General features: G+C 39.9%; 3 protein-coding genes, 3 long non-coding RNA genes and 1 pseudogene across 11 annotated transcripts; 5 read left to right on the plus strand and 2 right to left on the minus strand.

Moving 5' to 3' along the window:
• Positions 1 to 68,808: 68,808 nt before the first annotated feature.
• Positions 68,809 to 79,054, minus strand: LOC120246024. The gene is made up of 5 exons (XR_005531953.1): positions 78,801 to 79,054; positions 76,673 to 76,883; positions 75,513 to 75,625; positions 73,712 to 73,916; positions 68,809 to 69,133 (listed from the first exon to the last, which is right to left on the minus strand). It is a non-coding gene; the product is annotated as an uncharacterized LOC120246024 (long non-coding RNA).
• A 197-nt stretch (positions 79,055 to 79,251) lies between these two features.
• On the plus strand, positions 79,252 to 98,960 carry PITX2 (paired like homeodomain 2). 5 transcript variants are annotated; one of them, XM_039253306.1, is made up of 5 exons: positions 79,252 to 79,466; positions 83,213 to 83,268; positions 83,752 to 83,889; positions 95,016 to 95,221; positions 97,709 to 98,960. In XM_039253306.1, the coding sequence occupies exons 2-5, from the start codon at positions 83,223 to 83,225 to the stop codon at positions 98,270 to 98,272; spliced, it is 954 nt and encodes a 317-aa protein (XP_039109237.1). In that variant the 5' UTR covers positions 79,252 to 79,466; positions 83,213 to 83,222; the 3' UTR covers positions 98,273 to 98,960. The 5 variants fall into 5 exon arrangements, with proteins under 5 accessions (XP_039109237.1, XP_039109239.1, XP_039109238.1 ...); XM_039253307.1 differs by lacking the exon at positions 79,252 to 79,466 and adding an exon at positions 82,057 to 82,153; XM_039253308.1 differs by lacking the exon at positions 83,752 to 83,889 and having other exon boundaries at positions 79,261 to 79,466.
• Positions 98,961 to 100,619: 1,659 nt separating this feature from the next.
• Positions 100,620 to 107,629, plus strand: LOC120246017 (WAS/WASL-interacting protein family member 1-like). Its single transcript, XM_039253303.1, has 4 exons — positions 100,620 to 100,737; positions 100,950 to 101,091; positions 104,347 to 105,204; positions 107,376 to 107,629. The coding sequence occupies exon 3, from the start codon at positions 104,359 to 104,361 to the stop codon at positions 104,911 to 104,913; it is 555 nt and encodes a 184-aa protein (XP_039109234.1). The 5' UTR covers positions 100,620 to 100,737; positions 100,950 to 101,091; positions 104,347 to 104,358; the 3' UTR covers positions 104,914 to 105,204; positions 107,376 to 107,629.
• An 18,904-nt stretch (positions 107,630 to 126,533) lies between these two features.
• Positions 126,534 to 154,602, plus strand: LOC120246019. The gene is made up of 3 exons (XR_005531950.1): positions 126,534 to 126,645; positions 149,420 to 149,615; positions 154,378 to 154,602. It is a non-coding gene; the product is annotated as an uncharacterized LOC120246019 (long non-coding RNA).
• On the minus strand, positions 152,102 to 236,275 carry LOC120246016 (glutamyl aminopeptidase). 2 transcript variants are annotated; one of them, XM_039253301.1, is made up of 20 exons: positions 235,647 to 236,275; positions 223,428 to 223,569; positions 221,253 to 221,384; positions 205,856 to 205,976; positions 202,921 to 203,075; positions 202,146 to 202,259; positions 199,149 to 199,283; positions 196,998 to 197,063; positions 190,679 to 190,744; positions 190,397 to 190,548; positions 181,983 to 182,062; positions 172,946 to 173,082; positions 172,762 to 172,817; positions 165,236 to 165,386; positions 164,173 to 164,246; positions 163,963 to 164,067; positions 163,703 to 163,873; positions 161,911 to 162,051; positions 154,101 to 154,179; positions 152,102 to 152,900 (listed from the first exon to the last, which is right to left on the minus strand). In XM_039253301.1, the coding sequence occupies exons 1-20, from the start codon at positions 236,273 to 236,275 to the stop codon at positions 152,748 to 152,750; spliced, it is 2,859 nt and encodes a 952-aa protein (XP_039109232.1). In that variant the 3' UTR covers positions 152,102 to 152,747. The 2 variants fall into 2 exon arrangements, with proteins under 2 accessions (XP_039109232.1, XP_039109233.1); XM_039253302.1 differs by lacking the exons at positions 164,173 to 164,246; positions 165,236 to 165,386.
• On the plus strand, positions 199,198 to 237,899 carry LOC120246018. The gene is made up of 5 exons (XR_005531949.1): positions 199,198 to 199,252; positions 213,324 to 213,454; positions 214,842 to 214,916; positions 222,255 to 222,337; positions 237,837 to 237,899. It is a non-coding gene; the product is annotated as an uncharacterized LOC120246018 (long non-coding RNA).
• Positions 237,900 to 255,039: 17,140 nt separating this feature from the next.
• LOC120246027 lies at positions 255,040 to 255,209 on the plus strand (annotated as a pseudogene).
• The last annotated feature ends 42 nt before the right edge of the window (positions 255,210 to 255,251 follow it).

The raw sequence follows: 255,251 nt of genomic DNA on the forward strand, positions 1-255,251 counted from the left end.
TTCTTCTATACCTAATAATCTTCGCTTATATTCATTTTTATAATGCATGCAAAACAGGTATTATTCCCATCTTAAAGATGCAAAAAAAAATTAAACATCAGAGAAATTAAGTGACTTAAACAATGACACACAGCTATTAAAAGACAGATCCCAAAATTGAGATTCATCTTTACACATTTTGTACTCTTTGAACTGCATCAAAGGGGTTCCATGGCTTTTGAAACCATTCTTTATGTCACCAATAATACAATAGCTATAGTCATGCATATCGTGATCATACCTAAGACCAGATTCTCCAAAAACAGAAACCAAGCTCTATGGTTAGTCAAGAGATTCTGGAATTTTTATTATCTCTTTCACATTAATAAGATGGTAATCAATGCACCACAATTTTCAAGTAGCTTTAAATCGGTCCTGGGGATTAGCATTTATTTTGTACTCAGTTGCCTTGGTTATATATCATAGGCATGCAACTGTAAAAACATCATGCAATCAATGAATATACAAATTGGAAAAACAAAATATAAAATTCAAGAGCTGAAGAAATTCTTGGACATCATCTAGTACAGCTCCCTTAATGGTGGGAAAATTATCCTGCAATGTTAGGTTTGCCGGACATCATACAGCGAGTGACAATCAGGATGAGAATTGGAACCCAGATCTCTTGGGGCTAAATCTTTCATTCTTTGTACTGCAACTTGCTACCTACTAACATAAATGAGGAGAGTAAGCTGATGAAGCAGATATTGATATTATATTAAGAGGATTCCTCAGATATCTAATATTTTTCTTTGCTTTTTATCTTCTTTTTTCAGGTATATTTTCTTTCAATAAAGACACCTATTATGACATTTAGGATGTGACTCAACTCATAATAAATTAATATTACATACTTTTCCTTTTATAGGTTGGAAAGACTCATTTTACTGAAGATTTCATCTAGAGAGTGGGATCCCTCTGTAGCCCATCATGAATTAACTACACAATTACCAAGTGTCATTATCATGACACGAAGACAATGAAACAAAAACGAACTGCTTGGATCTTGTAAGTCACTTTAAGTTCACTTCTGCTGTCCATACCAAATGTAAGGTTCTGAGGTTAAAGGACTAACACTGCTTTACCTAATGTTTGAAATTGCCTACATACATATAATTCACACATCTCACCAGTTAAGTATTCCCTCCACTAACCCTGAGTGTATGCATTCTTTCCATGTTATTGTGAGATTCCCAAGAAAGCACTTGGGTGGTTACATGAGGTATTTGAATGAAGATGGGCTTAACCCTTATGCCCTGAAACTTCTTAGTCCCTTCCTCACCCTGCTCCTATCCTTCCCACTGGTAAAATATATTTTTTAAACTGATCTATAGATTTATTTCAAATCTCATTTTATACCATCATTGTCTTATTCTTAATCCCTCCCTCCTCAGCCCTATCTCAGTCCTTTGCACTGACAATTATTTTGAAACATATTCAATTTGATGATGTGTAAAATCACAAGATACAGGCTGCTCTTACTCCAGAGAAGATAAGACTGAGAATCAGCTCACAGGTAAGAGAGATCAGGGAATAGTAATTCAAAAAACATTGTCACTTTTCCTACCAGCATTTAAATACTGTTGCAACATATGAATGTGTTGGTTTGGCGGCTTTTATGGGGGGGGGGGGTGATGGTTTATTTTACTCATAACTAGTAATTAATTAAATAAATAAATAAAATTATTTTCTTGCCAAGTGAGTTGGCTATACCATATTTTGTAAAGTAGATGTCTCCTCTCTTGTTTTACAGAAACTGTAGTATCATGTCTCAGCCCAGTATGTCAGACGAAATTCACTTCATGAATATCTACAACTTACACCTGACCTGGTTAAAGTTATATACACATGCACTCTTCCAAATAACATAGCTATGATCCTGACCTTTCTTAGGCAAGGCATAGACTACATATAGAGCAGTAGGCAATAGTCACTCATTCACATCCCTCAATTCACAAATTCCTTGAAAATATAGCTGAAAAGAGGAGTTCTAAACATAGGCTTATTTACTAAAACTTCTTCATCTAAATTATCTAAAATGTCATTTTAGTAAAACCTTGAACCTCATTACTTTGGAATTCATGGTGTCCAGACTTGTATGTTGGTAAATGGGTCCCTTTGTTGTTTTTCATCATGTCTACTATTATCAATCATGGTGCAAGGTGCTTGAGAAACAAAAATAAACAGATTTGATCTTGCTTACATGGAGCATAAATTACAGTGGAAGATTATAATCATAAACAGATTAACTAATCTATAAACAAAATGAAGATGTGTGAAATATAATATAAAAATAAATAGGTATGAACAGGAGAATGGCATGATATTATATGTTCTCTTAGAAATCACTCTGGCTTCTTGAAGAATTGAATGCAAGTGAGCAAAAATGAAAATGAGGAGATTGATTTAATAGTCCAGGAAAGATCTGTTCTAAGATGGTCTCATAAGAGGAGAAAATGTGTTAACAAGTTTGCGATATATTTTAGAAGTTGAGGACACAGAACCTTCGGATGGATTAAAGGTGAATGATAAAGGGACAATTTAAGAATGGTACCCAAGATACTAGGTTGTGACTTTATTAGATGCCAGTATCATTCACTGAAAAGGGAATCAAAATTATAATCACAAATTACAGAAATGTAGCCAAGTCCATTCTAGATAGATTAATTTGCAATTTGCTGTGGAACACTGTAATGAAGATAGTGACTTGGTATTTAAATACAAGGGCCTTGAGTTCAGAAGCAAATCCTGAATTAGATGGAATATGGAAATTCATCAGCATATAATGACAATGAAGCTGTAAGAGCAGATCCAACTGATTATGGAGAAACATGAAAATAAAGAAAATTGTGCTAAGACAAAACACCACTGCTTAAAGTAAACACCAAGAAAGGGAACTCTGCAAGAGATTGACAAGTTGCACCTGAGGGGATCCAGAAAGACTACCAGATTTCTAAATTAAGGATCGAGAGGGTGATGATACTGTTACTGAGATGTGCAAGACTGAAGAGGATTACTGGGGAAAGGAGGGTGGGATTGAAATCAATAATTGTGTCAGCCATGTTAAGGTGAAGATGCCTGTGATTCCTCCAAAAAGAGATATCAAGAAGATAGTCTAAATATTTGACTCTATGGCTCAAATGGGAAGTCTGGAGAGAAGATACAACTGTGAAAAATTCTAGCATATGCAGTATGTAAGGTTATGATGTTGAGGGAGATCACCTTGGGAGAAGTTATAAAAAGTAATGAAGGCTGGACCAAGCCCTATAGATCTTTTTAAAGGCTAGTCAAGATCTCCCTTTAAAGGCTAGTCAAGAGGAAAAACAGGTAAAGAAGAATGAGACCGAGTTGTTAATGAGGCAAGAAGAAAGCCGGAAGAGTCTGATGCTATGGAAGCTAAGACAGGAAAATGTTTCCAGAAGAAGGAAACAGTAAAGTGTGCTGAATGCTGCTGGGAACTTGAGTAAAATGAAAATAAAATGTACACACTAAATTGGACATGAGCAATTTTGGAAAAGTAGATCTGAGTGGTTTGAAAACTGAATAAAAGGTGAAATAGGGTGACAGTGTAAGTAGACTACTTCTTCAAATAAAGTAAGCCCATAAAGGAGCAAAGAAATGAAGTAGTAAACTGAGGGTCAGGAGAGATGAGGGGTTACTGGGTTTGGGGGTACTGTTTTCCTTTAAGAAGATGGATACCATAGCATATTTTTATAATGAAGAGAATAATCTAATAGAGGCTTATTCACAATGTAAAAGATACAGGAGGGACTGAGATGTTTACAAAGACAAGAGGGAATGGGATTCCTAGCAAAAGTAGAGGGATTGGTCTTTGATGGAAGAATTGACTCCCTTTCTACCTTTTCTCTAAGAGAAAGATGTAGGTTATTTATACAGTTAGCTGTAAGTGTTCCCTGATGACTATAATTTTTCTCAGTGATATATGAGATGAGGTATTCTGTTGAGACCTGGGTAGGTAATGAACGCTCAGAGGAGCAAGGAGACAGATAAAATAGTCATATTGTAGAATAGAAAAGTAAACTTCATAGCATAACTAGGACAACAAATTTTGATATATATTAATGTGCATTTCCATGGACATGACCTTCCCTCTTCTCAGAGGCATCTATCTATAGAGAAGTTAAAGAGCAGGTGTCAAGGGGCATTGGAGGATGGAAATGAGGATGGTTAATGAGGGAATAGAAAGAAAGCAACCAGTGTTCAGTTGAATCCCTAATAATACCATAAATTGTGAAGAACTTTGAAGGCTTTGTCAAGAGGAAATTCTTTTCAGGGTGCCTGGGTGGCTCAGTCGGTTAAGCACCCGACTTCGGCTCAGGTCATGATCTCACGGTCCGTGGGTTCGAGCCCCACGTCGGGCTCTGTGCTGACAGCTAGCTCAGAGCCTGGAGCCTTCATATTCTGCATCTCCCTCTCTCTCTGACCCTCCCTTGCTCACGCTGTCTCTCTCTCTCTCTCTGAAATAAATAAAACATTAAAATTTTTTTAAAAAAGAGGAAATTCTTTTCTAATTCCTTAAATTCTAAATAATGTATCAAAAGCCAATCTGGTTGATTTGACCATCAAGTTTACTATCTGTAGAGAAAACTCAAGATAGGACACAGGAAAAGTCCCTGCCACATGAGAGATGAAAAGCCCACCCAACTCAGCCCTGGAAAAGTGTGGACAGAAGAGGAAAAAGTGGGGCAAGGTCTTTCTCTTGTTTCTCTCTCAGCCTTGGATCTCCACAGGGGGCTGTAGGAACATGCTGATAAAGAAGCACTCAAGAACATGAGTACTAATAGCCTGTTTCTCCAGGCAGAGCCTGGAAGAGACACAAACCACTAGCATAAGTCTTTTATTTGTCTCAGCACCATGACCAATGCCTATGGAAACAGCACACATACTGCTACTGGTTTCTTGAAGCCCATGCAGAATATGTGTGGATATAAAGGTGCTGAGAGGGCTGGTTGACCAGAGGAGACCTGGCATCATAAAAAGGACACCACAAAGCATGATATCTGTGCAACCAGACTGTTGGCTTAGATTACAGATTTCACAAACAGATGCATCCACAAGACCTCCAAAAGGCCACAAGGGAACAGACATGCTTCAGTGCAGTCCAGTGCAAAGGTCCAAAGGTCAGCACAGATAAGACATCTGGGTATCTCCTACCCAGCAGAGATAACATATGACTAGAGTTTATTAAGTGAGTCTGAGGTCTTCTTCTCCTTTATCATAAAATCAAGAAAGTCATGCCACATATATCCAAAAATTACTATGAAGAGGAGCTAGGGAGAGCAGAGATTTTGAAAACAAAGGACCCAAATGCTGCTCAATGCAATGAAATATGAAATTGAGATTCCATTAATCAAATCTATATCTAAGTTTACCCCACCCTCCTATCTCATCTCCCCATCTTGTGCCAAGTAGGTGAGACCTGGGAGGGAAGAGATCACATCCAGTACAGAAAATAAGCCACTTTGTTTTTTTTAACCCAGAGCAACAGTGTGTAAAATTTTGACCCAACCACAGGAAGGAAAGGCTAAAATTTTTTAGGTTGTGTTTGAGCCCATTTGGAGTCTGAGATCAAGAATTTAACATTGTACAGGTCAGCTTCACTGTAAAAAATTTTACCCAAATAGTGTTCAAGGAAAGGGAATGGTTGGGTTCAATTAGGGTTGAGCTTTGCCAGTCAAATGTGAAGAAGGTAAAGAGGTGCAAGGGAGTTTAGGGCATTAGCAAGGGAGTGATAATAATGATGGACCATGACATTATGCTGGGCAAGAAAGGAAATGAAGACGGGGGGGGGGACTGATGGATAGGGCACATAGGGTCGATGGACTGAAGGTCTCCATGACATTGAAGAATTGTTGCCGTGAGTATACTAGAGCAATTGAGCTGGAAAAATAAGAGATGGGACTCAGAGAATGAGATACTTACAGATTTCAAAGGTGGTGATGGTATCATTCACAATATTTTACATGTGTACAACTTACCAAGTACATTCACATATATAATTGTATTTGTGAATTTAACAATTGCATTTGGCTCCTGAAATAAGAAAATTTAATAAAGTGACAAATAACACAGGAAATTATTTAAAACATTGAAAAGGAAAATCTACATTTAAGTGCACTGAGAAATTTAGAAACAACTCTTTAAATACAAATTATAAATCCATCATTTCTTTTCACTGACATAGGTCTCCTAAGAAACTAAACAACAATTTTTTATTAAATTACTTACTGGGTTACTTGGCTGACTCACTAAAACATTTGTTTTTCTTTTGTCTTATTTTATTTTATTTTATTTTATTTTATCTTATTTTGCTTTTGTTTCCCTATTTTTTAATGTTTATTTTTGAGAGAGAGAGTGTGTCCATGTATAGTAGGGGGAGAGGTAGAGTGAGAGGGAAACAGAGGAACTGAAGGGGGCTCTGTGCTAACAGTAGAGAGCCCCATGCAGGGCTCCAACTCACAAACCAAACCACGAGATCATGACCCGAGCCCAAGTCAGACACTTAACCAACTGAGCCACCCAGCCTCCCTTACATTTTCAATTTAGACATATTCCTTGCAACTAAAGAAAGTTTTAAAATCTGAATCCAAATTTCTAGATTTAAGAATAATAAAATTGCATCATTACAAGTTCCTTATAATTTTCCCCATCTTACCAACTGACCAGCAAAATCAGTTCATCACAGAAATAGAGATTAAACCACCCCTGCAGTTAGTCTTTCTGCCTTTTGGTATCCAGTTCCATTTCTGACAGTATTTTCCATATCTCCACGGAATGCAAACATTTTATATTCTCAAAAAGGAAGTATTCTTATAATATTTCTATATTAGGAATTTGAGACATCTAGAAGCTGATCAGTAGAATAATTCTATACATCCACTGCTAAAAGTTAAAATACTATTGGACCGCTAATTAAATCAAGCTTCAAAATGAGCACAATTGATGGAAGAAATGTATTCATACAATTCAAATTAAAAAATAATGTTTCAGTTTGAAATGTGTAATAAGCTGATGAAAGCACCATTTTTTTTTAAGTTTTTATTTTAATTCCAGTTAGCTAACATACAGTGTAATGTTAGTTTCAGGTGTACAATATGGTGATTCAACACTTCCATACAACACCCGATGCTCATCACAAGTGCCCTTCTTAATCCCCTTCACCTATTTCACCCATCCTCCTCTGGTAACCATCAATTTGATCTGTATAGTTAAGAGTCTGTTTCTTGATTTGTTCCTTTCTCTAATTTTTTTTTTCCCTTTGCACCATCTTTTCAACTAACAATAAATCAAAGGAACACCACATTGAGGACAAAGGCCTGATTTGGCCTTCTCAACTCTGCTACACCAGCACAGTACTCAACAATTCTTTGAACTTGAATACCTTAAAGCAGGACAGGCCACTCCGAAGTTCCCACAGTAGGCCTTATTCTTCATGTTTTCAATCTAGTAACTGTATTTTCTAACTATAAATGATTTATAACTGGTGACCTCTGGTCTATATCACTCTATTTTTTTTATAGAGTCAGTTTAAATTACGCTGTTCTTACTTTCTTTTTCAGTATATTAAGTAATCTTGGATTTTTTAAATTTAAGCTCCCCTTTCTCATTTTCCAAGTGTCTATAATGCTTCAATCTCTTCCAGCAACTGTTTGACCAGAACTCCTGATGTAAAAACATTATCTCCCAAAGATATGGGAAGACAAGATAATTCCTGAATGTCTTCCAGTTTCAACCACAAAGAAGTTAACCAATTTTTGCAAACATTTGGAAACACACACACACATATATATAATTTTCTTAGATTCAAATTCCTTGAGGCATCATTCAAACTTCACATGAGGTTCAAAGTGTAGTAATTAGCAGTAGGCTGCTTACATTTGCCAATATATTTGTACAAACATATGTTGGCACCCGGTTCCATATCAGCTACACATCAAAGAAGGGTGCAGAGGAGGAATTATTCCACCTCGGGGCTGGATTAGTGTCTCTGCCTGAAAAAGGCCTCATTTAAGGGTATGGTTTGGGGAAAATTAAAGAACCTGCATGGCCTGGGCATTGGAGTGAATCCATTAACAAAAAGCCGTGCTGAATATTTCTGCCATTCTTTTTCCGGCCTTGCCACTATAATCCTGGGGCAAGTTGTGACCTCTTTTATCTTCAGTTTGCTAGTCTGCAAAAGGAAGACCATATAATTCTCTCCCAAACACCTTGCAGAATGGGCATGTCAAGAATTCTCACGTTAGGAACATTGGTGCTTCTTTCTGCTAACAGCTTTTACCAGGTATACTCGAGCTCTCTCAGTTCTTCACTGCATACCCACTGCAATACTGCTCTGTAGGGATGAAAACCAAGAGCCCCCACCCCTGCCACATGGCCAAACCAAGGGCCAAAGACTGAGAAAAATCTTCTTAATCTCACCTGCCAAGAAACACTGGCTTTCTTTTTATTACTGAAAGTTTGACACTACTGACAAAAGGAGCCCATTCTTTTAACCAAATAATTTTAGTAATATTAGAGAGGACAATGTAGTTTTGGTTGATGCTTTCCTCATTTAATCTTCCACAACAACTTTTTGGTGTACATACCACTATTCCCATTTGGCACTTGAGGCAACAAGATGAGATGCCTACTAAGTCATGCCACCAAAAGCCAACGTTTTAACTCAACACTGACTCCAAAGCCAGGTAACTTAACTGTTCCACCAGAGTTGAATGTTGAGGTAAAATCAGCACAAACTAATCAAGTGGCCATCAATCAGTGATATCCTGGAGTAAATTCATGCCAATATGGGAAAGCCAACTGCTAAATTTGCAGAAATTTTATGACTGTCATTGTAAAATTTAAATTATGTAAATATGTAATGATATCAACTACTTACTACTTAAGAACAAAGGTAAGATATACTCAAACTATACATAGATCAACACAATTTCAGAGAGTCCTTCAAAGGGAAGAAAAAGTCACACTATTGAGAGATGTTGCTCATACACACTGAGAATACAAATTTTAACAGCTTACTTTTTCATAGACTCATAAATAGAACAAACCAGTGCTTAACAGAAGGGAAGGAAGTAGGCAGATGTGCAAAATGGGTGAAGGGGATTAAGAGTTGCAAACTTCCAGTTATAAAATAAAGAAGTCACAGAGATGAAACATACAGCACAGAGAATATAGTCAAAAACACTGTAATAACACTGTATGGTGACAGATGGTGACTATACTTCTCATGGTGACCATTGTATAATGTATAGAATTGTCAAAATGCTGTTATGCTCCTGAAAATAATGTAACAGTGTACATCAAATACACATAAATAATATTTTTTAAAGAAAAAATATATATGCTGTTTTTTACCTCTTGCTACCTAACAAACTACCTCAAAACTTCATGAATTCAATGATAATCATTTAAATATATCTCATAGTTTTTCTGAGTTAGAAAATCCAGCAGGGCTAGGCTGGATGATTTGTCTCTCTACATGTTGTCAACTGAGGTGACAGATGGGCTGTTCTGGATAGTCCAGGATGGCTTTACTCACATGTCTGGTGCCTTGGCAAAGAGGGCTAGAAGGCTGGGCTCAGTGGGGTCTATTGACTGGAGTACTTACACGTGCCTTTCCATCACAGCTGTCTCTAGATAGTCGAATCTCTTCTGTGAAATTCAAGGCTCCTGGAAAAAGTGTTTCAAGAGACAGAAATGGAAGCTCTTAGGTCCTGGGCCCTAAAGCTAGCATATCATCAATTCTGCCATATAGAAGCCACAGAGACTGCCCAAAACATGGGGAGGGGACACAGATCCCACCACTTGCTCGAGGAGGGTCAAATGATTGTTACCACTTTTAATCTACCGCCAACCAAATTATTATTAAGTTTCTTTTCTCTATGCCATATTTTTTAAGGTTATTATTATTTAGAGATATTGCTGAAATACAAACTAAATGATAGGGTGTTTGGAATGTAAGAAGTAGATCAGGGTGTAAATAACATAAGATAGGCCACAGTGTGATACTGTTGAAGTTGGATTATGTCTAAATAAGGATTCATTACTCTTTTTATATATGTTTGAACTTCTCTATATTAAAAAAAAAGAACTATTTCAATGTCAACTAAGCAAAAAGCATTAACCTAGTTGTATACAGCACACACAGGGGATGACTTAAAGAGAGTGTAAAACAGTTCTTTAAAAGCTTTTCTGAGGGGCGCCAGGGTGACTCAGTCAGTTAAGCCTCAGACTTCAGCTTAGGTCATGGTCTCGTGGTTCATCAGTATGAGCCCTACATCGGGCTCTGTGCTGACAGCTCAGAGCCTGGAGCCTTCTTCAGATTTTGTGTCTTCCTATCTCTGCCCCTCCCCACCTCGTGCTCTCCGTGTCTCTCAAAAATAAATAAAAACTTTTTTTTAAAAAAAACTGTTCTAACAAGGAGTCCATGGAGATATGGCTAATTGTAGGACTGGAGCAGAAAGTATAACATATGATCCTGGGGCATCTTATAGTGCCAAAATAAGGCAGCTCAAAAGAAAAACAACAACAACAAAAACAACAACAACAACAACATCAAAAAACTAAGGAGATAGGGATACATCAAAGAACAAAGGAACCAAATGAAAAACTCCCAATGGCAAAATCAGAACAATTTAAGCAACAAAATAAAGTAGTACTGGATTATAACCCAAAGTTGAAAACAAAAATCCATGAGTCTATATTGACATAAATAAATGATTCAATAGAATAAATAGGGAGAATGAGCAAATTGCCCATGCAATAAAATTCCAAATAACTTATGTAGATACTATACCCTCAAGGAGGTAGAGCATAACTCCCCATTTTTATGTCATACTGTGATAGGGCTTAAGCTATATAACTCACCCCTAAGATCTCATAATTTCTCTTAGTTTGTGGTAATAAATTCCTCTAGATGGACTGTGTATTGTGACTTCCTCCAGTACTCTATGGAAAGGAGGGGAAAAAAATAAGTAACTAACTCTACAGTGAAAAACATGACAAACAGTACCTAAACCAAGTGACCAAGGTCAATGTCAACAGCAGGAAGTCATGTTGATAGTATATATACTAGATATCATGTGATGAAAATGACAATTTCTGGGGTGTCTGGGTGGCTCAGTCAGCTAAGCATCCAACTTCAGCTCAGGTCATGATCTTGCAGTCTGTGAGTTCAAGCCCCACGTTGGGCTCTGTGTTGACAGATCAGAGCCTGGAGCCTGCTTCAAATTCTGTGTCTCACTCTCTGCCCCTCCCCCACCCACACTGTCTCTCAAAAATAAATAAACATTGAAGAAAAAGAAAATGACAATTGCTCTCTGTTGCCATCATCCCAAAACCCATAGTCCCATTCCAATCATAAAACACCAGACAAATCCCAACTGAGGGATATTCTACAAAATATCTTACCGGTATTTCAGTATTCTTCAAAATGTCAAGGTCATCAAAAACAAGTAAAGTCTGAAAAACTGTCCCAGTCAAGAGGAGTCTAAGGAGACATGATAACTAAAGGTAACATGGTATCCTAGATGGGATCCTGGAACAGGGACAATTAGGTATAAACCAAGAAAATCTGAATAAAGTGTGGAATTTAGCCCAAACTTATATTAATACTAGTTCATAAATTAGAATAAATATACCAGGGCTGCCTGGGTGGCTCAGGTGGTGTAAGAGTCCAACTTTGGTTCAGGTCATGATCTCACAGTTCATTGACTTCAAGCCTCACATCAGGTTCTATGGTGATAGTCAGCCTGGAGCCTGTCAGAATCTGTGTCTCCCTCTCTCTTTGCCCTTCCCCCACTCACACTCTGTCTCTCTCTCTCAAAAATAAATAAACTCTTAAAGAATTTAATAAAAAGAATAAATGTATCATATTAATGTAAGATATTAATAATAGGCAAATAAGGTATGGGCTAGAAGGGAATTTTCTGTACTATTTTTTCAATTTGCATGTAAGTTTGAAACCCTCCTAACATAAAGTTTATTTTTGAACATTATAAACTAATTCTGCAGCCTTAATGGAAATCTGACAAGATCTAGAGCTTTGAAGTCATGTCTCTAGTCCATATGGAAGAGACTTAGAAACAGCAAGAGAAACCTGCAATTCAATACACCCTAGCCTACTGCCAAATCTGGTTATTAGATGAAAGGAGATAACATCACGAAGATGCATCATTGAAAGAATCAGTTTCTTTCCCTACCTAGAATACTCCTTTATGTGGATGCATTTCTGCCCGATAGCATAAAACAATAAAGAATCAAGATCTACTGCTGCCCATAAGACAGCAGAGGTTCTGGGGGTTGTCTCCATTATAAACCAAATATATATATATATATTCAGGAGACACAAAGAAATATCAAAAGAACAGGGAGTTTCTCTAGACTTTAAGAAAATCTGGATCATCTTTCTTGGCATCCTGGAAAGAAACGTTTCCTTGGCAAGTATAAAGATCTATTTTAAAGAGATCTTAACAATGCGACATATCCTCTCAAATAGGGCCACGTTGGAGTTTGCTCAGGTCTAGGAGAAAAGGTCAGATAGGGTACTTACTTGACCCTCCAGCAGTCCTCACAGTCCAAACATGTAAGTGTGCCATCATTACAAGGTCAATCTTTCTTCTCATTCTTGCCACTATGAAAAATCAGGACATTCTTCCTCCTCAGGGTACCTGTGATAGGCCACCATAAGCATCACTGTTGACCATCTGATTGTGGCACCTAGTCAAAATATACCTGCGCCTGGTGGTAAGAGAGAGTATTTTCGACTACTACTGAGAGAGATCCCAACCACTACTGGAGTCATTCCTTCAGTGGCCCAGGAGCAGCCAACACCCAAGTATACTTCCGGGTTTACAACTCGAAGATCACATCTCTCAAGAGTAACATAACCCACTGCATGTCTTACTTATGAATGGCGGTGTGGCGACCCCTAGACACTACCACTCCAAATACTTTTAGCTACTGCAAAGGGAAGCTAAATCTCAGGTTTGCTGGACTTGCACAGACTTTTCAGTGTATGACTGCAGCATACCACAGCGTAGACTAAGCTATGTAACTTACCCACAAACTCTTGTAATCTCTCTAGTTTGTGATGATAAATTTCCGTAAATGGAATTAACAGCGAATCTCCTTAATGTCCTTTATGACAAATATGTAAAAAATACATTAATTTAAACTCCTTATAGAATCAACCATCCATTATTATTATCAGTGGAGGAGAGGAGTGACAGATACTTCAAATGCCCCATACACATAAATTATACAAATTTTGTGAAATAAGTGTAATTGTCTTTTACTTATATAATATTAAAGTAAGTTTTATTGTCTAAATGCACACACAATGAATTGCATAAGAACACAGACCAGAAATGTCTTGGATTGACCGAAAAATGGTATCCCAGGGGCACCTGGGTGGCTCAGTTGGTAAAGCATCCAACTTTGGCTCAGGTCATGATCTCACAGTTCGTGGGTTTGAGCTCTGCTTCAGAGACAGCTCAAACCTTGGAGTCTGGTTCAGATTCTGTCTCTCTCTCTCTCTCTCTCTCTCTCTCTCTCTCTGCCCCTTCCCCCTGCAAAAGTAAATAAACATTTAAAAATGTTTAAAAATGGTATCCCAAATTAAGTACCATGTTCACTTTTCACTGTATGCAGAGAAACCAGACTCTACTTTGGGGGCACCAGTCCAGAATAACTTTGACTCATGAGAAATGTCCAGACAATCATGGGAGGGGGAACCCACCATCTTTGAAAAGTAAATAGCTCAAAGACAAGCACACTCATAAATTGAAAACACAGCTTTAGCACCAAAATTCAATATGCTGTAGTTTAATTAAGTTGCATCAGTCAGCTTTATAGTTAAGATCTGCAAGCTTTAACAACTTTAGAAAATAGTCTAGTGACCAAAAGAAGTCTTATTACAAAGTGGCAACTCAAGATTCTATTGTCCCAGAAAACACTCACTAAGGCACACATAAAATGAAATCAAAGATATCGTCTCCCAAAGGCATGATGCAACAGGAACCAGGAAATAAACTGGCATAGGTACATACGTACATAAGATTGACTATAGATAAACTTCTCCATTTACTACCTTGATGGAATCTTAATTATGCCTTATTTACTAAAGAGAAAATGGATTGAATATAAAATATAGATAAGTATCTAATTGACATTTTAAAAGTATTTGTTTTAGAATAACACAGTGAGTGGGAATCTAGCTATCAATTAATTGAATCAGTAAAAGAAATTTTACTAATCCAAATGGATGACTTTTCTTGAATGAGAACTTTTACATGAGTGATAGTTAATTTTTAATAGATCTTTTAGAAAATTTTAACAGATCCCTAAGAAAAACAAAATCCCTTTAGAAAGCTTTCAGTGGGGGGCTGTGGAGGCCCGTTTGCTACACTGGACACATGGCCAGAAGCCCAAGGCGCTGCCTTCTCTCGGGGTACCCGGGGTGGACTCCGAACCCGAGGATTGCTTGGGAGCAAGTGCGTGCCACTCTTCCCGTGCTGACCACACCGGTTTGCAAGCAAGGATCATCCACATAACTGCCACACCAGGAGCCTCAGATATGCAGCGACAATAAAAATACTTGTTTCTCATCAGGCCCTGGGACACCCTCTGGCTATATACTCAGGGCTACCTCAAGAAAGAAGCCAAAGTACACATGATGGAGAGACCAAAAGCCACTACGAGTAGGAAAACAAAACAACCAAACTCTGAACAAGAGAAACCAAGAGACACCATTCAAAGAACAATTCCTGAATGCACAGGCCCTGAACAGTCAAAAGCCCTCTTTAATACAGCAGAACTCCCAGGGGCAGAATGTACAACAAGCTTTTAAAATTAACAAGAGGTAGGGGCACCTGGGTGGCTTAGTCGGTTAAGCGTCCGACTTTTGCTTAGGTCATGATCTAGTGGTTCGTGGGTTCGAGCCCCGCGTCGGGCTCTGTGCTGACTGCCAGCTCAGAGCCTGGAGCCTGTTTCAGTCTGTGACTCCCTCTCTCTCTGACCCTCCCCTGCTTACACTGTCTCTCTCTCTCTCTCTCTCCTAGAAATAAATAAAAAAATATTTAAAAAATAAAATTAAATTAAATTAACAAGAAATAGAAAACTAACCAAAATGAAGAAACGGAAGACTCTCCTCCAAAGAAATTCCAGGAAGAACTGGCAACTAAAGAACTGCTCAAAACAGATATGAAAGACATAACTGAACAAGAACTTAGAAGAATAGTTATAAAATTAATCGCTGGGCTTGAAAAAAGCATGGAAGAAATCAAAGAAACTATGGCTACAAACACTATGGAGCTCAAAAATAGTTATAATGAATTTAAAAATGCTATAAATGAGATACATAATAAAATGGAGGTTTCTAATGCACAGATTGAAGAGGCAGAAAGGAGAATAAGTGATTTAGAAGACACAATTATAGAAAAAGATGAAGCTGAGAAAAAGAGAGATAAACTGATCCAGGAACATGAAAGAAGAGTTCGAGAGCTCAGCGATACAATCCAACGGAACAATATCCGTATCATAGGAATCCCAGAAGAGAAAGAGGGAAGCAAAGGTGCTGAAGGAGTCCTGGAACAAATTATAGCAGAGAACTTCCCCAACTTGGGGAGGAAAGTAGATGTTGAAATTCAAGAAGCACAGAGAACTCCCCTCAGACGTTAACTTGAATCGATCTTCTGCATGATGTATCATAGTGAAACTGGCAAAATATAGGGACAAAGAGAATTTTGAAAGCAGCTAGGGAGAAAAGGGCCCTAACATACAAAGGGAAACCTATCAGAGTGGTGACAGACCTAGCTACTCAAACTTGGCAGGCCAGAAAGGAATGGCAGGAGATCTTCACTGTGATGAACAGAAAAAATATGCAGCCAAGAATCCTCTATCCATCAAGCCTGTCATTCAGATAGAAGAAGAGATAAAAGTCTTTCCAAATAAACAAAAATTGACAAAATTTGTCACCACTAAACCAGCCCTACAAGAAATCCTGAGGGGGACTCTATGACGGAAATGTTGCAAGGAACACAAGATACTACAGACACTACCACAAGCATGAATCCCACAAATGACACAAAGACTCTAAACTCATATATTTCAATAATAACACTGAATGTAAATGGGCTGAATACTCCAATCAAAAGACATAGGGTAGCAGAATGGATAAAAAAACAAAATCCATCTATTTGCTGTCTACAAGAAATGCATTTTAGACGAGAGGACACCTAGAGATTAAGAGGATGGAGGGGCGCCTGGGTGGCTTAGTCGGCTAAGCATCCGACTTTCGCTTAGGTCATGATCTCGCGGTTCGTGGGTTCGAGCCCCGCGTCGGGCTCTGTGCTGACTGCCAGCTCAGAGCCTGGAGCCTATTTCAGAGCCTGTGTCTCCCTCTCTCTCTGACCCTCCCCTGCTCACGCTGTCTCTCTCTCTCCTAGAAATAAATAAAACATTAAAAAAAAAAAAAAGTAAGAGGATAGAGAAATATATATCATGCCACTGGAAGTCAAAAGAAAGCTGGAGTAGCTATACTTATGTCAGACAAACTGGACTTTAAATTAAAGACAGTAACAAGGGATGAAGAAGGGCATTATATAATAATTACAGGATCTATCCATCAGGAAGAACTAACAATTATAAATGTCTATGCACCGAATATGGAAGCACCTAAATATTTAAAACAATTAATCACAAACAGAAACAATCTTATAGATAAGAATGTGCTAATAGCAGGGGGCTTTAATACTCCACTTACAGCAATGGATAGATCAACCAGACAGAAAATCACTAAAGAAACAATGGACTTGAATGACACATTGGACCAGATGGATCTGACAGATTTATTTAGAACTCTGCACCTGAGGTCCTGGAATTTACTTTCTTCTCAAGTGCGCATGGCACATTCTCCAAGATAGATCACATACTGGGACATAAAGCAGCCCTCAATAAATATAAAAGAATTGAGATCATACCATGCACACTTTCAGATCACAATGATATGAAACTTGAAATCAATCACAGGAAGAAGTCTGGAAAACCTCCAAAAACATGGAGGTTAAAGAACACCCTACTAATGAATGAATAGGCCAATCAGGCCATTAAAGAAGAAATTTAAAAATATATGGAAACAAATGAAAACGAAAATACAATAATCCAAACTCTATGGGATGCGGCAAAGGCAGTCCTAAGAGGAAAGTACATTGCTCTCCAGGCCTATCTCAAGAAATTAGAAAAAGCGCAAGTGCAAAATCTAACAGCACACCTAAAGGAACTCGAGGGACAGCAACAAGAGCACCCCAAACCCAGTAGGAGAAGAGAAATAATAAAAATCAGAGCAGAAATAAACAATATAGAAACCAAAGAAACAGTTGAACACATCAATGAAACCAAGAGTTGGTTTTTTGAAAAAATAAGTAAAATTGACACATCTCTAGCCAGGCTTCTCAAAAAGAAAAGAGAGAGCACCAAATAGTCAAAATCATGAATGAAAATGGACTTATTACAACCAACCCCTCAGAAATACAAGCAATGATCAGGGAATACTATGAAAAATTATGTGCCAACAAATTGGACAACTTAGAAGAAATGAATAAATTCCTAAACACACACTCACTACCAAAATTCACACGGGATGAGATAGAAAATCTGAACAGACCCATACTAGTGAAGAAATTGAATCAGTTATCAAAAATCTCCCAACAAATAAGAGCCCTGACCCAGATGGCTTCCCTAGGGAATTCTACCAGACATTCAAAACAGAATTAATACCCATTCTTTTCAAGAGATTCCAAAAAATAGAAATCGAAGGAAAACTTCCAGACTCATTTTATGAAGCCAGCATCACTTTGATTCCCAAGCCAGACAGAGATCCAGCAAAAAAAGAGAACTATAGGCCAGTATCCCTGATGAATACAGATGCAAAGATCCTCAACGAGATACTTGCCAATCGAACTCAACAACATAAAAAGAATTATCCACCAAGATCAAGTGGGATTCATTCCTGGGTTACAGGGCTGGTTCAATATTCACAAAGCAATCAATGTGATACATCACATCAACAAAAGAAAAGATAAAAACCATATGATCCTGTCGATAGATGCAGAAAAACCATTTGACAAGATACAGCATCCCTTCTTAATAAAGACTCTCGAGAAAGTCGGGATAGAAGGAACTTACTTAAACATCATAAAAGCCATCTATGAGAAGCCCTCAGCTAATATCATCCTCAATGGGGAAAAACTGAGAGCTTTCTCCCTGATCAGGACCACAACAGGGATGTCCACTCTCACCACTGTTGTTTACCATACAGTTAGAAGTCCTAGCATCAGCCATCAGACAACAAAAGGAAATAAAAGGCACTGGAATTGGCAAAGAAGAAGTCAAACTCTCACGTTTCGCAGATGACATGATACTCTATATGGAAAACCTGACAGATTTCACCAGAAGCCTATTGAACTGATCCATGAATTCAGCAAAGTTGCAGGATACAAAATCAATGTTCAGAAATTGGTTGCATTTTTATACACCAACAATGAAGCAACAGAAAGAAATCGAGAAGCTGATCCCATTCACAATTGCACAAAAAACCATAAAATACCTAAGAATAAACCCAACAAAAGATATAAGAGATCTGTATGATAAAAACTATACAAAACTTATGAAGGAAATTGAAGAAGACACAAAGAAATGGAAAAACATTCCATGCTCATGGATAGGAAGAATAAATATAGTTAAAATGTCATTACTACCCAAAACAATCTACACATTCAATGCAATCCCAATCAAAATTGCACCAGCATACTTCTCAAAACTAGAACAAACTATCCTAAAATTTGTATGGAACCACAAAAGACCTCGAATAGCCAAAGTAATATTGAAAAAGAAAACCAAAACGGGAGGTATCACCGTCCCAGACTTTAGCCTCTACTACAAAGCTGTCATCATCAAGACAGCATGGTATTGGCACAAAAACAGACACACAGACCAATGGAATAGAAAAGATAACTCAGAATTGGACCCACAAAAGTATGGCCCACTAATCTTTGACAAAGCGGGAAAGAGTATCCTGTGGAAAAAAGACAGCCTGTTTAACAGATGGTGCTGGGAGAACTGGACAGCAACATGCAGAAGAAAGAAACTAGATCATTTTCCCACACCATACACAAAAATAAACTCAAAATGGATAAAGGACCTGAACGTGAGACAGGAAACCATCAAAACCCTAGAGGAGAAAGCAGGAAACAACCTCCTTGACCTCCACCGCAGCAAATTCTTACTTGACACATCCCCAAAGGCAAGAGAATCAAGAGCAAAAATGAACTTTTGGGACCTCATCAAGATTAAAAGCTTCTGCATGGCAAAGGAAACAATCCATAAAACTAATGGGCAACCGATGGAATGGGAAAAGATGGTTGCAAATGACATATCAGGTAAAGGATTAATATCCAGAATCTATAAGGAACTCACCAAACTCCACATCCGAAAAACAAACAACCCGGCGAAGAAATGGGCAGAAGATATGAACAGACACTTCTCCAAAGAGGAAATCCAGATGGCCAACAGACACATGAAACGATGCTCAGCATCCCTCCTCATCAGGGAAATACAAATCAAAACCACACTGAGATACCACCTCACGCCGGTCAGAGTGGCTAAAATGAGCAAATCAGAGAACTCTAGATGCTGGCGGGGGATGTGGAGAAACGGGCACCCTCCTACACTGTTGGTGGGAATGTAAACTGGTGCAGTCCCTCTGGAAAACAGTGTGGAGGTTCCTCAGGAAACTAACAATAGAACTCCCCTATGACCCAGCAATAGCACTGCTAGGAATTTACCCAAGGGATACAGGAGTGCTGATGCCTAGGGGCACATGTACCACAATGTTCACAGCAACACTCTCAACAATAGCCAAAACATGGAAAGAGCCTAAGTGTCCATCAACTGATGAATGGATCAAGAAGATGTGGTTCATCTATACAATGGAATACCACATGGCAATGAGAAAGAATGAAATCTGACCATGTGTAGCAACGTGGATGGACGTTGAGGGTGTTATGAAATAAGGCAGGCAGAGAAGGACAGATACCATATGTTTGCATGTATAGCAGGATTAGGAGGAACTTAATGGAGGATCATGGGGGAGAAGAAGGAGCGGAATAGTGGGGGAGAGGGCGGAAGGCAAACCATGAGAGACTCTTGAATGCTGAGAACAAACTGAGGGCAGATGTGGGGGGAGGGGAAGGGAGTGATGAGCATGGAGGAGGGCATTTGTGGGGATGAGAACTGGGTGTTATATGGAAACCAACTTGACAATAAACTATTAAAAATAAAAAAAGAAAGTTTTAAAAAAGGAAAATACTGGGAAAGGGAAAAAAAAGAAAGCTTTCAGCTTCATCCAGAAAACTGTTGCATAGACATTTATATTTCCTTTCAATAGCAACAATTTCACTTATTTGGGGTTGGTGATTTTGTTGGTAGAGAATCTCATCAGCTATCTTACTTTTTCTCTGCTAATGAGCAGTTCATTTACATAGTCCATACTCTAAAGACACGTGAGAAAAGATAGAGAAGTTAGAATTCATACTGACATTTTTTGGACTCTTAAAATATCCATGACACTATCCCAAACTCTCTACATTCTGTCCCAGATTACTTTAAGCAAAAAACTCTTTTGTCTGTTTCTATTACATTTCATTCCAAGGTACCTAATGTTTACAACTGTGCTTAAAATATCTTAAATAATTTATCTAATTGGCAGCTTCTATGCTTAAAAATGCTATATACATGGTTGCATTTTAGGTGTCTAATGATACCATTTTCAGGGCAAAATTCAACCATGCTATTATTTTCACAGACTTTTATACACTGCATGACTATCTTTTTCTCTTATTGGAGTTGGAAGCTAGAAAAACTGAAAGGATAATTTTCAAACACTGGTAACCTTGAGCAGGGTTCGTTTTGTCTTTAGGTGCTAAGACTTTGTTGAATATGTGCTGTGACATACCAAACATATTCTTGAAATCCTTTGCTCCATAAAGAGTTAAAATAAGAAACTCTTTAATGCCAGTGACTTGGCCCTGACATCTCTGGTGGTGTAGAAAACAAGGCACGGTGGGAAAAAGGGAAAGAGACACATAAAAGGTTGGAATGGGGAAGAAGAGAGCTGAGAAAGAAACCTTCTTACTTCATAGTTCTGTCTAGGCCTGCCTTTAAACAAATACTCAGCAGTAATGCTGAGAAATGTGACTTCCTACTTTGCCATCTCTACTTCAGATTCTTATATCATTTCATTCTCCTCTATTTTGACAATAAACTAGTCCTCATTTTCCCATCACATAACCCTGTATCACTGGAGTCTCAGATCTGCCTATGAAATGGTGAACCGAAATACAAAGCATTTTGAAAGATTTGTCCCAGATCCTAACTGCCATCAAGCCATGACATTTATTGGCCTTTAGAAAGCAGTGGTACCATGTGGTCGTAACTGAGTATTATCCGAGAATCATACCAAAGATCTGAATCATGAGAATTGCACATTGTTGCTTTTACATGTGAATCAAAAATCACCAACCATTTTCAATTAAAAAATTGCATCTGGGGTTGTCAACACACGGGCCAAGTTTCAGTTGAGAGCAATTTGGAATGGTTAGATTATACAACCATCGAATAGCAATTGGGTAAATGGAAACACTGACAGATTTTCAGTCCATGAAATTTTCTGACAGATCAAGGCAGCTGAGCTGAGGAAATGCTCACAAGAAGTCTCAAGCAGGTAGACTCGAGCACTTTCTCCTGTGCATGCCCCATCACAAGTTTGGGAGATGCCCTGAAGTCTTGGTAGTCTTAAAGCAAGCCAGCTGCGGGCTCGAAGGGAAGAGCAGACAGCAAATTTCAAGAGCCTGGGTTCTCAGGGTGCTGGTAATTGATGAGAAGTGGAGGGGAGAGGAAGTATCCCTGGCCTGGGCTCAGATGACCCGGTTCCAGGCATGATTGGACACCAGTGTTCTGTAGATCATTGGGCATAGTGGCCATTAGATTTCCATTCTTTCCCACCAGAGGATTCATTTCCATGTTGGAAGCCACACGTTCCTACCTAATGAGGCTTTTTTTCTTGCGTGCTACGCCCATGTTCTGAGGTTATAACTCACCTGCGTGTGTAACAATGGCTTGCCTGCCTGCGCACACTCATTTTTTAAACTCTAGTTCAGGTAACTACATGTCTAACCTTTCAATTACTTCAGGAGAAATTTCCATGAATAAAGGCTGTGAAAAAATTTGCATTGCAAAACTTCACTTAATAATGTTTCCCAACAAATCTAACCTCTTGAAAAGCTTTCAAGAAAGGTCACTAATAGACCATCAACCTTTATAAAATTGTGGAGTGATTAGAATTGGCATTTTGAATATAATCCAAACATGATTGTTGAAAAACACCTTCATTTCTTCTTAGGCCTCAGCACTAATTTCCCCATGTAATCTGTTCTTTTAGAACCCTGGGAGACAATATTTAAACAATTGTACTGACAATTTTTAAAAGTTGCTTAATTAAGTGAGTAGGATTTTTTTTCCCTTGGAAAAAATCCTTAGCCCATATCTAGATCTTGTTTTAAACCCTGGTATTTTAAGGATTCTTTCAAGGTGTTTGAAGTATTCTTAATAGTTACTCAATTGCTATAAAACCCAATTTCAATTCTTCTAATCTCTATAATCAAATCTTTACTTTCATGACTTGCTATTAAGCCTCTATTTTAGGATTATAAAACCAGATATTCATCTTCCGTGACTTGTTACCATCAAGTTGAAGGTGGCGAGAATTTCGCACATACTTACAGTGGATGTGCATGTTAGCCACACGGTCAGGAATAAAATGTATGCTAAGTTCCCTGTGTTGCTATTGGAGAAGCACTTATGAAAAGCTGAATACAAGGCACAAAACTTGAAGAAAACAATGGACAACCGTGCACCATTAAGCTTGCAGATGCCCCCGAGTGATAAAATGTATTGTGTATATCATCTAAGAATCAGAAGCAGTCTGATTGTATCCAACAGTGGGATATGTCTTTGAATACAATGACTAAAGTAAGAGCCATACACAAAGAGAAGTTGGAAGAAATAAAATACAGGTCCAGAGGATAAGAATAATTATAAAAGTTGCACAATAGTGTGATTGTACTTAATACTATTAAACTGTACACTTAAAATAGTTGGAATAATTTTGTGCTATGTTTGTGTGATAATAAGCAATAAAATAATAATTAATAATAATAATAATAACAAAGAGCAAATATATGTGTGCTTCCTGTGCCAACTGCTTCCTAAGTTTCTACATCATTATCTATTTAGTCTCCAAAGTAACTCTTTGAAAAGGTACTGGTATTATCCTCCCTGAAGGATTTGGAAACCCAAAACCACAAAGATAAAGTGACTTCTCCAAGAGCTAGTAAAGTAACTTCTTCAAGTAGATTCTCACAGGACTGATAAGTGAGAAAGGCCTGCTAGGATTCAAATATTCTAATTTTAGAGTCTGTGACTTATACAGATATTCATGAAAATAGTTAAAAATGATAGGGAAATGGGGATCATGCTGAAGAGTAAGACCATCTCAAAATTTTAGTCCAAACAAAAAGACAACTAGCTGGGCTACACCAATTATGTTGCAGGGGAGGAGGGCAGAGAATGGTCAATTTGTGATTATTGGTTTATTCATCTATGCCAGAAATACTTGGAAGTCCACTAGGTGCCAGCTCCAGGCACAGGGGATATTATGCAGATAAGATAGACAAGGATCTTGCTTTCCTGGAACTTACATTTAGTGGGTCAGACAGATAGTAAAATAAGTAAACAGATAAATTTTAAAAAGTGATTTTGATTCTTAACAAGTGTGATGAGGAAGTAAAATACTGCAGGCAAGGAGGTGACAAGTGTTAGAGAGGGGTCTGCTTTGGGGGTTCCCAGTCTTGGCACTGTTGACCTCTTATGCCAGATAAGTCTACGTTGGGTGGGGGGCTGTCATGTACATTGTAGGATAGTTAGTGACATAGCCTCTACCCACTAGATGCTAATAGCATAATCTTTCCTCCCCAGCTGTGACAAAATTATATCCAGACATTGCCCAATATCCCATGAGGAACAAGATCACCTCCAGTCGAGAACCATTGGCTTAAAGGATCATGGAAGTCTTCTCTGAAGAAGTGATATCTGACCTGAGGCCAAATGACGTGATGGGGCCAGTCATGAGACATCTGGAGAGAGAACATCTGGGATCAAAGCAAAGGAAGGATAAGGGCAAACGCCCTAAGATGAGAAAAGGGATCAGAAAGGCGGCTGGGGTGGCTGCAGCCTAGTAGTGAGCTGCAGCACGAGTGGTTGGAAAGGGCACCAGGGAGACAGTTGAGGATCAGGTCATAGGGGTCCCACAGGCAACTGAATTTTTTTAAGTGTTTTAGTTTATCAGGAAAAAATGAGAGCAAGCAGAATTTTTAAACTCTAAAACAGGCCATGCCATTGAAGCAAGTATTTTTCCACTCTTTCTGAAATGCTCAAAAAAGATTAGTATTCATCACAACCAACACTTATCTGGGATGAAACTAACAAGGACCTTATTAGGTTCTATATAGTCATTTCTCCAGTCACTATGCCAATATTTATCGCATGCCCAATATGTCCCAGTAACGGGTTTATGTACTTCATTACATACATCATTAAACCAAAGAAAGACCCTGCCCTCTTATATTATTTTTGAAGAGACAGATAAGTGATAGATACAATAAAGTAGTGTATATAGTGTGGTAGAAAATAAGTATCATGTACTAAATAAATAAATAAATAAAGGTAAAAGGGGTAGAAATTATAGTGGGGACATATACAAGTCTGAAGAATAAAAATATAATAAATCCATTATGTTCTTAAGGAAAAAGTTAATGCATTTCTGGATGTTTCTGTTTATTCTTTTATTTTCTCTGGACTTTCTGAAAAATCAGAAACTTTTGTCTTCCATCCCTATGAGTAGATCTTCTGAACTGATTGGAAAACACCTCTTCCAGTGAACAAAATGTGAACAAGGCCCAACAAGGGCACCTGTGGTGATGCTCAAAACAGCCCAGAAGGAGTATCACATTGTTTGAAAGTCAACAATGGATAGAAGGAGCCCTTTGAGTCATTTTTGTTTGGGGACCCAAATATATGCCACCACTAGTATGAATGCAAATCAAGATTTACGAGAAACAGCCAAAACTCTGTCAACCAATCATTTACACAAATTATCTGTAGTGTGTGTGATGCCACCCTAGGCTGAGTGTCATTTTCCTTTTTCCTTTACTATTAAAAAAATGAAACAGTTAAAGCTACAAACAGTGGCAATCTTGAGTGAACTCATAGGAAATACACATTCCCTGCAACTGACTTTTATCAAATGACATTTCAAACAGTAAGATGGGAACAAGTTAAAATTTTTCAAAACAAGATAAATGTATTTATTAGTTTCCTGTGGCTGCTGTCAGAAATTAATACAAATGTGGTGGCTTAAAACAACAGAAATCTATTCTCTCACAGTTCTGGAAATCAAAAGTCTGACATTAGTTTCACTGGGCCAAAATCAGGGCATCAGCAGGGCCACACTATTCCGACAGCTCAGAGCCTGGAGCCTGCTTTGGATTCTGTGTCTCCCTCTCTTTCTGACCCTCCCCCACTCGCATTCATTTCTCTCTTGTCTCTCTAAAATGAATAAATATTTTAAAAAATTTTAAGATAAAATGAATTGAAAGTGTAAAATAAATGGCAATGGCAATGTATCAAACCCTCCCGAACATTAATAGGTTTAATTTTCTTTGACTTGAAAAATGTTACCATAGGTTCTAGACGTGGTCTTTGATTTTAAAGGAAAACATTACAACAAAACTGTTTTATTACTGTCAGGATATGTTTTATATTCCATCACTCCTAGAATTAGGCATCAATTATAACCTCTCAATACCATCTATAGTAAGAGAACAGTGTTAAGAATCTCTATTGTTTTATTTTAGTACTTTATGTTTGCTAAAAAAGTTCACTCCTAGTCTATACTCAACTACTAAAAATCATGTGACATGAAGCTCTGTTCCTCTTAGCACTGAAAAGGCCACAAGAGATCACCCCTTCTCTAACAACAAGGAAATAAAACAGATAACCCACAAAATCATAACTCTTCCTGAACCCAGCAGAGAGCTAACGTTACAAAGTCACAAGACAATCCGGTGAACTAAATTTGAAAGAGTGATAAGCCCTTTTGAAGAGAAATGGGATACATGAACCGTTTCATCTTTGTTTGGCAGAGTATGGGAGGAAGAATTTCCCATCATAAAAGTTGTTGAGAAGAAAACTAAAATTTGTACAAATTCTTAAAGGCCAATGGTGCACTAAATCAAAAATTTAGTCAATTGGGAGCCTTCTTGGGGACTCCAGACCTACAGAGAGTATACATTCATTCTCTAGCACTTTTCCATGAGCCTTGAGTGGTTGCTCACAGGAAAGGTTGAAACAAGACAGGAGATCTAAGAGAGCCCTCCTTGGTGAGACACAGGCATAAAAGCCTGGTTGCATCCAGACCCTTCTCTCTTAGCGAAAGCCTAAACCCTGGGAGAGGAACAAGAGAGCCAGCCTCTCAGACAAAGATTCACTTGTAAAATACGGCACGGGTCCACCTGTTCAACTATTAGCTTACCTAACACTTGTTCAACTAGTTGCTTAACTCAAAGCTAAAAGGAGACAGGTGTCTGGGAAGGAGGGGAAGAGGAAATGGAGACATTAGAGATGAGAGGCAGAGATGTGGAAGCAGAGGTGGAAAAGCAGTAAGAAAACTTCTCTCCTGCTGGAGCTGATGATAAGGGTCTCTGGCCTCACACTATGAGTGGCCTTTTGGATTTGAGCCTCACCACCTCATTTAAGCTTCCAAGGTCTGGATCAGCAGCAGGAGATGATCAACATACAACCTTATTCCACATCCCATGGGAGACAGAAATACATAACAGCTAATGGGTGGAGTTCAACGGACCGGTGTTTAAATCCTGGTCCTGCGACTGACCAGTTGTGGCACTCTCTCGAGGTACTAAACTTCTCTGTGTCTTAGCTTCTTCCTCTCTGTAAAACAACAATAATAACATTTAACAGAATGTTTTATGATGATTAAAGGAGAGTTTGTCTATAAAACAACTGGAACTTATACGGTGAACAGTCGATCATAGTTGCAGCGGCTCTTGTCATTAACAGTGGGAGTCGTGGGAATGGTATGAGCAGCGGTAGTAGTAGAGATACTAGTAATGGTAGTGGTACTAGTTCTGGTAGAGGTAGTGGTAGCAGCCCAGTTACTTCTCTGCTGATGGTCAAGGGAGTGGCAGTTTGTAGGGAAAGGATTAGAAGACTCAGTCCACAGGTCTTGTCCATTCTAAGCCCTTCCCATTTCCATCCTTCTCTGTTGTGATTAAATTCCTCTAGTGACATGCACAATATGAAACCATGAACTAAAAGTGTCCCAGGTGAGAAGAAAAAAAAAGAAAGAAAGAGAGCTAAGTAAGATTTTTATTTCTTCAAAATATTTTTTTTTCCATATAGAACCAAAGCATGATGATCAACCAAATAGTTCCTCATAGAACATAGAATGGTGTGACTGTATTAGTGTTCAGAGGAAAGTAATAAATATAAGGACCATCATTCTCATGAGCCAGTTTGAAGGCTTGGGGAAGGCTCTGATCATGAAACCTTTTAATACCCTGTTAGCACCATGAGATTGATCCTGCCCCTCTGATGAAGGTGTAACAGACACCTAGGAGATCTGCCTCTCACCATACATACAATACAGAGGTCAACTACAATGGAGAAATTCCCCCATGCAGAAATTTTACTTGAGCCTTTGTTCTGTAAATCACAAAGCAAATTTTATGGACTGTAAATGCGTATTTCACTATATGCCTGTATACATGATAATGAGACCAGGAAATATCAATGGTGATTGTCATATGACCCATGTGAGCTAAATTCCCAGATGTGGGAGGTTTTTGAGAATGGGACGGAGTGAGAAAAAGACAAAAATCTTAGAAACACAGGTTAAGAACACATGAGAAATTAGGAGATGAGAGACAGGATGGTTTGTGAAGATAATATGGATGAGAGAAGCAGTAGATTTAAGGGACAGAAAGGAGGAAGAAGGAGGAATACGAAGATGACAAGGGCCTCCATGTACAGAAAATGAGAGATAAAAGCTAGAAGAGTCTTCAAGTAGGTAGACCATGGGAATTAGACTCACTAAGGGCCTGAGGTGCCACAGGAAGATCCCTATGTTGTTCATCAAAGCCTGAGTTTCAAAAAGAAAGAACCTCGATTCCTCATTCACCAAGGTGCTAGGAGAGAAGGCTCTAATGTGAATTGAGAGATGTTAGAAAAAGGGTCAGAAAACCCCAAGAGTCAGAGATTAAAGGGAAATATGGAGGAAAGGGCTATTTAGAATCTAATTAATCAAGGAAAAAGGCATTAAATAATTTAAATAGCACTATTGTTGACTTATGACAGAACTATACGTATCTACAAGTTCATTCTCCTTGCTCACAGTAGTCATACTCTAGAAAATCACTCCAGTCAATCAGCAAACACTGAATCACTAATCCTAAAGGAAATAGTTTAGACCCGTATGAGCCTCTGGCCTCAACATTTTTGTCAATTAATCAATACATAAACCTTGCTTTCTGTGTGTGTCTGTTTAAACACATCTTCATATATATATTTGATTTACTACCATTGAATTCATGACCAACAGCACTATACCTCGTACCTGAGTGAGGCTTAAAAATGTATTTTCTCTGTAAGGCACATCACAGCCTTGGTTCACTGAGAAGACTGGACAATACTTCGGCACTAAGTAGAAGGGCCATTTTAAGCAGTGAAATCACCAGCAAAAAAAAAAAAAGAATATTAGCAAGTAATCAAATTCACACATATATGGTATCTTAATAATAAGGATCAACCCAGGATATGCCTCATATGTTCTTGAGCCTGTGGCCTTTTTTGTGCAGAGAAATAGACGGGAAAAGACCACAGGCCCAGGAACAAAATCAATGAAAAAGGAACTCTAGTACCTTGGGCTGAGATGGCAGAAAGTTCACTCATAAAAATTTCCAGAGAAACTTCTGTTTCAGAGTTAACTTAGGAAACAGAAGTTAACTTCTGTATATATACTGTGTGTATATATTACTTATATAATATTACGTATATAACTTTCAAACCTGAGTGGGCTTTCCAAAAGATACAAAAGCTAGTAAAAAGACCAAAATTAGTTTAGGAATAACTTTAATTCCAAATGAACTATGACATGAAGTTCTAAGGCCAATAGGGAGCCAAGAAAGGCTGATTCTCTTCCATTCTCTCTTATCTTGGAAAAGTTAGAAAAGGCTCCATGAAGGAAGCAACACCTGGCATGGAACTGAGTACATTGGAGGGAGGTTGCTTCACACTGAGGAAAGAATGTGAACCAAAGCATGAGAGCAGGAAAGTACAGACGTGAGAAATATTCCATTTTAAGTGAATCCATAAAGGTAAATCCAGAATAAGTTGGGGAAATTTTAATGACCTGGCCTGTGATAACAGATTCAGTAGTTGGCACCTAGTTCACCAAAATGATACGAGCATGAGAAGCACCTGCCTGCAAAGTAGGAGGGAAGGCTAGAGTTGAAGAGGCCAGTATAATCGTCTAGGCCGGAAGCAGTGAGTTTCCAAACAAGGATACAGGAAGTAGAAGGAAAGAAACAAAAACAGTGTGAATTTATTTTAGATACAGAGAGATGTGAGAACTGACTTAATTGGCAGAATGAGGTGTGGTGGGACAGGCAAGAATAAAAGGAGGTTCTCAGGAATATGCTTTCATTTTCGGTGACTGGGAGCGGTAGTGCCACTAATATATACATTAAACTTTAGGGAGAAGCTGACGGAAAGAGGGAGGTGATGGGTTAGATTTCAAACAAGGTGAATTCTAAAATGCTCCCAATCCATCCAAATAAAGACTAGAGAGAGAAGAAAGGGGTCTATAATTGGAGATGGAGACGAGACTAGGAATATAAATGGAGGAGGGGCACCTGGGTGGCTTAGTCGGTTAAGCGTCCGACTTTCGCTTAGGTCATGATCTCGCGGTTCGTGGGTTCGAGCCCCGCGTCGGGCTCTGTGCTGACTGCCAGCTCAGAGCCTGGAGCCTGTTTCAGTCTGTGACTCCCTCTCTCTCTCTGACCCTCCCCTGCTCACGCTTCTCTCTCTCTCTCTCCCTCTCCTAGAAATAAATAAAACATTAAAAAAAGGAAATATAAATGGAGGAGAGGATGGAGAGAAAAGAGAATATTGGGTTTAGGACTTGGGGTTATCTACATTTAAGGAGAAAGAAAATGAATAAGCAAAGAAGACAGGCAATGATGGTCCACTAGGGATTTTCCATTAGATAATTTTTTTTTTATTTTTACACTGTGCACTCAAATATGAGCACTTCAGCGATTGCTCTACACAAACAAAAATAAAAACTCATTTCCTTTCCTGCGATAGAACAGAATATTAAGACATTATTAGGATCCATCAATTCAGCTTCATGACTTGCCAAATACATGGCTAGAATACAATCCACTAGAAAATTTTAAATTGCTCTGCTACATATCATCTTTACATATAAGTTTAGTAGAATATTTTCCTTTAAATATCACTTAAGATCACTCAATTATGAGAGTAGAAGGAGAGGGTCCTTTAGAAATAGTGTTATTGAATATTGGAATGAAAATCCTTGAGCTCCTTGTCTTATGAAATAAGTCTTTTTGTGTGCATAAAATATAGTTCAACATTAAACATTTTCTACAAAATGGGGGACAAATCCCAGAGTAATCTTCGTACAAAGTTATCTTAGGTGCCTAATGCCTGTAAAATTATAGTTGTACATTGTCCTAAAGTTGAGAGTCTTTCAACATTTTCCTCATAAACCCCGTTTTTCAGGGGCTTATAACTCAACTCTAGAAATTTGCTTCAGGATGAAACTTGGAATACCCAATTTCAATCTGATCTAGTTATAACCAGTTGAAATAGAAATGGAAAAAGTTTGCATTGTACATTTCTCACCTGGCTCTCTGTAGTTTTAAGCTTAAAGAAACACTTTCAGGCATTTCCACCCATTTTTCACTTTTCAAAAATCTTTCTCTTTGGAATTTTTAAGACATAGCAAAAAAAAAAAGATAAAAAGAAAATGTAATGAGTAATTAAGGTCTCGAGAGAAGGATAAAGACATGCTGAATCTTGTACAGCCAACTCACCCTCCAAAATCCAAGTAAGGTCAGTAGATATTGAAACTCATTACAGCATCACATTTATTTTCAGCGAAGAGCTTTTATCGAATGTGAATAGAATACCCAGTTGAGGCCTATAGCATAGAAAGACATGGGAAAATTTAACCCTGAGGAGGTCAGTATACAGTGAGATAATATTCTCGACTTTTCTGGCATGAAAAAAACACTGCAAAACAATGGCAATAGTTTGTATCCCGATAAGTTGCTCGTTTCCTTATACCTTTAAGAAACTACCTTTCCCTAAGGGAAGAAAAATATTTAAGTATGAATAATTATAAGCTATTGTTATAAATAAGTCCTACAGAAGGTATGCAGAATCGAGTGTTTTAACCACCTAAGAGTTACTCTACTTCCTTAGCAACCAAATTACTATTTAGCAAGAGGAGGCACAACAAATCTGGTCATTGTTTGCTTCACTTACTCCTACTAAATGCAGCCATATACCTTCAGAGCAATCTTTCTTCATTTACACGCTGTCCAGCATCTCCCATCTTTTGCACATTTTACCTTCATTGATCATACATACGACTTCAGCACCACCTAAGGTGTACATAAGGTAGAATTTTCATGTCTGGCTAAAAGCAGGGACTCACAACTGCTCCGCATTGCCTGTGTGCCTCTTCCCTCCTTCCTCTTTTTTTTTTTTTTAATATTTTTTAATATTTTTTTGATAGAGAGAAAGGGTTGGGGAGGAGCAGAGAGAAGGAGACAGAAGATCCAAAGCCTGATGAGATCATGACCTGAGCTGAAATCAAGAGTTGGCTGCTTAACTGACTAAGCCACCCAGGCTCCCCCTTTCTTCCTCCATCAAGTACATCCATGCTCTATAACAGGCCTTCAAACTCTATGTGCACCATGCAATTTTGACTATCTTCCATGATGTACCTAGGCCAGATCTAATAGGTTTAAGCTCAAGAGACAATAAAGAAAATCGGGCTTGAGAACTAAGATGTGTAAACTGACAGATAATAAGTTTTGTTGAAAGGTGCCAAGACAAAAACCATTCCAGATTTTAATCTCCCTTCTGCCTCTAGCCAGCGATTCTTCACCTGTCTGAGCCTATGTTTGCTCATTTGCAAAATAAAAACATCAGATCAGAAGTTTTTTAAGATCCTTTCTATCTCTAAGTTCTGGAATACTTGTAGAAAAAAGTACTTACTTAGTTCAGTTAGGTACATTTTCTGTTATGTAGTCCAATTAAACTCATGCAGATACCAGTTTTCTCCTCCAAGAGCATTTTTCTGTTCTAACTAAACAAGAGGCTATATGATAAACAGGACTTGCTACTGAAATTTTATGTTTTACTAATTTGTGCATGCCAAAACATTAGAGGATTCTCTTCCCAGCACTAGGTAGCTGACCATTTGACCATTGCTTGACTGCATGGCCAAACCTAGAGGAGAAAATAAGGACAGAGATTCTTGCTGAAATCCCTCATTCTTGTAAATTTGAAACTAACCCATTGGAAACTCCAGTGGCTTTTGTGGCTTAGCTGTGCATGTGAAATGCAAGTTTGTTAAGAACTTAAACCAATATTCATAATTTGATGTCAACCAGATTCCTTTCCTTCCCATCCCTTATGGAGTATGAAAGAAGGGTTATAAAGATGAGAAACCCTGTGTGGGTTTGAATTGATCTTCAGCTCATTGTGAAAATGTACAAGGAATTTTAAAATGCCAGCATCTAAGGTACTGTCTCAGAGAATTGGACCACTCAGTTTGCTTATTCCAGTAGCTACCCAGCTAGAATATGGTAAAAATTTAAAGACACGCAACTGGAGGCACCTGAGTGGCTCGTCAGTTAAGCGTCTGACTCTTGGTTTCAGCTCAGGTAATGATCTCACAGTTTCATGCTCAAGCCTTGCGTCAGTCTCTGTATTAGCAGCACAGATCCTGCTTGGGATTCTCTCTCTCTCCCTTTCTCTCTGCTCCCCATTCTCTCTGTCTCTCTCAAAATAAATAAACTTAAAAAATAAAATAAAATCACACACACAATTAAAACAGATCCAGACCTTTCCCACCTTCAGAAACAGGTCCTTTTCTGAAGACAGGTCAGAATCCCTGTCTTTTCTCCATAAATTAGAGCTGCCATCAGTCTATCTGGGAACTATGGTTTCTGCTCCTATTCTGCATAATTATTGAGGTATATTGTGGATATCCCTTCCCACCGGGGAGGAAGATTATGACATAAAGTGCTGAAATAATTCCAACTAGGACAAAAGCAAGGGTAGCACAGCAACATTTAAGGATTGGGCATTTTCAGACAGTGGGGGCAATCAGATCCCCAAATGAACCTCTGGCTCCCTTCAGTGATGGCCCACTTTGGCAACTGCCATATGAGCAAAGATCTCATAGAGGTAGCCATGTGCCTCTAGAATACATGGCAATTCCTTTATTAAGCCCCTTTGAAGTCCAGAGGTATAATTTCTACTTTGCTTTCCAATAGAGTACTAAACTCACTGTAAATACTGAAAACAGAGGGAATTTAATACAAGGAATTGGTTACCCAGGTAATGAAACTGCCAAGAAACCAACCTGGAGAAAGGGAAGCAACCCAGAAATTAGGAAAAGCAGGAAGCCACCTCTTATGCTGGGAAAACAAAAGATGGAGGCTGTACTATCAGAACCAAGAGAATGATGTTGTCCAGCTTGTCTAGCACAGACTGGGGTCAGAATGGTCATGCAGCTACCCAACGCAGATAGAGCAGAGAAATACCTTGGCTGCTCCCTGTCTCCTGCCCTTAGGTCTCTCCCAATTGCTGCCTATTGCCGAAACCCAGAGGGAAGATAGTTGCGTGGGAGCCTGAGAAATGCAGCCTGCTAGAATCAGCTTCCCAGAGCCAAGGAGCAGAGCTGAGGAAGGGGGAAGAATGCATCTGCAAGCAAGAGAGTCAGGGACCAGAAAGAGTTTTTTCATCCACTCATTAACATGCATACAAAATATCACCAATGCAACACCCCCCAAAGAAGTTAAGATGCTGTGGAAGGGACAGATGAGTAAGCACGTAATTCCAACCCTACCTGTCAGAAGTGAGACGCTACATCAGAACTCAGAGAAGCGATTAGCAGTCCGGGAAAGGGTGCTTTTCACATGGGGAGCATGATCCTTCAATTCATTCCCTCAGGAAAAATGTTAAAGTGATGTATCTCAAGCGAGAAATACAGACTGTATTCTTATCAAAGAATGTCTTTTCTTAAAAACCCACAAGAAGGTTCTAAAGAAATTACTGTTGCTCATTTTGTTTCTTGTTTCCCATGATCAAATGACTTCTGTCATCGTTGAAGGATTTTGACTGTCTCTGGAAAATGATGGCTAGAGTAACCCAACCAAAATGAATATTGCGGTGAGGAGGCCATTAGACTGGTAAGACACACAGCCAAAAGTGCCTTCGTAGACGACAAGTCAAGTAGGGGGTGAGGGGAATGAGAACAAAGTTCGCCTTTGCAAATGTAAGGAGATTTTCCAGTAAAGCGACAATAATTTAATTACAAAAATGCTTCTGATACTGCTACCCATGAAATCTTTTTTGGCAAAAAGACTGACAGAGTAAGTACAGTGGGCTAAGTGATTGCTGATTGGTTTGAATTAGAGCCAGATTAAAGGTACTGTACTGGCTTTCCGTGTAGGCTGCTTAAAGAGGCAGCCAAATGTTTAAGCCTAAACCCTTCCTCTAGTATATAATATAAGGCCACCATGTTCTGTCAAGACACATTAACAAGTTTTAAATTAGTGAGCCGAACACCAACATTTTTCTCTCCTGATTTATTTATCATCTGTACAAAATATTAACATGAGTCTGACTGATTTTTATGGCAAAAACCAAATGCTACCGCAATCACACTAGATGACATAACTACGGAATGATCATTTTTTAAGGAGCAAATCATACTCACCATAAAGAGCCACAGTAGCATTTCAATCCCTCAATGCCCCTCAGTGCTTTTGTGTTTTGTAGCCAAAGTCTTTAACAGCCCATGAAGGCTGATAAACACCTTGTATTTAATAGCAGACTAAGAATGTAATCATCATTAAGTGATTTTTAAACCCAAGTGTGGCTCCATTTATATTCAATTGGTTTTTAAAAAAATAACGCTTTGTATTTTACTGGGACGCATCCAGATTTTTATTTAAAACAGAAATACTGAAAAAAACTGGAAAAAAAAACCCTACACAGTTTCTGTTCTGGACCATTAATTTTTCAGTCAGATCTAACTATCATTTAATTGGTTCCTGATGCTAAAACTTGGATTCCACTTTAAACGCTTGAAACTAGAGCATATAGAATAATTTGTTATGCTGAGCTATTCATCCCAAATGTCCAGGGAAAATAAACCAATCTCAAAATAAAACTGGGCTACCTTCTGTGATGACACAAAATTAATAACATAGTCTAAGAAATAAACCTTGCATCTATGTTTGCCAAAAAAAAAATCATTAGGGTCTCCATGATGAAGTAGTATTTAATACATATTAATGTTTAAGGTAAAAGGAGGTCTGTGAACTAAAAAAACAAATTTTGTGAACATAAACTTTAGAAATCTTGCCTAATTTAACGAGACTCAGATTCATAATTCAGATAAATCTCTTTTTCTTGGGCACGTAAATGAATTTTTCGTACTTCTTATTTTTTTCTATCTATAGATCGATTAAAATGAGTTCTGGTGATATTTAACCCAGTGATGAATTCCTAGAAGGAAACTTCAACTTTCCAAGTAGTCTACCCTGTCACTTTACAACTTGAAATCTAAACAGGAAGATACTCGACAGACGTGACTTTTTCTTTGGTAAGTACAGAAAAAAAATTTTTTTTTGAATAATCCGGGAATTTAAGCAGCAAAGTGGCTTGAGGGATCTCCATTGTAAATAGGTTTCTGTTCACAACAAAGTCAATATATAATCTGGCTAAACCAACCAGCTCAGAAAAACAACCTCTGAACAGGAATGCCACACATGCAGATAAGCACTAGTGAAAACCCTCGTGAAAGAACTGCTGCTTCAGCGTGAACCCAGTACAACTTGGTAACCAGTCCTCTGGAGAGAGGCCAAATTAGTCAGATAATTGCTCTGGCCTCAACGCAGCCTTAGAAGTGCTAAAATCTAAAATTCTTCCCAGCTTTTCTTTTTTTTTTTTTTTTAATGTGTATTTTTGAAAGGGGTGGGAGGGCAGAGAGAGGGGGACAGAGGATCTGAAGCCGGCTCTGTGCTGATAGCAGAAAGCGGGATGCGGGGCTCAAACTCAGGAATCCTGAGATCATGACCCAGGCCGAAGACGGAGGCTCAGCCAACTGAGCTACCCCGGTGCCCCAGATTCTTCCCGGCTTCTTAAGGGTAGCTGAGGGTCCTCCGCTAGTGGCCACACAGCTGTGATAGCTATGTTTCTGTAGCATCAGTAATCACAAAGTAATCTGTAAATGAGTTCTCTTTACCCCTGAAATGAAGTTTAAAGACAATATGGCTGAGCTATTCGCCAGCGATGGAAACTGCAAGAAAAAAAAGGAGGCACAGAATGCATAATATCTTTCATGTAGAGAAGGTAGGTGTAAAGTTCCCTAGTCTTCCAAAAAAGTGTTAGAAATATATCTGTAAAATTTGTCCTTATTATTTTAACTCCATCGCCCCCATCAATACTTTCATCCAGATGTAAAGTACTAGCTATACGTGTATTTTTATAATTTTTTTCCTCTAATCAGCTCTTGATTAGTCATTTTCAGTGGGTTTCTGTCAGAGTTTTGCATAGCAGTAACAGAAGCACTTAGCCATATTAGAAACACGTTTGTAACTAAATCATTGTCACTTTCCTGGAAAACCTCCTTACATTTGTAGACTGAATTCATTCTCATTCTTCACTCCCTACTTGACTTGCAGTGTACCAAGCCACTTTTGGCTCTGTGCCTTCCAGGCTAACAGTCTCCCCACCAACCCATCAGGATATCTGTTGATTTAACTATGTTTCCTGGTTCTTCTTAGTAGCAACAGCTCCACTGGCAAGACAGTTTGTTAGCTTCGTAATGCAGTCTGCCTCAGTGCCAAGAATTTACCGCCTTTCCTTCCCCCAAACCTCTTCCACCTTGGGTGCTACCTCAGTCAATGAAAGCACCAGGTCACAAGAGAGAGAACTGGCTTGACTCAGAGACTCCTCTTGCTCTCTCAACTCCCACATCTAAGCCTCCATTAAGGCCTGCCCTGTGGACCCCCAAATGGAAACCTCAGTTTCACCTCCTCCTTTTCATCCTTTGCCCATTGCCTTAGATGCGGCCCTTGTAACATTATCTGTGGTACCGCAATACTCCATTATTTTGTCTCCCTCCGTTCCCTCCCTTCTCTTCCCTTTCTGTTTTAACACTCATCCAAACAGGTCCCTCTGCTTCGCAAAATCATCAATGGCTCCAATGCCTGCAGTCTCAAGTCTAAACTCCCTGCAGGCCTTACAAAAGGCTCCATCTCTGACCAATCCACATATTTATTACAGTTTGCATTTCCCCAAACATCTCATTTTCTTGTCATCTTTGAGTCTGTTGCTTCCTCTGCGTGGAATGTCTTTCCCATCTTACCCCGTAGAATCTGCTTAGAGAATTCCTTATAGATTCAGGTCCTCCTACTTCCTGTGCGCAACCTCCGGTCTCCACCGTTGGCTTTTCCCCGGTCATCCTTCCTGAGCGCCGTTCCACTCTCCCTTAGAACATTCACCCGCTGTTAGGGAATTAGCAGTTTATGGACAGTTGTGGGTTCCTCGAAGCCTGCGATTTTTTTTCTGATCAGTTTTCGTATTTCTAGCACCTACCTGGAGTCCTGAGAATCTGAAGAGGGAAGGGCAGTTGAGGAAGGAAAGGAGAAAGAGAGAGAAAGGAAAAGGAAAGGAAAGAAGGAACAAAGGAAGGAACAAAGAAAAGGAAGGAGTCAGGAGGGGCGATAAAACCGTGTGCAAAGCCTTGGTAGAATAAGTACGTTTAGCAATTGAGATAACCAACTACTGAAAAACGGTTCACAGTAGAACACACGAAGAAACACACCCCTCGTTTACACTGGAAGCTTGTTGTGTGCATCCTGAAAAAGATCTGAAAAGACAGAGTACAGTCCTCTCCAGCAGAACTGAGTCATATGCGGAGATTGGTTTCTGAAACCAACGGTATCTAAAAGTAAAGAAAATAATGAATGCCAGAACAGTGTGTGGGGAGGGGATTTTTGTCCAAAATACACCCTAGAGATTGAAAAGGGAGAGGGAGAGGATAAAGGTTGACTAGACGTGAGGGGAGCCAAAAATCACCTTTTCCCCCTTCAAAAGGCATCAGAGAGAGGAAAGGGGGATTGTACATTAATGGGAAAAAAATCAACCACTCTGATTAAATGTTATGTATTTTTTACTCACTCAAATTTCAGAAGGCCGGGGAGGGGCTGAAGGGTGTGTTTTTACTAATGATTAATCTCTCTCTCTGCGTGTGTTTTTCAACCTGGTGACACCGTTGAACTTGGGGCAGGGGAGAGAAAAATTAAAATAGCCAAAAGTCCGTCTTCTCTGATTCTACTAGAACATTGCCCTTAATGTAAGTTTCCCTTGATTGTTCACTTTTACTAAAAGTACCCAGTGAGAGCGCTGCTTGAGAGGATTTTTTTCTTTTATAATTTGGCACCTAAACATTTTGTCTACTTACTGTGAAAAGTCATCAAATAAAGGAAGTTACAGAAAAACATTATTAATATCCCCAAAGCAATTTATGATAGATAAGACATCCAAAGTGTTGTCTGGCTAAAAAAAAATGCTTCTGAGACGATCATTGTTAAAGCATTTGAGAAAGCTACGAATGTCTTATTCTAAAAGAGTCTGCTCTTCCTATATGGTGGCAAGGGGGAAAAAAAGCCTAAAGACACAGCAGGAATAAATAATCCACAGTGATTTATTTACAGAGCCTGAAGTGTATGGTTCTGAACAAGATATTTCCCAGAGCTGCAGCAGCAAGCCTGACACAGCACCAGACCCGTTTCAAGCTCCCAAACGACTTTTCCACAGCCGTGTGCCTCTGTTTTCCATGCTACGTTTCCTGCGCTGAGGTCAGTACTTATTTCATTTACTTTTTTCTCTAATCCGTAGGCCTCTCCTATCACACTAAAACTCTGAGGTCTCAGTTTCAGTGATGTGGGTGAGACTGACCCAGCGTCACTGAATCACCAGTCAATTCAAAGGCTAATCTGTATTTTGTCCCTGACTGCCCCAAGGAAGCAATATACCTTCATTCGTTCGTTCATTCATTCACTCATTCATTCATTCAGCATATATGTTATGAGAAACTAATATCTGCCTGGCCTGGTGTTGAGTAGTGGAGGGCAAAGGTTAACAAAGGCTACTCTCCACTGTGAACCCGCAATGACAATACTGGGTAACAAATGCAAGAAAAGAGGAAAACGGAGTGTAAGGATGCAGAGAGGAAGCAACCAACACCAATTCCTTTGTCCAAAAAGAACAGAAGTTTGCCTACAAAGGAGAGTAACTATATTTAACTTTAAAAATGACTAGAATATCCTTATGTACCATTGCATTAACACCTATACTTCTTAAGACCTGCGTCAGTAAGATCATCTTCTGTAGACAAAACTAAGAAATTATCTAGGTACCTGTTTGGAGGGGACCAGGAGGGAGGGGATTACCTGGGGAAGAGCGTAAACATGTATAAATTATTGAGAGATTTGCTTGGAGTGTCTGTGGAAATGTGACCCAAGTTCACATATGTGGTTGAGAATTAACAAAACGCTTTTACCAGAGGCCTGCCAGAGCAAATTCATGGAGGCTTGTCCTAAGGTACAGTGATATAGGACTTAATGGGCTTTAGAGCACTTTCATCCTTGAGAGCTTGTTTGGAGGTTCTAGCAAGGGATCGCAGCTACTCATATACCCTTTGACCGAAGAACGGTCCTCCTCTATCGGGAAAGGTCATCCTCCTCAACCAACCGCGCAGCACAGCTTCGGGAGGGACGAGGGACTCACATGGAGCGGTGAGGAAGGAAGGGGACACCCGCCTACCCAGCAAGATCAGCCGAATCAACCTTGGCGATCAATAGGGTGATAGGTGTTGCAGCCAGATCGCCCTCACATCCGTAAAGCACTTTCATCCTCATTATCGCCATGCACGTAAGGGTTAATCACAGAGTATGTATACTGAGGCACTCGGGGCAAGTAGTAAATTCCCAGTCTGACTGGGAAATTTGAGGATCAGAGAACCATGCTTGCAAATAGCACACCCAGGATGAGCTCTCCAGTCTTCCGAGGCCTGACCAGTGCCCTTCTTCCAATACAGTGCCTCTTGCACTTTGCCGTATGAAAAAACAGAGCAGGGAGACTAAAATCTAAATAGAAAAGCAAGCTTTCAGGTCAGATTGATGAGATTGATACAATTGTCTCACATAGATACGATGCAAATAAATTTGATTTCTAATGCCCCCAGCGCCCCACTTAAATAATAGCTGGAGTAGGTTCTTGCTTTGCATGCAAGACCTCATGCAGAGAAAGAATGAACTTTGAAAGACGAGGGGGGGGGCAGGGCATCTTCCTTAAAGACCTTAGAGATTTTAGAGATCAGTATTTTCTACTGCAGACTAAAGGAAGCTCTGGGGTTCCAGGGAGGGAAAAATCAGTCTCGGAAGTGACTGTGAAGTCCACTCAATACCAAAGAGTTTTACCTCGTAAGTCTACTCACTCCTTCAAAAACGCTGGGACGGTTTTTCCCTAATTAATAGGAAAAAGAATATGGGTGTAGACTAGGATTCAGCTTGACCCACGACTGACCCGGGAGAGGTGCTTCCCCTGTGGAAGTCTCTGGTGGTGATGAGGGGGACGTGAGTAAGCTCGGCTGTCCTGACTGTTATCGAATCTGGGACTGGACCACAAGGCTTGAGGACCGCATCAGAGGAAGGACTACACTCCCACGATTCCGTGTGTTCCTTTGGCTTTTGTAATCGGCAGACCTACAATGACCGTGTCTTAAACAAGACGGAAGTTTCTTACTCAAGCGTCGGCCCAAGCAATCCAGTGGGAGTGGCAGTTCCCCAGTGCCAGGAACCCAGATTCCTCCAGCGTGTTGCTCACCCGTGGCTGCTCCTGCTTCAGCTCCCGCCCGCCCACCAGGCTGCAGGCAGCAGAGAGAGGAGGTGCACAGGGACACAATGTAGCAGTTTGCACAGGGCACTCTAGAGGTTAATATCTCAGTGGCTAAATCGCCATCACCTGTTCACAGCTGGTTGCACGGGAGGCCCAGCTACAAATTCTGCAGCTATGAAAGCAAGGGAGAGCAGACATCAGAAGACAACAAGTTGTTTCATCGGTCACAGAGCCAAACCTGAAGATTCCTTTCTGATAAGTCTTCCTCTTTCCCTTCAGCTCAATTGCAGCCATTTTCTAGCATTTTACTGTAACGACGAGGCTCCTTTTCCATCTGAACTGCAACCCCATTTCCGAGGCACTAAGTCACTGGAAGCTCCTAAGAGTGGGAACCACAAGCTTAAAAAACTGCTTCGACTTGGCTCCAAAGTGATTAGCCTCATGAATATATTACTGGTATATTTTTTAGTGCTTGCTCTTAAGATTGCCTAAGAATTCATTTGTAACCAAAAGAAACATCATCTGCTTAACAGGGAATATCAATCCATGAGAAATAAATGGTCTCTGCTCCTTACTAGAGAATTGTGAAGAATATTGTATCACTTTGATACCTTTGATGTGAAAACAATAATGGAAGTGTTAGCATCTGTTTTAATGATAGTGTCTATAATTTTAATGATCACTTTAAAGTGATGGTTAAAACACATTTCTTCAATTCTCTGTCCATTTACCTATCTTAATGGGTCACTAGATTAGTGGGAGAGAACACTAAATCTGAGGCTAGAATGAATCATGCCCAGTTCTGATCAAAATTGTATTGAAAGCATCTATGGAATGTATTTGGATTAATATTACTCACAGCAAAGATACCAAAGATACCACATGACAGGAAATTTGAGGTTCTCACCAGTGTCCAAAGCATGTATACATACCATCCAGTAGTTATGTTACATTGTAAGGGCTCTGTCAAATATCTTGGATGGCAACATTAAATATGGGCCTGGAAGCCAGTTAGAAAATCCCTAAACTGAGTTTATTTGAGAGCTTAACAATATAAATTGCAGAAGAAGAGAGAATCTCCTAGAGAAACGTCTCTACAATATAACACTATAAACAGCCATCTAGAAACATATTTCATCAACTGAGTAAGATCCCCTTGGCAGCCCATCTCCCAGGGTAAGCTGCAATGTCTGTAACATCTCCAACTCTGGGAGAAAGATGACAGTCTCTGAGTCCTGGAGGAACTGTGTTTTCCCCTTAGAACAAAAAGCAACATCCTAGAGCATGGGCCTTGTCAGCTTTATTACTACTGCCAAACGCCGTCATCTCCCTTCCCCACATACATATACTGTCATATACACACACATACATGTACACATGCATGACAATCACCGTGGAGAACATAAGTTCTTTTTTTTTTTTGAGGGAATAATTTCTAATAAGACAAATAATTATATTACTCATTAGTGCATTTTGGAAGTCAAATAATTAATCAATTAATTTGGAAGTCACATTAAATGATCACTGGGGTGACTAGACTCTTTACCGTGTACCTTTTGCTGGAAACAAAACAAACAAACAAACAAAGGCTTCTGTGGGAGAGCCTGGCAGCTGCTTAACTGTGGTGTCCTTCTTGGAAAAGAACACTGATTTTACGTGGGCGTATCAATCCCCCAAATAAAAGGTTATGTTTCCTGGCCTCTTCTGAGCTCAGTGTGACCATGTGGCAAAGTTCTGCCCAGCGAGAGGTTCGTGACATGATTTCCAAGAAGCCTGTTGCAAAGGAGAAGCCTTTGTCCTTCTGCTTATCCCCCTCCTGATCTGCAGCATGGATATGATGACTAGAGCTGTCACACACAGATGGCTCCCATGGCCATCTTGGACCATGAGGTGAGTCTGAGAATGTAAATCACACCTGGGAAGAGATCTTAGGTCAAGCAGGCTAGGCTGCCCTAACAAAGAAAATCCAGACTTGGTGACTTGGAAGGCAGATGATTTCTTTCATATAAAGTGAGCCTTCCCAGCAATGGGCAGTTTTCCTCCAGTCACCCAAGGACTTAGGCTCATGATGACTTTGTCCTCTGTGTTTTGCGGCTTCCACGGCGACTCTGGCCATTACCATCCAGCCAAAGGCAAAGTGGGGAAAGAGTGGAAAGCCAGGATCATAGATCTCCTCTTAGGCAAACGAGGAGGAAACTCATTTCTCCTCACATACCACTGGCAAGAGCTTTATCACATGGCCAAATCCAGCTAGGAAGGAGACTAGGAGATTACATGAGCCCAAGTGGAGAGAGACATCTCTGCAACAATTCTATTCCTATGGCTAAAGAAGAGACACAGAGTTTGATAAATGGAAACCAGTCTCTGGACAGAAGGTAAGGTGGGATGATAGGAGTCTGGGCCCTAATGACACCAGAGGGCTGCACTATGTACTGACTACGTCAACATTTCTTTTAGCTGAAAGAAAAATCAATGTTTATGTTGTCAAGCCACGCTTATTTTGAAAGTTTTCCCCCTTCTTTATAGCCAAACATAATCCTAAATGGTACAAATTATCGAATTTTACCTTTAAACATAGGAACATTTTGGTTTATGAGTACAAAATACATATGGTCAGTTAAACAATTATGGAATTTAAACTATAAAGGAATACTCTAGTTGCTGCAATTTGGAGGTAGCTTTCAAAATGGAACTTTTTCTAATCTTCCCCAATACTACTTGTTTTTTACCTTGCAATACACCAAGTGACTTCTCTGTGGCCTAAATATTAACAATGTTGCTTATTAATTAGTAAAAACTAAGATTTACTTTAATGTCCTTGCAATTTCAGAGTGAGGTATGTATATTTGTTCTAACCATATCTTGTAAAAGAGCACACGTACCCATAGAACTTTCACTTGCGGGATCATGAGTCCCTCAAACAGAAAAACTCGTTCAATCAAATTTTCCTCAATGCCTCAGTCAGCATGTCAACCCTTTTTAAGTGATTAGAGCTGCATTTCGCACCCCTCACCACAACAATATAAAATTGAAATAACTTAGCAAATGACTTAGAAAGCTGCTTGTTAACTTCAATGGGGATTTTTAGGTATAGGAATCAGAAGACACGGATTCTCTTCTTACTTACCAGAACTCAGATCTCTGCTCTTGAGTGGGACCCTTAAATGCTTTCGATCTCGTTTTTTTCCAAGTTATTAAAGTGAACATTCAAATTAAACAATCTCTATGATCTTTCTCTACTTTACCAATTATTTCCCCAGATCTAAAGATCCCCCGACCCTGTAACAACAAGGCCAAGCTTGTAGCAGCTAGAGCAAATAGTATAACCTCACAATAAAAATCCTTAGAAACATGGGAGTAGCCCATGTATTAGTCAGAAATAGTTACACAATTGTGTAAGTCATGAGGCTGTGTTTTCCGCCCTCCATGACAACTTTCAGTAACACTGATAGTTACCTTTTACTGGGGGTTTATTATTTGCCAGGCACGTTGCCAAGCGAATTACATACAATATCTCAGTTAATCCTCCTGACAATCCCATGAAGGCAGTGATACTATCTCCATTGCATAGATGAGGAATCAGAAGCTTAGAGCCCTAAATCATTTGCCTGAGCTACACAGAGCATTGACTAGAACTCAGGACTGCCTGGTCCTGAGCACGGGCTCTCCAGCACTGTGAGGAGATGTCTGCGGGAGGTCAGGTGGTCCTGGCAAACTGCTCTCCTGACCCCACCCCTAGAGACATGCCATTTGAGTCACTCATATTTAATTACAACCATGAAGTCTCCATAGTAAACATTCTTTTGTGTCCCTCCGGACTCCATTCCCTTACTCCTCCTAATAATAGATGCGAACATTAATTGAGCACTTGCCACAGAGCTCCGCTCTTTAAATAGATGGTCCCATTTATCTTCACAACAATACTCGGATGTAGATACTATTATTTCTTCCATTTCATAGGGAAGGACACTGAGGTACGGAAAAGTTAAGTATGTTCCCCAGCTTATAAGTGAAAAATAAATGTTTAAACCTGGTTTTAATTCTTAAGTAGAAAAAATATATATATGTATATTAAATGTGCATATTAAATTATATATATATATGTACTGGTAACATTACATTATATAATGTAAATTATATATAACATTCTAAATACATACATTGAGTCATAACAATGTGCTGGACCCTATGCTAATGATTCACATAAACCATCACATTTAATCCTGGAAGTAGTCTTAACTGTTTTTGATGTTATTTGAAAGGTAACAAAACCCAGGCAGTCTCAGCTAAGTCATGAGAAGAAGTCGAGCAGGGGCTGCAGATCTTGGCTACAAGATCAGGCTTTCCCATCAGAGAGCTGGGTAGAACTACCAGGGATTGCTCTTAACAAGTTACTTCAATTTGCTCTGCCTCAGTTGCCCCGTATGTGAAATGGAAGTGTTATGAGGATTAAATGTTAACATTTAATTTTTAATATTTTAATTATTAACTTTTAATATTAAAAAGTTATTATAAAGTTATATTATAAAGTTATATAAAAAGTTATATAAAGTTATATATATTATATATAAAGTTATAATATTTATATAATATAAAAAAGTTATATATAAAGTTATAATATTAAAAGTGTTAACATATGTAAAGCTTTTAAGATCGTCTCTGGCACAGAGTAAGAACCATATGACTATGAAGGCAAAAGTCAATAAAAGCCCAGCCTTTGCCTTTTACTACGAAAGTTGCTCTATCTTTTTGTGCCACAGTCTTGACATTCGCCAAATAGGAAGAGTACCAGTACTCACCTTGCAGTGTTCTTTGGAGAAGGAAATGGGCAAATGTGTATAGAGAGTAAATGAGTAGAGCTGTGTTAGAACAGTGCATGGCACTTAAGTGTTCTTTCCTTGTTGTTGTTATTAAGAATATAGCACTGTCACTATTTTGTTCCTTTTCTCAATCACACCAAAAAGTCCTCCTCTCCTTCAGGGGTGATCAAGCCAGCCGTGCCTGAATTTTTTCCTCAAGGGAACAGAAGCGATGCCTCAGATGGTCTGCAATTTGAATCATTTCAGATGAGGAATACATGCAGGTCACAGAATGCCTTTTCCCTCAGAACTCCCCCTCAGGAGGGCAACGATGCTTCTCAGTACCTGGGCATGAATGGTACTCACTATGCCATGCAAATAAGCACATAATCACACCCCTGCCTTGAAATGTTTTCTAAGAACGCGCCGGGCTTGCATGACTGCAAGGCTCTCGGGTCAGGGCCTTGACATCCACTGTGTGGGTGACTCCCGCAGCACCACGCTGTAGTCCAAAGGTTGACTGGTTGTTTGGTTGACCAGCTGATACAACAACCGGCCATCCTGGCTGCTTTGCTCGGAGTGCAGGCAGTCCTGCTCTGGAGAGGCAGGATTCCAGGATGGTTACATGTTGCCAGAGCCTGGCTGCTTGGGTTTGAAATCTGCCTCCATTTTCTGATTAGGTGAACATGGGTAATTTACCCACTTCTCTGTGCCTTAAAAATGTCTAAAATAGGAATTATCAAATTCTTTATTCTGAGGACTAGTTGAATTCATCGTGTAAGTACTTAAGTATCTGGATATAATAAGTGCTCGATAAATGTTAGCATTATTGACTGGCTAGCACAATGCACTTAAAGTGGTCTGGGTTGGGGCGCCTGGGTGCTCAGCTGGTTAAGCATCCGACTTCGGCTCAGGTCACGATCTCACGGCTCGTGGGTTCGAGCCCCGCATCAGGTTCTGTGCTAACAGCTAGCTCAGAGCCTGGAGCCTGCTTCAGATTCTGTGTCTCCCTCTCTCTCTGACCCTCCCCTGCTCATGCTGTCTCTATCTCTCTCTCAAAAATAAATAAAACATTAAAATTTTTTTTTAAAAAGTGGTCTGGGTTGCCCAGTTCCCTCACGGCCACATGGTGTGTCCCTATCTGAATGTAGAATAGAAGGGAGCTTCCCCCCATTGTGGGTGTAGGCTGGCAGTCCAGCAGGGAGAAAGCTTCACGGCAGCTGTGCCCTGCCCATCACCCCAGCAGCGAACGCGTGCCAAGTGTACATACCTCCATGAATCATTTTGGCTGTTAAGAATCATTCACCAACATGACCTTCTCTTTTCTTCTTGAGCCATGCTAATAAGGCTATATCACTTACCACCCACACATACATACACATGCAAAATAAAATTTAATCTTGGAACAATTATGTCATATAGACTTGTCCTTGGGCACTAAGAATAATATCTGTTCTTTTTTTCCCCTTATTCTGTCAATAAACATTTACTGAACTGACCACTACCTAGCTAGACACAGGGCAAGGTACTGCAATTACAACAGTGAATATCATTTTAAACCAGAGTTTATAATCTGGAGGGATGAGGCGCAGAGGAGACAGAGTGTAAGGAAAAGTAAGCAAGCAAACATAAACCCTGGGGTAAGAAAGCATAGAGTTTCAGGCAGGGTGTTTGGGGGTGGTGAGCAGGGGGATAAAAAAATTAGGCACCAAACCAAAAATCAGGATTTCAAAGAAAGGCCCACCCAAAGAAAATGGCATCTAAACGGAGCCTTAAGCAAAGGTGTGTTAATTCTCACAAGTATTCCATTATGTGGATCGAGAAACTGAGGTAGGAGGACACCAAAATACAGCTGGGAAAATGCACAAGAGTCTTCAGAATAAAAACTAACATCATCCTGAAGACTTGGAGTTCTTTATTTCCACCATCACACCATGCTCCCTCCCTCTGAAAGATCTAAACATTTTAAGTTTATGAGTCTGACAACTTCAATGGCATTCCTTACCCAGGCTATAAAATTCTAGCCCTGCCACCACAGAGCTGTTCTTTCTGAATTTCACAAACTTAGAGATAACACTGACTCTAGTTTTCTGGCCAGCAACAGTAATGGAGCCCAGGACCTCGGTTTATATTTGAAGACTAACTTTACAACTGGAAAAAAAGCTGCTGCCTGTGAAATTCAGGCCAGGGGGTGAGGGTGGAGGAAGGAGCTTTCTCAGAGATTCCCTGCTTTGGGAACTTTCTACTTATTTTGTAAACTTTGAATTTCCCTTCAAAGTTATGTTTTTGGAGAATTCTGTTTGTAGCAACACAGGAAAGTACATGTCATAGCAATATCTATGAATATAATAATAGAAATACCCTCTCTTTTCAAAAATAAATACTCCGTGTAAGAAAATTAAATAGTCATGATAAAATTTTTTCTCATTGATCTTGATCTTGATCTTGACTATACAGTAAAAATAAAGAGGTTGGATCAACACATCCGCTTTGCACAAAGGCATCAACAGATAATCTGCCTCATAACGTAGAGTTTATAAGTAAGGTTTTTCCTGTATTTCACATGTATGCCTATGTCCATCCTCTTGGCTCTAACATTGTATTCATTGACCGAGAAACTTTACATGCCATGGTAAACCTGGTTCAACCAAAATAGTTAATGAAGATCCATTGCCAAGCATGTGAAGGCTACTGCTTTTAGAGCCAAATTGGGTTGGCTTCCACTGTTAACAATCATGTAATTTGACACATCCCTGCTCCCACCCAATCCATTCACGTAGACTGATTCTACCGTATTTGTCCATGTTTATAAGGAAACAGAGAAATTGTTATCAGAAGAGAAAAAGACGTTACTTTGGCATAATTATAATCAGTAACCTGAGGCGTGCCAAAGTTTAGTCAATAAAGGTTATTTATAAAGCGTGAGGTACCACAGTATCGTTAGGAATAAATAGAACCCAGGACTTCAATCCCTAACTTCAGCTAACAACTTTCTCAACTGAAAGAATTATCTCTGAAGTTCCAGAAAAGGAATCGTGGAAAAATATCAGCCAGACTACATTTTCATTCTTTATTGAAAGAATATTTTAGAAATGAAATGTGATAATAATCAGATGCTCTCTCCTACAAGGAAGAGTGGATTCATATCCACATTTGCTTTCATCACCTGATGGTAAACACTCTGCCTGTAGAACTGAATATAGGCCAAAGTGCATGGGAATTATCGAGAGAGCTGGAGGTTAGAAAGCATGTTCAGTTAGGGTAATTCTGCCCTTGATTTAATTCTTCACAGTTTACAAAGTTTGTTTTAATTTTGCCAAAACTCATCAGGTGTCTTCTGTGTGCTGGCATTGTTCTAGGCATTCTGGTGTCAGTAGCCAACAAGGAAATCAAAGTCCTACCCAGGCTGTTTTATTTAATCCTTGAAACAAACTCACAAGAGGTAGACATTATCCCTATTTTATGGTTAAGAAAAGTGAAATTTAACAGGATTAAGTGATTTTCCTAAGATCACAGAGCCATCCGACTGAGAAAGTAGTAAGAATCTAAACACTGGTCATTTGACTCCCAGACCAACGCTCTGTACAATAAATCACTCCGCCTCCAGGGGGTGCCCTCGAGCCCTCTTGTGGCCACTTTGAGAGCTTTTTCTGTTCAAACCACCTTTTGTCTGCAGGACAGCTCCAGCAGTCAACCAGATGACCTCTGAACATAAGGCTGGACAAAAGGAAGAAGGCTCAGAAACTGGAGAGGAGGATGGAGAGGAAAGGGGTGATATAAGGAAAGGGTGTTAAGACCCCATTCTCAACTCTTCTCTCATTCCCATGGCCTGAATTAAGGGAAAACTGTCATTTTCCTATAGTAGCTACTCATTGTGACACTAACGTGTTAACACTCATTTTTTCAATAACTTTGGCCTCCACCAAATTTTACAGTTACTCATAAAGCATTTAGGTGGCTATGTGCTGTATGCAAAAGTTACTCCTTCCTAGGCTCAACATAATTTAATATTCAGCCAAAATTCATCCAATAGCAAATCCCATACTTGTGATTAATCTTCAGGCTGAGCATTAGGCTGGACAGGTTTTAAACATTACCATATCCCTAGGACCTTCCACAGACTGATTAAATCAGAGATTCTGGGGTGGGAGCCCCAGCTTGAGTTTTGTTTCAAAGCGCTCACGTGATTCTGCTGTACACACAAGGTTGATAACCTCTGTCTTTCAGTGGTTCTCCAAATGTGTCCTAGAGACCAGCAGCAGCAGCAGCTGCATTACCTGAGAACTTGTTAGAGATGCAAATTCTCAGGCCCCACCCTAGATCTACTCAAGCCAGAACTCTGGGGGTGAGGCCAGCAAGCTGTTTTAAGAACCTCCCAAGTGACTCTGGCACACGCTCAAGTTTGAGAACCAATGCCTTAAAATATTTTCTTAGTCAAGGAGCCATGATCAATCTAGTTAAACATCCAAAACACCTCCTAAGCCGTTTCATTTCCTAACATTAGAAGCCATGAACTCCTTGAAAAACGGACTTTGCAATTATAAACAAGAGGGCCATAGTAAATAAATTTAAACTAAATGATGTAGAGAGGAAAAAAAAACCTATCACTTAAGTTAATTTTTTCTGAGTTTTTCCTCCCGTTTTTCACTGATTTTTTTTTCCTTCTGTTTCTGCTAATCAAATGCTAAAGGTTTCAGTGTGCTAGCATAATGTAAATGAGTTCCCTTTCTCTTAAATTGCATGAGACACATGTGAGTGTAGAAATATGAGTTACAGATTTATATGTATTAATCTTTGTGAAAGCAGCATTCTCCAAGTATCATGCAAGCCTCATGTGACAGTCTTGGGTGCCACAGGCAGGCATGAGTTGTTTACATTAGCAAATATGTTTCAACAAAAACACATGTTGGCAGTTAGCGCTCCTCACACAAGCCATTCTGTGGGGAGCAAGACTTTGTTAGAAGACTTTTAAAGTCCTTCTTTTATATTTGGTTCCTAACAACCGTCTGAAGATCTCAAACCATTTTGGATAAGCCAGATTTTCAGGTCTCTGTCAATACGAAGGGTTAATACAGCAGATCCAAAACCAGAGGGTAAAGTATGAAATTTAGAGGCCACACTTTGAATGAACGTCGTAACACGAATGTTTTTTGGGGAAAGGTGTGGGGGTAACTTTTCATTCAGAAGCCAACAAAAATGGCCCATACTGTGAAAATAGGGACAGAAGCAGTCCAGGTAAGTGTAATTCTGAAGAGCTGAGGAATGACATTCAAGTGACATACGATGAGAACCAGCAGGCCATTTCCACGGGCAGGACTAATATCCAGCTGGCGGGGCCATGCTGTTGGCACAGGATGTAGATACTTCCACATTGATTGGTACAGAGTTGATGCTCTGAGTCCCCACAAGGTCATGTCACTGCCATGACCACCTCTGAGGGTCTCTCTCGCACCCTGGCCCCTCCTGCTTTCCCCACCCCAACTCTGCAACGGCACAAGCAAGGCCAGGGAGCTCCTGGGACCTGTTGAAGCCCTGTAGCCGATCTCTTCCGACAGCCAGTGCACATACCATATAGTCTACTGAGTGTTTTGAATATCACCCTGTGCCCAGCTAGGCCCTAAAAATGACTCAAAAAGGAATGAAATAAAGTTTAGGTGATTTAACAAATTGCTAAAGCATTTAATTTCACACCAGATCTTTTTGTGCTGAAAGGAAACGCCTGGGAGCATATATACATTTTTATAAGTGGGGGTAGATTCCGGCACACAAGGCCCTGTTACTAACAGTAGGATCTGTGTTGGCAGTGTCCCTGGTGGTCATTGTGATGACAGTCACAATCACAGTTGTACTGACATTCCACCCGTGCAGCTTCTGTCATTGCACACATTTTTCTAAGCAGAGGGCACAGTGGGCCACCAAATTCAGGGAAGCATTTGAAGGGGCACACAATGGGGTGCCTGGGTGGCTCAGTCAGTTAAGAGTCTGACTTCAACTCAGGTCATGATATCACGGTTCATGGGTTCGAGCCCCGCGTCAGCTAGCTCAGAGCCTGGAGCCTGCTTCGGATTCTGTCTCCCTCTTTCTCTGACCCTCCCCTGCTCTCGCTCTGTCTCTCTCTCTCTCTCTCTCTCTCTCTCTGTCTCAGAAATAAATAAAACATTTACAAAATTAGTAAAATAAAGGGGCACACAATGGCTTGGGAGGAAAAAATGCATAAAAGTCTCAAACTTTAGAGCTCGAATGTGAAAACCTTTCTCTCCCTTCATTTCAAAGCATGTGTTTCTGCTATCTTGTAAGGGAAGTTCTCCGAGTGGACGTCCCAATGGACTGCGGATGAGCTGTGTTGCAGAGTCACAAACCAGGAGCGCCTTCCCAATTGACCCTTCCTACCCTTCTCTTTCAAGATTTTTTGGCTAATCAAGAGTGAGGGAAAAGCATGAGGAGGTACATGGTGCTGTGCAGTCCAGCACGGTGTATAAACTCCTGCTTGACAGGACCTAATTCTCTGAAGCAGGCTCAGACAGTATGCAGCCTCAGAAACTTTTACAAGCCCCCACCTCCCGAACCTGCTCATTCAGTTTTGCCTGATGTCGGACCCACACCCATCCATTCTCTCCAGCTCTCCGTTTTCATTCTCTGCCAGCAACCTTAACTGGAGGCTTTACCTGTTCTTTTACTTCCCATCCCACCCTTGAGCCCAGCGTCCCATGGCTTCCTGTTCTGCAACTTGGGGACAGTTGCTTCTACACACTCAGCCTAAGTTCCTGGAAGTACAGCCTGAGCAGAACCCCCAGACTTGCTTGCCTGGCAAGGGAGGGAGAGTGAAGGAGCCTGGTTTTGTCTGCATCACTATGACGTTTTCACTATGAGTTGCCCACCTCGGGATCATTCACTCCCTTCTACCTTGTAGTACCATTTTGTCCACTAACCACTAACCACCTCTGAGCACCAACTCTTTACAAGTTACCTTCTCAGGGCTGTGGAATCAGGGCCTTACCAGAGCCTAAATTATTCATGGCAGTAGTGAAGTCAGAATAAACATAAAAGAGATACTTTAAGATCTACGTGGGGGGGGAGGGGAACTCTTTAAATAAATGTAAATAGTTTTCATCATGGAAAAAGCCCACTTTACATACCTCTTCTTACACAGCTGCTAATAAAGAATTTCTAATCAAGAGGAAGCCCCAAAGGCACGCATCCTATGGAAAGTTCTGTTTCGCTTTTTTAGGGTACTCATTTATGAGAAATTCTAGGAAAGGATATTAACTTAGTGCCCAAGACTTTACTTTCACCCTGAGTCGTCTCATCCAAATTCTGATGAGGTTTACTATGTAAAGAGGATTAACTTTAAGATTTAATTTAAGTACTCTAAGGATTATATTATCCGTAAATGTCAGTAAATAAGTACTATCTTTCTCCTTTGGTATACAAGACGTAACACTCCTGTACCATACTTGCTTTCTAATACCAGCTGGCAAGTTTGGTGTGGGGTGAGGCTTTTTAAGAAACTGATGTGGGGGGCGCCTGGGTGGCTCAGTCAGTTAAGCCTCGGGCTTCGGCTCAGGTCATGATCGCACGGTTCGTGGGTTCAAGCCCTGCGTCGGGCTCTGTGCTGACTGCCAGCTCAGAGCCTGGAGCCTGCTTCAGATTCTGTATCTCCCTCTCTCTCTGACCCCCCCTGCTCACACTGTCTCTCTCTCTCTCTCTCTCTCTCTCCCTCAGAAGTAAATAAAACATTAAAAATTTTTTTAAAAAAAGAAACTGATGCGGAACGAACAATATAGGTCTAAGATGCATCTAGCACTGAAATTCCTTTATCTTCTCCCGTTCACTCAGGCTTATCTAAGTTTTGGGTTTTAGTAATCAGCCCCATAGTGATACCATTAATATCATATTTGTCTTCTGGATTTTAGTATTTCAAGTACCTTTTTTTAATATATCCCTACTGATGAGAAACACTAAAGTAGACAGATCTACCTTAGCAGAAGAAACATTCATTCTAAAAAAAACTTTGCTTATCAATTTATTGACCTTTTTGCTTCTTCCTAACTTTATTATCACGTTCCCTGTTGTTATGACTCTGCTACCAGATGTGCTTATAAATTCATCAAAACTAGCGCTTTTAAGAAATTTCCTATAAAATCATTATCTCCAACCACTGCCCTAAGTCTCACCTCTATTATAATTATAAGGACAATAAAACATTTGATTTTCAACATCACTCAAATTCTTACTTTCTTTACTTGTCAATGATTTCATTCTGGAGTTATACTACAATATAAACATCTGGGGTCCACTTCACTTGCTAAACACTTGCGGAATCTCCAGTGACCTATGTAGAAATACATTTACAAAAGAAGGTAACACGATAAAGGTGTTACAAGGCAAAGAACTGGGATACCTAAAAGCAAAAAGGAGAGAGAGAAGAAATAACCAGCGCTCACTTGGTTTCTAACCAAACTTTCACTTCTGAAACTGGTATAACACACTGACCTGCTTTTTCGTGGATTATCTTTACAACTGGAATATATTTCAACCAGTCCCCCAAAGAGTATTTATGATAATAGCTACCATTGATTAAAGTACAGTATCGGCCGCCTCTCACATGTCACCTCTGAGCCTCTGAGCACCAGCTGCCTCTGGGACTCTAGGCCACCTGTTTTGCTTTGGCAGCTTGCTCTCAACCATCTCTGCAGGGACCCCTCCCAGCCACCTGGGCTCCCCAGGCCTCAGCACCGCCCACAGCTCCTTACCTCTCATGCTCTGCACACCTCTCACCTTTCACCTCTTTGGCACCAGGTGCCCCGGACTTGTTCTCCACCCTCCCGAGAGCAACCCGGAAATGAAAGGTTTCCACAGAGGACACCTTTGACCAATGGAGGCTAGGAAACAGGAAGCTAGAAACACGGAATTGGTTTCCCTTGCCATCCCCATGAATTTCCCTATGATGCCACAATCCACGGGTGCTTTCAGAAGACAGTGTCAGGAGACGGTCTGTATGCCCAGTAGACACGGGCTTGGTAGCCTCCCCTTGTATTTGTCTTGCCTCCTCCCTAATCCCTTTCCTCTCACTCCTGTTTCCTGAGGACTGCACTCCTTTATCGTGCCTCCATGTAACGGGGGTGGCACGTGACTCTACCCTTCAGTCTGTCAACCTTCTGGGAAAACTTGGTACGCTTATTAAGTCAACTATGCCTTCATAACACAACTACAAAACCTCAGTGGCATGTGACAAGCAGCGTTCAATTCTCGCATATCTGCCAGTTGGCTGGGCAGCTTTGCTTCAAACTGTGACCGCCGACACGGCTCTGCTCCTAGCTGTGGGTCCTACGGGGCTTGGCTCCTAGCTGCAGGCTGGGTTCAAGTCCATTCCACGTGTTTTGTGTATTAACCATGGAGCTCAGACTGCAGGAGCAATGAGGAAAGTTATTCTTACATCGATGGCATAAATGCAAGTAGGCAGCACTGTTAGCCCTTGCTTGAGTCACATCATCTTTAACATCTCATAGACCAAAGCCAACCAGGTGGCTGGATCCAAGTAAAGAGGGGAAGAAGCACATCTAGTGGAAAACTGCTAAGGTTCATGGCAAAGGGCCTGGGTATATAATAAGATGTTAAAAAAAAAAAATTCAGGCCAATGATTCAATCTGTTATGTCTGGTTAAGATAAGCAGTAACAAATTTAAAAGATTATCATCTCTACAGTACAGATTAAGAAATAACCATCCCCAGAAACAAAGGAACCTTCTCAAAGTTACCCGTTATGACTGAGCCATGACAATACTGAGCCAAGTCAAGTCTGTCAGACTCAAAAGTTCAGTTATTCAGAAATTGCAATTGAGTGTCCATTGTGTGCCGGGAAGTATGTAAAGCATCGGGGATACCAAAGTTAATTAGAAGTATCATTCTGGCCCCCAACGAGCTTAGAGACTAGTGGTAAGACATACTGACATGCAAGTACGATATTATCAGGTAATTACGGTAATAGGAGCTTGGGAGACTGGGCGCCTAAGGCATAACTCAGGAAAATCAGGGCAGCTCTCATTTTCCACAATTTTCCACCAAGGCAAGCTGTTCAACCCACAGCACAACCTGTTTCCTACCTACCTCAAGAGCATTTATCCAGTTGAAGCTAAGACATCCAGCAAGATAACATCTTACTACGTAGAAATGCCCTAGGCTTTATGTATGGGACGATAGCAATGTGGACATTCTTTCTCCAACTGAGATCAGATTTTGTATAAGCAATAAAAGATAAAGTGGTCCCTCATGAAACACTTTCTTGTTTTCCCAGAATTTAGGTTTACATCACTCCTTGTGCTAACAGTCATAAACGTTACTCTTTTTTAATCCAAAAGTGCAATGCTGTTTATTCAATGTAATTTCAATTTAATGAAAGGCATTTTATATCTCACAGCACAAAATATACTGCAGATATTTAGGTCAAGATAGCTTACGGGTGGATTAGTCAGTTGACTGTCTGACTTTGGCTCAGGTCATGATCCCACAGTTCGTGGGTTCGAGCCCATGTCCGGCTTTGTGGGGATGGCGTGGAGCCTGCTTAGGTCTCTCTCTCTGTCCCTCCACCACTCATGTGTTCTCTCTCAAAATAAAGAAATAAAACTTAAGAAAAAAGAATAAGAAAGATAACTTGTAAAATACGATATTTTTACCTTTCTTCCTTCCAATCATTGCCATGTTTGTTCAAAATACTTCCAATGAAATTATTAAGACCAATGAAACGAAGGAAGATACCAGAAGAATAGAAGGTTTTGTCCCACTATTAGTTGCCCTCCAGAATCTGCACGACTGTTTTTCTATCTTGGCTACATATCAGATTCAGAATTTATTTAAAAAAAAAAAAAAAACACTGATGCTCAGCCCATATAGATGAAATAAATCAGAACCACTGGGTGGGGTCTGCACATCACCATTTTATAAAAGCTTCTTAGGTAATTATAATGACCAGCCAGGATTGAGAAGCACTGTTCTTCTATATTAGTAACCTAGATCTTCTTTACTATAACTTGATTTCTTACCTTACTTAGCCTGAAGTTCCTATTTGAGATATTTGAATTACAACTAAAAGTGTTGCTGTAATTCACTCATTCCACAAATATTTGCTGAGTGCCTGCTACATCCCCCGTTCTACATACAGAGGGGAGGTAAAGAGTACTAAGCAAGAGTTATAGTCCTTTCCTTTAGGGAGATTATGGAACAAAAAGCAAATATTTAACAAGTAAACAAAGACTATTTAAAAAGTAAACCAAAATATTATAAATTATAATAAGTGCCATGAAGTAAAAGCCTGTCTGGGACACTGCACATAAGCTAAGATTTAAGGGATAAATGGGAGTTTACGAGACAAGGAGCTGGAAGAAGAGTGTTCCAGACACAGGGAACAGCACCTGCAAATGTGCCCAGGCAGAGAGTCGGGCTGGTTCGGGGAACTGAGAAAAGGAACCTGTGGCTGAGACAATGTGCGGTGGGAGAGGGGGCTAGGCTAAAGGGGCTCCTCATTAGGGGCTCCAGTTGTGTTAAGAAGTATGTAGTAAAAGGGCTCCTGGGTGGCTCAGTTGACTAAGCAGTACTTCTTGAGTTTGGCTCAGGTCATGATCTCACAGTTTGTGAGTTTAAGACCATGTCCATCTCTGTGCTGTCAGCACAGATCATCCTTGGGATTCTCCTTTTCTCTCTGCTCCTCCTCTGCTCTCTCTCTCTCTCTCTCCCTCAAAAATATATAAATAAACTTTACAAAAGAAACATATAGTACACTCAAAGTACAAATAGGAAGCTTTCAGGTATTCACAAATGAGGAGAGGAGGTGAGGGAGAGTGACAAGATCCAATCTCCCTCAGTTAAGGGGAATGAGTGTTGCTCCTTAACCTGTCGGGAGATATGGTAGAGCCAAATGCGCACAAAGTAGTGAGTCTCTAGCTAGTGGAATAATTTAACAAAGTGTTTATGAAAACAAAGCACGTATTTGGAAATCACACGTACAGACGCGTACACACACACACACACACACACCACCATCACCTATGGTTCATTCATACTAGAGATAGAGCAGTTCACATCAGTACTCAGCGGTTCTGCTTCTTTTAATAACTGATTTTTAATACAGTGTTTTTATTCTGCAAAATTGATAATGGTGTTTGTAGTCATCCTCTTTTACTGCCAAACCTAATCGCTGTCTTTGTTATTAGAGAACCTGAGTTCCTCCTGAGGAGAATGAAACACATCATCCATTTGCCAGGAAAGGCAGTATCACTTTAAGCAAGATGTTGATTTGATTTTCATTGATGGACACTAGCCAGTTGATAAGTCTTCAAAGAAAAACTTACACCTACATATAAGTACAATGGATTACTGATATGCTAATAGGATTGGTCTTATGAAGAATCCCAGCAAGATAAATATACTCTGGGAGCAAATGGCTTTTTTTCCTAAATGACAGATTAATGGTTTTAATGACTTCTTCCAAGTCTTCCTTCCATAAATATGGTGCCTGAGAACAAATCACCAGGTGTGTGTTTAAATTATCATTTTATGACTTAGATGAATCTTCTACTTGTTCATTATTTAAAAAATAGTGTGATCTTTTATAATATTTTCCTGGGGATGTCATAATAAATTCTACAAACTTAATGGCTTACAGCAAAAAGAATGTATTCTCTCACAGTTCCAGGGGCCAAAGTCCAAAATTGCCATAATGGCACATACTTTAGAGGAAGATCCTTCCCTGCTCTTCCAGATTCTGTTGGCGCCTGACGTTCCTCAACTTGCAGTGACATAAATCCAGTGTCCATCCATCTTTACATGGCCTTCTTCTCTCTGTGTGTCAAGGACACATCACTGGATTTGGAGCCCATCCAAAACCCAAACTGATCTCATCTTAAGATCCCTAATTTATCTACAAAGACCTTGTTTTCAAATAAGGTCCCATTCATAGGTAGCGGGGATAGGACCTGGAAATATCTTTCTAGAGGACACAATTCAACACACTACACTACTGTAAGCTCTGTAGTTAATTATTATGATTGGCTACAAATGAAAGAACTCTGGAGATAATAACAGCTCAACCAAGAAAAATTTATTTTTCTCCCAAGGTAAAGCTCAAGTAGGAGGAAGTGTCAACATAGCTCATATATAGTCCATGTTGTCAAGAACTCAAAATGTTTCTATCTTGTTTATAACAGGATGGCCTCTATTCTTAAATTTGCCTCATGGACCAAGATAACTGCAGTATCTCCAATCATTGCTTCTGCATCCCAGATACCTGGAAGGTAAAAAGATAACAGGAAGAATACAATCTTTTCTTTTAACAAAATTTACTGCAAATTTTTCATATCACTACTGTTTATATCGTGTTGGCCAGAATTTAGTCACATGGCAAACCTAGCTGCAAGAGAAGCTAGGAGTTCTAGTTTATTCTGGGCAGGCATTTGCCCCATTAAAATTTAAGGATTCTATTACTGAAGAAGAAATGGAAAACGGTATTGAAGAATACCTAAACGTCTCTGCCCCAATAGCCAAATAACCTCCCAAGATCGTCTTTTTAAGAACTGAACATCCTGAATTGCTATGTTCTGTAAAAAAATTCGTGCCTCTATAGAACCTGGATTTACTCTGACCTCTGAAACGATCACACTTTTACAACAGTTCCCCTTTATTTTTTATTTTTTTCCCAAGTACTGTGTATTTGTTTGTTCGACCTCCATAGAATACTGTGATATCTCTAACGAATGTACCAGTTAAAAAGTTATTACATTTATTGACTCGTGCAATAGCTGTTTCAATTGCCTTGATTGCTACTCCATTACTGAGGCAATATCCCCCTGTATCTTACTGGGGTAACTATCGAAACTGACACGAATGAAAGCAAATGAGTGTGATGCAAGTAATAGGGGCTGCATCTCAAAGAAGGAAACAAGTGGATTTGGGGGGGTGGGAATATAGAAGAAGCAGCAGCTTCCATGTCAGCAGGAAAACGCAGTTCATTTCACCTCCAAATGTGGCAAAAGAACAACTGTTCAACAATAGAAACTGAAGGCCAGCATAGGTGGTGGTGAGGGGGCATCTCACCTGAGCTGAGGGAAGAAAGGTGTGCTTCAGGAGATCCTAGAATGGTACCAAAGTGAATTACAGATCACGGTATTAACTGCAAGAGTTAATTTAACGTAATATGAAGGGAGTAGGGGGGAAATATCGGCTCTAGGAAATAGAATTTATTGGAATGAGATCAGAAACAAGCCCCAATAAGCCAGCCAGAGTAGGGGGTTGCCCTGATGCCCTACTAGAGACCAAAAAGCTAAGACAAAGAAATCCAGAAATGAAAGAGCTGGGAAGCAGGGAGACAGATAGTCAGAAGGCTCTACCAAAGATAGATACAGCAGCTTTGGGGTGCCTGGGTGGCTCAGTCAGTTAAGCGTCTGACTCTTGGTTTCGGCTCAGGTCATGATCTCGTGGTTTTGTGATTTCGAGCCCCACATCAGGCTCTGCTCTGGCAGTGCTGAGCCTGTTTGGGAATCTCTGTCTCCCTCTCCTTCTGCCCCTCCCCCACTTGCACTGTCTCTGTCTCTCTCAAAATAAATAAATAAACTTAAAACAAAAGACAGATTCAGAAAACTCTCGTCAGGTACTGCCAGCCATAACCACTGAATACAGTATTTTCTGGGACTTTACCCTACGAAGCAAGTAAGTGGAGGATATTTGCCAAGCAGTAAGTGAGGAAAACATGTCTTAATGCCTCGATAGGTGGAAGTTCCAGCACAACCTGCTGGTGACATCCATTTACTAATAGTGAGGACAAGTCCCAGCAAGAGAACAATTGACGACTACTTTCTCAGACACATGTACTTTTGTACTTAAAGTACCATGTTAATTTCTTCATTGACCCACATCTGACAGCTCTAGCATTAATCCTAAAAACAAGATTGTTTCTGTAATAAAACCAAGAGCTAACTCATTTTTAGGTCTTCAGTTTTTCTGTTCCTACTCATACAACTTCTACACTCATCAGTGAAAACAGTTTTTATTATTCCCTTGAGTCCCTAGTGAGACAATCCTCTTATTCTGAATCATTATTAAAATGAGCAAATCCTATCTCCCATTTATAAACCTATGAAAAGAAATCCTCTGAATTCAGGCACTGGCATAAGAATTCACGTGTTTCAAAAATGGTGGAGAGTAAAAGATCTTTTTCAGTGTCATCATTTGGAAGGCAGATTTCATAGTCCCCAAGACCTTAAAAAAGAAAAAGTAACTTAAGGAACATTCCAACCATTACTGAAAGTGCCAGAAATGGCTGTGTGATTAAAGAGAACTTTCATCTATTATTGGACCAGAAATCCATCATCGGACCAGCTATAGGTCAAATAATTTTTTCTTTCCCAAACGTCCTTTCCCCCCCCCACATCTATAATAAGGGGAGCAAAAACACCAGAATTCACATTAAAATCATATAAAGAAACAGATGTAAGGGCACCTTGTGCAGCACAATGTAATATATAGATGCAAGATGTTCATATTTCTACGGGAATGAACACCTTCCTCTAGGAGTATTTTGCTCACTCTGACTCACCACAGGACCAGAGTAATTGCCAGAGTGTGGAGAGGATTTTGTTTTATGTTCATTGTTATATAGTTCGTGTTCCCATTTCATCTTTTAGGTCTTTATCTTGATTCTGTGATTTGTTTGCTGAATCTTCATTTGCTTGCTCAGGAATAAAACTCTTCTGTTTGTGATCCTTCCACTGCACGGTTTTCTCGTTCCACAGCATGGAATTGTTGGTGTGTCTTTAAAGGCTCTTTTCACAGGAGCACATGGCTTAAATAAGGTGTGACTTCAGTTGTTCTTTCATTGCTGATTAACTTAGCAAGGTTTAGAAAGACAAGACAAGTGAATTCTGTGGACGAATAGTAGGAAGAGGAGAGCATGGATCTTCAGCTTTGCATTCTTCCTTCAAACACTGGGAAGGATTTGAGGCGCCTACTGAGACACGGGGTTTTCTCCCTCAAACAAGACTCCATCCACCCTGGCCTAAGATTTCCCCAACACTAACAATCACTGGGTTTTTTGAGGTACCTCAACTTGAGCCCTGAACCAATAAGAAGTGAGACAAAGGAATCAGCCAATGAGCGAAACTACCAACTTCATTACCAAAACAGACTGGCTTAGAGGACTTAGGTTACTGTGAGGACACAGGTGAGTTTGTTCATTCTCAGTGTTCAGGCTCGGCCTCAGAACAGCCCACCTGAAGGAAAGTGTGAGACCACAAGGCCGACACACTTACCCGCATCACTGTCTCCACTTCTCCAAGTGGGAAGTGAAAAGAAAGACACCAACTCCGGGGTGCCTGGGTGGCTTAGTCGGTTGGGAGTCCAACTTTCGCTTAGGTCATGATCTCGCAGTTCATGGGTTCGAGCCCCGTGTCGGGCTCTGTGCTGGCTGCCAGCTCAGAGCCTGGATCTGTTTCGGTCTGTGACTCCCTCTCTCTCTGACACTCCCCTGCTCACGCTGTCTCTCCTAGAAATAAATTTAAAAAAAAAAAAACGTTAAAAAAAAAAAGACACTAACTCCCTTCGTGCTCAGGAGTTTTAATAGAATAGCTCCCCCACAATCAAGGAAATTTGAGTAATAACTGTCCCGAGGCAAACACTTCAACAGGAGGAGTAAAGACTTGGTCCAAAGGTTGGGAGTACGTAGAGATGATCGCTCCTCACAGAAACCAGGAATGAGAGTAGGTACTTCTCTCGACTAAATACCGATAGCTAGCATTCACTATGTTCTAGGGACTACTCTAAAAGCTTTACCTAGATTACCTAATTTAATCCTCACAACAAGCATTTCCTCAAGGAACGTGGCATTGTTGTCTCCATTTTACAGATGAGGACATTGAGGCACAGAAAGGTTAAGTAACTGAATGAGAGAAAAGGAAATCATGTCCAAGTAGAAGGGTCACCAGGAGGCAACCAACTTATATCCCCTCAAGAAATTCATGGACAGTCCAGCCCCGATGGAAGAGCTTCTTTTCCTCTCTGTTCAGGGTTTCTACTCCCAAAACAACTGGGGCTGTAAGAAAATATCTGTGCACAGTGCCACTCAGAAACTGAGCTGGCCTTGATGGACACGACAGGAAGGGCAGGAAGAATGTTCTTCTCTCTTCAAAATGTCTCCCCCTTAGGCTGACGTGGGACCTGCATGAAACCCCCACTGATTTCTCTGCCGGGGTCAATGTATCCAAAATCAGTTGTGAAAAAGAAGTCTGATTAAAACAGGGGTAACAATGACATACAAACTCCTGGTGATTTGTTAATGTGAAGGTGGGGGGTTAGCTCTAGGAAAGAGCCCTGAGGAAATGAGGCAGGTTGGAGAAGGGTGAGAAGAAGGAAAGAGAGTTCTCAGGCTGGGGAGCTCACAGCTCACAGGTCTCCAGGACGCAGTGTGAGGGCCCGAAGGCTGGGGGGGTGTAAACACAAAACAGAGAAGGGTCTGCCCCTCTCTCACACCTTCACTTTATTTGACTCGATGTCCCCAAGCCTTTTGAGGGGCGGAGTTTTCTTATAAAAGCCCTGTCATTTGCCAGAAGGCCATTATTGCCCATCTCTGTCAGAACAAGGACACTCCTCTGTCCCTGAAGCTCTTCAACTGTCCACTGCCACCAGCATGAGAGTGCCACCACCCACTTCCCATGAGAGTCTGTGAAGTCGGGAATCATAGAAAGGACATCTGTTCTGTGATATTATTTATACATAACATCAGTTCTATAATATCAGTTCTTCCCCCTAATGTATTACTTTCCCGTGGCTGTTGTAACAATTTATTACAAACTGGATAACAGTTTATGTTAAACAGAAATTTACTCTCTCCTGGTTTTGGAAGCCAGAAGTCAGAAAGCAAAGTGCTGGCAAGGCCACACCCCCTCCAGAGCCTCTGGGGGAGGATCCTTCCTTGCCTCCTCCAGCTTCTGATAGCTGTTGGCATTCCTTTGCTTCCTTGGCTTCTGGTCACACCATCCAATCTCTGCCTCTACGTTCACATTGTCTTCACATAAAATTCTCCTCTATGTCTCTCCTTTTCATTCAGTCTCAAATAATTTTCTGCCTTTCTGATAAAACCACTTTATTAGATTTAAGACCTGCCCAGATAATCCTGGATGATTTCATCATCTCAAGATTTTTAATGTAAGGGGAGCCTGGGCAGCTCAGGTCATGATCTCACGGTCTGTGAGTTCGAGTCCCACGTCAGCCTCTGTGCTGACAGCTCAGAGCCCGGAGCCTGCTTCGGACACTGCGTCTCACTCGCTCTCTGCCCCTCCCCCGCGCAGGCTCTGTGTCTCTCCCTCTCAAAAACAAATAAACATTAAAGATTTTTTAAAAGATGTTTAACTTAATTGCATCTGCAAAGACCCTTTTTTCCAAAGAAATTGACCTTCACAGGTTCCAGGGATTAGGATGTAGACACATATTTTAGGGTTCCACCATTCGACCTACTCTATTCCATCAGAAGAACAAGAAGAAAAAGGGGAACATAAATGGAGTAGTACACTATTTTAGGACCTCACCCCACTCCACCTCATCAAAGAAAATACTAAAATGAGAGGTTGTATAACGATGCCCCTTAGAGCACACCAGAAAAGAACACTGGTATCCTACAGAAAAAGAACACTTATGATTCTATAGAAAATTCCACATATGTTGTAGAGCTCAGCTTGCACACTGTTAGAAAACAGACAAATGTAGTGTTATCACAGCGACTCTTTCACTCAGCAAACACTGCTGAAGGCCTTCTTTTTGCCAGGAAAAGGAAGAGGCCTCAACACATCAATAAATAGGCTATTGCACTAACTAAAACAATCACCAGAATCTCTCAGCGATGCTAAAATCAACACGCCCCCCCCCCACAAAATCCAGCTGTTCTATACAAAGTCTATCCTACCCAAACGGTTAAAAAAAAAAAAAGGGGCGCCTGGGTGGCTTCGTCGGTTAAGCGTCCGACTTTCGCTCAGGTCATGATCTCGCGGTTTGTGGGTTCGAGCTCCGCGTCGGGCTCTGTGCTGACTGCCAGCTCAGAGCCTAGAGCCTGTTTCAGTCTGTGTCTCCCTCTCTCTCTGACCCTCCTGTGTCTTCCTCTCTCTCTGACCCTCCCCTGCTCATGCTGTCTCTCTCTCTCCTAGAAATAAATAAAACATTAAAAAAAAAAAAAAAAGAGTACAACAAATCAGATTTCTTGTTTCTTTTCATATAAATACATTTAAAAAGCAAGGGGCAAACGATACCGAATATAATCCAGGCCAGTTAATGTTCATGTGGATTATTATATTCATAATGAGAAAAATATTTTTCCATAAATTCTAAATTTGTTGTATTTTCAATACAGTTTCAATACAGTAACATAATTAGCCAGACCTTTAGACACAGAGTATTAGGATGAACGAAAAGGGATTACTTTTACCTTTCCAGGGCCAAAACAATCTAGGAACTGGAATTAGCACATGATACGTCATCTAAAAATTTTCCAACACGTCATTTTATGCTACTAAGACCATGTCACTTATTTTTTTTAATTGGTCTGAGACAAAGAGGTTTTCATTAACTCTTACCAACATTATTCCAAAGAAGAGTCAGCTTCAGATAAAGCCATATACTTTTTTAATTATGCATAACTGTGCCAAGATGTTCTTAGGGAGAAAAAATAAAAAGCTACCTCATAACCCTTACTAAGAATCTCACCAGGGGGACTTTGCTCTTATTTAAATTAAGAGTCAATCCTTTATTAAATATATTCTAACTGGCTATTACTATTACAGGAAAATCACCTCTATGAATGAGAAGATTAGGTATAGGAGAGGCAGGGAGAGTCTGAACTGAATTGCTTGTTCTGTTACAATTCAACAACACTTCAGAGATTGCTTTGCAAAAATATAAAGCGTTATTTTTAAATGTTAAGCATTATCCTATATCAAATGTAGTGTGCAGTTAAACTTTGTGCTAGAGCTTAAGGACTTTGGGAGCTCACTAGAGAATGAGACATCTTTGATAAACAAATTAGGAGGGTTTAAAGAATTTATATTTCAGTTCTATATGTAAGAGAGTTTTCCCATTTTGGTTATTACTTATCCCATTTTTATTTGTTTTTGTAGTTAAAATTATAAGCAGATAGGACTTACAGGAAATGTGGGTACATAGCATAGTATATATGTGCATAAATATTTATCCATACATTTATACAGGGTGACCTATATAATAATGCTTTACATGGACCTCCTACTAGGAATATTTAAATATATATTAGTTTCTCTATATGTGGAAAACAGAATGTAGACAGAGAGAATATACTCCTAATTATGTGATTCTTTTAAACTCCTCTTAATTAAAAAGGGTGAAAAATCAAATGAAACAAAGCACTATCATAAAGTTTAGTCATTTTACTTCCAAGTAGATAGCTCTGAGTTAGCTTATGACAACTTGTTTGTTACAAGTTTTGTCTTAGTAAGTATAAGCTTAAATATAAAGAATAAAAATCTGGCAGGAATTAAAACCTCTATAAAAAAGCTATAGTTGACAATAAAAATGGGGGTGCCTGGTGACTCAGTCGGTTAAGAGTCCGACTTCAGTTGAGTGTCAGACTTCAGCTCAGGTCATGATCTCAAGGTTTGTGAGTTTGAGCTGTGCTGACAGCCCAGAGCCTGGAGCTTGCTTCAGATTTTGTGTCTTTCTCTCGCTCTCTGCCCCTCCCTCCCTCCCTCCCTCCCTCTCTCTCAGTCTCTCTCCTTCCCAAAAATAAATATTTTTAAAAATTTTAAAGAAAAAGAAAGAAAATAATAATGAGAACCACAATAAATGACTTCCAAAACAATGAGATATTTTTCAGTTCAAGAGAAATGTTTATCAACTAACACCTAATTGTAAAAAAAAAAAAAAAAAAAGTGGCTGTTGTATCACAGACCCCAGACCCTTGGGTATCAGTTGTTCTGAAGCTCTAATTTACATCAATTTCATAGTTTTCAGATATCTGTTTATAATGTGAGGTAGGAAATCAGACATAATAAATCATTTAAAATCAATGAATTTTATCCAGATCAGTAATTCCTCCTATTTTAGAGATCACTAATTTTTTTTCATTTCATGAAGAAATGTTGATGTTTGTTGTTTTCTCTCTACTCCTCAACCCCACATACGATGTCTTTGTCCTTCACTATCTCTAGCTCCTAGCCAGGTGGGCAGAGGCCAATGATCCAATAATAAGCAGAATACAGAAGTAAGTTCCTAGGGGGCAGTAAGGACTCTTGCATATGGTACTAGAGGGATAATTTGAGGGCCCCATGGCTTCTACCACAGTACTATGGCTCAAGTTCCTCGGTCCTGGCAGACCCCTCATTCCTTATGGGCTATAAGACCCCCAAACTTGAAACTTCTGGGATGTATCCTCTTTTGAGGAACTCTCACAGATACCCTTACCTGTGGGAGACTCCAGTCTGCTGGTTTGGTGCTAAAGCCAAGTGAGAGCAGCCTTAAACCTGATCTAAACTCTCATCCCTGCATTCCTTCAAATCCTGGGAGCCCTCTGAGGTCAGGATAAGGCTCACTGGTTGGCTTGTAGCTTTTCAATGAAATAATCCTTGGAGGGACCTGGAAATCATGTACTTTCCCAGTTTTTGCTAACCTCCAAAAGATACGTTTAAAGGAAAAACTGAGATAGCGACGTTTGAGCCAAATCACAGAGTCTCTTACGATACAAATGATTATAACAAAATGATTGGGGAGATGAGAAGTTAACTGAACCTGTAGTTAGAAGTAAATTTCAATTTAAAAACGCAAGACTGTTTACCTTCAATGTGGGAAACAAATGACTCAAAAAACAGTCTCCTAAAATTAATCTGCAACCCGTCCTACTCTCTAGAGTTCTCTCATTCCCCCAAACGTGCACATCACTATAGCCATCCCCCTCTTCTTTGCTTTTCTGTGTGATCATTTCCATATAATTAAAAGATTTGGCTAGTTGTTTTTTTTAACTCAGCTTATGCCCCTAAAGATCTAGAAATAATGTTTCCATCCTCCAGAATTCAGCTTAACAAATGACCACAAAACAAATTTATTAAATTAACTAAATCATCTGGTTGAACCACAATCCTAGACCCTGACTCTGCTTTTTGTTCTCATTTTAATTCATTCATTCTTTTTCCTTTCTTGATTTTTTTCTCTCTCTGCTCAACACATTCCTGTATACTTGGAGAAGATGGAGAACAAGGAAAGCATCTATGATCTGTGTGCCCTTTCTAACACTTAAGACAATACGTAAATATTTCAAGAGAAAAACATTACTTTGGTAGATCCTATTTGATTTTCGTAAATCAGAAACCAGTGGAATGACATTAATGTTTTGGGAAAAGAGGGAGGAGTTGTCAACTCTGGCCAAAAAGAATAAAGAACTATAAGAATACAGTTTTAACTCCTACAACTTGCAGTTGCTCTCCTGTGGGAAAGGAAGAGAATACAAAATATTCTCTGTAATTGCATCTTTGAAAAAAAAGACTAGATACTTCAGGGGAGAATAAGGAAAACAAATGTCAAAAAAGAAAATAACTAAGAAATCCTATTGCTTTCATTCATAAATTGCATTCAAGAAAGGGGCTCTTTCACATATTCCAGCAAAAAAAAAAAAATGTTGCCATATGTGACTTCACAAGAAAAAAGTACATTTACACTCAGATAAGGACAATGATGGAAAACCACGCTTATTCCAGGATTATTCCAGCATTTTCTTCCAAGACATTTAAACATCTTCCAGTGAGCCAGTGATTTCAGTTTCTTGGAAGTCAGGCTTGGGAAACACACTAAATATACCTGTGAGAAAAGACACATCTGAACAAAAAGGCAGTTGTTATAACTTCAAGAGTGACATAAACAAATGATCCAACATCCTCCCAAGAGACAGTGTAAATATCAAAAGCACTAATAAGAGGGGGCGGTCCCCTCATGACAGAAGGTGTGGCATGTGTACAATTTCCAGATAAGAATGAAATCATGGTACTTAAACAGTAGCAGCACTGTTAGCTACATGTAATATTTGAAAAATATGACAACCATCTCAATCTGCTCAAGTAGCTCTCACAGTAAGGGTGAAATCTTATCAACACTGGTTAACTTATGGTGTATTAGAAAACTAGCAAGGAGATAAATTGATGGATTAAAAGATAAACTACTCACAGGCAGACAAACAGAAGGACAGACAGAGTTACAATCAAACGTGGACTTTACTCGGATAGAAAGACAGTAACTTGCCCCAAGAAGTGACAGGGCTAGGAAAGCCTTGAACACAGAATTTTCTGACTTAGTTTTTAATTTAGTTCTCACAATGTCATGCTGCATAATGGGAAAGCTCCAAAAGTCTCTATAACACTGTTTTCTATCTGTTAAATGAGGCTAATAATATTTTCATACGGTTTTTTGAAGGTAAAAGACATATGAAATATTTAAAAGACTATGGAACAACTGCCCTCTATTTTTTTTCAATGTGTATTTTTACTTTTGAGAGAGAGCACAAACTGGGGAGGGCCAGAGAGACGGGGGAACAGAGGATCTGATGCGGGCTCTGTGCTGACAGCAGAGACTCACTCGATCAGGGACTAGAACTCATGAATGGTGAGATCATGACCTAAGCCAAAGTCAGACCCATGATGGATGGAACCATCCAGGCACCCCAGAAATGCCTTCTATTAATTGAAGCTATTTGACATGACATCATTTTCTTCAGCAATGGGAGTTCAGTCAATATACAGATATACAGAATGAATTATGAAGGGACCTCAGGGGACTCTTTGCTGAAAAGGGTGATGGACTATCTTCTTAGATTTCAATGTAAACTGAGAGAGGGGGATCACCCTCTAGATCCTTCCCAATACTTACTGCATACAGATCCTAATTTCTCTTTTTTTAATGTTTATTATTTATTTATTTATTTTTGAGAAAGAGAGAAAGACAGAGTACGGGAGGGGCAGAGAGAGAGGCGACACAGAATCCAAAGCAGGCTGTCAGGACAGAGCCCACTTCGGGCCCAAACCCATGAACTGTGAGATCTGGACCTGAGCCACCCAGACGCCCTTGGATCCTAATTTCTCTTGCACATTTAGAGAAGTGCTAACTATGAGACTCACGGGATAGACATGGAAAATAATATATAATATATATATTATTTTATATATATGTGTGTGTGTGTGTGTGTGCCCCCTCAAACTTCACCTTCAAAAATACCATAGAATTCTCAAGAGATTGTGTGACAGGATAGATTAAGATCCCCTTTAATATAGGGGCACCTGGGTGGCTCAGTCAGTTAAGTATCCAACTCTTGATTTTGGCTCAGGTCATGATCTCCCAGTTTGTGAATTCAAGCCCCACATCAGGCTTTGGGCTGTCAGTGTGGAACTTGCCTAGGATTCTCTCTCTCCCTCTCTCTCTGCCCCTCCCCTGCTCTCTGTCTTTGTCTCTGTCTCTCTCTCAATAAAAAAACAAACATTAAGAAAAGGTTTCAAATAAACTCAGCCACCATTTTTCATTACCTGAACCACTCCTCAGGCCACCTTACTCTACTCACATCACAAAGGAATAAGAATTTTTGCCAGAAAACAGGAAACTGTAGTGATCCTACCATTTCTTCTTCTCCTGTGCTTCATAAAGTTGGGATGCTACACATTCACTTACATTTACCTATCCCTTCTGGAAAAGGTCAAAATGGGCCAATTGTAAATCCTTTTTGACAATGAGGCAAACTTGAATTGGGCACAACCTTTTGGATCAGTAACTGGTCTGCTGTGATGAAAGGGACCTTGTACAAATTTCCCTGGCATTCTCCCCTGGCTCACATTCTACCAACAACAACTAGTATATGGTCCAGCATTGCTAGCAACAGACTGTGTCCTTGGGATCATTATCTTTCCCCTTTGTCTCCTGACACCCATCCACCCAAGGTTTCTTCTTCAGCACCAGAAGTCATCTTATTAAATTTTCAAATGACTTTACTATAGTAATAAAGATATTAGGGTGCAAACTAGACAGGTAGGTAATGATAGGTAAAATTTAATTTCTCCTTTGAGTTCAGCGTGGTTTAGCACAGTAACCAGATTCCTAACAGATTTTTTTACATTCTGCTCCTCACTCCATTTGCATGTATTTACAATGGGGATGTCCTTATTACTCAATCCTTACTTGCATTTCTCTTTGGTTTGGGGATAAAACTACTCAAACATCCACTTCAACATTTTATTCTCCCTTGGAATATCCAGGAAAGAGTTCTTGTAAACTAGATTTCTGAGCTCTTATTCTGGGCTTAGGTCAACCTGACAATGTGGGCGTTAATTTTCCTATTGTTCAGAACTATTCCTGAATTTACCTTCTCTTTTCTAGAATGAACTGCCCAGGACAAAGAGGAGAGCTTGGTTTTTTGGTTTTCTTTAATTCAATCATTTCCCTTTTCCTTTTCTCTAGCATGTAAAAAATTTCTGTCTCCATCCCCCATGTAATATATTTGCTTTGCTTATCTCTGTATTTCCTCTTTTTTTTTTTTTTTTATGTTCCACATGGACGTTCTATATTTCTCTCCCCAGAGGATTCTAACCCTGTAGTTAGAATCCTATTCACCACCAGTTCAGTGTACTAGTTAATATTTGGGAATTTGGAGATAGACAAATCTAGATTCAAATTCCCACTCTGCCACTTACCACCTAGATGATCTGAAGTAATTTCCCACTCATTCTGCATACCACTGGTTAGAAGCTAGATGACCTTGGACCCATGACATAATCACTCCAACATCATTGCCCCCATTCGTAAAATTCCTGCTAGGAATCTGGTTATTGCCTACTTCCTCATGTTGGTGTAAGGAATAAATGTGAAGATCAATACAAAACTGCTTGGCATAATTGCTAAACTAAGCAGTCTATAAATATTGGTTATTATCATTATTACTCATGCAGACCCATAATGTCTACACTTTGTGGTCACTTTGTTCTCAATACAAATGATATTTCTTAAACCCAGACTTCATCATACTTCATTAGCCAGAGGCTCTCTCTCATAGTCCATACAAAGTTTAGGGTAGAAAGCTGGGGAAAGCAGGAAGCATTCCCAGACTTTTTACACAGACGGAGTCATTGAAACACATCTGAATTCGAGTTGTGATGCGTCCTCACTTGTCCCAGCTCTTCTGTATTTTACAGCTTATGAACACAGCCGCTTTCACCTCCATACACCGAAACCTAAATACTGAGATTATGATAATAAGTAAGAGAGCTACAGCTAAAAAACATCATGGAACCAGAGGCCTTCTATAAAACCACATTGTGAAGACCACAAGGGGACTATTGATGTACACAAGTCAAGTGCTTCAGGATGCCACAGTGGGGGAGTCCATGCTCTAATGAAAGAGAAACGCAGGATGGGAGATCCGAGCCCTGCATCAGTCACTTCACTGAATTCTGGCTTGATTCAGCTGCACCTTCCAAGGTCTCCAACCTCCTTCCTTGGTCTAAAACCCATTCCTCCAGAAGTGAAAGCCCATCAGAGAGAACACCTTCTGTGAGAGAGAAGGTTCTAGTTGCTACAAACTCTTGCTAGAAATCCCAATAAAGTTTAGCAGATATATCTATAGGATGATGTTGAAAAAAACATTTCAGGTACATATTATTTCACAAGAAAGGGCTTAGCTTTTAGAGTCTGCTGTCTGTGACAATGGTGATGATGAAACCCAACCCACTTCCCTGATAAGTGAAGGAAATACATAGAATACTACAAATTATTACTCATAACAATCGAAATGGAAGCTCTGAAGTGAAAACTGGGAGCTTTGTGTATTAAACTAAAAATTTTTGAAAACCACGATTATGCTGGCAGAAAGGCCACTTTAAAATCAGCATAACAATTGGACGTTTCCTATAATGAATGTAGACTCAAACAAGGATGTCTGTTAATTGGAGTCTGTTAAAGACTTGCAAACCCTCACAGATTCTTTAAAACAAAAATAATACTATACTCCTGAACTTACAGGAGCAGTGAACTCAAAGGCTTTACCCAGTTCAGGGTGTCTCTATGTCTTTATTTTCTGAAACTATCAGAAATTAAAAGAAATTCTGTATAGCTACGTTTTGATGGAAATTCAGATTAGTCAAAGTCCATAAAATACATAAAGCCGTTTGTGTCTCAATTCCTATTATAAATGAAGTAAAACCACTGTAGACTTTGGGGGTCTTTCTCTCACTGATGATTCCAAGGTATTTATCCTCCCTAATAGCAATAACCATGCTGACATACGCTTTTCTGTCCAATTCTGCCTGTACTAAAACTATATGGTTATAAATAAACCCCCTGAGTCATAATTTGCATTTGAATGAAATAATCCTGAAAGTATTCTGCTTTTCACTGTGGCCTTACCTGTTTTGGTTCCTGTGGGCCTCCCACTTACAATGATTCAGTGCAGAAGATGGCCAGAGCTGACTGAGGAATCCTAAAACTGGGGATTCGGATTCCTGACGCAATCCATATCCTAACCTACTTCATTTGTTCCTTCCTCTCTCTTCACAGTTTGGTAAAGAATGTAGGTGGAGACACTGTGGGTGCATTTGCACACACGTTCAAACTGCTTTGAAAAAGGAATGGGCAAGAGAGGGGTATCCAAGTTAAAAGCAGACAGGCATTTCAGATTCGAGAGACAACTGAAAATGCAACATCTGTTAGATCCCCTAAGTTGGAGGGCAGTCTGTGTAAGTCTTCCTATCTTTGACTGTGTGCACATTGCGGAGAGGGTGGAGCCTTCCAACCTCAAATCTGGAAAGACTGAGAGATTTTGGAAGGCCCAGATGTGCCAAAGGTCAGAGGGATCAATATACAGACCCTACCCCGGAAAAGGTGGTGGGGAGAGACGCGAACAGAAAACCGCTACAAAAGGGAAGCCAATGAGAGGTAAGGAAGTTTCTGAATAATTAAAAAGTTAAGAATAAGCAAACTCAGATGCCAAGGGGGAAGGAGGTGGTGTGGAGGATTAAAAAAAAAAAAAAAAAAAAAAGCAGTTATTGTAGTAATTAAGAATTTGGTGAGAGCCTGGGCAGGTCACCTCCCTTCTCAGATCAGAGCCCCATCAGAAATTCTTTCAAGTGTCCTTCTGCGTCGCCAAAGATGACAACAGCAAATCAATAAGTGCTTGAAATGAAAGGGGTTGCTGGCGAGCCCCCAGGCTACAGATTTCCTGCCGCCAGCCTTTTCTGAACTCCTAGCGTGCCTTTGCACCGCCTCTCTTAAGAAGTGCTACCTTTTATTCATATTCTCAGGACGAAGGTAAGTGCTCAGTTAGCATATCTATTAAATGCCGGCTCTATTTCCAGCTCTCGGAGCGCGCTGAGAGCGCGCTGCCGCAGCTGGCCGGCCGGCCCACGAGGCAGGAGGCGAGGGGAAGACGGGCCAGGCGGCCAGCCGATCCACGCACCTCCAGGGCTGGTCCAGCTTCTCCCAGGATTTAGCACTGCTGGCTTAGAGCTGAACAGTCTCTGCCAGAGCAAAGGGCCTGAGTGACCGCGGCCACCAGAGCGTTACTTCTCTCTTTTATTTACAAGCAAGCACAAAATCATTAACAACAGGAAAGAACCAATGCTCCAAAATTAACGCTCGAAATCACCGGAAACTCTGTTCTGAGTTCCAGACACTGGTCTGTTACCCTTCCAATATTCATCCCTTCCCTAATATGTCTCGGTTTAACAATCTTTCCAGAGCCAACATCGCCGGGACGTTTTAATTAGGTAATTCATTAGTGAGTCAATACAGACATTTATATATTCTTTTAGCTCGAGTGGTTAAGTACTAATTTCGAAATGATTATAAAACACCGGAATAGACAACGCATAATAATTTTAATTTATATGCAAATCAATTGGTTCCTCTTAATGCCTTAAAAAAAAAAAAAAACAATTATTGTATTGTAGCATCAGGGTATGGATCAAAGCGCCCGAATGGACAATTCGGAAACTGGACCTGGACTGGGGAGGGAAATTCTAAAACCGCCAACAAAATCAATAATGTTTGAGGCAGTTAAACATCTCTGGCCATTGGTATTTACATACTCGGTTGTTGTCAGATAAGGAACTGGGGAAATTGCTTGCCAGGGTTGAGATCATAATCCGGAGTGAAGAAAGTAAATGATAGCACGCACCCCGTCAGGGCGGACTCTAAGATAATACTGTACCTTTCCCAAATCCTGACTTTTGGGTGAGAGTCCTCGGTGTTGTCCGCTTTGCTCACAAAATTGTATGTCGTCCCTATGCTTCACAACTTGATTCTTGTTCTAACAGTTGTCACCTGCTTCAAAATATTAGAGGGAAGGGTATAATTCAGAATCTCAATAAAAAGTGCATGAATTCATTTAGCCAGCATGGTTCTTAGGCTGATTTGGGGTGGGGGGGGGGGGGGAGAAGGGACGCATATGTTTAATTCCTCGTGTCCTCCCACACAATAAATTAGATGACCAAAAAGGAAAAAACGGCTGTGAGAAATTATCTAGTGCACTGGCTTAGTGGAAGGTTGTTACCTTTAGATACAGTTTAAAATTTGGGAAAGTACAAAGAAGGTATTTTTCCGGAGGACAACAAAAATTTGAGATATTCTAGAACAGTGAGTCTCACTGGGGATCACCAGGAGAGCCGCCGGAGTTGTTTATGTAAAAGTGTAACATCCTTGAAATTCACAGATACATAAGGTCAGTGTCTCCCCACCCCCCGGGTTCCAGCCCAGGCGATCTGGCCCTTAAGGAGCTGGTACCTTTGATGCTACAATCTTGTTTACATCTGCAGGGCAGGGAATTGCTTGCTTTGCTTGGACGCTCCCTCCACCCCCTTCTAATTTGAAGTAATCGGAATCTAAATACAATCGCCACGGCCCACTCTTTCATTTCTGCTCTGACGAGGGAAAAACCTGAAATCCGTGTCTTAAATCACCTCGGTGGTTTGTAGCCCCCCAGCACCCTGCCTCTCCGCTGCATGCCTAATGTATTCCCTAGTGGTTCTGAGCATTAATTAGTTGTTTAATAGGAGTATGACTAAAAATGTAAAAGAAGGATTAGGAGCGTGAAACGTATGTCCAGCTTCTTCCACACACTCGAGGAGGGAATGAGAATCATTCTGTATCTTCTATTTCTCCAGGAGCCATTAGCATTTCCCACCAGCTGCTCACTTCAGCTGCACTGGCGCTGGGCGACGCGAAGACCCAAAAGCTCAGCGCGATGTCTGAGGCGGCCGGGATTGGGGTTAACCAGCCCCTGGTGGACGAGACTCCAGACAGAAGGGGGGGGGGTGAGGAGGGGAACGTGAGCTTCCCGGAGCCTCTCCATCCCAGCCCGGGTTTGCAAACCTCCGAATCTTGAAAGGGGGGGCGGGGGTGTTGCACGCGTTTATCTGCGCGTCTCTCCAGCGCTGGCCCTTTCTCTTTCCCTTGTCTCTCTGCAAGTCTCTGAATCTTCCTGTCTCTGATTTTTCTCACTCTTTTCCCACTTTTCCATGAGATTCTTCATCCCCGCCACCAGATGAAGGGAGGTCGTTCTGCTAGAAGCGACTCTTAATCTCTATAAAATGAAAAGAAAAAAAAGGGGGGGACGACATTAACCCATTACTCGGGGGAGTGGGGAGACAGCAGAAATCGTTGATGGATACAGATGAAAATGTCTTTTTCAGGCTGCATTCTCTAGTTTGCAGTGACTTTAGATTTCGGTTGTGGAACTTGTTGAAGAAGTTTGATTTTCTCGATTCAGCAAGGTTTCAAAAACCAGAAATAAAAATTCTCAGGAACAGAGGGGAAACAAAAATAAAAACAGCACGTGGGTATTTCCACCTCTTTTTCTCTCCCTTTAAATAAAACTGTCTTGAATCTCCAACGGGTAAAGACAGAAAGCTTGAGTTTTCATGGATGTTACCTAGAGGTTAGAAATGGCTTTAAAATGTAGATCTCTCAGTCGGTTTTCTTCGTGGCTGAAGAGGCGAACCCTTTCCATAAAATGAGTCCATCTGTCGACTGTTAGCTATTTCAAAGTAAAGGGATTTAGCACTCAAAACAAATTGAGCAAGTTTGTTTGCCTGTTTTTACTGCTAATTCAAATGAATTCAAAACACGGAGTAATTCAAGAAAACACATAACACGTTCCAGACAGCCCCCAAATGTAGGGAAAGCCCAGCACCTATAGGGTGACCTGGGTTATTCTAAATGCCAAGCATTTTAAAATGTATGTATTTCGCACATGTTCTCTCAACAAGTTATTTATTTCCCTGAAACTGAGAGGATTGGTATCCTGATTGAGGACGAGCAATACAACTTTTAGAAGGAACTTTATTGAGGACCAAAGGGGAGGGCTTTTTCATGGCGGGCCTGGGCAAGTTTTGTTCCTATGCAGAAATTAGTATTGATGGGAAAACCAAGCCGGAAGCTATGACTGCTTTCCGACGATTTACAAAAACATACATTAACAGGACGCCCTTGAAATTTTAAAAACTTTTTCTAATAAGCCTGGCAGAAACCTTCACACCTGGTCTTCGAGACGAATCATATTTATAGTCCTTACACCCAACGGCAGGACAGAACAAAACCACCCTGCTCGCTACCAAACTACACGCCTTGCTCCAGTCAAGACATCGGAAAATCAGGGTTTAGAAGCAAGACACACTTTTCGAGTGAAAATGACTCCTCTAACTTCACGTGCTCTTCGATTTTTAGGAGCAAATGTGGGTTTGAGGGTAGCTTTCCCTCCCACCCCCACCACCATCCCTTGCAATTTAATACCATGCTCGCCAGGAACCTTAACCTCGTCATTTTAAAAAATGAGATATCCGTGACCCGGGGTGAACTTGTTGAGTGTAGGTAAAGCAGAGGAAATTCTAGACTCTATGAACGCCCGAACCTTGTCCAGAGCAATCCTCTCGTCTACACTGGTCAGTGCGCGACCGTGCCCACCTGCGCGCGGACAGCGGGTGCAGCGTGCTTGGTCCACCCGCCTTGACCTCGGGCGCGGTGTCCCGGCCGGCGGTGCTGGGCCAAGCATCTGGGCCTTCCCCGGCTGACGAGCCCCGCTCAGTCTCGGCTGTCGCCCTCCCAACCCTCTTCCCCCCCTGCCTCCCCCCCACGGCTCGCCCCACTTTTCCAGATTTCTTCTCACTCATCCTCTCTCACCCCCACTCCGCCTACTTTCACTCCAGCCTCCAGTGCGTCCCTCACTGCACCACCACCCCCACTCCGCAGTCTCTCCTGTCTCTGAACTCGCCTCTCGACCCTGCAGGCCTGAAAGGAGGTCACAAACAGGCACTCTCACACTCACCCCTACATGCCTCGCCCCAAACAAAACCCGTGCACACAGCCCTTTGTTCCGTTCCTTGGGCCACTTTCCCTGTCTCTTCCTCCCTCTCCGTCCTGGTTTGCTCCACAAGAGTCCATTTCAGTCTCCCGGACGCCCTGGTCTCCCCCCCCGCCCCCACCCCACCCCACCCCACCCCACCTCTGATTTATTAGAGCTCCCGGTTCGGCGCAGATTCCTTTTCTCTTCTGCATCCCGGCCTCCCCTCCTATCGTCCTAGCCACAGTGGGAGTGCTTGCGCCTGCGGCTCGGCTGCTCGGCTCTGCGCCCTGCCCGGTCCCCGAAACCCGCTTTCGCTCTCTGGGCTCTTCCTGTGGCTCCCGAGTCTCTGGCCTGCCGGCCTCACCTCCCTGCCCCGCCTCGCTTCTCGTCGCCCCTGCTCGCTCCCCCCGCGCTCGCCCGGACGCGGCGCTCGCCCCTGGAACGCCCGCCGCGCAGCCGGGCTCGGCCGCCCGCCCGCCCGCCACTGTGCAGTGGAGTTTGGTGGAATCTCTGCTGACGTCACGTCACTCCCCACACGGAGACCGAGCTGAGGGAAGAGAGAGGGATGAGAGCGAGGGAGGGGAGAGAGAGTGCGAGGCAGAGCGAGAAAGCTGGAGAGGAGCAGAAAGAAACTGCCAGTGACGGCTAGATTGCGGCGGCCACCGCGCACCCGTGGACTCCCTCGGAGCTTGGCACCCTCGGGAGCCCCGCAGTGCTCTCGGGCTAGGCTTTCCGGCGCTTGCGGTGCAGCCTGCGCCTCGGCTTGCTGGAAATCTCCCCGGGAGGCGGTGGGACGCGGAGACAGCAGCTCTCTCCCGGTAGCCGGTAAGTGGAGGCCGTCTCTCTCCGCAGGGATGTGAGATAATGCGAGTTTGGAAATTTGTTCCACTTTGGAGAATCTTCACCGTAGGTGATTTGTGGTTCTTGAGGCTGCCTTTCCCCCTCGAAGTAACTCAGTTGGCAAACAGACCTCGCGAAGCCCTGCTCCTCTCGTCTCCAGTCGCAGACACTCACAATCTATGGAGTTGCTGAAGTCGAGTGGGAAGCGAGACCATGGCTGGCATTTAAAACGAGGTATCTTCCCTTAAATCTCGGTGCCAACACTGCAGGGACAAATCCTCAGGCTGAGGATTAGCATTCTCAAGATAAAGGGCAGGGTACAAAGTTTCAGCTACTGGAAGATTAGCCCCCTTCCCATTGTTACCAATTGGAGCAAAGATTCCATCTTAACTGGCAGTCAGTGACCTCTCAGGCCCAAGCGAATTACCTGGGAGCCAGGCCTGGATGCCAGGCTCACACAATTACTTCGGATTATAAATCCTTTAAATTGATCACCAGTCAACTCCAATCTTGCACTTCAGGAGATACATTTTAAATGGGTACAGAGGAGAGGACTATTTTCCAACTGTCGAGTAAGAAAAGAAAAATATGATTCTAAATCTGAGAAATACGGTTCTCTTTTCAATGACTTGACTTTCCTAAGTAATTCAGAAATCGAACCATGAGAGGGTAGTATGATTTTTACTCCTTTGTGTGTATTATGTCTTACTAAAGTAAACTCAGTGGGAAAAAAAGCCTTTTACTATTATGAATTAAAATAACACAGGCGTTCATATATTCTAAAATATTTTTATGAAAAATAATCTGATTTACAGAGATTTCCTTGCAGTTTTTAGGCCATTAATAAAAATTAAAGGTGGTTTTCATGTAAGTTTGGAAGAAATTTATCTAACATTCAAATACCAATTATATCAAGGAGACAAAGCAAGGAGGCAAAAGAGATTGAGGATTTTTACTGGTGAAACACAAAATAAGCATACACAGTTTTAATCAGCAAACATTCCCTAAAAATTAAATAGCTACTTCATTTACAGAATGTTTTACTTTACCTCAGCAAAACTACACTTAAATTATTCAGGTGCTTTGTTCCTCAAGTTGAGCATGTTTGTCTTCAAGTGTTCCTAAAGCATCAATATTAATTGGTTTAAAAGAAGGCTTAAACTGGTAAAATACAGAATTGTTAAGCAGCATTTTAATTTCCTTAACCGATTACCCACTGCAAATTAATTTAGTGGCTAATCTCCCCAATTTAGTTCATATAAAACATATGTTCTTGTGCTGTTTATTTTTAAACTTTCCACTGAAGATTTTGTTATGGGGTAACACAATAAATGGAAAGGGGGGGAAAGTGAAAGGTTTTGGAATTATTAGAACTATATTTTTTCCTGTGATTTCCTCTTATGGCAATCGTCAGAAATTATTTTTAAGAAAATTGTTTTATTTCTCAGGCTTTGACGGCCTACCTTGGCCAGTGTGGTTCAGTATGCTTCATTAACTATGTTGTGCTTTTTAGCCTACTCACAATAGAAAACTCAAGTTAGCCAAAACAAGATTGCTTGGCATACACGTTCAGACCAGGACTTGAACTTTTGGGGTGAGAACAACTTCCCATCAAGAAAAGTTGCACATCTTAATTTGTGAGATTAGTGGTGGAAGCTAGTCCCTAAATCCTGCAGCCAAATTTGTCTAGTAAGACTTGTCTTACTTGACAGGGCAAGTTTAAGGATCAGCAGGCGGGAATTGGAGGTTATTTTTAAAAACTATCTTCCTCAGTTACTTAGATTCAGTTCATCTAGTAGGCCTGGTAATTTATATGAAGCAAAAAAAAAAAAAAAAGCTGGTCTTGGGGCTCATTTTGACTGCAAAACAAATCCCCAACTCACAAGGACATTAGGAGTGAGCTAAGGAACACGCCTTGACCTTCTTTCCAGTCCTTAGAGCAGAGTTCTTGATTTGTTTTGTATTGCTTTGTTTGGTCTTCAGCAGTGAAGCTTGGGAGTAGGGGGGAGAATGTGTAATAATTGACTGACTTTATATTGAGCGACCCCATCTTTTTCTTTTGTATATTTCATTTCTTAAAAAAATAAAAATTATTTGCAGTTACCATCTGCAATGCTTCGGCTACCCGCTAATAATGCAGCCAGTTCAGATGTTTAAAAAAAAAAAAAGATTATCGAATTGATGATGACATGCAAATTTCCCCTGAAATTATCATAAGTAAACATTTGAAGTCTGGACTAATAAAATCCCATCTGTGTTACTTCATATCGAGTTAGTAGAAAGCTGTGATAATGAATTTTGTAATATCTCACGAACAGACATCTCAATCAGGGACTAATCCTGTGATTTTACTGCAGAATCACTAAATCTGGAGCCGCCAAACTGCTACTTCTGGGCCCCCGGGCCTGCAAGGATCCGCAGAGCCCCCGCCCACGTCCCAGCTAGCGAGTTGGGGGGAACCCTTGGATACCCACGCCCCGGCGCGGGGCAGCCCCTCCTCTAAGCTGCGACCTTGGCCAGAGGCTCCCGGGGCCCGGCTCGCTCCAGCAGAGGCCAAGGAGCGGGGAAATACGACCCAGACTAGAGCCAGATCCGCAGCGCCCTGTCCCGCCTCTGCTCTTGCGCCAAAGGGGCAACGCCCGCTCCTACCCTCAGCCCTGGACCACAGCGAGGTGGGCCCTCCCGCCGCCGGCATACCCTGGTTAGCGTGGAGAGGGGCAGGCACCGAGATCCACAGGGCCTGGGGAGCCCGAGACCTCCTTTCTTTTCTTCTGTCTTTAAAGCCGCCCGCGGCTCTTCCACCCACCCGGGCAGAGCCTCTCGCCACCCACCTCTCCCGGTTTGCCTGTGGCGGAAAAAAGGGGGCGCGCGTTAAACGCTTGGCTCGCTGCGTTGCGGTTGGAAATGTGAAAAAGATTTGGTTTGCCGGGGTTGAATCGGGGTAGCAGTTTTCTGAGAGTTGTTCCTACGTCCGCAGTGGGTGGAAAACCTTCCGGACGTTTGCCCCGTTCTCTTGTCAGTCCACTTCGTTTCCCTCCTCTTCGATCTTAAATCTTAGTTTAGGGTAAAGAAATGATCGGGTGAGTATCTCCAGGGAAAAGTGTGGCTAAATATGGAAAAGTGGCTTCTGATGGATGAGAGGCCCGAAGCCCGCTCGCTCCTGGAGTACCCTAGGCCGAGCGCCTTAAGAGTCCCGTTGATTTCAGAATTACAGAAAATCGAGGAAAACTGCTGTCTAGGACAGGTACAAGTGGAGTCTGGTATTCTGCAGATGTTTACTGAGCGCCTACTGACGAAAAGCCCTGTGCTGAATGGTGGCCTTCCACGCAACTTCTTAAATAGAAAAGTCCCCTCCACTCACCCCCAAATTCTGTACCTGCTAAGGTTGCCCCCGTGTTCGGACGGGCTCTTAACCCCTGACATAAACACCTTGCGAGTAGTTCCATAGCCTAAGTTACCCCAGGACACGGCGGGGGGAGGGGGGGTCGTCCGTCAAGAGCGCCTGGGCGCATTCACCGCAGTGCTGGGGGGAGATCCCCCTCTTGGTACACAACCGTTGCCCGGGACCAGGGGCCAGGGTGGGTGTGAGGTGAGAAGCACGCCAGAAGCCCGACCCAGAGTGGGCACTTAGAGCGACTTTGAAGTTGTCCGCCCTCCAGGTAGCGTCCGCTGAGCGCGGCACGCTCGGCGACCGCCGCCTCTCTCAGCCCTGCTTCTCTTTTATTTTGCAGACAACGGGGAATGGAGACCAACTGCCGCAAACTAGTGTCGGCGTGTGTGCAACTAGGTAAGAACCCGCCTCTCCTGCCCGGGTGACCCGACGGGAGACCGCACCAAGCGAGGGCCGCCAGAGGGCACCGGTGCCTTGGCGAGGCAGCGGCGACGGGCTCTTCCCGGAAGGACCAGCCGGGCAGAAAGGGAATCAGAAGCGGGACACCCGCAGCCTCTCCCGGGGGGAGGAAGCGGGGATATGGGGAAGGAGGGAGCCGCTCGCCGCGTCCTGACGCCCGGGGCCTACCCCTGCCTCTGGGGGAGCCGCTGGCAGCCGGGGAGGCGCGGAGAGCGTGTGCCGCCCTGCGCCGGGCTGCCAGCGGGTCCGGGAGACGGGAGTGCCCTCCGCCCTCTCCTCTAACCGGGTCTTTGCTCTTTGTCCCTCTTTCTCGTCTTCGTCCCGCCTGCCCCCCACCCCGACTCCCAACGCCCTCGCTTCTTGCCACCGCGGTCCGGGGCGTCTGTCGGCCCGCTTGCGGGGCGGGCGCGCTCGGCCCAGGCGTGCAGCCGGAGGCCGTTGAATGCCTCTTCTCCAAAGACTCCGAAATCAAAAAGGTCGAGTTCACAGACTCTCCCGAGAGCCGGAAAGAGGCGGCCGGCAGCAAGCTCGTCCCACGGCAGCATCCCGGCGCCACTGGTAAGGCCGGGAGCGAAGCGCAGGCCGCGCGCAGGTCACCCGCCTCTGGGCCTCTGGGCTGCGGGTACAGCGCACGCGGGCGAGGCCGCGAGGCAGGCGCGCCTGCTCCTTGACTTAGACACTTGGCCTCTGTGTGCGACGAGCAGCAGCCGTCCCAGGGACGTTAATTCCTTTCCCCTGAATTATACTGCACTCCTGAGACCCAACACCTCTCCCTCTTGCTCTTCTTCGCTCTCTCCCTGTGGCCTCATCACCAACGCACACCCCAGCCTACCTCTGCGCCGCTAGCTGGCGTGGAAAAGTAGTCCAACAGCGACCTCTGTCGCCGGCCGTGTCCCACTGCGTGCAGCGCCGCCGAGGGTGCGCCCCGCCCTGGCCGCTCGCGGCCGCGCCCCGCCCAGGCTGGTGGGTGCGGGGTGTGCCGCGGAAGGGCCAGCACCGGAGGCGTGTGGACGGCGCGGAGTCGCCAGGCCGGGCGGCGGGGGAGCTGGCGAGAGCCCCGCAGAGCCTGAGGGCAGCGACTGTGCGCCGCAGCCAAGGGTGGAATGAAGTGTGTACCCTTGTCGACGCGAACCTACCTGTTGTGCAGGTTGAAAGGCCTCGGCTTTTCGTGGTGTCGTTGCTTGATTAGCTGGTTTCAACTGTGGATGAGTCAAGGGACCTTGCTGCTCAGAGTCGGCTGGCTTGTGTCAAAGTTAAAACGTCTCCAACCCACCGCACAGGCCTTTGCTGAACTGAAACCTGCCCTTTGTGTGTGTGTGTGGGTGTGGGTGTGTGTGTGTGTGTGTGTGTGTCTGTCTGTGTGTCTGTGTGTGTCTGTGTATGCGCGCGCGCGTGTGTGGACAAGCTTTCCCTTGGAATACATGAAAAACTCAAACTTAACAACGGTTCTATTCTCCGGGTTTTCCAGGCTACTGTAATAACAAGTGCCTAACCTTAAGGAGGTTGTTGACCTTTGATAGTGTGAGGAGATAAAGCCCCCCGCAGCCCTCAGCCCCTAACGCCCTCTTTCCGGATTAAAGTGTAAGGATACAAATGTAATGTGTGCCGGAGGGGAGCGAATTGGGACCCCCCGCCAAGTAAACAAACCGTGTTGCTCAGAACAAAACAAAGGCCCTGTATTCCGACTTCTCGGTAACCCTGAGAAAATTATCATTTGTATAAATTAAACTTCTAAAATGGTCCGGAGCGGAGCAGCCACCACACAGCACAGTGTCGCGAGTCCTGTCCTCACGCGGGGCTAGTTAAACGCTCACTTGTCCGGGATTAACCCCATGGGGTTAAATGGGGCCGTGCAGAGATAACGTCGGGTGATTTCTGTCATTAAGATTGTGTTAAATTCTTCCTCTGTTTGATAATCGGTCGTAAAAATAAATTATTAGACCGGAGTATGTTTGGGATATGGTTAAAAATCAAGAACAGCGATGACTCCCAGGGTAATGTTTTGTGCGGGTTCAGCCCTGGCTCTGGCCAGACCCGGGGAGCTCCCCAATCTCGTTTCGCTCCGGGCGGGCTGGCCCTCGCCGGGTTGAGGCTGACGTTTCCCGATGCTCCGGGAGCCTGAGACATGCCTAATGCCTCTTATCCCCCACCCCAGCCCCAGGGCTGCTGGACCGCAGGGATGGTTTCTGCGGACAGGAGGTCTCCATGGGAGCCGGCTGGAGGAGAAGCTTGAGTTGGGATGGGAGCCTTTTAGGTGGGCAAGAAGCCGGGACAGCCAGGGAGTCCTTTCTGTGCCTGTCACAGTCCCCACTGCCACTGAGCATCCACTTTTGATAATTAGCAGATAAATAAAGAACTAGACGTAATGAAGGATTGTTTCCTTAACCATTACATTCAGGCCCGGATTATTTTAGTGCACTGCCTCCACATTGGCAACAATCTGTTTTTTACCTTTTGGACGTAAGAGGAAGATTGCTGCCTAAACATGTTTAATGCCATTAATTAAAGAGAGGCATGCGATAGGGAGAAATGTTGAAAATCTTGATTTTATTGGCTTTTAGGGATGTAGTAGACCAAAAAAAAAATGTCATGCACGAGTAAGCAAAACTACAGAGCCTCCAAGGAAGGTTGCCAGAGTCCCCTTTAGTGAATAGGAGTAAATTTAATTTATGTCCTATGCAAACTCCTGGCTCTTTTAAAAGATTTTTTTCTCCATTTTTTAAGAGCTTTTTTTTCCAAAAAGAAAATTGTTTACAATGATATGTATTTTTTTCAAAAGGGGTCGTGATACTTTGTTATTGGCATTACCCTCTCCTCAACCCCTCTGAAACACTGTGTCTTCGTTAAAGACTGAAAACAACCCCTAAGTAGACAAGGTTAACCTCTGGAAGGCTGGGGCTCAGCGTTCCTTTCCAAGCAAACCTTTGTCCCCTTGATACCCATTGGGCTGGCCCACAGGCCGGCTCAAACCCTTAATCGGGAGGAGTAGGAAGTCGGCTGGAGACCCCTAAGTCCAGGGTTTTAGGAGAAGGTAGAAAGAGGAATGACTAGGCATCCAAGTGGAGGCGGGAAGAGTTGGCAAGTTAAGCTGTAACCCAGAAAGAAGGCACAGAGGTCTGCTGAGAAAGTCCCCCTAGAGCAGAGACTTGGGCTTCCTTGCTTTGAGTGCCCCCCAAAAAGCCGCCTTGCTGAATTCACAAAGTGCCATTGACCTTCAGGAAGGTGGGGGGGAGGGGGACTCATCCTCCCCTGTCAGTAACCCTTAAAGTTTCGGGGCGGTGGCTCTTGATTCCGGACTGAAGTCGGACCCAGCTGCCGCCCCGCGGTGCGGGCGCCTAGCTTTGGCGACCATTCGCCGGGCCTTCCCCAGAGACGCCATTAATTTTTAAATAGCTTTGGCTAAATGGATGAGCTGGAAGAGCCTCACTAAGGTCTCTGGTGTGCGCAGACTTCCTTCCCTTGGGAGGGGGACTCCAAGGCCCCCTGTGGCGTCCCCAGCCGCGACACACTCTCTCAGCGGCAACTTGGCCCCAGTCTTCTTCGGAGAACCCCGGGTAAACCCCCGCCGCCTTGGCGGCAGCAAACCCTTCATTCATTCCATTAGCAAATGTTTGCCGAGCACATACTACGTGGATTCCTAATGTACCCCCTGAAAGCAAATAAGCCGGTTTCCCTTCGCCGTTATGAAGCAGCTTTAATGCTAACAAGCAGGTCCAGACCATCTCCAGCAAAACGCGATATGGTGGTACGTGCGGCAGTGCTTGCGGCCTGAGCGTTGTTAGAAAGAAGGGGGATGCTTAGAAGGGCAGAGGGCCATTAGTGAGGCCCGGGACGAGAGACGGGGGCAAGCACACGGGGCAGGAGGTCTAAGGAAGAAGCAACGACAGAGGAGAACAGGGTTAAGGAGAGGGATTTCCATTTTCTCTTCTACCCCTCCACCCTTCCCACCCCACCCCACCCCCACTCCACCCCCCCACACCCACCCCCGGCAACTCTAGCTTATTGGCAGCAGCTGCCTCTGCGTTTTGTGGGTTTTCCCCCGTCAGGGGAAATCGTACCAGTTGTGCAATAGGTAGTCAGTCCCTGCGGATCCCCACCCGCAGAGGTAGTCTTTACAGGTCGTGTTCCTTGCTACTGACACCAAATGCGCTCAAAGTTTCGTCAGGCTGGTTGGGTTGTTATTCTGCACTGCCTGCTGTTAATATATGCAGCAGTTGTTAGAGCGACTCGGGAGGGAAAAGGAAATGTATAACGAAAGCTTATTCGTGAGCAGGAATATACTAATGGAACGATCTGATGTCTTCTTAATCCTATGTAAAAAGCTTTGTCGTCTTCCTAATATTGACTGAATGGGTAATTAATGGCTCTTCATCTAGGCGAATACCCTGTAATCCAAAGATAGGCAAAAGACAACAAGCCCAAGGTAGAAGACAAAAGGCTCAACTGTGGCCGCCACCCCCCTCTCCCCCACCAGGGTCTCCAAAGAGGAAAGTTTCTTCTCTGGAGAAAAGGGCAGGATTCGGAGAATACAGGTACCTTTCCTAGGCTGGGCTTAATCACTGAATCTGGTCGCCCAGCTCCACTACTCCCATCTGCCCTCACCAGTCCTTCTCTATGCGTTTCTTCTCAGTTCCTCTAGAAAATCGCCCTCATTTGGATCCTGTCCAGAACCTTTTCTTCCCCCAAACCCCCGTCTTTCATTTCGGGAAATGATTGATAAATAGAGGAACAACACAGAAGGCCCTCCAAAGGCTCAGGCAGAAGAGTGAGCTCCTTTCTGACCCAGGTGGAGACTCCTTTCTTAGACTCCCAGATTTAGATAGTTGGGAGCAGAGGGAAGAAATTAATAGAAGAAGAATGAGCAGCAGAATTGTGTATATGTGTTAAAGAGTGATCAGGAGTGATGGAGTCGACTTTATTGTGAAGATCTGACGTGAAGAGTACCCAAAATTCTTCCAGCATGTTTTTAACAGGCTGACATTTTAATTTAAACCTTTAGAAGTAATATATTACTTGGGTTACTACGATGAGGTGGGTTTCTTTCTTTTTTTCTTTTCTTTTTTTTTTTTTTTTGTCAGCTGACAGCTTTTAAAATATTATTTCGCTAGGGAAATAAAAGCTTCATCTCAGATTATAGGTGGGTATTTTTGGATTTATGTGATTTATGGTCACCATGACAACTAATGCTGAATGTTAGCTACCAGCATGTCTGGGAGAGGGAAGACAGAAAGAAGGGAGAGCAAGAGAAATAGAAAAGGGAGACAGACATGAGCTAGAGAGGAGAAATAGAGAAAAGAGAAAATGGCGAGTTTTAATCCAATTTTCAAAGTGACTTTAGTTAGTCCCTTGCCAGCTCTCTCTGGACATGGATATCTCATTTTCATCTCTATCTCATTTTCATCCCCCCGCCCCCATTGCTAAGACACATTTATACCACTCTACCTTTACTAGTTGTTTTCTGGGATTAAATGTTCTTGGAATAAACCTGTTGTGCTAACAAACTAATGTGAAAAGGCATTACAACACGTGGGCTTAATGATTTCAGCAGTACCCCCCCAACACACACACACACCCGTCCTGCCTCCGCTAATCTCCGCTTTTTCTCTTCAGCTGCCAGTGTGGGGGTACCTCCCCCCACACACTGAGCATGCCCAGCTAGTTACTCCAAAGCTCAAGTGTGGGACTAAAATATGGGTGCCATTTGTAGAGACCCAGAGAATCTGGGTGTTGCTCAGTACGTGCACAGACTTAATGATTCAGAAAACAATCTGCCCCTTTTTACAAACCAGCACTTTTTAAATCCATTTAAGGAATGGGGTAGGAGGGGATCAACCACAGTAACGTTTTAAATTTCTGGGTGCTTCCGCTTCATGCCTGGAGCACGGGGTACAGCGAAGGGGTCCTTCCGGATTGGTTAGTGTCCGGAGAAAAGGCAGGCAGAAGAAGGAGGGGAGGAAGGGCCACTTCTTGAGCAGGGTGCAAGGTCTTCATCTGACCTCTGCGCCTTACACCACACGCGCACGCACACAACACACACTCATGCCGGTCACGCAGCTCCCGGCTGAGTCTGGGCGGGCCTCAGCCTTGAACTGGCCTGGGCCAGGGCAAGACTCCCACTCCTGTAAGGTCTGACAGCACAGGGAGGCACCTAACTGAGTGATCTTACAGGTGAGCTTTGAAGACATATTTCCCCCCACGAAAACTTGTGTATAGCTTGGTTGGATATAAGTCCATACTTGGACCCCGCACCGTAGAGTTTGGCTCCATAACCAACCAATCTCTTCGCGAAGGCCAGAGGGGCTTTGCGCAACTAACACTAAAGAGTGTGAAATTAAATAAGACTTTAAGACTGGTAATCGGTGGCAAATACCAGCAGCTCAAAACATGCCTGACCCCGTGTCACACATTTCCCTCCTCAAGGGTCTGGCTTTGAAAGAATAAGCAAAGAAAACCCAACTGAGACAATTCTTGAATGTCTTCGGACTTGAAAACCTAAACGTCGCACTGGGCTTCCCTTGCTCCACCCTCCGTGGAGGCCTTACAGCACCTCCAGCTTCACTAACTGACCATCCTCATTTTTCTCTGGAAAGGAAATTTCTGTGATGGAGGCTGAAGTCATAGTGATTTCTAGAACCAAAGAAGAGTGTGCAGAGGTTGGGGGGATATAGAGGTAGTACTCAACCTGCAAAGTACAAGGATTACTTTCAACCCCTTCCTTATCTATACTGTCAATATCTGTGCACCCACAGCGTTTTGGTAGATTAAGTCTCCTAAATTGCCAATCATCACCACCACTGTTTTCATTGAAAAGTGTTTTTTGGTTTCCCATTACTCACTTTTTTTTCCTCCATCTAGACTTTTCATGTTGGTGTTCTCCCAGCATCCATGGAGTTGGGCCTGAGAAGGGGGTCAGCCAATCTCACCATGTGTGAAGTGACTAGGCGATTAGGAGAGAGTTGAAACTCTGGCTGGAAAAATGCAAAAAAAAAAAAAAAAAGCCTTATTGGCTCAGTTGAGTGGGGGCAGGGGGTATATATTTCATATGTGCATATCTAGATAGATGGTAGATAGATAGATTAGATAGATAGATAGACAGATATTATAGATGGATAGATAGATAGATAGATAGATAGATAGATAGATACGGTTATAGTTTTTTACTTTAACCAGACATCTCCAGATAATTGTCTTTATTCTCCACTTGACTGTGCACTGGATAGTTACGATTTAAGATTCCTTATCTTTTTAGGGTTTTAGGCTGCCTGAAGATCGCCAGCACTTCCAACCTCTCCCATGCTTTGGCACTCTGAAGCGCTGTCACTCGCCCTTGGGTTTTTCAGCCACTTTGAAAGCTGGTTTGGAGACTAGGTCTTCCCATTTGTGTGTCTGCCTTGAAAGTTCTGTTAGTTAACAGAGCCACTGAGTTTAAATCAAAATCCTGTGGGTTTAGTGAGAGATGAGCTTAGAAATCTACGTTTCTGTGGAGATTCTCGGCTCTCCTGAGTAAGGAGTTTTGAGAAACACTCAGAGCCTCCACCAAAAAATACCAAGAAAGAAAGTATGCTCACTGTAGTTTATCATTTGTTCGTATGATGGAATCTTTTCATGAAATGAAGCTTCATGGGGGTGTTACTTTGGAGATCGGAGCTCTACTGAGGTTTAAAATAAAAGAAACTGGAATATGGTTAGTAAACACATTGGGCAGAAAAGAGCTGAATTCATATTGACTTAGTTATAGGTCATCGTCTGGCAGTGCAATGGGAGGAAATATTTACTTTACACATATACTTTATGATCTTGGGGGAATTAGAGGAAATTCAATAAGAAAATGGCTAGAAACATTTAAAACCCTTATTTAAAAGACTTAAGCAAATTAGAGTCTTATCAGATTAAAAACCACTACAAATGTAAGAGCATTGTCTTCGGTGAAACGCTGTGGGGTCTGAGGAGATTCTCCGCCAAATCTCAGGGATAAAATGCGTCATTTAAGCACCAGATAATGAGCAGAATGTAAATTAATTTAACCTTCTTTACCAACAGGCTGCTGGTGTAATATGTATAATTTAGTGATAAGATTGCAGGACCTAATATAGCTGGATGTGTGAGTCTCAGCTAATGCAGACTTGTCGCATGAGGATGTGTTCTGCTCTCAGCAGGTGTGTGTATGCTTGGAATGGGGTGAACTGGAATAAAAGGTTAAAACAGGAAATGCTGATCTAAAGCGTACTATAAAGAAAATTCCTCCTTTCAGCTCAGTTTTTCTTAAAGTGGGATGATACTTCGGGGGGAAACTGAAGAACAAGTGTCATTTGCTTCTTTGGTTGGCTCTCAAGCATGTTTAAACTGGGAGAGGAGTTGCAGACAGGGTTTGGCGGAGAGAGCCCGGCAAAGGAGAGACACATAGGTTACAAACGTAACTGCGGTCTGCCTCATCCACTCTGCCCCAGACTGAGCAAGTTTCCCAATCTTGTGAAGGACAGGGAGGGAGTTTTCTGAAGCTCATACTGATGTTAGAAATCATTGACTGTAATGTCAAACAAATACACATCCAGGGATGATAACACTAACTCCACAATAAAGCAATCATCAATGCAGAAACCCAGAAGGGATTAGTTTGTCCTCTCCCGATGACCTAAGTAAGCAAAGGACAAAAGGACTTTCAAAAGTCATTTCGAATGATATGTTTGTATTTCTTTAATTCCTTTGGGAATTCATTTTTTTGGAAACAGTGTTGTAAAGAGTTGGATGTCCCCAAAGGGTTTCTTTTTTCTTTTTTAAAAATAAATGAATAAGGCTTTGGTTTTCTGAGCTGAGTGTTCTCCTAGGCTTTTGCCCTTCACCCCCCTTCTACTGCCTCTTCCTGCTTGGACTTTAATGATTCAACAGCCTTGAGTTCCCTAGGAAAAGAAAATGACTTAAAAAATACCCTTGGAAGTGGTTATTTAGCAACATTCTTAATTGTATGGAAATTCATTAAAGTATATTTTATATATAATTAGCTCAAGGTTGTTGATTCTGCAGGCTTTATGGATTTGAATCTGATTGATAATAAAGTAAACAAGAGAGTCGAATTTAAAGCGGGCTCTCTAGGGTTAGGACAAGCTTAATACAGTGTACAAGGAATTTGAAAGATCTAGGATATGTGTCTTAATCAACGCTAAGTAGAATGGATAAGCTTTCAGCATTTTGAAAATGCTGGGTTAGGGTTTCTATTCTATTGTGTATTTTCTGTCTGGGGTCTAATAAGCATTACAGAGAACGTGATCTGAGGCGACTTTTTATTCTTGTATAAATCCGGAGTGAACCACCAAACAGTTGTTCGTTTAAAGTCAAGGTAATTTTCTTTTGACGGGTCCATTTGCTTCTCGATTTCTAATTTATTAGCCTGCCTTCTCAAGGCTTTGTCTTCTTCGCAATGAAAATAAAGCTTCTTCAGATTAGCGCAGCATTCACTTGACAGGCTGTTTGGAAAATTTAAGATCGGAGAGGTGATTTGTTGCTGTTTTGTAGATTTTTCTGGTTTTAAGTAGCATGCCTCCTTTCCATACAGGAAGAAAAAAAATCTCTATTTTGGAAATGGATGTAGTGAGATACAAAAAGGAAGGGGTGGGGAGGCTTGATGATCCTTGTACCTTTCAGCTCTCGACCTTTCCGCTCCTTTCTCCCGAGCCTTTGAAACTCCCAGCCTCATCTCTCCACCTCCCCGCCTGAGCTAAAAGCAAGACCTTCTTAGGCTGGGCCGGAGCAGAATTCCCGGGAGCCGGCCGGTGTAGACTTGGTGGGCACAGTGAGGTATTAGTCCAACCCCGCACAGCTGATAGGTGCAGACGGGGCTGTCCCTCCGCCGCGGCTCGGGGCCTCCTGATTGGTGCGGAGCCACGTCACTCCCGCTGGGCGAAGGGTCTGGGAGGAGGCGGAGGCGGGGAGCGTTGGGAGGGCCGCGGCAAAGTGACGTCTGGGCACCAGGAAGCCCGCCTCTGGTTTTAAGATGTTAGGCCAACAGGGAAGCGCGGAGCCGCAGAGCTGGTCCGCCGCTCGCCTGGGCGCCGGGAACTGAGCTGCCGAGAGGCCGTGCGCGAGCTCCACGGCCCGAGGGGGTGTGCGTGTGCGTGCCACGGAGGGGGCGCCCGGAGGCCCGCGTCGCTGCCGCAGCCGCTGCCGCCGCTGCGGGGGATCTAATATCAGCTACCTGTCCCTGTCACTCTTGACACTTCGCTGTCAGGGCTGCCGCGCGGGGGGCGGGCAGAGCGCGGTCGCCGTTAGCTTTCCTTATTGGAGGGGTACTTGGGGGAGGGAGGGAGGGAAGAAAGGGGTCTTTGCCCACTCTTGTTTCGCTTTGGAGCTTGGAAGCCTGCTCTCCAAAGACGCTCCGAGCGGCGCCCTCCTACCTGCATCCCCATGTCTCCGTTTGCCCGCTGACTTTCCGCCGCCGGACCGACCCTAAGGCTTGAGCCCTCCGAAGGAGACGGGGGCCTCTCGGTTCAGAAGGATTCAGCAGGAGTCGTGCTCCCTGGCTTTGCCCGCGGCGGCCACAGCGGGGAAACCGTGCGCGTGTAGCGCAAAGCGGAGCAGGCGGCGGCGGCCACGGGGCTACGGCCGGGCGGCAGCCCAGGACTTGTAGGGCGGCGCGCTCCTTCGTCCATGAACTGCATGAAAGGCCCGCTTCACTTGGAGCACCGAGCTGTAGGGACCAAGCTGCTGGCCGCCGCCTCGTCTTCCTCCAGTCACCATCCCCAGCCGCTGGCCATGGCTTCGGTACTGGCTCCCGGTCAGACCCGCTCCCTGGACTCCTCCAAGCACAGGCTGGAGGTGCACACCATCTCTGACACCTCCAGCCCCGAGGCCGCAGGTAAGGCGCCGCGCGGCCCCGCAGACCCCGGGGTGCAGCCGCCCCACGCCGCTGGGCTCTCTCTCTCCAGGAAGTCGACCCCTCCAAGGGGGAGGCGTGGTGGGAGCCGTCGTTTAGTTTGCTTCCCGCATAACTTCCGGAGCCAGGATTCTTTCGGCCCCGAGTTTGTTTCGCCCTACCTCGACCGCCCGGCCGGGGTGGGGCGAACTGCGCGAGCCATTCTCCTGATCTGTCCTATTCCTGTCCTGGCCTCCCGATGCTCTCTGGGTCACAAAAAAATCCCGGCATCTCCATTCGAAGATGATCAGAAGCCACCACCCCCGACTTTCCAACCCAGGCTCTGGTCTCTCCGCTCCCGAGACGCTCCGCTTATGAGAAAAGTACTTCTGAAACTTATGTCGCAGAAGAGGCGGTATTTCTAAAGGGTAGAGGAACTTGGGTGGGGAACCAAATCCCAAAGTCTACCTTCACTGGTTGTCCGAAACCGCGAGATCTGAGGGGGTCTGGGAAAGGGCGCGCGTGTAGGTGTCCGGAAAACTCCGGTGTGTCTGCGCGGAGGAGTATAAACATACTTGAAAGCAGAGGCTATAAAAATGAATGTGCCTTCACAGTGAGATAAACATGTAACTAAAACGTGCGGCGCTGGGGGAGGGGAGCGGATGGGGCGCGCACACCCACACTCACGTCCGCACGCCCCACAGGCGCAGCGCTCGCCGCGGCCCGGAGAGGCCGCTCGCACCCTCGCTCCCTCCGGCCTCTGCAAACCGGTCCTTTCGGAGTTCACGGGTAGCAGGTGGGACGTGCTGACCGGTGCCTCTCTGTGTTTCGTTTTCAGAAAAAGAGAAGAGCCAGCAGGGAAAGAATGAGGACGTGGGCGCCGAAGACCCGTCCAAGAAGAAGCGGCAGCGGAGGCAGCGCACTCACTTCACCAGCCAGCAGCTGCAGGAGCTGGAGGCCACCTTCCAGAGGAACCGCTACCCGGACATGTCCACGCGCGAGGAAATCGCCGTGTGGACCAACCTTACGGAAGCCCGAGTCCGGGTAGGACCCCGCACGGAGCCTGGGAAGGCTAGGGAGAAAGGCATTGTAGAAATGCGGGCCACTTAGACCCGGAGGGAGTGTGGAAGGCAGTGTCCCCCGGAAGGCGCTGGTGCTGTGCCTTTGCGAAGGCAGAAGGCCTCTCCGCAGCCCCAGTTGCGAGGTTACAGCTCCCCCTTTCAGACCAGCGGTAGTAGGCCTGGCGCGGGCGCCCGGAGCTGCACCCGCTCACTACCCCGCCACCCCGAGCCCTCCCGAACTGGGCCGCGTGGCATTCCCCTGCACAGGGCATTGTGTTCCCGGCCTGCAGTCGCCGGAAGAGTGCTAATAAAATCCCCTTCCAGGCCTGGAGCCGAGAAGAGTCGCCAACCCGTGCGCCTTTTACAGGGAAAACCCACCAGAGACCAGTCTGATTCCTCCTTGGAAAACTTTCGCCCCCAGTCTCGCCGGGCCTTTTCACTCTACTCGGCTCATCCTCCTTACACACAGTCTTTTCGAGTTTTCGGCCATTCAGGTCTCTCCCACTCCCTGATCCTTAGTTTTGTGATACACACCTACTATCCTGCTAGTCTTCTTAGAAAAGAGAAAAGAAAGAAAGACTCTGGTTTGGTTTATTTATCTTTTCTCAGTAGATTGTTACTCATACCCTTCTCCCTAGTGATAATAGTTTTATTTTTTAAGGTGGGGGGGGGAACTTACCTTTGTAGCAAATCTGTACTTTATGCATTGGCAAAAGTAAACTTAAATAAATTACCCGGTAGCAACATCCTGGGTTATTGGTCAGTGGAAAACTCCAAATGTGTTAGGATTCTGGAAGCACACAGAAGAGGGATCCAGAGGCTTTGCTGTTAAAACAAAAACAAAACAATTCTGGATAGAAAAATAAGAGCCTCCAGTTAAAGCAGAGAAGAAAGAAGAAAACAATAAGAATGGCAATAATGATGAAAAGTGTAAAGACCAAAATGTATTCCCAAAGCAGAGGGAACAAGAAAGGCAATCTCTGGGTTGCATTTGTGGAGGGTGTGAGGCTATGCTGGTGGATGAGAGCCGGGATGAAGTTGGAGATGGTTTTAGTTTAACTGAACAGAGATAGAGCTCTGACTCGGGCCGCGTGGTTTTCCGCAAGGTCAGGCTTTGATTAGCTCTGCTGTGCATCAGGGGAACGGGCCTCGCACGTACTCTTCTTGCCTGGGCAAAGTTTAGACGGCCTAGGGTAAAAATTGCAAGTAATTAAAATAAAAACACAATCATAGGTTCTCCGGAATCCTTCTGAAAAGACTTCTCCCACCCCTCCGGCTTTCCCGCAGTCCCTCCCAAGTCCCCCCACCTCTACCACGCTGGGCTGTCGCTCCCTCTGGCTGCCTCCTTCCAGGCCGGCGGTGTGTCCAGCCAAGTGGGAGTGAAACGTGCTTTTTTATAGCAGTCGGGTGCAAAGAGGAAGGAGGATAAAAAGGAAACCGAGAATGAAAGGGGAAAGGGGGCAAAAAAAAAAAAAAAGCGGATTAGGCGGCTGGGCTCGGCTGAGATGTGTAATGTGAAACATCACTGGTGTCAGCTCTGAAATCTGGGGCCAGGCCTCGCTCCAATACACAAAAGCCGCCGTCTGCGGCGACGGGCGGGTCCGATGTGGATTGAGAGAAGGGTTGCGTCGGGGCCACGGGACGCCGGGTGGCGGCTGACCGGGCCAGGAGGCGGCTTGCAAAGGCAAGCAAACCCGCTGGGCCCGGCGGGAGGAGTGCCGGGCTCCGGGGGGCAGTCCTAGAGTGGGGAGGGTGAGTAGGAGTCGAGGAAGGGAGGGGGAGGTTGCAGAGCGACCCATTCTGGGTTCCCGGAGATTTACAAGCCAAGCTTTTGGAGTTTAGGCGACTGAAGGGGAGGTGGTCTTCTGCTTTTTAATTTGTTATTTTGCTGGCTCAGGATAGGGGTTTCGGCCTGGCGCCAGTTGTGAGAGCGAGTTCTGTGTCGTGGAGGTGGGGGGGTGTGGACGGCAGAGAAGGTCTGAGGCTGGAGGGAGGAGCTGTGTGAGGGAGCGCGGGCCTCTGGTGCCCTCTTAGCCACTAGTCTTCATCACTGTGTCTGTGGCTTTGGAATGGAAGCAAGTTAGCAGGGTGGCCGGGTAAGGGTTGGGCGGAAAACCCGCTGCCCCACGTTTATTTTACAGTAAGTGTGTTTGGATCCTGAGGAGGGCCTGGGTTAGTGAATGAGCTGTCCGCAGGCCGCCAGGTGTTGGACTGGGGTTTGTGGTGCAGTTCAGAGCCTGGGCCTCACCAGGCTGGGCCTCCCTCCCTTAGAAGCAGTTCAGGCAGCTCCTGCCCTGAGGGGCAGCGGTGGGGTTTGGGGGAAATTATGGAGGGGTGTGTGTGTGTGTGTGTGTGTGTGTGTGCGCGTGCGCGCACGCTGGAGATGGGTGACCTCTGGTGCTTTCTGGGATCAAGGTTTTACTAATCTGATCTGTGGCGTCTGTTTGCTCCTTTGCCTTCCACCCCCCAGGTTTGGTTCAAGAATCGCCGGGCCAAATGGAGAAAGCGAGAGCGCAACCAGCAGGCCGAGCTGTGCAAGAATGGCTTTGGGCCTCAGTTCAACGGGCTTATGCAGCCCTATGACGACATGTACCCGGGCTATTCCTACAACAACTGGGCGGCCAAGGGTCTCACGTCAGCCTCCCTGTCCACCAAGAGCTTCCCTTTCTTCAACTCTATGAACGTCAACCCTCTGTCGTCGCAGAGCATGTTCTCCCCGCCCAATTCCATCTCCTCCATGAGCATGTCGTCCAGCATGGTGCCCTCAGCCGTGACCGGCGTCCCCGGCTCCAGCCTCAACAGCCTGAATAACTTGAACAACCTGAGCAGCCCGTCGCTGAATTCCGCGGTGCCGACGCCCGCCTGTCCTTACGCACCGCCGACTCCTCCGTACGTTTACAGGGACACGTGTAACTCGAGCCTGGCCAGCCTGAGACTGAAAGCGAAGCAGCACTCCAGCTTCGGCTACGCCAGCGTGCAGAACCCGGCGTCCAACCTGAGTGCTTGCCAGTACGCGGTGGACCGGCCGGTGTGAGCCCCGCCCACAGCACCGGGATCCTAGGACCGTGCCGGATGGGGCAAGGCTGCCCTTGAAAGACTGGGAATTACGAGAGAAGGTCGTGGGCTCCAAAGGAAGGGAGAGAAAGAAGATATAAAGAGAAAAGGAAACCACTGAATTAAAGAGAGCTCCTTTGATTTCAAAGGAATTTCCTCAACGTCTGACATCTTTCACTAAAAGTATTTCCAACAGTTGCAAGGACACACACAAATGTTTGACTGGATATGACATTTTAACATTACTATAAGCTTGTTATTTTTTAAGTTTAGCATTGTTAACATTAAAATGACTGAAAGGATGTATATATATCGAAATGTCAAATTAATTTTATAAAAAGCAGTTGTTAGTACTATCACAACAGTGTTTTTAAAGGTTAGGCTTTAAAATAAAGCATGTTATACAGAAGCGATTAGAATTTTTCGCTTGTGAGCAAAGGAATGTATATACTAAATGCCACACTGTATGTTTCTAACATATTATTATTATAAAAATGTGTGAATATCAGTTTTAGAATAGTTTCTCTGGTGGATGCAATGATGTTTCTGAAACTGCTATGTACAACCTACCCTGTGTATAACATTTCGTACAATATTATTGTTTTACTTTTCAGCAAATATGAAAAAATGTGTTTTATTTCATGGGAGTAAAATATACTACGTACAAATTGGTCTGGATTCTTTCTGCTGCCCTCCTCTGTCGCCTGGCCAGGGTTTCTCAGTCATTGCTTCCTAAACAAACCAGTTTCCCTCTGCCCGCCTAGCTAAACACACAAGGCAGCAGGACTTATTCAAATTTGGTAGAAATAAATTATAGTCATTCATCAGAAATGAAAAAGAAAAAAGAAAAGCCACTCCCAAGGGGGGAAAAGAAGCCTGCAAAGTCTGGTCTTGTCTCCCAGATTTTTCTTTGGCTTAAACCCAGAGGATTCCATTATTGCTAGGAAATAATATAAGAGAGAAAGAAGAAAGGGAAAAGAAATTTAGAAAGTATGCCAGCTTTGAATGACTCTCAAATATACTCCTTTGGCGGGGGAAAAAGGGGGGAGATTCTACACATCCAGTAAATTGTTCTGGAGAAGCGTGTGTATGTGTATACATGTACAGTTTATATACATTCCTCTCAAGAGGAATATATCTATAATAAGTTTACAAGGAAACACCTCCAGTTCAAAATATTTAGGCCTCCACGTTTATCTTTCAGGCTTAAGTAGAGAGATTCTTCATGTTATATTGCATTCTATTTCCAAATCCTTATGAGACATTAAAAGAAACAAAGACCATTTCTAATAACTACAGCCCCTTAGTTTCCCAAAGAGCCCAGGGGTTGAGAGGTTAGAGTGGTGTTTCCTGAGTCTTGTCGAGCAATATGTAGTTGAGGCAAAGGTCATGCTCCCCGTGTTTTGTTTTAAATAATATTGACCCATTAATTCTAAACCTGCTTGTTCCTGAAATTATACAGGATTATAGTTTGCAAACTGCGGGACAATGAAGCAAATCAAGATGAATTACAGCCCTGGCCCTCCCTCCCATCCTCTGACATCTAAACGGGGAATGAGGTCCGTGTGAGTGTTTAAAAGAACTTTAAGCACCCGTTCTTCCTTTGTTGGTGGTTTTCAGCTTTTTTTTTTTTTAATGTGAAATTTGATTTCGTAACAAATCGTAGCAAATACGACTTAGTCCGAAGGAATTCATTACCGAGGCGCTGGGGGAGGGGGAGTGAGGGGTAAATCCCGAGGTCTCTCGCTACTCGGGTCACCGTCCTCCCCCCAGTGGGCGAGGATAAACGCAACCCTAGGGAATAGGGCGTGAAAAGTAGGCAGCAGTTTTCTGGAGCCGAGAAAACCTGTGTTTTTGCGCTTAGGTTACTTTTATCGGACTGAAACTTCACCTATAAGCTTTTGAGTCTCAGACACTGAGTCTTTGTTCTACATAGGACTGCTGCTGCCACTTAGAGAGATCGCAGATAATGTCCCCGATTTAAGATCAGTGCTCAATGCACATTAACATTCTTTCTTTCTTTCTTTCTTTTTTTAAGCTCTGCCTCTAACCTACGGAGGGATCACGCGGCAGTGGGGGGCAGATAAAAGCCCTTTGGCCGAGGGTCACCTCCGTCCTTGTTGTTCACTTGAGAGCAGTGGAGAGGAAAACGGTCCCCACGGGCGGACTTTGGCTCCTGAAGCCGCGGAGCCCAGCGGTCCGGGCCTCCCCGAGCTCCGCCCGGTATGGGGGGAGGGGCGGCCGGGCAGGGGAGGGAGGGGACTGCGAGAGGGGATTTGGGGATGGGGGCTGGAAAGGCCGACGGGACCTGCCGGGAGGACGTGCGTCCCCTGCAGGTCCAAGAGAGACTTGGGAGAGCTGGATACGGGAGGGCCTAGTCTGCTGGCTGAAACAGAACTCTATTTCGAGGAAATCAGTCTCCAGAAAACAAAAATGGAAGTCGAGGTTTGGGAAGAGTCGGTCCATCCCCAGCCTGAGTGGTGCGGGCTGGGGGGCGGAGACTCGGGACGCACGAGAAGCCCTTTTTCCCACCTCAGCTCCTTCCCCTGGACTTCCAGAAAGAAGAATTCCCGTCTTCACCCCCACCCCCCCACTTCTTCCCAAACCCATGCCCACTCGCACGCCGACCCGTTTCTGCACCTCTTTTTCCCTTCAAGGGAGAAAAGCCTGGTTCCTGAGCCAGTGGAGTCGGTCCTCTCGCCCCTCCCGCTCCCACGCGGGTCCCCCTCCAGCCACCGCTGCTGCCACCACCTCGGTTCCACTCAATCGAATTTTGCTGCATGTCAACACTTATTACCGGTGAGTGTGAGGGTATTTTTTCTCCTTCTCTAGGTCTCTTAATGATTTCTGAGCTAGTTGTGTATTAAAGTGCTTAAAGGAACCTTTAAGGTAATCTATAGCATGAACACCGACCTCCTCCGCTAGGGATCAAAGATGGCGAGCGGAGGTCCGGCCCCCCAGGGGCCCAGGCCTCGCAGGCCTCAGCCCTCCGCGCGCCCAGGGGCCGGGGCGGGGGTGCTGCGGCAGGAACCCCACGCTGAGAAGTCGCGGTCTAAGGGCTTTCCCCTTCCCCCTGCCCCCAACAACCACCCCTCACCTGTTACTCTAACCCTCTCTCCCGCCTGCCCTCGCTTTTTCAACGTTTAAAATTCCTAAGGCCTCCAACGCCTCCTTCCCCTAGGAGCGAATTCAAACTGGTGGAGACCTGGGAAAAGGTGCGTGTAGCCCACGTTTGTCTCAACTTCCTCCCAGGTCCTAAATCTGAGTGTTACTGCCCATAATTTGGTCAGAAATTTAATTTTAAAAACTGTGTCGGGCAACCTGGGTCGTGTAAGGCGTCTTGATTTGGAGGTAGACCCTCCCCTTCGCCTCCCGGCCCTTCTCGCCCTTCCACCCCCACCCTTGTCCTGAGTGGTGCTGAAACCCGGGAGTCCCTTTAGGGGTGTAACAACAACAACAAATAATGAGGGGGAAAATGAAGAGCATCTTAAAAGTCCCAGTATTCCTCGAAAGCCCCATAAATTAACCCTGTGAAAAGCAGCTCTTTTAAGGAGAGTCTATAAACCCTGGCGCGTTCTCGAAGGAGGATAACCTCCCCCCCCCCACCTTTCTCCCCCATCCCCACCCCCACCCCGCATCGCGAATGTGACCAAACAAAGGTCTGTCCTGCAATCCACATCCTAATCCACGGGCGCCTTCGCCGCCGTCGCCGGGGCTGGCCAGCCTCCCGCCCGCCACTCTTCGTCAACGAGGCAGGCAACGCCGGGAGTCCCCGGCTAGACGATGTAAATTTTTTAGGGGCGGGGGTGGGGGGAGGAGAGGTTGTAATCAGATCAGAGGCCTTTATGAATATAGAGTTCCTATTGATTGATTTATAAACCCCCCGGCAAGCAGCAGTTAATCTCGGCGCAACGGGAAGCAAGGAACGTGGCTGATTGAGAGAAGCGAGGTCTCGAAGTAAAACGGGAGAAATTTCTTGCAGATTTTCAGAAGGAATTTTTAAAAAACTATCCTTCCTCCCCCAGCGCCCCTAATTCTGACAATTGCATTTTAACTGAACTTGAGAAAGTGATAATTGAGGAAGAGATTTTTTAAAATAATAATAATAATGGGTTAAGTACAGATCTGATTTTAGACACAACTAATTTTCCTTTTTCAGGTTTTAGCAGACTAAAGCGGGGAAATTTTACTCTCCTCTTAAAAGTTTATTTATCATCCTGCTTCCTAACCCCTCTCCCCCACCTCCCACGAAGGGAGGCCTTCTCGTTGTTAACTTTCTATTTGAAACGCTGGAAACAGAATTTACTGTGGGATGCATAACTTCATTCACTTCTGAGCACTTTATGCATTTTATGTAATGTTGATTTTAGATCTTGAAACCTACTACTTGCTGCTTCTGTTGTAACAATGTATTAAGAGTTCAGTAGCAATTGTGGAAAACAGGAGATAGTTGAGGCTCAAGTTACCAAGCCAAAAAAGTGACTAAAAGAACTATCTAAATTCCTCTTTAAAAACATTTTTTTAAAAACTTGTAATGGACGTATGGTAAAGGTGTTTGTTTTTGGAGGGTTGTAGGGGGGGTTGCATTTTATTTTTACTTCTCTGGGAAGGGCTAAGAGAAGTTGAAACTCATTGATTGGGTCCTCCCAGAGCAGGGTGTGTGTCTGCACCCTCTGACTTTGATGGATCTTTCCAGACCTAGTTCTCCTGATCTTCCTGCAAAAATGTTTAAGGTGTTCCCCCACCCAACATTGCCCTCTTTTCCACACCCCCCCCAATCTTCCCACTCTCCTGTCTTTACCCACTCCAAAGTGTTTTTTGTTCGTTCTTGTTTTTTTCCTGTTCTATCAACTTAGAAAATGGTCCGTTGCTGCTGGGACCTCATATACCAAGCAAAGCTAAGGTTGGTTGGGATGGTTTCCTTAGAGCCCCAGGACTATCAATGCTTCACCCGTCCAGAAGTAGCAAAGCCTTTCTGTCTTCTGCGACGGTTTGTGGCAGCGCGGGACCCCCGGCACGCAGTCCTGGGCAGGAACACTTATCCTCGCCCCTCTGGGGAGATGAGACCTAGAACTGTCACAGCTGTCCCTGAGAAGGCAGTGGGGAAGCGTACCGAATGTGACGCGGAGCCCGGACTAGTGGCAACCCGGTTCTTGGGCTCTTTCCCCGTTAGTTCGGCTAATGTCAACAGCCCCCTCCACTCTGCTTCTCTGAGTATCTGGGTGGAGTGGCTGCACCCACTCGAAGCCTGGTGGTATCTTTCTCTGTCCTCGGGGATGGACTCCCGGGGCCTTCTCTGTCGTCACTTAACGCGGCCGCTTGTGTTTGGTTACGGACGAGTAACCGTAACCAATCCGGCGGTGTGCGGGTAGCTGGTGGGTGGGTGACGCTAGTGTGGACAGAGGAAGAGACCCCGCAGGCCATCCCCAGTACCGAGGAAAGGGTTTTGCCGGCCTGAGCCCAAGGCTACAGACGACGGGTCATTTTGTTAGAAAATGATGTAATATCAATTAAAAAAAAAAAAGTAAAACTCTTTCTGCGGGCCTCGGGCGATGTTCCTTCGCAGTGTTCTAACCTTAGCGCCTCCACCCCTCGCTTAAAATCCGTGAAATCTTAGGAGCCACTCTTTATCTGATGAGGCAGGGTCTTGTTTGTTTCTTTGACAGGCAAAAAAAAAAAAAAAAAAAAAAAATCGGGCCTGCGAATTCTAGGCTGCAGCTCCATGGCGTGAAGCTCCCCTCCCCAGCCGGCAGCACCCCGCCCCCACCTCTGCCTTGTCCGCCGCCGAGCTCCAAGGGACGGCAGTCGGGACATCTGACAGGACCTTCTGGACTCGTAGATCCACGGGAGCCACGTGACCCAGCTCTTAGAAGGACCCTAGGTGCCGCCCCTCCACCTGAACTTGCCCCCAGAGATAGCTTCGCCTTGGGCCGCCCTGAAGCGCCTGAACTGTGTATCGGGGACAAGCCGTGTCCTACCGCCTTCTATTGACCAGGACAGCTGCTTTATCTTAATGTTCTTTTTTTTTTTTTTTTTTTTTGGCCCTGCAACAAGGGGAAAAGGACGATGGCGAGTCCTGCTGCTTCGCATTACCCTGACGGTATTTTCAAAGGCACCGGGAGAAGTGGCAGCCCAGACGGCAACCTCCGCACGTCCGGGAACCCCTTTCGTGTCCCCTCACGAGTGTCCGCACGTCCCTTGGGACACCACCACCGGAATCGAATCCTCCGCTGCCGCCGCGGGCCCGCCTCCCTCCGGCGTCCCCAAGCGGCAGCGCCAGGCCGGCTAGCGTCGAAGCCGGGACGCTGGGGCCGCACAGCCTCGCCGCCGGCGCCTTCCAGGGCAAAGCGCCCGCCCGGCGTCCGCGCGCACGTCGGCCCCGCACGCGCCGAGCCCGGCCCCGGCGGCGGCGTCGTGGGCGGTCGCGGCCCAGCAGGAGCGCGGCCTCCTGGCTGCGCCCGGGCCGCCGACCCGCGGCCCCCTCCCGCACCCCCGCCACTTCCCTCCTCACCCTCTCTGGGGCTTCGGTGCCTTCATTCCCGAGCGGCCATATACCTTGAATGGGTCATTCCTGCCTGCCTCCCTAGAGCTGCCTCTCGAAGCCCCGAGGTTGAACATTAACTAGGCGGAGCTATAGAGTGGGGTAAAACGTTACATATAAAAATGAATCATCTATCCGATCCTGGGAGAGAGGACCTATAGAGAGCTCCGCGCCTAGAGCTGCCCCGGCTGCGTCCCCGGCCCAATGCACAGACCCTTCTGGCATCCACTTCCTAGGGAGCATTGAGCCGCCCGCGGCCGAGGTCAGGTGGGGGCGGGGGCGACGGGGTTATCGAACCCGCCGTTCTCCTCGAGTGGCCTGATGTTTAGGCTTTCTAACGCAATCGAATTTCCTTTCCTTTCACGCCTGAGGTACGCAGGTCTGGGGCAGCCTCTCCTATCTCAGCAGAGTTAGTTGGGAGTACGTGAGGCTCGAGGAGGGGACGCTGCCCGCAGGGTCGAGACCCCAGGCTGGTCGGTCGACTCCGGGAACCGGCCGCCAGCCCTGGCGCTGCGGACGGACCCTGGGAGGCAGGCTGGGCGGGTAGAGAGCGGAGCGCGAGCTGTGCAAACGCCGGTTGGAGCCTGAGGGGAGGCGCACGGTGGGCGGTGCGAGGGGCAGGGGCGGGGGGAAGGGTGCGTGGCCGGGAGGCTGCGCCCGGACGCTCGCCCTGGCCAGCTGGGCAGCTGAAATCCCCGCCTCAGGTCGCATCCCCATCCCCCCTCGCCTGGGCCCTGCCTGTTTCCGACTCTGATTTATTTATTTACTTTTAAATATAAGTACTGACTAAACCCACTTGCCCAGTCAAATATACAGAAATGGTGAAAAGATAACAGCGGGGAAAGAACTCAGGAGAGCGCACCTCCTCATTTCTTATGCCCTCACCTGGAATCGTTAGCAACTCGTGGTGCTTGGTAAATCCCTGAGTAGAAAGGCGATTCCATCTGTACATCTCTCGCTCCCTCCGTCTAACCTCCCCATTCCCCTCTCGCCCATTCAAGAAAAGAGAGAAAGTTAGGTGCTAGCAATAGAAAGCTGGAATGTTATATAAAGCTTTCAGGAGTTGTCAATCAACCTGCAGAATAATTGTACTTCTTGAGATGATTGGTTTATTTCTATCCGGAGTAGCTGCTTTCCTCAAAATGTGGTGCCTGGCCCATAATAACCTCTCAGTAAAGATTTCTTTAACAGGACATCCCCTACTCCCCACCCACACATTGGAGTCTATCTGTGACCTGTTCATTGAAGCACCATAATATTTACTGAGAGCACTCACCCAAATCTTTGTACTTAGGAGTGTGAGAAAGTGGTTGTGGTGGTGTATGCATCTGGTGTGAGCTGTGCATCATTCCATTACTCTCATGGTCATGCCTTAGCTTCTTAAAAAACCACTTCTCTAGTGTGTTTATAGCCTGTTCAGTGATTGTGAGAATTTCTGGCAGGAGGTAGAAACTGGCAACAGTGACATTCAGGAAACAAGGTTTCAGAGGCTCAGCAGGCATCAAGCATGTGGTGAATATCATATAATTTGTATTAGTTCTAGGAGAAATGACTTTGAATGTAAGATGTTGTTACAGAATGTTCCTCACTTCATATAATATCAGTGCTCTGCCTTCGGAGCACACAGTAATCTGTGTGAACCCAAAGAGCAATACAACCCAAGATTGTCATCACCCAACTTTGTGTTACCCCACTTCTCCATGAAAAATAGAATTGGCTCAAATGTTCTACCAGTTAGCTCCCCAGAGGGAATGAACACATCAAGGCAAAGAAATAAAAAGAGGTATGAGTCACGCTCAGTTGGCCTACAGTGACTTAGAGACACAGAGAAACATAGGTGGAAAAAGGACATTTACTTTTAAAGGTGCAGGTAGCTGGGGAAAGGGATAAGAGAGAGGGTATTGCAGTGTTCACTCAAACTGCCTTCTCCGCCATCGAATTACCATGTTATCTGACACTCTCAATCTATTTGTGTCCTGGGTAACAGACAGTTTGACCAAGAGGTCATAGACTAGAGGGCTTGGGTGATTGGAAACAAGTTTGACAAGAAAGGAATTTGGGTGGGGTGCCACCCTGGAGGTGGAAAGATGAGGCCACAGTGGTGGCGGCCGCCTGGCAGCCCCAAGTCTCTGCTGGACTCTGCATTCACATGCATCGCCTTGTCAGGGAACAGAGGTGAAGAGCTATCAACACAGCTTTATGGACAAGAGAAACCTGTCTGTCTCTTCACATCGCTTTTCTTTACCTTCTCTTTATTTCCTGCCATCCTCGTTTCCTCCTTCTCCTTTTGCCCTTTTCCATCTCAGTTGGCTCTCCCCAGAATTCTGGCTCTTGGATTATCCTCTACTTGTCTCCTCTTTTGACAAGGCTTCCGATTGTTTGCAGTGCTTACAACTCCAGATAGAAAAAGTGGTTTATCCAATCAATAGTCTACTTGTCAACTATTTGTATTCATAAGTATAGAGTGCTTGTATGCACAATAAAGGTGTCAGGGCCAATAAGTAAAACATGCAACATCGGAATATACATGTCTTTTTCACAGCAACAGAGGGACCGTGAACATTCTTTTACAAAGCCCCATTGCTGGCTGCATATCCTGGAAGGGTCAGTGAACACACTCCTTTCATCCCAGGAAGCATCACCCTTGGCGTTATGACCAGCAAGGTGGTAAATCTCAGTTCGGTTTACTATTCGCAATTTGGAAGCTCCTCTTCTGCCTGAAACTACCACCTGTAGACTTGGGCGGGTTGTCAAAATTATGTGTTCTAAAAGAATAAAGATACAGTTGGGTGTGAAGTTTATGTGCTAACATGATTTACTTTCTGCATCTTTCTGTATAGAGCTATTTGTTGTTCTTGTACTATATCCTATTGTTATTGGCTCAGCAGTATTTATGGGAGTGATTTTTCTGCCTTTTACGGTTGGAAAGCAACTTCATTGTCATCCTCCATTTTCAGATTAGAACTTAGTAGAAAGTTGTCTGTCTCCACAGAAGATTTGTCCCATTACCACCCTTCTTTGATTCCTTTTCCTTTGTAACTTCTTCCAAAATCTCCTTTAGAGATAATTCTAAATCTCACAATTCTCTTCCTTCTTAGTTTTTAAATTTCATTTCCGGGCACTCAGTGTTCCCATACCTGAAAACTCTAGATTATTCCTTTGTCAATTACCATGTGGGATGGATTAGTGTGAGCTGAGATTTTGGGGTCATTTTCTTTTAAGCGTTTTTTGGGAGCCTGGAACAATACTTGGCAAATAGTAGGTGTTCAATAAATGCCGACTGATGAAAGGGCATAATTAAAACTTTTGTACACAAAGATCAAAGTTCAAAGATTAAAATCTATTGAACTGGCATGAATTAAATCTCAGACTAATTCTAATTCATTTCTAATTTTCTCTCAACAAATCAGATATGTGAAAGAATTCCACAGCAGAAATTTCATCTTAATATTTTTTTTATCATCACTACCATCAGTTTTATTACATCAGAGCATTTTTAGGATAATGAATCAAATCGTTCATCATTCTTAGGATGATCATCAGGGCTTGTAAGATAGTGGAAAATGTTTAATGTTTCTTAATAAAATAGCTTGGAGAATATGTGGTGAGGGAGACACTAAAGAGATGTGTATATGGTGGTTGGCAGAGGCGGCACATAGATGACAGATGTATCTAGCCTATAATGTCAGGATATAGGATCATGTTACTGGTTAAGATATTATGATCTCCAATCTCCACAATTATTTTACACACTTAACAATTTCACTCTTCATAATATATTGTAAAACATAGTGCTTCACAATATATAGACAAAATTCTTTTTTCATCTTTATAGTTAGAGATAATAAGGAACTTGAAAAGTTAAATAAAAAATGTTAGTCAACCCTAGAACAACAAAAAAATATGAATGCAATCAGATTCTACTAAAGTCAGACCAAACAAACCACAGTTATTTTTATTTCTGCTAATTATTGCCCCATAAGCCTCCAATATTTGTGATTAATTTATTGGTGGCAAAATATTTCCTAGATCACTTACCCTATTTACCCCCCACTTGCCAACTGCTATCATAAACAATAAATACATTTCACCAGAACAGTAAGAAGATTGGCATTACTGTTGAGAAGACAAGTACGAAACATTTTATAATTCTCGTTATATGCCAGAAAAAAAAGGTTTTTTATATTTAAAAAAAAGTTTTGATGTTTTATTTATTTCTGAGAGAGAGACGGCATGAGCAGGGGAGGGTCAGAGCGAGAGGCAGATACAGAATCTGAAACAGGCTCCAGGCTCTGAGCCAGCTGTCTGCATAGAGGCCGACGCGGGGCTCGAACCCACGAACCGTGAGATCATGACCTGTGTCGAAGTCGGACGCTTAACCGACTGAGCCACCAAGTGCCCCCCTCATACTTTATTATGCTAAAAAACAGACACACACATATATAAACAAACAAATATATAAATGTGGGGGCTAAAATGGCAGAGAATTACAATAAGATGAGTTTAACAGTGCCACCATCTCTACATCCCTACCTTGCTGTTCTTTAGAAGCCACTCTAGAGAGCTGAAGATTCCAAAAATCAAGGGGGAAGATGAGTGGGAAACTGTAAGATGTGATAATAGACAAATTACCTTTGATTGGTTCAGGCACTCTAATCATCAATTTAAAAAAAATGATCTACACACTCAAGAAACAATGGGCCAATATTATTTTCACAGTACTTTAAGTGTATTTTGTGCCATTATATTTTGACCTGATTTTATGTATAATCTTTTCTAAATGTAACTATAGGGTGGTGCAAAAGATCTGATTTATTGAATATTTCTATGAGCTAAGCACTGCGCTAAGTGTTTTTCACATATTATCTCAATCAGTTCTCACAACAATCCTATAAAATAGATACTGTTTTGTTTTTATTTGTCAGATGAGGAAGCTGATGCTCAGAAGTGACTTGCTTCAGGCTGCCTGGCCAGTGAGTGGCAGGATCAGGCCGAGAATAGGACTCAAACCAGGCACAGTCTGACAGATCAGGCCAACCTAAACGGCCACTGTAAAAGAATTCAGTCTTCTGTATTACTTTCTGTTGATGTCATTAGAAAATGCCATTCATAAAAGACATAGATTAAGGAAATATATTAGGAGTGCTATGAAAATAATGTTGCCTAGTTAGTTTATGAAATGGTTAGTGTTTGAAAAAATGATGATTATAGTAAAAGACCATCAAGGGCAAAGTTGTTCTACTCTTCCACATGTGCCTCAAGACACGTTTCTTAGACTAAAGTAATAGGTATGACCTCTTAAGCTATTTTCAAATGTGACATTTTATTTTATTTTTTTTTAAGTAATCTCTACCTCCAATGTGGGGATTGAACTCACATCCCAAGATCAAGATTTGCATGCTCTACTGACTGAGCCAGCCAGGTGCCCTTGAACTATGACATTTTAGATATGATAGGAAAAGGAGCAAACTCTTGCAAATATTAAAGAAAGAATTTACACACACACACACACACACACACACACACACACCAGTTGGTATATTATGAAATGATTTTTCCTTGGTCTTGTACGTTATGACCTGCTTCTTCCTTTGTTGCCTCTCCTGACCCTTCATTGTCACTTTCAATGCTAACTCTAAGTATCAGCTTAAATATCTCTGGAAAACACTTCCTTGACATCTTGGCATTGGATTAGGCCAAGGTACCCCTTCTGTGTGCGCCCATGCCTGTATCAAAGCACATAACACACTTCCATGAACTAAAGACTTTTGAAGATTATAGGTTAGTTATTTTTTAGCATGTTTTTCAGTTTGGTGTGTGTGCGCGCGTGCGTGCGCGCCTGTGTGATATTTTCATGTGATTATATTCCAATTACATATCTTCTGTGATATTCAAAAATATCACAGAAGTCATGCTGTGTTCTTAGGCACACAATGCCTGCTTAAACAATATTTCATGATGTTACATTGCTTACTTGGTTTAGGTGGCATCAGCTAGCTTCTCTATTGTATTATTACATTTCCTCTCTTTGTAGTTAGTATTTCACAAGCATAAAGCATTTCTTTACAGTGAGAAACTGAAGCTTCCTGCCAACAGCCATGTGTGTGAGCTTGGAAGTGGATTCTCCAACTGTCTAACTGACTGCAGCCCTGGTCACTAACTTGACCACAACCTAAGCTACTCCGAGATTCCTGACCCTCAAAACTGAGTGAGATAATAAATATTTATTGTTTTAAGAAGTTAAATTTTGAGTAATTTGTTACATTGCAGTATATAACTAATCCACTACATATGGACTTCCTATCTTCCAATAGTTTTTGTCACTTTTTATCTATGACAGTCTTCCCACTTCTTCGCAGTTAAGGGTTCTCTCTCTCCCCCGACCCGCACCATTGTAATAGCATTTGGGGGAAAATAGAGATAAATCTATCTGATTTGCTGATTTTTTAAGCTTATTTTTTTATTTTGAGAGAAAGAGAGACAGCACAAGTTGGGGAGGGGCAGTGAAAGAGGGAGAGAGAATCCCAAAGGCTCCATGCTGACAGCATAGAGCCCAATGAAGGCTCAAACCTAGAAACTGTGAAATCGTGACCCCAGCCTAAACCAAGAAGGGGACCCCTAACTGACTGAGCCACCCAGGCGCCACTTAATTTACTGAATTTTACCAGAAGTCCAAGGAGGTGAATCTTAAGCACAGATTTGAAGGAAGGAAAGGATAGGACTTAGTGATGCTGTTTAAGAAAAACATTTTGGGAAAAAAAAAAAAAAGAACAAAGAGAAACATTTGAGATAGAAGAAATATGAGATAAACGCTGAGACAGAAAAATAAATTTAAAGAAAATAAGAAGCAACTGAAAATTGTATTTTATTTTATATTTAATAAATAAAATTCTGATTTTTAAAAGTATAATTTAAGAATATTTCTTTCGTTTGCCCAGCACTTTCTCCTTCTGGAAACAGAAGTGTCTTCTTTTTGAAGGAAATGCTCTTTTTTTTTTTTTTTTTACTTAAACTGTATTGTTCTAATGGAGGCTGCCAATTATAGAAATGGTCTCTCTGTTCACAAGAGGAGGCATATGACCTAGCCTGGCCCTTTGGTCCCTCTCTGGGAGTTTTCAAGTGAGATTGAGAGAGAAGTAGTCCTCTCATAAAGAGATATCAAAAGTGAGGTTCCCCAAGGCCGAAGGCTGCGGTCTCTGGTAAGACAGAAGGCTGACTCAGAGAGAAGCACAGATGACAGTTGAATGGAGAGAGAGTCTAGCCTGTCTAGAGTCCCTGTTTCTTGTTCCTTGAGTTCCATGCCCTTCCTGAGATTTTGCTACTCAGGTCAGTATTTATTTCCTGGTTTTGTCCCACTAAAATTGGGTTTCTGTTACTTTCAACCAAAAGAATTCTTGCTTCAATAGAGTGTCCCTTTTCCTACCCCCATAAATGTCTTCTTCCCTGAGGAGAGTAGAAGAAAGTGCTTTTGGAACCATGATTTAAGATTGTTTGGGTGATCCTCAGAGGAATCAGTGTAAGAAGAAAAATCTCATCTTCTAGTGCCCTCTGCTAACACTGTCTGGGAAGTGTCGAAGGGGTGAAGGAGAGTTGTGTACACAAACACACACACACACCTGTTAACTTTTTTTGCCAACACAATACTATTTATTGAAAGTCTATTATATTTCAGGCACTTTTACAAACATCTGTTCTGCATTAGTCCAAGAAACTAGATTTTTCATACAGTTCCTAATTATAGATGAGATAATACTTTTAAAGATAAAAGATGTCAAATATTAGTTTTTCCAGGAAGAAAAAGTTATGAGCAAAGACTCTCATTAAGTGCACCTTTCTATACCTTTTCCAGGTTTAACCACTATTTGGATGTCTCTTTGGCTTTATAGTGAAAGGCTATCCCAAGAAACTGAAAACAAGATTTCAAAGGTAAATGCTATCACAGTAGTACTATTTGATTTGTTTCTAAAGACATTTTGAGAAAGATTATAAAAAATGAACAAAACCCCAATTCAACTATAACTAAATAGCGTGACTTGCCTTGAAATTCTAGCCTTATTCCTATACATTTGTGTCCTCCAAAGAAACTGACTGAAATAAGCCAGCCCAAATCTGTATAAACAGACTGAAGTTTGGGAGAGCTGTGATGCTAAAGGCATTAATTTCACATTTGATTATTACCTTGAAACTTGGACAATTAGTGTTTGTCCAGTAATTTCTTATGTATTTCCACTCCACCTCGTTCTTCCTGAGGGAAAATGATTACAACAGCTTAAAGCTCTTTTCCGAAGAAATTTCCACACTGGCAAAGGTACCAACTTCTCACTTTCGTCCTGGGTGGTCTGGCACAGAAATTCCCCAGTGGCTGGGAATCTGGAGCCTGACTGGGCCTCCCATAAGCTACAGTATTAAACATTTTTATATGTAATCTAAGATGTGAACTATTACAATTAAAAATAGATAACTAGATTTTTCTCACTAGAAAATTGTAAGAAATTCCCAGTGTATTCTGTAGAGTTAAGGCTATAAGTTTATCTCAAAAATTAACTTTTTTTGCTCACTTTGAAAAATATACTTATTTTGATTCCTTACTTGGTTCTTCCATTTTTATCCTGTCTTCTATACCCTTCTAACGTTTTTCTTAATTATTAAATATATATGCATATTTAAATTATAATTCATAATGTTCTTGTGTTCTAAATAGTTCGTGTATTTAATAAAAAACTGTCAAACACTTCTTCAAATACAGTAGAAGGGAGAAAGGTAATAATTATTTATTAAGATAAGTGTGTTATACTGAACACCTTGTAAATGATGACAACAAATCTATGAAATTGGCATTTGTTCCCATCTTACAAATAAACTGAGATGCCAAGAGATTAATCGATGGCTGCAAATCATGTAACTAGAAACTGGTAAAACCAAATTTAAATTTGGCATTGTTTGACTTCCAGCAGTTTTTCTCTTGACCACACTATACTGTGTTGATATTCACCACCCTAAATCAATGTATAATACTTAACAAGTCATCCCATGATGGTTCCAACTCAGGAAAAAGCACCTCTAAATAAAGTAGGTGTGCTAAATACTACACATGGAATGATACGACCTATGTTCTCGGGGAGCTGAAAATATATAAGGAGAGATAAATCATGTAAACACATAACTGAACGCTAAGTTAGAATTCAGTAGGTACCTTAGGAGTGGTACAGAGTAAACTGGACTTTCAGAAAAGAGTGAGAATACTTCTGGCTGGAAGGATTAAAGCATCATGTTTGAGATAACTTTTGATTTTGGTTTTTAAAGATGGGCAAGGCTTTAACAGAAGTGGAAGGAGAACATTTCAGGTACAGGAAAAAGTACAGTAGAGATTTAATGGTAGATGTGGAATGAGTTTAGTGGACAAAAAAATCCACTCTGTCAAAGTAGTGGAAGTAAGCTAGAAAGCTAAATTTTAACTAGAATGTGGTGGACATTGAAAATTAGACTCAGAAGTTTGGAGTTCATTGTGTAGGCACTGACTGAGTAGATGGGAGTGAGGTTTTTGAGCCGAGTAATGAATGGATAGATGCTGTGGTTTAGTAAGTTAATATGACAAGGATGTGTAACCACACTGCAAAAAGAACTAAAAGGTTTAAATTGGGGGATGCTGGAGATAAAGGAAAAGGTAGAGCTGAGAAAGCTAGCCAAAAGACTACTTTGGATGAGAGGGCTTAGAGAAAGGACAAATTCAACAAAGTTTTTGAGTTTATACAATTGACTGAATGATGAGCCCATTAGCAGAAATAGGGAAATGCTATTCATTTAAAGAACAGTTTCCTAAGTTAGGAGAACAAGAAAAGGAATCATGGTAAGGCACTTAGTGAGAAATATAGTTTTGGAATCCCAATATTTGGATTTTCCTGATAGAGAATTCAACAATTGACATGTTCAACTAAGACTGATCTCACTGAAAAAGTGAATTGATGGCAACCTATCCTGGTTGTAAGGCAGTCAAAAGCTTGCTCAAAACTTTTTACTTATTTGTCAACTGTATCAGAAAATCCACATTATTAGACACCCTGATATGGATTCGGACATTGACAATAAAATGTCCCTAAGTGTTATTAGGTGGCTCAACTTCTTCTTTATCAAAAATAGTTAAATTTTGATTGAATAGAGGGAGACTGAAAAGGATTATCAGCTTGGAACATTGAGGGAAGACTTTGGTAGGGTAATTGGTACAGGCAAGAGGAACTGGGTACCAAGAAGCTTCGGAGAGGAGAGTTCATGATCTGTTAATAATTTATTAACCAATTTACCAGTTAAAAAGTATTTCTTAAGGATCTATGAGCTTGGAGCATTTTGCTAAGTCCAATGGGAGAAAACAATTGCAAATACATGGTTTCTATTCTTAAGGAGTTTTAGTGAGGAAAGGATAATGAATTTATCGTATCTCATAATTTTGCCAAAGGCTAATAATTTGTCCACAGAAAGTTAGCATATAACTTATAGTGTTCAGGTTTTTCAAACTAGAGAATTTAAAACATTGTACTCTTCAGTTCTCACTTCTTGAAGATTTTGCCTAATTGGTCAATCTTTCAAAATATATTAAAATTCCTGATAAATTTGGAGCTGCCCACTGTTTAGCATACTGCACAGGAAAAATGGACCCTTATTTATATGTGACAGAAAATGAATTAAACATATGTGTCATTTCTATAGTGGTGTAGGTGAAGATATGTGTACTTATTTTATCAACTGAACCTATAAATTGGTAACATTTTTATCAGTGAAATACATTTTTAAAATTCCATAATCTATCGTACTTATCAATAATTCAAAGCTATGGAGTGTTGTTGGTATGGCAGAATTAAAATTTGAAAAGATCTGAAAAGGTTGGGATACACAGGGGCTCCTGAGTGGCTCAGCTGGTTAAGCATCCGACTTCAGCTTAGGTCACGATCTCACTGTTTGTGAATTTGAGCCCTGCATTGGGCTGACAGCTCAGAGCCTGGAGCCTGTTTCAGAGTCTGTGTCTCCCTCTCTCTCTGCCCGTCCCCTGCTCACAGTTTCTCTGTGTCTCTCAAAAAATGAATAAAAACGTTAAATTTTTTTTTAAAACAGTTGGAATACATAATTGAAACTACAATTGGAGTTTAATGACAGATACAGGTAATTTTTAGATTAAGAAACCAATAAATGCCAAAATGGATGAAGCTGGCTTAGTAGAAACTCCAAAAATTAAATTATCAAAGATTTTAGTGGATGTAGCAGCCAGCCTTCATAATGAACCCAATGATTCTAGGCTCCTATAATTGACATCTTCTTGCAGTCCCCTCCCACAATGAATAAAATTAACCTAAGTAGTTAATAGGATATTGTGGAAATGATGATGCGTGACTTCCACGGCTAGAAAACAAGGATCATTTTAATATAGTGGCAGAAAGTAAAGTAACACTGTCACCTGAAGTGACGTGGGAACTAGAATATATATCTGATACCGTGGATGACCTAGTTAAGGAATTTTCAGTCACAGTGTTCAAGGTGCTGCTTGATTTCTTTTTCCTGTTTATAGTCAAATATGAGGAATGAGGGAAAAAAGCCAAAGGAAGGACTGTCAAGCCAAAAAAAAAAAAAAAAAAGCCAATACTTGTTAGTCTTGGAAATTGCCAGCTTCTCAAGATGGGAAACAATGCTAAAACAGGGAAATGGTTTCTTTTTCTCTTTTAAGTTTTGTTTTGTTTTGTTTTAAATTTACTTAAGTAATTGCTACACCCAATGTGGGGCTTGAACTCATGACCTGGAGATCAAGTTGACTGCTGTTTCACCTGAGCTAGCCAGACACCCCCAAAGAAATAGTTTCTGAACAAAGATCAAGTCCAGGCATTCCCAGGCAATTATGGTATAAAAATGAGGGTAAGGTTGTAAAATTCTTTCCTAAGACCTTAGAAAGATCTTATGACTCCAGACAGCCATCCAGTCAGACATGAGGGCTTCTAGCTTAAATCCCTAGAAATTTCAATAATTCAGTCCTTCAGTAATCTCAGCAGAAACCCTAAGTAGAGAAGGGGTATCTCAAACAGATCTATAAGTGTGGCTTTTGATAATGGAGTATACCCCAGGAAGATTCATAGGAGACTCACAAAAAGTTTTAGAAGTATTTAATTGTTAGAAACAACAGTACCTTGAACTGAAAAGAACATAGATAGAATAAAAGGGAAAAAAAAGAGTATTTAATTGTTAGAAACAACAGCACCTTGAACTGAAAAGAACATAGATAGAATAAAAGGAAAAAAAAAAACTTTGGACCTGAAAACTACAGACAGAAACCAGACTCAGAAAACTACACAGATACAAAGATACAAACCTAGGCTACATTTCATAAAAAAATAAATTGACTCAGAAGGCAGAACCAAAAGCCTAAAGGTCAGATTCAAGAGTCACAGAAAATCATTCCCAGGAAGCAATAGGAATAAGTTCTAGTGAAAGAACTTCTAATATCTGCCTAGGTGGACTACAGAATTGCTATGGACCAGTGATTCCTGTATTCCTCATTTTCCCCCCTTTGAACAAGAACATCTAGAGTGGTTATCCTGTTCCTTCCCTACCACTATATGTTGAGTTGTGTCAGCAGGGGTGGGGAGAAGGCGGATATCTTATTTCTTTAGTTCATAGGTCTCCAGATCAAGGAACTGTTTTCAAAGAGCTATGCTCAAGGAACCACACCCAGGAAGCCTCATCCACATCTGGGCCTGGTTAAGATGACCAGATTGTAGACTTTGAGTTGATACTGTAATGGGGTGAGACTTTTTGTGTACTTAAGAAGGGGAGAGTATAATGAACCTGTGAGAGGGTGTTTAGTCTTTGGGGGTAGAGGATGGACTCTAGTGTCACCCTCTGATATAACCCCCAAATAATCCTTGCTTCCTGATATTTATGCCTCTGTGTAGTCCCCTCCCAGCTGGGTAGGGCTAACCTGGATAATTAATGGTAAATTATGAAAACGACAATGTGTAGCTTTAAGGACTGGAACACAAAAGATTTCATAGCTTCTGCCTTGCTATTTCTTGGATCCCTCACTCTGGGAGAAGTCAGACATCATGTCACGAGGACCCTCAAGTGGTCCTAAGGACACATAGCTCCATGTGGTAAGGAACTGAGCCATCATGAACTTCACTGCGATGTAAGTGAGCCATCTTAGAAGCAAATCCTCCAGCCCCAGCCAAATTTTCAGAGGACTGTAGCCCTACCTGAGATTTTAACTGTAATCTCATGAGAGATATTGAACCAAACTATCAGCTAAGCTATTCTCAAATTCTTGGGCCACTAAGTTGCTTTTTTTAAGGTTTTATTTTTATGTAATCTCACTACACTCAAAATGGCACTTAAACTTTCAATCCTGAGATCAAGAGTCGTATGCTCCACCAACTGAGTCAGCCAGGGGCCCCATTGAGCTTCTAAGTTTTGAGGTAATTTTAATGCAGCAATAGATAACTAATACAGTGAACTACAACCTCATTGTGAGGCAGTAGTATGAAATGGCTGCTTAAAAATGTTATGTGTTTTTTTATTTCATCAGTGAAATAACGTTTCCATATCAATTATGGTAATAGTCCATTTCTAGACTTATATTATTTTAAGATACTGTATATAGTCTGAGTCACATACTTTGAAAGACATTGCCAAAGTCCCTGAGAGTACTAAAGGACTATCAAGATAGTGCAAACAACATAAAATAACATAAAGAGGACCTGAGAACAACTGGTGATAACTTGAGTAGACTTAGGGGTGACAGTATCTGTACATGTGTTTAAAGCAGTAGCATAGGAAACATGTAATAGATATATCTCACATAGACTGTGTTTCTTCAAAGGAAATGAACAAAAGGCTAAAAATTATAAAATGGTATATTTATTTTTTATTTTTTTAATGTTCATTTATTTATTTAGAGAGAGAGCATGAGCAGAGGAGAGGCAGAGAGGGAGAGAGAATCCCAAGCAGGCTTCACTATGACAGTGTGGTGCCTAATTCGGGGCTCAATCTCATGAAGCATAAGATCATGCCCTGAGCCAAAATCCAGAGTTGGATGCCTAACCAACTGACTTAACCAGGTACCCCTAGAATGGTAGATCTTAAATAGCATACAAAAGCATTTTTTTTGATGCTTCCAATTTTCTAAAAAAAATAATGACTTCCTTATTGGAAGAGCTGAAACACAGGCTAGATTATCAACTATAGAAAAATGCAGTACAGAAAAATCCTGGGCTAAGATGTTGGATAAACTTTGCAAAGTGTCTCGAAGATTGCTTTCCTATCTGATCTAAAATACATTTATTTGCTCAGTTACATGCAATAAATAACAGATTTTTAGGAATTCCCTTACACAAACCTCCAGAGTCTTATAGAAGTTTCATCACAGATGACAGAGTGGGCATGTTGCAGATCTGTGAAATGTAATTAGTGTTTTCCCCATTACATGACCATCTAGAAACAAAGCAGAAAGACAATGTAAGAGGGAAGATACCTCTTATTCTCCTTATTTTGTGTGAAGATTAAAAAAAGAAGAAGAAGACTTCTCTGGGATAGATGTATTTTCTGAAGCTAAGGTTTGGATCCAGGGGCGCCTCGGTGGCTCAGTTGGTTAAGCATCTGACATTTGGTTAGGGCTCAGCTAATAATCTCATAGTTACATGAGTTCAGGCCCCTAACTGGGCTCCGTGCTGATGGTGTGGGGTTGGCTTGGGATTCACCCTCTCCCTCTCTTTCTGCCTTCTCCTGCTCACGCAGTCTCTGTCTCTCTCAAAGTAAATGAATAAACTTAAAAAAATTTTTTAAAACAAAAGTTCGGATCCAGCTTTGGCCTCATTTTAAAGCAGAACATTGCAGATTAGAATGATTTATAAGATTTAAAGTCAACTTGCATATCATAAAATACAAAGTATTAGGTAAGCATAAATCATTTTGTCCACTTGAGAGTCATTTCATTATCTGTTGCTTGAGGTTCATCTAGAGGGTCTATCACATGCCTTACATACAGGTAAGGGTTAAGCTTTTAATCAGCTAAACAAAGTCATATAATTGCTGATGACAGAGTTGGGGAAAGAATAGAGATTTCTTAATTCTTTAATTAAAATATAATTTATTGTCAAATTGGCTAACACACAGTGTGTAAAGTGTGCTCTTGATTTTTGGGGTAGATTCCCATGGTTTATTGCTTACATACAACACCCAGTGCTCATCCCAACAAGTGCCCTCCTCAAAGCACAAGGTTTCTTAATTCTTCTTTTAAATTTTTAATTTATTTTATGTTTATTCATTTTTGAGAGAGAGATAGAGTGCAAGCAGGGGAGGGGCAGAGAGAGAGGGAGACAAGAATCTAAAGCAGGCTCCAGGCTCTGAGCTATCAGCACAGAGCGGGACGCTGGGCTTGAACTCATGAACGGTGAGATAATGACCTGCGCAGAAGTCATACACTCAGCTGACTGAACCACCTACGTGCCCCCTGAGGTTTCTTAATTTTTAATGTAATACTCACAGAGCTATATTATTATTTTTTTTTAAGAAAAAATAAAACAGCAGAGAAGATGAGCTAGTGTCCTCACTCTTAAAAATACCTCCGGAATTATTGCTATGATAATATTTACAATTATAAAAACAATATGTCTGTAATACTTTACTAGCTAGGTAATCATGTTTAATGTAATAATATTTTGAAACATAAATGTGGAAAACAAAACCATAATATTTTGCCAATTGTTTCTGAAGTATGAAAGAAGTCTTTCTCAGTTTTACCATCTCTAAATTGGGATTAATACTTATGTATAACATATGAGAATGTTATGCAAACATTGATTTATCTAGTGTGCTTTGAAGATTCTTATAATTGTGAAATATTTTTAAAGAACAGTTTCATTTCTCAAAGTTATTAAGACAGTAATCACATTTCTACTAGAATAATGTATATTAAAATGCCAGCCTTAAGTCTGAAGTAAACATTTTTTTTTTTTTGATGTTACACAGGCTCAGTGTTCTGAGCTCTTCCCCAAGAATGTAAAAGCCCATTTGTAAGTTGCTGTCTTAGAAAAATCCTATGTTCAAGGTCTTTGCTTATCATTGCTCCCCCAGGCTAAGCCTCCTAAGTTATTTGTCTACCATCTTTATTTTTATTTTATATTACCAGTTAGATTAGGTAGAAAAATACATAAGGCAGAGTATTCATAAATACATCAACATTCACACATGGATACTTGCCTTTCAAAATGTTCGTTAATATGCCAAGATTTTTAGATTGTAGTTCATAGTTCTTAAGTTCTCTGCTTTATAACTTACGGGTGGGGAATGGCTGCTTTCTTTCCACTTCTTACAAAATATGTCCCCAGTCTGTGAGCCTTCGCCAGTCCCTGGGATCCTCTGGGATTAACATTTATAAGCTGAAGATATATAAAAAGCGAAGGGCCAGCACTTTCTAAATAGGTATAAATTTGTTTCCCTTGCATTGGTAAAATGAAGCAAGCTTAGTCATTATTAAGGAGAAGGGAGAACACTCATTTTTCAACACATGTTGCAATTAAATTCAGGTTCCTGAAGAACTGAATTGGTCCGGGTTTAGAATCTAGAAAATTTATAAGAAAGCATATTTCTAGTAATGGTAGGAGTATCCACTTTTAATATTGGATGGCTATTTATATGTGTCAATATTAAATATTTAAAATTCTGAAAATTTAATGTATTTGGTTTCACTCTTAGAAAGGCTGATGGCTTTTTATTTCTAAAGCCACTGTTAAACTTTGTTTGAAGGCTTAGTTTTAAGGACATTATAGCTTGGTCAGAATGTGGAGTACAATTTTTTATTGTTATTTACTTATTTTCTATAACGGGAGCTAACATCATGTAACTTTAAAAGAAAATTAATTTTACTTATTTTTTGAGGAAATTAATTCTAAAATGTAGAATGAATGGATTCCTATTTTCTCAGCTCCCTATAAATTATATGCCAATAACAAAATATCTCATTGTTATTGGGATACAGAATATTTATAAAAGTTCAATATTCCTTTTCTTTAAGTCATAGCTTAAAGTGAGTTTTCACAGTGTTTGACTTCAAAAAAATTAACCCATTCTCAACTTGTGTAATCTTTAGCCCTAATCTATTTCAATTATTCTTCCTTAGTGACTCAGATATTTACACTTTAATTTATAGTATGATAATATTTGAAATGATGCTGTCAGTACAACAAAAATATACATCTTCATATTTTAGAATATAATTTCATAGATACTTTGATACATTATTATAGTTCATAAAAGCCTGTGGTTAACCCAGTACATTATAACACTGTAGAAACATATACTGTTTTAGATGGTGCAGTGGGAAAGAAGAGAGATTCACTGTGGAAAACAGTGATCATTACCAGGAATTCCTTTGTCATGTATCCTTTTCCTTCATTCTTAAGTAGGAACACAATCAAAATCATCCATCCAATAACACAAGTATTCAGATTGCATTTTTTTGGAGAAGAGTTTTAAGGAAAGGAGTTTGGGGAATGCAGTTTGGAACATCTGGCCCATCCACATACAAATAAATAGTAGTAAATACTTGACTTGGAAGCTGCCAGAATTGACAATTTAGATTCTAAACATGCCTTGTATGTTGGAACACTCTAAAACTTTTCTTTAAACTTTGAGTTCTTGTGATGATTTTCCAGAGATTTAAAAAGAAAAAAGAAAAAAAAATTTTAAAAAGGAAAACATGCCACTCCTTTCAGTGAAGACTTTAGCTTTTTTTAAATACACAGTTTTCTTTTGAAACATGAATATAGATTGTGGACAATTTTATTTTTTTAAATATCCATTTTTTAAATGTTTATTTTTGAGAGAGACAGACGGAGTGTGAGCAGGGGAGGGACGGAGAGAGAGAGAGGGAGACACAGAATCTGAAGCAGGCTCCAAGCTCTGAGCTGTCAGCATGGAGCCCCAACAGAGGGCTAGAACCCACGAACCAGGAGATCATGACCTGAGCCGAAGTCAGATGCTTAACCGACTGAGCCACCCAGGCACCCCAGACTATTTTATTTTATTTCATTTCATTTTATTTTATTTTATTTTGTTTTGTTTTATATTATTTTATTTTATTTTATTATTTCTGAGAGAGAGAGAGAGACAGAGACAGAGAGAGATTGAGAGAGACCATGTGAGCAGGGGAGGGCCAGAGACAGAGGGAGACACAGAATCTGAAACAGACTCCAGGCTCTGAGCTAGCTGTTAGCCCAGAACCCGATGCGGGGCTCGAAACCACGAACCATGAGATCATGACCTGAGCTGAAGTCGGACACTTAACCGACTGAGCCACCCAGGAGCCCCTCGGACAATTTTATTTTAAAAGGATCAGTAAATCGTGAGCTAACTTGGATCTTATTCTTATTTATCTTTGTATCTCCAATCTTAACGGTATTCAGTACCAGGTAGAAATTCACTGAATAGTATTGAACGAAATATTTTAAAAATAAAACTACATTCAAAAAATATAGCATCTTTGATATTATTAAAACATGGAATTCAATAACAGCTAAAGTTTATTGTATCTTCAAGGGCCAAATCTGTATCATTTAAAAATAAACATTTAACAGGCAATCAAGAGTAAAACACTTAGGCACAGTTGTATAAATACTACTCATTAATTCTATATTAATTGTTGCTTAAAATGCTTTTCTGGCTAAAATCTCAAGTAATAAATATAGCAAATGGGATCCAAATCTGAATGAATTGAAGCTAAGTCACAAATAGCCAAACTATAGAAAAGTATAGCAGCAGTGTAAATTGGTCTGAACATCTGTCCCGTATGTTGCTAACTAAAATAAGTTATCTTCATTTAATTGAATTGGAGTTTATTTGCATTTATACCAGACACTTGGAACCTAGCTCTTAAACTGATTGGTCATTATGGATAAGATACTGTGCCAACTTAGTGGGCAGTAATTTCTTGTCTAAAAGTATAAATGTGTGAAAATTAAAACAAAATGGGGATGCTGACAGATGTTCAGCTTCCGTATTACTAACTTGGACTTAGTAATTCTCTTTTCTCCTCAGATGTTTTAAGAAAACCTCCAAATAACCCTTGAAATCACAGTACATCTGTACTGAGATCTCTCTCCTGAATTCAGCATATCTTTATTCTCAAATTATATTGAGTATCCAGATCCACTCTAGGACGACTGAATATATAGAGCTAAGTAATACTCGTTTACTAAAAAGAATTGCTCCCTCTAGTGAATTCACAATATTACTTCACTTTTTGGCACTGCTGTGCCGTGTAATTTAATAAATGATATAAATGATGATGACTATTAGGTTGATGATAGTGGTCTGGCCTACTTTTGCAATATTAAATTTTCATGTTTTCTGTGCTTGAATTATAAGGAAGTTTTATAATGATTGATTGGAGCTGCTTTCTCCATATTTTAGAACACTACATTTAAAAACCCTGCATTGAAAAAATATTTTTTTTCTAAAATTCTTCAGATTACTTTTGAAACACATTTGGTACCATGTTGTTTGATGCCTATGGCCCTGTTGAGATTAGCAAGGTAAAGAGGGGGAATTAAAGCAGTCGTCCCAATAATTAAAAGTGGGTCCTGGTGGAAATATGTTTAACTGGAAATCTAAGTCTAGATACAGTGCTTATCTTTGCTCTGGTTGTCATATACCTCAGAAAAGTAACACATTATTAACCTTATTTCTCTCTACTAGTCAGATATGCTGTGTAAGTAATGATACAGATATTAAAAATTTTGAAATTTTTTGGAGCGTTATTAAATTTCTATTATAGTATGTGAACATAAAGTAAATTAGCCACACTGCTACAAAAGGAGAACATTCTTAAGTTCCCAGTCTGTTAATGCAGACCTTGCTTAAAGGAAGGAGAAATTAAAATAGAGAAGCTGTCCAAATGACTACATTTATATAACTGACTACCTTAAATGTAACAATAATAATTGAACAAAACAAACGAAATCAGTCAAGACTCACTTTTTCTTCAAAAGAAGGATTCCATTTTCTGGGGAATTGAAGTTATCTGGATAATTATTTCTGAACTGAGCCGCTTTGCCTTTGTAAAGCCTTTTCACAATGTAATTTCAGTTAAGATAGCGGATAGCGTGGGTTACCAATCCTACCAAGTTATTTTTTCCTGTATCAATATGAGTAACTCCATCAACTTTTATGTAGTTTTCACCTTCCAAGTGCTTAGCAAATATTAACTCATGGCAGCACTCCTATGAGGAGGTGGGAATTTTTAATAAATAAAAGATAATAAAATATACTCTAGATTAATTTACTTGAAAGCACCTGTGAAAGACAAGCAGAGCAACTCTAAAAAATTAAATGATTATATTAATTATGGGAAAGAAGGTAATATTGTTTTATGATTCAGTCTCCCTTGAAGTAATTTCAGGAGGAACTCCTGGGAGTTAAGGGCCTGCCAAGGTTTAAAACATTTTGTCTCCACTCCCCTTTCTCAAGTGGAGGAACAATTAGCAGTATTTCCATGGGGACGTGACTAAGTCCAGGCAAAGTGCAACCCTCGCCTCACGCGGTACCGGGCCGCCCCTCCCCTTTCCCTTCCTAGGGGGTCCCGGGCCCACCGTGAGCAGAAGCCCCGCCCCGAACACCTGGCGCGCTCCTGCGGCCCCCCCCCCGCTTGGCCGCTTGCCTCGTGGGCGAGGCGGGGATTCCGGTCCGGAAAGTCCAGTTGGGTCCCGGCCGGGGCTTCAGTCACCTCTGCGTCTCTCCCGAAGCCTCCTTCTTCCTTTCCACGACCACGCGGGCCTTTTATTTTGAGAGACCTGGAGCTTCGTCGTCGCGCTCTGGGCCTCTCGGCGCACCGCGTTGCCAAGGGGAGCGGCGCTCGGACCCGGAGAAGCTGGGCCGGCGCCGGCGGCCCGCAGCCCCGCGGCAGACGCCCGCCTCGGGGACGGGGGCCGGTGGCGGCGGCCGGTGGCGGCGGCGGAGGCGCGGGGCCCGCCCGGGGCAGGACCTCGCAGGCGCTGCCCTGGTGGCGCGTCGCACCCCCAGCGGGGCCGGGCGGAGGAGGGAGCGCAGGCAGTCATCTGAGGTCCCTGAGAACAAGGAGGCCGAGTCACATACCAGGAAGACGTGCGAGGTTTCCCACGTTCCCGAATGTGGAGCCTGATGACAGTCCAGGGAGGCGATGAGATGGGAAGCTGCGTGCTTGGCCTCTCTCGTGGAGCGACCTGAGTCTTCCTCGAGTCCCCAGTTTGTGTTGACGGCTCTCGGTGATTTTCCCAATTCCCAGTCCGTGGGAACTTAGAAAATGCCTACCCCTGGATGTTCACAGGGTTTCTGACGGTTCCTGTAGACAGTGCTCCGTGTCGAGCCTTGTTAACCCCAGGGCAGTAAAGCTGTCCATATGGGCAAACGTCACATCCCAGCAAAACTCCAAAGGTAGTATTTCCTCCAAAGGTAATATCAGTGTTTTTGTAGCAGTAACTGATGAGAGAATACAGTTTATTCGTTCACTCATTTTTAAATTTCCAGAAGTGGTGAGAAACCAAGGCTTTGGATAAGTAGATTCACGTTCCAAGGACAGAGAAGTGCAGGGAAGAAAAAATATTTATCTGGCCCATTCCCAGCCTTTCTCTTGCACTGTTGGGGGTGGGGGGAGGCTTTGAAAAGATGACACGATATTTGTTTCTCAGGTGGAAGAGATGTTTCTGTTTTCCTCTCCGAGTATTTCTACTTTGGGTCCCTCCTGATTCAGTGAGAGAAGACTAAGTGAGAACTGGACTTCAGTTGACCAAACCTATGTCTTCGTTCAGGTTTTTTCAGTGGTTTCATTCCTTATAGTAAAATACTGCCTTAGATCATTGTTAAAGCTGTTTAACACACTTGGCTCCGAACTTCTGCAGGTTCCTTGGATGAAATATATTTTCTGCTCAGAGCATATAGTAAGAGAAATAAAGGCATTTGGTTTCTGCAAGGTCACTTTGTAAAGTCCTTAACCTGCCACTAGAGGCTGCCCTTCTTTCCTACTATGTGAGGACTAGTCTAAAATGAAGTTTTTTACACAGCCAGTAAGAAAACTGGGAATTACTTTGGAAATTGCATTGTTTTCCATTCACATTTTGGGTCTGTTTCCCCCTGATAACAATTCTTTTCTTTCTTTGAAACAATTATCATTGTTGTTATCAAGTTTGGTTCCTATCAGTTGTGTTTGATGGTTTGTTTTTGGTATTCAAATAGAGGACGAAGGCACTTTTCCTTTTGGCTTATGCTTTTTTTAAATTTCAGCACAGTATGTAGTCCTGGGCTTCTTTGGGTCGCTGTCACTGAATTTCCTTTTTGCAATTAGAAAACTCACTTCTATTAAGGTCCATTTCATGACCAAAATGCGCTGTGTCTATTGCATTTCTTATTAGTCGTTAGAGAATTAAGTGGTTGTTCTCCTTTACCTGCTCTCTTTTTAATAAAATATGTTCAGAAAGGACTTTTCAAATAGGCAAAATATAATTAAATCTCAAGCAAATACTGAATGAGTACAAGGTGAAGATTTATGAAAGGTTCTAACAGCTGATACAGGCTTTATCCCTCATCAAAGGCATATTGCATTAAAAATATTTTAATTTCTGACAAGTGATACCAACCCCATAAGTGTCAGATGGCAAAGGACTAATCTGCAACGTGAGACTTAAAGTAAACATTCAGCTTTCCTACATAATACACAAGACCTGCCCTTTTTGACTTCCAAATATTGTAATTTCTGAAAGGGACAAATTTTAGTATTTATTGAGCTCCTGCTATATGCCAATTACTCTGCTAGGTGTCTTATCTATCATTATCTCATTTATCATTACAACAGTCTTATGAAGAGGTATTAGCACCTTTTTTTAAATGAGGAAATAGACTTAGTGAAAAGTAACTTGTTCAGGATCCAACAGCTATCAAGGGGTGAATCTGAGATCAGATCTGGTCTGATTGATGCCAAATCCCATCCTCTTTCAACTCATCACAATCCAAGAAGCATAGCAAGAACAAAGGTGCTAGTAAGACATCACTCATACATTTCATAAATAGTTATAGAATTTTATCTTCATTAGCTAACTTCCATACTTTATTCATAATTTCCTTAGTTTTTATCCAATGTTCTTTTTCCGTCCCACGATCCCATCCAGGATACCACATTACATTTAGTTGTGTGTCCTCAGGCTCCTCTCGGTTGTAAGAATTCCTCAGACCTTCATTACTTTTGAATTTTTAAATTCACTTTTTGTCATTATTTTTGTCAGTTTCGAGTACTGGTCAGGCATTTTTCAGAATGTCCTCTTTATGTCCAAATTATGATTTGAAGTTTCTCTCATGGTTAGTCTGGGATTCTGGGATTTTGGAGGATGACAACAGAGGTGAAGGGCCATCTCGTTGCATCATATGAAGAATACATACTATCTGTATAACTTATCACTGATGTTGACTTGGAACAACTGGCTGAGATAGTGTTTGTCAGATTCAACACTTAAAGTTACCTTTTCTCTACCTTCCCCTGCTGTACTCCCTGGAAGGAAACTGTTGTGCATAGCCTGCATTTAAGGATGTGGGGAGCTATGCACCACCTCCTTGAGGGCAGAGGATCAACATCAATTATGTTGACTTCTGCACAGGAGATTTGTTACTCTTCCCCCTTTGTCAATTTATTTAATCATTTATTCATAACAGTGTGGACGTGTGGATATTCCTTTTATACTTTGGGTTATAATTCATTATGGCTTCATTTATCAAATTAATTCATCTTTGGCCATTAGGAGGTCTTCCAGCTGGCTCTTGTGTCCCTCTGACATTCCCAGATGCTGTGAGTTTCTTTGTTTTGTTTTTGAGCATCTCCTTACTTTCTTACATCTAGAAGATGCTCCATGCTAATCTAGGCCTAAAATTGACCATTTTCCCAAGGAACCCTGGTTTCTTTTGTTAGAGAATAGTATTAGAAACCAAGACACCGATGCTAAGGTGCTCAGTACTACTGAGCTGTCATTACTTCTAGTCTTTTTCAGCTGACAGGTAAAAGAAAGAATGTGTATATACTGACCTTTCTATATACATATATCTGTAAATATCTCTATCTGTAACCATCTGTATCTACATTAAGGTAAATGTGAGTTCATACTGATGCCTGAAACTCTAATCTGTTACCATATGGATCATTCCCTTGCTTGTCTGTAATTGCCATTCCAGTAGTGCAAAACCTGGCCCCTACCATTTGCTATCCATTTGCTTATTCATTTCTACTGTATGTGTTACAGAGGTCAGCACCTTTCCCTCTACTCCATTCCCTAAGGTTGTAAATACATTTGTAGTAAGTTAGATGTCTTGGTCACATTCTATATTTGATCTGAAATACCCTGACCTCATAAATGATTTTTTTTCTAATTTGCACACGTAAATGATTATTCTTTGTGCTGTACAATTTTATGGGTTTTGACAAATGCAAGAGATTGGACTTCAGATATAGATTTTGGAGACATCCCTATGTATATGACAGTAAAAGTCATGCAAGCATGGCGCCCTGGATAGATCCTGGATAGAGAACATGTGGAATAAAAAGCAGGAGGAAGGAGTACAGAATGCTGGGAAGGACCAACATTTAAGGGGCAGCTGCAGGAAGAGAAGCCTGAATGAGAGAAAGAGTGCTCAGTATCACAAAAAGAGATGTATTAAGAGAGACCTCTAAGGAAGCCAAGGGAGGAAAATGTCAAGAAGGAGGATGTTAAGGGTTGAAGTCCTAACTCCTAGTACCTCAGAATGTAACCATATTTGGAGGTAGGGTCTTTAGGGAGGTAAACAAGTTAAAATGATATAACTAGGGTGGGTCTTAGTCCAATATGATTAGTGCCCTTATAAAAAGGGAAATTTTGGACACAGATACACATACAGTGAGAGTACCATGTGAACATGAAGACGGCCATCTAAGCCATGGAGAGAGGTTTGGAACAGAGCCTTCCTCCACAGTCCTCAGAAGTAACGAACCCTACAGACACCTTGATTTCCTAGCCTTCTGAACTGTGAGACAATATTTTTCTGTTGCTTAAGCCACTCAGTTTGTATGTTTTTTTGACATGTTTTTGTTTGTTCATTTTCTTATGATAGCTTTAGCAAACTAATGTAGAAGTGGTCAGTTATCTTGTTTGCTAATGATTGTTTAGGTAAGATAGGAAATGAAGAAAATGCTCATGGACTTAGCAATTGGTGCATCAGTGGTACTTTAGCAAGAACCATTTCCAGTGCAGAAATCCTTGTGGTGGCTTGAGGAGTGAATAGTAGGTGACCAAGTGGAGACTCATCATAGCTTTTGCTTTAAATAAACTTGGTCATGCAGACAAGGAAGGTAGTTTGTTGGAGGTCTAGTCACTTCAGGCTTCCCACTTAGTTGTACTTTATTGTCTTAAATCTGTCCACCTTGTATTTAAAAAAATCAAGTTAACATTTCTAATTCTTTATTTTCAGTATATTATTTCTCTACTCAAAAATTTTTAGTGGTTCTGTTATGATTTTGTTAAGTTACCCTTTGTCGAGTTGAGCACAGGGCGCCAGACAGTGAGTTGTTGCTCAGAAACAGACAAGAGAAATTGCAATAGAGAACTCATATATCCTGGGGGCAGTGCCTCGTACACTTCAAGGGCCCACGTGGGGAGGTCAAAGCAGGGTATGGGCAGAGAAAGCTATAGCACCTGGGAAATGTGCTTTCATTTAGTGTCTGTGGGTGGAGCGCTTTGGGGTTCCCTGTGCTAAGGCTGAATTGGTTGATTCAAACCAAAAGAGCAGGGGTTTGGTAAGCTTCATGGGTGTCCTACCTAGGGGACACACAAGGGGACAGCTCCGGGAAGAAGGGAGGACTTTTGATCATAAGAGCAATTGGGGAAGTCATATCAGGAATTTATATTTGTGTGTGACTCTGAGGGCTGTTACCTAGGACGTGTGCTGCATGAGGTAATGGTTATTGTCAGTTTAAGATCACTGCAGGCCCTTGGCCAAATAAAATGGATGCCAAGACAGCATACCATGGAGTAGCTTAGCTAAGCTTTTGATAGGCTCCTTAATTGCCTATAGGAGAAAGACCTCAGGCTAACTCTCAAGACTTCACATATTCTGGACCCTGCTACATCAGTTCAGATTTGCCTTTCACCGCTGTGATCCTGAATTGTGGTGCTAGTCTCATTCTCTCTCCCGCATAGATCAAGTTTGTAAAAATAGTACAATCTTCCCCCAACTTGGTTGTATCCCTGTAACTATGAGTTATTCATTTTTTTAAAAAAAATGTTTCTTTATTTTTGAGAAAGAGAGAGAGAACAAGCGGAGGAGAGTCAGAGAGAAAGGGAAAAGGATCCAAAGAGGTCTCTGTGCTGACAGCCTGATGTGGGCTCAAACTCACAAACCATGAGATCATGACCTCAGCCAAAGTCAGACGTTTTAACCGACTGAGCCACCCAGGAGCCCCACTCATTCTTTCGGATAAACTTCAAACCCTAATTCTGTTAGGACTCGGTCAACTCTTCAGTTCCTGTTTAAGGCAAACTTTCTTCCATTATTAAAATATCAGTTGACAGCTAGCAATTTATTTTTACTTACCAACATACTTTTAAAGATGTAATTTCAGAGGCAAAGAGTGGAAAGTTGGGAATGTTTCTAAATGATGCTAGTTAACTGATGTGGCTGAGCAAATTGAACTTTGTGGAGCTCTGGGAGGAGATCCTACTAGTATCAAGTTTCAGTGCATCCATAATTTGGATGCCTCCTTCCTCCTAGCTGAATTATCAGCCAACTGAAAGATAAATAAGGAGTTATTACAGATAAAGACTTGACTGGGGGACATAGTTAAGGTGTTCAGTGATAGTAATGAACTCAAAGAATTAGAGGTACTCACCATTCTGTCCCAGCACCCTGGGTACTTTCACTTCCACTTTGCCTACCTCACAGGGAACTTCTATTGCTAAGTTTGCTTCATTGCTGAAAACAGATAAGAACATATGCTTTCTGAATAAGTAGATGCCTGGAAGAGGAAAGAAGGGGAGAATTGACCCCATGTGTGCCCAGCTCCTGCTCCTAAATATGAAAGGAGAAGTGAGTAAGGGGCAGAGAAAAGACTACTTTTGCTCTGTTGGAAGATACTTCCGAAGTGAGGGACATACTAGGAGCTGGAAATAAATGCATTCCTAAATAACATTTGGGAAGGAAGACAAGGCAGGATTCTCTCAAGAGAAGTTTCCTAGACACTTAGAGCACTTGCATCAGTGGTTTTGAAAACTTCAGGAAAGAGTCTTCCTCCTCTACCATCTCTGAAATAACCCAAAGACTACCCTAATTCTTGAATTTACTTTGTAGATAACTATACCCTTGATTTAATATTCATAATTTCCTGTTCTTGACAGTGTCTTATTTGAAAAGGACTGGCAGTTAACAAAACAAGGCACAACTAAACGTGTGGCCATATATGTGAGATATCATGTGAAATCAAAACTTCCACACTGGATTTTTCCTTATTACCTAAACATAAAGACCTTCCTTTCCCCAAAACCAACATTAAATATGAAAATAAAAATATCCATGTGAGAAAATCTAGGTATGGCAGTCAGAACCAGAATTTCAGGTAGATTCTGAGGCATAGTTACATGAAGCATAAATTTGGTGAATATGAATAAGTCAGATTCCAGTTGACCACTGACACTCTTCTCAGCTTTGTAAATCAAGGTCACCTGCTTTAAATCTACATTTCATGTTGATCCATTCGACTCTTATTTTATGACTGCAGATTTGATTTAAAAGTTTTAACTATGATACTTTATGTACAGTCATTGACTAATCCTAACTGGGTCCAGAGTATATTCTAACACTTCATATTTTTTAAAAAGGGGGAAAAAGCATAGCACTTTACTTAGCCCCAAATAATCATTTTTTAGTTTACCAGACATTTTGTCCAATTTTTATTGCTTTCTTCTTGATAAACTTTATGTTTACACTCTTCTAAAAAAATCAGAGCTTATATTCTCTTTATTATTATGTTGTGGTTAAATCCTTTAGGAAAAGCATACATTTATTTGAGTTTTTATTGATCCTTAGACCTAGACCTTTAATTCCTTAGATAGGAATCAGTTACACCACTCAGGGATAATCTTCGTTATAATGTTGATGTCTATCCTTCCAATTATAATACATCTGCAATTTATCTTAAAGTGTTAATTGCAAAGATATATTGATTAAAACTATAGATTTTACAATACTTTATCAAGAGTTGTGGGGTTTTTTTCTCCCTAAAAGGAGATGGCTGAGGAGGAACTTGCCAATATTTTCCTTAAACCTTTTATAGGCTGAAACAGCTGCGGCTATTTTCTACATCCTGTAATTTTGAGACCTTAATAATTAGCCTAGGTATGGAGTAGGTCGATGCAAAATTATTTATTTGGGAAAATGTCATCTTTGCTCCTTGGTTCTATTTTGGGAGTAGACTTCTACTCAGACAGCTGCTTCTCAGCTTTCATAAGAATATGTCACCATTTCTCTCAGTTCATCTGACAAAGTAGCAAAAGAGAAAAATCTGTGCTCAGACTCAGTGCTATTTTTTTTCAGACTCACTACTACTTTGGTAAAAACTCAGTTGAAACTAGTATTTCTGAAATTACGTGAAGGATATGGTCCATTTCATTTGTCTAGAAGTTCTAAAATTTAATTCAGATTAAGTCAGATATCAATTAGCTGTACACGTGGATGGACATTATTTTTTTTCTTTCTGTAGAATAGAATTATTTTAATTGAGAGTTGACTTTTGAATTTAGCATGGTGACCTTAACAAGTACAATTCTAATGAGATACTGGAGCTAAAAGCCCCACTATAACGGGCTCAAGGGAGAAATTTTAGATGAGCCTATGTAACTCTTTGTTTTGTTTTTGTCTTTTATTCTCTGATAAAAGAAACTGTGCCAGTTTTGAGCACAGACCTTGGACATAAGAAGTGTTCTATAATATTGGTTGAACCAATAAAATATCTCTAGGCGAACAGGTATAAGGATTTAAATAAAGGGGACCCTAATAGTATAATTGCTAGGTCTAATGGCATAACCATTTAAAAGCCAATACTTTCTGCTAACTTCTCTAAAATAGCTAGCATAGACAACTATTCAGACACATTTGGCAGTAAATAGGAGAGATCTGGAAAGAGAAATGGGGTCAATTTATATATATATATTTCTTTTTTTAATTTATAGTTTATTTATTTTTGAGACAGAGAGAGACAGAGCACGAGCAGGGAAGGGGTAGAGAGAGAGGGGGACACAGAATCTGAAACAGGCTTCAGGCTCGGAGCTAGCTGTCAGTGCAGAGCCCGACGCGGAGCTCGAACCCACGAACCCTGAGATCATGACCTGAACCGAAGTTGGACGTTTAACCGACTGAGCCAGCCAGGTGTCCCGATTTTTAACTTTGGGGGGAAAAATAGTGCGTTTCTCTGCTAATGTAAAGAAACCATTAGAGAAGAAAACACTGATGATGTGAAAGAGAGAATGTAGATTTAGTAGTGAAATGCTTTGTGAGGCTGAGACCTAGTCCATTGGTCCTAGCTAGGAGCTCACCCAAAACAGAAGAGAAGATAGAACATATGGGTGGGTATGGATGCTGATATCTTATTCCAATGTATGGAAACATCATAATTTATTTAACAAGTTCAGTGACTGGCATAGGTTTTTATTTCAGGAGCTAAGCAGTGAAAATCCTTTCATCCTTGTATATTATGAATGTTTTTGTATGGGATCTACAGGATAAATCTCTAAAAACTGGATTGCTAGGTCAGAGGAAAAGCATATTTAAACTTGTAAAATGCGTTGTCAAATTCCCATTCAAAAGGCTATTTTAATCCACACTGATACCAGCCATTTCTTCATTCTCTCACCAACAGTCAATTTACCAGTCCTAAGTTTGGTTGATCTGATAGGTAAAAAATGATATCTCTTTAATTTGATTTTGTATATTTGCGGATATTCTTTCTCTCTCTTTTCAATTTTTAGGTAATTAGAAGCATCTTTATTTGGACGTAACTCACACACTATAAAATTAATCTATTTAAAATATACAATTATATGAATTTCAAGATTCATCTATGTTGTAGCAGGTGTCAGAACTTCATTCCTTTTCAGTAATATTCTGCTATGCAGTTATACAACATTTATTTCGGGAGGGTATTTTTAAAAGTTTTTATTTTAATTCCAGTCATTTAACATACAGTGTTATGTTAGTTTCAGGGGTACAATACAGTGATTCATCACTTGCAAACAACACTCAGTGCTCATCACAACAAGTGCCCACCTTAATCCCCATCACTCATTTAACCCATGGATATACTATATTTTTTATCTATTCATCATTTGAGTTGTTTCCATATTTTGACTATTATGAATAATGCTACTATCAACATTTGTGTACTAGTTTTGTGTGAGTATATGTTTTCATTTCTCTTGGATATATACCTAGGAGTAAAATTGCTGGGTCATATAATAACACTATGTCTAATATTTTGAAGAACTGCCAAACTGCTTTCCAAAGCAGCTGCAACATTTTACGTTCCCACTAGTGATGTATGAAGGTTCCAATTTCTCCATATACTTGCCAACAGTTGTTATTGTCTGTCTTTTTTATTAGTGCCATCCTAGTGGGTGTGAAGTGGCATCTCATCATGGTTTTAATTTGTATTTCACTAATGGCATATGATGTTGAGTATCTTCTCATGTGCTTATTGGATATCTGTATATCTTTAGAGAAATGTCTATTCAAATCTTTTGCCCATTTTTAATTGGGTGGTTTATCTTTTTATTATTAAGTTGTAAGAGGTTCTTTATATATTTTGTATACCACCCCCAAACAGATATATAATTTGCAAATATTTTCTTTCACATGTAGGTTATCTTTTTACTTCCTTGACAGTATCATCTGTGGCAGAAAAATTTTGAATTTTGATACAGTCTAATTTATTTTTTCTTTTGTTGCTTGTGCTTTGGTGTCATATCTAAGAAATCATTGCCAATCCAAAATCACAAAGATTTACTGCCATGTGTTCTAGCAGTTTTGTAGTTTTAACACTTAGGTCTGTGATGCTTTTTGAGTTAATTTTTGTATCTGATGGAAGAAAGGGGTCCCACTTCCATTTTTTTAATGTATATTCTGTTATCCCAACACCATTTTTTGAGAAGACTGTTTTCCCTCATTGAGGTGTCTTGGCACCTTTCTCAAAAATCAAATGGCCATAAATGTAAGGATTTATCTCTGGACCATCAATTCTATTCTGTTGACCTATATTTCCAACCTTATGGCTGTACCACATTGTACTGACACTGTAGCTATAATAAGTTTTAAAATTGAGAAATATGGAGCACGTGGATGGTTGAGTAAGAAGAGCGTCTGAACTTTTGAGTTCAACCTACATGGTGGGTGTAAAGATTGCTTAAAAATAAAATCTTTAAAAAATAAAATTGAAAATTGTGAGTTCTTCAAGTTTCTTTTTATTTTTGAGGATTCTTTTGGCTGTTTTGTATCCTTTGTATTTCCATATGAATTTTATGATCATGTCAATTTCTGCAAAAAAGTAAGCTGGGATTTCACAGAGACCATGTTGAATCTGTAGATCAGTTTAGGAGTATTGCCATTTTAACAATATTAAGTCTTCCAGTTTATGAGCCCAAGATGTCTTTCCACTCATTTAGATCTTTAATTTTTTTCAACAGTGTTTTATAGTTTTAGGTGTAAAAGTCTTAGACTTCTGTTACCAAATTTATTCCCAAGTGTTTTATCCTTTTAGATGGTCTTAGAATGAAATTGATTTTAATTTCATTTTCAGATTTTTATTGCTAGCATATAAAAATACAATTAATATTTATATATTGACTTTGGATCATGCGATTTTGCTCAACTCATTATGGTAGTAATTGTGTGTGCATGTATATTCCTTACAATTTCTATATACAAGACCATGTCATCTGATAATGGAGATCATTTTGCTTTTTTCCTTTCCAATCTGATTGCTTTTATTTTCTTTTTCCTTCATAATTTCCCTTGCTAGAACCTCCACTACAATGGTAGGTGAAGTGACAAAAGAGAACATTTTGGTACTATTACTGACCATTGGGGCAAAGCATTTAGTCTTTTACCTGTAACTGTGATGTTAGCTGTGCTGTTTCGCAGAAGCCTTATGTCAGGTTGGGGAAGTTCCCTTTAATTCCTAGCTTGTTGAATATTTTATCATGAAGGGGTGTTGGATTGTGTCAAATGTTTCTTTGGTGTCTATGGGGATGATTATGTGTATTTTGTTAACATGGCATGTTACACTGATTGATTTTCATAAGTCAGAACAACCTTACTTTCCTGGATAAAGTTCACTTGGTACTGGTCATGGCTTTTCAGTTTTTGTGTGGGAGCTTGATTTGGTTTGCTAGTAGTTTGTTCAGAATCTTTGTGTCTAGATTCAAAAGGGATATTGATTGGTCTGAAGTTTTGGGGGGTTTTCTTGTTAGGTCTTTGCCTGGTTTTAGTGTCAGAGTAATAATGATGTCATAGAATGAATTGAGAAGCATTCCCTCCTCTTCTATTTTATTGCAAGAGTTTGTGAAGGATTGGTGCTAATCTTTCTTTAAAATGTTTTGTAGAATTCACTGGGAAGTCCATCTTATACTGGGATTTTTTTGTGTGGAAGTGTTTTATTGCTAAATCAATCTCTTTACTTATTATACGTCTATTCAGATTTTCTATTTCTTCTTGAGTCAGTTTCATAGTTTGTGTTTTTCTGGGAATTTGTTCATTTCGTCTAAGTTATCTAACTTGTTTGGCACACAGTTGTGTATAGTGTTCTCTTTAATCCTTTTTATCTCTGTAAAGTTGGTAGTGTGGCCCCTCCTTCATTCCTGATTTTGGTAATTTAAGTGTTCTCACTTTTTTTCTTGGTCAGTATAGCTAAAGGTTTGTTAATTTTGTTGTTCTTTCCAAAGAATAAACTTTTTGTTTCATTGATTTCTTCTCTTATTTTCTATTCTTTTTTTTTTTTTTTGGTCAAAAGTTCATAAATAGCTGAAGTAAAGCCAGTGAATCACCAAGGTATTAATTACAATGTATTGTGCATCCACCAAAAGACAGTTTGTAAACTGAGAGCACTGAAACCAAAGCATAGAATGAGGTTCAGGGGTATATTGTTACAAAGCAGCTTATATAGTTAGAAAACAGTAGCTGTTTATTCTTCACAGTGATTGGTTATAATATTATAATTTTTTAAAATGATGACTTGGTCAGTAGTTACCTCATATGAACCTTGGGAAACAGTTTACAATTTGCTTATGATTTTCAGAGGCATAGGCAAGAAATGGCCCAGGTCAAGTTAGTCTTTTAAAATGAGCTAAATTAAGCTTTATTTGTACAACTTAACCGGTTTTGTCTGCTCAGGGAATTTTCAAAGCTGCTCTGTTTGTTTTCCATTTTAACAATTCCCTGCTTTTGGTCATTCTATCCACAGGCTGAGAGTATGGCCAAGAAGTATAGTGTTATTCCCATTCACCACTGTTGATGTGGTCAGGACGAAGAATCGCATATCTACTATTTCTATTAGTTGAGTCGTCAGGCTGGAGAGCCATGTAGTGATCATTTATGTGGCTGTTATTGATTTCATCCAGTTGTCTGATCCTAATGGATACCATTTGGCATGTAAAGGGCTGCTGACAGACTTTTAAAAACCTCAAGAGTATACACCACATTACAGAAGATAATATGATAAGTGCACAGAGAACAATAGCCAAGGATTGAAAAATTTCCTGAAGCACAGATTTCCAGGAGCCAAGATTTAACCAATTAAATAACTCAAATGGGTTATAATTTTTTAAAGTTGGCATTTCTAGGGAAACAAAAGAAAAACAAAGTTAACAGTTTGAGCAAATTATAAATTCAGTTTCTGAATTTAGAGAGCAATCAGTTGAGAAAACTTCTAGGTGTCAGGTTCTCTAAGCATCTTCAGATGGAGTGAAGTCAAGCAGAGGCAATCTGATAGATTTTCCTGGTTTCCAGTTTGAATTGCCCTGATGATCTTTCTTTTTCTTTCTTTCATTTTTTTAAAGTTTTGTTTGTTTGTTTGTTTTTTAGAGACAAAGTCAGTGGGGAGAGGGAGAGAGAGGGAAAGAGAGAGAATCCCAAGCAGACTCGTGCCGTCAGCACAAAGCAGGGTTCAAACTCACGAACCTAACTGTGAGATCATGACCTGAGCCAAAGTCAAGAGTGAGACGCTTAACCGACTGAAGCCACCCGGGCACCCATTTCCTGGTGATCTTTCTGAGTGCTCCTAGCAACAGGCATGAAGTCTGTCCACACATGAGATATTGTGATGATTTCTCTGAAGGTTATATCCAGTGTCCAGCGTTAATTGCATGGCTTTGAGAAAAGGGCAGTTTTAGTTTCCTGGAGATTCCAAATGGAAAGAGCAGGAGAAAATTGGAAATATTAGTTTGGAGAGTCCTAGGCTAATATTGGAGAAAACTAGAATTCAGGATCCAGTCCAGTTTTCCAGGTAGAAAACAAAACCTCAATTAACAGCACTAGAATCTGATATCAACAAAGGTGTATGACTGAAACCTAATTTTTCTATAATCATTCCCATTTCCCTCAAAGGCAACAGTAGTAAGACTAATTTGTTTACAAATTGACTCTGGTTTCAATAAACTTGGCCTTATTATTTACATGAGTACAGCAAATAAAGTGATCAACTATATAAGCTCATTGAAATCTGCATTGCTGGAATTTTTCATAAGGAATTTCAGATTGGACTTTTTTTTGTATTTTGTTTTTTTAATGTTTTATTTATTTTTGAGAGAGAGAGACAGCATGAGCAGGGTAGGGTCCGAGAAAGAGGGAGACACAGAATCTGACAACAGGCTCCAGGCTCTGAGCTGTCAGCACAGAGCCCGAAGTGGGGCTCAAACTCACAAACCGTGAGATCATGAGCTGAGCCGAAGCTGGACAGTCAACTGACTGAGCCACCCAGGTGCCCCCAGATTGGACTTTTTAAAGCCTCCTGAGGCTCGGAAGCCAAACCAAGTATTTGTCCAATTGTGTCCTGTTGCAAAGAGAACAAATTCTTACTGAACTTATGCAAATACACATATTGTCATGAAAAATAACAATATTTATTTAAAATTTTTTATTTAAATTCTAATTAGTTAATATACAGTGCAGTATTGGTTTCGGGAGTAGAATTCAGTGATTTATCACTTACATACAACACCCAGTACTCATCACAAGTGCCTTCCTTAGTACCCATCACCGATCTGGCCTATCCCCCACCCACCTCCCTCCATCAAGCCTCAGTTTGTTCTCTGTTGTTAAGAGTCTCTCTCTCTCTCTCTCTCTTTCAAAATAAGAATTTTTAATAAGAGTTCCTTAATACTAGAAGAATCGGGTAGGGAGTAAAGGATAAGTATTTCAACCTTCATTGCAAAGATCCACTTTCCCAAATTTTTATGAGTTATATGTAGCTTAAAAGAGAGGAGAAAAGAGATATCCAGATTTCCTTTAAATCTGGAAAACAGATCATTAGAGAATTAGCAATGTTTTAAATAACGTCATAAAAATTATAATTACCTTTTTCAGTTCATTCACTGTTATGAATTCTTGTTTTGCTCAATTTTGGGTTAGCAGCTTTATGAGGCAATGAGTGCCTGTCACGGTCTTTTCCATGAATCTCTTTGAAGATAAAGCATTTTTCCTGGAACACTTTTGCAAAAACATTAGAGTAAAATAATAACTTTATATAAATGACAAAAGACTTAAATAGCCATGGTTAAAGATATGGTGAGAGTTCACATACACAGACACACAAAAGAATGATGCGGTTGATAAGTAAATTTGTTTATTTTTGTGATATACAGTAGTTTAAGATGATTAGAATTATGACTGATAACATTTACCAAGACATATCAAATTTTTAAGAATTTCATATAATTTCTAGAACACTTATATTAATGATATATATTTATGTAAATATAACCTATGAAGGTTAAACATTACTTTTTATTTGACAGTGTTTCCCATGCAATTTAACACATCAAATACACCTAAATAAATTGACATTTCTGTTTCTACTTCATTCAGAATTTGATTTGGGGAAGTTAAAAATGTCAAAAGATTAAAAACACTTAGTCAAATAGGATATAAATAGGTCACCATGAAACAGTGCTGTGTAATCCATTCAACAAAAGTGACAATAAAAGATTTCAAAGGCAAGTGTAGAAACCTACATAGTTGTAAAGAAAGGATAGTTCTTTTTCAAATTTTTAAATGTTTATTTTGAAGCAGGCTCCAGGCTCTGAGCTGTCAGTACAGAGCCGGACTTGGGGCTTGAACTCACAAATATGAGATCGTTCAAATTTTTAAATGTTTATTTTGAAGCAGGCTCCAGGCTCTGAGCTGTCAGTTCAGAGCCGGACTTGGGGCTTGAACTCACAAATGTGAGATCATGACCTGAGCCAAAGTTGGACACTTAACCAACTGAGCCACTCAGGAGCCCCAAAAGCATACTTCTTTTAATAGAGAAGACTCAGTTATTTTTTTAAGCGATCACAGACTTGATAAAACAACATGAAGCACAGGAAATATTTTCATAAGACAGAGAATTTTTGTTTCCTAGGCAGATTATATTAAGGGTAAAGAATTTTGGGGCGCCTGGGTGGCTCAGTCGGCTGAGTGGCCGACTTCGGCTCAGGTCATGATCTCACAGTTCGTGGGTTTGAGCCCCATGTCAGGCTGAGCTGACAGCTCAGAGCCTGGAGCCTGCTTCAGATTCTGTGTCTCCCTCTCTCTCTACCCCCCACCCCGACTCATGCTGTGTTTCTCTCTGTCTCAATAATAAATAAACATTTAAGAAAAAAAAAAGAATTTCTTAATAACAGCAGACCAATAATCTAAAAAACCTGTGATTTTAACAGAGAACACCAAATTCTGATTTTGCATTAGTATACTTTTAATAATAAAACTCTCCTTTTTTAAAAACTTAAATAAATTTATTACAATTTTATTTAGCTTGACTGCACATCAAGTTCCTTTTGCACAAACCGTCTGCAATCTACTATACCCATTTAGGGTTTGTCCTTTTTCTTTCTTCTTCTGGAATAACCATTTTACCTTTACCAAAACACAAACACAAACACAAAACCTATGTCTTTCATACCTTTACTTATCCAAAAAACACTTTTTATTTTCCTGACCCATGTTTTTTTATGCAGTTATTTTCTTTCACCCTTATTATTTCTAGTAGCTTTAATTACATTTTATTAATTGGAATTTTTAACCCTTAGGATCCCTAATTCCTAATGAAAACTAAGAAATAAGAAACTGCAAACTGACAAATTTATAACCATTTTATAATTTCTAAAAGCATGTTCTTCCTCATAGTACATTTTTCAGTGTGGTACAAAACATGTTTATTAATAGACCTAAATATCTTTTATTTCTCTGAAAAAATTAAAAAGCCAGAAGTAGAGACACTTATGTTTGGCATTTAATGTTTATCTCATTTGGAAATGAATTAGTTATGCAATGAGTATCCATTATTTAGTTTAACTTGGTATAAATTTTTATTTTATTTACATTCATTTAAATTACTTGCAGGGCACCTGGGCTCAGTCAGTTGAGCATCCGACTTGGGCATGAGTCGTGATCTCACAGTTGGCGGGTTCATGCCCCACGTAGTGCTCTCTGCTCAGAGCCTGGAGCCTGCTTCGGATTCTGTGTCTCCTTCTCTGCCTCTCTCTCACTCATGCTCTGTCTCTCTCTCTCAAAAATAAATACACATTAAAAAATTTAAATTACTTGCTTTTAATAATTATACTTGGATTAGACATTAAACAGCTAATCATTATCTTAAATTATTTTTCTTGTTGACAAATTTTGAAAGTATAGAGCTAGGATGAGCTTATTTGATTAGTAAACCTAAGTAGAAAAAGTTGTATGTGTGCATTACATTTTAATATTGATAACTTCAAATACATTCCTGTTTTTATTAAACCAACAAACTTTACTAGCTTTTATTTATCAAAGATTATCCCAGATCATGTAAACTCGAAAAACATTTGGGTTAGTTTTTGTGTTTCTGAGAGTACACTTGATTTATATAAATGCTTACTTTTCTTTGAGCCAATTAAATAGAGCTCTTTACAAATTAATTTTGGCGATACTATTCAGAAGTAGAAAAATATCACATATCTGTAACATACATACATAGACACACATAAACAAAAAGAAAAACACAGATCCTATAGCTTTTGTTTTAAAATTTTTAGCCATGTCTCAGGTACAAAAAAGAATAGTTGGATCCAAATTGTGTTTCTGGCGGATGGACAAAATTAAGGTTATACTCAGATGGCCAAAGAGTTTTTACTAAAGTATTTGCATGTTGTAAGGATCTTTTTAGAGAAGTTTTTTGAAATCATTTTGGTCTTTTTTAGAAGCTTCTGCATACCAAAGTGTGCATTCCTTTGTCTGAGAGGTTTGGAATCCTCTCTTTTAAGGATGTCCCTTAAGGTGGACTTACCTAAGTTAAAGATTCCCCAAAGCGGCCACTACAATTCCAAAAGTTCACCCATTTTCTAATAAGACCCATGATCCTAGTCCATAGACTAGGTGGAACCCAATTTTGCCTTTGGATTCCCTAAGAATCCAAAGTGGCTCTGTTTTTAACCACTTTTTAACTATGAGTGGCTCTGTTTACCAACAACTGTTCTAAAACACACAGAATCAAACTTTTTCCCCTCTTTTGAACAAAATAAGGGGACTTACCAAGAAGCTTCAACAAACAAAATATAGGCATGCATAATAAAATTGGAGAGCTCAGAGCTCAGATCCAAGAGAGATCCTCAGATTCCAGAGTCAGCAAGAAAGCACTGAGAGTTCAATGGGGTCTGTGGGTACTGGCACTGTTTGCTCACTGGGCTTGGAGTCATTTGGGGTCTTCTTTGTATCTCACTTTTGATGCCTTGAAATGTTCGAAATTCATAAGGAGCAGAAATAAAACCAAGGAATTACCAAAATAGCAATTAGTAAAAGTTTATTGTGCACACATCTGAAAGATAGTTTGTAAACCAGGAACACTCAAATCAAAACATGGCATGAGACTTGGGTGTAGTGTTATAAAGCAGCTTACACTGTTATAAAGCAGTAACTGTTTATTCTGCAGTGACTGATTATAATATTAGAATTTTCTTAAATGATAGGCAACTGGTCAATGGTTACATCATATCAACTTAGGGAAGCAATTTAAATTTTACTTTTCATGATTTTCAGAGGCATAGACAAAAAATGACCCAGATCAAGTTAGTCTGGCAAAATTAGCTTTGTCTGACTAAACTGGTTTTATCTGTTCAGGGAATTTTCAAGACTTGTCTTTTTTAAAAAACTGTCTTAACAGTTTTGTTTAATAGTGTTGTAATTTTTACTATTTCCTTCCTCTAGTGGCTTTAGTTTACTCTTCTTTTTCTAGTTTTTCAAAGTGGAAGCTTGGGTCATTGATTTGAGAGCTTTCTTGTTTTTAATATGTATGTTCATAGCTATGAATTTCTCTCTTGAGAACTTCCTATACTGCATCCCATAAATTTTAGTGTGTTGTGTTCTTGCTTTCATTCACCTCAAGGTATCTTTTCATTTCTTTTGTGATTTCTCTTTTGATCTATGTTTTTTAGGAGATGTGCTGTTTAATTTTTGCATACTTCTGAATTCCCCAAATTTCCTTTTGTCTTTGATTTCCAAGATAATTTCATTGTGGTTGGAGAACTCACTTTGTATGGTTTCAGTTCTTCTAAATTTATTGAAGCTTGTTTTATGTCCTCACATATGGTCAGTCCTCAAGAATGTTGCCTGTGCACTTGTGATGAAGGTATATTAAACAGTAGTTGGGTGCAATGTTTTATACATGTCTCTTAGGGACATTCTCCTTTAATAATTACCATTTTTATTGTAGGACAGGAAGCTTTGGACTAAGCAAAATAAAGACAGCAGCTCTTTGATTGAGAGGAACACTGACAAAAGTTACTTGTATAGAAAATAAGAAAAGCATTATGAGTTATTCTCTAAAAAATATGTTGCCGTCATTTCCATTTCTGGGCTTTATCCCTTCTTAGGTTATAGGATCACATTCTTTTAATTGGACAAGTATGTATCATTACAAGAAAAGACAAAGATTTGAAGATACAGAACCAGACTTTGTAGTTGACAACTCTTCTCCGTCTTATAGAAAAGTAACACAGCATAAAATTTAAAAAAATTAAATTGATACATGTCATAAAAATTAAAATTCTCCCTAGGCATTTTAAAACAATATGAGGGGTGCCTGGATTGCTCAGTAGGTTAAATGTCTGACTCCAGCTTAGGCCATGATCTCACAGTTCATGAGTTCAAACCTCGAGTCTGGCTCTGTGCTGACAGCTCAGAGCCTAGGACCTGTTCAGATTCTGTCTCCATGTCTCTCTGATGCTCCTGGCTTGCACTCTGTCTCTCTCTTTCTCTCTCCTCTTCTCTCTCAAAAAAATAAGCATTAAAAAAATCTTTAAAAAATGAAACACATAGTATGACACATGCTTGAATTAACAAACAAATATCTTATAAGCTGTATGCTTTCTCCTGCTTCATGAAACAGTTTTTTTTCTTCTTCTTCATGTGGTTTAGCTTTTTTTCTTCAGTTTCTCCTCTCAGTTTATTTGCAGGGAGGGAAATTGGTTCTTTTACTTGTTTTTCCCATGGCCTTGGAAGTTCAGTGATTGATTGCTTTTGTTTTCATGATAATGAATATAATATTGGTTTCAGTTACTTGGGTTGTTATTTAATTTTCCTAGCTCTCAGTTTTCAAGTGGAGAAAAAAAATTGTTATGGGAATGTCAGAAAACAGATGAGAAAATTTATTCCATTCATATGCTGATATGTGATGATAATTATGACAATTTTCTTACCTTTCCTTCCTTTTCAATTAAAGTGCTTCCTTCCTCTCTCTATCGCTTCCTTCTTCCCTTAATTTCCCCCCCCTTCCTTTCTACTTTCCTTGCTTTCTTCCATCCAGTAACAATTGTTGACCCTTTCTATTAGCCTTAACAATGTATTTTTCCTTAATATTCTCTTGTAGCTATATAACTTTCCTTGAGAGAATGTGAGGGAACTTTTTCATTGAAAGTGAGAGAAACTCAATTCAAACTAGTTCAAATGTAGAGAAAGTTTATACATTCATTTTTTTTCTTCAGAGAATTAGAGGATGCCTAAATACACACAGATTCAGAGGCTCAAATAATGTAGGCAGGATTCTGTCTCTCTCCTCTCGTTGCTTCTGCTATTTCTGCTTGGCTTCTCCCCATGTGGTAGCAACATGGCCAAGAATGGCCAGGAATCTTCTATCTTGGCAACCTCAGCAGAAAGAGGACTTCTCTAATACTCATGTATCATAACCGCAGAATAAGTTAATTTGCTCTGCTTTGGTCGCATGGTCACTCCTGAGCTTACCAGTGATCATAAGGATGGGGCACCAAGGCGGGAGGGTGGGAGGTGGGGAAATGAGGCACTGCGATTTTAGTTCTGTGGAGATCATATGGAATCCTGGTGATGAAAAATGCAAGAACCAGCTGATTCTTTGACTGAAAATGTAAGGATGTTTTGGGATTAATGATGCAAATTCTTGAATTGGGAAATAGAAACAATTTTAAGGCGACAAAAGCACTTGGTGGAATCAATGTTGTCAGTATCCATCGCAGAGAATATGAGACTTTCTCATGAGCCAGTACTACTGTTTAGTGAGCTTAGTGAGGCTCCAAAAAGGGAAGACAACTTTTTTGGTAAAGCATTATTGAGATATAATTCATACATCATAAAACTCAAATAAAATTTTAAAATAATATTACAATACAGTGATTTTCATTATATTCACAGACCTGTGCAACCATCACTGTAATCTAATTCTATTTATTTTAAAATGTTAAGTAGGTTCTATACCCTATGTGGGACTTGACCTCCTGACCCTGAGACTGAGAGTCCTGTGCTCTATTGATGAGCTAGCCAGATGCCCCACCATTATCTCATTTTGAAACTTTCTCTCATCATCTCAAAAAAAAAAAAAAAGCATTACCAATACCTTCCCATATCCTCCTCCTGCGCCCCTGGCAACCACTTATCTACTTTCTGTCAGATTTACCTATTTAGGACATTTAATAAAAATAGAGTTGTATAACATTTGGCCTTTTGTGACAGGCTTCTCTCATTTAGCATAAAGTTTTCAAGTTTCATCCATGTTAAGGTATATATCATATTACTTCATTCCTCTTTATGGTATGGCCATACCACCTTTTGTTTTTCCATTCACTATGAATGATTCTGTGAACATTCATGTATCAGTTTTTGTGTGGACTATATCTTCAATGCTCTTGGGTATTAGTAGTGGAATTGCTGGAACATTTTGTAGTTCTGTACTTAACATTTGAGAAACTGGGGAGGTCAAGTTTGATGGTCTCTCAGTGATGCGTTCTAATATGCCTGTATATCCCGACACAGAAGGAAAACACACTGCTCCAGGTTTTTTTCCCCCTTTATTACAGATATGAGTCTGTTTCAATGCTGCCTATCATGATTTCTTCCATATTCTACAACTCATCAAGGCTAGAGTGGACTCTGAGGGTCAATCCAGTCTATCAGTCTGTGTCCAGCAAAAGACCCAGCTTGGAGCTTTTTTATACACTAAGGATAATGGCCAGGAAAAGAACACTGGTTAAAATGGAAATACAAACCAAAACAAAATATGTACTTCCACTTTGTATCACTCAGGGCTCAGTTCAGAAAATGCTGTAGATATTCCAAGCAGAAAAACATGGAATACAAGGAATTAGGCACTCATACATCATTAAAAAGGCAGGAGGAATAGAAGAGGGTCAGTGCTAGGCTTCTGGTTTCAAAGTTGCATATCACCACCTGTCTGACCCAGAGACCAGAAACTGCTAGTATCACCCAGAAATGAGAAAACTACAAGTATCTCATCAGAGCTTCCCTGCACCACAGAGATGGTAAATGCACAGGGACGTGGAGTTCAGAAGCTGCCAACTCATGTCTACCCCAGAAACTGCTTTCCCTTGCACTCTCCTGGAAACAGCCTCTTCTCTCTTTTCCTTCCAAGTCTCATAGAACTGTATTTCACTGGCAGAACTGAAGTCACGCGCAAGTCAGGGAAGCACAATTTTTGGCATCTCAGCTTGGCAGTAGAGGGGGATAAGGACAGAGAAGAAGGTTGAAATGAAGGCACAGTGACAATAGACAATGTTTATTTTTCTTCTGGCTGTCTTCTAAATCCATCCTGAATCTAGGACAACCAGTACCTAAAACAAGGCTTGCCATATAATAGGTATTTTATAAATATTATTTTTTAATGCTTTTATTTATTTTTGAGAGAGAGAGAGAGACAGAGTACGAGTTGGGGAGGGACGGAGAGGGAGGAAGACACAGAACCAGAAGCAGGATCCAGGCTCCAAGCTGAAAGCACAGAGCCTGGTGTGGGACTTGAACTCGTGAACCATGAGATCATGACCTGAATTGAAGTCAGATGCTTAACTGACTGAGCCACCCAGGCGCCCCTAAATATTAGTAATCTGAATGAATATATGAATGAATGAGTACTTTATTCAGCCTTCTCTTCATCATCACACCTTTCCCCAAACTTCTTTTTCCTCTCAATGGTCTTTGAATTTCTATGTTCTCCTTGCCTGTCCTTTAGGGTGGCTAAATAATGCCCATAGCATTTATTCACAAGTTTAATGTTAGGCAGTGATTCTCAACTGGGGAGATTTGGCCTCCTATGGGACATTTGGTCCTGCCTAGAGACATGGAGGACGTGGGGGATACACTATTGGCAACTAGAGGGTAAAGGACAGGATGCTGCTGAGCATTTCACCATGTGCAGATCGCCCTCCACAACAAATATTAACAGGCCCCAAAAGACAATAGTGCTAGTGTTGAGAAACGCTGGGTTGGAGTATGGAAGAAAGAGGGTAAAGGGGGAAAATAATTGGATGCAAAAGGAGGGAAGAAGTAAATATAAGATCAGGGGTCAGCAGACATTTTTGGTAAGGGACCCAGAAGGTAACTGTTTAAGCTTTGTGGGCCGTAAGACCTGTGGTGACAACCACGCAGCCCTGCTGTTCCAACAGGGAAGCAGCCATGCTCAATATGTAAATGAATGCCTGAACCTGTGTTTCAATAGAACTTTCAGGGCACTGACATGTAAATTTCATATAATTTTCATATACCACAAACAATTATTCTTAGTTTTATTTTTCCCTATCATTTAAAAATGTAAAAACTGTTCTTAGCCATAAGTCTTATAAAGATCAGCAGGCAGAAGTTTGCTAAGGAAGAGAAGTTTGCTCTTCCTGATAGAGGAAGGATGAGGTGAGAGAACTGGAAAAAAACAACACATTAGTTTGGTGTTCATACTAGACAGACTAGACTAGCTTATGCTGAGGTACAGACAACCTCAAAATCTTAGTGGTTTACAATAACAAAGGGCATTTCTCACTCACAATGCAGGTGCACTGTGTGCTGGCTACGGTTTCTACTCCATGTTGTTTTCTTTCTGGAATTCAGACTGATAGAGGTGCCTTTATCTGGGACATCGCAGAATCTAGCAGCAGAAGAAAAATGGAGGAGATGGGAAACCATGGCTGGCTTTGGACATTTTCGACTAAAATCAACAAACATCATTCTTACTCAAATTTCAGCCAAAGTAGGTTACATCCCCATGCTAGACCATGCCTTAGATAACGGGATCCCCTCCAGGGAGGGGGCAGTGACTATTTGTGAACAATAACATAGTTTGACACACTGCCTCTCCTTAGTGCCTCCGGTTGCTTAGGTTTGGTTATTCTTGAACCCAAGTTTACTGTGTTATCCAAACTAGTGTCTTAAGTGGGGACTAGGAGATACCATAATAATGACAATAAAAGTACCTAATGTTTATTCAGTGATTATTATTTCCCATACATTCAACCTTTACGTGCATTTTTGCATTCAATCCTCACAATAACCTGTTAAGGTAGTCATTATTTTTATCCCCACTTTATAGATGAGGAAACTCAGCAATAAAGAGACTGAAGGTACTTGAATACCAAGTAGCTGAGATTCAAATCCAGATCACTCCAATTATAAAGCACATGTTTCTGTTCTAACGCTGGGGCTGAGAGTAGAGGTTCTGATAGTAAATTGCCAAGGTTCAAGTCCTGGCTGGTGCCAGACGCTACTTTATGACTTGAGCAAGTTCTACAACTTTTCTCGGTGCTTCTTCCATTTATAAAGTAGGATATTAACAGTATTAACCCTCATGGAGTTTTTGTAAATTTAAATCTAGAAATTAATGTATGTGGAGTGTTAGTGTTTAAAACAGTGCTTGGTTAAAAGAAAAAACTTTGCTATTGTTGTTATTATTTAGTAATGCTTTGAAAAACTTCACTGGTCATTCTATTCCCCTACTTTTGTTCCCTCCTTATTCTCAATTTCCTTTGAGAATTACGGTTCTAAATTTTTGTTGCCACCTTACTGTTATTTTTCGACTAACACTTTACGAACATGGAGGGTAAACTATAGGAATACCATTGCCATGAACCTAGCTGTATATCTCTGCTTCCAGACCTTCTCCACCTATCGCTTTTACGTATATTATTTGAATTCCTAGTTTATATTTACGTGGGTACATAGCAATGATCTGGAATACAGAAGTAGACTGCCGAGGTCGAAGGTAATAGTACTGGCCCTTATCCTTGCTACATGACCTTGCTGATCATCTCTTCCAGTTAATTTTTTGAAGTTGATGGGTTATTGTGTTTTAATTTTGGAAACAACATATTAAGTTTCCTCCCTTGGGAAAATCATGACAAACCAAGCAAGCAGAGTAGTAAATTGTTCTTGGCATAGGTCTATCGGTCATCAGCCTTTCAAAAACCAGATGCTTTTTGAGAAGGGCCCAAAGGGCTAGTAGAGTTATTATTACAGAGTTGTACACATATCTTTTTCACATGGGGTAAAGAAAGCTAAACAATTAATTCTCCATTGTGGTGCTTAAAATGGAATGAAACATAATGACTTTTAGGCAAGTTGGAATTGCTTTATTTACCATCCCCCTCAAACTTACATTTTTCTTTTAAAAAAGTATTTTATTACATGAAGTGTGAGGATAAACCATTCCAAATAAGGTTTTTCCACTTGAAACAATACAGAGACTTCAACTGCTGGTTTTGATTGTGATTAATTTGAAGTTAGGGTGTTAAGCCTCATGAGGATAGTGGGGCTTTCCTGATAATTTATGGTGTCAATGTGTTTTTTCTTCTGAAATAATTTAAAATAATATTTTTCAAGTTCTGGTCTAGAAATTTCTTTTTTTTTAATCTTTTTTCCCCCAGTCTACGTTTGAATTTGCCAGTTTAGCTGTGTAGGTGGAGAGGCAATAATTAAGAAATAGCAGGAGGAAGGTTTACAAAGTTTGGGAGTATTTAATTAAGGCACATTATCATGTGAGTAAAGTCAAAGCTAAGATTTTGATTGTTCTTATGTGCTTGAATTACCATCAGACCAATCTTAAATTATTTCATACTTGTGAAGGTCCCAAATAAATTTAGATTTTCTAGATATAGCAGACTGGAACATAGTCATTTACCTTCTTTTCTGCCTATTGGACTTACCTTGTGGATCAACTAGGCATCAAGTGCCATATTAAACATATTCTTGCCACCGGCTTCTACAAAATTGATGTCTTTAATCAAGTCACGAACATAAATTTGATCAGTGCTATTCTGTATGGATTAGGATCTAAGGGCTTACACATAAAAGTATCTATAAGAAGAAATATCCTCAGATATGCAGAGTCATGCTGGAGACATACATGGGTGTCCTCATTTTCACACTTAAATTGCTAGGTTAGATCAAAGCTAAATTCTAATTCCATTTAGTTTTATGGAATAATCAGCCTTCTCCCTTTCCTGACCAGTTTCAAATTACTTAGCCTTTTTCCTCTAAAATCCATGGAGCAAAGTCAAGCACTATCTTCCCTCTAATTTCATAGCATATTTGAAGGAGCTTTGTAGGGAATGGAACAGGATGACAGAGTACTGAGCATGAAAAAGGGTAGGTTCTTGAATTGTATTTGCCTCAAGCTAAATTATTTGGGGAACGCTGCAGTCATTATTATTCGAGAGTAAGGTGACACTGGAAAACAATATATTTTTTCAAATTAATCATTCAGGTTTATTTAATAAAGGAGAGGAGAGTTCTCTTGTTGATTTTATAGCAAAGGCAGTAGCCATTTCTTTGGCTAATTCATGCAATCCTTGAGTAAAATTTAAACCTGGGTTACCTTGGCAGGATTTAAAGGAGTAGGACACATGTGAATATAAGGATATTAGATACGTGTAATTCTGAATAATAAAATAAAGATGAAGATGGTAATTTTGGTCCCTCAAGTACTGGTATTTAAACTTTAAAAATCAATCAAGAGAAAAGATTAAGTGGTGTTTCTTTGGTACTAAAAATGTAAAGCTAAGACCAAATTGTTCTATTTTCACAGATTGAAGATATAAAGAATGATATTTAAAGACATTAAAATGGCTATTAAATTCTCTTCAGTTTGCAAAGAATCTCAGATGAAGTACACTTAGAAGAAATCCCTGAGTACATTAACTCCTCTATTAGTATCTTCTTTCATAAACAAAGAACAATTTAAAAGCTTTGTAAGACATATAAACACACTACTTAGCAAAAGCAATATCTGAGTAGAAGACTCCCTCCTTAGTGCTTCTAAATTAGGCCACCAAATGTTTAACAGGAGAAACAAGAGATTCACAAAATTAAAACATGTTATTTGAACACATTAACCATTCTTAGGTAAATCCAAAAACCATTGTCTTATGGTGTTTCTATTTTGTTTTAACCACTCAATATTGTTCTTCACGGTTTCCAGCACTTGCTGCCTAGGTTTTTCTCCTGCTCCAGCTTCTGGATATTTTTTGAAAAAGCTTTCAATCTAGAAAAGAAAAGGAAATAATCAAGAAAGTCATTTGAAGCCCAGCTAGTCTTCAAGACTGTTATTTACAAACTGGATTTGTTTATTTCTTCCCTGGAAATGCATTATCATTGTACAACAGTGAGTTACAGTCTCGGAGCATCATTTGGACTGAGCCCGACTCTTACATTAGCAGTCATGATGCAGGACTTTTGGACTTCTGGCCGCCTGTCAGATCAAAAGAGGCTCTGCCAGGCTGGGGAAGGAGAAGCACATTAAGTGGCTGGCATGGCCCTCTATGCTTCTGCAGCTCTCTCTGTTTTCTGTGCATTCCCCAGGTGTTCCCTGGAAAACCTGGTCTGTGGAATGATGGTTTTGCTTATTAGCCTTTCACTTCAGGAGTCTGGAATCTTTTAATATCCTTTCAGTTCACTTATTAAGAACTTATAATAACATCTCTGTTAACCTTCGTTCTGTTTTTCCTCTTCTTCCAAAATATTCCTCCAAATTCAATTATAGGATTGTTTGCTACTTACAAATATAAGAATTATTTTGTTTTCTTTTAAAATTATTTTTAAGGTTTTTTTTTTTGATGGGGGGAGGGGCAGAGAGAGAGAGAGGGAGAGAGAATCCTAAGCAGGCTCTGTGCTCTCCATGAACCATGAGATCATGACCTGAGCCAAAATCAAGAGCTGGATGTCCTATTGACTGAGCCACCCAGGTGCCCAAATTTTGTTTCTTAACACACAGAGGAATATTAACATTCCAACATATAATATACAGATACTGAAAATTCATATAATCTCTATTTGTCCAACATTGAAAACATTTCATTTTTCCCTCTGGGAACTGAGATGGTTGAAACCTAAAAAGTCTTTAAATTCCAAAACAATGAATTTTCAAAGGAATCACATCTTGACCATCTTATTCCAGGCTACATTTACCAGGGGAGACATACTATCCATGCTTTTGTGAGCCAAAAGGTAGCCTTCTAAGCCTTGCAAGGCCTCAGCTTTCTCAACTTTTAAACTTTGTTTCTTGATTCTTTGAAATTTTTTTTAGTTTAGAAAAAAATAGGTACACATTTAATTGGATATAAGAATTATTTCCTTCACCTTGTCTTTGGAGACCTGAATAGAGAAAATGCCATTTCTGTTTGAAGCAAATAAAACAGTTAAATTCTTTATTCCTGGACAAGTCCAGAGGGATTTATCTTCATACCTCCCAGAGCTGTAGTTCAGTGTTGAATGGCTCTGCTATGGTGACAATCCTGCCAAGGTTTCTGTCATTGAGTGTATATCTGAAGAGAAATTTAAGCAAGTAAAAGGGAATATAAGTGCCTAGAAGTTTAAATCTTTTCTCTAGATTTAGACATCTCCTTTTGATTTTTGTCATTTTTTAAATTAATTTGCAAAGTAAGTAAAACATAGTAAACACATTTAATTTAAAATTTCTATTCAGGAAACATTCTTAGTAAATCTTTCACTTTTTTTTGTAGACAGGTCCACAACATTATCCCAGAGGTGGTGGATTGCTTGCTGTCTTCCCCAAATATGTTCTTTTTTCCTGCACTGTGAGAACCCAGGGAGAGATTACATTTCTCAGCCTCCCTCGTAGCGAGGTGCAGATGGGTGGCTCAATTCTTACCAGTGGAACATGAGCAGAAGTGGTAGGTCCACCCTCTGCCTCCTTGCTTAAGTAAAGGAAAATTGCTTGCCTTGGACTTATTTTTCTTCCCTCTCTCCGACCTTTATCCACACCAATAGGATAAGGTTCTATATCTTGTGGAGCAGAACGACTTGAACAACTGGGAGTGCGCACTTCAGGAGACTAACACGAGTAAGAATTACGTATATCCTGTAAGCTGCTGCATGTCTGTATTTCCAATAGAGCTGGGTAACTCTAGTCACCTTTATCCCGACAAATACTCCATGCATCTTCCCGCAGGTACAGAAATTTGAATATAAGCTGTGTATTGTTCTCTCAAAAAGCTTTAGTAGCTATTTGTATATTATATTGCTCTATATTAGCCTCTGTGATCTATATTAGTCAGACTAAGCAAAGACACTTAAGCTAAGTGCAAAGATAGGATTTTAGAGATGATACTTGATTCCTGTCCCTTTTGCACTTTCTCTCTTAAAGAGTAAGGATCAGAAATTTCCTTACAGACCATAATACAAATAGTTGTGATACAAGTAAAAATCTCGTCACAACTAGTCACAGTGTAAGAAAAACAACCGCAAGAATTATGTATTAACTTTGAACCCCTGGAATGCTGGAGAGGGATAAAAGAAAATATATCGCTGTATAGAGAGGTAAACAAACATTAGGAGAAATTTTACGTTTAAAAATTATCACAAAACAGAAGCAGAAACCATGGAAATAAAAACTGAGATTGTTACACACATATTTAAAAATTTTTTACACTAAAAAGCTCATAGAATTAAGTCAAAATCTGTTATTTTGTTGTGAAAAGAGCAAATATTTTCACTGTGTAAATATTTCACCATACAGTTCTTCACTATACAAATACATTTCACTATACAAATTGGTAAAAGGGAGAAATATGCCAACGTGAAATTATCAAAGAAATGAATTCACAGTTTGCAGAAGAAACATAAAGACAAAATGTACTAATGGGAAAAAACATGAAATGTTCTGTTAACTAACCATGATTTTCAGTGTACTAGGTTCAGTGCTCACTCTTATCGTAAACACCATTGAATTTAAATCCACCATGTCTTTCATCTTTCACATCTTAGCAGTCTAAGGTAAACCACTCCCCTTTACTTAATGTCATTCATAATTATTCCAAATATAAGACTCTGACACATCTATTCTCAACGCCATCCCTGTAATGTGTATGCTGTACTTCCTCACCCCTGACATACTCTGAGGTCTCCCAATCTCTTGATCCTTTCCATCTAGCCTTCTGGAACTACCCCTTTATTGGAAATATTACTTCTCATTTGGAGAATATTTATTTTCCCACATCCTTTGTAGCACCAGGTCGGAAATGGAGTTGGTGTGCTCATTCTTCCCACTGTGGATTCCAGACCATTATTTCTCCACTCTTTTTTTAAAAACTTCTGTTCCTTCTAGTTATCTCCCCTCAACTAATTTATGATACGCTTTGGCACCTGACTCCTGGTCTTCCTCTCTGCTCCAAGCTGTGACTTCAAGGTCCACATTGATGATAAATATAACATCTGAGCTCCTTAGTTTCTTGACATCCTCATTCCCAATGATAGTTTCTTTACCTTGGTCACCAATTCCCATTATCATACCTTGTGACCATCCATAAGTACACTGACTCTAAAACTGTTCATTTATGCACCCTCTATGATAAAGTTTACCTTTCTGTTTTCACTATGACCATTCTCTGACTTTAGCTGACTTCTGGCTCATTGATCATCCCTATCCCTACTTTCTCCTGGACCATCATCTCTTATTTCCTTGCACTTATTTCCTTATATAGTTTTAATTCCTTGGTCTACCATTTTCAATAACATTTTTTTTCCTAAGCCCTAAACTCCCTTAAAGCTTAATAATTTGTTTCTAGCAAAAGTCCAGCTTTGGAGAAAATCAACTGCCCATTTCCTCTGTGTTTGTACCAGATGGCTAATCTGTCAAGGAAGATCACCCAACTTTCTCCATAATGTTTCACTATAAATTCATGAATATCAATCTTAAGTGGTTCCTCCACATTGACAGTCCTCTTACAATTACCCTGGTCAATTCATTCTCTTAATCCTTAAATCACTTTCTTCAAGTGTTTTCACTCTCTTTCAACCTCTATACATTCTCCTGCTTCCCTCCCTCTCCAACAAAGATGACCTTGTCTTCTGCTCCACAGAGAAAATATATAGTAACTCCTACATCTTTTAGTGTACAAACATACAAAGATGCCTATCTTTCTTCTATCATCTGTGCATTGGCTCTGACTTCTCTCCATTTAAAAACTTTATTTTTAAAAGTATCTTTGTCATACCTGTTAAAGCTCTCATTCTTCACTAGGTCTTTCTCATCAACTTTAAAATATATTAACCATATTAAAATGATCTTCCACATAAAAAAAACTCCTCTTACTTGATCCGGCATCTCTCTTAATTTTCTTTCTCTCACCTCCACATCCAGAGTCAACTTTTATTTTATTTTTTAAAAGAATTTATGTTTTTATTTTTATTTTTTATAATTTTTTTTTTAATTTTTTTTAATTTTTTATTTTTTTTTTACAAATAGTTTATTGTCAAATTAGTTTCTACATAACACTCAGTGCTCATCCCCAAAGTGCCCTCCTCCATGCCCATCCCCCCCTCCCCCCCACATCCATCAGTCCTCAGTTTTTGTCAGCATTCAAGAGTCTCTCATGGTTTGCCTCTCTCCCTTTCCCCCACCATTTCCGCCCTTCTTCTCCCGCTTGTTAATGTTTATTTATTTTTGAGAGATCATGAGAGAGCATGAGCCAGGGAAGGGCAGAGAGAGAGGTAGACACAGAATCCGAAGCAGGTTCCAGACTCTGAGCTGTCAGCACATGCAGGGCTCGAACCCATGAACTGTGAGATCATGACCTGAGCCAAAGTTGGATGCTTAACCAACGAGGCCACCCAGGCAACCTCAGAGTCAAAATTTTCAAGAGATTTCTCTACACTTCTTGTCTTCATTTTCTCATCACCAACTGTTTTATTAATTTGCTTTGGCTTAGGTTCTGCCCCCATCACTCCACTGAGAAACTCTCTAGAGTTACCAATAGCTCTTATGCCAGTAAATCTAATGGGCAATTTTCAATCTTGGATTTACTTAAACCTTAAATATGTCAGCATTTGACAAGGGACTGTAACTTCATTGAAACTATCTCCACTTCAACATCTCAAAGGAGACTCAAAGACATCATAAATAGCAAACTGAACCCATTGTTCTCTTTCTCCAAGCCTTATCTTTTCTAAAAATCTAGGCACTATCCTTGTCCCCTCACTACGGTCCTATTTCTAATTCACCAAGTTCTAAATGTTGTTCCTATCTCTTCATCTTCATCATTACATTCATAATCCAATCTGCCACTATCTTTTGCTGAGACTGCTCCAGTGGTTCTCTAAGTGCTTTTCTCAAATCAGCTCTGGCCCCCATCTAGGTCTGTGCTTTCCCACCAGAGCCTTCATTTAAAGTAAAATCAATCATTTCACTTCTTACTTAAAACCCCTTAGTGACTTATCGTTGCTCCTGTAACAGCAGCCCAAATCTTAACCTGACCCTGCAGAGGTTGGTTGTTCTTTTCACTTTTTGGATAGTAGGCATTCAGCCAGGAGTACTTCACCTCCTGTTCACCTAATGCACTCCCACTCTTCCTTTAGAATTCAGCTCAACCATCACTTCCTTAGGGAAGCCCTTAACGTTCAACTTCTCCTGACTTGGTCAGTTCCCTTTTACATGCTTTCGGTGTGCCTAGAACCTCTTCTATTTGTAGTTATTACAGTTTTAAGTATATATGTATTAGTGTGATTCTTTAATACTGGACTCCATCACCAGACTCTAAGCTCCATGAGGACAGAGAACCAGGTGTGTTTCTACTACCGTATCTTCAATGCCAAGCACAGTGTCTAGAACATAGCAGATGTTACACAATATTTACTGGGTGAAAGAATTATAACTTAAAATGAGACATCAGTTTTTATATACTCAGCAAGGATAACAGTAAATTTTTTTCTGGGTGACAATTCTGCCACATCACAAAGTTGGAACAATTTTATGATCCAACATACGGAGATTGGCTAAATATGTATGCTTTTGAAGTGAGCACAGGAGATTGGCTAAATAAACTAACATGTATCTATGTATTGAAATATGATTGAGCATTAAGAATAACATTGAAGAAGCATACTTAAAGACGTCCATGATATCGGCTGATGCAGGGGAAACAGTGGGTTATAAAACCATATGTATAATATGATTCCGTTTGTAAAAATAAACAGCCATAGAAAAATATCTCAAGGAAAAACAGCACTGTGACAACAAGGGTTATTTCTAAATGGTAGAATTATGAGTGATTTTTGTATTTCTATTTTTGCTTATCTGTATTTTGTGCAATAAAATACATACCCATTTTATAATAAGAAAATGGGAATTTATAAAAGGGGAATCACACTAAGTTGCTGTAATGATAGTCTATAGATTCAAAGAAAGTCTGTTAATTAGCAGTAAGAAAACAATTTTTCTCAGAGACTTTCTATAACTTCTATAATATTCCTCTTTTGTTTTTTTCTGAGTGACTATAAATTAAAGAATATTTGGGGGGACTAGTAATGGGTAGATTGAATAAAGACTTAAACTATGTGTATAAATACTAAAAATGTAAGAACAAAATATGTTGATTCCAATAAACCAATATCACATGAAGTATAGCACTTAAAGGGAAATATGCTGTATATTTATCATATTTATCATATTATATTTATTATTATATGATATTTATTATATTAATTATTTTTAAAACTAAACAGAATTTATCTTATTTTAATATTTAATTTTAAATATTTTAAAAATAATATTATATAACAATAATTTTCTTGGCTTTAATATTTACATAAGTATTGTTATATAATCCAAAAGAAATTAGTTCAATGCTCATAAAACATTTAATTAAGTTCTAATTAAATTTTTTTGTTTGAGGCAGTCTTTAAATAGTTACAATCATGTCCCCATTGACTTAATCTTCATACATAGTCATAAATTAAAATCAAACTTTAACACACCACACTACTGACTTAGTAAGTTCATTCCCCTTCACAGTTTCATCTAAGACCTTACTGGGATAAACAAAAGCAAAGAATAACTGCTGAAGTATCTTTGGAACTTTTTGGTTAAGTCTCAAACTAGAAAGGACATTAATGATGTGGCCATCAGTTGTCATAAAAGTCATATGACAAACTCTTTATAAAAAAGCAGCTTATTTATTTTAGGATGACAATAAATTGTTCAGGATCCTGGGCAGGAAAACCACTCATTCTGAATTCTGGAAAATATTCAAGTTTGAACATATTTGTATGTAGTTTGCTCATTTTTGTTTAATTTATCCTATCCAATTTTACTAGGAAAATCCTATTTATTCAAACTAACCATAATTAATATTGGGTGTTTTTTTTGTGTTCAACATGTGGTTGTAATATAATTTTATGTTTGAGGCTATGTGAAAAAATACCTCATGAGAATTAGATCATTAGTCTATGAAGAAATATTAAAAGCCTTGGGCAAGGGTTTTGGAACTAGCACTGGAAATAGTTTATCAATTTTTTTTTAATTTCAGGATTAGGTCTAATTTATTTTAGGGCCAGATGTTTATGACTTTTATTACAAAGTAACACCTGTTTTTTCTAGTTCTTAATTATTAAGAGGAATGACAATGAATTAATTTTTTAAATGAAATATGCATTATTTGAAATACATCACAATAGAACTATTCAAATAGGCCTTGAGAAGTTCTTTATTTAATAAACAATAAGGGAATGGCCACTTTATTATGCAAAATGGAACATTATTTACTTATCTTTTTACAATAATTCAAAAGTAAGCATTCTTTATCTGCATAGGTTTCTTGCAGCAAATGCCAAAAAAATGACTTAGTCTTTTTGATTAGAACAAAAAACTCAGTACATGTCACTAGGCGTATAGTAAGCAAATAGAAGGTACTAGCTAGCATAATATGAAGTGTTATCTCCAGACAACAACATGTTCTCAATAGGTAGATTTATTAATTCCATCATGCATTTCATTGAAATGGTTATACACAGATGGACAGGCGTCACACACACACACACACACACACACACTCACGCGCGTGCACGCGCCAAACTTCATAGAGATGGATGAGCAGTTCACTCAATCACTACAAGAACGGAAAGGGCAAAAATTCATCACAAATAGGCAAAAGCAATGTAGGATATCGGGGTTGAAAGCTACAGATACAATCTAGATCTCAGAAGATGAGAAATGTGAATGAACCTGATGGCAGTCTGATGAATGATAGGGGAAAAAAGAGAACAGAAAGTTTTATTCATAGTATTTTTGATAAGTCAGTCATTGTCAACTAGGCAGTGCTGATGGGAAAACAGGAGAGATTAGGAGAGGATAACAAACGGCCTACTTCCCACTGTGGGGATTACATACAGTAAAGGTCTTTTGGTCAATGCTGGCACATTTATTTGGAATCTATAATCTATATTCTGTTTTGTACTCTTTAAAAATATTTTAATGGTAATAAGCATTAAATTTAGAAGATTAGCACCAAGTATGGCAACATTTCTTCTACATGGAGCTGAAGAAATAAGAAATTTGGTAAAGCATCTTAGTTTGACTTGTTCTTCTCTTGCCCTTTCTATTTCCCATCTTAAAATTGTTATTGCCCAAGAAATATAGGTCTCTTTATAAGAACTTTTCAAAATACCTGAAGTTTAATTATCTGGTCAAGGAAGACAAAGAAGATTTATATTATAATATATAATATTATTTTTTTTTAATTTTTTTTTTTAATGTTTTTATTTATTTCTAGGAGAGAGAGAGAGAGACAGAATGAGCAGGGGAGGGTCAGAGAGAGAGAGAAACAAAAACTGAAAAAGGCTCCAGGCTCTGAGCTGGCAGTCAGCACAGAGCCCGACGCGGGGCTCGAACCCACGAACCGTGAGATCATGACCCAAGCGAAAGTCGGATGCTCAACCGGCTAAGCCACCCAGGCGCCCCATATAATATATAATATTATTATATTAACTTATTTTAACCAAACTAAAAATAATACAACTTAGGCATCTCTTCATATTTCAGAATTCTGTAGATCAGTTGGAAACAATAACTTCTAGAAAAGGGATTAGGCCTAAAATTAACTAGTATATTGCTTCCCTGAGAGGAAAATACCATGATCCTTTACTTCTAATAATATGCCATTGCAGATATTGTATAGATGTCAGAGAAAGCACAGCAAAAACAAAAAGAATATGTAGATGACAAACAAAGAGAACAGCAAACCATTGGCCGATTATCCCACCTGTTGACTAGATAGTCCCAGTTGAGTTGAACCCAATTCCAGGCCATTCTCTTCCCATAGCTGTTATATGAGATGTATCGGATGACTGTAAACACATCCTGAGTTTTAATAAGATTTGGGTCCTTAAGCAAATCCAAATATCTAACAAAATCCAAAGAGAAACACGATTCAAATTTTAACTATTAACTTTTAAAAATAAATTGCACTTATTGAATAGAAGCACTTCACCCACTTACTTATTATCCCACTAACCTAAAAAAAAAAAAAATGAGCCAGCAAATTAAGGAAAAATATTTATACTTTTATTCTAGAGGGTAACAGTTACATCTTATTTGTTCTTCCCTACATTGTAAGAAATAACCTTCTAATGTAACCTATATGGTTAGATTAATTAACTATAATTATAGTGTAATGCAAATAAGTCCAACATAAATTAAGTGTCCAAATCAATAGATTTTTATTAACTTTATGCCAGGGCTGTACCTAGAGGAAATACCTCGACATACTCTAGACCAGTGAACTTCCAGAAACTGCACTTTAGTAGTGGTATTGAATTTCTGTGTAACTTATCTTTCATCCTCTAATTTATAAATGTCATAGTAAGGCATGGAAGCACTTGCTGATTTTATCATCAGATAATCAGCACAATGCCATCAAAATAATGGATCAATATGATGTTTTATGGAGTGGCGAAATGATCAGGGTTTTGATAGACTATTTTAGGGCAGAGAGCAAGAGAATTGACATCTACCCCAAGACAAGATGGCAAAGAAGTATTGTTGGCTCTGCTAGGTGGATACAATGTGTTTTGAATAGTCCTTACAAATTGGTTATTGCATTGTAATTTCCTATTTATATTCTGCCTCTCTCATGAGCTATAAGCTTCTCAAGGATAGATATCATGTCTTATTCATTTTTATTCCCACAATTTATATACCTATACATAGAAAGGACATCCTAAGTGTTGGCTAAATGAATGAAGTAAATAATTCAGAAACCGTAACTAAACAACAAATGAATTAAGGCAGATGTTAGTTGATTTGGAGGCATAAGTGTAGTGGGAGAAGATTCATAGCTGGTCTTCAAGCAATCTTTCTGAGTGGAATGTAAATATATTGGGGTGTATGTGTGTGTGTGTGTGTGTGTGTGTGTGTATATACATATTGTGGCAGACACTCCTTCTCTGATGACAGAAACAATTTTGTTCTGGGCTTGGATCAAGGTATCCCTGATCCTAGGGAAGTAGGTACGTTCTTACCCCAGCATCAGAGTATGATGATGGCCCAAATCAGTCAAAGGAATTCAAGTTTTTCCTAGTCAGCAAATGAGCAAGTGGTAGACCTAGCATATAACCCAGAATGATCAAGTGTGATCCAGTTCTGGTTATGAGGGGAAGTAGAGGTAACTCAACTTTAACATACAAGAACCTTGAGAAGAGGAACTCTCTGTTCTTATTCTGCTTTCACCTGACATATTTGTGTGAAGACAATATATTTGGAGCTCTAGAAGTTATGAGACATCCAATATGTTGAGGATGGCAGAATAAAAGAGAAACACCCCAGGTCCTGAATGAAAACTTTGAACCACTGCTCACACCTAGAAACTGCCTACTTCCAGAATGTTTTCATGTAAGGTTACATTTCTTTATTCCACTCTTACAAGGATATTTTGTTTCTCACCAGGAAAGTAAGTTTTAATATATGTTCTTGGAAATGTGTTTTACTTTAATTGGCATCTTAAAGTGACACATAAACCATCAAATGCCATTCATATAAGTGAAAAAAAAAGGTACCTGGACAGAAGAGTAACATTCTTCACTGATGCTAATCCGTATAGCAGCTTTTCTTTTTCCTGAGCTAATGAAGTTTTCTGGTATTGATCAAGAGTGTAGTTCCATGAAGTCTCATTACCAGAATTCTGCATTCCATACCGATATACCAGAAGCCTGAGATTTACAGGAAGCCTAGAAGAAGAAACAGCGTTTCAGAGATTTTTAACTCTTCATTTCTAAGTTTGAAGGCCTCTAGAAATGAACACATGATGAACAGTCACCTTACAGTCCCAGTCAGCCACTCTTCAAATAATTGGGTAGCATTGTCCAAGGCTTCTCTGTCTCCCATCTTGCATGCAAGCCCCAACAAAGAGGCACGCAGTAACCTTAAAAAACAAACACACACAAAGCTGGGTTCTGGAGCACTTTTTAACATGTTTTAATATACATCAACAAATAATAAATGAAAATTTAAAAATGTAAGAAATAACTTTTTAAGGTGGTCTCCAGTATCATTCCATCCCAGAAAATCTGCAATGGGCTTCACTTGATTTTGGAAGTATTCCTAAAATAAAAGCAACCATGTACAGTGAGTAAGAATTTACTATTTATCAAGTTTCTCATTTATTATAATATAAAGCCCCTGTTGTAAGCTTCTTTCATACTAGTCCACAGAACTTTGGGTCTCTTCTTAGGGAAGGGATGTATTCGGCTCTTATCACATTGCAAATTTGCTTCAGTACTGAAGATAAGAACATCCTAGATCATTCTCAAATGTTTTATAAAAGTTTGGGTAAGCCCCTTTTAACCTCTACTTTTTAGTTAACATTTGTAATAAGTAACACCTGACCTACATACTGCACTAAGAAGATGAATCAAGTACTGATGACATTAAAATAGTGATAACTAATGTATGTATATTGCTTTTGGATTTACAAAGGGTGTTTATTTTATATGATCTGCTCTAACCCGTTGCCATGGACAGTGAGGTGCTGACATTCCTTTTGTATAAAGGAAATGAAGATTCACAAATATTAAAACATTTGTCCAAGTTATTGCATTCAGTAAGTAGAAGAGCTAAAGATTTGAATCCAGAATTTCTTTAAAATTACAAGTGACCAAGCAAAGCGTGGCAGAAGTCACAAAACAAAGTAATTACAATGAATTATCATAAAGTCTCAATGTGGAAATAACAACAGTAAGAATAAGGAAATTTGATGTTATATTTTGATAAGAATGAATTCATTTTAACATCGATAAGTCTATTAAAAATAAGATCTAGTTAGCATCTTGTCTATTTTAACAAAATTATTAACTCTTGTATTCTTTCTAGTACTAAAATATATCATTACATGGTCTACTGAACCAGAAATATGGATACATTTCAAGTTGGAAAAAAATAGAGATAGCATCTCCTTGGTTTGACTAGTCATGTCATTGTACTTTCATTTCATTTGGCAGGCGGATGTGCTTTGGAAGCTACTTCTCTCAGAAATATCTCTATTCTTTTAAATGCTACACATTTACTTTCATAAGATCTATCATTAACATCACCTGAATCACAGGGTAAAGCTCTTTATCATCTTCAAACATGCTAATGATATAGGTTATGGCTGAAATTACTCTCTGCCATGGTAAATAATCTTCTTCCATTCTGAGATACTTGGTCAGGTTTAGAGCCATCTTATAATCTAGAAGTTGAGCTCTAAGGAAGAGAAAAAAACACAGTTAATCAAAAACCATAGACTAGTACTCATTTGACTGAAAGTACTTATATGGAAATCACAGAATTCAACATTAATGAGAATCCTTCTATTAAACAATTAAGAAAATGCATTTATATTGTGGGGCCAAATCAAAGAGGTTTGTTTGCATGATGCGTTAGTGATTTCATACTTTCAGTAGTAAAGAGGAAAGCAGAGCAATGAAAAGTACATTTGAAAAATTGCTGAGGTGAAATTTTGGGTAAAAGCCATTTAGCTATGGTTAATATTGATGAATAGACATAAGCTGATTACAATATACAAATGTACCACAATAAATATAACTTATTGAAATTATTTACATTTGATATGAGGAAGCATGAATAACAATACTCATGAATTATGAATACTTAAAACATTCCAATTCAACTTATATTTCCCATTAAAACATCTCCTTTTTAATACACTTCCAAATAATACTAATAAATATAGATTTTGTTTTTCCACAAAATCTGAAGTTTCTATTGACATTTCAAAGTTTAAAGAATCCAATTTCTTCCTTCTTAAAAGGGATTCTTTTCAAATACTGTTTTCAGAAATCTGTTATCCTCGGGGCACCTGGGTGGCTCAGTTGGTTAAGCGACCGATTTTGGCTCAGGTCATGATCTCCCAGCTTGTGGGTTCGAGCCCTGCATCAGGCTCTGTGCTGATAGCTCAGAGCCTGGATCCTGCTTCAGATTCTGTGTCTCTCTCTCTCCCTCTCTCTCTGGCCTTCTCTCACTCATGATCTCTCTCTCTCAAAAATAAATAAAACATTAAAAAATTAAAAAAAAAAAGAAATCTGTTACACCTCAAATTTTAGACTAGGTTTTAAAAAGAATCTTAGATGGGAATCCTGTCTTTTCAAATTACATTTTGAAAGTTTAAATTAAGTAACAAATGTTAAATTTTTGAGTTAGTAACACTGACGTGTTGGCTATTATGTTTGACATTATTTTGTGAATGAAGAAGAAAGTAAATTTATCTTGACTTCTTCCCAAGAGTTTGATTATAGACAGACAGATAAGAATAAAAATCTTTAGTATCATTTGATCTGCATAAGGAGATACGATACAGAGCTTGTTTTCAGTTCAGAGAGTTGATTTCCCCTATTTTCTCAGTTCCTGATCTCATTTAGAAGGAGATTTAGAAGGCATTCGGCCTCCCTTAATAAAAGTATAAATAATATGGAGGAATTGTGTGTTTTATTTAGAATGTTTGTTAAGTAAAAAAATTGTAGAATTTTGTATTCATACTTGAAACTTGAGAATTTTCTCATTTTAATGATTCTATATTTTCCCCAGTGGATAAAGCAACAACTATGTCCAGTTGGTGATTTTTTAAAGGTGGGTATAAAGAATAGTTGTTGCTCTGAGCATCAATTTAGCAAAGAGAATAATGAAAGTTTAGGAAGAATGACAGATTGTTTGGTCAGAAACCAAGTGGGCTGTACATTTCAGGTAGGTGAAAGGCTTAGAAGGAATGAGTCTTGGTTACTAAGGCCAGAAGAATTGGCTAATTAGGTAGCATAAGTACAAGTAAGAAGGGAATATTACGTATTCAAATGTTGAAAATCAATATCCTATCCTGTTGCCTTATTTTTTCCAACATGCTTGATAGCTATGCAATAGTTCCATTTGGTATCACTTGTTTTCTTTAAGTCTGAGTCATTTGGTCAGAAGGCTGGACTGGGAACAAAAGCTGGTAATTAAAGGAATAACATTTTGAGAAATTAGCTGATGCACCTTTATTTTCCCACAAATTACTTTATTCCGCAGATCCTACTGGTAGGGCAGAAAGAGAGGGAGACATAGAATTTGAAGCAGCCTCCAGGCTCTGAGCTGTCAGCACAGAGCCCAACACAGGGCTTGAACTCATAAGCAGCAAGATCATGGACCTGAGCCAAAGTCAGACTCTTAACCTAACCAACTGAGCCACTCAGGTGCTTCAAAGAGCAGTATCATTTAGAACTACGATTCTTAAATTTACACAGGTGTCAGCAACACCTAGAAAGTTCATTCAGTCACATACTCCTGATTTAGCAGGGGCTCTGATTTAGCAGGTTTGGGGTAGAGCCTAAGAATCTGCATTTCTCACAAGCTACTAGGTAGTGTTGATACCACTGCGACCACATGTGAAGATCTGCTTTTGAGAACAAAGACATCTATAGTCCCCTTCCCAAATGCCCTTACAGTCCTGTGTTGGCTCACAGCTGCCACCTTCTTCAGAGAATAGCCCTTGGCCAAATACATCCATCCTGCCTAAAAGGTTATGCAATCACCACCCCTGGCCATTAATTCTCAGATTCAGGAATACAATAAGCCAACATGCTTCCCTCAAGTTGGACCCACCCTTCAGCACAATTCATAGCTTTCTAGTGGAATGTAGCAAAGCTAGACTCCATCTGAGACCATCTTATAGCTTAGCTTTTTATCCCTGCCCCATCCTGTTTCTCATACTCCCTATCTCAGGAGAGTTCTCTCTCAACAAACTACACATACATTAACCTGCATTTCACACTGTTCCTAGGGAACTTAACCTAGGATAGCATTCTTATAAAACTTTGAGTCTCAAACCCCATTAGTTAAATCCACAGACATACAGCAGTTCTGAAAGCCAGATGGGGTTAAGAATTTTCTTTATTCAAAAATCTTCCAGGGACACCTGGGTGGCTCAATCAGTTGAGTGTTCGAGTCTTCATTTTGGCTCAGGTCATGATCTCAGGTTCATGAGAGGAAGCCAGGAATTGGGCTCTGCACTGAAAGTGTGGAGGCTCTTTGGGATTTTCTCTCTTTCCCTCTCACTCTGCCCCTCCTCTGCTCACATTTTCTTTCTCTCTCTCTCTCAAAATCAGTAATCATTAAAAAAAAAATCTCCCATGGGGCGCCTGGGTGGCTTAGTCGGTTAAGCATCCGACTTTCGCTTAAGTCATGATCTTGTGGTTCATGGGTTCGGGCCCCGCGTCGGGCTCTGTGCTGACTGCCAGCTCAGAGCCTGGAGCCTGTTTCAGTCTGTGACTCCCTCTCTCTCTGACCCTCCCCTGCTCACGCTGTCTCTCTCTCTCTCTCCTAGAAATAAATAAAACATTAAAAAAAAAAATCTCCCATCTATCTAGTAGAAGCCTAGCCTGGGTTTAAACTGTCCTACAATCCAGAGAAAATGGAAGCTAAAACTTAAAGTGTCCACCAAACTCAACTGACAAGAGGACAAATGGGTCTAATGAGAGAATTCTTGCTCTCCTATCTTGGGTGGGGACTCCTGGTTTCAAAGGGTTTGTTTTTGCCTCCCTGGATGTGACCTGGAAAGACAATACAGTCCTCAGAGAAGCTGAGTAAAGCATAGTGTCTTATCAAACATTGCTCTTTACTGGGACATTAGAAAGAGTTCAAAGAGGTACCTGGGTGGAAGGAGCTGACCTCATGGGCTCATGTTACCCAGCAGAGCCTGGGTGGTGTGGAGAATTTCAAAAGTTCCCATGTGTCTGATCTCTCAGTGTTCACTTGCCAGTTCTGATTTCTGGATTAAAACAGCCTCTTTGCAAACAAATAGATCCTTTTTAAAGTCTTAGCCAATTACTCTACTTCCCCTTCTTTAAAATGGAATCCATGGGCAGTGTTGGGGCAGGGGGAAGGTTGGGAGGGTGAAGTTGCTTATCCAGGTCTGTGTTGTGCTCTGCTCACTCCTGAACACATCTATAAAATGGTAAAAGTAGTGACCTAGAGGTCTGTAACCTTGGCATGGCTGAAGGTCACTTGGCTGTCTTTATTTGCTAATCTGCTCCTCACCTTGGATGTCATAGGAGCCACTGCTCTGTGAAGCCTGGCCTATATTCTGTTTGGATCATTAGCTTAGGCAGCCTTTAAGCTGTCCTTTCTGCCATTCTTTCTTCACCTAGAGACCCCTGCTCCTGCCCACCAGCTTGCTAGCCAGTACTCTCAGCTTTCCCTTATGTTACTTTTCACCCCTCTGCTGGCTGGAGCACAGAGTGGGCTACAGAGCACAATATAAGCTACTGAAAAGGAAAAACCTACTTACTGTAACACATGGACAAAAAAGGATCCTTTCTGTCTCAATTTTGACAAGGCCCCTTGCCTAACCCCCTTGACCTAAATCCCAAGGTAAGATGCAGGCCCACCAAATTGGAACCAAAATGGTCAAGATAGATTTTTGTGACTCTTAGCTGATAACCCACCACTAGCCTGTTATAGGTGTTGGAGAGGCTAGGGGGAGAGAGACATTTTAAAAGAGGTCTTTAGGGGGGCACTGGATGGCTCAGTCAACTAAAAGCATCCGACTTCAGCTCAGGTCATGATCTCATGATTTGTGGGTTTGAGCCCCATGTCAGGCTCTGTGTTGACAGCTCAGAGCCTGGAGCCTGCTTCAGATTCTGTGTCTCCCTCTTCCTCTGTCCCACCCCCACTCGTACACTGTCTCTCTTTTTCTCTCTCTCAAAAATAAATAAACATTTTTAAAAATTTTAATAAAAATAAAATAGGGCTTTAGGGAGTGCTGTCAGTATACTGTGAATACTCACCTTCCACAGGGGAAAGGAGGATGCAAGAGGCTTTTCCCCTTCCATCAAGCCTAGGAAAAGGGGCTTTAATGAGACCACTTGATGAGTTTTACCTGTGTAACCTGGAGTTTGGGGGCACACTGGCCTGGTGTCTGATATCCCAAGAAATCTAAAGGATAAGAGACAATGGTTGACTACTGCTCTGACCTCAGAGTGAAGAGATAAGACTGCATGGGGGTGGCCCATCCTTTCAGACTTTGTTGGGGGAAAGATATATGAATACTTCCTATGGAGCAGATGTGATTCTGAAGTTTTCACTTGCTCACCTCAGGAATTCAGGAGAAAGACTCTTAGCAATAGAAATGGGTGTGGATGGCAAATGCCCGATGAACACAGCACACAAGGAAAAGAGTCAGTATCAAACATCTACAAAGTTCAGACAAGACCAAATATACACAGCATGTCAGGATCTTTCTTCCCTTCACCTGCTCTCCCTTGTGGGTCTCCTGGCCTTAGGTCTGGAGGAATCAGAGACAGCCCTGTGAGTCCGGGAGAAGTAGAAGTTCCCTGCAGCAAAATGAGGAGGACATCAAGCACCTTGTTCCCACGCAGGGAGCTGCCCTAAAATCCGCCTGGATTGGGGGCAGGGAGGAACTTTAAATGAAGTTGGTAACTTTGATGGTTTTACTGGACTGCCCATCTACTCAAACTGAGCCTGTCTGGGGGATTTGAAGTGTTGCGAGAATTTTTATTCCTTCTCTTGGACATATGTACCCATCTCGATATTCATCCAGGGCAGTACGATGACTGGCTCCTCAAATTTGGGGCCAGGGGAATCAAGAATGCATTTATTTTTAGATGTGCTCTTTCAGTCCTGCTTATGAAACACGATAGTTACATTTCTCTTTGAACAACCAAGTGGAACTGTATGAATTCTTATCCTATCACAGGCACTTACCTGTTTAACTACATGTTTATCATTTTTCTACCTAAAGTTTACTGGCAGACTCTATTTCCCTGAGTCCTGTTTTCCTCATATGTTATGGAAGGAAATTGGGTGATAGCTCAATAGTCCGGGTGGTAGCCCAGGTATTTTTCAGATGGGTTGCTGTGTGACTCTACATATTTTTTGGTTTTCAAATTTGTTTCACTTTCTTCCTTTCTATATCTCTTCAAAATTTTATGGAGCTATGGCCAAGGAGCTGAGCAAATGCGAGAGAGCCTTTCAATTCTGTGAATTATTTGCTTTATACACAGTTCCCAGAGAGAGCTGTTCAAGAGGCTTTGACTTCTTACAGCAAAAATAACTGTCTGCATTGTGTTGTGATGGGAATTAAACCATAAGATAGTGGAGTTCTGTTGTAACCTCTAACAGCCAAGAAGATGCCAAGCTTTGGAAAAGGTCATGATGCATTCAGAGGAGAGTTTCCCCCCAAAATGAATTCTTAATGGTTCTATTATTGTTTTAAAATATTATCTTCCTTTACCATTTCATTTCCCAGTCCTGTGCAGTGTCTGGTACAGTCAAGTGGTACACTTTAATTAAGCACTTGCTACAGGCCAGGCATTGTTTGGGGTGCTTTATGCGCGTTATTTCATTTATTTCTCACAAGAGTCTTACAAGGTCATCTCCATTCTACTCAAGAGTCAGAAAGAGGTTGAGAAATTTACTCAAGGTTATACAGAACCAAGATTTTAATCTGGTTCCTAAGCTCCTTTTTCAGCCCTACTCATTTTCTCCTTTAAACATGTTGAGAAGGTTTTCTGACTTCCAGTATATTATCTAGGAAGTCTGTGTAAAATAGTTCTCTCATGCCTTTAGTGATGGTATACTATCCCTCAGGTATGTATTCAGCTCATAATTAAAGAGCTTCTGCCATGGGCCAGTCATAGGAGCCGGGAATAAAATAAACAGGAACATGATCTGGGCTCCTACCATCACATAACTTACAGTTTGGTAGGTGAGACGGACAATTAATAAGAAATGACAGTATAATATTGTGGTGAAATACAGCATCCACAAAGGGACACCCAACACCGACAAAGGGGTCCAGCTCCAAAGGGGGCTTTTTGAGGAAGTAGTATCTCGCTCTCAAGTACACTGCTTATGTCTAGGATGAGGCCACTACAAAGCCAGCAAAACCAGTTGGCTATGATCCTCGCTCCTACAAAAGTATCAGAAATTCAACAAATACCTGTTGAATTAGTGTTGTTAAACCACTTGAAAACAAAACAAAACCAAAGACATAAAAGGTACTGTGGTTACTACTCTCCCATTTCCCCAATATATGTTGATTATTTTTTCCTAAGTGTAGGTTACCTTCAAGTCATGGGGGGGGGGGGGAAGTCAGATTTATTAAATGGTACCTTAGTTCTGATCTGTCCTAGAACACCATGTCTCATCCTTCTTACCTTGATGACCTGAACAAGATTTGACAACTCTAACCATAAAATCATACAATGGGCTTAGGCTGATAGAACTAAGTTAATGAAATACATTGTCATTTTATTAAATCAAATTATGAAAGAGCACTTTGGAGCATTTGCAAATGTCACTCCTAATTAGCTCAAGAGTTCTGATATAGTCAAACCCTAGTCAAAGGTGAGTTTTTGTGGGTCTGATAAGAGCTAATAGCAGTATTTGGGCTATGAGGCTTATACGGGTTTTTAAAGAGAGTGTTAAGGAAAACGATGATGTTATAAATAGTGGCCTTGGATATTTTAAGCATAATTAATACTTAAACATTGTTGCAATTCATTAAAAAAAGAGATTTGTGATAAAATTCACAGTATTTTAAATAGTCTAATCTCATTCCAAAAATCACCTTGCCAAGGCAAAAGCATCATCGATAAGACTTGCACGGTCAGCAGAAGAAAACCCCTGGGAAGAAGAAGAAAATGAGGTAAGAAACACAATTCCTAAAGCAAAGAATGTTGAGAGAAATTAACATCATCAAGCTGCTGTCTTAGAACAAAAATAAAACAATTCACAACCACTGCTACTCTTACCTTGTAGTTGAAGGAAAGATTGGTAGCTATCCATTCCCAAGTTGGTACTTCATAATTTACACGATAAAACCCAATATGATCTGGGTTTATTTTGAGAAAAACATTTCCAGCAGGATTAGAAGAGTTCAAAGTGATTCCTGTGGTGGTAAATAAACACTAATGAGAAACATGTTTGCATATACTGTAAACACAGAGAAATTAGGCCCAGAGGGTCAGAGGAAAAGAAAAGAAATATCAGCTCAAGGAGTCAAGTTTGATTTGGATCCAAAGCCCCAAAGCCTAATTCTTATTTAGTTGCCTAATTTTAGAATGTCACTGTAGTGCATGAGCTGAAAAAGAATAACTTATGTAAATAAGTGTCCTGTGATTTGTGACTTATACTTCCTACTGGTAGAAGCTTGCCAATGGAGTGAAATAATTCTGTGCTTGTCAATCCTTCAACAAAAGTAAACAATGCCAAAAGACAGAGCGGTCCATGCTTCTGGGGGTAGTCCATATATTTCTAACTGTGACAGATTAATTACACAAAGAATATGCACTGGGCAGTTTGGGGAGGTGATAAAAATGTAAACATTTAAAAGAATACTTTATTAAAACCAACATTCAAATTGATGGAAATAGCTATTGCCTACCACAATGATGCTCTGAGAATCAGTAATGCTTTTAAAATGTCAAGAAGGCTTGCAATAGAACTGAAATCCAAATACAACTTTCTTGATTTTATAATCCATTTCATACTTGCTCTTCCAATTTTATTTATCTTTGTAAAGTCTTCTGTTTCCTTATTTCAGTTGATCGCATCAATGCTTTTCATCAATGGATTTGCCAAATTAACTCTCTTTGTAAAGTAGCATCCAGTATTTACACAGGCCTCTAGTATATAGAGTTTAGAAGCTCAGCATTGAAGGAACAGAGACTATGTTTGAGATAAAAAATATTCACTTAAAATAATAGCTGTGCTCTGACATGACCAGTATTTATTTGTTAGCGTTTCTTCTATTCTCTTTAATTCATATACTCTCTTGTTTGCATGGAAAATATGCAATGTAAGTAATGGTGTGGGAATACTTAGGGTATTTGAAAAAGTTCAATTTTAATGTAGTGATGATATAGGATGTGATAGGAAAATAGAAGATGAAGCTGGAAATAAAGTCTGGGGCTTCAAAGTGCAAGAGTCACATGCCATGTGAAGCAATCCATCTTGTGCGAGATGGTTAGATAGAGAAGATTTTTAAGCAGGGAAATAACATGCTCATCTGCTCTGTAGAAAGGTACTTTTGAGAGTGATGTGAGAAACATATTGGAAGGAGATTTTAGAGTCTCTTATCATAGCCTAGGGCAAGAAGGAATGAGGGCTTATTCTAATGTGGAGGTAATGAAAAAAGAAAGGAAGTGATATATTCAAGAGACACATCACAGGTAAAATCAACAGTTGGTTTTCTTACTTGATGTGGAAAGTCAGAGAAGGGAAAAATGGCTTGCATGATTGGGTAAGTAATGATGTTGCCATTACAGAATAGAGGAAGATGAGTTCGTCTGGGAGGAAAGATGATTTAAATTTTGGAAGTGTTCACAGGTTTGGAAGATCTCCAGGACACAGTAGTTTTTCATAATATATGAGTAAGCTCTTCAACAAGACAATACTTTTTTTAAGGAACATTCAGAGTAGATACTTAACAAATTATAAACCTTTACCTCACTCATGAAGTATTTATCTTTCTTTGTCATTCTCCCATGGACAAGTTGTTGAAAGGAAGCTAATCTTTTGGCAACCGTACGCTTTGAATGTTTGTATCTGGAGGAGAGCCTCTTGCTAAGCACAGAGCCATATGTTACAGGAGAAAGAACATGAACTTTAGAGTCTGACAGATCTAGGATAAAACCCTTGCTCTGTGACCAACTAGCTGTGTGATCCTGGCCAAATCACTTGACCTCTCTGTGTCCCAGTTCACCATAAGGGAAAGAGGGATAAAAATCCCTCACAAGACTGTTGTGAAGATTAAAGAAGATAACATCGGTAAAGTGTTGGTCACACGGTTATTTGTCCAACAGATGGTAGCTATCCTCATTATTATGAAAGGGGATATGCCACAGTTCTATAAATAGCGAGGCAAATATAAATAACATTGAGAAGTTCCTGGCAATCCATCTAAATACTGCAGTATTTTAGTGTGCTTTATATATACCTAGTTAAGCCTGTCTCGAGTTACTGTGATTTTTCTCACTTTATAGATGAGGAAGCTGAGATCCAGGAAGTCAGTAGTTATGGACTTTCCAAGTTCATGCTACTTTCAGAACAGTTGTCAACAGCAAAATACTGTTGGGTTGTTTAGTTGCATAGTGAAGTAAGTAGGACTAAAATACTGGTGCCTGTTTCCAGCGGCACATGGAAGTCAGGGTGTATATTTCCTTTCGTTTCTCCACTTACTATTAATTTTTTTATGATTTTAATGGTCATATGTGGTCCTTACAGTTCCAAATATGTATTTGGAAAATAACCAAAAAAGTATAATGAAGAATATAAAATTTACCCACCACTAGTTAACATAATGTTTATTTCTACTATGTGTGTGTCTTCTATATATGTGCATAAACACTCACACAATATACATAATGGAACTTTACTGTTTTTAGGATTCGTAATCCTTTTCATTTAAAAGTATATTGCATGGGGCACCTGGGTGGCTCAGTCTGTTAAGCAACAGACTCTTGATTTTGGCTTAGGTTGTGATCTCTTGGTTAGGTTCATGAGTTCGAGCCCCGCATTGGGCTCTGTGCTGACAACATAGAGCCTGCTTGGGATATTCTCTCTCTCCCTTCCTCCCTCCCCGCACCTCTCTTTCTCTGTCCCTCCCCCACTCTCGCTTTCTCACTCTCTCAAAATAAATGAATAAACTTAAAAAATATGTATTGTAAACACCTTGCCATTTTGTTTTCCATGCAGAGTTCCCTGACTATCGGGGGAAACTAACACATTCCTGTGAAACCTTTCATAAGCTGAAACGGCATAGAGAAAATAGTATCTCCCACTTTCTAAAAGTATTAATATCACTTTGTTTTTATGAAAGACTAGTACCAATTGTGGCTAACTGAAAGAAATCCAAGCACCATGTTCATTTTTATGAAAAAAGCCATTACCGTACTAATATAGGTCTTTTGTAAAAATGAAAAGGCAGAACATAAACTTTCAGAAAGCAGGGGGATACTTGTATGTGAAAATGGAACTTTAATGGCGACACAACACCCTGTCATTCAATTTATAAATTATCTTGTTCTGTTTCTTGCTAGTTTTAGGTATAAAAGTGTTAAATGAATTATTTCTGGGTAGGAGCTCTTTATAGAAAATTCCTTTTTCCTTTATTTGTCTAGCTGGTGGAGAAGACAGATAATTCCTTTTTTTTTTTCAAAATTTCATCCAGGAGCTAATTAATCGCAATCCAGATAGAGTTCAGTAATAGAACTCACGTAACAGGTCTTTAATACAGGCTTACCTCACTTTATTGAAATTTGCTTCCTTGTGCTTTGCAGATACAGCATTTTTTTTTTTTTTTAACAGATTGAAGGTTTGTAGCAGCCTACAAACCAATGGAGCAAATCCATTGGCATCATTTTTCCAACAGCACTTGCTCACATGTGTCTCTATGTCACATTTGGGTAATTTTTGCAACATTTTAAACTTTTTCATTACTACTATATTTGTTATGGTGATCTGTACTCAGTGATTATGACTCACTGAAAGCTCAGATAATGGTTAGTAATTGTAGCAATAAAGTATTTTTTGACTAAGGTATGTCCATTGTTTTTTAGACATAAAAATAATGCTGTTGCACACTTAACAGACTACAGTGTAGTGTAAACATAACTTTTATGTTACAGAGTGGGAAACCAAAAAATTTGTTTGACTTGCCTTACTGCAATATTCACTCCATTGTGGTAGTCTAGAGCCAAATCTGTAATATCTCTGAGGCATGCCTGTATATTATTTTCTATAAATAATTACAACAAACTTTAGACAACTAGACATCTTGTGATAGCTTGATAATTCTAGAGAAAGAAATGTTTTCCTTTAGTGATGCAAACGCTTGTTACGTTGATCCTTTAAGCAAATTATTTTTCAGTGTAAAATGATAGTTTGTGTATCACTTAATAGTAAAACAGCTAAAAGATACAAAAGTAGTAATTTTTGACTAATGACACACAATTTACACTTGGGGAGCTAGAAGAAAGAGAAAGACAGGATTTCTAAGTTATTATTTGGAAGTGAGCCACCTAAAAGAGATAACAGGACAGTAATACCTCCATCAGACTGTTGCATGAATAAGAAACTTTCATCGCATCAAAATAGCCTCTAAATACAATAATTAGACTCCCCTGGTTAATGCAATATATAAAGCTATCACAGCTTGATGAAATCTCTAAAATAATTGATCTACCTTAACTCTCTCTTTACTCTTATTAAGTAAACTTTCTTCCTGGAAGGAGACACCTAATTAGCTGGCATGAGTATTCTGGTTCACCTTGGCCAGTGTGTTTTTATTTGTATAAATTAACAAATTAGCATTCTTATATGTTTGCTTTGTGTGAATAAATCTTTCAAGACTTGGTTGGCCAGGGATGAGTTGATGAAACTGAGCTTTTGAATCTGCAAAACTGAATTCATAATGACCCAATCAAAATTCAAATGTTCCAAGAGGCTCAGCTTGAAAGAATGAAGTCTCTCCTTCTCTTTGTTATTAAATTTAAAAATATATGCCCATAATTATTTTGATATGAAATATACTTAACTATAACTACTATCAAATTCTAGTAATATTCTATTTATATGTACTCAGAATTTGGTTATTTAAACCATCCAGAATGTATCCTCAAACCTGAAAGAGTTATGAAAACAGTCATCACAAAGTCATTACCATCTCCTATGGCCTAGGAGAAACTTAGGCCATTACAAACGCCTATCTGAAAATGTTATGTTTTAGTAAGATTAGTTATCTGACATCACGTAATGACCTTTAAGTCTTCTAAATGTTAGGAAGCAGCAGATCAAAAAGCAAAAAGGTGGTATATTACTAAGTGTAGGTGCACTGACAAAATAGTAAGCAGTACTAAAGATAGAGGCATAATTAAAGTATACACATGCATCCTTTAAAAGCACAGCAGTCTGAAGGCAAACACGCCTTCATTAAGCAAGGACTTAACTAAACTCTTAGTAACTCTAAAGAGGTGCACAGAACCTTGTTGGGAATAGGGTGGTATCCTGACCTGCCATCAAGGAGTTTGATGTATAGATTATATCTTCAAGGAGTTTATAATTTACTTGAAAAAGAAAAGACAGAGCATATGAAGGTTAAACAATGATATTTAAAATATAAAGAAATAATACTAGGAATAAGGAAGGATTGATTATACTGATTGCACAAAACATACTATAAACAGTGAGCAGAGAGATTATGCAGGGCAGGTAGAATAGCCTGAGAAGTATCTGTGATAGAGGTCCTCTATAAATTACATGTTAAATTTGTTTCATGTTTCAAACATCATATGCAACACAAATGTAAATAAAAGGCCTTGGGGAAAGTCCCAACATTGCCTGGGAAATCTCTAACTGATGAATCATCAGAGAAACCAAGAGGAGGGAGGTAGGGCTGGTAACCTGAGCTGATTGTCCATTCAGTGCACTTGGAACGTGTTTGTCATCTGTGCTCTGAGCTGAGACCTGAAGATGTCCCCAAACAGGAAACAGGAACTTATTGCATAGCCTAAAAATGGAGCAGGCGCTTTGAAGTAGGAAGAGATGCCTAGTTTGCTTCTGGCTAAGTGAGCAGTCATGATTCTGAAATTTCAGATAAAGACAGATTTGTCTTCAAAGCTCTGTGAACATTAGAGCCTCTCCATTCATTCTTTCACTTATTCATTCAATAAACAATTACTGGGTATCTGCTGAAGATATAGAACAATCACAATAATGAAAAACAATAAGCTCCATTTCCTTAAGAAATATTCTATGGGGAGGGGAAAGACAGCTAAATTAATAGTTGTAGCCAAAAAATGTGTTCAATGTAAAGACAGAAGGATATAGTCGCTGGAAGAGCCTTCTGCCCTCACTTTCCCACTAGCATTCTCTGTCCAAAGTGCAGTTCTTGTCTACACTTGGTCAATCCTATCATCCATTGAAACACTACTTTTACCACCCCTAACTCTAGCCTAGATGTCGTTTTCTTTGGCAACCTTTCCTGAAGCCCCAACTCTAGGCCAGTGCTTCCTTCAGTGAGCGCCCCTGTGGCCACACTAGACATTTATGACACATATTTCCCCGCCGACCCATCTGCACCTCCCCTGACAGTAAGCATGAAGAGGGTAAGGACTTTTTTTCCCTCACCATTATCTCCATGCCTACCACTGTGTCTGGCCCTTAAGTGAGCTCTCAGTAAATACTTGCTTGAAAGAACTAGTTAATTAATTGGTGAATAAGGCTTAAATTTATTATTCAAATATTCTAATAAGTACGTTATCCATACAAAAAAAATGTTTATTGTTTAACTCTTCAGCTTTATTTTACAAAACACCTGAGTAAGCTTTAGTTATCTGCGAAATTCACTCTTTTTTTTTTTTTAATGTTTTTTTAAATTTATTTCTAGGAGAGAGAGAGAGACAGCGTGAGCAGGGGAGGGTCAGAGAGAGAGGGAGTCACAGACTCTGAAACAGGCTCCAGGCTCTGAGCTGGCAGTCAGCACAGAGCCCGACACGGAGCACGAACCCACGAACCGCGAGATCATGACCAAAGCGAAAGTCGGACGCTTAACCGACTAAGCCACCCAGGCGCCCCCGAAATTCACTCTTATGGAAACCTCATTCCATGAAAATGCTGTTAGCATAGACAAATTACTTATGCTTTTAAACCTGCTAACAACAAATAAGCAGCTGCCAAGACACTCCTCTAACCCTCAGTTAACTAGTGGTAACCCATGGCAAATATACGTAGTAATATATTACACCAAATTCACTGAAAACCTTCCAATGGAATGGTAGCCTCATTTTGCCTTTTATCAGTGGTATTTCACATTTTAAAAAGTGTCTTTTTTGTCTTCTCCATTTTCCATTGGCACATGTTTATGAGTAAGAAAATGGTCAGTAGGCAGATCACAAAAGATAGAGTTCAGTATTCAAATAAACATAATCATATAAAAATAGTAAGACAAAGTGGCATTGATCTGGCAATTCTAAAAGAATTCAGGAGGAATGTTGACCATAACAATCAAAGTAATTGTTAGTGTAAATGATCAAGAGAAAGTTTTGCAGCAAAAGAAACAGAAAGGTTTCTTACCTTGACAGTAGCAAAGCTGGTAGAATTTATAATAAAAATTAAACACACACACACACACACACACGATTTTATAATAAAAGTAAAAGCGCCAAAGGTAAAAAAAAAACAAAACAAACAAACCTACTGCATTCACAGAAAAATCTGTACACAAATGTTTACAGCAGCATTAACAGCTAAAAAGTAGAAATAATCTGAATGCCATCAACTGATAAATAAGCGAGAGGTGGTATATCAATACGATGTTAATATAATTCATCAATAAAAAAGGATGAAGTATTGATACATGCTACAACATGGATGAACCTTGATAACATTATTCTAAATTTAAAAAGCTAACCATAAAATACTACATATATCATTTCATTATAGGAAATGTCCAAAAGGCAAATCTATGCAGACAGAAAGTCCATCGGTGGTTGCCTAGGGCTAGGGTCTGGGAGGATAGAGGGATTGAGAGCTAAAGGGAATGGGATTTCTTTTTGAGGTGATTAAAGTACTCTAAACTGTACTGTGGTGATGGTTACACATACCCAGAAATATGATTTAAAAAAACACTTTAAATGGGTGAATTGCATACTATGTGAATTTTATCTCAATAAGGCTGTTTAAAAAATCAATCTCTTGGAAATTGGGTAAAAATTTACTTATTAGGGAAAAATCATAATTAATATTTTAGAATATTTTGCAGGAGCAAATAGGCATATGTAAATAAAGGATAAATGATTTACTTTCTGAAAACAAACCTGCATGGGTGAAGAAGAGTATCATTTGTCTTAGAAAGGAAATGATTTTGAAACATAAAACAAGTATAATGGTAAAAGTATAAAAAGCAGTAATCTTCTAGGATGCCCTATTATTTTTTCAGCAATCTGAAGGAGAGAACAATAAGGTCTCTTTGTTTTTATATTACTAAATTTTTTCAAGAAAGGGAAAGACAAACCACAGGAGATAGACTATAGAAACATACTTCCAGTTGATTTAAGTGAGCAGAGCAGCTACAGCTGAATTTTAACACAGGAACATACCAAGTAATTCATTTAGGGACATGGATGGACAGATGGACAGATAGACCAAAGGAAGGATGGAAGGAAGGAAGGAAGGAAGGAAGGAAGGAAGGAAGGAAGGAAGGGAGGGAGGGAGGGAGGGAGGGAGGGAGGAAGAAGGAAGGAAATAGAGACAGATAGTGCCTTGAGCTATTGGTGACAATTTACAACTCAGAAAATAATTTGGAGTCATTAAAGATTCTAATGTCATACTGAATTGGAAAAAATGATAGGTCGAATTTAATGACAGCATTTTAAGAAATCAAGCTTTGTTTTCAGAAATTCCATGACTTCCTTCTCTGTTCTAAAGGGAAAAAAAGTAAAATAAGAAAGAATGAAGGAAGGCAAGGAAGGAAGAAATGAGGAAGGGGGGAAGAAAGAAAGAAAACTTACACATTGATCATCCGATGGTTGGATGTGTGACACCTCACCTTTGGGGAGGGTATTTGTTACTGTGTAAGTCATGGCAAATCATTAAAAAGAATATATTAAGGTAGAAAATTTCTCATTATTGTAGATACGGGCTTGAATTCATTGATAAATTACTTAAGAGTTCTCCTTTAGCTGAAATTTACATCATAAGCTCCATCTTTATTGTTGCTTCTTTATACTCACATTAGTTTAATGTGGTATATTAATTCAAAGAAGAAATAAATCAATTGATGAAATTTACCTCCTGTTTGTGACCTGTTGTAGAACGTAATACTTGACACATTATCTTCAGTCCATTTAACTGGAATATTCCATGTGTAACTAAAGTTTTTGAAAAAGGAAAATTTAACTTTTATTACTAAAAAAGAAAAACATTTCCAAAATAAAAATTAAAAAGCAATAGACAAGCATATTTTCCTCAATAACGAACATCCAGTGTACAGGATACAATTAATATGACACTCCTTAGTGATGAAGATAGGCCATATAACTGCTTTCAATTTCTATCAATCCCTAAAATTTGGAACTTTGTATCAACAAATTAGCTAAGCATGATGATTATTTCAATAAAATGTGTTGAGACTTTGGAATAAGTATATTGCATAAATATAACACATTATATAATAACATTGACCATTCACACGCACAGAGACTTACACATACTCTAATGTGCTTTGTTTCTGCCAAGGAACACAAAGCAATTTTCAAATTCAGAAGACAATCTTAAAATGCCACAAAGGGAATAACACATTTTAGAAATTAGGTTGAAATTCAAATTATACCACCACCACCATCCCTTAAAGAGTCTCATGCTCTTCAAGTATCTCCTATCTTATATCATATGAATCAGGTGTGCTGCAAAGGAGACATACTCAGACAAACATGTTTCAGGGTTTTTTAGTGGTCTCTTTAGTTAGTATTTTCTTGTGGAACAGGGTGAAAGGGTTATCTTTGTACTTTGGTACAATATATACTTAACATTTTATTACTGAAATCTCATAAAGAAGTCTTAAAGTTTTTTATTGTTCTCATATCATGTACTATCAATCAGAAAATACAACAGATCCAGAAAGAAGATGAATCAGTGTTTGGATATGATTACCAATTCAAAGTTCACCTTGTTTTTCTACATCTGTGATCATTCAAGTCCCTAACACAGAATGGGGAATGATACTTCTTTTAAATTTATAATAAAATTTATGTAAGTCAGGGAGAATACATTTTGCCATCTACATGAAAGAAGTAATCCTTTGTTTTATAACTGTTGAAATGTTTTATGAGATTGAGTTGTTACTAACTTTCTTTGAGGATTTTATTGCTGTGGAATGTTTTGGGCTAGAAGTCCCATAGAACCAATGCATAAATTGTTTCTTGGGCCATGTAGCAAAGATTGTCCCCTTGAATCTCTTTGTCATTTTTGTACACTCTAGATTCCAAAGCACTCTCCTAGCCAACAGCCAAGCACCTGGGTCTGTCTGTCAGAGAACTGCCCTCTAGCTGCCTGAGCAAGGAAAGCCAGAAGTTCTTTGAAATTTACATTTGTGGATGCAGCCCTTTGCCGATGATGGATGGCAGGAGAATCTTCTTTGCCCCCATTTGTCAGGACACCTCTAAAGTGGTGTCTCCACAACTTCCCCACAGGGTAGCTACCCACTATAGCGCCTGCTTGATAATGCACTTCTGCTGCTTGACATCCCACCTCCCACTCCCTTCCCAGTCTTTCCTATAAACACTTCCTGATGAGTAGCTTTCACTTGAATCATCACCTAACCATTTGCTTTTAGGGAAGTCAACTTGAAATCGATCCCTTGTAGCTTCTCAACAGATAGACAAAGAAGCATTTTGTGGAAGTCACATCCCACCTACATGTTTCACTCTTTCACTGCTCTTCTGTTTTGATGTTACCACATAAACGAACATTTCTTTCCCTCCCTTCTTTTCCCCAGTGCTAACCTGACTGAAGGAACAGAGTGTGCAAGTGTCTGGATGCCCTGTGTGCAAAGGCAAGTCTTCATATTTTGACTATCCTCTGTAAAACATTGCCTCTGAGATGACACTGTGCCCAAAAGTGGGCATAAAGTATACTACTAAGTAATGTAAAAATACCGCTCTGAAGTCTGTAAGAGAATCATAAGACTAAAAGGACTGAGGGTTGAGGCTTTATGATTTTATAGTTTTAGAATCACAGGATCTAATCTAATATGAGTACAATATTAGATTTGAGTACAAATGTCAAGAAATGAAAATTACATCAATGGAATGATGGAAGTCTCCTATAAGACATCTAAAATTTAGGAGGATCAGATTTCATTTTGAAAAGTATAATTTACTTTTTTGTATCTAACAAGATCTGATAGTATTAAATATGGCTGATCTAATTTTCACTAAAGACACTGACTTAGTTCCCAAATGACACACCTACACCCATCCATCCCCTGTTATACTGAGTGGACTGCCAGAGACATGTAAGTTTGCCTGATAGAGAATTCCTCTTGATAGAGCCATGAAATTAATCTGCTTCTAAGAGATGATTGAGGCCATAGTGTTAAAACAATAACCTACACATGTGTGGGCCATTTGGATTATAAAAATTTCTTGTAAGAATTCCCTAATCTTGAAATATTTAAGCAGTGAGAAAAGGGAGGGGGCCATTCAGTTTTTAGTACAACTTAATCAAACACATTTTTTACTGGACAGGAATATATCTGGACATAGAGTAAGGTGAACACTAGGGATGGAGAAAGAGCTAATTACTTTCTGAGGGGATGACGCTATGCATTATGAAATAGTTTTTTAACCAAGTGAAAAATCATGAAGGATTACTTTTGATAGAATGTTGTTTTCTCTATTTGTTCAGGAGCTACTATAGATTTTTAACAAATGTTCTCAACAACATAGCACATGTTTTCTGGGTTTATTTTCCTACGCATATATAACTTTTTTTTTTATAAAAATGGAGCAAGTAGATTGACTTTATAATAAGTGATCACTAAAAATCATGCATCTATGAATATAAATAAAAAACTATCTAAAGGTAGAGACTAAAAATATTAGAGAAAATTATAAATGTTAACCTAGTTCTATGTTCTAAATCTTGGTGAATTGCAATTTAAAGATTTATTATAACTCAAAAAATGAAGACTTGATAATATATTTCCTTGGTAATAAATTATTGTGCTTGTGGGAAGACAAATCCATAACTAAGGAGTTTAAAAAATGCATTCCCATTGTTTTAAAAACAGTGTTGGGTATGTCTTTGGCTTAACAAATCAGTGGATACATATGACAGAAGGGAACAATTACCATGAAGCTTTCCTAGTGGAAGTTTATTTCTCCAGAGAGAAATATTTTTTTAATTTTAATATCCAAAGGCTATTAAATAGCAGTATTAAATATGGCCCAGCTAATTTGATAGAACATAAAACAGTAACTATAAGATAAACAGTTTATAGCTAACCGAATGATCACAAGTTATTATGTTGATTTTTGTAATTGAATTATCACCTAAGTCAGATCTGGGTTTCAATTCATTCATATATTACGAAGAGGAAAGAATGGAAACAAAGCTTTCTAGCCTAATCTTTCCTTTCCAAAATACAGAAAAGATAAAGAAGTTTATACAGACACTCCCTGACTCATCTCATTTGGTCTAGGATCTCAAATTTCCTTTATTTTGGCATGAACTGTTAATTTTCAGCATTTGCATACAACAGGATACCCAATGACTCTGAATTTCATTTATTGTGGTAGAGCTGAATATCTGACATTTCCAGGAGCAGAGGCTGATAATGGACCTCAACAAGGTGAGCACCGCTGGCTTTCTTGATGGTCTTCCAGTTCAGGTGCCAGCCAATACCTTCAAGGTAGTTAGTTTAATAATACTGAGTGCTCTTCATTTTCTGATGCCTTGGACAGAAAGTCCAGTTTGAATTTTAGCACTTTGAATTTCTGGAAACACCCGAGTGTGTTATTTATTAGTGTGATTTAATTTTCAAATCCCTGAATTGGAAGCCAGAAAATAGGTTCTGGAACCCATCATACAGAGTACTGTCATAAGTGTGTCTCTCAAGATCTTTCAGTTCTCTAGAAATTGGGCTAGGCCACTGTAGAACAAGATGAGAACAATATTCTAACATGAGATTGTTGGGGCGCCTGGGAGGCTCAGTCGGTTAAGTGTCCGACTTCCGCTCAGGTCATGATCTCACAGTTAGTGGGTTCGAGCCCCATGTCGGGCTCTGTGCTGACAGCTAGCTCAGAGCCTGGAGCTTGCTTCTGATTCTGTATCTCCCTCTCTCTCTGACCCTCCCGTGCTCACGCTGTCTCTCAGAAATAAATTTAAAAAGCATAAAAAAATTTAAAAAATAAAAAATAAATAAAATGAGATTGTTATCTGTAGATTCACCCAATTCACTTCACTGCATACTGTTTATTCTTTAACAACAAACTGTAGCACAACGCAATCTCTGGAACGTCTACCACACCCCTCCAGCCCACGGCCACTCTGCTAGTGCAGACCCAGTCTTCTGTATCATCTCTCACATGAGTCAATTGCTACAATTATCAGAGTAACTGGTCTTCCTTCTTCCACTCTTGCACTGCTCTGATCCAGTCTCTATAATGCAGCCAGAGGGGAACTCTGAAAAAAATAGAGGTGATCCTACCAATTCTCTCTTTGAAGTCCTTAAAGTTGCACACTGTTGTTCAAAATCCTCAATGTGGTCTGCACGCCTGGCCCCTGCCTCTGTCCCCAGTGTCCCCAGTGCCTGTCTGCTGTTCAGTTTCTTGGAGCCAGACTGCTCATGTTCAAATCAGAGTTCCATCACTGGTACTCATTGTACCCTTGAATAAGTTATCTAATCATTTTCAGTTATTTGTCAATTTCCCTACCTGTTATCATAATAAAATATTCTAAAGTGCTTAAAGTAGTGGCAGGTACTGAGTGAATGCTTAGTGAGTGTTGTGTATTATATGTGTAATGCTACTCACCCCCCTCCCCAAGGCCTTCTTCATGTTATAGTTTCTCTTTTGAACATCGCCCATGGTCATCCCCTCATATCAATTTCCTTAGCTTAAATATCACTTCTTTTTTTAATGTTTTTATTTATTTTTGAGACAGAGATAGAGACAGCATAAGCAGGGGAGGGTCAGAGAGAGAGGGAGATACAGAATCAGAAGACAGTCTCCAGACTCTGAGCTAGCTGTCAGCACAGAGCCTGACATGGGGCTTGAACCCACAAACCGTGAGATCATGACCTGAGCTGAAGTCGGACGCTTAGCTGATTGAGCCACCCAGGCACCCTGTTAAATATCACTTCTTCAAGAAAGTCTTCTGTGCCCTTCCCTATTCAAGCATACCTCCTGACCCACCCATTAAGTCAGGCTCAGTGTACCCATGGATACACATAACAGGAGAGAGTAATTACTCCCCAGTGGAAGTTTGATTCACAAGAAAGAAATATTTTTAAGTTTTAATATCTAAATAGTCTCTAGCAGTATTAAATTTGGCCAATCTAATTTGCTAGAACATAAAACAGTAACTGTAAAAGAACCAGCTTATAGTTATCCTGGGACACCTTTGTCACACCCTATAATTCTTCTTCCTCATGTTATCTTAATTACTACAGAATAATGGCTCTTGTGATGATTTATATATAAGTAACTTTTAATATACAAAATCATTGAGACTAAAGAGGAGATAAAGAGGGCTAAGGGCCTTTTTGGTAGAAACCAGGCAGTGAAAATTAGAGAACAGCTGAAGGGACCATGGGTGCAAAAGTCTCTCTACCCAAACCAAGTGGGACGGTAAAAACTGGCATGGGTGATGAGCCTGTTGTGGTCATCGTTTCACAATATACATAAATCAAACCATCATATTGTACATGTTAAAAGTATACATGATGTATGTCAATTGTTTGTCAATGATACTGAGGGAGAAAAAAAACTGGCCAAGGTCAAATTGGAATGATGTCCAGGGAACTAGTGCTACGCCATGTTGTTCCCATTTAGTCAGGGTGCTGTCTAGGAGCAGGCTCTTCTGGATAATGGGGGGCTAAGGTGATATCCCCAAAGTGGTAGACCCAGGCTTTGTGGCCAGCCCCATGCCAGAGTTCCTGAGATCTTGATTTCATTCTCTCCCATTGGGAGCAATTGGCATCCCAGAAGTGTAGACAAAAACAACTAAGTATGCAGAAATGGACATAATACTCAGACTTTTTGTATAAGCTATATTCATACAAGTGTGACAAATGTGAAATCATTGGCTGTTTGCACATTTTGTCAGCTTCTACAATATTTGAATACATATCATTCCAATTTCACCCTTGCCAATATTTTTTAAAAATATTTTTATTTATTTCTAGGAGAGAGAGAGAGAGAGAGACAGCATGAGCAGGGGAGGGTCAGAGAGAGAGGGAGATACAGACTCCGAAAGAGGCTCCAGGCTCTGACCTGGCAGCCAGCACAGAGCCCGATGCGGGGCTCGAACCCACGAACCGTGAGACCATGACCCAAGCGAAAGTCAGACGCTTAACCAACTAAGCCACCCAGGCGCCCCCACCCTTGCCAATTTTTAAAAGTCTGGCAAATAAAAGAGAAATGACATATTGTATTGATAATTTTAACTGGAATTCTTAGGATACTTTAACTCAGGAGTCATGTTTAAATGTCTTGAAAACTCTGAGTTTGTAAAGTTAAAGGTTTGATGCTTAATATGTTGAAGATGCCCAAGAAATTTGGTATACTGTATGAATTTTAATTACATTAATAAAAAACATAGAGGAAGGTTTTTTTAAATTTGATTTATAAATCTGTGTCTTTAGGTGTTTGTATTTTGAAATTACAAATAGGATTTAATGAAATTTTAAGTAGTGATATTCAGAAGTTACTTATAAATGATATACGCGAGAGAATTTGATTGGTTGAGTTTATAATTGCTGTTTAAATATTCAGGAGAATTTCATTTGTGCAGTTTGTAAATAAAAACATTCTTGTCAAAAACTAGAAGAACTGCTGTTGAAAAGCCAGTCTCCTTTTCCACCCTCCCCACAGCCCAGCCCCTCTTGGAAGCATCCCCTTTTAAAAACTGAAGCTCAGGTCTTGTTCTGGAGCCTTCTTCAGAGTCTGTCTCGCTCTCTCTCTGTCCCTCCCCTACTTGTGCTCTATCTCTCTAACATCTAGGGGCGCCTGAGTGGCTTCATCTGCTAAACATCGACTTCGGCTCAGGTCATGATCTCACGGTTCATGGGTTTGAGCCGCGCGTTGGGCTCTGTGCTGACAGCTAGTTCAGAGCCTGGAGCCTGCTTCCGATTCTGTGTCTCCCTCTCTCTCTGACCCTCCCCTGCTGTCTCTCAATGTCTCTCTCAAAAATAAATAAAACGTTTAAAAAAAGAGAGACATCTATTAGTTGGATGCTGGACATTTCATATTTGTCTTCTCTTTCATATTTGTCAGCTCTCTATGTTTGCCCTATAACTTTGGAGAATTCCCCAAACTTATTGCTACTTGGTCTATTAATTCTTTGACAACCAAAAATTTAATCTTTCAGAGCAATTCTATATTCTAAGTTTGTTTTTTCAAAGATACTCTGCTCTGAGTTAATAAGTGTTAATAGCTTCTTTGATCTCTGAATGTATTTTATAAATTTATTTTCTTTTTCCTCAATTATGTTCTTATTAGAGACAGGTTTTTTGTTTGTTCAAACTTTTATCCTTTTAGATTTTTTTATGTGCCTTGTGATCTTAATTGCCCATTTATATTTCAGAAAGAAGGACTAATTTAATTATTCTTGGTATCTTGTATGTAATCCCTCTGCTGTTGAGAGGGAGGTATATTTTTTGAAACAGCCTTTTCCTCTGAACAGAAGTCTGCCCGGGGGCTCTGAGCATGTATGAGGGGATCTGGCAGCTCCAGCCCATCCCCCTACAAATGCCATACAGAGGAAAGCTATACTCCTGGCATCCTAACCAAATTGAAACCCTTAGCTCACCTCCACTGTTTTAGTCATTTTGGGGGGGGGGGGGGGGGGGGGGGGGGAAGAGCCTTTGGATTTTTACCTTGGGTCATTGCCAGACTTCTGGCAGACTTCCAAGAGCTCTGAACAGAGGAAAGGATGTCAGTAGGTGAAGGGAAAGTGAAATGGGGGTGTTTCTGACTGGCACAATTGTCCTGAGTCTAGACTTCAAATTATTTGTCCTATTTTCATCCTCACCGCTCCTTCCTGCGCTCCACTCTTCATGCTGACAGTCAGCCCTGAGCCTGTCTAGGAAGATGGAAGATATTACTACCTCTAGAGCAAGTTTTTATCTGGCTTCATCCTCCTCAGTTTGTTTGTTTTCTATAGATATTTCTCCTTCTGGCTTTTCTTCTAGAATCTATCTGCCCCTCCTCTTTCTTTCTTTTATGAGGTTATTTCTTGTAACACTTCTATTTCTTTATTCAGTGGTTTCTGGGAAGAACAGGACTTGGATGCATGTGCTCAGTCCACCATCTTGAACCTGGAGACCATGGACCTATGTCTGGATGCTTATGTTTCCCTAAAGACATTGTGCTTTTAAATTATCACCAACCAATCATGTACTGGAGAGTAAGAACTAAGCAAATGGCCAGTATTTCCATCAAATTTCTGCTTTTCTTTTCAAATGCATTTTAGATCCTTACCCAAGAGCTGAATGTGGCTCAGAAGAATTCGCTCTTGAGTCCAATAGAAAGCGCTTCTGTGTGATGTTCCTCATATCTTTCACATTAAGTACAGGATAACCCATCTGTTTGGTCCATGTATCCATTACTTCTTTCACTGGTAAATTACTTGCCTGATATTAAAAAAAAAAAAAGAGGAACAATTAACAAATTAGGGGAAATGAAAGGATAGAATAATCAGATAAAGAAATGATTGATAAATCATATGTTAATCAAAGAAATAGTTGGGGATATACTTCTTACCTGTTCAAGTGCTCCCCAAAAATCATCAGTTTTTGCATTCCTATATTGGTAGTTTTCCAAGTAAATCTGTATGTGAAAGATAACAAGCATTTTAGAAATCAATGTATGCTTTTCTCATACTTCCACCACATGAGCTGAATCTGTCAACATTTTTCACTCTAATGTATAATATGGCAAGTGTACCTTCAGTAAAAGTCAAATGACACACTGCATGTAAAACATTTTGTAACCTATAAAAACGTCAAATAATTTATTTATAAAGCACAAGGAATATTTTTCCTTATCAATGATGTAGCTTATTTTTTTTATTTTAATTTTTTTATTTTTTATTTTAGAGAGAGAGTGCATGCAAGCAGGGGAGAGGGGCCGAAGGGAAGAGAGAGAGAGAGAGAAAGAGAGAATCTTAAATAGGCTCAACCCTGAGTGTGGAGCCCGATGCAGGGCTTGATCCCATGACCATGGGATCATGACCTGAGCCGAAATCAAAAGCCAGATGCTCAACTGACTCAGCCACCCAGGTGCCCCTAGCTTGTCCTTTTTTTAATAGTCTAATGGGCTTGTGCACAGGAGAGGAAACACTTAATTTTTTTCAGGACAAGAAATATAAGATACTTAAGGGCAGTCAAGTGTTCAGCAAACAGTCAACAGTCCATAACATTTGTGATCCAGTGTGAAGAGAGATTCATAATTCTATGATCTTAGAGCTGTTAACCTGTCGCTATTGGCTACATCCCCTACCTTCACTTATAGTGGTGTTTTCTCATCTCAGACACTAGATGAGCCCATCACACATGAGTGATTGAGGCTATATGCAAAGATAAAACAGGTAAGCCTGTCTCTAAGCCAAGGCTCAGCAAACTTTTTTTTGGTAAAAAGCTATATAGTAAAGATTTTAAGTTTTATGGGTTCTATAGCGTCTGTCACACCTACTCAACTCTGCCTCTGTAGCACAAAAGCATCCATAGATAACATGTAAATGAAAAACCAAGAAAACATTATTTATGCGCTCTGATATTTGAATTTCATGTAACTTCCACACGTCATGAAATATTGTCCTTCTTGTGATTTTTCAACAATTCAAAGCTGTAGAAATGATTTTGTTTGCAGACCTTAGAAAAGTGAGTGGTGGGCCAGATTTGGCCTGCAAGTAGCTGTTGGTAGACCCCTGCTTCAAAGTTTTAAATTGCACCACTGTGCAATTTAAATCTTTTTTAATGCTTATTTATTATTGAGAGACAGAGCATGAGCAGGGAGGGGCAGAGAGGTGGAGACACAGAGTCCAAAGCAGGCTCCAGGCCCTGAGCTGTCAGCACAGAGCCCGATGCAGGGCTCAAACTCGTCAACTGCAAGATCATGACCTGAGTCAAAGTCAGGTCCTTAACTGACTGAGCCACCCACGCGCCCAAACAGACCCCTGCTTTAAAGAAATGGATATACAACCTTTCGAATAGTAAGAATGATAATGATGATCCTGATCCTGGATAAATTGGGGAAATTATTCACGAGAGTAAAGAATGTCTTTACTCTTCAAATAGTTTTAAAATAGGAGTTTTTTAACTAGAAAGCTCTCCCCGTTAGCAATTCTGTTCACAAAGTCTCTCTCTATATGACTTTTTAGGTCCAATGTGGTAGGTCACTAAAGGAAATCCTAGTTTTCTCCTAGTCTCATAATTGGAAGCCACTCATGCATCTCCAGGAAACCCTCCAACGTTCCTGCTGTATCACACCTCTGTTGCTGTCAGGAATTGTCCCAATTAAAATATGGACATCTTTGGGGCACCTGGGTGGCTCAGTCAGTTGAGCATCTGACTCTTGTTTTCAGCTCAGGTCATGATCTCAGGGCTGTGCAATAGAGACCTGCATTGGACTCTGCGCTGGGTGCAGAGCCTGCTTGGGATTCTCTCTCTCTCCTTCTCGCTCTCCCCTCTCCTGCTCAGGCTCACTCTCTTTCAAAAAATAATAAAAAAATAAAATAAAATAAAATAAAATAAAATAAAATAAAATAAAATAAAATAAAATAATAAAATAAAATAAAAATGCTGTCACTTTCTTAAGTGTTCCTTGAGCCTTCAAAGAATAACAAGTGGTTAACGTTGCACATGACATTTTCACTCTAAGTGACTATAATTTTCAGGAAGTTACTGTGCCTAAGTCACATTAGTTTCTAAATTCCTTTCATTTGAGGTGTAAAGAGATGAAACAATATTAGATGCCCTGCTCCAAGAAGCCTGGACTAGGGTTGAGACCAGTTTGGAATGCCGCCTTTGTTTTTGTTCCTCTGATTAGTTCACTTCTCAGCACCGCCACTGGAGGGCAGGCAAAGGAAGGGAGAAGAAATGAAAGCCACTCAATCGGTATCAGTTTTAAGCATTTGTTCCAGAGCTTTGCACAAATCATTCATTCTAAATAAAATAACTGGATACTTGAAATAGTAATTAATTGCAACCGTAGCTACCTCTTAATGACAATTTCTAGTGAGTAATAGCTTTTTAAAATTAATTTAGAGGGGCGCCTGGGAGGGTCAGTCGGTTAAGCGTGCGACTGGCTCAGGTCATGATCCCACAGTTTGTGGGTTTGAGCCCCGTGTCGGGCTCTGTGCTGACAACTACCTCAGAGCCTGGAGCCTGTTTCAGATTCTGCGTCTCCCTCTCTCTCTGACCCTCCCCTGCTCACACTGTCTCTCTTTCTCAGGAATTAAAAAACAACAACAACCATTTAAAATTAATTTAGAGGAGTTTATTTGTATACTCACAATACCTTGAGCTTAGAACTGTGCAATCTTAGCACTAGAAGGGACATTAAGTATTATTAGTACAACTCAAATTTTGTTGGGGGTGAAGGAAACTGGTGCCTAGAGAGGTGATGAGATTTTCCTGAGGTCCTGAGGTAACCTTGAAAGAATTCTAAATCCTGAACCAGTTTGTGAGCTTTCTGTCAGTGATGTTATTATTGTTACTGCTTTTTAAACCACAGTCTCTTGCTTCTACTGAACTATAGGCTACATGGACATTTATATAAACAGTATATGAAAAGACATCAATTTTGAGTGCCTGGGTGGCTCAGTCAGTTAAGTGTCTGACTCTTGATTTCGGCTCAGGTCAGGGTCTCATCCTCATGAGATCAAGCCCGGGAGCTGCCATGAAGCTCCCTGCTGAGTGTGGAGCTTGCTTAAGATGTGATCTCTCCTTCTCCTTCTGCCCCTCCCCTATTTGTGCTCTCTCTCTTAAAAAACAAAAAAAGACATCAATTCTATTTTGTCTAGATTAGTACATTTCCGAATACTCTATATGAGGAAATTCTTCACCTTGAATATTCACGATGCAGTCATTCCATTCAAAATTTCATGGTGACCTACATCCCCCGATCCTAGTGCTCCCATTGGCTGGGTTTGGGGTGGTAAGCACAAAAGGAAAAGAACACTGGTTCTGTTACTAGTATCCTAGGAAGGGAAAGGACATGTTGCACCTGAGCCACTGCTGTTCCATCAGGGATACCTCTTATACCCGGAGGAAAAGAAAGCATGGATATATTTCTCAGCTTGATTTCATGACCATATGCTGTTTCAAATGCCCCATTATCTATTATCATTTCTTTTTAAATTTTTAAAAAATATTTATTTTTAAGAGACAGAGAGACAGAATGTGAGTGGGGAAGGGGCAGAGAGAGAGAGAGGGAGGGAGATACAGAATCCGAAGCAGGCTCTAAGGCTCTGAACTGTCAGCACAGAGCTCACCTTGGGACTCAAACTCACAAACCACGAGATAATGACCTGAGCCGAAGTCGGCCACTGAGCTACCCAGGCGCCCCATCTATTATAATTTCTTATGCACAAGCACAGCCTTAAAGATTTTCCAGGTGATGGTTTTGATCTTATTCCCTCTCACTACTACCTATCTTGATGTCGGAGGTGGGGTTTGGGGGAAGGTGATGAGCTTGAAAGAGAACAGAAAGCTGGCCATCCCCAGATTTAGTGCCATGCCAGGTTAGCTAATGAAGAGTCACTTTGGGCAGAAAGTTAGTATTTGCCAGGAAAACATCTTGAACAATATCACGGCTTCAGGAATTTAGGGGGTGCAATCACAGAGGGATGCTAATTCAAGTAAAGATACTATTCAGATACTTGAATGAAGTGGAAGAATGTTCCAATTGGTTTGTGAGCTTAACTGAGTGTGGTCTACACTGACCATATACTGTTTTCAGATATTAGCTAGTGTTTGAAGATTGTAGGAAAAAAGTGAGGGTTTAGTGGTTAGTGGGGTGTGTGTCTGTGTGTGTGTGTGTGTGTGTGTGTGTGTTAATTTATTCCACAGCACTATGATGGCATGAAAAAATTAATATCTAATCATTCTGGTTTAGTTTCTAGCTGCATCTGTAGTCACAGGATGGAGGAAGACAGATTTCACTTGAGAAATATTAGTTTTAGACAGGACTGGATTTTTAATTAATTACACCATAGATACCAGGCTAAAGAAAATATGAGAGTATTACTGAATTATTAGAATAGCTATTCACTTTTAAAGACTCCCGGAACATCTCTAGGAGTTACTATAAAAATCATTTAATTTGAAGTCAGCTTTGAAGATTCCAAGAATGTTATCCACCGGTTTAATTTAGAATGAAACTATGCAATTGGAATTTTAACTTAATGTTTCAAAATGAATTGTCTTTGTTTTTCTCTAGGTCATTTATTGTAGACCGTTCATTCACTTAAGAAGCATTGTTTGGATTGCCCATCATGTGTGATGCCATCTACTAGAGACTGGAATATATGCAAAGATATAGGAGACAGAGTTCCCCACTAAAGGTGATCCCAGTAGGAGAAGATATGATGAAATGTGAGTCTGAAGCTGATGGAAAAGTTACAAAGTGTTCTAATGTACACATAAGAACAAGCACATGGCTTTTCCCTTTCTTCCAGTGTCCACACAGAATATATATATATTTTTTTACAAATAGTTTATTGTCAAATTAGTTTCCAACCACACAGAATATTTTATTAATGGACAAAAGAAGTAAAATCTATTGATGTGCTCGCTGAATATTTCCTAAGTCTTGGACTTATTTCTTACATAACTAGTCACCTAGGAATTTTACCATTGGGTAGAAATGGACTGTTTCTTTTTGGGGTAGCCTAGAGAGTGCTAGATGCCACATAACAAGGCTTGGTAGTGGTAAGAGCTGAAGGAATGGTGAACGGACACTGTCCTGGGTAATCACATCCAAAAGGAGTGTGGATCCTCTTTGGGAAAGCTGACAGAGTGCTGTTCTGACCTCTTTTCTACGCTCTGGACAGGCATCCAGCACCACAACTCTGCCTAACTACCTGGGGCACCACAGAAGGGAGGGCAGAGAATAAAGGGAAGAAGCTGGAAAACAATTCCATCTCCGGGCCACAGCAGGGCCAACCCGCAGACAGGGCACTTACAGGGACACAGTGAAGCAACACTGATAACATAAAACCCTGAGAGATTTGGCTTTGGTTTTGCTAGCAAAACACAAAAGATGTGTGAAACACTTTTGAAAATTTATTATCATTTCTGTTTCCAAAAGGAAGCAGGCCCTCTTTATTCCTTGACTCCCCCACATTCCTTGAATGTGTATATTTGCCATTTTTAAGTCCAATAATAAGGGAAAAGTCCTTGTATGAACTATAAGGGAAGACTTTTATAGATACATTTAAATCTTTATGTCATGTGGCTATGGCCTGAATCACATTCCCCAAAATTCATACAGTGAAGCTCTCATCTCTAATGCGATTGTGTTTGCAGATGAGGCCTTTGGAAAGCATTTAGGTTCAGATGAAGTCATGAGGGTGGGACCCTCACTATGGGATCAATGTCCTTATGATAAGAGGCACCAGAGAGCTCTCTCCCTCTGCCATGTGAAGACACAGAGAAAGGCAGCCGTCTGCAAACCAGGCTGACAGCCCTCTCTAAAACAGGAGTCTGCAGTGCCTTGGCCAGAGACTTCTTGGCCAAGGTGAGAAATGGTGAGAAAATAAATTTCCGTTGTTTAAACCACCCAGTTGATATATTTATTATGGCAGCCTGAGCTAATACACATGTAAAGGATATCAAAAATAACCAAGGACTCCAAGTAACTTCTCCATGAAATTTCTGCTAAATGGTAATTAGAGACACAGTGTAGCCACTTAACTGGATGTGAAGTCACCTTTTTATGTTTTGCTATTTAATCTATCCCTGAGTAAGGAGAGGAAAAAGTAAAACAGGGATCGTCCTTGATTAATCACATACTGACATTCATCAGCCACGGAGCAATGTAGCTTACGCTTAATACTATTAAAAGCGATAAATCGTACCTGACAGCCTTTTTGAAACTTCTCTGGTGTTATCCAGTCTTCAAGCATTCTCAGAATGGAAACGCCCTGCGGTGGAAAAGAATGACAAATCAAACTAGGAAAGGATACCAATGATCGCTATTGTGACTAGTACTTTCTGATCATATGTGTGAGATTATTTCTTCAGTATGATTCCACTAAATTACTTGGATATAGCTCTATCATTTTAAGATAAAAATGGCATTTGGCACACCCCCTGTGTCTAGGCTTCTAAAATAACTAAAAGGTAAAGAGAAATGGATAAAGTGGCCATCATTTCAGAGACTTGGGGTTTAAATAATTATTGCACTTTGCCAAATGAACCAGCAGATGGAGCTTTTCTAATGAAAGAGAATGGTTTGAAAGACTTAGAAAACCCTTATTTTTCAGTGAATAAGGAAAGTAATTCCATGATAAAATTCTGGCTACTTCTTAAATATATTTCAGTACTTTAAAAGTACAACATTTAGTGGAAATAGATAGTTGAGGAAATATCTGATCAAACAGTTTGATATAAATACATCATTTAGACATAAAATCCTCTTCAAAAGTAGTTTATCTCATTTGGTTTTATTTTGTCTGAAGAATCTAATGAATACCTCTGCTCTCTACTTTCTTTGCATATGTTATAAGATTAATACTAAAATGCACTACTTATAAATTTTTAAATCAATTTTCAAGTAACTTGCTGGAAAATCATGGGCCACTCCCCATCCAAATTAGTAATTTTTACTGCAATTTAATAAGTATAAATTATCTTTGCACCTAGAAGACTAAAGGCTTAGAACATTTATTTATTTCTGACCTACTATCTTAAACCCATGGAATATCTAGGACTCAGAAAGAAACTGATAAAATATAAACTGTATATAACTGTAATAAAATATAAACATCTCCATGTGAGCTATTAGAATGTACTGTTAGTGGACTAGAAATGTTTATTTTAACAGAAATTTTTAAAAGAATCATTGGTGATGTGAAAGAAAAATGAGAAGAGAAGCCTAAAAAGATGCCGTGGGAATGATAGGGAAAGCCAAAAATATGATGCTATAAATTTGAAATGGTAATCTATAAAGGCTTTTCTCACTTAAGCCATTTTAACTAGTAGTCATTTTAGTAATTATAATATTTTGTCTTAAACCAATACTAGGTATTGTTCAGAATAGCAACATGTATTCATTTCCAGTGGGTTTTGAGCAACTGAGCATAGTGGGTAAACCATGAGCAGCAAAGGGGAAATAACTAAATTATGCTGCATGCAGGCATGAGTATGTTTGGAGGCAGAACTGTAGGAAGGAGACGCTGTGGGAGAAAATGGGTCACGGCAGATCTTCAGTAACTTTGCAAAAAAAAATTTCATGGATAAAAATGCCCCATCTAGGCGCCTGGGTGGCTTAGTCGGTTGAGCGTCCAACTTTCGTTTGGGTCATGATCTTGCGGTTCGTGGGTTTGAGCCCGTGTCGGGCTCTGTGCTGACTGCCAGCTCAGAGCCTGGAGCCTATTTCGGAGTCTGTGTCTCCCTCTCTCTCTGACCCTCCCCTGCTCACGCTGTCTATCTCTCTCTCCTAGAAATAAATAAAAATATTTTTTAAAAATGCCCCATCTACAACATGCTAATAAAGTCATCTTTATATCTTATATAAAAATGGATAAAAGGAATTCCTTCCAACTGAGTTGGGTTTCAGTTCTTATTGGAAACACTAAAGGATTCTATAGAAAAGATGTCCCCCCCCCCAAAAAAGAAAGAAAGAAAAGAAAGAAAAAAAAATGTCCCCATGTATGGCATTTCCCAAAGACCACATGGCAGAAAAAGATTTACTGTCTTTTAAAAGAGCAAATAAAACAATTTTAAATGTGATGCTTAAAGTGTACATGTTCAGTTAGAATGAGAGAGGTTATAAACAAAAGTGAAGGGAGAAGTCTTTAAAAACCTGTTTCAAAATCTTGTGACAATTACCAGCATTAATCGGTTTGACTGAAGAGCACAAACTACTGAATATTCAGCATCCAAAACAAGTTCCACGCTGTTTCCTGAAGCCTGTGAGCATAGTCTAATCATTCTTACCATTTTTAGGCATTTACTCAAAGTCACTACACAGGAAGAGGCTCACACTCATGTTCTGTTTTCCCCACCTTGCTATAGGATATTCCATCAAAGACAGATGTTATTTCAGCAGGAGTTGTCACCGTGACAACAATTGGGTGCGAGGACATCAAAGAATCATCCTCTTGTACAGGTAACACATCTTCAAGTAACATCTGATCTCTCTGAAATGACACAATGAACCAGAGAAATACAGCACTTCCTTTATACTGGTCCATATTTCAAAATATCATTTATATAAAACTGAGGGAAAATAAATGTAAATCGATCAAATTACTCAAGACCAGCATTAGGTGTCCCAATGAATCATGTGTTGCACTGATTAATTTGCATGGATTCCATTCCCTTCTTCTATTATAATTCCTTTGACTTTACCCCTATAATTCCTTGACTTTACAAGTCAAGAAGACATAAGCATCTGTGAATTCTGTTTCTGCCACTTCTGTGTGCCTTTCGGACACGTGCCAAACTTTCCAAGCCCTATTTCCATACCTGTGCAATGGACACCTCACAGATTTGTCCTCAGAATTAAGTGAGGATACATGTTGATCTGCCAAAAATTGATGTTTGGGATTTTTTTTCCCCGTCAACGAAACATTAGAATTTGGATGATTCATAATTAATCAAAGAAAATATTAGTTTTTGCCACAGTTCATCATCTCATTCTAACCCTATGTTTTCTCAGCAAAATACAGGATTGAGAGGTCTAGCTGTCTACTTCCATGGCTCATAACTCAATGTTTCCATTTTCTAGATCTGTAGGTTTAAGCAAGTTCCCACACCCATCAAATAGGGATAATGGGAATTGTTAGAGAATTCAAAGACATAATGCATGGTAAGCATTTGGCATAGTCCCTGCTGGAGTGAAACCCAACACCATAGCTGCTATTACTATTTTGATTCATCATCAATTAGATTCTGAAATCTCATTCTGTTAAATCATTACTAAAAAAATCAAAAGCTTTATTGGTCTTACTTTATTAAAACTATTCTTCGCAGAGGAGCATACCATATTTAGGTTTTCCAATTTTGTGATTTCTATTTATAATAGGCAAGGTACTATTGTGAAGTGATGACTGCCAATCAAGGTAGTTTTGACCTGGATTTAAAACTTTGTACACCTTTTAGGTGCAGAAAGAATTCAGGTCTCAGTGTCAGGAAATTTGACTCTAGTCTTGGTTGTGCTACCAATTGTCTATGTGAGATTAGAAAGTTATATTACCTTCCTGAGCATCAGAGTTTTCACCTGTGAAGTGAAGCTCCACCACTGTGGTACTTACCAGGCTCTCTTACAATCTGTCTTTTTATTTATCTGTCCCCTCTACCCACCATACCATTAACTGGGAATTTCTTGAGGGCAAGAACTATGTTTTATTCAGTTTTGGATTCTCTGTAGTGCCACTGCACACAGAAGACTGAACGAATGGATAAAGAATGAATGAATGGGGGCTCTTGGGTGGCTCAGTTGGTTAAGCGTCTGATTCTTGGTTTCGACTCAGGTCATGATCTCACAGTTCATGATCAGTGCGGAGCCCACTTGGGATTCACTCTCTCTCCCTTCCCCTGCTCATGCTCTCTCACTCTCTCTCTCTCAAAATAAATAAACTTTAAAAAATTCATAAATGAATGATGATATATGTATGAGTTGGACCATCTGATTAAATTTCACTGAAGAACTGCATACTAAATTCTTCTGAAATTAATTAGTATTTTGAAATACCGAATTGGAATATTAAAATGTTATATATATGTGTGTGTATACATATATATATATAGTACAACAATTTAAAATGTTCTAATTTCCTGCAATACCCTGATATAAATCTGACATCAGGTTACTTTATAGAAAATGAAGGACAACATATTTTTTCGTTTCTAGAGTTTAGTTTCAAAAATTACAAAATCAACAGTTTTCAACATATATGAGTGATTCTCAACTAGTGGAAATGTTGTCCCTCAGGGAACATCTGGAAATGTGTGGGCACATTTTTGCTTTTACAACTGGGGAGGGAGGGATACTTAAATCTCGTATATATGGGCCAGCGATGCTCTTAAATATTCTACACAGTACACAGGACAGCCTCCACCATTGTCAACCACTCCTGAGTTATCTGGCCCAAATGTCAGTAGTTCCATGGTTGAAAAACCCTGACGTAGACTAAAGTTCTAAAGCAGGAATGATTGCAAGTTAACTTTTTCACTCTTCAAGATAGGTTGTGGAACAGGCCAAAGGCTTCAGGTATTTAAGGCTGTATTTTTATTTTTTTCCAGTAGAGGGCAGTGGTCTCTATCGTACACAATGTCCTATAATTCACTACTTTTACGCGTCTACACACTTATGCTTTCATATATACTAACATATAAGCATACCAACACCATCTAAATAGAGATAAAGACAGGCTTAGCCTTTCAGAAAAAAAATACCTTTTGGGTTCACAGACGCCTTTGTTCGAGGCCCCTAGAGACATGAGGTAGGATAATGGTAGTTCCGTGTATTTTTAGGAGCTTTTAAGCTTACAAGAGAGAGAACAATGTTCTTCTTTCATAAAGGAGAGAACCAACTCAGTATATGTCACTTGCTCAAGGTCACATTCCCTGTAACACTAAGTTTATGCTCTTATCTCTTTACCACACTATTTCAGCAACCTCTGTAAGGTAAGTTGTTTGCAAAATTAAACTTAGAGATTTTTCAAAGGACTAGCACTACAGACACTTAAATATTAAATTAAATATGCATTGCCTAAGGTCACTATTTTTTTCCTGCTTTGAAACATGTTATTAAGGGACTCTTTCAAGGATATCCTCAGACTGGGCTACTCAATTGCTCTCTGAGACCTGGGCACTTGCCCTAAGGGAGATAGAATTCAGTGGAGCTGACCGGTTTTACTCATACACACAACTTGGCTTGGCTCACCAGTTCACCATCACACCAGGCCCCTGACTCGGGGACATTGTCATTGTGTAAAGGTTTCAGTCACTTTGCATGAGGAAAGTCGGCATTTGTAGCTTATGTGTTTAGGGCTCACCATTTGCCAATCTTTTTCTGCTTGGTTTACTCCCAGGAACTCAAAGAAGGAAGCAAAGCCTTCATTCAGCCACAAGTCTTCCCACCATTCCATGGTCACAATATTTCCAAACCACTGGAATTATAAGCAATAAAGAGATAGTTAAATTTGTGTGCTTGAGGTAGAAAGGCCTAGAAAATTTCAGTACATTTATTTCTTCATGAAAATGTCACTTGACACAAAAGTGGCAGGTATTGTACTTAATTAGCATTCATTTCTAGCATCATTTCTCCTGAATTTTTTCCTTTTCTCCTGATTTTTAAATGACCTTAAATTCTCTTTTGTTTATTGCCTTTATTTAGATATTACTGGGAGTATTTAAAGTTATAACAAGGATTCCTGTATATTTACTAAAAGCAAAACAATGTGTCTTAAAAGGTTTTTATGGTAAAATATTTACTAGCACTAAGAAAGACCTTCAAGTAGGATTTTCTGATTGGCTCTTTCTTATTTGTGGAGTTATTATTAATTTCAGTTACTCCTATAGTCTTAAGCCACTTTAAAAAACAAGCAAAAATTTGAGGGGCATCTGGGTGGCTCAGTCAATTAAGGCTCTGACTCTTGATTTTGGCTTAGGTCATGATTTTGTGGTTTGTGGGTTTGAGACCAGCATCAGGCTCTGCACTGACCGAGCCTCTCTGCCACTTTCCTGTTTGTGTGTGTGCGCACTCTCTCTCTCAAAATAAATAAATAAACATTATTAAAAACAAGCTAATTTGATGCTAAGATTCTATACCTGATGCACAAGTTCATGGGCAACCACACTGGCTACCCTCTGCTGGTTTGATGAGGCTGATTCCTGAGGGTCATAAAGCAAGTTTGTTTCTCTGTAAGTGATGAGTCCCCAGTTCTCCATAGCCCCAGTGCCAAAGTCTGGAATAGCGATTTCATCTATGGAAAAAGAAACAGTCCCACGAGAAATACTTCTTTGCATTTGTTTATAACATTTCTTACCAAATTAAGTTCTTTGGATGAATGTTTTTTAAAAAGGCTAAAAATAATTTCTTAGAATAAAAAACAATAATCTATTTGTGTGAACTTTTCTGTCTTCAGGCACTCAAACTTTCCATGGAACATTTCCTGTTGACTCCAGATATCAATGTGTCTTCTATTTTTCAAGGAAGGATACTAATGGCAATGCTCTTTTCAGGGCTCTGTAATTTTACGTCTTTGTTTCTCTCTGTGCTTCATTTTTATTAGCTTTTTTTTCAAGATTTTTACTTAGGTAACAGAGACCATTTGCTTTGGGGATAAGCTATGAGGAATAAGAAAGTGAAGTTTTTAAAGGAAGATTTAGAAGTGTGGGGCTTCAAAATCCACAGAAATGTATTTCTATCCAAGGATGTAGAATATTAGGGAATATAAAATTCCACTTTTGTTCCTATTTCTGTACAATTTATCAACTCAAATCCCTACTAAATGAATAGGTTCCCATGTATTTGCATGCATTAAATAATTTGGATCAGCATGAAATAGACTGTATTCTTTCTAAATTCTCTTCCAGACCTACGATGCCAGGTTCTACCAGAACTGTCTATTCTTTATTTTTGTTTGGGCCTATAATCTTAGATATAATGACAGGAAGAGGCGGTGCTGATTAGTTCCATGTTAAATCCCAAAACAGAAAATGCTGAGCTTGGTTAGTGGACAGAATACAGCTTCATCAGTTAATGAAGTGTAATAAAAATGTAATTTTTCTCTTATCACAGAGAATTTCAATGAGGCACATAAATAAAAATAAATTTTTATCTAACATATAAGAAAAGGTCCTTTCTGGTTAAAATAAGGATTCTTAAAGCTTTTTATAAAGAATGAAAAATGGATATATCTTCAATAAAAATCAAGATTACAGCAGTAGATTTCTTTTCATGTCATCTTCATTCTTAGATTTAGCTATTTTATTGCAAGAACACCACTTAAAGGGTGGAGAAATATTCCCTCCAAGGACCAGTATTTCCTATAATATTATGGAGTACAATTTGTACCTAATATTTAAACAAAAGGACTTTTTTGTGACATAATTTCTCTAGTGAGTATTAGCATTATAATTAATTAACTCTAGTGTATTTAATAAATGACGAGTATGATAAGTGCAGAAGACCTCCGTAAAAAAGTCTAGGAAAGAGTTAATTCATGGGGCGCCTGGGTGGCTTAGTCGGTTGGGCATCCGACTTTTGCTTAGGTCATGATCTCGCAGTTCGTGGGTTCGAGCCCCGCATCCGGCTCTGTGCTGACTGCCAGCTCAGAGCCTGGAGCCTATTTCAGAGTCTGTGTCTCCCTCTCTCTCTTACCCTCCCCTGCTCATGCTGTCTCTCTCTCTCTCTCCTAGAAATAAGTAAAAATATTAAAAAAAAAAAAAGAGTTAATTCAGAAGGGGCTAAAAACGCGTTTTAAAGTATAAAGAAGGAATAAGGAAGAATGAGGAAGAGAAAACGAGAAGAGAGAATAAATTTCTAAGAGCTCCACTTTCCACTTTATCCTGGGTGTTACAGGTGACATAAAGAGAGGAGACTTTTAAATTGATGTGCTTAACATTTTATAAATATTATTCTGATTTTGATGAAAAGTTGTGTCTCTTCCTGTCTCTTTCTGTAATCGTAGGAAGCTGATGCCATTGAAGAGAAAACGGAGCATCTACAAAGTTGCTCAGAGCCACAGCTATTCCAACGCAGAGAACCTGGCTTCCCAGTCACTTTGCACTGATAATTTGTTAAAATAGAAGCATAAACCAAAATAGAGAAATCAATTTTGGGTTAGTTTTCTTGTTGCCTTCATTTTATTCCTACAGACATCTACATGGGTGTTTTATTTAAAGTCTTTGCTAAACCACTCAAGCTTTACTAATAAAGCATTTTTGCTGTTGGTCATATCCATACCATTTTGATTACAGCCCTATTTTTATTTTAAAAAGAAAACATGCCCGCCCCCCCAGTTAGAAAAAATATATACTGGGGTGCCTGGATGGCTCAGTTGGTTGGTTGTCCGACTTCAGCTCAGGTTATGATCTCGTAGTTCGTGGGTTCAAGCCCTACGTCGGACTCTGTGCTGACAGCTCAGAGCCTGGAGGCTGCTTCAGAATCTGTATCTCCCTCTCTCTGTGCCCCTCCCCTGCTCACACTCTGTCTCTCTATCAAAAATAAACATTAAAAATTTAAAATATATATATATATGTATGTATATTTATGAAAGGAGCACCAGTGTGTTGTTTCATTTTAACTGCTGGAGAATCCAGAATTAGTTTTGTACAATGGAAGGACTAGAAGCACATGGGACTCCGAAAGCATCATTTATCCCTTTTAGTTATCAGTTCATTGATGGGAGAGGCGCAGTGTAGGCTAGTGCAATGGTAATGATTTTGAAATCAACTAATTTAGGTTGCTATTTCTGGCTCCATTATTATCAACATGTGCAGTTCCACACAATACTTTAATCCTTATTTGGAAGTAAAAGTCTATGCATTTAACAGGGAAGAACAGAGTAAGTAAGGACGTTATTCTTGAAGTAATCCAAAATGCATATTTTAGGATCTAATAAATATTAGACACATATTTTAAGCATATAATAAAAAGACTAAGGGGTGACTCTGAACTAAAAATGCTAAAACTGGAGGAAATAACTTAGGTGAAAGCAAAGGCAATATTAAAAATTAGAAAATGAAAAACGAGTCTCACCTAATTTAGGAAGAGCATAATCCATTGCAAAGTATTCTTCAAAATAATCAAACACAATTTTAGTTATGTTTGCAGCATATTCGGCTGTGTGCTTTTGCTCTGGTTGGACATATATAGTGAGCTATTAAACAAAACACAAAAATTCAGTGAAAATTATTCTTTGTTTGACAAAACACACAAAAATTATGACATATAACACAGTGGAAGGAAGGTGAGCTTTGGAGCCAGATAGAGACTTATTTGAATCCCAGTTCTGAGTGGTTTTGAACAAATCACTTCTCATCTCCAAGACTGATGCATGAAGGAAATAATACTGCATAACACTCTGAGTAATTTCAATAACTAGAAATAATGTAAGTCACAATAATTGGCATAGGGTCCAATACATTTTAAAAATGTTATTACTTTTTTCCACTTAGAATATATATTCTTAATATCTATGCCTCTCCCTATTTTTCTATCAATTTCTTCCTCCCTTCCTTCCTTCCTCCCTCCCTTCCTTCCTTCCTTCCTTCCTTCCTTCCTTCCTCTCTCTCTCTCTCTCTCTTTGTATACCCTGCCTTTGAGGAAACGAGTCATGTGATTTTCTCATCTAAAGAAGCCCTTAGATACTTTATTTTTGCTTGTACTATTCTATCCATTACTGCCCAAATTATCCTTTTGATACTTTAACTATTTGACTCTCAGAGTCTAAAATATAGTGATTCAAAATTTTCTGAGAGGGAGGAATCTTAACAAACTACATCAATTCTCTATTTGTGTGCCTATGACATGGTTTATAAATCAAATCCAAGTGTAGACTTTTTACTCCCTAGTTTCAAGCATGTATGACCCAGAATAGCCAACACAATACTGAAGGAGAAAAACTAAGTTGGAGGATTGATACCACCTGACTTAAAGACTTACTATAAAGCTACATTAGTCAAGATGATGTGATATTAGCAAAATAATAGACAAATAGATCAGTACAACACAAAAGAGGGCCCAGAAATAGACCCAATAAAAATGTCAAATGATCTTTGACAAGGAAGCAAAGGCAATACAATGGAACAAAGATAGTGTTTTCAACCAATGGTGCTGGAACAACTGAACTTCAAGTGCAAAAAAATGAATTTAGATACTGACCTTACACCCTTCACAAAAATGACCTTAAGAGGGATTGCAGACCTAAATGTAAATTGCAAAACTGTAAAACTCCTACAAGATAACATAGGAGAAAACTTAGATGACCTTGGGTATGAAGATAACTTCTTGCAACACCAAAAGCCTGATCTATGAAAGATATAATTGATAATTTGGACTTCATTAAAAACTTCCACTCTGTGAAAGACAATGTCAAGAGAATAAGAAGACAAACCACAGACTGGGAGAAAATATTTGCAAGAGACACATCTGATAAAGGACTGTTACCCAACATATACAAAGAACTCTTAAAACTCAACAAGAAGAAAAGAAACAACCTGATTAAAACATGGGCCAAAGACCTTAATGAACACCTCATCAATGAAGAGACAAAGATGGCAAACGTGTACACGAAAAGATGCTCCCCATCATATGTCATCAAGGAGATGCAAAGATAAGGTACTACCACACACACCCACTAATGCCAAAATCTGGAACACTGACAACAATAAATGCTAGCAAGTATATGGAGCTCCCATACATCGCTGCTGGGGATGCAAAATGGTACAGCCACTTTGGAAGCCAATTTGGCAGTTTCTTAAAAAACGAAATATACCCTTACTATATGATCCAGCAATTGTGCTCCTTTATATTTACGTAAAGATTTTAAAACATGTCCAACAAATACCTGCACGTAAATGTTTATAGCAGCTTTGCTCATAATTCCCAACACTTGGAACCACCAAGATGTCATTCAGTAGATAAATAGCTAAGCTATGGTCCACCCAGACAATGGAATATTACTCTGTGCTAAAAAGAAATAAGCTCTCAAGCCATGAAAAGACAGGGAGAAATCTTAAATACATAATCCTAACTGAAAGAAGCCAGTCTGAAAAGGCCTCATACTGTATCACTCCAATGATATTAATTTTGGAAGAGTCAAAACTATGGAGACATTAAAGAGATCCGTAGTTGCTAGGGTTGGGAGGTGGAGGAAGAAGGAAATCTGAATGAGGGGACCACAGAGGATTTTTAGGGCAGTGAAAGTAATCTGTATGATATAATAACGATACAAAAATAACATTATACATTTGTCCAAATCCATAGAATGTACAATGCCAAGAATGAAACCTAAGGTAAACTATGGATTTTGGATATTATGATGTGTCAATGTAGGTTCATCTTTCATAAAAATAAAAAAAGAAAGAAATTACTATTTGGAGGAGCAATGGTTATAATGGGGGAGGCTACACATATGTGGGGACAGGATGTACATGTAAAATCTTCATAAGTGCCCTTCAATTTAATTGTAAACTTAAGACTGCTCTAAAGAAGTCTTTTAAAAATAACTGTGAGGAATTCAAGTGAAGTGTACTTGCTGGACTTACGACCTGATTCAAATCCCTCAAGTGAAGCAAAATATGCAGCCATTTGGTAAATCCAACCCCATCTACCTAACTGGAACAGGTGACTCATAATTTTAAAAAAGGAAAAGAGAGAAATTATGCCTACTTTCTTCCCTAATAAGGAATAATAAGTCCAAAAGCATTGCTGGTTTTGGTATTCTTTTAGGCACACATCTTGAGCCATTTTTCCTTAGATGTGAAAATCAGTGGGAAGATCCAATAATTTAATGGACAAGTACTGAAGTGCCTGGGTAGCTTGGTCAGTAAAGTATTCAACTCTTGATTTTGGCTTAGGTCATGACCATACGGTTAGTGGGATTGAGTCCAGCATCAAGCTCTGTGCTGATGACTCAGAGCCTGCTTGGGATTTTCTCTCCCCCCCCCTCTCCACCCCTCCCCTGCTCATGTGCATGCATGCTCTCTCAAAATAAATAAGCATTTTTTAAGAAGTAAATAAAGGACAAGTGCTAAAAGAGCATCCCTGAAATTACTAGTGCTGGCTCACTGTTCCCATATCCACTGGGTCATTGACATCCTTGCTTTATTTGCAAAAGTAAGGATGTGTTCATCTGCATCTCTAAAGGCAACACTAGTCATTCAACTATCATCCCAACATCCTTTGAGGTTTGTTTTTGTTGTTTCAGTTGCCAGGAGAGGTGATACATTTTCTCACTGTTCTCTTTTTCTACTTAAACAATGACATGCATTTTCCAAGAAGTTAAGTGAAACTAAGGATCCAGTTGGTGGCCACTATACAGAACAAAGGTAATTGCCCCCTATGAAATCAAAACCATCATGACTAGATAGGATAGCCGCATTGTACACAGAAATATTCACATCTATTCTCATTAAAAAACTTCAGGAAGGTAGTTCCATCCTGACTTCCTCCACTGTTATCTACACACTGCTTTTGTGGCATCCATAATGTTTGAACAATGAAAGAGGGTTGAGAAAGAGGGAGAAAAAGGAAGAAGTAATAACACTGAGTCCCTAGACTCAACGTTGTGAGTTAAGAGGAAGGAGAGATAATAGTGGGAATCCCAGGTGGAAAATGGGGGGGGGGGGAGAAAGACTCTGCTTTTTCTACCAGATCTTCTTTCCCATGCTAATTGATTGACTCCCTTTAAGCACAATGCTTGGAAGACAACATATTCTGGTTTTTCTCACTCTGTTGGCAGACTGATATTAATGTAAATTCAATCAAAATGAAAGCAGTCCTTTCCTTTTTTGTTTCTAAGAAACTCAAGCCCACAGAGGTGTGTTCTGTAGTTATAGTCTAACCAGTCTGAAGATCACATGGGATCCATGACTCTTATTTTGAAGAGTCATTGATCATATTTTAGGACCATTGCTCTGATCAACTGAGCTAAGCGATCACAGAATATATAGATTCAGACATTAATCTTGTGTAACATAACCAACCAAAGTTTATCTACAAGTGTGCCCTAACTGCTATATAGAATAAACATATTCTAGAAGACTCTACCAACTGCCAACATTGTGTGTTATTTGAAGCTTCAAAATCTTTCATGTGGCATCCATTTCATAGGAGGTCATCTGTTAAGTTCAGATTTGGTGATTTAAGCATTCTTCCCTCTGCTGCTGCCTTCACTTGTCCTCTGCTGAGTCTTTCCTGCTCTCTGACCTCTTCAGCTTATGGTCCATTTGATCTCCCACTCCTTTCTGTGGGCTTTAGTAAAGGTGGCTAGAATTCCTCCACCATCAGCTAAGCCTCAGTACTTCTGTTCATGACAAAGTTCAGGAAATTACCCCTGAATTGTCGTCACTTGTAATAATTGCCATCTTCCTACTTTATGTGTTTGCTTTACTGAGATAATTTGACTTTTTCAAGCACATAACTGGCAATATTGAAACAGTTTGGAATGAGGAAGAATTGATTCATGTATAGTCTTTCTTTTTGGCTTCTAAAAGAGTCATATATGTTTTATTAGTCAAGGACTCTATTAAAAGTCAAATATCAAGTTTATATACAAGCTTTATAATCTTATGTATAAACACAAAGTTTGTAAGGCTTTAAGAACCTAATTTGTATGCATGTATTTAGTTTTTAGAGGTAACAAGCTCCCTAGGTAAATTAAATGACTTGGATATACCACTGTTGGATACCATGAGTTGTATCTCAAAGCACTGAAGCTATGGAGCTGGTGTCAGATTTAAAGTCTGTGCTTTCCAATGCATATATTCAGCTGATTATTCTTTTGGAAGGGGTAACACACCTGCTTTATTGTTTTTGTTGTTACTTTTCTCTTATCATATGGGAACCACCTGTAAAGAAGGCTTTTGGAGTTCTTAATATTGTCCCTTTTATTCAAGTTCCTCCAGGAATTTGAGAGAAGGAATTTACATCCATGAGAATTAGGAACCTGATTGGTTGCTGTCATTTCCTTTATCTGTCATAATTATGATTAATCATTAGTCCCACAGAGTACTTTAAAATTTCTAAGTAATGTGAGAAGCACTTTCCATGCAGTGTATCCCTCTATGCATCAATTCTATAAAGCTGGCACTATGAGCAATAATAAAATATAACATTTTGGATCACTGACAAGTTTCACTTCTCCAGTTTTCACAATGACAAAATCCAAAGAGTTCCAAAAATATAAAGCTTTTTATGTGTTCAGAGCAAACTAATTTTGCAGATTCCTCTGACCTGAACAAATAGTTTTTTTTATAATCTTTATCTTTCTCACCACAAAAACACTGCTGCAGAAATATTATTCTTTAATTGTAAGGTTCTGCCCCCGATCCTGTTGTAGTTACTCAAATATGCAGTATTTGTAACATATAACCTTCACAAGTCAATGTTAATATACAACTAGCCACATGGTTTCAGAGAACTGTAGATCTCTACATCAGATTTTCCAGTTTGAAGGGTTTTAAAAAGAAACTTTCTCATTGTGTACATGAGACCAATAAAGATGAGGGTGAAACTGACACTAGGATTCAGCCCAGTTTGGTCTTTACTATATCATACTGCCTCTTTCTGTATCCTAAGAATGAAACCTGACTCTCCCTTGCTGCAAAATAGACATAAACAACAGCACTTAACTCATGTGATTGTGAGCATAAAATAAGCTAGTATGTAAAGCAGTACTTGACACGTAACAGTTTTATGCGTCCCATTGAGAATACTGGTATCATTGCAGATAATATATTGAATTATTAACCTCTGTGATTTTCTTTGTCCGTACTTCCTTATATATGAGCAATATCCACAATACCATTAGGAACATTAAGAGAATACAAGTGGGGGGAAAGTAAAGCATTTTTTACTCCCAAAATGGGCTTTTCATGCCCACAAGATAAATTTGAAAGCCAAAACCTTATGACTTGCAAAAGTTTGGTTAGAAAGGCTTTTAGGGACTGCTGGGTGGCTCAGGTGGCTAAGGTTAAGCATCTGACTCTTGATTTTAGCTCAGGTCACTATTTCACTGTTTGTGAGATCAAACCTGGCATCAGGCTCTGCGCTGACAGCACAGAGCCTGCTTGGGATTCTCTCTCTCTGCCCCTTGCCTGATCATGCTCTCTAAATAGAGAGAGATAGAGAGATAGATAATAGGAAGGAAGGAAGGAAGGAAGGAAGGAAGGAAGGAAGGAAGGAAGGAAGGAAGGAAGAAAGAAAGTAAGAAAGAAAGAAAGAAAGAAAGAAAGAAAGAAAGAAAGAAAGAAAGAAAGACAGACTTTTTAGAAAAAAAAGCAGAAGGCCAAGAAATAAAGCAAACCACAGAATTTATGCTGTGACAATAGACTGGAATGAGAACAGAGGAAGGTCCAAACAGCTTTCTCTCAAAAAACTACATGAGTTACTTGTGCCAGGAGAGGGATAGTGAGGTTGATGGGGCAAGACTCTGGAAGCACGCCTTAGGCTCTGAGATGGAGGCACTGAGCTTAGAAGAGCATGTGACCAGAGAGGCATCAGCTTGGATGAACTATGAGTCACCACTCTCACCACCACCCTGGTCAGAAGCAAAGCCAATGCCTGCAAGATCACCACCTGACAGCACTGCAGGTCAGCTGTGCCCTAGGGTCCAAGTCCTTATTGTCTTTGTTGAGTGTTTTCTATTGAAAAAGGTGACCATACATCCAGGTTTGCCCCAACATGTAAGTTTGCTTCTTATCTGTTTACATGTCTTGTCCCAGCATAATTAATAATGCCTTTTCTATTATTTATGTTGTATAAATTAAATGTACTTGAACTGTTAACAAGAGACTGCCTTTCTACTGTCCATCATCCAGCTAAATTAACACCTGTTCATCTCCAGAGGTTTCATAGAGTCTTATCTGAACTGTTCCATGTAGGTATATCCCTTTACAGAGCCCAGGACCCTTACAGGACACCTCACACAGAGGGTGAGATCTTTACCTGAAAACACACTTGGGTGACACTGGACAGTGGTGACCACTTATTTCATAATCTCAATTGAAGCATAGATATCTTAGCATATTTCATTCCCTTCAGGGCTTAGCAAACTCTTTGGGCATGTGGTAGGGGCTCAAAAAAGGCTAATAAAACACCCTGATTGAAGAAACCCTTTCTTTCATTATCATTGCAGAGGTAGCCAGAGTAAGAAAGGGTAAATAATTCTGTTTGTTTTTAATTCCATAAATGCCTACTGAAGGTACATAGTTGGTGCCACTCTATACGCCATCAATGAGTTTGTTTAGTTGCATAAGTCTCTGCTCTCCTAAATGTTCTTCCAGCAGTAGGCAGAGTTGTGGTAGAGGAATGCTTGGCAGAAGGGAATATGATACATCAGGGTGTTTTAAGTTTAGTTTGAGGCTGTCTGATCCCAGGAATGTGGGGCATTCTTCCTAAATTTTAGCTTGCCCCTTCCCCATGGATAAATTATTATAAATACACAAAACGTTGTCTCAATGTTTGGATGACTAAGAACTATTTTTCTGCTACGGCTTTGCAGGTTCAAATGTGTCCAGAATGTTGAGTTTAGAACTCAGCTGCTGTGAGGTGCTGTCTGAGAAGCAACCCAGCACTGTCTCTTAGGTTACATGAAGAATTTGTTGGCAGCTTGCTTTTCATTTGAGTCAAAATGTAAGTTGTTTGGTGCCTGATGGTTATTAGTGCAGAATTCTTTGAAAACAAAAACCCAAACATTAAAAAAGTCTAACTTACCTCATTCAATTTTGTATTTTTTAATTACCATTATGCTTAGCTTTTTGTAAATTTAAATAAAGAATGCGAATCATTAGCAATCTTCTATGGCTTCCTGGATTAAATACATTCTTTTGGGGGAAGATTAAGAGCCATTAATTTAGATTAGCCCTTCCAGTAAAGGAATGAATTCTTTTTAAAAAGCGCATAAAAATGTTGTTGAAATTAAACTCATTCTGAAAACTTTACAAAGCCACAGCAAAAAAAAAAAAAAAAAAGTCTTTTTAAAATAATAAAAATTTGTCAAAAATAGCTCTGAGGTAGAAAATTGTCATTAGAATGAGAATGGCTACAGGCAAGATCCACTGGTGAATATGACAATGAGTGGTCAAAGGTTTAAGGAGAAATAGGATATGTACATAACCTCTAATTATCTCCCCCTGTATTTACTTATTAATTGCTGAGGTGGCTATAACGTATGTCTATAAATTTTTTTGATAGTCCTCCCTCCAGGAAGTGAAGCTTAATCCCTTTCCTCTTGGGAATGGGCCCTACTTAGTGATCACTTATAACAGATAGAATTTGTAAAAGAAAAATAGTAATTTATACTAGAGAAACCTAGCAGATATCACCTGAACTAAATGATCAAAGTTCGCATCACCAGCAGTAAGTTGTGTTGATAGCATGTGCCCCCTGATATGATCTAATGAGAAAGGTACCTTCTCTCTGAGGTGTTTCCCCTCCAAATCCAAAACCCCTCTCTAATAATGAGAAAACCTCAGATAAATTCAAATTGAGGGATGTTGTACAAAATATCTGACCAATACTCTTCGAAAGTACCCAGATCATTAAAAACAAGGAAAGACTGAGAAAATGTCACAGATTAGACAAAATGAAGGAGACATCATGACTAAATACACTGTGGTATCATATATTGGATCTGGAACAGAAAAAAACACATTAGTGGAAAAACTGACAAAACTGAAATAAAGTCTGTAGCCGAATTAATAGTTTTACACAAATACTAATATCTTAGTTTTGATGAATGTATGATAAATGGTTTTGTCAGACGTTAACTTTGGAGGAAGCTGGGTGAACATTATATGAGAACTCTATTGTGTCATTGCAATACCTGTAAATCAAAATTATTTCAAAATAAGAAGTTTAAAAATATATGAGTGTTAAACCAATGCAACTTCTTTCTAAGAAGACTATTTCCATGTAGGAAAATGCATAAATTAAAATCCATGGCATAAAACCAAACTGCTCTAAAAAATAAAGTTTATTTTTTTAAAAATCCATCTTACACGTATTTTTCTGCCTTCAGTCTTTCTAATCCAGACAAACAATGGACCAAGTCACAAGCAAGAAGACATAGGCAATAGGAAGGATTCATTCAAAGGTATAATTCTATTCAGGAATCATCCTGTAACATTTTGGAAGCAGGCACAATACAATCTCTTTTACTGAGTTAATCAAACTAATATAGTTATAGTATAAATCTAATTAAATGGGTTTTACCAGCCTCTCTTAGTGAGTAGGCCCCCTCAACTTTTTCCCTCTGATCATGAAAGCCAAGAAGAATTTGACTAGAGTTGAAATAATATCCAGCAAAGTAACTGCTCCTTTTTGCACATCCCTCTATACAAAAGACAGAGGTCCAAACCCCAAAGAAATCCAAGTCCTAATTAGAACTTACTGTTTCTCAGGAACAGGATCACTCTTACCATTTAATTTGTCCTGAATTTGGTTCCTGAAAGGCTAGTACAAAGCTAAAAATTCTGGCAAAGTTACTGAGGTCATAGGTCAAATGTACTTCAAATGCCATCACAAAACTAATAACTTAGAATGATTTTATATATGGTAATATAGGTAATTTTCCTTTTTCCTTTTTTTAATGTTTACTTATTTTTGAGAGACAGAGAGAAACAGAGTGCGAGCAGGGAGGGGTAGAGAGAGAGGGAGACAGAATCTGAAGCAGGCTCCAAGCTCTGAGCTGTCAGCACAGAGCCAGACACAGGATTCCAACTCACAAGCCATGAGATCATGACTTGAGCTGAAGTCAGACACTCAAGAATATTTCTGTGTGTGTGTGTGTGTGTGTGTGTGTGTGTGTGTATTTATACAATCATCCATCAATGGACACTTAAGTTGTTCACATATCTTGGCTATTGTAAAATAATGCTGCAATGCAATGGAAAAAGACAGTCTCTTCAGCAAATGGTGCTGGGAAAACTGGACAGTGACATGCAGAAGACTAAAACTGGACCACTATCTTATACCATACACAAAAATAAACTCAAAATGGATGAAAGGCCTAAATATAATACAGGAAACCATCAAAATCCTGGAGGAGAAAACAGGTAACAACTTCTTTGACCTTGGCCACAGCAACTTATTACTAGACATGTCTTTGGAGGCAAGGGAAACAAAAGCAAAAATGAACTGTTGGAACTTCATCAAGATAAAAAGCTTCTGCACAGCAAAGAAAACAACAAAACTAAAAGGCAGCCTACAAAATGGGAGAAGATATTTGCAAATGACCTATCAGATAAAGGGTTAGGACCCAAAATCTATAAAGAACTCATCAAACTTTATACCCCCAAAAAATAATCCAGTGAAGAAATGGGCAGAAGACATGAATAGACACTTTTCCAAAGAAGACATCCACATGGCCAACAGACACATGAAAAAATGCTCAACATCCCTCATCATTAGGGAAATACAAATCAAAACAATGAGATACCACCTCACAACTGTCAGAATAGCTAAAGTCAACTACTTAGGAAACAGTAGATGTTGGCAAGGATGCAGAGAAAGGATAACACTTTTACACTGCTGGTGAGAATGCAAACTGGTACAGCCACTCTGGAGAAGGATGGAGGTTCCTCAAAAAATTCAGAATAGAGCTACCCCATAACCCAGCAATTGTACTACGAGGTATTTATCCAAAAGATACAGATGGGCTGATTTGAAGGGTTACATGCACCCCAATGCTTATAGAAGCCCTATCAATAATAGCCAAATTATGGAAAAAGCCCAAAGGTCCATCAACTGAAATGGATAAAGATGTGTAATATTACTCAGCCATCAAGAAGAATGATATCTTGCCATTTGCAGATGGAACTAGAATGTATTATGTTAAGCAAAACAAGTCAGAGAAAGACAAATACTATTTGATTTCACTCAAATGTGGAATTTAAGAAATAAAATAGATGAGGGGCACCTGGGTGGCTCAATTGGTTGGGCGGCCGACTTCGGCTCAGGTCATGATCTCATGGTTCATAGGTCCGCGTCCCATCATCAGACTCTGTGCCGACAGCTAGCTCAGAGCCTGGAGCCTGTTTCAGATTCTGTGTCTCCCTCTCTCTCTGACCCTCCCCTTCTCACGCTATCTCCCTCTCTCAGAAATAAAGAAAACGTTAAAAAAAAAAGAAAAGGAAGAAAACAGATAAACATAGAGAAAGGGAAGGAAAAATAAGATACAAACAGAGAAGGAGGTAAACCATAAGAGACCCTTAAATACAGAGAACAACCTGAGGGTTGCTGAAGGGGAGGTGGCTAGGGGTGGGTGGGCTAAACTGGTGATGGGCATTAAGGACATTTGTTGGGATGAGCAAGGGGTGTTATATGTAAGTGATGAATCACTAAATTCTGCTCCTGAAACCATTATTACACTATATCTTAATTAACTTGGATTTAAATAAAATTTAAAATAAATAAATAATAATAAAATAAAATATAATATAAAATAATAATTTAATTTAATTAAAATTTTAAAATAATGTAGCAATGAACATAGGGGGTGCATCTGTCTTTTCAAGTTAGTATTTTCATTTTCTTTGGATAAATACCTGAAGATTTTATTGACTTTAAAACCCTGAGACAAACAATCAACTAAAAGTGAAAAAGGCCTCAGGAGAGTTGTAAAAAGTCTTTCCATCAGTGGCTAGCCTCAATTATTGCTAAATTTTATTTTTTCAGGGCTGAATCAAAATGTAATGTAAATAATATTCAATAAAGGAAATCTACAAAGTTAAAAGTCTTTTGAGCTACCTTCCAAACTCAGCTTTCTTCTTAACAAATTTTTTGGGGGATGAATCCTCTATTTCAATTTTTTCTCACGATAGACAAGGACATTTTAAGCATAATGTCTGGATTCTATGTTTACTGATATAAAGGAATTATTGCCAGAATGGTGAATGTACCCAAGAGAGTTTAATCAGGGTACAACTGATTCTTGATTGCACAATAGAATCTGACTACGAATAGCAAGTGATTAATGTACCAGAATAATACTGTCAGAAGCAAAGTATCTTTGGATTCACGAACTTTCTACTGAAAGTGTTGTATTACACAAAAGCTACCTAGTTTCATTTTTTAAAAAACTGAAATAGAAATATAGGGACTTTGGGTGAAGATGGTACAGTAAATTAAAAACTTGATGTACCCTCACATACTGAAAAGATAGATGCAATGTAAAAATGGAAAACCCACAAGACATACTAGAACTTTAAACAATATAAATATTGTTTATAAATGAACTTGATAAAAATATAAAGCAGTTGGTGGGAACTGAAGCCAGAAGCTTATTGGTAATTAGTAATGGGTTCCTGGGGGGTCAGAACCAGATTATGCTTTGGAAATCATGTTTTATTTTAAAATTGGACTACTGATTTCTGATTGTTTTCTCATAGCTTTCTGTTTCTATTTTATGGTGATCACATCTTCTTGAATCTGAAAGTAGTAATTAAAGATTGTATAGATCTGAAAGTTTAATTTTTTATGGCTATTTTTGGAATTCTCTGTAGCTTCCCCAATTATTACTATTGGTCCAACTGTGTTTTTCTGTTTATTTGCCTTGGATTTTCTCTTTTTTCTTGTTTGTTTCCCTCAGATGCCTGTTTATCGTAAGTTGTCTGTTCAGCTCTAAGAATATAGTACTGAGGCCGGTTTGCATTTCCATTTAAGTATATTTAAGTAGGTCAGTTTCCCTTTAATTCTTTCTAGAATGGGAGATTACATTGGGGCATTTGTGCTTGAGTGTTAACTGTTAGATTTCAATTTAGAGTGAGTGGGTAGGAAAAGCCAGGCAGGGAACCTCTCAAATGCCAATGAGGCAGAATTTACCATAAACTGACATTCACACTGGATGTCTTGCCAAGTTCTCTAGTAAGGGTTCTGTTTACCTTTTGTAGAAAACAGCATTACCAGGTTTTTCAGGAGGGAAAAATCTGATGGCATGCCTTCTCTGTAGACAGGGTAGAGGGAAGGGCCCCTGCTTTGTTTAGCTCCACATTGCACTTTCACTGAATTCTCCTGACCCAGAGTCTCTAGGAAGTGTCCAAAGAGATTATAGCTTTCTGTTTATCTTTTACCAAATAGATGATCAGAAAGGAATATATTATGACAATATTCATTTCCCACCCAAATGGTGAAAACTCTACCAAATTTACAAAAGAACATTATGCAATCAGCTCTGATATTGAAGAAATATTTACCACTCAAAGGACATTGGGATCTTATGCCAAATTATATTTTCCATTATGTCATCTAAAACATTTATACAAAATGCATCATTAGAGCTCTGCTAACTAACTGGTATAAGCTCTGATGACTCATCACCCACTAGCAGCACCTTAAAAATAAATATCGTTGGTCAGAGGACCAGGTGCACTGGAAACGGAAACTCACTGCCACTATAGGAAATAACTCCAAGTACATGGTCAGTTGCTAATGAGTTGGCTGCATTTTCTTTTTCTTTTTTTAAGTTATTTTTAAAACACTTATTTATTTTTGAGGGAGGGAGAGAGAGAGAGAGAGAGAAAGAGAGAGAAAGAGAGAGAGAGTGTGTGTGTGTGTGTGTGTGTGTGTGTGAGTGGAGGAGGGGCAGAGAGAGAGGGATAGAGGATCCGAAGCAGGCTCTGTGCTGACAGTAGAAAGCCTGATGTGGAGCTTGAACCCACAAACCATGAGATCACAACATGAGCCAAAGTCGGACACTTAACTAACTGAGCCATCCCAGTGCCCCCTACATTTTCTTTCTATAAAATTTCATCAGCACTAGTGAATTGTTTAAGCTTTCTGCTTTGCCTTGGCATTTTCACCCAAAATAAAAACCTTGCCCCAAACGCAATCATTACGTTAAAAAAAAATGGTGTAGAAAACATCTGCACATGATGAAAAACATTCATGCAACTGAATTGCAGGTGATGAAGAAAGCACCTGCAGATGCAAATTCTTTGACTGCGAGGAGTCTATAAGAAAAAGCAAAAGCTGGACTAATGCTTTCACCTCTATATTAAGCAGGAAGGAGTGACAGCAAGGACATTCAGCACAATATAGAAAAGGCAATTTCAGGGGCGCCTGGGTGGCTCTGTTGGTTAAGCACCTGATTTAGGCTCAAGTCATGATCTCACGGCTTGTGGGCTCAAGCCCTGCATCAGGCTCTGTGCTGAGAGCTCAGAGCCTGGAGCCTGCTTCGGATCCTATGTCTCCCTCTCTCTCTGCCCCTTCTCCATTTGTGCTCTGTCTCTCTCTGTCTCAGAGATAAATAAACATTAAAAAAATAATGAAAAAAAAAGAAAAAACAATTTCCTCTTTCCAGCAGCATTTCCTTTTTTTACACCCAATATTATCTATTAGCCCCCCGCAGTGCTCTCTACCATGACTGAAGGTCACATCAAAGCAACACATGTGGTAAGGGATGACAAAAGTCATCATAATATACAGCCCCTTTGAAAAGGTGTTACGATATTCCCTCATTTGCTACAATTTGGTTACAGTAAAGGCAACGTGCTAGAAACCATGCTCAACTCCTACTATACGAACATTAAGGTAAATTTCCTTAGGAGATAGTTTCACAGGAAATAAAGGAATTCATCCTTTCTCTCTAGTGATTGGTGAAGAGGTAAAGATATTTTCAGAATATCATATTTCAGAAGGTTTAGCAGTGTACAGTATCCACCACTTGCTAGTCGAGTGATCTTGAGCAAATTACTTAAACATACTAAGTTTCAATTCTCTCATCTGTAAAATAGGAGTGATGATTTTTTCCTTATAAAGTTATATTGCAAAGATTATAATATATCACACAGAGGTGGATTAACCGAAAGATGGATTTAGCAAGTGTTTAGGGCATGAGCAAAATGGAAGCCTCTAGAATGAGAAGAATAATTAGGTAGAAGTATTTGTGTTTTCAAAAGAAAATTATTGAATTACTCATCTTAACTTTTAAAAGCTTACTTATCTCTTACACTTTAAAAATATGCTTTTTGGCACTTTGTTGTTGTCTCATTTTGAATTACATATAGGAATGGCATCGCAAGCTTTGAAGAATATTCCTCTTCCTGTGGTTTCTTCCTCCCTCTCTGATCTCCATTCAGGTCCCCACCTAAACACATATACTCAACCGCCTCACTAAATTGGGCATGCTCAAATATTTTAATATACGTGTGCTGATATACTTGGGAGCTATTTTAGATTTGTAGTGAATTTTCCCTTTAAAAGAATTCGAAACTATTTATTCCTATGTCTGTTGTGTTTATTTTTCACATGTGTCCTTTCAGCTTATGATTTTCTACTTTTTCAGTGCATCTATCAGCAAGCTCACAGACTCTGATGACTAATGAGCTTCCCTAGTGTGTTATGTGGGGAAAAAGCAAACAAACATTTAAAAAATAGAAAATTAGTCACAAATGCCCAGGTAGGAAATTTTAAAAAATATAATGGGACTCACAGGTACTCCCTTTTTTGATATTCTGTCAACATGGTCAAATTGATGTATAGCAAAGCACACCAGGTAGGTGCTCATAGGGACAGACTTCTTGAAAGTTGTTTTATTCCATTTATTGTCCACCGACTCTTCTTTCTATTGAAAACAAAAGATAATCTTTTATTTATCAAAAGATCAGTCATAGACAAGACAAACAAATGATTCCTCCAAACCTGGATTTTTAGTCAGGAGTCCTTTGTCAAAGCTTAGGGGTAAAACTTCTTTTTACCCCTGAATGGTGATACTGAAAAAGCCTGATGGAAATAGCATTCATTTTTAGTCCTGTGAAAGAGTGATTGAACTATACACTGTATGAGGTTTCTCAGGGAAAGTACAAGTTTGACTAGGATGCAAGAATTCATTTGTCTTTCTCCATTAAATATACAATCCCAATAATAATATTTGAGGGGATAGCAGATCCATCAGGGAAGAATAGGCTAGTGCCCAATGCCTCCCACACAGGAAGCAAATGTTTGTTCGGGGGGGGCAATAGCAGGATGCTGGGTTCTCATTTCCATCTCTGGTGTCTACATCAAAGACCCAAGGTATTGTCACTAAAGTCACTGCCTTGATTATCATGGACAGAGAGAAGGATTTCATTACTGATGTCACTACTAACTCCATCTGTCTGGTTTTCTGCCCATGCCAGCTTTACCTTCCTCTTCACCAGTCACCAGGCCCAATACTTCATCCACGTATCCTTGCCCTCCTCATGCTACCCACTGTTTAAATATTTCCATGTGCTTTGTAGACACACAATAATTCACTGCAGTGGGAAGCTTTCAAAGGGGACAAAGTGAGGAAGGTTGGGCTAGAATCGATGCCTCACTGACAAGCAAGCATGTGAGTGCAAGTGCTCGTAGAGAAGTATCTGAAAGCTGGCAAAGTTACGCTAGTAACTATTACCAGTAAGAACTAGTGGTATTAGTTTTGATCTCCTAATCACCTAGAATGTCCTCCTTTCAGTATGATTGTCTGGAAGTAGTAAGCGGTGAGGAATATACTCTGCAAAATAAAGAGGCCCTCTGAGAGGTCTGAAGCAGAAGTAGGTAAGGTTTGCATCCTTTCTCCTCCCACCTGCCTTCCCCCATCTAGACTGAACATTCAAAGGGTCTTTTACCCTGCCCCAGCCTTCTGGACCCGTGTGCCAGACTTTAAGTTGGTTGTTTCCTCTTTCTTCTCCTGTCAAAACTCAACTGCTCAGCTGCCTGACACCAGGAGAAAACAAATTGATCAACTGATTCACACTGTGAGGCATGGATAGCTGACAACAATGTACTTTTGAACCCTCATAAAGCTTTTGTTGGTTTTACCTTGTTCTTGCTTTTCTGAGGAATATTTCATTAAGGGGGAGGAATTTCAATGATGACATTTCAGATAGTGGATCAGAAAGATGGGAGGTATAATTCAAGCAGGGTTTTTTCTGGTATTAGTTAGAGGACAATTATATCTAAGGATGAGCCTGACCCTTTGACGTGTCAATATATGTGCATTTATTCTATGTGTAAGGTACAATAATCCCCAGCCTTAGTTAGCTGTGTTACCCTATTCTGTGGTTGAGGAGCAGTAATGGAGGAAAAAGTCTCATGCCAGTTATTACACAGACAGAACTTACTAGAGCCTGTTTTCTTTTTTTAACATTTCATGAGCACTGCTTGTTCACTAGAAAATCTATGGGCATGGGGTTCTCTGGAAGCGGCTTCTATACTCCAGTATTTAAGTGATGGTATTTTGCAGCAGCTCGATCTTAAACACTAAACTTCTATTCAACTGAAAACCAAGAACAGTGGCCAGGCCCAGGAGTATTTTTTAGTCTCTAATTCCATAAATTTACTGTTAGTCTTTCATGACTAGGGGGTTCATTCAGTTAAGCAGAGCCCAGCTGCTGAGGCTCAACTGTATTCACTCTTGCTTGGAACCCAACCATGGCTTTTTGACTAGAGCGGGATATGTCAGGTTAAAGACTTCTAGAACTCAAAGAAAGGAGGATGCCAGATGCATTCCCAAGCCTCTAAGTGAACTATGCAGACACATTTAATTTTAGAATGCATTGGGTTCTCTCATAGCAAATAAAATTATTTACCTGCTATTGTAAACAGATGACCTGCAGAAACAAACAAAAAATTTGGAAGTACTTACCTCCACTGGCATATTTGAAAGTGCCTTATATTCTTTGGGGTGGGTGATGGATATCGTATAGGTTGCCTTTTTGTTGGGCTCATCAAAACAAGGGAAGGATTTCCTGGCATCTGTTGGTTCATGATCAGTGGCTGCTATGCTCCTGAGACACAAGCACACAAACAAAATACATGTCACCTCTTCTGACAGCCCCTGTGTTTCTATTCCTATAGAAAAAGTCAACTATGTAATTACAACCGCATGTATTTATAACTACTATATAATTATATTGCAGGTCTTAAACTGACCTTCCATCCAGAAAACTATCAAATAGTTGTCAGAGTCTTTCTCGGAATTTTTAGGTTAATAACTAAATGATAATCTGGACACAGCTTCAGATATTTTATATGAATCGTTTGGTATTTTGGTGCCATAACTAAAAATCTGTGAACTATAGATAAGCAAAAATAAATCCAATTATGAGTTATCACTTTTTCCACCCGAAAACCGTCAAGCAGCAAATAGATAAACACAAAGCCAAACTCAAGGACTTGTTTCTAACTGTCCTTCTGAGAGTGAACAGCTGTGTCCTGTCACAGAGCAGAGGAGTATCTTCCAGAGTCCCCAGCTCCTGTCCCTCATGGCACATTCTTTCTTATTTATGTTGCACCAGGGACAGACTCCAGTTTCATTTCCATGCAAAGGCAGTGCTCTGAGTAACCTCCCAGGTGAAATAAACTGACCAGGTTGAAAGCCCGCTTTTGAAAAGAGACAGCATTTTTTTTTATGGCTCTAACTAGGCAAATGCTTGTGTAAATTAAAATGCTAATGTTTAATATTTCCATCATTTCAATTTTTTTTAATGTTTTATTTATTTCTGAGAGAGAGAGTGAGAGAGAGAGACAGCATGAGCAGGGGAGGGGCAGAGAGAGAGGGAGACAGAATCTGAAGCAGGCTTCAGGCTCTGAGCTGTCAGCACAGAGCCCAATGTGGGGCTCAAACCCACAAACTATGAGATCATGACCTGAGCCAAAGTTGGATGCCTAACTGACTGAGCCACCCAGGTGCCCCTCCATCATTTCAAAGTGGAAATAATATTTTTTCTCAGTAACTGCTCAAAAAAATCAATGAATATATACTTTCTACAGGTAGTTATATCACAGTAAAATATACATTTGCTCATTAGAAGAGTAAGCAAAGTAAAAAGTATAAAAGGGGAGTGCAGAAATATTGACATAATCTGGGTAAGGAAATTATTTTGTCCTTCAGGTATATCATAAAGAATACCAAGATAAGTATTAGATCATTCATTCATCCAATATTCATCAAACCCTTTCCCTCTACACTCCTTAACCCAACGCACCCTTGCCCTCTCCCCCCACCCCCTTACTCACACAAACACATTTGCCAGGCATTATTATTATTCTAGGTGCTGAGGGAATAACAAAGACTAAATAAGCACATAAGGAGAGTGATAAGAGGTATATGGAAAATAAAACAGGGGAAGTGACAGAGAATAACCTAGGAAAATTGTGAGCGCTGTTATGTAAAATAGTCAGAGACAATCTCTTGAAGTAGATAATGGTTTGCAGAGATCTGAATGATGAGAAAAAGCCAGGCAGGGGAAGCATAAGAAAAGTGTATCCTAGCAGAGGAAACAGCAAGTGCACAGTCTCTAGAGTGGAAAAGCACTTGACATGGTTGAGGACCTGAAAGGTGTCCTATGTGGCTGAAACGTGTCCACCAAACCAGAGGGATGGGGCCAAAGAAGTTTGGCTGGTCAGCAGAGGCTGTAGTAAGAGTCTGCATTTCATTTTGGTTCAAGGATGTAATATATACATAAATCATACATAATGTATACATAAGTACATTTATCCAAAAGATAATATGCATAGGTCCACGTCCATATGTAAGAAATGAATATACTTAATTTCTTTTAAAAAAGACCCCCTCTAGATATAATAATTACTTGTTAAAAACTCAGCCAAGAAAACTAATCTGTAAAAAATAAAACCAGAAAAGTGGCTGTCTTTTGGGAGACTGTTGACTGAGGGAGGACACTTTCTGGGATGATTGAAAAAAAAAATCTCTATCTTATTAGGAATATGGGTAAGTAAGTTGTATGCATTTGTGAAAAATGTATTGAATTGTGTCCATTAGATTTGTGTGTTTAACATATGAACATTTTCCCTAACAATAATTTTAAATGAATACTAAGTTCTAGTAAGTAAGTTTGTATTTTCTAGTAGTACGGGTTAGCAATTCAGAAACAACCTTCTCTATTCTAATGGCTTGAGCAAATGAAAAAAATGAAGATAATGGAAAGCAGGTTTCTCACTGTTGGGGAAGAGAGTTATAGTTTGGAAAGGGGAAAGACTAGAATGTGCCCTCTATATTACATTATAATTGCTGGTTTGGTATAAATTCAGTGATATTTTTGGTGAAGATATAGGTAGATGGATATAAAATTACAAACTGAGACATATATTTCCTAGTTCTGTCTGCTGAGCTGAAGTAGAAGCCCTGACAAGCTTGTAGCCAATAAGCACAACCAGTGCCCACATGATGGGTTCTAAGTACCACTCTCCCCTAAAAGGAACTAAGACTCCTTAGAGAAATGGCCGATTCCAGTGATGAGTCAGGAAAAGTCCAAGATGATCCTGGAACATCTTCGCTTTGCCCAAAAGTGAGGAAGGTCTCAAAAAATCATGGGAGCAAGTCAAAAGGACATAGAGGCTCACTTGAGTGGACTCAATTTGACCATGGTCAAATCTAGGGGAATTAGAATGTCAAAATAAATAATCAAATTATAACCCATTGACTGAAATAAGAATCCATGACGCCTCACACTGTATCTATCAATATAGATATAGATTTTTTTTTTCACAGTAGATTGCCTATTCGTGGTTTTAGGAGGCATGATGGCTTTAGAAAATCGTCAGTGAATGCCAAAACATATGGGTGATAGTTTGATGAGGAAAGGAGTATCTGAATGCTTTCAAAGAATCTCTCTCAAAATTACTTACAAACATAAATTGTAACTTTATAGTGGAGAAACTATTGAGTACCACCTTAAGCAAGTGATCAATGACAGTGACATTAATAATAGTACAAACCAACGTAATCTGTCTCCTGATAGGGTTTCCTGAGAGGGACACAGCACCACTTTTGTGAAATTCCTGACAAAAAAAATGCTTTACTTGCATTTTTAAATCATGAGGAAAGTCAGATAAGCTAACATTGAGGGACATTCTCAAAATAACTGTCCTGTACTCTCCAAAAATATCAAGGTTATGAAAGGCAAAGAAAGGCTAAGGGACTGTTCCAGTTTGAAGGAATCTAAAAAGGCATAACATTAAATGAATCCAGACTGGATATTGGACTGAGAAAAAATAGCTCAGAAGGACATTTTGGGTTAATTGATGAACTTTGATTATGACTGTGGATTGGCTCATATTATATCAGTGTTAAATTTTCTGATATTGATAACTGCACTGTGGTTATGTTAGAGAATGTCCCCGTACTTAAGAAATATATACTGAATGTTAAGATGTAAAGGGAAATAATGTGTCAAAATATTCAGGGGGGGGGGCGCATGGGTGAGAGGAGGGATAAGACGAAATGTTAACATTGGTGAGTCTGAGTAAAATGTTTCTAGGAGTTCTCTGTACTATTGTAATTTTTATGTAAGTTTGAACTTCTTTCGAAATAATAGTTATCCAAAAAACCCTCAAGAATTTATTCTTCAACAGAGCAATTCCTGATTAGTTTTGTGATGATAATAGCTTAGTCAATTGAAGTTTCTAATACTGTTCAGACTGTAGAGAATTGCAAACACATCAGGATAAAGAAACCTGCACACTTTCCCAGGGTACTAAGGTTTTACAATAAGCTCCACCAAGGTCCAACTCCATGTTTAGTCAGCTGCCTTTTCTTCTGAATTCTTCTGGCTTCCAATTTCTTCCAGAGGCAGAAGAAAAGGAAAAAATCACTCTCTGCAAGAATGTTTCAGTTTAGTCACACCTCAGAAATAAACCAATTAACTAATTTGGGAATAAGAGTGGATAGGGGGAGAGAGTGAGAGCGAGTGAGTGAGAGTGAGAGAGAGAGAGAGAAGGAAAGAGGGTACAGGGGTGAGGAGGGAGGAAGGAGCAGGATTCCACTGTCCTAAGCAATAGCCATTGGTAGATTTTCAAATGCTGTTTCAGTTTCTGCTCTGGGTGAGAGTACATACCTACCCCTCCCTCCAAACCCCCAGCACCACAGAGACAACTTTTAGTTGTTCCTCACCTTCTCTCTTTAAAAGAGGTTGTGCTTGATTGTATGCAAAAAATCCTTCCCTAAATTAGGGTACCTCAGAACTTGCCTTTGGAAACAGAACAGAATGGTGTTGACGGTGTCACTGTGCAGTGTGTTTGGTCCATTTTGGTGGTGCTGTTAGTGAACGTTAATCACACCAAGTCTAGCTCGACTATAGTGACCTGCACTTACTAATGTAAGGTAAAGTGACACTTAACCAGAAGGGCTACAAAATGTGTACTGTTTTGTTTCAAAGTACAGAGCCAGTTATGATTTCATGAGGAAAATCCTCTTCTAAGGGTAAAAATTCTTAGATTCCAATCCTACCAAAGCCCCTTAATCTGTGATCTTGTGCCAGTCACAAAATACACTGATTCTTAGTGTCCTGATCTATTAAATCTGGTTACCAAAGCACATCTGTCCCTATCACAGGGTTATGTGGGGGTAATAAGGGATAGATTACATGTAGTAATATATTTGAAATTCCCTTCATACTTACATAATGGGATTAGGATACACCTCACTCTATTTTCTTTACCTCTAGAAAAAAGGCTAGCTATACTTTATGTTAATGCACTTTCCACAATGAACAGACTTCAAAATTCATTCATTAAACAAGAGTATCTTGGGGCGCCTGGGTGGCTCAGTCAGTTAAGCGTCCGACTTCAGCTCAGGTCATGATCTCGCGGTTCATAGGTTCGAGCCCTGCAACAGGTTCTATGCTGGCATCTCAGAGCCTGGAGCCTGTTTCAGATTCTGGGTCTCACTCTCTCTATGCCCCTCCCCTGCTCATGCTCTCTCTCTGTCTCAAAAATAAAAATAAACTATATATAAAAAAAAAAAAGAGTATCTGTCTTGAACAAAAATACTTGGTCTGTAAATACTGTAGGCAACATAACAATGTTTTTCAATGGTAACTTGTTATTGTTCTCATGAACTCCTGAAGAACTTAAAAGCCCGTATTTAGGGCACCTGGGTGGCTCAGGTTGGTTAAGTGTCTGACTTAGGCCCAGGTCATGATCTCGCAGTTCATGGGTTCAAGCCCCAAATCGGGCTCTGTGCTGACAGCTTGGAGCCTGGAGCCTGCTTTAGATTCTGTGTCTCTTTCTCTGTCTGCCCCTCCCCCACTCACACTCTGTCTCTTTGTCTCTCAAAAATAAACATTAAAAATTATTTTTTAAAAGAAAAAAACCCTATTTATAGATGCTAAATGCCATCCAAAGGTACTGAGGTTTTCTGAATATATGCAAATTTTAAACAAGGCATATAAGATGCAAAGCAATTTTAGATCATACCTTCTTTAGGGAGGTTTTATTTGGTGATTAAAAAAAAAACCTCTTCTTTTTAGAATCAGATGTGTTGTGCTGCAAATTAATGGGGAAAGCCTGGCTAGGAGCACAGTATGCTCAGGAGTGACTCCTGAGCATGTCGTGAATAATTATAACGCCAGGCGAATGTGCTGAGCTAAACCATTTTTCCGTAGGGGACTCTCTGTGTCATGCTAATAAGTCACTTACTAGACAAGCACATTAAAAATACAATTCTGTGTAGCTTATTAATTTACAAAAGGGAAGAATCCCTGTTACCTCTCAGAGTACAGCAGATCAAGGTGACTTTAGAGGAAGCTAGAGGAAGAGGAGGCGAGGGTGCAAGTAACAGACCAGTTCTCTCTGAATCAGCTTGAAAAAAATTACTTGATTACCTCATAAATCATCCGGCATGGTGTTTCCAATGAGGACTCTCAGGCTATGCTCAGCAATTTAGTAACTTAAACCAGCAAAATAAATGGCAAGGTCTGTGTGAAAACCTTAAACAAAGGCCTTCTGATGGAGACGAGGCAGCCACAATTGCTAAGAGTCTGAGCAGACTAAATCACAGACTGCAGAATTAAATAGGGGAGCTGATTAGCGCAGGACAACCCATCGAGAATATTCAGACTCCAACATATTTTTATGGTGGTTTGAACAAACCAGTTAATTATCTTTTTAAATGTATCATGGTTTAGCTTTGTTTTGTTTTTTTTTAAAGTTTATACATTTATTTTTGACAGAGAGTGCGTGCGCACAAGTGAGGGAATAGCAGACACAGAATTTGAGGCAGGTTCCAGGCTCTGAGCCATCAGAGCAAACACCGACACGGGGCTCAAATCCACGAACCGCGAGATCATGACCTGAGCTGAAGTCAGACACTTAACCAACTAAGCCACCCAGGCGCCCCACCAGTTAATTATTTAAATTAATTTTCCAGTTGCTTTTTTTTCTATGTAGAAGACATTCAAAGTCAAGTAAAATTTGTTTCCTTGCTCCGAAAATAAATTACCATGCCCCTGCAACAAGTAAACAAGACCAAAAATATATTCTTTACTGACAATAGGTACACTGATAGCTCAACATATCAGTCTAAGAATAAAATGAACCAACATACAACTAAAATTTCAAGATCTAACCTACAATGAGTATACACCTCCATGCATGTGAGAATATATCACACACACACTTATCTAGGACCATCTCAGTGGTTTCTTTTTTGCCATGTTTCCACTTAATTCCTAATGTTTCTCATAAGCCCTAACGTTGTGCTTCAGACTTATTTCTCCAAATGTCTATTTGACATGTCTTCCTAGATGTCTGATAGGCATCTGACAACAAAGTCGTTACCTTCCCCCCTAAACCAGGTTCTTCTATTCTATTTCCAGTACCAGTTAAAGGTGTGAGCTATCAGATCAGATATCCGTGGCATACGAGACATATAACTAACTCATTCCTTTCCCACAGTCAGGCAGTCTGCAAATCCCGACCATGTCACCTCCAAACTATTTTCTCCATTGTGTCCCTTTCTGTCTGTCCAGAAATCACTGTTCTACATGATCCCCATCTTCTCTTTCCTGGATCACTGCAATATCTCCCATATGCCCACACATGGACTTAGCTCTTTCCTTCACCATCCACCTAAATAGTCACCAGTTAGTTTTTCCTACAGACCTGCCATTAGCTAGCCTTCCTTCCCCCCCACCCCGCCCCGGCAGTGGGACTTCCTGAGTTATCTCCAGCTCACCTCTTCATATAAAACTCTCCTTCAAACTAATTTCTCTTCCTCACTCTGCTCTTCTGACTGGGCACCTTTCCTTTTTTACCTGCTTTTATGCTCTTGCTTGCTTCTGTCTTTTGAAATCCCACCACTATATCAGAATTCAGCATCGATCCTAGCAATGCATTTAATGCCCTGAAAACCCAAACTAGACCCCGTCTGACCCTCTTGTAAATTCGAATTGTAATTACTGTTAATTCCAATGATTCTCAGTCCTTGAAATATAAAGACGGCAGTCCTAAGTTAAAAACAAAAACAAGATTTTACCAATTCCTCTTCCTTTGGAAGAGATGTGGAGAAAAGGAACCCAGGAAAAATGTCCATCCTGACGGAGTGGAAAGACAGAGATGTTACTGGTGGAAGTTGGACTCTATAACGGGAAAATGGCTCTGGCTATGCAGCATGTCCCAGCATGTGCCAAAGGACACTGGCTGTGTGAGAGCCTATGTAAAAATGCTTCTGTATATTCATTCAGTAATATCAAAGTACTCACTGTGTGTCCAAGAGAGGGACAGCCCTACTCTCGGGGACACACAGAAGATTTCACAGTCTCGTGTATTTGGGAAACCACCTACTTCACAGCAGTCTCTAGAGATTCGTAATGTACGTTATTCTATAAAAGTCTCTCAGAAGTCCCATCGTTAAAACAAGAAAAACATCTTTTTTGTTGTTGTTGTACTTAGTGTTATTGCCCAAACCAATTTGGCCACAGAATCCCTCCCCTGCTTTTGTTCTGGAAGTATCTATTAATATCCTATTCAACTAGAACTCTGTGGAACAGCAAGCTGGGAAATGCTGTGTAAGAGTAGCTCAAGCCCTGGGAAGGAAATGCTGACCCTTGGAGAGAAGAAAACAGTATACACTTTGGGGATGCGAGTAGAGGGCAGGTCTGTTTGGGAAGAGACCAACTGGAAACACTTGCTATACGATACAGTGTATAGTGAGGAGGGTAGTGGTGGTGTGGACAGAAAAACATTCCAAAGGTTCCGACCCTTTTAAAAGCAGTTTCTTCATAAGTCAGGCAGAGAAGGACAAATATCATATGTTTGCAAGTATAGGAGGATTAGGAGGAACTTAACGGAGGACCATGGGGGAGAGGAAGGGGGGAAATGGTGGGGGAGAGGGAGAGAGGCAAACCATGAGAGACTCTAGAAGGCTAACAAAAACTGGGGGGGGGGGGGGGGGGGGGGGGGGGGGAGATGGGCATGGAGGAGGGCACTTGTGGGGATGAGCACTGGGTGTTATATGGAAACCAATTTGACAATAAACTATTTGTAAAATAAATAAATAAATAAATAAAATAAAATTTTAAAAAAACAGTAAAAAAAATAAAAAAATAAAAGCAGTTTCTTCAGATCATAAGGAACAGAGCAGAGCAGGAAAAGTGACTTTTAAAGTTTCTCAAACTTTCTTCTAAGCCTCACTACAGCCCTGTCCCTAGAAAGATGATATGGATATTAATGCCAGGGAGCTCTAAGCTGGCTCTACCTTCTTCTCCAACTCTCCCCTTGCCTTTGAATTCAAGAGAAAGCAGCCCAGAGAGCTGGGCTCTGTAGAGTTCAAATTCAAGTCCTGGTTGTATTTGTGGAAATCAAGTCATTTTGGTTACTCCCAAGCACATTCGCATTGAGTTTGCATTGTGGTCGCAGCAATAATATCCCGATGATAATATGCAACCGCCAGTACTCAGTCCTGGAGTTAAATTTCACAAGACAGAAGAGTCAGAAAATATAATTGGGCTGCACACTTAAAAAGCGTACTGCTGTGATGGTATTTTAAATTGCATGTGCATCAAATATTATGTGGCTCACTCTATAATATGAAAGAATGGTGCTGCTCCCAATGAACTCACTCCTGCTTCCTTATACGGGCACCGCGGATGAGAACCCCCACAGGCCTGCACTGTCAAAATGTTACTTAGAGGCTTGAATTAAAAAATGTATGGACTTTCCTCACATGCTTGAAATATTTCAAAGCAAGATAAACAAAAAGGGTTCCATTTAGCCCAACTGAAGTTACCGAGTATGTGCCAGAACTGTTCCCAAACCATGTACGCAGTACAGAACTGGCAGCATCCTGTGTAACGTGAGCGTCAACTGCTACCAATAAAAGCGGATGACCTCAGGCTCCCGATCCTCCATGGAACCCACCTGAGCGCAGCCCTCTCGCTAATCTTTCTGTTACTTAGGTTTGCTGAACAATCATGACAGCCGAGTTTCAGAATATTGGCTCTTGGGTATATATTTTATGGTAAAGTTAACTGGCCAGTAAAATAATCCAGAGTTGAATGAATAATATACATTTTAGTACATAGTGCTTGTTTAAACTTGTGCAGTACAAACAGAAATTTATTAAAAGGATGTTGTTCCATATTTCTTGGCCTTCTTGTTGATATAGAATTTTTATAATATTTTGCTGGCTTTACTCAGATGAAAGTTCTATTGTTTTCTCAACTCAAGAAACAATTTTCAGGTCTTAGCAATAATCACTTAAAAGTTTTGACTTGTTTTCACTTCAGTGAATTTTTAGAATCTCTTGAAAGTGCGTGAGTATTCTTCCAAATATTAGGCCTTTCTCCCACAAACTGGAAACTCTGAAATCACTAATGAAGGTCAGATAAATAGGCACTGTTATTCATCATCTGCGGAAAGGAAATTTGGGACAGATCTTCGAAATTAAGTTTGGAGACACACACACACACATGCGCATGCCTTATATCAGTATACGTGTGTATACATATACATCTGCATACATACATATGTAGTCTGGGCCAATCTCCTAGGAAGTTCCCTATTACATTTTAATAGGTGTTTATTAAAAAGGTAAAATGGTAGGAGAAACTCTAATTCCCAAATTTAATGGAAAAGTTGAATAAATTACATTATATTCATATAATCAACAATCATGTATCCATAAATCATCTCTAAATCATGCGAAAGTGTAGATATAGTCTAAAAACTTGTTACACGATACTATGTACAACATAATGCCCTGTTTATCTGTGTTCAGAAAAAATACCAGAAGAATATCTGCTTAAATATTAACAATGACTTACTTGAGTGATAGCAATTTTCTCTGGCTTCCAACTGTTTTGCAGTGAATGTGTGTTATTTATGAAATGAGCAAAATAAATGTTACAAGTTTCTTGATATATTTGTACTCTTTGACCCAGCAATTCTATTTTATTGATCATATCCTACCATAGGGAAATAAACAGATATATACTTAAAGGCTTACTTACAACTATGGCCTTTTCTGATTTGATTATTATAATACTGAAAGCACCATAAATGTCCAGTATTAGGAAACAGGTGTTAAAAAATAATTGTGCTTTCATGCAGAGTGTTTAAAATCAGATTCTTGAGAATATAGAAGAATGAGAGGAAACGCTTATACGAAGTTAAAAAGGTACGTAGATACATAGACATAATATAATTAAAATTTGATTGCCTAATAAATATTTATTAACATGTTACCAAAGTTACCTCTGGATGTGAAAATTCTCTTTTTCCTTTCTTTTGATTTTCCATCTTTATAATCTTCCATGCTTTCATTATTTTTAATTTTTATAAGGAGAAAAAAACATCAAAAAAGAAGCTTGTTTTATTACCAGCGAGACTAAGATATAGTATCTATATGAGAGTGTTCTCTTCAAATACTTTTCCAAATTATCATTTCTACTCAATTTACTAGTGTACCTCACAGTAAGATAGGGATACTTAAACACTTCATTTTAGTCCCTGGGTCTCTCTGTAGGAAGAATTTTGACCAAAATTCTTTAGGTTTACTCTGTTTCATACGATGCTTAAAACAACATAGGGAAGAGATATTCAGCAGGTGGGCCCCAGACTCACATTTCTAAACCTTGACACTAAAGTTTCTTAATCATTTACCTGTCAAGAATCCACATAAGCAAGGTCAAAGCAATTTCAAGCTCAGTGATACCTCAGTATAGTTTCCCTTCCTGATGCAAGGGCCACACCCAGAGTGAAGGTTGTTTTTTTTTTTTTTTTTTTTTTTTTAATTCATTGAGAGAGTTTATGCCTTTAACATAGTTCTGGTAATAGCATCTGATTGTCAAGGCAAGTAACTATCTTTACTAAAAACAAAAGTACAAAACTACGTATATCAATTATTTAATATATTTTTATGTCCTTAATTACTTAACATATCTTTCGTGTTGCAAGGGTTAGCGTTACCATTGAATATTGCAAGATGAACAATAAGCCCATGGATTTATCCATGTGCTGCCACTAATGTGTGGACTCAAGTTTATTAAAACCTTCTCTGCGAAACACGGTTCTGGCCATTACTAGACAAAGACAGAATCCTGCCTTCCTTCCTAGACAAAGACACAAAGACAATTCCTTGGATTCTACATATTCTTTCAACATCTTTTCTCAAACAAAATACTCAAATTATGACTGACATTTACTAAGTTTCACTTGAATTTAGTGTAATATATTTTTAAAAGTTCAGTTTAAAACCATTGTCATACAGCCCAAGACTATAGCAGTGAAATTTACCGAACACGTATATTTTAAAAATCTGAGGAGTCTCTACATTCTGACAGGATGCAGTACATTATGATTTTTCCTGATGAAATAAGAGACTTGCATTGATTTTCTTTGAGCTCCATGCAGCGCATTCAATACTTTCAAGTTTTATGATAGGCTTTGAAAATATAACCAGGCATGGGTTTTGTTTCCCAGGTGACCCGGCAGAATTGAAACCAAGTTTAGATAACAATCAGACCAACGAAACAGTTAAAGAGGGGAGAGTGAAAAGGAAAGGGAAAGAAATAGAAAACGAATAGGTCAGCTGAGGGTAAAGCCAGCAAAAATTAATATTTACTTGATCTGTCCGTTCTCCACGTATGTCGTTCTATAAAACCCCACGAGCGAGCCGTTCAGCCAGCCGGCGAACTCCATGGTCAGGAAGTAGACATCCTGGCCAGTGCTGGGTGCCAGCTCTTCTCCTGCCTCCACCACCACATACTCCTGCTTCTTGTACTCGAAGCACCGCCTGACTTGCACCTGCTCCCCGGACGGCATCCTCAGCTGCGGGAGCCGGGTGAGCCGGGTCTCCCGCAGGTGCAGCCACAGGTGCCGGGTGGGCGCGCTCACGTTGATGGAGATGGTCACGCTGCCTGTGTACGTGTCCTCCTCCATCAGGGGCTTCACCTGCAAGTCGTAGTGCACTGGGTTGATGAAGTCCGGCAGCCTGAAGTTTTTCCAGTCTCCACTTTCATCTTCGCTGGCAGGGCAGACCCCCTGGTCCTGCGGAGGGCTCTCGGTGGAAGGAGAGTGGGAAGCAGTCGGAGCTGTGTCCTGCCCAGCGTCGCCGGTGGAGTCATGCGACCTGGTCAAGCCCACGGAAAGTCCTACTATTAATCCGACCCCCACCACCACCGCACAGATAATAGCCACATGTTTTGTTTTAATGCAGTATCTCTTGGAGTCCTCTCCCTCCGCAAAGTTCATTTTTGTTTCCAAAGTCAGATATTGCACGTGAAAGGATGTTCAAGTTAACGAACTAACGTCAGCTGACTTCCTTTTTAAATTGGAAGGAATTCCCTGGCTTGGCAGCCCGAGTTCGTTGTTTCCCACACCCCTCTCTGGCTCCTTGCGGTCTTTCCTCTCCCCTCACGGTTCCCACCGGCCACTGAAGGATGACGGCGGAAACCAGGGGGTGGGATAAGGGCTCCCGAAGACAGGCTGAGCTGGAGGGAGAGGACTGCGGAGAAGACTGTCACAGCTCCCCTTATAAACAAGGCATCCGCACCCCACCCCTCCTGCTCAGGAGTGAGTTAAATATAAAATAGGGCTTAGCTTATCAGGGAGCCGGAGGATGAGCCTTTGCCAAAGCTCTGTCAGCAGCTTTCAGGGAGAGGGCGTTTGGGAAATGAAGTGTGCCTGTGATAGAAAAACTCAACCTTTGCCACTGAGTCTATGGCTTCTTCCTGTTGTGCTCACAGTCTCTCTCTCCTCACCAGAGGGCTTCTTGAATTTCAGCTCTTTAATCAAGTCAGCTTGCCAAAGAAGCTGTTTTCTTTTTGCTTTCCCCCCCTCATGTTAGGTAAACATTCAGACTCTGCTTTTACCGGAATCATACCCTGGGCTTGTATGTTCAAAGTAATACATAAGTCCGAGGACCACTTAGGTACTCAGTAACTATTTGTTGAATTGCTGGGTTAGCAAAGCATAGCCGAGTTACCCAAAATTCGTTAATGCTGGATAGAAGGTGGGAGGGGAACACAAAATTAGACAAAGTAGTTCTGCAGCTGAAAAGCATAAAAAGGAAAAAAAAAGGTAGAAAATGAAAGGACTGGAAGTACAGAATGGCAAGGAAGATGAACTGGTTAGGTTAGATAACTGAACTGGTGTAGATAAACTCATCTCTGCGGTTTGCCTGTGAGTGAGATTGGCTTCTTTAGACTTCAATGTGTAGATCATGTTTGGAGCAGATTCCAGATGTGAAATCTGGCTTGTTGGGAGATCCATTATCTGTGCAAATCTATCGCTTCTGAATGATAAGATCAAGATGGAAATCACAGCAGAGACTTGAATGCTTACGGGTAGCTAAGGTGGAGACCCAGAGCCATCTCTAATAATAATGATACAATACTAATTATCAAAAATTTGAGAGCTTTCTATGTGCCAAGCACTATGCTAAGTACATTATCAAAGCTATTAAGTCTTCCCAACAACTCTATATGGTTGGTACTATTTTGATGCCCATCTTAGAGATGGGAAGACTGACATTTAAAGAGATTAAGGCACTTGCTCAAGGTCACACAATCGGTAAATAGCAGAATTGGAGCTTGTACCCAAGTTGTCTGAGTCCAAAGTCCATACATCTAACTAACTACACTGCCTCCAGTTTCTACAGAGGAGAGATATTTAGGGGTTAAGTAACTATGAAAAAGTTGGTAAATATTTCCCAAAGTACAGTTCATGGAGATTAATAGATATACTTGCAGAGCAGACAAGGCTGGCTTAGATAACATTAAGAATGCTCTTTTACTACCTTCTATTCTTTCAGAGCCTCCAGATGGTAACATACATTGTGAATCTCCAAACGGAATATACTATTGAGTAATTTCTACATTTGATTGATGAAGAAGATTTTTAGCAAGGTAACTTTTGTGGGACTTGTGTTCTGTGGAACACCCTGAGAAATGGTACTTCATACTGTTCCAAATTACCAACGAAACAAATTGGGGGGGGGGGGGGAGGAGCAGGAAGACTTTAAAAACAAGAGAGTCCATTTTGCCCTGTACATTTCTATTGTTTTCTTATAAGACAGTAATAATAAAAATAGAATTATAGGGAAGAGGGATATATTTTTCTAGATTACAGGTTCATCTTGTACTTGTTAACTTCGCATACTGAAGCAATCTGAGATTTTAAATCATAGTGTGTTTAATTTTGGCAAATCAAATCCCCATGTTTTAGCTCTCAGGGGACGTCCTTTTTACTGGAAAGATCGCCTGCCATGTCATCAAATGAAAGGGGAAATGTGGATCATATTTGTCTCAACGTAATAACTAAAATGAAAACTGGAAGAATGTACATAAAAATTGTGTTAAACTGGAAGCATTTCTAAAGACTCTTCACTGATGCAAACACACCTGAAGCTCCTAAATTCAGCCTCATCTAGAAAGACAGCAATGTTACCACCAGGCCCTATGCCAGTGCTAGATTGAACAGAGTAGATAATAGGCTTTGGGGATACAGGGCACCTAAGGGAGCTGAAGAATGGTCAACTGCTACAAAAATCTCTCCCCTCTGTTGCCAAAAATTCCACCATATGGGATCTATTATTTAAATCAATATTTTTGATAGAGAAAACAAACTTTAAATCCGTGTATGCAATATGTGTGTATACACACATGCACACATTTGTGTAAATTTTGAGTCTCAGTCCCGGTTCTAACCACAGAGTCATAGAATCAACCTGTAAGAGCTGCCTAGACCCAGTGAAGGGCACTACATCTTATCAGTATCACGTCTTAAAGGGTTGCCTGATGTTGTAGATGTAAAACATTCAGCCAGATAAGTGGGGGTAGCAGAGCCAGCATGTGCACTGAACACATCTAGGAGCAAATTATTAGGGTGTGCTAAATATAAAGCCCCTAGTTTAATAATTTGATGACACTGCACTCCGTTGCAGCATCACTTGGTATCCTTCTTCTCATTGACACTGAAATGTTGAGTCTGTAGCAGAAAGCTCTTGATCTTGAAAGCCAGATCTATCCTCAACAGCCACTGATGGAGGATAGAGAGAGAGAAAGAGAGAGAGAATCTATTTCTACAAGGAGACCAATCAACCATCATAGGCACTCACCTAGATTAAACAGTTTACTCTGGAGAATCTTGTGTAGAAAAATCAACATTAGATACAGGTAACTCGAAAAGACTACCTCTGGTCAGTTTCCACTTAGCAGATTCAAGTCAGTGGAGTGAATGCAAAGCCATTCATTATAGATCCAGACCACATTCTCCCTGAGTGTGTGTTATCATTTTGTACCCAAAGAAGTAAGTCCAATATCTGTCCCATATGTAGCATAAATGTTTATTGATTGCTTATCAGATAAGTGAATATATAAATAGACTGGAGGGTAAAGGACACCAAGAATCCAGAATGGGAAGCTTTCGTGGCCATAATATGCCAGAAATGTTGAGATAAAATAAACTCAGTTCAAATTTCAAGAATGATTGGAAAGAAATTCCCTGGAGGTGAGGACCTGGATATCATACCTGATCTTGAAGTCCCTAGGTAAAGGGCTTCCTGGCTAATTCCTTCCCATGGCAGGTAGATTGATCCAAAACACCCTCTGTAATACTGAATAAACAATGTATACATCCCTTTTCCACTTGGAGCTTCAGTTTAAAGTTTTACTGTCAGGTCCTGCAATTACATGTACCTCGGAGGCTACTGGGCCGTATATGGACACAGGATGCTGCCAGCTCACTGGAGAACTAAGAACAACTCTAAAAATGTTGTCAATAATCGTGTAGCTCTTTACTCCTATTAGTTGATCAGGCTGAACTCCATGATTTAACAGAATAACAAATGATAATGACAAGCTAGAGTCATGACAGAGGAAGCAGAATCTGCAAGTCAGGCTGGATAACATAGGGACCAGGGAAGAGGGGAACCCCTTTATCTTCACCTTGCCACAAGGTCACTCTTATCAAGCATGTCAATTCTATAAACCCATGGTCAATTTAGGCATTTCCAAACATTAAAGGTTTCCTTAGAGTCGAAAAAGGAGAGTGACATTGGATATGACTTAGCTGACCAGGAAGGCTAAACCCATGCTGGTAATGCTCATTGTGATCTTGGTCAACTATATTTTATTTCCTTTTCTTCATATTTCATTTGGCCTCAGCAAATGTTTACAAGGGGTTCAATTGGTTTTAAGATTAAGTGATCTGAACTAACTTTTTCCAAGAGCTGAAAATAGCTGCACGTATCAGGACAGAAAATGTTCGGCATGCCACACCTAACTTTGGTTGGCTGGTCACAATGAATGTGTCCAATGACTGGCACAATATGGAGAACTATACTGCAGAGAAGATGAAGGAGAGGAGAGTGAGAAAGAGGGTCAAGAGGAAAGGAAGATGGGAGGAAGAGAGGAAGAAGGATTTTCAAAGAAAATGATGAGAAGAAACCTCCAAAACATAGCTAAATGTAATTCAATAAAAAATAAAAATCAATGAAACAATAGGCTTATGTCTTCTCTCTTCCTTTTTGTTTCCAGACTGATTCTGAATGGCCTTCTGCAGGGTTTTCTGGGATACACAGATTGTGTTCATGAAGTCCCCCACCCACATGACCCGTGGGCACCAGGGTTTTGTGAGTCACAAGCAACAATCATGTTTCTGTTACTCATTTGGATTGCCTTGGAAAAAATCAATTTACTTTACCTACCTCTCAAAAAGTGCCTGTGGGCCATTATGCAGTCATTTGTTTTTTCAGTCATTCAACAAATATGTATTGACTCAATAAATATTTAAAAATGTTTCATTTTTATTTATTTTTTTAGAGAGAGTGCACGAGTGTGTGAGTGGGGGAGAGGAGCAGAGGGAGGGAGAGAGAGAGACAGAGACAGAGACAGAAAGAGAATCTTAAGCAGTCTCCAAGCTCAGCATGGAGCCCCACACTGGACTCAATCCCATTGAACCAGGATGGCCTGAGCCGAAATCAGGAGTTGTGCATTCAACTGACTGAGCCACTTGGGCACCCCTATAAATATTTAATTTTTAACAAAAATTTACTGGACAAGGAATTCTAGGATAAATTTTAAAAGATGGGCATTTTATGTTTTTAATGATTATCCCTGAGAGAGAGAGAGAGAGAGAGAGCATGAGCAGGGGAATGGGGGCGCGGGGGGTGGGGGGTGGGGGGCAGAGATAGAGGGAGACACAGCAGGCTCTGGCTCTTAGCCATCAATACAGAGCCCAACGTGGGGCTCGAACTTATCGACCAGGAGATCATGACCTGAGCTGAAGTCGGAGACTTAACTGACTGAGCCACCCAGGTGCCCCCAAATAATGGACATTTCTTTTAAAAAAGGTTAGTAAATACTTCTAAAGACATGTGTGTACACCCCTGCTTTGTTCTTAGAATGTAGAGATATTGAAAATATTCAGAAAAGCAAAGAAAATAAAACAAAAGGATTTGTTATTTCTATAATTGTAAACCACTTTTAAATTGGGTTTCCTAATGTGCAGTAATACGTTGGGCGACTGTGGTAGGATAGAGAAAAAACCAGAGAAAAATAATAGTGATAATATAGGCTAGATTTCTGTTGTTCTAAGAATTTCAAAATTATCCTTATAAATTTTCGCAGTGTACTAAACAATGGCTCTATATTCTGAGTTTTAAAAGTTCCTAAAGCTCTTAATTCACTCAGCATTCCCTTTCAGTCTTTGTAGTGTCAAAATTCTTGGCAATATTTCCTCTGTCTCTTCTCTCCTATTGGCAGATGTCCGCAAAAATCATGTTAGTGCAGGGAAAACACCTCACTTAATGTTCCTTCGGTCTGTAAGAGGGCCGAGTGTATTATACTAGCAGTGATGACTTGGGAGTATGTTTCCCAGAAACATTCTAATAGATCCATTCTTCATCTTCAAAAATATCACTTATTTCTTTCAGAGGAAAGATCTGTAATTTTCCAATTTTCTTTTATTAACACTGGCTGTTTGGTTTGGAAATCTCCATGAATTGCCACATTAATTTTATCAAATAACGTTGTCTTTAATTTAATGTTGTTTGTCTTTGGGAGTAAAGACTTGAGCTGCATTAAAATGATCGAAGTCATCCATAGGAATAACAGGAATGTTGTTTCTCCTGTTGGTGCTCTCTTTTCTTGGCATGTCTTCTGGTTTTTACCACTTTTCCCAGTATGCTTTTGTCTTAAGCATTGCTCTTGCTCACAGTCATTGGCCAAAAATGGTCACATGACTCCCCTTAAAAGCAAAGAGCCTGGGACAGACAGGCAGCCAACAACCCTACTTTTCAGGAGAGGGGGCACACCTTTTGTGGCCAGCTAGCCATGTCTGCCCCATGCTGGCCTCCCCTCATTGTCGGATTTATTTTGCTAGTTCACTGCAGTGACTCAGAAGAAGAAAACAGGCCATACATAGATGAAAAATACGGTGCAAATTGCTGCTAACATTTTTATGAAGACCTAAGACCATATGCAAGGCAAAGTGCCTTCTCTATTGACATTCTTGAAAAAATTATTCAGCTGCATGCTGATAGTTTATGCTTATTTTTCATCATCACTGCTCTGAATATCTAATTTGATTTTTTCTGAACAGACTTGTACTGTGAAGGGAATATAGTTTTATCTTCTTTTCCAAAGGTCATTTTATTGCCACTTCAGAATAATGTAGAAACAAATATAAGTAAATGTAATTGCATTCAGGTGGAAGGAAAGAAGAAAATGGAATGACACAGAACCAACCTTCATGGTACATACTTGGGGCCAGATGTCTTTTATTTGCTGTCTTTTTAATGAATCCAGCAGTTCCATGAGTTAGTTATTATGAGCCCCAGCTGCTACTTAACATACCATGCTGCCTGCAAATCTAACAGAAGGAATTGAATGCTATTTGTTGGTTAGTCCACACTCTTCCCTGAATAGTTTTATATTTTGGTGACATTGTAGACTGTGTAGATCTTGCAACTAGCCTGGGCAACAGATCACAATATTGTTTCTAAGAAACAATGTACTACAAGGTGCAACATATTGGACACGCTTATTTATCTGGTCGTCAAACCTATCAGGTCTTTGAGAGTGCCCCCTCCTGACCAAGTGCTGAGCTGAGGTGGCTCTTGCATTACTTTATGCGCTCTAATGCCCTGAGGGTGCTCCTCCTGCCCTGGGGTGCTGAGAAATTGGTTTGGTAATCTAGGTAGTATAGGTACTGTCTGGCTTCTTAGTTAAATGATGGCAAATACTAACCTGGTGAAGGAACAAAATAAGCATGAGAGGTGTGCTGCACTAATGCTGTTTAATGCAAACTATTTGTTATTCTATTTTTCAAATAAGTCATAGGTTTTTGAGGCTGAGTGAGTTATCATCTCAGATGATTTTAATGAAGTCTTTTTCATTTTCTTGCTGAAGGATGGTTTGTGTGTCGCAACTCCAGCCTTTTAGACATGAAGTAACTGTACCCACATCCATATCCAGAAAGTCAGTCATGTGACTTTCCCGAGGTAACCCTGGCTATGAGTTCAAGTTCCCATCCAATCTGTGATTTCAGTCATAACATTTAACATTCCATCCTGCATCTCTTTGAAGGGCAGCATTGCTCATTTGCCCCAAGTGCTTATAAAATTATTTGCATAATGGATGTGTGTTGTTCAGCACAGACACCCTAATTCATTTTGTTGCTTTCCTTTAGCAGCTGAAACTCAATACTACCAACTCTAAAGCAACAGCGTCTGTACACGGCAATAAAACACATGGAGATTCAGCTAACAATGTTATCAAGTTGACTATTGTAGACATTCAAATCTGATCCTTAAGAACAAAATTGCATCTGAGGTCTAAGGTAATCGTGGCTTATTGGCAGTGACTGGCTAATTGTTCACAAAACACATTTCCCTTTCCTTCTGGGTTCACAGTGGGGCAGCACTTTTCAGCCTTCTTTGCTGTGGAAATGTAATTCCATGTCAGCTAATAGAATGTGGACAGAAGTGATCATATTCTCTTCAGACCCGGTCCATAAATACCACCTCTGAGAGCCCACACTCCCTTCTTCTTTGGCCTGCCAGCTAAGTGTTGACACCCAGGGAAATCTGAAGTCATATATTGAAAATGGAAGGGTCACCAGATGGAAGGAGTCTCAGCTTCCCAATGACCATATACCCCTTCCCAACTCCGTACTACCAATGGACCCTCCAATGAATAAGAAGTTAATTCTTTGTATTAAGCCATCAAAAGTTGAAGGACCTATCCTCTAGCATGATTTTAATTAGTATTCTTTACCATACATAATCATTGATTTAATTGCTGAATTTTTACTTCAGGCTGGTAGTTGCCAACTGTGAACAATTTTGCCCTCCCCTCAGGGCACATCTGGCAATATCTGGCAGCATCTTTGATTGCCAAGACTCAGAGAGGGAAAGCGAGGGGATTGCTATTAGTATCTAGTGGGTAGAGGCCCTGGATGTTGCTAAACAGCCTACAAAGCACAGGACAGCCTCCTCGTTCATCAACAGTGCCAGGGTTGGGCAGCTGCTTTATACTAAATCTATATGGCAAACATAAATATAATTAAATACTTTATTAACTTTATTATATGCCTTATTAAGTAATACTCTAAGGCTGTTTTGATTAGTTTATGTTCTTGTTTTGGTTCTGCGATACATTGATAGCTGTGTTGACTAAATGTCATTTGTGTAAAGTTTTAGACTCTATTTGTCTCCACCTCCACCCCCCCACCCCCCCCACCCCGCACCATAGCCTCCTCACCCAGGCCTCCCTCTACACTATACCATTGTCACCACCCATGTTTACTGCTGTGTGCTGTGTCTCCAGCAAGTCTCACAAGACCTGGCATAGAGTAAGTATTTATTAAATATTGGCTGAATGAATACTGAACAAATATAAATAAAAGCACAGGGGGAAAAAAGAATGAACCAGTCTTTGCCCTCAACCCTTCTCTCCCTCAGCATCAATGACACTACTCTCCCTATTCTGGCTTCTTAAGGTTCTCTCCTCTTTTCCTCTAAATGCAGTTCTTCCACAAGTCAGACATTTTTCTCTCTTTCTCTTCCCCCTTGCATAATTCAATCACCACATCTGTCCAGAAAACTCCCAAATTGCATCATTAATCCCAATTTTCTCCTGAGATCCAAGGCCAAAGCTATGCCAGTGTGTGTGAACTTGAGGATCCCACCATCGCCTGTAATAATTTGTCTAAAGCTAAGTATCATCACTCCCCACAAAAACATTGTACCTCCTCCTTCCTTTCCATGGTTGGTTGGTTTATGAGAATGACAATTCTTTACTGGTATCAGCCAAGACTCTTCCCACGCCTTCCCAGACTGCTGGATGGCTTGTAGTTCCCCGGCAGCCTCAGCTTCTCTTTCCTACCTCCCTCCACTTGGCAGGGCTTATCTTGTGTGGCTTTAATTTGCCATCTTCTTGTCCAGATTTTAAAAATCCAGAGCAGCACTGATTAATAGAAGTATGATGTGAACCGTAGATGTAACTTTCCATTTTCTAGTGGCCACCTTAAAAAATGAAAAAGAAACAGGTGACATTAATTTTAGTAATATATCTGATTTAACACAATATGTCCAAGACATTATCACTCAACATTTTAAAATATACTCAATATAAAAATTAAATATTTTACATTTTCTTCACAGTATCAAACTCTAGTGCATTTTCTGTTTACAACACATCTCAATTTGGACTAGCCACGTTCGGGGGCTTTATGCGTACATGTAGCTAGTGGCTACTCTAGTGGACGGCGCAGCTCTGTAGCTTCAGGATTCTATCTCTTGCTTGTTTGTGTTCATAGTATTTGGTGCAATGCCTGGCACCTGTGTTTAACTAAAGACAGTAACTTTACTTTCATGGAAATTGACTTTCTTTATTCTAAAGTCTGTGGCATGTGTATTGCACAGTCTCTTTTTAAAGTTTTTTTTTAAATGTTTATTTTATTTTTGAGGAAGGGGGAGGGAGGGCAGGGGAGGAGCAGGGAGAAAGGGAGACACAGAATCCAAAGCAGACTCCAGGCTCTGAGCTGTCAGCACAGAGCCCGACATGGGGCCAAGCTCAGGAACCGCAAGATCATGACCTGAGCCAAAGTTGGTGCTTAATCAGCCGAGCTACCCAGGCTCCCACACATTGTTTTATACTTATTTATTTGCTGCTTTGAATTGTTTTTACTTGCTTGACATATTTATGCCTTTTTCCTCATACAGTATATTTGAAGTTAGGGTCATTCACTAGGTTTTCTAATCTTTTTGTATTCCCCGAACTACATGGCATGGTGCCAAATTCATAGGATGATCGCATAAAATTTAAGTTGAAGGAAAAACTCATTTCCTTTTTAAATTACAAATTTAAAAATAGAACTAACTCTCTATAGGACAGCATTTCACCATTTTTTCTCTCTAAAATACTAACCATTTTTATTATGATACTGCATTTAACTGTTTTAATTACAAATATAGGCTTATTATCAAAAAAAGAAGAAAATGTACAAACTGCAATCTATGTTTACATACATTAAGTGATAAAAACAGACAATGGAATGATATGTTTAATAGGAAACTCCTGTTGTAAAAATACATAATAGGAAAACAGAAAAAAGCCTGGAAGGCATAAATCAAGGTGTTAAAAACTGTAGTTTTTCCACATAAGATTATGAGAAAATCCTTCTGCAGTTTTGTGTTGTTGTTCTTATTTCATTTTGTGCATTTTCCTGAAAATAAGTTCTTCAGTGTTTAATAAAACATAAGCTACACGTATTATTCGAGTGGGTCTAGTTTTTCACGGAAAAAACTACATGTTTATTAGTAGTTCTTACTTCCCTCAATGGTAGTAACTGCCCCTTCCAAATCTGGATCCATTAAGTCACACAAACTCAGAAAAGATGTTTATACTGTCTCTAGAAGACGCAAATCTATTTCCTGTCATCATTCCATATTTATAGTTTATCAGGATAAGATCAATTCTTTATCTGAGTTCCTTCTTTTCACATCTTTCCACAAATCATACTTTTGATTACTGACCTTTACTTTGGGCTCAGATTTCCATTCCGTGTGTTATCCATTCCCTCCCACCCTGCCCAGCCTGGGCCCTCTTTGGGGCATTATTTAATATTACTTCTTCCCTTGGAGATTGTTTCCTACAATGTGGGTTACAGGGCAGTCAAATAACAAATGTACTTTTTTAAGCCTTTATCGAAGACATCTGACATGCAGAGACACATGCAGATAGGAGCCAATGTTTCACATTTTAAATCTGATTCTATTTTCTATTAAAGAAAAGCTTTAAGAAATTTTTTCCATGTAAAATTTACTTTTTCCCGTCTCAGTCCCACACAGTACAAAATACACAGCAGCTGTAGTAATCTTTTTAAAATGTAAGTATTATTACTTCTTCCTTAAAACTCTCAAGGACTTTCCAATGCAACTGAAACATTGAAACTGTTTTCTATAGCCTGCAAGTACCTCAGGTTGTCTTTTCTTTTTACCCCTCACCCCACCCCACCCCCCAGCCCCGGGGTTCTATTCTCTAGAGTGTTCTGTTTCTTTTTCTTTCTTTTTTTTTTAAAGTTCATTTGTTTTTAGAGAGAGAGTGTGGGTGAACGGGGGAGGAGCAGAGAGTGAGGGAGACACAGTCTGAAGCAGGCTTCTGGCTCTGAGCTGTCAGTGCAAACCCGTAACCGGGAGAGCATGATCTGAGCCAAAGTCAGACGCTTAACTAACTAAGCCTCCCAGGTGCCCCTAGAGCTTTTTTTTTTTTCCTGTTTTTTTAACACTCCAGAGTCCCATTTCTGGGCTATTTCCTTAAAACGCATTTCGCCAACACCTTTGCAAGTCTGCCTCCTCCTCGCCACTCACGTGTCATCTCAAATGGCACTTCCGCAGAGGCATTTTGCTGACTACCTGAGTGTCGTTATTCCTGCCTTCTCCCTCCTCTCTCATACTTTCTATCTCATTATACTATTTCCTAGTTTCCACAGCCTTCTCTGCACCTGGAGCTGTGTCACTTAGTTATTCATTAATGTGTATTTTCGCCGACTAGAAGGCAAGCTCCACCAAGCAGGGACTTCGTCTTGTATCCCCACTCCTAGAAGTGTGCCAGGGACACAGAAGTCACAAAATAAATATCTCTCTTTTGGGGATCTAAACAAAAATTGGCTTTGGAGAATGCACAGTACCTGTGCCTTGTTTTCTCCCCAAAATGGCCACAGGATGGGCTACACAGGTCGTAGAAGTGCACCTTCCATCTCTAAGTAGAGAAAGTCTTTTTTCCCGGTTTCTTCAGCTTCTCATCGTCACCATCCTCAAACTGTCGGTGCCTTGTAGGTAGCCACCAAAAGGGCAATTGTCCTGGCTCTACTTCCACTTTCTGCCTTTCACCAAGTTCCTGGAAAGATTTCCTTAGTCATGTCCATAATGGAAAAATCAACCTGAATCCCTGAATCTCAATGTTGTCCTTTGGTCTACAAAGGTGAAATCATGGTGCTATCTTCACAGGGCTCGGGCTTGTGGTTGATTTGTGGCTTATCTGTCACACCCACGCCCTAACCCTGAATTAGAGCACTTGTTTGGAAAGCTGGTATGAATCTGTTTTAGACCTTAGGTCAAAACGGAAATTACGAGCATGGTTTCATTAGCATCAGAGCCTACCCAATTTTTCTAGTCTGTCCCAAAACTTAATTCAACCGTAACTTATCTAAAACTAAAGGCAATTTTTTTTCATAAGAATATGACAATTTAGGCTGCAAAGCAATTTTAGGTATCATCTCGCTTACAGATAAGGAAACTAAAATCAAGGGGAGATTTAGGAACCTTCCAAAGGTCACTAAGCCGTGTGAGGGAAGAGCCACATTTAGACATCCAGCCCAAGGTCCTGCCCATTACATTTACTGAAATTCAGTGTTTATTAGTTATGATTAACCATTTTGCAACTTCTAAAAATTTCTTCTCTGTCACAGTGCCGGGAGCCTAGAAGGCAATCAATAAATTTGGCAATACACGAATGAACAGTTAACATTAAGGTTCAAAATCATTTTTGAGTTTAGGAATTGGCTTCAGTTTGGAAAAGTGGCTATAATGTCTTAGTGCTTTTCATTTATCTCTGTCTTTTGAGGATATAAAGTATAAGTTGACTGTTATACACAATAATTTAAACAATTTTTTTATGTTTTTTATTTATTTCTGAGAGAGACACACAGCATGAACAGAGGAGGGGCAGAGAGAGAGGGCGATACAGAATCTGAAGCAGGCTCCAGGCTCCAGGCTTTGAGCTGTCAGCACAGAGCCCAACATGGGCTCGAATTCACAAACCGTGAGATCATGACCTGAGCCGAAGTCGGAGGCTCAACCGACTGAGCCTCTCAGGCGCCCCTAATTTAAACAATATTAACTTAGATGATTATCTGGCTTTCACATGCTTCGTTTTGCAATCTCATCTGCCCAAGGAACACATTGTGTGATGTGTCTCAAACTTTTTTTAAGGCAATGATTCTTTTTTAAATTTTTAAAAATCTCTTTTATTATTGAAAGAGAGAGAGAGAGATGGTATGCAAGCAGGGGAGGAACAGAGAGAGAGAAGGAGACACAGAATCTGAAGCAGGCTCCAGGCTCCGAGCTGTCAGCACAGAGCCCGTCACAGGGCTTGAACTCACGAACCGCGAGATCATGACTCTAGCCGAAGTCAGACACCCAACTGACTAAGCCACCCAGGCGCCCCGATGGGTCTTAATCGTGATGTTCATAATGCAACATACAAAATTCCACTTCTGAGGTGAACAGTACAGTCATGTTATCCACCTACTTACGGGTAGTTAGTTCCAAAGGGGGCATAAATTACCGGGGGATTGCCGGATTTAATTCCCAATACTTATTTTTCACATAGAAATGGTTTTAAAATACTCAGGCACTGGAATAATAAAAACAAAGATTTGGCATTATATCTTTGAATGCTCTCTTCATGTACTCATGGTATTTGAAAATTCACATGATAAACTCTGAGCATGAAGAGAAAAAAGTTTAACTTGACATTAAATGTTGGATGCTGTAGGAAGTGGAAAATAAAGAAGACTTCCTGAAATTTCAATCTGAATAGTAATTTTAATGGTGACGATAACTCCATGGAATAAAATGCCAACCTTTGTTTAAGACGTTTTGAAGTTTAAGCTTTAAATTCTGAACGACACAACCGAGCCGAGTCCGGAAAGGGTCTCATAATCCGATCACTCACAAACCCGGTAACGCGGGAGCGCCCCTGTCTTCTCCATCTGGAATTCCCACCCCGCGCTTCTCCCCCTCGGCGTGAGCCCTTCTCCAACTTGCCCCAATTTGCCTTTGCACACAGCATTGTCCTTTCTTTCTTCATGGGTTTATTTCTTCACTTCCATGTGTCTTCACTTTCTCTAGGTCTATTAATATTCCCCTTGGTATATGCAGATCATTTTTGTTCTCCCGGGTCCAGGGTGCGGGGAGGGAAGAGTAAGCAGCATAACTCTCTCTGCTTCATTGGCAGGCAGTCCCGCGTTCAGCAGTTTCTTAGCATCCAGTCTGTAAGATACTTCTGCAGCCAGCAGAAAAATGATGCTACCAGTCTCGCATGAATATACACAGCAGTATTGGAACAGCTTTGTGTCTTGTCCATCAGTCATGTTCACTGACTCAGGTAATGATCAGAATGATGGCTGATTCCTCGCACTATGTCCTACTCAATGAAACGGTTCCTGCCCTATGAATGATGTCTCTCCTTCCCCGCCTTGGTGGAGGTAAGAGTCTGCACACAGTTTTGTGGGACTGCCACAGCTTGAGAACCAGGAGCACCTGGTAACTCACCTGTCTCTAGGACCTAATGTTTTATAGTTTCGACTGTGAGAAATGCAGAATTTCATAATGGGCGCCACCCACCTTTTCTTAAACTTTCCTTTATCTCTGAAGATGAGCCGGTGAAATGCAATTTCTGTGGAAATGAGTCAGAATGGCGCTTGGGGAGGGGGTCGTGGGGGATTCAAAATCTGTTCATTGAAATCCTCTCAAGCTCAGCATAAGCCTCATTTTTTTTCCCACGAGGGCCTTTTTAAGCCATGCCAGCAAGTGACTGCACATCCTTTGGAGCTGAAAAAAAATTTTTTTTCTCTACCACTTATTTGATAACCTTTGACATTTCTTCTATTGACACTTGATGTTGACCACTCCCCTTCTCTTGTGCTGCTTTTAATAAATACGTGACTTATTTCCCTCCTTGATCACAGGCACTTCCATGCAGACCCTTCTATATCACTTACACCATAAAAAACTGCCATTCTTGTGAACTTCTTTTAAAAATTGAAAGATGATTTTATTTTTTAAATGTAATCATTTAAATTCAAGTGATTTAACATACAATGTAGTACTGGCTTCAGGAGTAGAACCCAGTGACTCATCCCTTGCATATGACACCCAGTGCTCATCCCAACAAGAGTCCTCCTTAATGCCCCTCCCCCATTTAGCCCATCCCTCCACCCATCTCTGCTCCAGCATCCCTCAGTTTATTCTCTGTATTTAACAGTCTCTTTGGTTTGCCTCCTTCTCTGTTTTTATCTTATTTTTCCTTCCCTTCCCCCCATGTTAATCTGTTGAGTTTCTCTAATTCCACATACGAGTGAAATCATATGGTATTTGTCTTTATCTGACTGACTTATATTTTGCTTAGCATAGTATACACTAGTTCCACATGGTTGCAAATGGCAAAATTTCATCTTTTTTGACCACCAAGTAATATTCCACATTTTAAACATATATATATATATATATATATATATATATATATATATATAAAATATCCACATCTTTATGAATTTTTTAGTCAATGGACATTCGGGCTCTTTCCATACTTTGTCTATTGTTAGTAGTGCTACTATAAACATCGGGGTGCATGTGACCCTTCAAGTCAGTATTTTTGTGTCCTTTGGATAATACCTACTAGTGCAATTGCTGGGTCATGAAGTTGCTCTATTTTGAATTTCTTGGGGAACCTCCGTACTGTTCTTCAGAGCGGCTGCACCAGTTTGCATTCTCACCAACAGTGCAAAAGTGTTTCCCTTTCTCCACTTCCTTACTAACACCTGTTGTTTCATTTTAGCCATTCCAACCCGTGTGATATCTCATATCTCATTGTGGTTTTGATTTGTATTTCTCTGATGGTGAGTGATGTTGAGCATCTTGTTCATATGTCTGCTGACCATCTACATGTCTTCTTTGGAAAAGTGTCTATTCATGTCTTCTGCCCATCTCTTCACTGGATTATTTGTTTTTCGGGTGTACGCTTTGATAAGTTCTTTAAAGATTTTGAATACTAACCCTTTCTCTGATTTGTCATTTGCAAATATCTTCTTCCATTTCGTAGTCTGCCTTTTAGTTTTGTTGATTGTTTCCTTCACTGTGCAGAAGCTTTTTATCTTGATGAGGTTCAAACAGTTCACTTTTGCTTTTGTTTCCCTTGCCTCCAACGATGTGTCTAGTAAGAAGTTGCTGCAGCTGGGGTCAAAGAGGTTGCTGCCTATTTTCTCCTGTAGGATTTTGATCATTTCCTGTCTCACATTTAGGTCTTTCATCCAGTTTGGATTTATTTTTGTGTATGGTGTAAGAAAATGGTCCAGGTTTATTCTTCTGCATGTTACTGTTCAGTTTTCCACACCATTTGTTGAAGCTACTGTCTTTTTTCCATTGGATATTCTTTCCTGCTTTGTTTAAGATTAGGTGACCACATAACTGTAGCTCCATTTCTGGGTTCTCTATTCTCTTCCATTGATCTCTGTATCTGTTTTTGTGCCAATATCCTACTGTCTTGATGACTAAAGTTTTGTAATGCAGCTCAAAGCCCGGGATGATGCCTCTGGCTCTGGTTTTCTTTCTCAACATTATTTTGGCTATTTCTGGTTCCAAGATGAATTTATTTCCATGCGGGTGAGTATAGGTTCTTGCAAAATACGATGTCTGCTTTAGAGGTGCCAGAAACTGTAGCCTTTGTAAGAACTCCGGTGGAGAGCAGGCGTTTCTTAGATCAGTGCATCTTTGTGCATGGAGGGAGAATAAATTCTCTGTATTTCTCTGATAGTCCCCACCACTCTACTCTGGAGAATCACCAGGCTTCATGAAGGCACATTCTGGGCTGCTTTATAGCCACATAAAATAAGGATAGTGCAATAAATCTGGCAAATGTAACCACTATTTTCAGCAGGAGTATGCTTGTTAGCTTCATCCCACTTCTGAGGTACCTCATACTGTGTTCCCTTTTGTATTGCTTCCTAGATACACAACTAAGAAGCCAGACTATGCAAAGTTCCAGGGCAGAAAGACCTGCTATATTTATTATATTCTACTAAGCATTCTCCTCTCCATGAGTGAAGTTGTTGGGAAGGGGTAGGTACAATTTTAATTCTGTGTGGGTAAAAACTTTTCTTTCTTTTTTTATTTTTTGAATATTTATTTATTATTGAGAGACAGAGCATGAATGGGGGAGGGGCAGAGGGAGAGGGGGACACAGAATCCAAAGCAGGCTCCAGGCTCTGAGCTGTCAGTACAGAGCCTGATGTGGGGCTCAAACCCATGAACTGTGAGATCATGACCAAAGCTGAAGTCAGATGCTCAGCCAACTGAGCCACTGACAGGCTGACAGGCGCCCCTAAGAACTTTTCAAATATAATGTCTGAACCTGCTCTTGAGATTTAGGACAGATTTCATAAGAATCCCATGGGCTTATTGGTAGAACAGAGATTGAGACCTCAGCCCAATGGCAGCACCAAAAGCAGGTTTATCCCCCTCCACAATCTCCCTCATTCTTTGGTATAATGTGGATTTTTTTCAATATTATGTAAAATACTATGTAAACACAGCTTTGGGTCCTTTCTCCTAATAAGATTGCCATCTCTCTTATTCAGACAGTCTCAAAACATCACTTCTTCAAATCTTCCTTTCCAAGATGGAAAATTTTTGAAGTCTTCCTGGTATTCAAAGTTGGGTGGATTTACACTTTCACCCAAGACTGAATAATAGGCACCAGATTTATGCTTCGATCTGACACTACAAAAAATGGGGAGAAAATGAAATGCATGGTTTTCAACTTAGGACAACTTAGGACAGTTACCCTTGTGAGAGAGGAGACAAGTTAGATGAGCCCTATTTTTGCCCCAGCCAAGCGTGGGTCAGAGAGGGGGATCACAGGAGAAGCCTAGAAGACTCCCTGAGTTGAAAAGATAGAGCTAAGAATCCGAGAGGCCAAGGCAGCCAGAGGTCACAGGGCAGGGTACCAAAGAGGAAAGAGAAACCCAGAGATCTACAGTGTGACCCCTGACTGTGCAGCACAGAACTCAGTAATGCATCTGTGTAAGAAAACTATTAGAGACAAGGGAAAGACTCAGAGAGGATAGCACAAGCAAGCATATAGGCTGGGTAAAGTTCCTGAGTATCAGCAAAATGGGAAACCTGTATGTGCACAGGGCATTGGATAGATCGAAGGGTTTAGTCACAGCTGTGGGAAATAATTAGCCAAAGACTAAACATGGCTTTGGTCTCACCTGATAAATCTTAAAGACAAGCCCCAGGGATCGAAGTGTTTTCCTCCTATCTTAACTATATCCTAGAACAAAGCTCAAGAATATTGATAGGTATACAAAAAATATCCAGCACTCAACATGATAAAATTTACAACATCTGGCATCCAGTCAAAGATTACTAGGCATGCACAGGAGTGGGAAAATAGCAACCTTAGATGGATGAAAAATCGATCAGTTAAAACTAGAACTGACACACATGTTAGAAATAGCAAACAAGGGGCACCTGGGTGGCTCAGTCGTTAAAGTGACTTTGTGAGTTCAAGTCCCATGTCGGGCTCTGTGCTGACAGCTGGGAGCCTGGAGCCTGCTTTGGATTCTCTGTCTCCCCCTCTCTCTGCCCCTCACTCACTCACGCTCTGTCTCTGTCTCTCTCTCAAGAATAAACATTAAAAAAAACCTTTAAAAAAAGAATAGCAAAGACTATACTTTCAGGGATCATTTCTATAGTTCATTACAACAGACACTTCTCCAAAGAGGACATCCACATGGCCAACAGACACATGAAACGATGCTCAGCATCCCTCCTCATCAGGGAAATACAAATCAAAACCACACTGAGATACCACCTCACGCCAGTCAGAGTGGCTAAAATGAGCAAATCAGAGAACTCTAGATGCTGTCAAGGATG

This window comes from Hyaena hyaena, unplaced genomic scaffold, assembly GCF_003009895.1.
Source record: "Hyaena hyaena isolate Hyena2069 unplaced genomic scaffold, ASM300989v1 scaffold_444, whole genome shotgun sequence".
Taxonomy (NCBI): Eukaryota; Metazoa; Chordata; class Mammalia; order Carnivora; family Hyaenidae; genus Hyaena; species Hyaena hyaena.

Bases quoted from the DNA above. Each gene is read 5' to 3' on its own strand.
- LOC120246017 (XM_039253303.1), top strand. From the start codon at position 104,359: ATGGCGAGTCCTGCTGCTTCGCATTACCCTGACGGTATTTTCAAAGGC.
- PITX2 (XM_039253305.1), top strand. From the start codon at position 93,973: ATGAACTGCATGAAAGGCCCGCTTCACTTGGAGCACCGAGCTGTAGGG. The intron at 94,181-95,015 runs GTAAGGCGCCGC...TTTCGTTTTCAG, and splicing joins CTCCAGCCCCGAGGCCGCAG to AAAAAGAGAAGAGCCAGCAG. The intron at 95,222-97,708 runs GTAGGACCCCGC...TCCACCCCCCAG, and splicing joins TTACGGAAGCCCGAGTCCGG to GTTTGGTTCAAGAATCGCCG.
- LOC120246016 (XM_039253301.1), bottom strand. From the start codon at position 236,275: ATGAACTTTGCGGAGGGAGAGGACTCCAAGAGATACTGCATTAAAACA. The intron at 199,284-202,145 runs GTGAGCCCTAAA...GTGTCATTTCAG, and splicing joins CAGAAAAAGATTGGCAAATG to AGAGATCAGATGTTACTTGA. The intron at 173,083-181,982 runs GTAAATTTCATC...TTACCACCACAG, and splicing joins CAACAGGTCACAAACAGGAG to GAATCACTTTGAACTCTTCT.